Source organism: Rhamphochromis sp. 'chilingali' (assembly GCF_963969265.1).
Source record: "Rhamphochromis sp. 'chilingali' genome assembly, chromosome: 1".
In the NCBI taxonomy this organism is placed as follows: domain Eukaryota; kingdom Metazoa; phylum Chordata; class Actinopteri; order Cichliformes; family Cichlidae; genus Rhamphochromis; species Rhamphochromis sp. 'chilingali'.
Window position 1 is genome coordinate 24,158,499 of NC_137929.1, and position 288,358 is coordinate 24,446,856.

At 43.0% G+C, this 288,358-nt stretch overlaps 10 protein-coding genes and 1 long non-coding RNA gene across 20 annotated transcripts; 5 read left to right on the forward strand and 6 right to left on the reverse strand.

The window, feature by feature from the left end:
- Positions 1–32,966: 32,966 nt before the first annotated feature.
- On the reverse strand, positions 32,967–40,831 carry LOC308407639 (up-regulator of cell proliferation-like; the record flags this gene model as incomplete). The annotated part of the gene is made up of 2 exons (XM_080899427.1): positions 32,967–37,645; positions 40,786–40,831. The coding sequence occupies 2 exons, from the start codon at positions 40,829–40,831 to the stop codon at positions 32,967–32,969; spliced, it is 4,725 nt and encodes a 1,574-aa protein (XP_080755553.1).
- A 3,570-nt stretch (positions 40,832–44,401) lies between these two features.
- Positions 44,402–47,083, forward strand: pop7 (POP7 homolog, ribonuclease P/MRP subunit). The gene is made up of 2 exons (XM_080880121.1): positions 44,402–44,554; positions 46,024–47,083. Exon 2 carries the CDS (start codon positions 46,081–46,083, stop codon positions 46,534–46,536), a length of 456 nt encoding a protein of 151 aa, XP_080736247.1. The 5' UTR covers positions 44,402–44,554; positions 46,024–46,080; the 3' UTR covers positions 46,537–47,083.
- A 140-nt stretch (positions 47,084–47,223) lies between these two features.
- epoa (erythropoietin a) lies at positions 47,224–56,309 on the reverse strand. 4 transcript variants are annotated; one of them, XM_080879659.1, is made up of 5 exons: positions 56,192–56,309; positions 51,938–52,068; positions 51,732–51,818; positions 51,383–51,547; positions 47,224–48,698 (listed from the first exon to the last, which is right to left on the reverse strand). In XM_080879659.1, exons 1-5 carry the CDS (start codon positions 56,268–56,270, stop codon positions 48,546–48,548), a joined length of 615 nt encoding a protein of 204 aa, XP_080735785.1. In that variant the 5' UTR covers positions 56,271–56,309; the 3' UTR covers positions 47,224–48,545. The 4 variants fall into 4 exon arrangements, with proteins under 4 accessions (XP_080735785.1, XP_080735788.1, XP_080735787.1 ...); XM_080879662.1 differs by having other exon boundaries at positions 51,938–52,071; positions 56,192–56,231; XM_080879661.1 differs by lacking the exon at positions 56,192–56,309 and adding an exon at positions 55,765–56,089.
- Positions 56,310–72,773: 16,464 nt separating this feature from the next.
- Positions 72,774–74,078, forward strand: ufsp1 (UFM1-specific peptidase 1). The gene has a single exon (XM_080879544.1). It carries the CDS (start codon positions 72,860–72,862, stop codon positions 73,616–73,618), a length of 759 nt encoding a protein of 252 aa, XP_080735670.1. The 5' UTR covers positions 72,774–72,859; the 3' UTR covers positions 73,619–74,078.
- Positions 74,079–74,192: 114 nt separating this feature from the next.
- Positions 74,193–74,872, reverse strand: LOC308395241 (endonuclease domain-containing 1 protein-like; the record flags this gene model as incomplete). The annotated part of the gene is made up of 1 exon (XM_080880010.1): positions 74,193–74,872. Exon 1 carries the CDS (start codon positions 74,745–74,747, stop codon positions 74,193–74,195), a length of 555 nt encoding a protein of 184 aa, XP_080736136.1. The 5' UTR covers positions 74,748–74,872.
- Positions 74,873–77,669: 2,797 nt separating this feature from the next.
- LOC308407650 (endonuclease domain-containing 1 protein-like) lies at positions 77,670–78,632 on the reverse strand (the record flags this gene model as incomplete). Its single annotated transcript, XM_080899437.1, has 2 exons — positions 77,670–78,263; positions 78,384–78,632. The coding sequence occupies 2 exons, from the start codon at positions 78,630–78,632 to the stop codon at positions 77,670–77,672; spliced, it is 843 nt and encodes a 280-aa protein (XP_080755563.1).
- Positions 78,633–80,450: 1,818 nt separating this feature from the next.
- Positions 80,451–86,315, reverse strand: LOC308394786 (endonuclease domain-containing 1 protein-like). Its single transcript, XM_080879311.1, has 3 exons — positions 86,270–86,315; positions 83,278–83,591; positions 80,451–82,020 (listed from the first exon to the last, which is right to left on the reverse strand). The coding sequence occupies exons 1-3, from the start codon at positions 86,307–86,309 to the stop codon at positions 81,400–81,402; spliced, it is 975 nt and encodes a 324-aa protein (XP_080735437.1). The 5' UTR covers positions 86,310–86,315; the 3' UTR covers positions 80,451–81,399.
- Positions 86,316–86,813: 498 nt separating this feature from the next.
- On the forward strand, positions 86,814–113,341 carry gigyf1a (GRB10 interacting GYF protein 1a). 6 transcript variants are annotated; one of them, XM_080878170.1, is made up of 26 exons: positions 86,814–87,054; positions 92,369–92,992; positions 93,098–93,161; positions 95,962–96,091; positions 96,877–96,972; positions 97,156–97,273; positions 97,738–97,846; positions 98,175–98,374; positions 98,889–99,118; positions 99,214–99,334; positions 99,470–99,655; positions 100,225–100,382; positions 100,893–101,058; positions 101,196–101,419; positions 101,708–101,811; positions 101,929–102,029; positions 102,140–102,213; positions 102,317–102,454; positions 102,675–102,884; positions 103,008–103,228; positions 103,362–103,519; positions 103,663–103,826; positions 105,384–105,428; positions 105,676–105,820; positions 106,645–109,989; positions 111,154–113,341. In XM_080878170.1, exons 3-25 carry the CDS (start codon positions 93,127–93,129, stop codon positions 106,710–106,712), a joined length of 3,201 nt encoding a protein of 1,066 aa, XP_080734296.1. In that variant the 5' UTR covers positions 86,814–87,054; positions 92,369–92,992; positions 93,098–93,126; the 3' UTR covers positions 106,713–109,989; positions 111,154–113,341. The 6 variants fall into 6 exon arrangements, with proteins under 6 accessions (XP_080734296.1, XP_080734298.1, XP_080734300.1 ...); XM_080878172.1 differs by having other exon boundaries at positions 101,935–102,029; XM_080878174.1 differs by having other exon boundaries at positions 101,196–101,362.
- A 124-nt stretch (positions 113,342–113,465) lies between these two features.
- On the forward strand, positions 113,466–127,857 carry wrap53 (WD repeat containing, antisense to TP53). 2 transcript variants are annotated; one of them, XM_080878661.1, is made up of 11 exons: positions 113,466–113,688; positions 114,139–114,584; positions 114,689–114,845; positions 116,781–116,876; positions 118,635–118,743; positions 119,392–119,480; positions 121,118–121,341; positions 123,884–124,095; positions 125,308–125,411; positions 125,549–125,692; positions 126,478–127,857. In XM_080878661.1, exons 2-11 carry the CDS (start codon positions 114,317–114,319, stop codon positions 126,701–126,703), a joined length of 1,629 nt encoding a protein of 542 aa, XP_080734787.1. In that variant the 5' UTR covers positions 113,466–113,688; positions 114,139–114,316; the 3' UTR covers positions 126,704–127,857. The 2 variants fall into 2 exon arrangements, with proteins under 2 accessions (XP_080734787.1, XP_080734786.1); XM_080878660.1 differs by having other exon boundaries at positions 113,467–113,688; positions 114,683–114,845; positions 126,478–127,848.
- A 3,759-nt stretch (positions 127,858–131,616) lies between these two features.
- LOC308395396 lies at positions 131,617–136,471 on the reverse strand. The gene is made up of 3 exons (XR_013971385.1): positions 136,237–136,471; positions 135,932–135,985; positions 131,617–132,076 (listed from the first exon to the last, which is right to left on the reverse strand). It is a non-coding gene; the product is annotated as an uncharacterized lncRNA (long non-coding RNA).
- A 9,858-nt stretch (positions 136,472–146,329) lies between these two features.
- Positions 146,330–237,155, forward strand: efnb3b (ephrin-B3b). The gene is made up of 5 exons (XM_080879188.1): positions 146,330–147,751; positions 187,962–188,251; positions 227,171–227,263; positions 230,400–230,462; positions 234,655–237,155. The coding sequence occupies exons 1-5, from the start codon at positions 147,603–147,605 to the stop codon at positions 235,080–235,082; spliced, it is 1,023 nt and encodes a 340-aa protein (XP_080735314.1). The 5' UTR covers positions 146,330–147,602; the 3' UTR covers positions 235,083–237,155.
- The last annotated feature ends 51,203 nt before the right edge of the window (positions 237,156–288,358 follow it).

The window sequence follows — 288,358 nt, forward strand, 5'->3', positions numbered from 1 at the left end:
ATGACACCACAGTTATTGGACTCATCTCAGACGGGGATGAGTCTGCCTACAGGAGGGAGGTTGAACGTTTGGGGTCCTGGTGCAGCCACAACAACCTGGTGCTGAATGCCCAGAAGACAGTGGAGATTATTGTGGACTTCAGGAAGCACACAGCCCCACTCCCCCCCATCATCCTGACTGACACCCCCATCACCTCTGTGGACTCATTCCGCTTCCTGGGTACCACCATCACCCAGGACCTGAAGTGGGAGCCCACCATCACCTCCGTCATCAAGAAAGCCCAGCAAAGGATGTACTTCCTGAGGCAGCTGAAGAAATTCAACCTGCCAACACGGACGATGATGCAATTCTACACTGCAATCATCGAGTCCATCCTCACCTCCTCCATCACCGTGTGGTACGCTGGAGCCACTATCAGGGACAAACAGAGACTGCAGCGTGTTGTGCGCTCTGCTGAGAAGGTGATTGGCTGCAGACTCCCATCTCTGCAGGACCTGTACACCTCCAGGACACTGGGGCGTGCAGCTCGGATCTCAGCTGACCCTTCTCACCCTGGACACAGTCTGTTTGACCTGCTCCCCTCAGGCAGGAGGCTCCGGTCCATTCGCACCAGAACCTCTCGCCATAAGAACAGTTTCTTCCCCTCTGCTGTCGGACACATGAACAATAACCGTATGACTGTTCCCACCACTAACACATGACCCTACGCTGTGTTCACTGCATCATTCCATGTTTAGCACTGATCACCACCTGCACTCATGTATATATCATGTATATATCTATCTACTTAGCACTTTTAATTCTTATTCTTATTTTATATTTTTATGACAGTATGTTTGCACTGAAGCACCGCAGCAATTTCCTAATGTTGTAAACCTGCTCAACATTTGGCAATAAACCCTTTCTGATTCTGAACAATCAAGTGTTTCATTCAACATAGCCAACAGGGTCGCAAGAAGCGTGTGGAAAAACCAAGGCGCAAAATAACTGCCCATGAACTGAGAAAAGTCAAGCGTGCAGCTGCCAAGATGCCACTTGCCACCAGTTTGGCCATATTTCAGAGCTGCAACATCACTGGAGTGCCCAAAAGCACAAGGTGTGCAATACTCAGAGACATGGCCAAGGTAAGAAAGGCTGAAAGACGACCACCACTGAACAAGACACACAAGCTGAAACGTCAAGACTGGGCCAAGAAATATCTCAAGACTGACTTTTCTAAGGTTTTATGGACTGATGAAATGAGAGTGAGTCTTGATGGGCCAGATGGATGGGCCCGTGGCTGGATTGGTAAAGGGCAGAGAACTCCAGTCCGACTCAGACGCCAGCAAGGTGGAGGTGGAGTACTGGTTTGGGCTGGTATCATCAAAGATGAGCTTGTGGGGCCTTTTCGGGTTGAGGATGGAGTCAAGCTCAACTCCCAGTCCTACTGCCAGTTTCTGGAAGACACCTTCTTCAAGCAGTGGTACAGGAAGAAGTCTGCATCCTTCAAGAAAAACATGATTTTCATGCAGGACAATGCTCCATCACACGCGTCCAAGTACTCCACAGCGTGGCTGGCAAGAAAGGGTATAAAAGAAGAAAAACTAATGACATGGCCTCCTTGTTCACCTGATCTGAACCCCATTGAGAACCTGTGGTCCATCATCAAATGTGAGATTTACAAGGAGGGAAAACAGTACACCTCTCTGAACAGTGTCTGGGAGGCTGTGGTTGCTGCTGCACGCAATGTTGATGGTGAACAGATCAAAACACTGACAGAATCCATGGATGGCAGGCTTTTGAGTGTCCTTGCAAAGAAAGGTGGCTATATTGGTCGCTGATTTGTTTTTGAATGTCAGAAATGTATATTTGTGAATGTGGAGATGTTATATTGCTTTCACTGGTAAAAATAAATAATTGAAATGGGTATATATTTGTTTTTTGTTAAGTTGCCTAATAATTATGCACAGTAATAGTCACCTGCACACACAGATATCCCCCTAAAATAGCTAAAACTAAAAACAAACTAAAAACTACCAAAAACATTCAGCTTTGATATTAATGTGTTTTTTGGGTTCATTGAGAACATGGTTGTTGTTCAATAGTAAAATTATTCCTCAAAAATACAACTTGCCTAATAATTCTGCACTCCCTTTATGGATGAGCCCAGGATAGAAAAGATAAAGCTGCTGTTAACGGGTTTTTAAAAACCAACCAGCTGAACACACAGTTTCAATAAGTGTTGTGTTGTCTGTGATGTTTTTCTCACCTTTTGTGTTGAAGACATTTTTTCTTCTGTAGTGGCTGAGCTGAGTCCAAATGGCTGAAATTGTTCCTCTGCTGTTCCAGACTCTTCTGCTCCTGTTACCCCTGTTGTAAAAAAAAAAAAAAAGAAGTATCGATCGATATCGATATTGAACTGTTCGATACAGTGCTTTTGGTTCGGTACGCATAGGTATCAAACAATACAAAATTGTAATTTATTTTATCAACTTTTCTGCATTCGACTACTCCGCCTAGGCTCCACTGTCGAGCGCAGATCCACTGAGCGCAGCACAAGCTAGCAAGACAGTAGCTAAGCTCGTTGTAACATGGCAAATTGAACCCCCCCCACCCTCATTCAGATCTGGCCTTTGGAACTATTTTGGTCTTCATGTGAAGTATGACCCTTAAGGTAAGCGCGTCATGGACAAAAGTAAAACAGTATGTTGGATGTGCCACGCAATGCTCAATTACATGGGTGGGAACTATTGTGTTAGCGCAGTTAGCCCCGCGGTAGCTCGTTAACGGAGATTTGCCGTGTTGTGGTGTTAACGTCATTTCAAAGAGATCAACGCTGAAAGCACTAGTGGGAACACAATGAATATGACTGCACATTTACGCCGACATCATCCTAGTGCAAAGACAAGTGGAAGCAGACAAAAACAACAAGCACACATGCTACAAACTTTACCAGAGTCATTAGCACATGATTCTCCTTATTGGGACCTGATGTGTTTAATATGCTGCTGAGAATATAGCCCAGAAGAAGCGTATAGTATAGCTTTTATTTAGGAAAGAGACATTTCTCTGTAATAAACTCTCATTTCCAAAGATGAGTGATTCCTCAATCAGATTTATTTTTTATTACTTGGTTGTTTCAGCAACATTAAATTTAAAAACTGTACTTGTTAAAATATATATTTATAATTTTAATAAATGACAAATTACAAAGGCATGAACATTTTTTTCTATTGAAAAAATATCGAACTGAATTGTGAATTGTGTATCGTTGCACCCCTAATATATATATATATATTTTCTTTTTTTTGAAGCTTTGTAAAAGCCCGAAAGAAGCAGAAATACGTAGTAGGATTAAAGAGCGTAATAACTGACTGAAACGGAAGACGGCAGCACTGCATGTACATGCCTAAGTACTTGCCTCCACCCCGGGGGGAAGGGTAACATCTCTTGGGTCTGGGTTCTGTTTCCCCCTCTGGGGGCGAGGGTACCTGGACCCGGGGTATAGAGTATGTTTGGGGAGTGTGATTGTGTGTACATGTCCATTTATGTCAATCCTTACGTTGGGTGAGTGCTGAGTGTTTGTATATGTGTGCATGAGGGTGGGAATGCATGTTTGTGTCTGTGTGTGCCTGTTTGTCTGTGTCTATATGTCAGGCTGGGTCTTAGACTCCACCTCTCTGGGAACTCCCAGGCCCTCCAAGGCCTATCTCCCCTCACCACACTCCCTGCCGGTGACTGATGCCCTCAGGGGTCGGTGCATTGGTGGTTCTTGGTGTCCGGGGCTGGGCACTCAGGTATGTACCGGCTTACTCCCAGTGGCTACCTGGCGGGGCCTGGCGCCTGTTGCTTGGTCAGGCCTCCTCCGGGGTGCGGGGGGCCCTTGGGCCTCCGGCCTCTGGGCCTGCGGCTCGGTTCACTCTGGCACAGCTGGCTGCCGGCAGAGCCAGCGGGCTCGCCGGTGCAGCCCCCTCTAGCTTCTGCTCGGTGGCTACTGGGTGACGCCTTGTCTGGGGATCCTCAGCCCTTCCCATGAGGGTGGCACGGATGCCCCTCCGGTGGTCCTCCTTGGGCTCTCGCACTCTGAGGCCTCTGGATGTCTGGGGCCTGGATCTCCTCCATGCCTGCTTCATGCCCTGGGGGACGGGGCTATGGCTCGCTACATCCTCTTGCAGACCATTACATGTGGAAACCATTTGAATACTAGCGCGCTGATCCACACAGGTATGCACACGGGTGTTCACTGCTCGTAGACTTAAATTACACCTTTCTTGGCTGCTACTTCAAAGCACAACAACATTGAATATTTAGTATTTACTGCTGTTTACACTTAACTAGATTAATGCGATGGTGTTGTGTTTAGTATGTTGCTTTGGTTTTTTTTTTTGCTTGTTTTCTATTCTTCTCTCAACAGGTGATCCAGGAGATTTTTTTATTTATATATTTTTTCTCCCCCCCTTTCTCACTGTCCCTCTCCCCTTCTGTTTTTCTTTTCCTTCCTCTTTCTCGCTCCCTTTCCTATCCCTCACTCATGTCTGTCCCGTCTGTAACATCTGAAAATAAAATATAATAAATAATAAAAAAAAAAAAGGTCGATCAAATGAACCAATACGGCAATGCCACGATGATCCATTTGGCAAAGTAAATCCATTGGGTATCCTTGTTGGTCTTCAGACAACAATTCTGATGGCTAAAGAACCAAATGGGACAGGCAAAAAAAAAAAAAAAAAAAAAAGACGTGCTTGCTTGGACACTTCCCTTCAGATTTTATCAGGAAATAATAGAGTCAGCCATCAAAACAACTGTAAGATTAAAATATAAACCAGTCTTTGTGCTGAAATGCCAGTATCTATCCTCCTGATTTCTCTTTTTTTCCAGAATCATTAAAAGCCATTAAAGACTAAAAACAAAAAAAAAAAAAAAACCACCATCTACTGATGGTGTCTGAATGTGTCGTATTGGCACTGTCAGTTTAGGCCTAAAGATATATGTGTTTTTAAAAAAGACCACCTAATTTAAATATAATCATTACATGCTCTTTAAAAGTTAACTTCCAATATATAAAGTTTCTAATAAGCAAAATGACCAGATCTAACATATGGCAGGGTTTATATGTAACATAATGTTTCTTACGATTCAACTCTGGAATTTAACTTAATTCTTTAGGAGGGCAAGCTATTCTCAAGTATAAAGCCAATCTAGACTTTATCCATTTAACAGGCCACTAATCTGGATTATAGCTTTCACAACAAAACCTGTTTTTAAATACATTTTTTTAACAAAATAAATACTATTGTTATTATTATTATTATTATTTAAAATGTAATTAAACAGAAAAGTGGTTAAATACAAAAGCAGTTTGCTTATGTTGTTAAAGAAAGGCTAGATTTGACATTAATAGATGCCACAGATGTTCAAAAGCTGCCTCAAAGCATTAAAAAAAATAGATGTCTCCAAAAACGTCAGAGCATTTTTGCAAATATGTGATGTTTTGATAAATTAAGTACATATTTGAGCATTACAAAGCTACATTTTCGCCTGAAAATATCTTAAAAGTTTATTTTGTGACCCAGAAAAAGTAATATTTAAAAGTTTTTTAGCCGCGCTCCTCCGCCATTGTCGCGTTTACCAGCACACACAGGTACGCACAGGCTCCGACAACCGCGGCCGACAAATGCGATCCTCCTTTTCCCCAGATGACCCTTTCTGGGTACAAATACAGGCCATTTACTTTTTACCAAGCATTAAACATTAAGTCTCTCTCTTCTAAACGATTTAATAATTATCAACATATTTATTCTGCTTTACAGAAACAGCATTGCACATGTTGAAGGCTCTCGCTACTTGATAAAAGTCTGTTCATTTCCTTTGTATCCAGCCTCTGTATTGATCTTCCAGTTCAGCCTGTTCCATGTACTACATGTACCAGGTACTTGTACTTCTCCCCAGCTGATGATTGTTTCCAGATCACATCACAAAATCATCCACCAGTGCTTCACACTCCTCCTCCTGCCATCACCAATACATCCAGCCTCTGCAGAGGCATGAGGGTATTTCTGAAGGTGTCTTGACTCAGACTTGTACTGAATGTCTGAAGTCCAGGACAGAACTGTCCAACTGTGGAGGTCCTGCTGCACATCACTAAATCAGACAGAGCTCGGCCCAGTCTCAAATACTCTGGTCAGTCTGTCAGGCAGTCAGTGATCCATGAGGTGGTGTTTACTGATATTACTGTGCTTTTTTCTCACTAGCAGCAGCTGAATCATTTTTGAATGCACTTGAGAAATCAAAGAAGGTGATCATTAACCCTGCAGGAAGTAGATGATTTCATCATCCAAGTTCAACAACTACAATCCATCACAATAACTGATCTCTCAAAGCATACATGGCTCTCTTATACCTAAATACAGATGAAGGATTAAACTGCTCCCCCTACTGTCTAAAACAGGTATGAAAAACAGGACTATTCATTATGTATTCATTGCCTTCCCTTCTTTTCTGTGCTGCAGGCTGTGACCCAGTAATCAGTCTTAATGTGCCGTCTTAAAGCACGTTTAAGTTTCTAAAATGCACCAGGAAAGGGGAGATCTGGAGGATATACTATATCCTGAGTAAAGTGTTTTTACCAATGATGTATAAAAGAGACATAACAAACAGGGAGTGGAAACAGGACTCTGTAAATATGTAGGAGTGTGCTGCAACAAAACAATGGACAGCAGCATCTGTGCCAAACATAATATTTAACTGACTTTGCTTCAATGGCTCAGAGGCATGAATATATGTTGTCTTAGCTCCTTTCTCTTCATGTCTTCTTCACCTTGTCTGCTCACCTGTCATGTGTGAGGGACTGAGCTGCAATTTGATGATTGGGGAAATAAGAGCAAAGGAATCAAGGACGTAGAAACCAAAAAAAATTAAAAGAGGGGGAAGAATTTGTTTATGTGTTAACTTAACTGTTAAATTGCATTCAGTATATCCTGGGTGAGAGAATTATTCTGTCTCTGGCACAGACTTAAAAGTCTCACTTATCACACGGACCCAACCAAATACTTTAGTATACTCTGCTGTAACGAAACAATGGATGTGCTATATTTAACTGGCATTGCTTTAAAATGACAAATGCAAAGATGTCTGATATTGTTAAAAGCCTCTTAGCTCCGCTCTACATGTTTTTCTCGCTTCACTTGCTCACTTCTCTGGTGGGAGGAGCTAAGATACACTGATAGGTTCAAGGAAATGAGAGCAAAGAAATCAAGGATGCATGACCTGAAAAATAAGAGAAGGAAGAATTTGTTCATTTGTTGGTTCGGCTGTTTCCTCGCTGTCGGCATTTCCTGGATGTCAGAGTTAATCTGTGTCAACTACTTGACACGTGAAGACTGAAAGCACACGCATAAAGACCTTAAAGAATCAGGGAGGGATGATGACTTCAATCAATGTTATCAGCAGATTTAAGTTATGACTTTCCTCTACTTGTAGACATTGTGTAAGTGAACCCACATTTGTGTGCATTGCACTCTTAGCTACTTCATCCAGCTCACTCACCAACACCTGGGATGCCGAACTGGTAAATGTACTGTTTCTTATTTATGTTACACTTTTCTACTCTGAGCAATCTAAGTGCTTTTTATTATAAGCGGCATTCAGGTAGAGCAGAAGGTACCTAACAATTCATATTTTTAGGAATAAAATCAAGTAATGATAATAATAATAATAACTGTAAGAGTCTCTCAGACATCTCTCGTCAGTGAAGACGTAAAGAACCTTTTCCTCTTTTGATCTTTTTGTTTCCAGTCTCTAACTTTTCATGTGAGTCTGCAGACACTGTCCACCCACAGCTGCAAATTACTAAATCTTAAACATAAAATAAAAATAATTAGTAACATTACCCCAGTAGTGTAATGAGTCATGATGGGTAATGAGTAAGTCAGTGAGTTAAATAGCAAAGCATCACACAGTTGCTGCAGACTTTTACAGGCACTCTTGTTTTGAGATCTGGTGGCTGTGGAGGCCATTTAAGTTCAGTGAACTCCTTTTAATGTTCATTATACCAGTTTGAGATGATTTAAACTTTGGGACATGGAACTTCATCCTGCTAGATACATCTGTCTGAAGGTGGGTGCACTGTGTTCATAAAGGGGTGGAGATGGTCAGCAGCAACACTCAGACAGGCAACGGCATTTAAATAGCTGCTCAGATGGTCCTCAGTGATATAAAGTACATCAGCAACAGCAGCATGAACTGTTGATACAAGGCAGGATGGATCCAGGCTTCCATGTCATTTTGTGCTAAGTTCTGACCCTAACATCTAAATGTCACAGCAGAAATCACACAGCAGTTTATGAAATATTCAGACCAGCCGGTCTGGCACCAAAAACCAAAATCACTTTAATTACTTTTCTTCCCCATCAGCAGGTCATCTTGAATAAAATTCAATGTGGAGCTACTCTTTATAGTCATGGGTCGGTCGTGAACGAAATGGCTCTTAGAGCCCGGTCTTTGACGTGAACGACGCGAGCCGGCTCCTTATCGCGAGCCTTATTTTTTTGGGTTTTTTTCTCACCCTCTCTCTGGCACTTTTTTTACGCTTCACTCCGCATGCGAGCCTTGTGCTTTACGCTGGGAAGAGGGGGGAGGGGCGGTAGTTACACTCAGTAACACAGGAACAGAGCAGGAGGGAGAGAGAGAGAAAGAGCCAGGAACAACAACACCACATTAGAAAGGTATAGTAATCACTATTTTCAATTGCGGATGATAAAGGATTCAGAAAGTTTATTCATGCAGGTCCATATGACAGAAAATATGCATGTTCTTTTTGTTTTCATATTTTAATTTATATTTAATTGTGTTGTAGTTTGCAGTGTTTTGTGTTGTGTCACTTTAAATTTGTAAAAGGAAAAAGCTGAAAATTTAAATAGTTAAAAGTTGAAATGTGAATAGTTGATTTTTGTATTATATGATTTATTTATAACATTTTATGTGGAGTAAATAAAAGTATATTTACGGTGGCCCCTACAGACAAAGCACATACAAACTTCAAATCACGTACAAACTCTGAAGCACGTACAAACTCCAAAACACGTACAAACTCCAAAACACGTAACAACACATAAAAACTCTGAAGCACGTAAAAACTCAAAACACATACAAAAGACAACAGGAGTGCTCCAGGATGCTAGGGGCAGTGTTGAGCTTTTGTTACCTAGTGGCTACACAAGCCAGCAAGTACCAACGACCAGATTTGGTGTGTGGTAATAACAGGTAAATGAACTTTTTTTTTTTTTTTTAATTATTTGACTATATATGAATGCTTGTGTATAAATACACAAACAATACACATATGCTTTCATGCTTTCAATTGTGTAATTTAAGTGATCTAGTAGCTCTGTTTTGGAAGTTCAGTTCATGCTAGAAATGTGTTTTGGAGTTTGTACGTGTTTTGTCTCTAGGGGCCAACGCATATATTTATATATAAACATATATAAATAAAACCACTTTTTTTTTACATTAGTAATTCCTTTTGTGCATAATTTTATATTATTGTTAATAATAAATTAATTAAAGCAACAAAACAACCTAAAGAGCCGGTTCGGAGCCGAAAGAGCCGGCTCTTTTTAGTGAGCCGAACCGAAAGAGCCGGTTCTCTAAAAAGAGCCGGAAATCCCATCACTAGCTCTTTATCATAATCCTGTCATAAAATAATAACAACAATATTATAAAAAAAAATAAACGTATTCAATACAAGAGACCTGAATGCTATAAATGTTTTGTCTTCCACACCTCAGTTAGATCATGCTACTTTAATAAAAGTGTGTTTGTGGAAATGTGAAATTATTGTAATTCTTACTTTCGTCTGTGAAATTAACCCTGAAGTTTATAATTATATATATAATAAATGTATTCCACATATTTCATGTCTTTAATCTGCAACACAACAGACAAAAAAAATCTGATTTATGCTTTTCATTGCTCAACACTAAAATTGCACAATATCAAATGATGAGTAAAAACTATTACTAATATCATCAATATTTCAATTATCATTATCATTATCACAGTTCCTTCTTGCTGCATGAAGACAACATCGTTTCATATCAGCAGTGAGTTGGTGCCCCAGCATTTGGATGCTCCTGCTGGTGAACTGGAGAGCTACATCATGACCAGCTGCAGTAAGTAAAAGAAAGAAAAATAGCCTCCAAAATATTAAAAATTCACAAAATTCAATTACCAATACATGGACATTGCGCACAGTGTAAAAAAAAGAAAAAAGAAGCTTTATATGTAAATGGTTTCAAATTTCAAATGATTTTAAATCTTACGACTTCCATTATAATAATAATAATAATAACGATAATAATAATTATTAACCTTTTTTGACTTCCTTCTTGGACTTTGGAAACCTAGGTTTCTTCAGTGGAACTTTCTCCTTCCTTTTTGCCTTTGTCAGGCGTTGTGTGGAGGCGAGGAAGAAGGAACCCAAACGCAGGACTGGCAGGTAGGTGAAGGTTTATTATAGGGAGTGGGTGAACAGAGGGTGAACGGACACTGACTGGCTGGACAACCGAACGGCTGACTGAACTGAGGGAACACACGGGAAGGACAACATAACATCAATGACACGACAGTGAACGAGTAGAAACAGAGGGCTTAAATACACAGACTGATGAGGATGATAATGAGAGACCGGTGAGTACACAGCTGAACATAATCTGGCTAATGACACAAGACGAGCTGACACAGGAAAAGCAGGAAGTGAGCACATGGAAGTGGCAAAATAAACTGAACATGAACAAAACTGAAAACACTGGGTCACTGACCCAGGAACCCTGACAGTACCCCCCCCTCCAATGGCCGGCACCCAACGGCCAAAAGAGAAAAAAAAACAGAACAGGGCGGGCGGAGGGGGCCCAGGACGGAGGGACGGAGTCCACACCGAGACAGCACCGGTGGGCGGCCACGTGGTCCGCGGCCGAGACGAGACAGTTCCGGTGGGCGGCCACGGCGGTCGAAATGAGACTGTTCCGGTGGGTGGCGGCGAGGAAGGTGGCGGCGGCCACCAAGCAGGTCCGGTGGGCGGCCGCGAGGAAGACGTCGGCGGCGGCCACCGAGCAGGTCCGGTGGGCGGCCGCGAGGAAGGCGGCGGCCACCGAGCAGGTCTGGTGGGCGGCCGCGAGGAAGACGCCGGCGATGATGTCCAGAACATGGCTGGCGCGACGACGCGGCAGCTGCAGGACCAGGCGAAGCAGAAGCTGAGGCCGAGGCCGGACCAGGCGAAGCAGAAGCTGAAGCCGAGGCCGGTCCAGGCGAAGCCGAGGACGGACCAGGCGAAGCAGAAGCCGAGGCCGGTCCAGGCGAAGCAGAAGCCGAGGCCGGTCCAGGCGAAGCTGAGGCCGGACCAGGCGAAGCAGCAGCTGAGTCTGATGCCGGACCAGGCGAGGCAGCGGCTGAGTCTGATGCCGGACCAGGCGGCGCGGAAGCCTCTGGCTGGAGACAGGCAGGGCCAGTAGGCGCGGAAACCCCCGGCTGAGGAGCAGGAGAGCTCACAGCTGGCTCTGGGTGCTGTGGCTGCAGGTCCGGGAACTGAACGGGATGGTGGATGGGCGACTGGGAGACAGGAGGCGACTGAACTACAGACTGGACAGGAGCAGACTGGACTGACTGGACTACAGACTGGACAGGGGCAGACTGGACTACAGACTGGACAGGGGCAGACTGGACTGACTGGACTACAGACTGGACAGGGGCAGACTGGACTACAGACTGGACAGGGGCAGACTGGACTGACTGGACTACAGACTGGACAGGAGCAGACTGGAGGACAGGAGGAGACTGAACTAGAGTAGACTGGAGGGCAGGAGGAGACTGAACTACAGGGGACTGGAGGGCAGGAGGAGACTGAACTACAGGGGACTGGAGGGCAGGTGAGTGAACTGCCTGGACTGAGGAGACTAACGGATAAACAGAGGTCGGTGAGGCTAATGGCTGAGCTGAGGTTGGTACAGCTGATGGCTGAGCTATAGACTGAGCTAATGAGGGAGCTAATGCTACAGCCTGGGCTAGTAAGGCTGGTGCCTGAGCAGGGGACACCTCAGCCAGCCTAACCAGGGATAAAGCTAGTGCGTGAAAGGCTGGATCAGGTGGTGGGCTGGTGAGTAAGCGGGATAGCTCTTCCGAGCCTCCGGAGCATGAGGGCACTGGCTGGAGAGCCTCGGCTGGGCCTCGGGGATGGTCAGATTGGATTCGGGCTGCCCTCAGCCTGGGTGCTGGGACAGGCACGGGAGGTGGCCCCACCTGAGAAACAGAAGCGGGTGTGGAGGTAGACTGGGTCGCAGCTGCCCTCCTCCTGGGAGCTGGCACTGGTGTGGGTGTAGACTGGGCCCTAGCCATCAGAGGAGGTGAAACGGCTGAAGGGGAAGGCCGAAACTGGGCCGTCGTGCTGGTGGGAAATGGCTGAGTAACGGGTGTGGAAATAGTGACGGTGTGTGTGTTACTGGCAGGTTTATTGGGGATTGTTCTGGTTTTTCTGCCACCACTATTTACAGTCTTTGGAGCAGAGCAGAAAAACTCTTCCCAGTCCACGTCCTCGTCTAGGAGGGAGACTCCCCATGAATCAGAAGTGAGTCTATTGTGCGTTTTAAGTGAATAATCAGATGGTGAGTGCGAAAAACAGTCACTGGAGCTCACCATCGGGAGTGGCTGAAAGTAGTCCGTTTTATGGCGGCGTGTGCGCCGCTTTCTCCGGGAAGAGGAAGCGGCCAGGGTAAACAGCAGAGCCTCTGGCGCGGTAGCCTCCGTTGAGCCGAGGTGGGAGGCGTAGCCGTTGTGCCGTGGCGATGGTGGAGGTCCGGCGAATGAGGCGGCTGGTGTGTGAGCGAGGAGCGGAGTGGTGAATGAGAGACCGTCTGATACCCAACCTGACATATAGACACAGACATACAGGCACACACAGATACAAACATCCATTCCCACCCTCATGCTCTCATATGCACTTACTCCACACTCAACCTCTACGAACCGGGTCTAGGTACCCTTGCCCCTGGAGGGGGGAACTGCACCCAGACCCAGGTGGTGTTACCCTTTTCCCTGCGGTGGGGAGAGGCAGACCGCCCCGACTCCGCAGCAGCAGGGAGGCCCCACACTCCACACCGCAGTCGGACGGCCAACTCCTCCTTCTAGCCCCCCCGCTCCAGCAGCTCGCAGAGAATGGGGGTGAGAGAAGACTCCAAACCTCCCTCCACCCGCTCATTGTAGTGTTGATGCATGTGTAGCACTTACGTGGAGTTACATAAAGTACCAATGGATAATTACCAAGGTAATAAGTAATTTGGGCTAGTGTCAGAAGACTGAGAACGACTCTTAGAGCTCTGGTACACGAATGACAGAGAAACCAGACAAACACAGTTGTGTGGCTTTAATAGTACTTTAGTGATGTTAAGCCTTGTAAAAGAAATTTGTAAACAACACAGTATCACAACAGGTTTTAACAGAATGTCAAGTATAAAAATTTCCCCCAAAGTAGCAAAAAAATAGAATTAAAATGACTGATATATTGAAAATCAAAAATCCAAAGTTACCCAAAAGGGTAACTTTTTTGACGAGGAACGCCCAAGGGTTAAATAAAATTGTGCACAAGTAAAAGAATTAGTCTTTTTTAAGTCCAAATGGTACCGGTGGGGCCCGTGACAAACAGGTGTATCCCAATAGAATTCGTCCGACAAGGAGTGTGTGTGTGATTGTCTGTCCTACCGTACTACTTGTACAGTAGAGGATTGTAGTCCATCAATGTGCAAATGAGTGTGCGTGTATATGTACATCGTCTCCTAGGATCTTGGGTTGGCTCGCCATCCTGGAACACTGGAACACTCTGGGTTCTGGAATCGCTGACCTGGTCTTTGGATTCGTCCCATATAAAAACCTGACCTATAAACAATGGCCAAATATATGTCACGTGCCCTTTAAGGATAACTCTCACAAATTAACCTAAAGTAGTGTCACAGTGCAGTAACAACTATTCAGATCAGCTATCGTCAATTCAATCATCATCAGTTCAGTCATGTTGTACAACATTAAAATATCAAGTTTCAAAGGTCAGAGTATCAATATCCAAAATTTCACAGTATCAAGGTTCAATTATTTGTAACCTGCAGTAACATTAAAGATTATCTACAAGGTCTTAAACATTCAGGAATTATAGTCACCATATAATTCACTTTCATTGTAAACATTAATTACATCCATCAAAATAACTCACTGTACATATATATCTTATCACAAATAAAGAAGTATATTACCCCTTTTAAGAAATGGAATAATATGCAAATGCTTATCAGAAATTGAACAAAGTGCAAATAATCAATTTCAATAACACGTAAACACAAGGACTCAGTCCACAAATAGGAGTATTAAAATAGACGTGCTTAATCCCGCTTGTACCATAGGCCTACTAGTACAAGTGGAAATACACTAAAAATTACCTCCAAGTGTTCAATACTGAGTATTGTAAAACAACTGATTGACATCAAAATTTAAACAAGAAGCAGGATAAAGTCTGCTTACAATTATCTCTCATAAAGTTATTTTTAGCTGCTTTAACCATTTACAGCTTTTCACATGTTAATGACTTAGTTAATGAGCTAACTAGCATAACAACAGTGCGTTTCAGAGACATCCAACAACTGTACCCACACTCCGCACATCATGTGTCTGATTAGCCACATTTAGCTTACCGCCGTCGAGTGGATGCTCAGCATTTACGTGGAGCCACAGCTCAGTAAACCCTCCGGTTTCGCTCTGCCCTTGACAACAACAAGTGCAAATACATAATTTGTGAAAAATATCAGTTTAGATGTTTTTTTTTTTTTTAACTCGTTAGAGGTTAATTTCTCCAGCTTACCGATAACAAAAGTTTTAGTCCGTCTGCTCTGTTCGGCTGTAGAAGCAAGAGACTGAAAACTTGGGAGCTGGTACTAAGGAGGGACAAGAGCTGCCTAGAGCTTCACCGATTGGCTGACATGTGAGGAGTGGAGTAAAACAATAGGCTCTCATCAGAGCTCATCAACCCTCTGAGAAAACTTAACCCTTGTTTGACCAGAGCATATCATATATAATCTGCGTCCCTTCTATGTTTAAATAAATATTTTGATCTCATTTCACTTTCATTAACCGGGACAGTAAGAACAGAACAATGAACATTAAATGTTTTAATTTTTCTTCTCTTTTTGTTTGAGATGATTTTAGGAACTGGGTTACACATGTGTGTTCTAAGGTGCATTTAAAACCCAGGAGGGCATGGAGCTACCTGCCAGAGAGCAGCAGGTAAGCGCATAGTCCCTCCTGCTAGCCCTCAATGTCTACGTGTATTTAAAATTGAGAGGTGGGCAACGACACCAGGGGTGAGGTGTACACCCTGATGGTCATTTGGAATCCGTGTAGCGTGCCCACCCCCAAGATCCTATATGTATGTGTAATGAGAGTGTGAGTAATGTGAATGTCTAAGTTGTGGGATAAAATTAAGACAGAGGCAGCCAGAAGGGGACGGGGGGGGGGGGGGGGGGGGGGGGGGGGGTAGCCTCCTCTGCACCCTGGTGACACACCCCTACTCCAAGGCCCTGCATGTGTGGGTGGTTGTGGTGGAGCGGGAAGAGGGAGGCAGCTGGAGATGGGAAGGGAAGGAAGGGAGGGCAAGTGACCCCTCCCTGGGGCCAGCTCCCCCGCTGACCCCAGTAGGCACCCCCATACTCCGCGACCCGCCAGGGAAAGGGGGCCCAGGCCCATCCAGACCGGGGCCCAGTGCAGCAGCGCCGCCCGGCCCCACAGAGCCCGGGACAGTCCACCCAACTCCACCACAGAGAAAACTGCACCCACCCCACCATCCACTCATCTTCCAGACTACATAAGACAATAGACGCCCAGGCTGAGATCTTCCTCCACCTCTCCTGTATCTCCCCCTCCTGCAGAGAGAGTTCCTGAAGAGAGGAAAGCTCCTGCAAGATGTGACAACCTCCCTCACCAGTTGAAGAGCCCCCCAGGTGGCTCGACGCACCGGCGGCACCTTGCGCCAGGGCTGGGCCCCCATGCACCCACCCGCCCACAACCCCGGCAACACACCAACCAGGACCCAAGCCCCCGAGGCCCAGCCAGGGCCCCAGCCCAGAGACGGAGCGCCCCCAGAACCTCACGCCCATCCCGGACCCACCCAGGGGCAGCCAGGCTACCAGGTCAGTAACCCACGTCCGTCAGCACAGACCCTCCCCTAGCCCCGCTGCACGCAGCCACGAGGAATCCGTCACCTGAGAGCCAACAGAGCCCCTAATTGGACATGACCGCTACCCCGGGTTGAGCCCCCAAGAAAGATGCCTCCGGGGAACCCCCCGACGCCCTAAGCCTGTCCCTACCCCCACACCAATCACAACAGTGAAGGCGGGACCAAACTATGACCCCCCACCCCCACTAGGTGATGGAGCTGATCAAAGGAGCCCAGAGCAATTGATCTGATGTGGTGGCAGAGGCTGTATCAAGACTAATGTAATCTAATAGATAATTTCTATATTGGTTAGAATTCAGATTATTTTTATTTTTCCAGTTCATAAGGACTGTTTTCTTGGCTATGCATAGGGCAGTGAAAACCATATGGGCTATATTCTGGCCAAATACACAAAAACTGATCACTGACATATGCTCTTCTCTTGTGATCAGTGACCAGTGTTTTCGCTGCAGTGATACAAACTATGAATGGCACCCTTACAAGAGATACAAGGAAATTTACCCAGACTGGAAAATCCCTCCAGATGAGAGCTTTAAGGCATCAGACTACTGGAAATATGTGATGGCGAAGTACAACAGAGACTTTGCCAAACAGTATAATACAGAAGCTGCTGATATTCGGTGTTGTTTCACAAAAGAGGATGTAAAAAAAAGACTCAAAGAGTCTTTTAGCGTCCAATGAGACTACTAGAATTTCAGCTAATTTTCTTCTGGTGTAAAGAAAATACAAATATAATATATAAAAAAAATTAATTATAGTTTACAATAAGGAAAGAAAACAACTACAGTTTGTGTTCACCTTCACCTGAGTCTGCATTTAACACATTTATTTAAAAAAATCTAGGTATATCATGTTTATTAAATGATTCTGTGTTTTTCTTCTAATTAAGTAAATGTCACGTAATAACCTTTATTCATTGCTTTCATTTATGATCAAATATGATCAAATATTTACATTTATGTTTTTAATTCTCATTAATAAAACAATAAACAAATCGAAAGAAGCAAAAACTTACAGCAGCAGCAGCAGCAACATTCACATCACTGCTCCTCCTACCCCCTGCTAGAACCAGGCTGACCACCGGCCAAGATCAATGAACATTTACTCCTCTTATTTCTTTAGAAAGATAAAAGCCAAAGGAAGACACAGAGACTGTGAGAAACCACCCAGAACACCCATCGGCCAGCTATCGGGATAGCTAACATCCCTCTGACGGTTTCACAGAGCAGACTGGCTCCAGCTCAACATTTCCTCTTAAACAGAAAACATGCAGAGGTTTGGAACTCTGTTGAACTGTATTGCACAATCAAGTCCTTAATAGAAAGCATAATGCAGTTTTGATGGACTCAACAGCAGCGGGGTCAGCAACGGGTTGGATTAAATGCATCATATATCTGGCACTGCTTCTGTTGACACATGACCAATGTATCTCTCCCTGTCACTGCCACGATGATCTACGAAGGTGTTGAGTCTCCTGGCAGTTGCCCTTCGGATTAAAGAACCACTAGTCTGGGACCGACTCTGTAATTTAAATGAACTTATAGGAAATAGTTTAGTCATATTATAGTAAAGGCTGGGTAATAAATGTTTCCAAAGGGCAACATGAGAAACTACAACTGTTGTGGAGGATCGCACCATGAAGCTTAAAAAGAGATCAAAGTAATATTGAGCAGAATTGGGTTCAAGTCACTGGTCAATGGACTGGTTGTAGTGTTTTTCTGTTCTACCTGAGCCTGCAGGTTTTAGATGTCACCCTGGGTCAACACACCTGAATCAAGTGATGAGTTCATTACCAGCCTCTGGAGAACTTCACGATATGTTAAGTAAATAATTTAGCCATTTAAATCAGCTGTGTTGGATCAAGGACACATCTAAAACCTGCAGGACACCTGCCCTCGAGGCCTGGAGTTGTCTACCCCTGCTCTAGTGACTGTTGACATGACAGTCAAAGGTTTGGACAAACCTTTAATGGTTTTTCTTTATTTTTACTACTTTCTACAAACTGAATAATAATAAATTTAATAATTTCCCCCAGGGATCAATAAAGTATTCTGATTCTGATTCTGAAGACATGAAATATATAAAGCAAGATATATGGAATTTTGTAGCGAAGAAAAACTAGATAAATAACTCTAAACACATTTTATACTTTAAATTCCTGACAATAGCCACTCTTTGCTTTGTTGACAGCACTGAAAACCCTGGACTTTCTCTCAATAAGTTTCATGATGTAGTCACCTGAAATGGTTTTCACTTCACATGTGTACCTTGTCAGGGTTCATTTGTGAATTTTCTTGCCTCCTGGAGCTGGGACCATCAGTTGTGTTGTGTAAAAGTCAGTCTAGTACACCTGACCTCTGACTGGTAGTGTATTGTCACGGATTGTCGGGGCAAGCCGTGTGGAATTGTAGAAAGGGACCAAAAAGGCGGCAGCTCTGGTGCAGGTGAGTGTTTATTTACAGGGGTGGGTAAGTACAAACAGCGGTGGCGACAAAACATGAAACTGGAAACCTAAACTGGGTAAACTAATAAGACAAACCAGAAACGAGGATGCAGGGAGGTCCGGGGAAATACATACGGGGAGACGCAGGGAGACCGAGGGGAAACAACACAGACGAACCAGCAACTACCATGACAGAAGACACAACTTAAATACACTCAGAGAACACAGGGAGATTACACACAGGTGGGGAACACAGCTGGGAGTGATTACGTGACGAGAGTAGGGAGACAAACTGAAACCACTCACATAAGACGCAGACCTTCACAATAAAACAGGAAACACATACACGCAATGACACAACACACCAACTTAACACAGACTGGGGGACACAGAACATAGGAACATGAACCATGAAACAGAAGAGTACAAACACCCAAGGTAACCAAAACCACAGAATACTAATACACTAAACATAAACACGGAGTCGCAGACTCCGGACCATGACATGTATACAGTACCATAAAACTAAACTGTATCTTTTATCAAGTCTAAAAGCTAAATTCAGATTTATTTGAATCATATTAAACATGTTTATGCGTATAATTTAACTACATCTGACCTTCAAAATGATTTGTTAAGCTGAAAAATGAAATAAGTGCAGCTCATTTGTAGAAATTTCTGCACATTCTGCTTATCCCTCCTCCAGGGTCCCAAAAGTTAATTTATCTTGGACTCAAGTTATCCATGTAGAGTTTTTAAGGAACAAAAAAGGAAGTAGCTGCATCCAGCAGATTACAGGAAACCAGAAGAATCAGACTGGCATTTGCTGGAGGATTGATCATTTATTGATGTTTTGTGGATCGCTTCACTTCTTATTAAAAACTGGATGTACAAAACATCTTTTACAAAGACATGATACTGAATAACATCCTGTTTGTTGTTCTTTATATTTGCTTACTTTCAAAGAATATTAAGATAAAAAACAGGAAACCCAGTGGTGGAATGTAAATCAACGCATTTATTGTAGTCTAACTTATAATGAGGTGCTGATATAACATATATTACATTTTATTACACATTAAAACATTGTATCAGGCTCTTATATTGTTCTGTTCTTACTTTTAATTCAGTAAACCTTTTGAAAACACAATTTTTAAAAAACTCATCAGTGTTTCTGCTTTTCTTTTCTTTTCATTCCAATTCCAATTATTACACTCTTAGAAATGATGATAATAATATTTCCACTGTGGGATTTCCCCCCACCAGCAGAAGTAACACTTCTCCATTCTGCTAATAAATATCACAGTACCTGGCACTTGTTTTGAAATTCTGGGGCTCATAACTTTTTGAATAATTATTGTTTTGGTTTTATTCATCGTGTCCTTTGGACCTTTAGGTTGTCAGTATTTTTTATATATTATGTTACTCTCCAGTGGCTCTTGTTATTTAGCTTATTAGTCAAGTCTTGCATTTTATGTTTTTGCCTACAAACTAGATTTGCCAGCCTGTTGGTGTGGCAAATCTAGTTTATAGGCTTGGAGAACTGGTGTGACTTGTTGCCATCATGGAAGTGGCAAGCCCTGCTGCCATTGTGCCAATGATCTATAAAAGCCCCCAGAGTGCAGTTGTGGTGTGGCGCTCCTCTGTGACACACCCCCATTTTGGAATTTGGTTTAGGTTCTTGCGCCTAGTGATGGCAAACAGAGGTTTCATGAAGCTCTGAACCTCTTTGAACCACTGTGTCAAAAACTGGTTCATTAACCTTCATTAATTACACTCATGGGTGACATCTGCAGGCAACAGTGGTTGATGTACAGCCAACTGAAGCCTTGCACCTATATTGTGATGCACCTATATTATAAAATGATCGCGAGAATTACATGAATGTCCTGGCAGTCTGACTTCATGTTACACATCTTTATTGTTTTTATCTCATATTAAAAAATCTGCCTCACTAATTCCATCTATAGAATAACTATAAAAAATAAAAAATAAAACACTGTGAAACATTGTTGATTGTTCATTATATACTCTAAAGGGAAGATGATTTTTACATAAGGCAATGAGGAAATGTGTTTATATGGAAATTGATATTGTCAGTTTAATTATCATTTTAATCTCACATTTATTTATTTCCCACATAATATGGTATTTATTAACAGTCAGTAAAAAAGTCACCCCATGAATGATAGAGACCTTTAAGTATATTATATTTGAAAGAACACTAAGAGTAGACTTAGTGTCACAGGATTATTCCATTACTAAATGGAATAATGCTGTAAAGAATGTTATTAATGCAGTTATAATGATGCAGATTATATGGCACCAATAAAATAATTTCTGTATCTCCACACAGGGTTTTTCAAAGTTCAGTTCTGTTAGTTTCCACATGCCAGTTGTTGTGTGCTAAAAACAATGGCCACCAGGCCAAAGCAATGGTTTTGACTCGATCAGTGTTAACCCCGCCCCCTGGGTTTGATGGGTGAGGTTGATAAAATTTTTTCATGGTGAGACCTGAAGGAGTCAACTGTACCAAAATGAATTAATTAAATACACCATTAAATAATTAGTTAAATGTGTTAATAATTAATTAATTAAATGTGTCAAAAACATTTTTAATTAATTATTTCCAATTTTAATTAATTATTTCCAATTTTAATTAATTATTTCCAATTTTAATTAATTATTGCCACACTTAATTAATTATTTAATGGTGTATTTAATTAATTCATTATGGCAGTCCTGGCATTCCATACTAAAAGACTGGCTATCTGTAAAAAGTAATGGTTTTGACTTGATCACCGTTAACCCTGCACGCTGACTTTGATGGGTTAGATTGAAATAAAATCCAATTCATGAACACAGCAGCTGGGCCAGGAGTGCCAATGTGAATTAATTAAATACATCATTAAATTATTGATTAAATGTTTCAATAGTTTATTAAAATTGGAAATAAATCAATAATTAATTAAATGTATTGTGGAGGTTTGTAAGCACAACACGAGAGATCCCAGTATTTCACTCCAACTTTAATCTCGGCTTATCACAACTAAACACTCAAGGCACCAAAACCTAACCCTCTCACTTCCCCTCACACTGGAGACACCTGGTGGTCCACCACAGTATAAAAAATTAAATGTATCATTAATTAATTACAAATGGAATTAAATACAATTGATAGGTTTGTAGCTTAACCCTATGCACTGGAACGTTGAAGACAATGTAATTACACAGCAAAGCAAGACACGAGTAGGCAAAGTTCTTCATGTTTCTCGTGCACGGGAGAGAACCGGACAAGCGCCGTTCCTTTGCTTGACCCCAGTTGCTCTCGTCCGCTCCCCCGTAACACTGCTCTTTTATGGAGGTTACATGAATATACATAGGTTCATTAACATATGACGTCTACATACACACAAAGAGTACCTTGCCTGTGGTTTTGTAAGTGTGTGTGTGTGTGGGGTCAGAGTGTGACCCCATAAATGACTTCCCTAAACCTGCTGGTCTGGAAGTCCAGCAGTTCATCTAAACAAAAGGCACTTAGACTAAAACAGATATAGATACATTTATCCTACCATAAAACAATAAGACAAGGTACGACCTCTCCCATGCTCCCAGAGCACTCTGGAATGCACACAATGTCTCTGCAGACTACTAAGCATCAAACCTCTATCAATCTACAACTAATTATAAAACTCTAAGCATATATAAGTAGATATTTCTAAGCATAAATGATAATCAACAATACAAATCCAACAACAATAATTAAACATTTTAAATTAAATGAATGACCATTAAATAATAACATATTTGTTTAACTGATTATTCCAATTTGTATAATTAATTACACATTTAATCATTTAATGATTAATAATTAATTCATTTTGGCACTCAAGGCCCCGGACGCACCTGCACAGCATCCGCAATCACGCCCCGCCGAATTAAATATTGTACTGGGTCCTGTGGTTGTGGTTGTTGTGGTAATGTTGAGCGGGCAGCGGGAGAGCTGCAGCTCTGTGTGCGTTGTAAACAGCAACCGGCTAAGTATTAATAAACAGTATCAAAATGCCACTGGGTCTGCCGTGTATGTTTACATCTTACTTTACTGACCTTTGCCTTTTCTTTTCTTTTGTTTAAAAATTTTAGGATGCATGGCTCAGCCCTTGCAGAACTCATAGGCCAGCAACTGGATTTCTGTCTAGTAGGGCTGCCACGATTAATCGACTAGTCACGATTACGTCGACTATCAAAATCGTCGACGACTGATTTAATAGTCGACGCGTCGTTTGAAGCTTTGTAAGATCCCAAAAGACGCAGGAATAAGTAGTAGGATTTAAGAGTGTAATAACGGACTGAAACAGAAGATGGCAGCACTGCATGTACAAGGATGCCAGCTGCCGTTAAACCCCGAAGAAGAAGAAGAAGAAGAAGAAGAAGAAGAAGAAGCAGCTGTGTCCCAGAATTCATAGCGCAGCCCAGCTCAGTTTCCAACAATGGCGGCAGCTAGTTAGTTTTAATATTACTCTTATTATTCTTTCTAGGTCACAAAATAAACGTTTAACATATTTTCAGGCGAGAATGTAGCTGTGTAAACCTCAAATATCTGCTCAGTTTATCAAGACACCACATATTTTCAAAAGCGCTCCGACGTTTTCGGAGACGTCTGTTACCCACTAGCTCGATAGCTAGCCGGGGGCCATGAGAGCACCGGACTCCCGGCAGATCGTTTTCAAACCCACCGCCCTACTCAGGTTAAACATATATAAGTCACTTAGATAACTTAAAAATGTTATTGTTTGGCTTTTTTCAGTATTTTATTTGTTCCTGAGTAAATCGGCTGAGTTTATTAAACTCCACCGAAACAATCTGCACATTTAATTAAAATTCAATAAACTATCATCTTGTCTTTATTTTTAGTTAGCACAGACCTTAAACACTTAAAGCTGTAAGCTAATGATAGTTATATAAGAGCAGATGCTGCTGGTGCAATAAGCTGTACTTTTACGTTCAATGGATGATGATCTGATTAGTCGACTAATCGCAAAAATAATCGGTGACTAGTCGACTATCAAAATAATCGTTTGTGGCAGCCCTACTGTCTAGCAGTCTAAGGTCTGTTGATGGCTGCTTCAAAGTTGTTGTTGTTGTTTGTTTTTTTTAATGCAAGTTACCCATGCACCCAGGTTTGGGAATTCCTTCACACTGTCATCTATCCCAAGAATAGATGAATCCCAGGACATGAACCAAATATGACCAGTGTTGGGTAAGTTACTTTAAAATAGTAACTTAGTTACATTACTAGTTACTTCTCTCAAAAGTAACTCAGTTACTTCAAGTTACTCGTTACTTTCAAAGTAACTAGTTACTAGGGAAAGTAACTTTGGTTTTACTCAGAATTCTCTTGTTAATGTGTTGCTTCCATAACTTTGCCAGTCTTCTAGCTTGCTTACTTGCCACAAGTGCACTGTGCCACCTACCAATAGAAAGGAAAAGATAATGTGCATATTTCCACGAGAGAAATCCCACGCCTGGACCGTCATTGACTGCCGCCATGATTCTAGCCTACGTCACAGCGTCATGTGCGCCTTTTACATCCAACACAAAAACTGCAGTCATGGTGCTCTCGATTGTACTCAGAACTCGGAAATTCTGCCTTCTGAATAGGAAGATGTAGGTAACACCAGACTGCACATGAGCTGCATACAGAGCTGGACTGGGACAGAAAATTGGCCCGGGCATTTTGACTAGAGACTGGCCCACCATTATAGGAAAAATCATAAAGCCTTTGAATGAAAACAAACACTGTTGTGACAGTGATGCACACTGTTCTGATGGTATATATGCATTAATCTATCAATCGTTTGTTGTAAGATTCAGATAATTATTTATTAAAAGCCAGACATTTTAAATGAGAATAAGAAAGAAAAGTATTTCTTTGTCCCCCCCTTTCCCTGTTAATGCCCTACCTGGCCCCCTGGCAACACTTTGCTAGATCCGCCCCTGCACAGTTACCAGCTGTCAGCTACCTAAAAAAGGATCCTGGGGTTATTTGTCTCTCAGAAACAGTTCATAACTTCCCTTCAACTCATTCATGTCACCTAAAAGGTAAACCTGTTTCTCCATCACCTGTTCAGCTCTGATGATCCAGTAAGGACATCTCCTGGTTTCATCTTCATGTTTCCCTCTCACCAGATAACCAAACCATATCATGACCAGCAGCTTTTTTGCAGCTGTGGCTCCAGCATCGAGTGATGGGAGAAGAGAGCCGGAGATCGACAGACGGATTGGGGCTGCGGCTGCAGTAATGCGGACGCTGCACCGGTCCGTCGTGGTGAAGAGGGAGCTGAGTGTAAAAGCGAAGCTCTCAATTTACCGGTCGATCTACGTCCCTACCCTCACCTATGGCCACGAGCTGTGGGTAGTGACCGAAAGAACGAGATCGCGCATACAAGCGGCAGAAATGAGCTTCCTCCGAAGGGTGGCTGGCCTCTCCCTTAGAGATAGGGTGAGAAGTTCGGCCATCCGGGAGGGGCTCAGAGTAGAGCAGCTGCTGCTCCACATCGAAAGGAGCCAGCTGAGGTGGTTCGGGCATCTGACAAGGATGCCCCCTGGGCGCCTCCTGGGTGAGGTGTTCCAGGCATGTCCCACCGGGAGGAGGCCCCGGGGCAGACCCAGGACACGCTGGAGAGATTATATCTCTCGGCTGGCCTGGAAACGCCTTGGTGTTCCCCCGGATAAGCTGGAGGAGGTGGCTGGGGAGAGGGAGGTCTGGGCCTCTTTGCTTAGGCTGCTGCCCCCGCGACCCGGCCCCGGATAAAGCGGATGAAGATGGATGGATGGATGGATGGCTCCAGCAAACATCAGCTGATACTAGAAATTAATATTAAATAAATTCTAACAACAGCTGATCAAGCTTAAACGTGCTGCTGTTGTTTAGCGCGACATCCGCTGGTTTCCTCTTTTGGCGCAAAGTGGGCGATAAACAAACAAGAGAGCCGATCAGCTGATCACTGATCAGTTTTCATGATTGAAGTAGAAACGGGAGAGGGAGGGGGGAGAATGAAAGAAGAAGAGGCAGCTGTGCAGCGTAAAGACACAGAATAACTCCAGCTTTGTGCCTTTTTCATTGTAGCTGAATTAGGGGACAAACTGTTCCTTTTCACCTCAATAAGAAACGCGTAATATTTTCTCTGAATACAAGACTGGACGGTTGGCAACTCTAATAACTTATGAACAAAATAAAGTGCAACATCATCAGAATCAGAATCAGAAAGGGTTTTATTGCCAAATGTTGAGCAGGTTTACAACATTAGGAAATTGCTGCGGTGCTTCAGTGCAAACATACTTTCATAAATTACGCTAAAATAGACATTAAAATAAAAATAAGAATAAGAATTAAAAGTGCTAAGTAGATAGATATGTACATGAGTGCAGGTGGTGATCAGTGCCAAACATTGAATGATGCAGTGAACACAGCGTAGGGTCATGTGTTAGTGGTGGGAACAGTCTTATGGTTATTGTTCATGTGTTCAACAGCAGAGGGGAAGAAACTGTTCTTATGGCGAGAGGTTCTGGTGCGAATGGACCGGAGCCTCCTGCCTGAGGGGAGCAGGTCAAACAGACTGTGTCCAGGGTGAGAAGGGTCAGCTGAGATCCGAGCTGCACGCCCCAGTGTCCTGGAGGTGTACAGGTCCTGCAGAGATGGGAGTCTGCAGCCAATCACCTTCTCAGCAGAGCGCACAACACGCTGCAGTCTCTGTTTGTCCCTGATAGTGGCTCCAGCGTACCATTAACTTCATAGCACCCACCCAGCTGTATAGAAACTCCCTCATGCTAGCTAGCACGCAGTACGGAAAAAGTCAGCACAACGAAAATAAACTGCACCTAAACTTGGTTTATATCTGACCCAGAGAGACTGCAGGTCATAACTTCTTACCTGAAGTTCAGTTCACACTCGGACCGGCGGCCGCTTCGGGTCTCTCCTCTTGCCTCCCTTTTCCTTCATCCACCTGCTGGCTTCCACCACTTGCTAATGTTACTGCATCTGTGGAAGCTCCGCGACAGCCACCACACGAAGTAACGAGTAACGACCCTATCTAAATCCCAGTAACGACTAACGCGTTCCTGATTTTGGCATAATAACTAGTTACCGTGCTCGTTACCACAATAATAACGTAGTTACTGTAACGCGTTACTTAATAACGCGTTATTCCCAACACTGAATATGACAAATCGAGTGAGAGCTCATTTAGCTATGATGGAAGCGTAAAATGTTGCTCATAAAGGTGCATGAAATTATCTGAGAAGGAGATTCCCTCTTGCCACTTTTCTAAGTCTTGCCAAGTGTTGATGTATGTTAAGCAGAGATGGGCAGTAACGCGTTACTTGTAACGCGTTACTGTAATCTGATTACTTTTTTCAAGTAACGAGTAAAGTAAGGGATTACTATTGCAAAATCGGTAATTAGATTACCGTTACTTTCCCGTAGGAACGCTGCGTTACTGCGTTACTAAAACCGTGATTTTTTTGCGAGAATGTCTCATGACAGTGACGTAAGCAAGTGCGCCGTTGGTGACAACAGCTGTGTCCAGATCAACAATGGATCATATATCGATTGTGGGAGCGAGTATGAGCGTGCAGCGTTTAAAGCTTGGAAATACTGACCTTATTTTGAGTTTGATTCCATAAAAAGTGACAAAAACATTAGCGTCCGTTGTGCGTGGGAAGAAAACTTTTTACAGCGAAAAAAACCCCCTAAACTTTCAAGCAAGCACCGAGTGCGCAACGACGTAATGGGAAACTCACAGAGAAACTCGCGGATTCGTCAACTGACCGCAGCACACCTGCACCAGGGTAAACCTCTGCCTACCCCCAGTCCTGCTTTACAGGTGAAAATAGAGCAAAACGACCACTGAGTCTTTGACTTTATTTATTTTCTGCTGTGTTTTACTTGCATCTATTTGAAAGAGTGAGTGTAAACACAAAAAATATTTTATTTTATGTGCTGGAATGTGCAGAAAATAAGTTTAAATATTAAACTAAGTTCTTCAAGTCAGAGAATGGTGCATATAATTTAATATTTATTTGATGCATAAAGTTAAAGGATTAAAACTGATAAAACAAGTTAAAAAAAAGAGACTTTTCCATTTGATTACATTTTGTATGATGGATTATGTAGAAAAAGTAGAATTGGGCTGAAAGATCTATCGCTTTATCACCTCTTCAGGTTGTAAATCGTGTTTTTAAAAAGTAACTAAGTAACTAAGTAATTAATTACTTTTGAAAATAAGTAATCAGTAAAGTAACGGGATTACTTTTTGGGGGGAGTAATCAGTAATTAGTTACTGATTACTTTTTTCAAGTAACTTGACCAACACTGATGTTAAGTACTGAAAAAATCATAAATTCTTCAGTTTTTTAAAGTTAAGAGTTTTTACATGTAATTTGTTCTAAAACAGAGCTGACTTTACATAGCATGTCTTCATGTGTATTAACATGTGCTGTAACCAAAGACTGATTTGAAGTAATCGATATAATAAATTATATATATTTTTTGGTACATTTTTTTTTTACTTGCATTTTACTTTCATTGATATATTTTGTATGAAGTTTGCTGTATGTTCTATGTATCATATGGCAATAAACGTATTTTTGAGAAAATCTGTTTTGAATCTAGTTTTTATATGCTGAATTTTATAGTAAGTAGAAATCTTAACCTAAATGCTAAAGGTAATATAACACTAGTGATAGGTTTTGAGTTTCGACCCAATTTTATTAACCTCAAGTTGGTTATTGGTCAATTTAACCCAATTTTTGGATAGTTATCCTAACCCAGAGTGCTGGGTCAAACCAGTAACCCAACCCTGTTAAGTTGAAACAACAACAATATTTGACCCAGCATTGGGTTACAAATTGGGTTATTTTTAACCGTGCAATATTTAGGGTGTATCAGTCAGAAGTCAGCTGTGTACCAACCTGACTTCTGCACAACACAACTGATGATCTCATCTCAAGGAGGCAAGAAATTTCACAAATGAATCCTGATAAGGCACATCTATGAAGTGAAAACCATTTCAGGTGAATACATCATGAAACTTATTGAGAGAAGGCCAAGGGTTTGCAGCGATATCAAGAAAACAAAGGGTGGCTACTTTCAGGAATCTAAACTATAAAACATGTGTAGAGTCCATTTTTTCAATTTTTCATTGAGTCCTGCATTTGACTCCACATCAGGGCCGTGCAGAGAGGTTTAAAGGGGCGGGTGCTCAAAGTTAAAAAGGGGCACATTGAACCAGGCTGAATAACAACAACACACATTCATCAAGAATCTAATATGGGAAGGGCAGGGCTGTGTTGATCTGAGACTGTAGACATTAAAAAGTCCACAGGAGAGGTGGTAGCTGATTAAACAAGTGTCATGAGATAATAAAAAAAATGCAAAGATTGGTGACAGCGCTTGGAACCATAAGGCAATAAAAAACTGTGAGAAATAATTTAGGCTCTGCCTGTGAATCACTCTTTGCTTCTCTTCTTCCTTCCATCCCATCATTTCATATATCACTCTCCCACTTGCTATGTGAGAACAAGGCACAACTTGCTATTGCAATAAACTATAATCTAATTATCCACACCTAACAACTCTTGCACTTAATCTATAATAAAATGATGACAGAAAAATGTTATAGCCCTGCCTTTAGTATCCTCACACAGCTCCTACTGTTTCCTCCTCATGTCCTTACCAGGCATGTCTGGACAATGTTATATCATGAGTAATATTTTTTTAAATCCAGCTAAATAAAACACACACATGCACACACAGGGACATTTTAGACCTTCTTCAGAATACTGTATATACTATGGGCATCATGGTGCTGATCCAGAATCCTTACATTATTATTTATTACTAGAGCTACAATAATAAAGCAATGAGGAGGGGGAAGTAATAAATATGAAATAATGTATTTATGATGATTCCATTTGTTTCACTATCCACTCTGTGCAGGGGCAAAGCTTATTACATTTTTAAACTGTAGAGATACAATCATTTTACTGCTGTAAAATCCACATTTTGTCTTATTTAAAATATAAATCTAATATAATCTGCTTCTTAATGTATGTTCTTTAAAATACAGCGTGTGTTTTTAATATATTATAATTATAATAATGCATAATTATGTGGACATGCATATTAGATCGTTTTTTAGTGAAATATAATCCCTCCAGAAAGGCAGGAAAAGCCCGGAAACTTACTTTAAAACTAAATATGTTCTGAATACTTTAAAACTAAATATGTTCCCTAAAACGGTGGACAGAGCTACAGACCCATGACAGCCTTACACAGGTAGCCAGCAGCTGTGACCAGCACTACTTGTGCAGTTAATAAAAGGACAGGTAATGTTTGTCGCGCTGTTGCACACACAGCACGCTCGTTTGTTTCAGTTCGTCAGTTGCCACAAGACAGCTTACCAACGTGTACGTAATAAGCTAATACTCCTGGGTGCTACACACTACAGTGTGCGCTGCACACCTACTTACTGGTTTTGTCGCATCAGTCTGTGTCTCTGAGTTAACTTGTGTTTCTTCTACAGGTCTGGACCGCTAAAAATGCGCGTGCTCTTTGTGAGCTCTTTCCCGGCTCGTAACCAGCGCGTTCTGCCGTCAAGAGCGATCATTGGTTAAATGTGATCATGTGACTGATGCAAGAAGATCCTTTTATTTAGCAAAACTGTGATTAATAGTTAAATATTATTGTTGAGGGGCACAGACAGGACTCCGCACGCACACACACACACATAAAAAAATAAATAAATAAAAAAAAAAGATTTTTTTTTAAAAAGTTGCCTCAACAAAAGGGCACTTTGGGCACCCATCAGGAAAGGGGCGGGTGCTCAAGCCCCTCTAGCCCCCCCCCCCCCTCTGCACGTGCCTGCTCCACATCTTGCCTACCACACAGCAAATCCGTGACAGTGTGTCCAAACTTTTGACTGTGTTGACATAAAGTGTACTATATATAGCAACTGTCAAAGAATTTCATCACCTTGGATGAATGTAGCATGTTAATTTTGTGTAGCTTTACAACAAAGGCATTGTTATTAAGAAAATAGGGAAAAGGTCATGTGTTCAAAAAACATACATATCAAAAATTAAGGTAGAGTTTCAGTCATGTCAACAATCACAAGAGAGAGAGAGAGAGACAGAAATGAATGAAAAGAGACATTAAATTTAAATGTTTTTAAATCACTCTTTAAAAACATTTGTGCACAGATGGAAATTTTATTTGATATCACATAACTCACACACTCCCTGAGTGTGTTTCTTGTTGATTTGTTGTCTTACTCATGCAACACGACATACAAACTGAATGGTTTTTGTGAAACATAAATCTAAATATTGATCATAAACAAGAGCAACTTATTAAAGTTCTTACATGACATCTACTTAATTAAAAGAAAAACAGAAATAGTAATTTAATAAACATGTTATACTTTAACACATTTACAGTGGGGCAAAAAAGTATTTAGCCAGCCACCGATTGTGCAAGTTCCCCCACCTAAAATGATGACAGAGGTCAGTAATTTGCACCAGAGGTACACTTCAACTGTGAGAGACAGAATGTGAAAAAAAAAAATCCATGAATCCACATGGTAGGATTTGTAAAGAATTTATTCGTAAATCAGGGTGGAAAATAAGTATTTGGTCAATAACAAAAATACAACTCAATACTTTGTAACATAACCTTTGTTGGCAATAACAGAGGTCAAACGTTTACTATAGGTCTTTACCAGGTTTGCACACACAGTAGCTGGTATTTTGGCCCATTCGTCCATGCAGATCTTCTCGAGAGCAGTGATGTTTTGGGGCTGTCGCCGAGCAACACGGACTTTCAACTCCTGCCACAGATTTTCTATGGGGTTGAGGTCTGGAGACTGGCTAGGCCACTCCAGGACTTTCAAATGCTTCTTACGGAGCCACTCCTTTGTTGCCTGGGCGGTGTGTTTTGGATCATTGTCATGTTGGAAGACCCAGCCTCGTTTCATCTTCAAAGTTCTCACTGATGGAAGGAGGTTTTGGCTCAAAATCTCACGATACATGGCCCCATTCATTCTGTCCTTAACACGGATCAGTCGTCCTGTCCCCTTGGCAGAAAAACAGCCCCATAGCATGATGTTTCCACCCCCATGCTTCACAGTAGGTATGGTGTTCTTGGGATGCAACTCGGTATTCTTCGTCCTCCAAACACGACGAGTTGAGTTTATACCAAAAAGTTCTACTTTGGTTTCATCTGACCACATGACATTCTCCCAATCCTCTGCTGTATCATCCATGTGCTCTCTGGCAAACTTCAGACGGGCCTGGACATGCACTGGCTTCAGCAGCGGAACACGTCTGGCACTGCGGGATTTGATTCCCTGCCGTCGTAGTGTGTTACTGATGGTGACCTTTGTTACTTTGGTTCCAGCTCTCTGCAGGTCATTCACCAGGTCCCCCCGTGTGGTTCTGGGATCTTTGCTCACCGTTCTCATGATCATTTTGACCCCACGGGATGAGATCTTGCGTGGAGCCCCAGATCGTGGGAGATTATCAGTGGTCTTGTATGTCTTCCATTTTCTGATGATTGCTCCCACAGTTGATTTCTTCACACCAAGCTGCTTGCCTATTGTAGATTCACTTTTCCCAGTCTGGTGCAGGTCTACAATACTTTTCCTGGTGTCCTTCGAAAGCTCTTTGGTCTTGGCCATGGCGGAGTTTGGAGTCTGACTGTTTGAGGCTGTGGACAGGTGTCTTTTATACAGATGATGAGTTCAAACAGGTGCCATTCATACAGGTAACGAGTGGGGGACAGAAAACTTCTTACAGAAGACGTTACAGGTCTGTGAGAGCCAGAGATTTTCCTTGTTTGAGGTGACCAAATACTTATTTTCCACCCTAATTTACGAATAAATTCTTTACAAATCCTACCATGTGGATTCATGGATTTTTTTTCACATTCTGTCTCTCACAGTTGACGTGTACCTCTGGTGCAAATTACTGACCTCTGTCATCATTTTAAGTGGGGGAACTTGCACAATCGGTGGCTGACTAAATACTTTTTTGCCCCACTGTATTTAAAGAATCAAAGTCTCAGGTGAAGGTGAACACAAACTGCAGTGGTTTTCTTGTCTTATTATAAAGTATAATGCTTGAACATATATGTCCACTAATAATGCCTTTAGTTGTGTCTAGTATTATATTTGGATATTTTATTTTTTTCCTTCAACAAGAAAATTAGTTGAAATTCCAATCTCATCGAATGTTAAAAGACTCTTTGAGACTTTTTTCTGCCTGACCTTTTGTGATTTGTTTCCAGGGTGTTGGAATATCAGCAGGTTTTGCATTCAATTCTTTGGCAAAATTATTGTTGTACTTTGCTATCACATATTTCCAGTAGTCTGATGCCTCAAGGCTCACATCTGGAGGTATTTTCCAGTCTGGGTAAATTTCCCTATATCGCTTGTAAGGATAATATACATGGTTTGTAGCACTGCAGCGAAAATGTTGGTCACTCGTTACAAGAGAAGAGCATATGTCAGTGACAAGTTTTTGTGTATTTGGCCAACTGAAACCTCCCAGACCTCGAAGCCGATGCAGTACAGTGAAGTGCTGAGTATGGGCTCTTCCTCCTGCATCACAGGGAGATTTGCAGAATGGACACTGTTTGCCACAACCAGCCAGTTTGTTGAAAAGCTCATTCTGGGGCTGCACATGGAGATGCTGTAGTTTCATTTCAGTATTTACATTTTTAAACTTCATTCTCAGATCTTGTGCCATGTCATTGACAGACACTGTGAGCCATTCAGCAAACTGTTCTTTGTCAGCATTGTTCAGGATCATGAAAGCACCAAGAGCATCTTTGAAAATGACAAGTTTATCACCAAGTTCTTTACAAATATCTTCAACAAATGTGTTGAAGTCATCACTCTTTCCTGTTTTTGCCTTGTGGATTGCATCATTTATGCTTCTGATACATGACTGCAGACGTCGGTCCTCAAACTCAGATATTGTTGACACAGTTGAAAAGCGTTCCACTATTTTGTTGAGTATCCATGTCTTGACATATTTCTCATATGAGCAAATATAGCTCACATAGTTTTTAAAATCATCCTTTGAAAGCAGATCCAGTAGAACTGAATACTGGAAGGACATTCGATGGCTGAACTGCTCACATGTCAGCATTTCATGAATGATATCAGGTCCCAGACATCGACTGATAAAGTCTTCAACAGCAGGCTTCAAACATCGGTTGGTGAATTCTTCTGCTTTCTTCTGACACTGGTCTTGTTCATAAAACACATATTTAAAATCATCACAAAACCTTTCCTTGTTTTTCATCAGACATCTGTAAGGATCATTTTCTTGGATGAAATCTTCGTGCATTTTCTGAAACTCTCTGGCTGCAAATCCACAGATGTGCTGTTTGAGAGAAACTTCAAACTCAATGTCTGTTTGAACATCTTGATTGTTTTGTAGTTTCTCATCAATGATGTGTAGGATCTCCTGGATATAAGTATCAGAGTAATTGTTTTTCCTTTTCACTCTTTCTCTCACAAAATCAGTGCAATCATTGATGATGCTGTCAGCCAGTTGATGTGCAGCCATTGGGTGATCTTGAATGTTGTACCACTTGCTGAGATTATGTTTAATTTTGTTGTAGGATCCTTCAGCTGTATATTTGAAAGGCTCTTTTCCACAATCTTCCAGACATTGTTGACTTAATAATTCACATGCATGACTCCCCCTGTGTGACAGATTGATTCTCAGGTAGTGAGATACGCTGGTGAAGACATTTGTGATCTTTTGTTCAGAAAAAGAAAGCTTCTTCAGAGTTTCATTCCACATCTTGTCAAATTCTTTGTCCAGCTCTTCATCACTCATCTGGACTTTTTTCTTTCTCCACTTATTTATCAACACATGTACTGCCTTTTCGATCTCTCTTTTATGATTCTCTTTGATTTTATCAATTTCTCTCATCCCCTTTCTGTTTTCTGCTGCTGCTGTGAGCTGATTAAAAACAGATCTCTCCATTTTTTTTCCAAGGCTCTTTGAACTGTTTGCGAATTCCTCTTTGTATCTTTGAACCAGATAAACATGACCCTCTGTTTGTTTGAAATACTGTGTCAGATTTTCTAGAAGTCTTGTCTCCCATGTGGACAGCACTGTGGAGGCTTCGCTTTTCAAAGATGTGAGAAATTCTCTCATGTCAGAAGATTCAGATTTTGTAGCAACTGTCCCAAAATTGGAAATTCTTCTTTCTGCGTTTGTTACCCAGGTGTACATTTCTTTTTTGAATTCCCACTCCCATTTGTTGAATTCTGTGCAGAGTCTCATGTATGCATCAGCTACGAGGCTGTTTCTGAAGCTGAAGATGAAATTTTCATACTTTACTGCAGTCCACAGACTTGTCATCCACTCTTTAAACTCCATGACATCATTAGCAGGTGACTCACAGTTTCCCAGCAGTTGGATGATGTGTTTCTTGAGCTCATATACAGCCTCACTGTAGCCTGCATTGACTGGTGCCATTGGTGGGTTTCCATTCCAGAGTCCAGGAATGTACCAGTTCCCAGTGTCTGGACTGTACTCCATCACATCAGTGAAGCTCTTGTTCTCCTCTTTCTTTTCCATTTTGGCTGCTGCCTGGGTCATCTCATTCAACTGTTCCAGGAGCAGTTTCCTGTCTCGTAAGTTCTTCTCATGGGCTGAAACATCGGACACATTCTGGTGAACGAACACACATTTAGGCTTTTTGCCCACCTCCTTCATCCTGAGAAAAGCATGCACAACTATTTGTAGGATGTCCTTCATTTCAGTCGAATTCTCCATTGCAATATTGACAATGGTGACATCACTCAGCCCCACAACAAGTGTAGCAAGCTCATTGTCGTGCTCAAAGCTGTTGTCCAGTTGTGCAAGTTCTGGTGACTTTAAGCCCTCAGTGTCAATGATCAGCATGAAGTCACAGTTTAGGACTTTTTTCATGTCTTCATTGATTTTGATGAGCAACATAAAGGCACCTCGAGTACATCGACCACTGCTGACTGCAAACTGCACTCCAAACATGGTGTTAAGGAGAGTGGACTTTCCTGTGCTCTGAACTCCAAGAACTGTGACTACCAGGATCTTTCTGTTTGGAGACACCAAGTCACTGAGCTGAGAGAGAACATCAGTCACCCATCTGAGAGGGATGTTGGATGCATCTCCATCTACAAGCTCAAGGGGAAATCCATCAAGCAACAACTCTGCACACAGTTTGGGCAGATGCTGCAGCTGTTGACGTGCTGGATCTGTTTGTGGAAGGGACAGTGAGGCTTCATAGATCTGACCCATTTCACGGAAGAAGTGTTCAGTCCCCAGTGAGCTGTTGGAAATTTGTCTGTCAATTTCTTTGATCTCTTCTTTGTTCTCAGAGTTCTTACATTTTTCTTTATATTTCTCCTGAAGTTCAGACAGTTTTATACGAGACAGGTTATCCAAGTTCATTTGCATCCATTTCAGGAAATAAAACCTCTCCTTTCCTGGGCTTGATATTGCATTGATGAAACATGTCATAGCTGTGGACATGTCATAAGAGTTCTGCTTTTTCCTCAGTTGTTTTTTCGTCAGCTGAAGTTCACTCTTGTAATCTTCTATATTTCTACAGTCAGCTTTTCGAAGTCGAAATTCTTCTTTCTCTAAGCAGGTCAGTTCTTTCCATATTTCACCTTGCCGAGGAAGGTGATTGTCTTTGTATTTAAGGATGTCTTGAATTTCAACAGTGATGGCTTCAGCATTTTTCTTTGCAATCTGGCACTCTGGAGAGTCTTCATCAATCAGGATTCCCAGTTCATGGGCAATGTCTGCCATCTGCTCCACTGGGATCTTTATTGCTGAGTTTTCCACCACATCTCTGACTTTTTTTCTCAAACTTTTCACAAAGTCTGCTTCATTTTTCTGTTTCTTCCTAATAATTATGATCTTGTCATTAGTCAAGCCCAATTTGTTTGCTACTTTTTCTAAAGCATCTTTACTGAACCGCTTGCTGTAATAGTTACCCACTAAGAAGATCTCTGCCTTGTGATGTTGGTTGGTAAGTAGACTGAATTCAGATTCAGAGCCTAAATGGTCAAAGAACACAAAAACTGCAGCAGATGTCTGACACAGAAAGGAGTATTGTGTTTCAAAAGATTCAATGTCCCCATGAAGGTTAGCTACAGCCACTGGCTGACTGAAAATATCAGTGTTTGTGTTTCCACCAGGAAGATACCAAGTAATTTCAGTCAGTCCGTTGGATATTCTTCTTGGACTGTCACCACACTCCATGTTGTAGTGAACAAAGGTGTCATGGTACTGCTGAGAATTGCTCAGAAGCTTATTGAGAATTTCTGACTTGGACAAGGAGCACTCACCCAGTCTGACAAAAGAGATCATTGGAAGTTCAGACAGAACGATTCTGTCTTCAATGAAGCCCTTAGACTCTGACAGAGACTGAGGTCTGTACTTTTTAACAATGTCTCTCATGGCCCACAGCATGAGTGTGCACTGATTGGTGTCACAATTTGGAAGCAGCAGAGGAACAGAGAACTGACACATGGACATTTTTAGTGCCATTTCCTGCTGCAGAAAACCATCAGAACACAGAAAGAGAGCAGTGATTATATCAAGAGGGTTCACCTTGTCATCTGCGTTTGGACTGTCAGAATCAAACTCTGTACTTCCTGATTCCTCATCACTGCTTGAGTCACACTCTGAGGTATATGTCACATTTCTAACTGTCACATTAACCATCATCAGTTTCCTTAGAAAATGCCAGAGTTTGTCTGATTTACACTTTGCAGGTTCATCAGTGATGGTCCTCTTTTTGAGCTCAAGTATTTTGCTGAGTGATAGTTTCTCTCTGTAGTACTGCTCCAAGCCCAGGTCCTCCAGTAACCTCTCCAGCTGTGTCTCTGTGGATACAGAGAATCTTAATTTTAACAAAATACTGGCATTTTAAAAGGCCATTTAAAACATGTTTTAAATCAATTAATGATTTTCTTTATGCAAGAACCTTAAAATATCCTCATCTAGTTTTTTTTGGGCCACAATGACTGAAAGGTTTTCACACAGTATGGTATGAATACTGCATGACTGTTGTAATCTTGTTAGCTGTTGTATATTATTATTAATATATATCTTTTTGCTTCTCACTGGATTTTAGTTCAACATGTGTAAGAAGAGAAATATAATTTGGTTTTATGTTAAGTTTTATCCTATATTTTTATAGTAGAGTTTAGTGGAGGTTAGTTACTGCCTAATGAACAGTGCTTCCTCTGAGACAATTTAAAATGCTGATCCACAGGTCTAAAGTTACATTCCAGTATGTTGTCCAGAAGTTAGGTTCTGTGGGAACTGGTCCCTGTGCAAAATCCCTGGAATTTTTTAAAGGCCCTGCAGAAATGCTGTGCACTGTTCTAGCTGATGTATTCAAGTCTAAAGCTGGACAAGATAATGACCATGTTAACACAAGTGTGTACAAAAAATAACACAGTGTTATGTACTTTAAATACTTTTTACTCTTGCCCACTATATTTTCCACTACATGGCAGGGAAGACATGATATCTTCACTTCACAGTTGTTGTAAAATCACATCAACAGTGTGATCACTGAAAGGCTTCAAAATAATAGCACTAATGCCATCAGTCAGATTCATCTATAACTTTAGATTTTCAACGTTACATATACAAGTGAGGCTGTAACAATAACTTCACAAAAGCAAAGAAAAATGTGTTTGTTTGGCTCACATGCTGTTATGATGAGGTCAAACGTATGCACAAACAAATGCAGATATGTTTATGTCATTGTAGCTCCTGTTTTTTACAAGAATCTGAATTTGATCATCTACATCAGGGAACAAGTTGTAGCGCTCCTTGAACACCTGTTTTTAATTTGTGTTTGCTTTGAGTTACTGAATCTGCACTTTGTAAAAGGAAAAAAAATATCTGAAATACAGGCACGTGCAGAGGGAGGGGCTTGAGCACCCGCCCCTTTCCTGATGGGTGCCCAAAGTGCCCTTTTGTTGAGGCAACTTTTAAAAAAAAAAAATTATTATTATTTTTTTTTTTTAATGTGTGTGTGCGTGCGGAGTCCTGTCTGTGCCCCTCAACAATAATATTTAACTATTAATCACAGTTTTGCTAAATAAAAGGATCTGGCTTGCATCAGTCACATGATCACATTTAACCAATGATCGCCCTTGACGGCAGAACGCGCTGGTTACGAGCCGGGAACGAGCTCACAAAGAGCACGCGCATTTTTTCCGGTCCGGAGCTGTAGAAGAAACACAAGTTAACTCAGAGACACAGACTGATGCGACAAAACCAGTAAGTAGGTGTACAGCGTACACTGTAGTGTATAGCACCCAGGAGTATTAGCTTATTACGTACACGTTGGTAAGTTGTCTTGTTGCAACTGACGAACTGAAACAAACGAGCGTGCTGTGTGTGCAACAGCGCGACAAACATTACCTGTCCTTTTATTAACTGCACAAGTAGTGCTGGTCACAGCTGCTGGCTACCTGTGTAAGGCTGTCATGGGTCTGTAGCTCTGTCCACCGTTTTAGGGAACATATTTAGTTTTAAAGTAAGTTTCCGGGCTTTTCCTGCCTTTCTGGAGGGATTATATTTCACTAAAAAACGATCTAATATGCATGTCCACATAATAATTATTATAATTATAATATATTAAAAACACACGCTGTATTTTAAAGAACATACATTAAGAAGCAGATTATATTAGATTTATATTTTAAATAAGACAAAATTTGGATTTTATAGCAGTAAAATGATTGTATCTCTACAGTTTAAAAATGTAATAAGCTTTGCCCCTGCACAGAGTGGATAGTGAAACAAATGGAATCATCATAAATACATTATTTCATATTTATTACTTCCCCCTCCTCATTGCTTTATTATTGTAGCTCTAGTAATAAATAATAATGTAAGGATTCTGGATCAGCACCGTGATGCCCATAGTATATACAGTATTCTGAAGAAGGTCTAAAATGTCACTGTGTGTGCATGTGTGTGTTTTATTTAGATGGATTTTTAAAAAAAATATTACTCATGATATAACATTGTCCAGACATGCCTGGTAAGGACATGAGGAGGAAACAGTAGGAGCTGTGTGAGGCTACTAAAGGCAGTGCTATAACATTTTTCTGTCATCATTTAGATTAAGTGCAAGAGGTGTGGATAATTAAATTATAGTTTATTGCAATAGCAAGTTGTGCCTTGTTCTCAGATGGACAGCAAGTGGAGAGATATATATGAAATGATGGGATGGAAGGAAGAAGAGAAGCAAAGAGTGATTCACAGGCAGAGCCTAAATTATTTCTCACAGTTTTTTATTGCCTTATGGTTCCAAGCGCTGTCACCAATCTTTGCATTTTTTTTATTATCTCATGACACTTGTTTAATCAGCTACCATCTCTCCTATGGACTTTTTAATGTCTACAGTCTCAGATCAACACAGCCCTGCCCTCCAGCACTATCAGCAGCAGGAGCAGCAGAAACCCCTCAACAGCAACATTGTACTGTGGCTGTAGCTCAGGTGGCAGAGCAGGTCAGCCACTAATCAGAAGGTCGGTGGTTCGATCCCAGGCTGCCTCCTGGCTGCATGCCAAATATCCTTGGGCAAGATACTAACCCCATGTTTGCCTACTGGCGGTGGTCAGAGGGCCCGGTGGCGCCAGTGTCCGGCAGCCTCGCCTCTGTCAGTACGCCCCAGGGTGCCTGTGGCTACAATGTAGCTTGCTTTTGCCTGTGGGTGAATGACTGAATGTAGTGTAAAGCGCTTTGGGGTCCTTAAGGACTAGAAAAGCGCTATACAAATGCAGGCCATTTACCATGTACCCATCAGGTAAAACATCGGCGATGTTTGCTTTGCCTTGTTTCCCATATTAGATTCTTGATGAATGTGTGTTGTTGTTATTCAGCCTGGTTCAATGTGCCCCTTTTTAACTTTGAGCACCCGCCCCTTTAAACCTCTCTGCACGGCCCTGCTGAAATATTTCTTAATTTTTTTTTTCAGTAAATTCCTTTCACTTACTTGTGTTCATAGACGTCTCAACAGACAGTGTTTCACTGCTGTCCATTTCTTCGGGAGCCTCAAAGGAGTTTTCTTTGTTTGATTTTATGTTGCCGAGAGTTGAACTGTTCATTTATCATGCACAGTTTCTCCCTCCATGCAGTGGTAGGAGCAGGAGCAGGATCTGTGGGGATTAGTGATGTTAATAATAATAAAGCATTTTACTCACAATTCCTGCTTACAGGATGCACATGATATCAAGCCTTTTTACTAAAACATGATATTGTTACTTCATTACATTAAAACTTTAAAAATCAATCTTTACTGCTTTTTTTTCCACTGCCCAGCAAATTTTTTTATTTATTTATTTTTTTTAAATCTGCCATTTTCCAGAAACTAGATGATGATGATGATGATGGATTCAAAAACAGCAATAAAAATATTCAATCACATACACTTTTGTGCAAATCCATTTTTTTTTCACATTTCTGCTCATTGTGTTTATGCTTCTCCAACACAATTTAAATTTGTTTCACAGGTTCCTTTTAACTGGGGCACGTTCTTCGTACCTCGCTAAGTAAGTTAGCTGGATTTGATTGTTGACGATTTCGCGTGATCTTGGATCGTTCGGTTCCCCGAAGCTCATCCGGGACTTGCTGCCATAGCAACAGAGCCGTAAGCGTAAACCTGCTCGGGAGCAGGTTTACTTTATGTAAACAGGATTAGATCGCGGCCACGCAGGTATGTCCGCTTCATTTATACGAAAGCAACAGCGATATTCCACCACTGTTTCACCATAAATAAATAACATCAATGTAACTAAAGATGATGCAGCACTTGATCCTTTTATTGATGTCACACAGATACATACAGGTCATTTCCTAAAAAAGGGAAATGTACTATTAACATTCTATTACATGTATTTGATTATTACAGATGTAATTCATATTTCAGAGTAGTAATTGTAAATTACTTCGTGTAATCAAGATGAGAGACCACGGCTATAAAAGCGAAGGTGGATTTGGGAAGCCTGTCGCAGCCATGTCCTGTCCGTATACGCGAGCCACCCATTGCGGAAGGTGCAAGATTGATAAGGAGAGTTTTCAGAATTCAGCGTATATTGCGGGACAGACAGGATCCTTTAGCTCAGCGCAACAGTGTGCTCATAGAGAGATATCGATATTCCCGTGAGGGTATTATTCACTTAACCAACTTGTTGACGAGGGGGTGCAGGACCACCACCTGTCTTTTGTTGCTCTGCCCTTTTCTTGGTTGCTGTTATGAACAAACAAACAGATTATTCCAGGGTCTCATTCCAAGAGACTAAAAGCAATATAAGAGATAAATATTACCATTCTGTAGAATATTCTTATATTTCACTTTTACTTGTTCCCATGTTCTAGTGGGTCCTGTTGTGGCTCTAATGTGAAAGGGGATATAATATAACATATTATAATATAATGTGATATAATATTGGATAATATAGTGTGATATGATAAATCTACCCTACCGCCTACTGGTGTTGGCCAGAGGGGCCGATGGCGCGATATGGCAGCCTGGCTTCTGTCAGTCTGCCCCAGGGCAGCTGTGGCTACAACCGTAGCTGCTTCCACCAGTGTGTGAATGTGAGAGTGACTGAATAGTGGCATTGTAAAGCGCTTTGGGTGCCTTAAAAAGCGCTATATCAATCCACTCCATTATTATTGTTATTATTAGATTACTTACGAGTTTAATTTGTCAGCAACTTTCTGCCAGCCCTCTCTCCTTGCTTTTGCAGCCTTTGCAGTGTTCCCTTGCGTTCTGATTAAACTCTGAAACTCCTGAAATCCCTCACTCAAGAGTTCTTGCTCTGCTGCCGGAAAATACCGAGCGCGCTCCTTCGACATTTTCGCCGACCAATCAGAGGGTTGCCGATCAATGTTTCTACTATCGATGCGTAGCCCCTTTTACGACACCCAGTGATCTCACATTACTTCATCCAGCTGTACTAATCGTCAACAGCAGGTGTGTTCGGAGAACCGGATTAGCGAGCTCACGGTTAGCGCGATGATTTGGACTTGGATGTGTCATTTGATCTTGGATGTAGTAAGCGATGTACGAAGAACGGGCCCCTGGACAGAATTGCCAACTGGCCTGGATGCAAACTAATTTCCAGCATGCAGCAGGAGACATTTTATGCTGTTCACTGACAGCTTTTGCGCTGTCAGTGAACAGCCTCCACTCATCTGCATCATAGTCACAACCCAATGCACCCAAAAGCACTTCTACATCAACACAACAAGTGAAGTTATCACATAAATATTTTCTCATGAGGACAGTATTTTTGTTTCAGGAAAGTAGTTCCTTGCCTGTCAAACCCTGTCATCCCATCCTCCTGTCCAGTTTAAATAGGCATCTTCTCTCTGAAAGTAATAAGAGGAAAGTCTGAAAGTCTGTATACCACAAAGGCCACCACCCTGACAATCAGAAAATGGGAAAAATACCTTATTAAGAAGGGTGTGAATTTAAGGCACTTGTGCAATCCTGCAGGCCTAATACAGAAGATATCACTTAAAAAGTGGCACAACACAGAAGACAGAAAATTATTTTATGTTGGATTACTGTGTGGGGCTTTTATTTGAAGTCTGAAACTCTTTGTAAAGTGCTTTACAAATAAAGTCATTATTTAAATTATTTTAACTGCTCTGCAGAGTAGGAGTACTCAGATTACTCAGATATTTTAATGAAGTATAAGCAAGTAAGAGTCCTGTATTTTAAGTCCTGCATTAAATTAGAAAAGCATTAAAATATATTTAAATATTCTAAGGTAAATGTAGTTATTCTGCAGAATAAGCACACGCCCTTTGCGCAGACTCAGGAAAGATCTTGCGTCGTCATCCAGCACCCACTGTTCTCAACCCGGAAATCAATTTATCGATCCCTCTGTGATGCATAAAACTGCTTATCATTACAACATTAATGGTGTTTAGACTGAACCAGCTGCTTCTCTCTGCTGCACTTATTAAAATGTTCTTATTATGTGACAGAATTCCTAAAACAATCATAAATCAGATGATACGCAGACACACACACTGAGATATCTGTTACAAAACATCAGTATTAAAACAACTCACCTTTACATAACAGCTCTGCTTTTTCTTTTCTGCTTCAGGCTTTTTTCTTCTTTATGCAGTAAATTTACGGACAAACCGTCCTGTAGATCTCCAAATGTGGCAGCAGTGAGAGCGCTCCTGCTATTCTGTTGGTGTTGGGGAACTATGATTATTTTCACTTTTGTTTTAATGACCACGTGACAAGTCTCTACGTTTTTTTAATTTACAAAAAAAATAAATAAATAACGGCAAATTACCAAGAACAAAGTTTCCGTTTTCATTTTCCTAACTTCGAATGGATCAGATATTAGAAAAGGCAAGGCACACGTTGGAATCAACGTTTATCCTTAAAATGAAGCATAAAGAAATAGAAGAATTGCAGATGGTAAATATTCTGAATTATTTTTGTTATTATATGTTCGAGTCCGTATGTCCTGAATATAAAGCTTCTTGTTTTCGCTGTTTATATATTTTGCGTTCATTCATTTTATTTCAGAAAGTCTTAAAGCCGCAGGCATCAACACGCCTGAAGGCGGCGCTGTGACCCACCTTTCCCCAGCCAGTTATCGAGCTTCCGGTACGCAGAGAATAAACTACCAGTTTATCTAGGGAAGCTTGCGGTACAGCTTAAAAAACATGCTCCGTATAAACTGGCCATGATATAAAGAGACATTGTGACCTGAGTCTGTGCTCTGAAGGTAAGAGTACTCCCAGGATGGAGTGACACAGAGGAAACACTCGTGTTTCATTTACACGGTTAGCTTAGCCACTGCACTGTTGTTTATAGCGTTAGCACGTTGTTAGCGAGTTGCTCCTAGAGAAGTACATCTTTATCAGTGTTAGATTGAGACACTGGGTTTGTTTGGGATATGGACGTTATCGTTACTGGAAGATGTGATAACTATATGAGCTCACCAGCACAGCTCAGGTGAGCGTATCTGTAGATGTTTGTATGTATTTTCATTTCGAAACTGATTACTCGAGTTATACAGGGACCGTTCTCATCTTTCGCTCTTTTTGTTGTTGAATTCATTTTTATCTTGGGCCAGCTTGAACAGCTGCAAACCACAAGATGATTAAAAATATTATTTGATTTATTTTTCATGCATTAACTTTTTTATCTAGTCATGCACAAATAAGGTGATTTGTATTCGTGTGTCCTTAAGGTATTTTTCCTACTACCAACGAAACGATATAAATTAACTGAGATTTTACAGGAAGTGACTATATTTGCTAATGTGACTCCTACTTATTCTCTTTAAGCTTAGCCTTTTAACCAGAGTCCTTAAGTTCCACTAAGTGAAATGGAAAATGCATGACAGAAACATGCACTACAGGGTAGACTGTTTACCACTGGGTAAATACTGAGCAGATACTGCAGATAAACTACAGATACATTTATTCAACTTCAAATTTACTAACAGATGATAAACTTGATGGATAAAATGCAAGAATCTTAAATTGGTTTCAGCTGCACCACCGTCATCGGTCTCAGAAATACTCCCATCATCTCCAGCATGGCATCATGATGAAATGGGTTTTTAAGAATGGGATGAATCATAAATAACAGGAGATTTCCATCAGTGAGTCCACGGATAAATGATTGTCCACAGCTCGGTACAGGTTTTTTGAAACAGTGATTACTACATACAGTGGCGAGCAGCTTATTGACAACCTGACGGCTGCCTTCATGTCCACAGAGCAACATAGCAACAACATCACTACATAAAAATGCAGGTTAAAGTGTTCCAGCATGTACTCTGATATTGACTGGATGAAATGAAAGTGTGTGTCAGCTAAATACTTTATTTGCAGCAGGAGAGAAGGCGTCAGAAACTTGAAGTTTATCAAAAAAAAAACAAACCTGCCACTGAGCTCGCTGATGTCAGCTACTGGGGTACAAACTCAGGCCTGTGTTTAAATTAACTTAGTGAACAGGAAATGGTGGACTTCTCTCATCCCAGGGTTACGTCTGTTTTCACTTAACCTGCGCTCTAGAGACTCCGGATGCTTAAATGTTGAAATGTTGTGTATATGTCACCTTACTGTCGGTTTTCTATGTGCAGATATAGAGATGATGCATTAGATCCATTCTGAATAGTATTTCTGAAAGGTATCCTGAGGCTAATCTGACCATGTTACACCACCTTCTGTCTACTTTCCTCAGCTTCTTCGTGTGGCCCCACCTGCTACCTCAACTTGATCCCCTGGCACAAATCTAAACATGACAGAGCCACGCAACCCCAGTATGTCCTCCATCCCTCAGACGGGCCCTGCACACACAGACTCCAGCTCACCTGCTGTTGAGATGGACCCAGTGGAGTACACACTAAGGAAGCGTCTTCCCCGGAAGCTCCCAAAAAGACGCAACGACGTCTACGTCAACATGAAGACGGACTTCCGCGCTCAGCTGGCGCGCTGTCAGAAGCTTCTGGAAGGTGGGGGTCACAGAGAGATCTGTGTTCACGGCTTGGGCCTGGCCATCAACCGGGCTATTAACATTGCCCTTCAGCTGCAGGCCAGCAGTCAGGGGGCGCTACAGCTGGCAGCCAACACCTCCACAGTGGAGCTTGTGGACGACCTGGAGCCCGAAGATCCGGACGAGGCCGGAGAGCCGATGACGCGTACACGTAACAATTCGGCCATTCACATAAAGGTGTTCTATCCTGACGCTCAGTGACCAATCAGGAGGTTTCCTGTGGATCAGCCTGAGATTCTCCATTAGTCCTCAGGCTCTGTTTGTTCCTTCGTTAACCAGTAGATCACAAACACTGAGTTTATGTGGAGAGCCACCTTTGCTATTCTTGTATTGTATACATTTTTCAGCCTGCATGCTTTGGAGCAACACTAGTGTGCACTATAATTTATACATATGTGGCTGTGCCAACTTTTTTTTTTTTTTTTTTTTAATGTGTATAATGTTTGTGTGTTCAGGTTTTAAAGATGCCGATAAGAAAGCAGCAAACAGGTGTTATTGTTGTAAATCTCCACTAGGTGGCAGTAGCAGCTACAATAAACATGCCAGGAAGTTGTTACTCTGCAGACTAACTTCTATAGCTCCATCACAACAGTGTTTTGTCAAATTGTTTACAGTGTGAGTTCAGCTGAGGGTCACTGAGACGTAGACTCTGTTTAAATGTGATTTGTGTCTCTGAACTGCTGCTCAAAATGTATATAATGCTGGATTGTTTGAAATCTGGGTAAAAATAAAAACTTGCCAGAGTGTATCTTTCTTTAACTGTTATTTCTGTATTCGTGGCTGGAAAATTTGTATGTGGAACCAGTAAATTCTGCTGTGGCAGCTTGTACTTGTGCTTGCTTGTTCACCCCATCGAGAGGGGGAAAAAAGGCAAAAATAATGAACGAGATGCACAAACTTCCCCTTTGTTGTGTTTCCATCCATCCTTTCTTTATCCGAGAACAACATTTCGTATTTAAATAGGGAATCATACAGTGATGGGACAAAACAACACAAAACAGGAAAGAAAACGCATACAAACATCCTTAAAAACATCTTGCACTTGCACGACAAGATATAAAAATAAGGGGAAAAAACAAGGAAGAACACTTAACTAATCTGAAACAGTTGAGCATCCATTTTACAGAAAGCCTCGAGTTCCCAGGGCTCACTGATTGCCTGGCTGAGGTTTGATGACGAACAATAGAGGGAGGGAGAAGACGGCGTCGCGTCAGCCTCTGGAAAACTATTTGCAATTACAGCCACACAGGATGTAAATTGTACGTTTTTCCAGACAGTCTGGCTATCAGCGTGTAGAGACTGGGTGAGTGTAGTCAGGCAAAAACAACAACACGGACAATGACGTAGCAGCTTCACAGTTCTCATGTAACCCTCCTCACTGACCTCTCACACCCCCAAACTCACTGGAACTGAACATCAGCTATGTAAGCCTTTGTTATTTGGAAAGGACATGCAGTGTCAAACAGCCAATCAGGTACACACAATCATCAAAAAACTAAAGAAGAAAGAGCAGCAAACACCTTTGCAAATGTGTTCAGTGTTACACAACAAAACATGACAAAGAGCCCAACTAGCATGTTAGACCTGACACTACGTCAAAGATTGAGCTTAAAGTAGAAAAATCTGTATAAATAGTAATTCCTCAACTTAAAAATATATTAAAATATTCACTGAAAAAAATCTGAGAGACTGTTTCTGTGAGGCAAAGTTGAAAAATGTGGAAACCATGAGTGAGGCCACGTTAGTTTCTGCCTCCAGAAGTGAAATTGATGCCCAGGTGTAGTCAGTATTAACTGGGTGTTTCCCTCTAAAGAAATAAGTGTAAGGGTCAGACTCGCTGAAAACAGACGCACACGGACGACACTGAAACGTTCAGTCTTAGCTCACCCACACTGAAGTACATTCACACACAAAGTGCAAGAGAGTGCCAGTAAAACAGCTATTGGAGCAGTGCTTCCCAAAAGCATCACTTTGGTCTTTGTCACCGTGTCCATGAGTCACATCTACTTTCCAAGGTGCGTTCATCTCCTGTCCATCCAAAGCGTTGCTGAGACAGTCCTATCCTTTCAGCTCTTCCTCTGCATGCGACGACTGCTGCGTCTTTCTCATTCCACACCGCTTCCAGCAGCGTGCAGGTTAACCAGTGTCACATTTCTCCTCTTGCCTTTGGAAACACAAATTTCTTCGCCCGGGATGGGGCGATCGGTCGATCAGCTGACATCTGGCTTGCATGCCTGTGCACTTGAAAGAAGAAGGTGCACTTTGCCTCGCAGGAAGTTGACGTGGACCTGAAGCAGATCTGTTGCTAAGGACACCCTCCATGTTCCCTCAAGGTCTGTTGCATTTGCTGGTGGTGTAAATTCCTGAAAGAGAATACAAAGAAACACGATGTGACCCCTGAGTCATGTTCTTACGACAGGAGTTTGTCCTTCAGGACAGTTTGGACCTGAATGTCTGTGACTGTGCTCCGTTTGTCTGTTGCCAAAGAAAGAGTCTCTATTTCACTTTAATGCAATAAGTGAGACCATCTTAGAAACAAATGCACTGTCTCTAATCATCAAGTACATACCTTTCCCCACATTTTCCAGATTTTTTAACAGTAATATTATTTTTTATATGGTTTATGCAAAGTAGCAATGATAAGAATAAAACATGCATCACTCTTCTGCAATGCCTTTTCCTAATCTTGCCCAGCACATGTCCAGAGGCGTAGATGTGCTGGAACACAGTGTACTGATGCTTCACCAATTTTTCCCCCAAATAACAAAATTCGAGCCAACATTCACAGCTGGCTCGATTGGTTATCACAGTTATTAAGACAGACAACAACAAAAAATGTGGGGTCAAAGTTGTGATCGTGGTATTTAGGGCTAGATTTACTATTCTGCACAGGTGCAAAAACTTCTTTTCACATCAAAAATCTTGTTTACCAAAGAGCATTTCCAAAAATGAACCATAGGGGTGGAAGGACTCACGGTGCACTAATTTATATATAAAGATGCAGTCTGTTCCAATATTCAACTACTAAGAGCCGCACAAATTAGTGGCTCCAAAGTTAGCACACGCAATGAGGGTCAAGTGATGTCCTAGTAACAGTAATATTGTGGAGGCTCAGGTTTTACACATCAGTTTCTCTATGGAAACAGTGTAGCACTTAAGATGAATGAAAGGAGGCTGAATGTTTATGATATGAGGGCCCTTTTTTTGCTGCAGCCTGTAATAAATAAATGTAGTATTACATAGTTTAAGATTCAAACACTGATAGTGACACACTAACAAAGTCCCATTAACAGCTGTGTGCACACTTCTGTAAATATTTTAATTATGTATCAATATTAAGGTAGAAATGCAACCGAAAGCCTGAAAGTTCAGCTCAGTCTATTCTGCTTGGTTTCATTCACATATTAACATCATAAGTGAAGAGCAGGAGGGGACTTGGCTCTAAACGTGCAGTGTGAGAACACGGGGAAGTTGCAGGACAAAGTTTTGGCACTGCACTCACAGCTGGAGCCATCTCCCAGAGTACCAGTTACTCACTCGTTCATTGAACACAAATCACATTAACTGTGACAACCGAACAACACATGCTTTTTTTTTAATGTTAAATTTAGTGTTAAACTGTTATGTTTGTGTTCTGAGAGGGAAATTCCAAAAGTAGCTTTTAAAGCACCCAAAGATGTTTTACTTTGGTGCAGACTGTCTGTGCAAACCACAAATCATTTAATATCCGTTTCTTTTTCTTCTGCTCTCAAATCTATAATATACTATTGACCTTGTAGTACCATATCACCCTATTAGAGCGCTTCACTCTCGCTCTGCAGGCCTACTTGTTGTTCCTAGAGTATTTAAAAGTAGGATGGGAGGCAGAGCCTTCAGTTTTCAGGCCCCTCTTCTGTGGAACCAGCTTCCAGTTTGGATTCAGGAGACAGACACTATCTCTACTTTCAAGATTAGGCTTAAAACTTTCCTTTTTGCTAAAGCATATAGTTAGGGCTGGACCAGGTGACCCTGAATCCTCCCTTAGTTATGCAATAGGTGTAGGCTGCTGGAGGATTCCCATGATGCATTGAGTTTTTCCTTTCCAGTCACCTTTCTCACTCAACGTGTTAATAGACCTCTCTGCTGAATCACACTTGTTATTAACCTCTGTCTCTCTTCCACAGCATGTCTTCATCCTGTCTTCCTTCTCTCACCCCAAGCAGTTGCAGCACATGGCCCCGCCCCCCCTGAGCCTGGTTTTGCTGGAGGTTTCTTCCTGTTAAAAGGGAATTTTTTCCTCCCATTGTCGCCAAAGTGCTTGCTCATAGTAGGCACATATGATTGTTGGGGTTTTCTCTGTATGTATTATTGTAGGGTCTACCTTGCAATATAAAGCGACTGTTGTTGTGATTTGGTGCTGAATTGAATATACACTACTGAAGTGTCAAACTGCTGCAGTTCTCTAACTCTGATATTATCTTTGTAAATGCATGCAGTAGAATTCAAAATTCACCAGAGAATAGGAGAGGGAGAGAGATGGCATCATAGTTAGGGAGTGCATGGACATCTATCCCACAGGAAGTAATGTGAAAAGAGAGAGTAGATGTGTCCGGGGAGGAGAGAGCGATGAGCAACAAGTAAGGAGTGATAAGCATGGTTAGACAGAAGACTTCATATATTTTTAAAGTCAGTTTGATCCCATTTGCTTAGTTATAGTTGAATAATGGTCAAAAATGTAGAGCTTTAGAAGCAGATAACTCAAAAGTGCCTGACTGATGTGCTCCACTACAAATAGCACTGCACCTCTGCACATGCCTGACCCGACTAAATTAGCTGACTGCTTTCAAAACCCACTACCACAGCTTATACTGCTCATTAAAGAGGGTCTAAATGGACAACAATCAGATATCAAAGCAAGATCCCCTTTGGTTGTGAACCAAATATTGCACATTTTGGCACCTGACCATGACCATTTGCCCATGTACACAGTGACAACACAGTGATGTTTGCTGGGCAGCTGCTGACCTGTTATTCCTGAATTACTACCTGGGAAGCTTCTCCAACTCACCTGGATGTTGAGACTACGCAACACAGCGTTGATGCTGAGCAGGTTTCTGATGGTGTTGTCTATGTGACTGTGCATTGCTGTGTTGGTGACCGACGTCTGTAGCGTGTTGAGGGACTGTTGTAACAACCATAAGCCAGTCTGCACCTCCTGGGCTTGTTCCTGTGCCTTGCAGGAAAAAAAAACCGGGGGCAGGATTTAAAGACCATCCCTATACTAGAACAAACGGAGCCAGTAATAATGATCAGATTAGAAACGAACAGGTACTACGGCTTTGCCCACAGGTCGACTGAATTTGATAGCTGATTTAAATCTGCTGCTTAACATCCAGCAGTCATCAGTGATTACTTACATTTTTCTTCTCCCATACATCAAAGTCTACTGTAGTCTGGGGGACGGTGACAGACTGGGACAGCCCACAGCCTTCTCTACATGACTTCTGCAAAAAAGAGAGAGAGAGTATTGATGACTTCAGCAGACAAAGAGTCTTTAGAGGACAACATAAAGCAACCTTCAGCTGCTCTCAGGTTTTAATGCATGCATACATTTTCCTCTCACCATAGCACCTTCTGCGTCTCGTGCTTCCTGTATGAAATGGTTCAGGACCCTCAGGTCACAAATTGGCCTCAGTGGGGATGACAAGCCTGGCTGGGTCCAGTCCAACACTAACAACAGCAAGGCAAGCAGTCCTGCTTATCACACACAACGGACACACAAACACATTTCATCAAAGTCTGGCGATGGTTTGATACCACTTCACATGTCCAGTACCAGCACTGAAACTGTGACACTGAGTTTCTTCTGAGCTGAAAACACGTTTTACATTTTCATTAACAAAAGAAACGTAACTTAGTTTTCAAACCATCCGCTGTGTTTCTAATGATAAATCTGTCTTCATTGCATGTTGCAGTTAAGCATTTACATAATTTTTATGCTGAAATCATATCAGATTTTTCTCTACCATCCATATATACATCTTCAAGTTAACAGCATGGCTTGGTGCATAATTTGCACTTGTAAGAGGGCAACAGCTGTGAGAGAAAGTGTGGGAATACTGAATAATATAAGTTTAGTTTAAGACATAACAGCCATATTATAATCATGGCACTCAAGAGGACTTCAGATATATAAGGGATAAGCATAGTCAAATATAAGCATAATCTAAACTTTTGTGTATGACACCACAATGTGCAAGTGATATGCACATTAACAGTTAAGCATGGTTCATTGTTTCACTAACATTTTAAAATGTCTTTCTCATGCGGACTCTGCAGGTCACCCCTCAGGTAAAGAGCTGTGAGGCTGGTAATTTTCCATTTGTTTTACTTCTCTGCTTGTTTGTAGGTCAACTTTGACCATTCTTTCATGACATGCTTCACGTCAAAATAATATTTTATTTAGGGGAACAGGGAGAAGATGAGCCTCTTGATGTTTTTGTGCATCCGTCTAACCAGCATGAGCAAACAAACAGAAACCTAAATCCAGGCCGATACAAAATATAAAGTAATCTAGTTCATAGAGCAGCCTAACGTAACCAGACAAACCAAGAGGCACAGGCTCTGATGCCAATGGCTGGGAAACTTTACAAAGAAGCAAGCAGAGCAAATGTTCTACATAGTCTTAAAGTAACACTTCTGCCCAGGTCAGGTCCATCATTCTGAAAACAAATTATAAGAAAAAATAAAGTATCTTAGTAAGATACTGTACCTCAGTGCTCCTTGGTACTGGTACTTCAACTATCTGTAACTCTACTGGAAGGATGGAACATTGATCCACCAAACGATATCGTCTCATTTGATGTTTGAGCGCGGTCTAGCACGCCAGCCCAAACTCTACCATTGGTGTCCGACTGGGTTAAGAGCTGGTGCCTACAAAGGCCACAGCAGATGATTTACAGAGATCTGCTGAGGAAACAAGTGGACCTAAACCATGCAAGCAAAATAACCACCACTGGCTAACAGAACCAGGTCAGATCATCTCAGTGGAGCCATCCAGATTCTTTTTTTCCTCACTTATTACCCCTCTGGGAATTTTCGTACGTATAGCCGCATAGCCAGGGATCCTTCAGAAAAAGTAATTCTACCAAGTGATAAAATCGTGACAACTATTTTAAATACACAACTACAGAAGAGACATCAGCTAAAGGAAAATGCACTCAAATGCTGAAGAACACAAAACAATCTATTTATTTGTTGTCACACTTAATTCAGACCCCTGCTGTCCTGTGACCTGTGTTCAGTGTGAGAACATGTGAGGCTAGAGGACTGTGTCAGTTAGCCAACAAAAGCCTTTCTAGGAATAGTGTACCTAACTTTGATGCATTGCTACTGACTGAGCTGCTCAGTCTTAGTATGTGATGCATTACTGTTTAAGCTGTGTCACAACAGCATGATTCGGCAAATGAAACCATGTGATCTGCTGCATTATGAACAGAAACCTGCAGATACCATGACAGTGCAGGAATGACCTTGTTTAATCCTTGCTGTAACAGGGTATTTCCACAGCTGGGACATTAGTCAGCTGTGTTTCTAACTTTTTCCCATGAGCATAAAAGAAACTTGTCACATTCATAGAAATCAAGCCACATTCTGAACTCTAACGATACACTTGGAAATCTTGAGGGTCATGTGGGCATCAGCCTTGTTCCTCTGTGCCACATGTTGAATGCGCTCTTTCACAGCAGCCTGGCTGTGTGACGCAAAAGCATGACAGAAAATACAGATGATTTTCCCAGGCAGATGGGGCTGATACAGGTCACATTAGGTTCTCAGACCTCCTCATAACTACAACAAATTGAGATGGTTTCCAATATTAGATGAAGTCTTTTGAAAGTGATAACACAAGAGAAAACATCAAGAAGAGGTCAACAGCCTTCTACACCTCCCGTTTTCCTCGTTGGCAGTGACATGAGGATTGTCAGTGGCACATCTGCTTCTATATAACTGGAATCTGGGCTTTTTCACCCTCAGTGACAGAAAGTTTAATTGTTATTTGAAAAATAACAACATATAGTTACCAGTGCAGTCTCTGATAAAATAACATATGCAAGTTTGAGAGGCAAACTGGTCTCTGCTTCTTTTTTTTTCATCCGATCTGGCATTTGTTAGTGTGTGTGACTCAGCTTGAGGGTTATCAGCGAACTTTTCAACTCCACCACTGCCTACGTGAGAATTCATCAATCTAAAAAGTGTACGCACATGCATCCACTCTCGACTTTCTCACCACGATGGTGGAATTTGCGGCCCAGGACTGCGGCCAGACTGGAAGTTAACAGGTTCGCCTGCCAACGGCTGCCAAAACCATGTTGCTATTTTAAATTGAAATCAGCAGTCCACAAGTGGCAGTACTTTGGATAATGGCAAACTTCAGGCCAGGTATGTGACAGATGCTTTGCAAAGGTGACCGGCCGACTTAAAGTTGGCACTTTTGGTATGCGTTATTCTATCTAACTCTCACAAACACGTGCAAAAAGACTGTAGCATTTTAGATGGCACACAGGGCTGATAAGGAGATCCTATTTAAAACACATATCACCAGTGGAATGGTTGCTGCTGAATGCTTTGCAGTCTTCTACTTTGAACAGGTCTTCCACATGATAAAGTGCAGAGTTGTAAATAGGTAGCTATCAGATGACACAGGTCTGACATAATTTCCTGTTCTGCTGGAATCCCTTATAGCGGTCACCCTTTGATAACCCTTTGCTCTTTTCTGCTGACTTAAGTATGCGATGACTGTGCCAGAAAGCACAGATTCAGCTTGCATGTTTGAACATTTTCCAGTATGCTGTGTCACGCTAGAGAAACGCAGTGGAGATGGATTTCCCCAATGAACGAGACAAAAAAAGTCCTCAATACTCAGCACCTCATGTAGAGCAGCGATTTGCAGTAACAACTGCTTCATCAGCAGACTTTTTTTTGTCATAAACATGCATATTCACTCCATCATACATTTGTTCCACCAAATACAATTCATTGGCTTTATTTCATTTTTAAATGTTAGTATCTTAAATAATCAAGAGCCTCTGGGTGTATTACAGTCTTAAAGCACGGTTCAACGTATAACTATGCTACAGGGAGTAAAGCACAAAAGAAGAAAAATGACAATCCTGTAGCACAGGACTGTCATTTTTCTTCTTTTTCTTCTTTTGTGATCTGCGAAAAACCGGAAAAAGTAGCAACTTATCTCCAGATGCTTAAATCCCAAACCCCAGAACCAATATTCTTCCATACAGGATAAGCTGTACATCGAGAAGCCTAAATGCAAGCATCCATGTGTCATCAGCGTGATGAGCGTGTTCAAAAATGCCCAGCACAGAGACCGCTGTGGCACGCAGGTCATGCACACCGAGCGAGGCACCAAAATAGAAATCTCACATGCGCTCTTACCTCTACCTGTTTTCTGCAACATTCGCAAACAGGTGCAGCATCTTTAAAACACATCGTGAAACAACTAAACACATGCGCAGGCGTCACGATTCAGGTTCCGTCCAACAGATCCAATACACCACCAAGTGCGCTGGTCTCTGCGCGAATCCCGACCAGCGTGCAGGTCCGTGTAAAAAAATAGGTGCGTGCAGTCACCTTCCACACTTTGCATCACCGCTGTGCTTTGGCAAAACCTTTTATTTACCTCCCCCGAGGATATAGTGATAACGTGATTGCCCGCAAGAACGACTACGCGCCTTTCTACGTACCGCGGTGACATTAAACATCAACCCACCATGCAGTGACTCATTGCGTAAAGAGTGAAAATAGAGTAACTAGTAAAGCCAGAGTACAGAGAAAAAAACATGAAGGCATGCCCATAACTCACTGGGAAACTCCATAGCGGCATCCGCATAGCCCCTCACAGGGTCCTCGCGGTTTGGCCCATAGGTCCGTCTATTGCCCATTAATTGGAAACGAAGCTCTTTTGTGGATCTCTTGTGCACTTATCCGGTAGGTGTTTCTAAAAAGTGATGCCGTTTGATTTTTTTTATTGATGACTTTGAAAATATAGTTGCATTGTTTTAGTGATGACAATATAAGCCGCTCCTCCCTTAAGGCAAAATGTTTTCTTTCATCGTTATCCAAATAATAGCCCCATCGGTGTTTAGATAACAAAAAGTAAATAATGCCTCAAAAAAAGCCGCGCAGACACTTCCCATTCATTGTCTGGGTGCTTTCAGAAACGCTCATTAGAATATATTTATTGCCGAAAATGACAAAAGAAAACTTCAGAAATGCTTTCGTTTGTTTTCTCTTTCTTTGTTTTATACGCCGTTTTTCATTAAAAAAGCGTATTTGTTTTGAGGTGGAGTTTGGTAAAGAGGGACGGTTTTTTGGAAAGTTTACATACATTAGCAGCTTAACCCCCCAAAAGTTACGTTTTCTTAAACGACTTCTCTTTTGTTCTATGTTAATAGATTTTTTTCGGGTCTGTGTTTTTATGTTTCACAGGTGATTCTCACATAGACACTCTGTGCCCACCAGCCTGTGACCAGGTAAATTGGGTCATGTGTAAAATGGGCTGTTAAATATTTATCAAAGACAAATTTTGAACAAAGAAGGCAAATAGTTTATTTAACATTTAGATCTCAAGAGAATAGTGTTTGTGTTTATATTTTATGTAGAAATATATTATTAATCTATTTTGTGGCTTTGTTAGTTTCCATTGCTCTGTAATGAAGGATATTTGGTTTCACTTTCCCGTTTCTTGATATTCCTCTGCTCTTCTCATCCCATCTTCTAGCCACTGATTGTATTTCCTGTCTGAAGTGACATCCTGTCTCTGTTTTGTACCTTTCCCCCATTTTTTAACATTTCTTCCCTCCGGAAGAAAAAGTGATAGGCTTTTTTTTCTTTTTTAAAAAGAATTCCATCTACCTTATCCTCTAGCCTATCCAAACTGAGAAGTAAGGTGCAACCTGGATAGGTAATTGCTGTTTCTTAAGTTATTACGGAAAATATGTAGCATTTCAAATATCACTGCACTACCTATTTTATCGCCCCATCCCTGAGCTACCGTACCTTCCTTAGCAACCTTAGACCAATAAAACCAGAACACATCAAATACATTTTTGCAGCACTTTAAAAATATCTAAGTGAGGAGGGGAAATGAATCAAGTTTGTGTTCTTTTTGGTTAGCAGTGATTTTTCCTTGAAACTCTCAGATGGATGCCATTTTTGTCCAATCACGTTCTTTTTGTTGAATCATCAATACTGAACATAACTGAGGCAAGTGAGGCCTGTACTTCTTTAGACGTTGGTCTGGGTTCTTTTGTGATGTCTGGGATGCGTCATCGAAGCACTCTTGAAGTATTTTTGGTACGCTGGGAAGTTTCACCACTGTTCTGTGTTTTAGCCTTTTGTGGATGATGGCTCTCATTTTGGTTTTCTGGAGTACTGTTAATTAATGGTTAATCAAGGGGGACAATCACTTTTTTCACTCATGGTCAGTTGGTTTAAAAATGTTACATTTTTTGTTACATTTGTTAATCTCCCTGTTATCTACAATTCTGTTGCCATCTTTTATATTTGGGGGTCAGTTTGACTCAAAAATGATGCATTATTTATCCAAGAAGTTACCATAGCATGAAGAAGCATGAAACAAAACACATTTAGAAGGATTTTATTCATTATAGAGATGAAAAAAAGAAACAAAAAAAACATATAGAAAGTCAGTTTTGGCATTGTGTCAGACTGTTTAATAGTAGTGTTCTGTGGATATGAATGTAGATCTTTAAGACAGCCATCACCAAATGAACTTTATAATAGTATTCCAGATGTGGTCTAGGTGTCCCTCATCTCTCACTATGAATTTCAGCATGTCTTCACGTAAAGTAAATGCTTCTGAAGAATACTCCTTGCATTTAGATTTTCACAGTTCTGGTGCTTGCTGTATAGGAAAACTGGAAGCACCATGGCTCGGTGGGAGGACATTTTTCATTTCCTTGATGCAAAAGATAACAGTGACTTCATCAGGCAGTTTTCACTCTCCTCAACATGGTAATTCTTCGTATTCAACAGCTCCTCCTATAGCATGAGTCTAATACGTCACACATTGCAGTCACTTTGTCACTCTCTCTGGCTCTGCCTCTAATCAAAGCATATGGCTTGGGAGAGCACATGGAAGCCTGCAGAGACATGGTGAGTGGAAAGACTGACCTTCCCCTGTCAGCATTCCACAGCGTCGCTGCTTTCACCTTCTGACATGTACCCTCCTGTCCAAATGAGGAAACCACTGAAACTTTCAAGTGGGGCACAACCAAGTCTTTCCTACTGTTTCCATAAATGTGCCTATTTCAGCCTTGTTATCTCTACTTTTCACGATGCTGCTATTTATCTTGTATCTCGGAGATGGCTGATAGCTATGCTGAGAGTGGTCAAAGGAGCTTTGAAAGAAAAGCGTCTGGACTTCTTTAAGTTGCTTGAAGACGTTTCACCTCTCATCCGAGAAGCTTCTTCAGTTCTAAGGTCAAATGGCGGAGAGTCCCAGATTTAAACCCAGTGGGAGTATCCCCCCAAAGAGGGACAAAAGGACCCCCTGATAGTCCTCTAATCACATGAGCCAAGGTGTGAAAACGGGTGTGGGTCACAATCAGCCAGGGTTTCGGGTGAGCTCATTGTGAAACCTGACCCCACCTTATCATGCGATTTCCTGAGGTCAGATGGCCCAGGATGTCCCCAGACGCCTTAACGCCCACTCACATTTGACCTTAGAACTGAAGAAGCTTCTCGGATGAGAGGTGAAACGTCTTCAAGCAACTTAAAGAAGTCCAGACGGTTTTCTTTGAAAGCTCCTTTGACTTCGATGACCTGGATGACTGAGAACCTTCACAGACATATGCTGAGAGTGAAATATTTCTTTTGCAATTTTTGAAGGTAATGTAGCTGCTACGAGTTGAGTGACAGGAGGGACAACACTAATGCTCTCATTCTTATAAGATGAGGATCTCTCATAGTTAACATCTGCAACATTAGGCACATTCTTCTGTCAGTTTCATTATCCAATAGCATCTAGAAAACTGGAAGGTTTTCTATCAATGTGAGAGTTTGACGGGAGTACGCATGCATGCATGAAAGAATAGCACAGAAGCCTGTTGTGCAAGCTTTTATATAATTTCTTCTCGTCTATGATATTCAAACGATCACCTGCCAACATCAGAACAAATTTTACATCGAAACAGTTTGACACATATAAAACTTATTGCATGGATCTTCCCTCCACTGTGTTTGGCAACTCATTCCTAGTTCTATTACTACGAGATTCATTAGGTCAAGCACTTGAATCAAGGCAGCTCTTTAGGAAGGCATGGTCTCACTGTGCACATCTTGTAACCTCCAAATTGGTAGACAATGTAGTACATAGCTCAGAGGAAAGTATAACTTTCAACACCCCCAACTTCCCACAACCAGTGACATGCATCCTCAAATGTTACAACTTGCACTCATTCAGGAGGAAATTCTGAATGTCCTTCACGTCACTGTAAAAACAAACAAACACACATAGAAAAATAAAGAACAGACTTAAATGCTGAAATAGTTCTTTGTACAAGTTCTAGCTTTACATTCAGCAGGTTGTCCTTACCTGTGATGAGTGGGAGACTCTTAGCTGCCATTTTCAACTTGATGATTCTCAATGGAGAACTTTTGCTCTTTCCACCCAAGAAGCCTCGACTCATCTCGTGGAACTAGAAATGTTTTGGAACTTTATAAATAATTTCCCTTTTAGTATAATAAAATTCTCAATTTTCTCGGTTTTTGAGACATCTTAATTTTTTTTACTATGTTTAAAACTAGTTCCATTTAATCAAGTGCACAATGAGCTTAGTGTTATTTAGTCATTTAAGCTACTTATTGCTTTACAAAGTCTGTTAGCATGTGTTAACCTGAACTTACATTAAATATGCAAAAAATTTACAAAGATTTGGTGCATTTCTCTCTCCAGTAGAGTTCAGAGACTAGATAAAAAATAGTCAATTGTACCAACCATCACAAACCTCTAAAAATTGGAAAATAAAATCCCTATGAACAGTGTTAATCTTGAACATTACTTAATCTGTGGAAGGTAAGTAAAATTTGTTGTGAATAGTGCAGTCGAGCACCATTCACAACAAATTTTACTTAAGATACTATTATGCTGCTGCAGCAATACCATTTAAAAATCACAACACATTCAAATTAATTAAGTTCTAACCCCACCATGACCACAACCTATTTAAAGTTTCACTGAACTACATACAAAAACATAAATCAAAACTGACCCAGGCACATGGAAGAGCAATCTCATCCATCATCTAAACAAAGCATCTGCTACAGGAAGATGAAGGCTATTTAAAGGAAAGTGTGAGTGTTGGAGTTCATTCATGATATTCTTAGAATAGTTTTCATTCAATATGACTTCCTCATGAGACAACGAAACAATCAGAAGTAGGACAAACATTAGGAACCAGAATGGCGTTACTAATTCTGTGCACAATAATGAATTTAATCAGTTTTATTTACTAAATAAGATCAAATTGATATTATGTCATGTGAATTGTAACGATTCAGCTCAATGCAGGTCTGTTAAAAATGTTATGCAGCACTCATTCTCTGCACTTCAGTCAGGGGTATTTGTGTCCAGTGCCCTCGTGCTGACAGTCCCTTTGGAGCCAGAGTATAGGAAATATATTGAAATTTCCTGGAAGTCCCTTCTGTGTGTCATAAAGGAAAAGGGTGTCCTTCAGGGGCCACATGAAAAAGCTCCGTCAGACAGGAAGTAAAGGTATGTTTGCATATGTATTATCGTAAGCTAACAATGCAATGGTCCCAGTATGCAAGGTCCCAGTATGACATGAGGGTTAAGTGACACATACAGCTTTATTCACAAATACTTGGAAACCCTGATAAGTCACCAAGCTTACATACCCCCACGCTTACCGTTTCAAAATCCTATGTAAGCTGCACGTATAACACACACACAGACACACACACCGACACACAGAGAAGTTAATAACCAGATATTAACTATGACCAGTGATTCACTACAACAGTCATGATTGTCCTGATGTCAGTAAATAAAAAAAATAATATTAAAAAAAGTTTCTCAATTCACTTTTAATCAAAAGCCAAGAAAAACAACTGGAACATTTCTGCATTTGTTCCTTTCCTAAACATGCAACATCTAAAACACCAGCTGGAGGACAAGTATGAACTTAAAACAACTTGATTCAATGTATTTCAGGTATTTTTCTAAGTTCATAGATATAACTCTAGACCCAGATTCTGAGTCAGCTTTAATTGTACATGTCAATGCGGTGCTAAACTGAAGCCAGTGCTGACAACTGTGCTGCACTGTTTGCTCAAAGGGCTGTTTGCTTATGTCTGGGCCAACATGAGAGAGAGAGAGAGGAGAGGGAGACAAGGTACGTGCTGCGAGCCATGCTTCATGATCAGAGCAGAGGATTGGGGTGGGAGGTGAGGGATGTGTGGGGAGTGCGGGGGCAGGGGTGTCCAGTCTCAGTGACTCCTGGTTTGGAATAGGACACAGTTATTGAATTTAGGATGACATGGAGGAGGGGAGATGTAAAGTTGGGATGAACCCAATTGCACATTCCTCGTGCCATGAGCTGGGGGAACTGCAGGAGACGCTGCACCGTACTTTATAGGAGACAGCCAAAGAGCACAGCTGTTAGCGTATGTGTGTGTGTGTGTGTGTGTGTGTGTGTGTGTGTGTGTGTGTGTGTGTGTGTGTGTGTGTGTGTGTGTGTGTGTGTGTGTGTGTGTTTCACTTTCTATCTAGGTTTTTGGCTTGGACCCAGCTAGGTCTACTCCTCTGGCGCGCCACAAGACAGGAAACTGACATAAAAGAACAGGGAAACTCTCCGTGAGCGACACAGGAGCCGAGGCAGGAGCCAAGACAGTGGTCACTGACAAAGTCAGAAGTTATTGTTTCAGGTTACAGGCATATACTGTGACAAGAACTGTATGTTATTGGAGTTATTGTGATTCCATTGTAACGGCCACAAGCTTGGAAAGAGTCCCGGGACAGGGATTTCATCAGTGAAACCGATGCCTTGACCTAATGCTGTCATTTAACCTCCAGTGGAACTCCATGCTACTGTGATCACTTACAGATATTCATTTGTACTGAATGCTCCTCCTGCAAATAAAAGGGGGATACCTGTAAAGGGAGCATTTGACCTACTAACTAGAATTGGGATATAAGGATAAGCTTGTGTGAACACCTGTGCTTCTAGCAATCTAGAAACCATCAGCTAATCTACTGAGCCTCCTCTAGATGCAAAGACCAGTTTTATTGTTCCAGTATAGCCAGAGTGGACAATTAATATGTACTTCAAGGTATCCAGTCCAGAAGGCTGCTCATGAATGCAGACACACTTTTTAAAAAGCTAATTAAAAGCTCTTATGCTGAATGTATACAATCCAGTATCAAGAAAGCTGCAATCCTTAATCCGAGGAAGAGATTGGCAACTATCATTTCAGATGTGATGCAACATCACGAGTGACCTAAACTGCATTCCTTACTCTGTAGCTAACTCTGTGTTTTAGCTCCTCAGATTTTCCCTATTATCTTTTGTATAATTCTTTGAAAGCATAACCACTTATTTTCCTTACATTTAGTCCTCTTCCTGTTGCCCATCTGCCCTCTTTGGTATTTCTTCTGACCTAACTGCCCCTAGTCACACTCCCTCTTATCTATTGGCCACTCATCACTTGTCATTTCCACTTAATGCCCTTTTCCCTCCTCCCTGCCATTTCACTGACTCGCTGGCCCTCTATGGCCTGAGATTTAGGTTTAACATTCCACCTCAGCCTCTTTCTTCCATTTACATTCTTCACTGTGCTGCTGTTCAATGAGCACACGTTTAACTTTGACTCTTAGTTTTTCTGGTAAAGGCAGCAGTCCCCAACCTTTTTTGCGCCACAGACCGATTTAATGTCAGACAATATTTTCACGGACCGGCCTTTAAGGTGTCGCGGATAAATACAACAAAATAAAATAATACGACCGAGACAGAAACTGTAGTATTTTGTAAATATAGTCATAAACGTAAATTCACTGTGTTATTGTGTAACTTTATTAGCAGCGTCCTCCTGAAATATGCCAACAACATTGAGAGTAACATCCTCCTCTCTGCCCCTTAATAATGCTCTCTGGTCGCTATGGTAATGCGAAAATATTTCTTTCAAAATAAGACACAACTACAACACGGGAAAAGACCCAGGGAAACTGAGTTAATAATAAAAACCCTGAAAACCATCATTTTTACACCCGAGCCTCAACTCTCGTGGCCCGGTCCCAGTCCGTGGAGCAGAGGTTGGGGACCGCTGGGTTAGACCACACATTTTGACTTACAACACCATAAGCCTAAAACCATCCAACTTTAATTGAAAACCTCATGGCTCTCGGATACAATAGTTTAAAGACGCCAATATTTTCCAAAACAAAGCACTCCCTTAATTTTGCTTACCACCTATCCAGGCCAGTGAACAACGCTGTAGCCCTCATTTTTTATTAGGTCTTCAAACAGATTCAGTCAATACAGCTCATAAAGCACTTTGTGAGACTGGCAGAACATATCTGAGTGTATATTAAGCTATAGCCCAGATTTTGTGATATCAGATAGCATAATGTCATCTGAGCTCCACAGGAAACTCTTCTCATTCTACACAGGACCGTCCACTGGATATGTGCAAATCTCATGATCATCAGGCAACATATACAATACAATAACAAGCAGACAGTCTAGAAGCTGTCCATCTAAATAAAGGATAACAGCCAGTACGGTACAACCAGAAAGTACATCTTCAACGTCAGTGAGGGGAGTTTTGGAATATACATGCATTTGCTAACTAACTTATTCTGCAGCCATTAACAAACACCAGAATAAACACCCCGAGGCTGCTTTTATTGTTGCTGGCGACTTCAACCACACCAACTTAAAGACAGTCCTCCCCAGATTCCACCAACATGTCTCCTGCCACACCAGAGGAGACAAGACTTTAGACCATGTGTATTCCAACCTGGCTGGAGCCTACAAAGCAACACCCCTCCCCCACATTGGACAATCGGACCATCTCTCCCTGTTCCTCACACCTCGGTATTCACCACTCATCCAACGTGTGAAACCTGCTGTGAGGACAATTAAAGTGTGGCCAGAGGGGACAGACGCAGTGCTCCAGGACAGATTTAAAAACACAGACTGGAATATGTTCACCCACACAGACCTGGACCAGTACGCCTCATCTGTACTGGATTACATCTCCAAAACCACAGACAGTGTCACCACCCAGAAACGGATCACCATGTACCCCAACCAGAAGCCTTGGATGAACCGGGATGTTCGTCTCCTCCTGAAGGCCCGCAACACTGCCTTTAGGTCAGGAGATGCACACGCCTACAGCACAGCCAGGGCTAATCTAAAGAAGGGCATCAAAAAAGCCAAACACCATTACAAAAAGAAGGTAGAAGAACACTTCTCCAACTCCAACCCCCGACGCATGTGGCAAGGACTCCAGACCATCACAGACTACAGGACCACCAAACCCTCCCCCGCATCCTCTGATGTCTCCTTCCTCAACGAGCTCAACAACTTTTATGCTCGTTTTGAGCGAGGGAACCCCACAACCATAACCAAAGCAGACGTGACGCCAGACCACCAACCTCTGACTCTCTCCCCCACCGATGTAGGAGCGGTGCTGAGCAGGATCAATGTCCACAAGGCTGCAGGTCCCGATGGAATCCCCGGGCGTGTTCTCAGAGCGTGTTCTGGGGAGCTTGCAGGAGTGCTCACAGACATATTCAATCTGTCCTTGGCCCACGCTGTGGTACCGGCCTGCTTCAAATCCACCTCCATCGTCCCGATACCCAAAAACTCCAACCCATCTTGCCTCAATGATTACCGCCCAGTAGCACTCACCCCCATCATCACTAAGTGCTTAGAGCGACTGGTCCTAGCACACTTCAAATCCTGTCTCCCCCCCACCCTGGACCCCCACCAATTCGCATACCGCCAGAACAGGAGCACAGAGGATGCAGTCTCCATCGCACTGCACTCTGTCCTCTCACACCTGGACAACAACAACACCTACGCCAGAATGCTGTTTATAGACTTCAGTTCAGCATCAATACAATCCACCCCTCACAACTCATCAGGAAACTGACAGACCTGGGCATCAGTTCCCTCATCTGCAAATGGTTATTGGACTTCCTGACCAACCGCCCCCAACATGTCCGGCTGGATAACCACTGCTCATCTACAATCACGATGAACACCGGTGTACCACAAGGCTGTGTGATGAGCCCTTTCCTCTACTCCCTCTTCACCCACGACTGCAGACCTGCTGATGGTTCCAACACCATCATTAAGTTTGCAGATGACACCACGGTGATTGGCCTCATCAGTGACAACGATGAGGCCGCCTACAGGGAGGAGGTGGATCGTCTGGCTGAGTGGTGCGACAGAAACAACCTGCTGCTTAACACCGAGAAGACCAAGGAGCTCATCGTGGACTACAGGAGGAATGCTGACCCACATCCACCCATCCACATTAAGGGGACGGCTGTGGAGCGTGTGAGCAGCTTCAAGTTCCTGGGAGTCCACATCTCCGAGGATCTCACCTGGACGACCAACTGCTCCAAGCTGGTCAAGAAGGCTCACCAGCGCCTCTTCTTCTTGAGGACTCTGAGGAAGAACCACCTGTCCTCAGACATCCTGGTGAACTTCTATCGTTGCACCATCGAGAGCATCCTGACCAACTGTATAACAGTCTGGTACGGGAACTGCTCTGCCTCGGACCGGAAGGCGTTGCAGAGGGTCGTGAAAACTGCCCAGCGCATCGCCGGAGCACCACTTCCTGCCATAAAAGACATCTACAGGAAGCGGTGTCTGAAAAGGGCTGGGAAAATCATCAAAGACCCCAGTCACCCATCACATGGACTCTTCACCCTCCTGCCCTCTGGGAGGCGCTACAGGAGCCTCCGGACTAAGACCACCAGGTACCGGAACAGCTTCTTCCCCACAGCTGTCAGACTCCTGAACTCTGCCTCCTGACATCTGACCCACGTTAACACATGGACTGAACATACACACACCCCAATGGACAACTGTACCCTCAAACACACAATAATAACATGGACTGAACCACCACTCACAACCACTAGCACTTTATATAGCCTCTGTAGAAACTATCTACACCCTCACTTATCTTAACTGCACTACTGTATAGCTCTGTAAATAATCATTCTGTACATACGATAATTTTTAACCCTACAACTGTTTACAACTTGCATAGTTCCCATTTCTGTATAGCTGTATATCTCAGATTCCTGTAAAGTTATTTATTTCATATTCTGTATAGTTTTTCATATTTATATCCTGTTCATATCCTGTACATAGCTTGTACTCACTACAGCCTGTACATACTTATAGTTATAGAATATTCACAACATACTTCATACCGTGTACATTATAACATACCATAATAGACCCATTTCTGTAATATACTCACATATCTATATTATTGCTAATATATATTGTAATATATCTATATCACTAAAGCACTTCTGGATGGATGCAAACTGCATTTCGTTGCCCTCTACCTGTGCATGTGCAATGACAATAAAGTTGAATTCTATTCTATTCTATTCTATTCTATTCTATTATTTACTACATTTATTTAAATCCAGTAACCTACAGCAGAGGTTTCTAACTTTTGTCATCCAAGTTCCCACACAGATGGACTTGAGTGGCCTTTTATCCTTAAAAAACCCCATTATTTGATCTAATTTAAAATGCATTTTAAAACTCTTTTTAAACATGATCTTAGCTATTCATTGGCTTAATCTGTAGATTTACTGCTATCTGTTACTTTCAGCTTTTTTTCCTACCTATTCATTTCCAAACCCCTTTTAGTCTGCCTCTCAGTACTAGTGTACTTCTGTGCCTGGTTGGGAATCGCTTCCCTCCACACAAAAAGATGCCTATCATTCTGGACATCACGCTGCTTTTGGACATTCAGGTCACTGTCTGGTTCATGTCTTCTCATCATACAAACAAAGACTGAAATCTGCTTAACCTGTGTATAAAACACTGATAAGATGGACCAACAAGGCAAAGAAGGAACTTCAAGTTTGCTTTGACTACACAGACTAGGTCGTCTTTGATCCTGCAGCCACTGACCCCTATGAGGTGACTGACACCGTGACCTTACATATCAGCTTTCGTGAGGATGTGTGCATTCTCACTACAATGAGACGTGTCTACCACAGTGACAAGCTATGGTCTCCTGAGCTGAAGGTCATCCATGAGGTCAGGGAAGAGGCCCACAGAAGACAATGCAATCTGAGCAGCTACGCAAAGCTCCTGTGCCAAGCCATAAAACTGGAAAACAGCTAGACTGAAGCATTTTTGACAACTGGTCAAAACTGTCCTTTTCTAACATTTAAATTAGTCACTGACCACAGAGCGTTTTACGACAGGTTTGATATGTCCATCCAAAGATAAAGATGCAGCAAACATTAAGCTGTAACACACTTTCAAACATCTGGAGTCTCCAACAGACTCAATTAGCACAGCTGCCCTCCTCATCTGCTTCCTCTTTACAGTATTTTTACCCCATACAAGACTCTGTACAGCTTCTGAAGTTGACCAGTGACAGCGTGTCTTTCAACAAGGCAGCGTATAGTAAGATAACATCAAAAGACAAATGAGAGACTAGTTAGAGAAATAATAAGAAAGATGCCAGAGAGAGTTCAGACTGTGATGATGAAAATAGTCATGGCAGTTATTGACTTTCAAGCTCGTTGGTCTCTGTTTTATATGGTGTTTACACGTGTTTGCCAAAGTTTCAATAAATCGCTGCACCTATTTCCCATTTTCCTAGCTAAACATAAAAAGAGGGGTTGCTCAACACTTTTGCACAGTGCTGTAGACCAGGGGTGTCCAACTCCAGGCCGCGAGGGCCAGTGTCCTGCAGGTTTTAGATATCACCCTGGGTCAACACACCTGAATCAAAGGATTACTTCATTACCAGGCCTCTGGAGAACTTCAAGACATGTTGAGGAGGTAATTTAGCCAATTAAATCAGCTGTGTTGGATCATGGACACATCTAAAACCTGCAGGACACCAGCCCGCGAGGCCTGGAGTTCGACACCTGTGCTGTAGACCATCTGGAGATTTAGTAGACTTAATTTGAGGAAGTTAAAGTTAACTTTAAAAATCAACTATTAACAGTTACAAACATAAAAAAAATCTACAATACTGCACTAAAGAGCCTCATTTCAGGTATTTCATTCACAAAATTATTCCTTTACAAAAGAATAACATTGCTCTGAGATCTGTGACACAAGTTAAGTTATTCTGCATGAGAGAAAGGAGAAAACATCCCTGGTCCACAACCTCCCTTTGTCAATTTTATTACATTAATATAATAGATTATATTCAGGGATAGAACCAGGTGTAGTGTTGCAGTGATAAGATCACACAGCTCACTGTGGTTTCCCATTTGGTCCTTAATGTTTCTTTTTACAGGACTAGATTAGTGTTTCCACTGCATATGGCATGTAATGAATCACTAATCACGCCTTTAAAAGTTTGTTGATTTTGCCCCAAAATATGGATTTAATTGTTCCCATCCCACCCCCACATGCTGTACTTGTATTGTGCTTTATCAAATAGCTCAGGGTAAAGACCTGTTATAATCAGTGTCTCCAGCTCATCTCAGCAGGGCACTGAACATGCCAACTGACATTGTGAATACCATTATGGCAGGGTTGTCCAACTCCAGGACTCGCGGGCTGGTGTCCTGCAGGTTTTAGATGTGTCCTTGATCCATCACAGCAGATATAACGGCTAAATTGCCTCCTTAACATGTCTTGAAGTTCTCCAGAGGCCTGGTAATGAAGTAATCCTTTGATTCAGGCATGTTGACCCAGGGTGATATCTAAAACCTGCAGGACACTGCCCCTCGAGGCCTGGAGTTGGACACCCCTGTATTATGGTATTTTGTGAGAAAAGAAGCAAGAAGTGCTTGCCTCTGCTCCTCACATAGATAAGATTTGTTAATTTGTCTATTTTCAGGGGAAAAAATAGATTATTGATGTTATAGAAAACACAGCTCCAAAAAGACCGCTCTGGGTATACATTTTTACAATTAAATGAATTGATCCATAGGAAAACCACTTCATTATCAGTGTTATTCATTGTTCAGCTCCTCAAGTTTGTCTCAAGAGTACCTGTACCTACCTAATTGTGCAGCTAAAAAAGGGGTTTTCAGCGACTGACAGAGATGTGAACAGGGCCAACTGTCTTGTCAGCCTCGTCCTTCGTTTCTGTCAAAAACATGTACAATTCTTGGAGACATGAACTTATTTACATTAATCTGAAGGTTAAAAATGTCAGCTTAATGTCTAAATAGGCACAATGGCAACTATTGTAAGCAATCCTAATAGATTAATGAATGTTTGGATATTTCTTGTGATGGCCCTTAAAGCAATAACACAAACTGAATGTTTCAGAAAGCAAACCGGCCTCATACATTACATCACCTGATGTACAGTCTAATGTCATACTCACCACATCTTTCTCCATCACTGTTGTCTGAATGAAGCTGTGAAAGAAATTAAGGTAAAGGGACCTGTCTAAATGCTGTCACTTTAACAAATTCCTGAACACACCAGTAGTACAGATACTATATTGCATTTAGAACAACTGGTAAAAATAACCTCAATGATTGTGTATATTGTGTTTGTAAAGGGATGTCCAACCTGTCTCCAGCTGAGTCGTGTGTCACCAGCAGACAGGTTAGAGCAGCATTCACACAGGTCACTGTCTCCCTCTGTCGTACGCTGGCTGAACAAAAGACACATGCTGACCTTTAGATGGGAAACTACACCTTTAACAGTACATCTCTCATCAGTGGATGTGACCTGAGATGAAACTGACAAGTATGAAGATATGAAACTGCAATGTTTAAAATTTTAGAAGCCTAAACTGAAGGTGGGCCTGTGAAAGAAGCAGGTTTTTTTCAAGCTTGCTATGTAAGCTTTGTTTCAAAGTGGCCATAAGATGGCAGCTGATGAACATCTTTAAACAGAAACATTAATTAAGCACACTAGTCCAATATTTAATTCAACAATATTACAGTTCTTCCCTAACGTTTTCTACACAGGCAGTAATTTAACCTTTTTTGTAATTTAACCTCTGTACACCACCTCAGTGGATTTTGAATCAAACACTAAAGATGTGACTGAAGTGCAGACTTCAGACTGACTGACGGGTACAGTTTCAAGACCACTGATGATGCGTTCTATACTTCAGGATTTTTATTCACATATTAAATAGAAACCTTATATTTAAATCTATGTTAGTTTGTACTGTTAATGTTCAGCCTCTGATGCGGGTTTGTGTATAAAAATCCCTAGAAATATACACCTTTATAAAACCCTTTGAAGTGCACAAAGTCTGCACTTCAGTCAAATATTGACTGACTAAATCCACCATGGTGTCGTACAGACACAAAAAAAATACAAAAACTGCCAATTGTCCAACAAATTATAGAACGAGATGAGTTAAAGTCATTTATGGTAGAATGTAGATGGAAAGTCTGGCAGTAAACTGTCCATAAGACATGTGTAATGCAGGAGGACTGTATCAGACTTGGACATGATGTGTTTTGTGTTCTATTCACAAATGACTACAACTGTATTGACTTTTTTCTTATAGTCAAAAGAAAATACTCAGCCCTGATTTGTGATAAATCTGTAGCCTTGCAAGGAGAGAGGGTCAGGCTTCAATGTAGCTACGCAAGAGTCGACATATACAGTGACAGGAGGGTGCATCAGGGCCTCCACTCTGGCTTCTAAAAGCACTGCTTCCCCCTGCTGATACACTGTGGAACTACACTGAGAGGTGCACACATCTGTGGAACAAGTTTTCTTTCCAGTGCCTGCTTCATTTAGACTCCACATACAAACAATATCGCCAAACTAGAGAATGAATAAGACTTCAGTTTAACCTGCCAAGATATGAAGGGAGAACTGCTGCAGTCCAAAGACACTGACCGTGGATGTCATTGGTTCCCAGGTTAGGCTTAGTGGTTCTCGACTTACTTTTTGCTTCCTGTATTCACACAAAAATTACACACAGGTTATGCCAGTGTTTGTCATCATATAAACACACAGGCGTTGAACTCAGTTTAATCTGGACAAGTTTCTTGTTACTGTTAACCGTTTGAACCCTGCACTGTTGGTTTTCTATTCTAATCATTCAGCTTTTACTTTTACTCCACTAAAGTGACCAGCTTCGCTTATTTTGCCAGTGATACAATTTGTACCGTTAGCCAACAATTAAAAAAAAATCAGCCATTTAAACTGTTTACAATTTAACTACTAGCTATAGTAACATAATTGATCAATTAACAGTATACAACAACACATTACATCATTCATATACTTTTAGCGAGCCGTATGATTTGCCCCCTTTCCCGCCGTTTATTGATCAATTATAGTAATTTATCTTCCTTTTAGATGCCATTTTCTGCCTTTTATCGGTTACGTTGAATTCAAACTTGCTCTTTTAATCCTTTAAGCGTACCAGCTGAGCTTATTTTTACACTGGACTCAGTCTCACATTCTCGTAGCCCTGCAGAGATAACCATTTCAGCTTCAGACACCGCTTCCTTTGGTCTGCAGGAGCTTTCCTGGGACAAGTTTTCTCCAAGTTGAAAACACTGGGGACTGAACGTCTGTCCTGGGAAAACTGATGCTTCTCGGCTATTCTCACTTTGTTTTCGCCGCATCGCATTTGAAGTGCTTTAAAGAGTTTCTACATTATTTTTGGGGCAAAACGCAGATATACCAAAACTACGAAAATGTAGGCGACACCGGTGTGTTTTCCCTGGGTAGCCATTGCCAAAGAGAAAACCCAAGGCCTGAGAAATAAACGTGGTTGTACACAGGTGTACTGCGCCGTGCTCTCGCGCGCTGGACCGTGGATTCTACTTTCAAAGACTGTGGGGGGAAATACAAACATTTTTATTCACGCTATACTTAATAAAAAACAGGTGCTACATTAAGCAATTTTGTTTTGGTGACCTTTTTTTTCTTGTCAACACACTGCATCCTAATTCTATTTTATCAGTACACATATGTGGAAATATTCATTTCAAGATAACGATATTTTCGCACACTCGAATATTTGTTTGTTTAGTAGTAGTAGCAGTCGTAGCCTACAGTAATTTCACTTTCAAACGACTGAAACCGGTGACTTTTTGTGTTTAGAAACAAAATGAAACGAAAAGACCGAAAGGCTCTTGAGGGCATAACTGTGAGTGGAACCAATGTCAAGACGGAACTCAGTTACTCCTCTTAGTGTTCCGTAGGGATAGTTATTGTAGCTGTACTTAGTAAGCGTCGGATGTTTTGAAACTGCTGACGAGTGTTTGGATGTATGTGTTTGTAAAAAATAAAAAAGGACAGAAAAGAGGAAAAACATGGATAAAAAGTCCGTGCCAGCGCCGTCAGAGGAAGAGATTGACTGGGGAGGAAGTGGAGCAGGAGGGAGCAAAAATTTACAAAAGGACAAAACTTTATTGAAGAATGTGCACACTGGTCTTCCTAATCCACCTTCGGGTGCTATAAAATGTTCTCTAATAAAAGGAGACTATCTCTACTTCCACTATGGATGCGATGGACAGGATGACAGAGGCTGGGGATGTGGCTACAGGACCGTTCAAACGCTGTCTTCGTGGATTTGTCATAACTGCTCTCCGCCTAAGAACCACTGCAGGCCGGTACCAAGCCTCCCCGAAATCCAGCAAGCGTTGGTAACAATGGGGGACAAAACCGACTCCTTTTCAGGCTCCAGGGAGTGGATAGGAACATTTGAATGCTCTCTAGTCCTCGATCATTTCTACGATGTTCCCTGCAAAGTGGTGCATGTCAGAGGCGGAGGGGCCGAGCTGGAGCATGTCGCAGTGGCTGAGCTCCATCAGCACTTTGAGAAGCATAACTCTCCAGTGATGATGGGAGGAGACAGAGACAACTCCTCAAAGGGGGTATTGGGGGTGTGGACCGGGGATAAGGGGAGCTATTTGCTGGTTCTCGACCCGCATTACTATGGATGTGACCTGGACAGGACAGAGCTGCAGAGGAGAGGGTGGGTGGCATGGAAAAGAGTATCATCTCTGGATCAGTCTTCATTTTATAATCTGTGTCTGCCACAGACTGCAAGACTGCTAAATGTGTTTTAGACATTCAGTATGGTTGTTTCAAAATGAGCTGCAGTGCCATCCTGTGGTTAAACTCATTAAAGCTCTTGAAGAGCAGCAGTACCAATCGTATATGTTGGTCTTTGTTTTGTTTTTTTTTATTAGAAATTTGAGGATCAGTTAATTTCTTGGTCAAAACAGTGTGTTTGGCTTCTCAAATGTCTTCATTTAGTGTTTTTGTGAAAAATATTTTTCAGTATTCTACAGGCCTACATAGACCCTTGACAGCTGCTCATTTTTATTTCACATTTTGTGCACAAGATCATTTACTACAAATGCATGCGTCTCCTGATCATGCTGGATACACAAAGCCATCATAAACTGAGGAAAGTCTTGTGATCACCTACACATGATATGTGCTGGACAATGCTTCAATATGCACTGAGAAAGAGATCTGTACGCATGTAAACATATTAAATGAGACAAGCTTCATTTAGGCTCACTCAATTCTCCGTTTTATTCCTTCCATCATATAATTTAATTTGACATGACATCTGGGTTCCATTTATTTCTCGAGCTACATTTCTGCCAAGAGATCAAAAGATCACCTTTTATATCATTTATCTGATACACAATCTTTATAGAAAATCTGGAAGTTCTTGTCCACATCCATCCTCCCCTTGAGGAATTTCTCTAGGTTTTTGAGAGGAACCTCCACCATTTGGTTGTTGACACGATCATTTAGCCCATATGCACCAAAGACAGGGAACTTATAGCGCACAAAGTACGGCGCATTTTGGTCGAACTCGGTGCAGCAGTAGGCCGACCACATGTACTCGGGCACAGCTACCCGGTCCTGGTTGTTGCGACGGATCGTGTGTCCAGAAGTGGTGACCCCGGTGATCACAAAGGCTTTGCCGCGGCAGTAGTTGTTGAGGCGCTTTCGGACGATGTCTCGGTGTTCCGCCCAAGGACCCATGTTGAACTCCCTGATCTGAGGCACCACGTTCGTCAAGGTGTAGGTGGACGCCTTGTCTAGAGGGTCAGCCTGATGCTCATCGGGATTTAGTTGGCCGCGTTCATACTGAACCACATCGGCGTAGTCCTCCAGGACTGCCTGGGAGTCCTCAAAGTTCATGTGCATGTTTGCAGACTGGGGGAAGGGCTCCATGTTACTGCTGCTCTTTTCTGAGGCCAACTATGGAGAGAGAGAAAATAAAAAGCAAAGTAGTTTTACTCACAGTTTGCACACTCATTTTTTTCTGGGAATGGTGCAAAGACTCATGGGAATAGAGATGATATGATGGTATTGTTTGCTTGTGCGACTGTTTAAATAGACCAGTAGTTGTCCAATAACTCAGTGGAAATGTGAATAAGCTCATATCTTGTCACACTTATACAAATATAGTAGACAAAACTCATGGTATGTGGGCAAAGAGTTGAAGTTATACTTTTAAAAAGATAATCTGTTTATGAAGATTAACCCCAACCTGACACACCAGATGGCTGCCTCTCCCTTAGCCTGTTTCTGTCGGAGGTTTCTTCCTGCTAAAAGGGAGTTTTTTTTCTTCCCACTGTCTCCAAGTGCTTGCTCTTCGTCTGATTGTTGGTCTTTACCTTACAGTATAAAGCAGCTTAAGGCAACTGTTATTTTGATTTGGCTCTATATAAATAAAACTGAATTAAAATAGGAAGACAAAAACAGTATAACAGCATCCAAAGGGTTGAGAGTCAGCTACTAAAGCTTACAATAAGCGCAGCCATGAATTGTAAACTCTGTAGTTTACACAAAGCACCGTTAAAAGTTGACAAATCTAGCTGCCAGTGCTTTTCTGCAATTAAACAGCCACTTCTTACAGAAAAGAAACGAACTTTTGTCATTTTTAGAGAAAAATGCCAAATTTGCATAAATGGTAATGGAAACACTATCTCAGTGAAATAGCACACAGAGCTAATAAAGCAGCTTATCTCAGCTTTACATTGTTTCTATTACAGTAGCATAGTTGCTGCAGTTCTTTAGCTGCTTGTTAAGAAACATCAGGTGATATTGCCTTTACACTTCCAAAAATGTCAAGAAATCTCCAATGACTGCATGTGAATAGATACAGAGTACTGTGAATATATGGTATATATAGTGTGAATAGTATTATGTCAGATATATAGCACACTGTATGGGCAAACATGCAAAATTGAGAATGAAACCAGGCTTCTGTTTTATTTGTTTCATCCTTGACTGAGCTCGCAAGCACTCTCACCTGAGGCTCGAACATCCAAGGGAAATCCACCTTCTTCTCCCCGTCTGACTTCTTGAATGTATAGGCTGAGTAGATGGGGACGTGTTTGTGTGAGTCGTACAGGGTGACATAGCGGGGTTTGTCCTCATACCGCTGGCAGATCTTCTTAAAGGAGTTGCTGAGGTATCCTCGTGGTGGTGTTCCCATAAAGAGAGAGTCCTTGCAGCGCTCCGCATGGTTGAAGTCTCCCACAACTCCTGCCTGGGACACTTCAAGCAATCCACACATTAGGAAGATCATGGCAGCTGCCGTTGCTAAGGCACAATTTGTAAATGTAGGTATCATCACTGCAGCTTTTTTTTCTCAGCAGCTCTCTTTTGTGTCTTTTTAGATGTGTCTTCTCTTGCTTATGTGTCTCTAATTCACCTGTGACACACCACTGCAATCTACTACTGCCTAACAAGTACAGCCTCTGTCCCAGCTCTATCACACCCCACATTTCCCTTCATGCCTCACCTGCACTTCAAGCGAGCAATTCTCTCATTGTAAAGGCTTTTCCATATATTCAAATTCCCACGAGTGTCGTAGCAGTAGTTATCAGTCACTGAGAGCATTTTATTACTGTAAAGTGCAGAGGACAAATGGCACTCACTTCAGACCTTCAATTCAAAAATAGCCTTTCTTCCATCGTCGGCCTTGTTGCAGTGAATGAAGCTGAAGTTTAATGAAAGAGTAGAAATGGGAAACTCATGTTTTAAAGCCAGTTTTTGTTTAAAGTGTAGAAGGAGTCTTGCATTGGAGAATTTCCACATATCAAGTTTAGATTTTTCATTTCAGCAGCAAATTAAAAAGCTCTATCCCATCATGAGCTGGTGCTGTAACTTAATATGCATATGACGTCTGATGACAGGTTTCAAATTGCCCAGAATATGTCAAAAACAAAAGTTCAGAGACAGTTTCATTCAGTGGTTTATTCCTGTGAAATATATGAGAAAGTTACATTTTGTTACATTGCAAGAGTGTTTAAAGTACAGTATGGCCCCTCCCCCACACCTTTCCAACACGTGAACAACCTACTAATGTAAATCCTCCCCTCCCCCCCCTCCTTGATAGCTGGCTATGCCTCTGCCTTCAAAGTAAAGGTTATGCAGAACAACAAAAAATACACGTGATATCCAGTGTCAGCAGATTTTATGACCCGCTTGGAAGCTTTTGTTTTACCTGATGTAACGTGTCATATAAATTACCATGCACAGTAGAAAAAGCACAGGTGTAGATAACAAAAGAAATTCTGGTTGCAAATTTCATGGATACTGTTAGCGATAGCTCACTGTCACACTGTTATAATTTAGCTGGATGTTTTGTTGGCACATGATGGCACCTCATTTTACTTACAAACACCACAAAGATCAGTGACAAATTAAAGGAAAAATTAGTAACCTGTATATCTCTTTTATGGTTTGGATTCATCTGTCCTCTTTGAAGGGGCACTGCAAGTTAAAAGAAACTTTTCTATGATTGCAACATTTTATTCTGATGGGTGTGGTCTCCTCTATGATGACAGTGCCCCAATCCAGAGGGCATGAGGATTACTGAATGGTTTGATGGGTATCAATTTAAAGCAGTTCATAGATTATGGCCTCTGTAATAACAGGATTAAAACCCAATTGAATAATCACAGGACAAAAAATCATAAAAACACCAAATAATAAAGGGAATAAAAAAGATACAGGAACGTCTGTTGAGAGATTGATGTTCCAGAGACCAATGAGAAGGTACACTGGCACTCTTCTGGTAGGACTACTTTTTTTTGTCTTTCTTTAATTTGTCAAATGTTGAAATATCTCTAAATATTTTCCCTATGCAGTTTTCTCAGGTGCTTGTATGGAACAGTCGCCCACAAAGATCTGAAAGTTCTGGCTTACAAATTCTGTCTTCTTGAGAAACTCCTCCAGTTTCTGGACGGAGACTTCCACCATGTCATTGTTCTCATCCTCGTTGAGGCCATAGTAAGCAAAAGATGGGAATTTATAACGGTTCATAAAAGGTGTGTTGTGGTCATAGTCAACACAGCAATATGCTGACCACAGGTAGGTGGGAACTGCAATGCGGTTCATGTTTTCCCGGCGGATCATCTTGCCAGAGGTGGTGACCCCGGTGACAATGTGCGCCGTTCCACGACAGTAGTTGTTAAGCCTTTTGCGGATCATGTGTTCCTGTTTGTCCCAGATTAGGTTGTTGACTTCAGGCACCACGGGTACCACATTGGTGAGGGTGTAGGTAGCTGCTTTGTCGTCAGGTTCATTCTGATGCTCGTCCGGGTTGAGCGTGCCGCGCTCGTAAAGGATGGCATTTGTGTAATCGTCAAGAACAGCTTGGGCATCTTCAAAGTTCATGTGCACGTAACTCCGTGGAAAGGGCTGCATCTCGTCTGTTTCAGAGGATGTGGACAGCTGTGCAGAGAGACAGACCCACAGCAAATGAGGGCACGAGCATGACTGAATGCGATTACACGACTACGCAACAAATTCTTACGCACATTTCAAAGCAGTGAACTTTCTAGTTTTCTTTACCTGAGGTTCGTACATCCAAGGGACATCCATACATTTCTCCCCTTCTGAGCGTTTAAATATGTAGGCAGAGTAGATCGGTATATGGTCCACAGTGTTGTACAGAGTCACGTAGCGTGGCTTTTTGTTGTAGTACTGACAAATGAACTGGACGGAGTGGTGTTCCAGTCCTCTCGGTGGCGTTCCCATGTAGAGGAATTCTTTGCACTCTGGAGAAAGCTCTTTTTCCACTTTGCCTATCACTGCTAACATTATGCTGAAAAGTAGAAAAGCTGTCTGTGCCCAAGCTGCCATAGCTAGGAGGGATCCTGAAGCCACTCTGGTAACAAGTTAAAGCTGTTAAATAGTATGTTAGGTATATTTTTGAGCTCTGCTACAAATGACTGCGTGCGTCTTTATGCTCAGTAAAACAGCTCATACACATTTCCCACTCTGCTCTCTGTAATCTGGCCTCAGTATGCAAAGTAATGCCATCTTTATACCTTATCATATCCACCCACAGCTGGCGAAACAGGGACTATGGCCAATGGTGCCTCACACTGGTTAGAGTAATGTTATTTCTTTGAACACATCCTCCCAGATGGTCAAGCATTTATCAAAAACACAAAGCTATACTTGCAATTTTAAAGTGCCTTGGGTTTTTAAAGACCGTTGTGCGTCATTATGAACTTTATATTTGCTACCAATGAAGTGTATACTCTACTCTACTACTACTGATATCACTGACAAATGCAGAAAAAATACAAGTTAAGTATATCAGGGTTACATTAACGTACATTTTTGTGTGTGTACACTCATGTTGTTAAAAACCCACCATCTGCCTGTTCTGCACAGCCTCATTTTTAACAGGCACGGTCACATGTATACAGTGAGTGTATCCTTACAGCCATCCTTTTTTTCAAAGTAGTAACTATTAATCGCTGCATGTGATGCCTTTAAGGTACATGTGTAAGGTTTGGGTTTTTTTCTTTTTACAGAAACATGAGTTACACTCTCGCCTAAGGATGTAAATGCTGCAAGTACAGAATGCAGACTACTAAAATGACTACAATTGCTATGATATGATCATGGCTGCATTCTATGTTATCAAGACTGTTATGACTGTTGGTAGCTGTAGAATTCCCACAGAGCTGCATAAACTTGCTAACAGCTATCTCAGCCCCACAGTTATTAATTCTAACTGCCTCAAAAATAATAACTTGCAGCACAACAACAGGGTAGTAACATGAAAGAACTTTTATTTGCAAAATTAAGAGATTACTAAAATAAAATACAGAATAAAATACATTATAAATAAAATACAGAATGATTGTGCCACAAAAGAGGCATATCCTGAGATATCATTAAAACCAGCTTATTTGTGTCCTCTGTAATGGACATTTGTTTTTGGTCTATAGCTTTTCACTCATTTGAGCTTGTCCTGATGTACTAAATAGAGGAAATCCTGGGCTTTCCATTGATATCTCATGTGTTTGGGTGGCCCCTTTTAGCTCCAAAGAGGAAGGAAATCACAAAAAAGTTCAAAGTTCTTCTCAGGAAGATATAACAAAATCAAATACGTGATTGTGACCAAATGCATATTTTCAACACTTTCCAGACATAGAAGCACTCATTTTTTCCAGCAGCAATATGTGACATGCTGTTTTCTATCTGCTGGTCATCCTGTGAAATGCAAAATAATGAAACATTTTTGGATAAAGACAGAATATAAGTTAAAGATACTCGTGGTTGCTCAGTTCTTATATATGGCTATAATTTTCTTTCCATGGAGGAATTTCTGAAAATTGTATTTTACTATATAAATAAGTGCACATTTGAGCTTTATTTCTTCAGCATTACCATATACAGCACAGGTCAGTAACAGTCAAATTCTTCTCCGTCACCTAGATCAAAAATGAGGTAGAATATTTAAGCACAATGTTTTAAATTTGGTTTGAACATCTGGACTCTGAAATTGAGCACTTTAGAGTTCATAATACAAATAGAGTCGAGGAGAACAATAGGTGGGATAAAGACAAAGATGTGGACAAATTACAAGTCAGGTCATTTTGGCTTGAATGTATTCAGTTTAAGTGCAGGAAATTTTAACAGCTATGGCAATTACCCCAGGAAGGATTTAATAAAGATGCCATTGGGTTCATAATTTGTTTCCATAAAGGCAAGATTAATAAATTGTAACAATTCAATGGCTCTATTCCTTTCTAACTGAATTATACTTTAATTTATTCAATAACATGTGAAGCAGGATTGCTCAACACTGTAAAGTTGGCTTAGTCTTGTTTTTGCAATAGATGCATTTCAACATTCCTGCATTACTCTGCATCCTGTTAAAAAGTCTGCAACTTTTTTTCATGTGTGAAACCCTTTTTTATTGCCAGTGTGTGAAACAGACTGCAATGTGACTTTAAAATATACTGTTTGTTAATTTCTGTGTTGCCTCTAAGAGCCTGTGAGTGAGACAAGGACATGACTATTATGGTCACAATGCCTCTCCTCAGCTCCCAAAGATAGCACTGACCAGCTTTAGCTAAGTATAGCATACAAATGGACTCAAAATAGAAAACCTTAGCAAGCAAGCAAATTAGCATTAGCCAGCAAGCTGCCAGTTTCTCCATAAAAGTAGGGTAAGCTAACACTAGCCAGAAAGCTAATGGCTAGTTTTATCTAATGAAGCCTGTCTATCTGTAGGACAAAAACAGCAGAGAAAGCAGGACAGACTTCAAGTCAATTATAAAGTTTTTCTAAAACCAAGTCATCTTTCTTAAAACACCTCTGGGTAGTTGTTTGGGCTTTTAATTTGATTCATTAATTGCTAAACATTAACTTTAACAAAATAATTGTCAGATTTTTTTAAGTGGTTAAAAACACTGAAGAATATTTTTTAGAAAACATGTTTTCCTTTTATTCAGGTTTTCTCTGAGCTGGCTCATGTTAGCTAACACTAGCTTGGCTACTAACTGCAAGCTAGCTTTTGACAAAATACTGTTTTTCATGTAGAAGATCAACTATGAAAATTCCATCATACTAAAACATTGGTAAGGTCTCTCTTCTTCTTTAAGGGATTTTCTGCCACACATCCCTTGTAGAATATGGCCATGTCACTGTCTATGTCAGTCTGGCTCCTTAAGAATGTCTCCAGAGTCTTTAGAGGTACCTCGACTACACTAAATCCAGCCTGTTCATTCAGTGCATAGCCGCCGTAGCTAGGGAACATAAACCTCACTTCATATGGTGAGTTATGATCAAACTGTGGACAGCAGTATGCCAGCCATAAGTGTTTTGGAATGATGAGACGGTCCCTGTTATTACGCTGAATGGCAGCCCCTGAAACAGTCACCCCTGTCACTACAAAAGATTTGCCGTGGCAGAAATTGTTGAGACGTCGGCGAACGATGTCTAAGTATGGGTTCCAAGAGGTTTCCAGGAAATCTGTGATCAGTGGAACTATGTTGGTCAGGGTGTAAGTGGAGGATTTGTCATCTGGTTCTGCTTGGTGCAAGTCAGGGTTTAGTGGGCCACGTCGATATCCTACGGCATCCGTGTAGTCCTCTAAAACAAGCTGGCTGTCCTCGATCAGAGGGGGAGTCTTTTCACTCAGGGGAAGTGCCTTCATGTTACTACTCTCATCATTTGAAAGCAGCTGTAAGAAGAGGAAGTAAAAGAAACATGACATTTAGCAATTTTAAAGTCCTCAATCCACAGGGCAAAACACTTAAATAAGAGCAGTAAAGCCTGGAAGCATCTTAATCTAAGGCAGGTATTACACATCATATTTCACAGCCTGATTGTTTGTTCACATGACAGTTAAAAAAAATATAGGTGTCAGATTCTTAATCCTGTGTTGCCAGATTCAGGTCAGCTTAAAAAAAAGAGCCAGATCCAGGAGGTCAGATGTACCTTACCATAACCCAACCAACCCTATTCTGGATGCCGAAACTGAACACACACACATCTCTCACACTAAAATATAATTGGAAAGCTGGTTGGCAGGGATACCAAAGTAATTATGGTTTATAATGACTCACATCAAATGAGCTAGGAAAAATAACTTGCCTTAAGTGTGCTATGGATGAATACAGTGAATGTGCTACAGAAGAAATGTTGAAGATAGACATTGATTTTAAAGATGTTATAACATTAATATCAATGTTTTCTTTCACTAAAGTGATGAATAAGAATATGTATCAACATTCCAAGCTAGTCTTTTAAGTTATTAAATCATCATGATTGAGCGATTATTTCAACAGTACAATGCTGTCAAAGCTTAAAACACTCACAATATTGAGATATGTGCTTATTCAGACTTAGTGAAAACAGATGAAATACGGTGATTTATGTGAAATCAATATGTAGCAAGGAGCAACAATTAGTCAAATTCAGCGCCAGAAGGTATTTCTTTTAGCCTTGAGTCCAAGGCTGAACCAGAGCCAGAATACACCAAGCTTTAGCACTTGAGGCAATTTATTTCTTCTGGCCCATTGGATATGAGTCATTATAAACCAAACCTACTTTGGTAACCTAAGAGGCTCTGTTAATCAGCTTTCTTAGAATACATATTTAGCCAACACAAACAAGCTTCGACTTTAACTCTCATCTTTCAAACTGCCAAACTGTGTCTTTAAAATAGAGGTGTGTTTGAGGGCATGTCTGGGTGATTAACAGCTTATACTGTGCTGTTGGGTCTTTGGTAACAAGCACCAGACTGATTTGAAGTAAAATTAACTCATGTAAACTAAAGTAACTCTGGGAAAAAAAATATAAAAATTCTAGTACCCGGTATATGCACTGTTCTTGTATAGATTAGATTTTTTAAACAAAATGTTATCATGCCCCAAAACATGTAACATCTCTTCAAAAAGTGGCAAGTTATAGCTACTGTGCTGCTCTGAGGCTCTACCTGAGGCTCATACATCCAGGGGGTGTCCATCCTCCTCTTCCCGTCAGACTTCTTAAAGATGTAGGCCGAGTAGAGGGGGAGATGGCGACTGCTGTCATACAGTGTGGCGTAGCGAAGTTTGTCTGCATATTTCTGGCAGATCCACTTGAGGCTTGTTCCTCTGATCCCTGCAGGCGGGGTCTGCATGTAGAAGAATTGGCTGCACTCTTTGAAGCTCTTGGACACAGTGGCGCTCACCAGGTGGGACGCCATCAGCAGGGTGATGGGGAATAAAGACGTGAAAAACAGATGCATCCTCACACAGCTGGAGTTGCCTGAAGAAAATATAACTGGGTTATTTCTTTATCGGGTCTGACATGTTTGCTATGGCTGTTGCGCACCAATAAAAGACCGAGAGACTCAGACTCCATACTCCGGTTCGGCTTAACGTGTCATCCTGTATCAGCATTTCCTTCAGCAGGCTAGTACAATGACAGCTGGACAGAGACGTTCTATGCAAAGCAGCAGTGGCTCAGGTTGGCCTGGTTGGCTGGATACCTCACTTATCTGGTTTAGTCATGCAAGTCTGCACCTTTCTACCTTTCTAAAAATTACATCACCATGTTCACTCTATAGGCTAGGCTTCCTACACCCGTGTGTTGTTGTAACTTTATATTTTCTATATTTCATGCAGCACATGGTCTTATCAGTATGCACTATGTAAAAATGTAAACTCCAAAGATACTGGACAACCTGGATGGATGATATGGATGTTGTACAATATAAAACGTTGGGGTGTTGTAAATGTAACTCAAAGCAGGACACAATGATTTACAAGTTACTTCCTCTTGAGTTTGCAACTAGTCATAGTAATGTACTTCTCTGACTTTACTTTATAATTTGTGTTATCGCAGTTCGTTTCTAAATTAGGATTCCTTAATATTAGAAATTTCCATTATCATGCTCCTGCACTGGTCGTCTCCTGTGGCCTAACACTTCTCTGAATCGAGGATGGGCTGGATTCATTTGAGCTCCTGAAGTCCTGTTCTTCTGTCAGTATTTAAGGACCAGCTCCACCACCAGATTGTCGTCTTCACTAGAGTGGTGATCCATCTCCTTGATGACCTTTGCATTCTCCAAGCACTGATGTCCTCTTTTTCTCAAATTCCTGTGACTCTCATGTGGCGGAAGAACAAACCATCTGCAAGATGCAATCACATCTCACCGTCAAGCTGGTCCATGTTTTCAGGAAATCCTTGCTTAAACACTCACCTCAGCAGCTGACTTGCCTGCCCATCCTCCAACAATTAGGAAAGCCTGCAGAGATCGGATCAGTGGCCCTACCCATAGTAAGCATCCTCACCACCTTCTGACACCTTTCATAAACAGCTCAGCATCAGATTCTGTCCGGACTGACTTTCTTTTCCTCTGTCCTAGGGTAATTCTACCAAGTAGCTGGCTCCATTCCCGTGGATCCGCAGTTCCTCTGTTTTTGCTCAATGCTCTACGACATTAAAGCCCCTTAACAGTCAAATACTCACTCTTGGGTCTTGCTTCAGAGTCTGTTGGTAATGGCTTTAAACGCCTTGACAAAAATCTCCGTAGCCAACAAACATAAAAACTCAATTTAATGTTTTGAAGTAAAAATTAATTCCTGGACTGTTAAAAACAACGGATTATATTTTACAGTGTTCTGTCTTCTGAGATTAAACACTATGTCTATATTAAATATACATATGCAGCATGTGAGGTGATGTAAAAGTGTAAATAACGCAACAAAATATCTAATTAACAATTGAATCACTTCCTGTCTGTAAAAAAAAATCTGAAGAATGAAATAATGTAATGTTTGGTTAGTAAAAATATCACTTTACATTGTACCACAGTGTTCTACTCTTACTTCCAGCTAATGTAACAATAACCTTTTCAGAAATGCTGAAATGGTCCAACTGAGAATAATAAACTCAGCCGGCTTCTTCCTGCACCTTTCATTCACAGCATCTCAAACAGTGCTGCTGGCTGTGTGCCACGAGGCCCACTTTCCTGCTTCACTAGCCAAGCTGAACGCTGCAAGAACAGCACCTGGGACCAGGCTAGCTGGACATGGCTTTGATGTGATTGCTGTGAAGCATAAGTGAGCCCATGTAACTGACATGAACATCTGGCAGCCTTCACAAAATCCTTCATAGGGGGAAACTCCAGAGGTGTTAGTGCGGTTGCAGAGAACTGGGTACGCCTGAACCCAGACATGAGCAATCATTCTGCATGAATCCAGTGTGGAATTCATAGGACGATGTAAAACCATGACAAGCTGGGACATGACCTGAAGACCAGAAAGACGTTAAGAATGAACTCTATCAAGACTGGTGATATTAAAGGTTGGGCACTTCAAAAAACAATTACGTTTCTGCAGACAGTTTGAGCAGAGGTTCAATAATGTGGTGGTAGTATAACTAAATTCCTCTGCTTAATCAAAGCCTTCAGAAACTTTAAGAAAAGGTTGAGAGGCAAACAATATACCACCATCTACAGCTGCAACATCCCCTACCAGCTGACTGGTAGAGGGTCCACTGTCTCTGTCAAGGGGGCCAGTGCCCACATGTTTTCCCAAACTGATGGTGTTATTAACCATCTGAACATTGTCCAATATGTGCTTCATTTGATTAACATTGAGTTGAAAACTATTTACTTTGCAATATATGGCATATTGGAATAAAATATTAGAGAATCCACCTCAAGAAAAGCTGATATTGTTTCAGTTTGTTTTTTAAACAAACTGAAGGTAATCCACATTCCATATTGAAATTTGCAACTAAGTGTTTTGATGACACTGAGATAATATGAGAAAATATTTATATGCAATGAAATTAGTCATCTTCAACCTGTTTTCTTTCCGCTGTCATACAACAATTAGAAGTTGTAAGATTTTTTTGTGCAAAATTATCATACATACTATTGTAACTATTATTCGTTTTTAGTTTTTAATAAACTACATTTCTGAAATTTACTTTACCAGCAACTGAAGAGGGCAGGACTGCTACTTTCATCTTCATTAATCCCCATTTAAACCATCCGGTTGTGTGCACACTTGTGCTGCTGTGCATTTAACAGCACCCTCTAACGACTAACTCCCACAACTACCGCCAGAAAAGCATTGCGCATGCTCAGTAAGTGTTTGCTGCCAGCACTGCGAGGCATACAATTCACTGTTGAAACAATATTTAACTGTGCTTTTACGCTCAACGCTACTGACAGCAGCGTTTGTGAATGCAAGTTGAATGGAAGTTAATTTCATTGCTATTCTGTGACTGTTGCCTCGCGAGTTTGCATTGCTCTGGCTGTGTTGTGCATTTAATACAATTGCGTGCTAACAAATGCTTTCGCTCGCCAGCTTACTGGCTAAATAACCCTTCCGGACGTTCTGCCTGTAAAAGCATCGCGGCGTGCAGTACACTCCAGTGTCCAGGCTGGTAAATAGGGGTGTGTTTGCCCTGCTACAGCATTGGTTAGGCGCTTGTCAATGTCCAGTCACGTGGTGTCACACTGACGGCCATGTTTCCGAAACACAAACAACAAGAAGAGCAGCGACTGGGAGCCAGCAGACACATACTGATACGCAGAAGCGACCGTTGGTGGAGAGGGGAAAAAAATAATAAATAAAATACAGAGCACGACTTTCTGAAAGTACTATTCTGTCGAATGAATACGTTTACAGTGTTTAAAGAGACCAATGCATTCGATAAATTGGCTGTAGACACGCCGTGCAGACAAGCAGTCTGGTAGCTATAAACAGTGAAGGTAAGCCATGGTTCCTCTTTGCTGCCTGTCTTTTAGCTAGCTGGCTAACGGGAGCTAACATGCTAATAGCTTCTGCAGCTCGAACGGGTCGGTGTTATCTGTCATGAAAAAAAAAACATTTTCACTGAGTTGTTTAAGAGCTAAAATTCTGTTTCTGCTGTTGTTTGTTTTGTTTACAACGCATTAGTACCGACAGCGGAGTGGCGCTGGTGGTCGTCCGCACATTAGCGGAGCAGGCCGGGGACTCAGATCCCAATACTCCGCCCCCTTTGCCGACATATCTGGTGTCATTTGAACCTACAAGCCAAGGCCTTTACGATCAGTGCATACCTTGTGCTAAGTTACGAAGCAAGCTAGCTAGCAACTGCTCATATGCAATAGAAATATGATATCGAGGCCAGTGAGGTTGTAACTAGGGCTTTATTGCACTTTGCCCACAAATCAGTTCGCTCTAATTGGCTTGAGAGGCGAGCAGGGTACGCGCTAGCGTAGCTCGCCACAACTGTCGGTAGCTAACGTCAACTCCGACTGTTCTGTTTAAATGTTAGCCACATTTAGCACCATCGGTATAGTTAATTTAGTCAGAGTTGCAAGTTTGCTTGCACTTGTATCACTTTGAGCCACTGGTACCGCTCCCTTTTACTCAGAGTGGAATCTTTATCCCGCCACGTTTTGGAGTGCATGAGTTTTGCTAATATTCATACGCACAAGAAATCCCATATTCCGACCTTGCATTATTTATTTAATTATTTATTTATTATAATTTTTTAAGCAAAGTTGATACAGGGTATTAAACGAAGTTAAAAAAAAAAGTCTGTTGGACGGCGCATAAAAGTAAAGAAAAATTTGCCATATCTGCTAGGAGCTTAAAGAGCAATAAAGTGTCATTTTATTCGGTGAGGTTTTCTCTGTGAAATTATTTTCTTTCTGGATTTCCCTTAAGCCATAACTGATCTGGCCATTATAACTGGAGCCTGGTATTACAGGTGTTTTTATTGTGCTGCTTTTAAATTGACAATTGGTACACCTGCTAAGTACACCTGTTTAAAGTACAGTACTCATGTAAAAAAAAAAAAAAAGTACTTTGCGTTCTGATCAGGAGCCTGAACATGTCTGACAAACACAAACTGGGAACTGTGTGACTGGAATGGTTTGAATCCTGTTTTAAAGGGCATGTTTCAATTTTCCTGTTCACACATGACAGTTCATTAGGTCCTACTGTCTTTTAAATTCATGTAGAAGTTTATATGCTTTTGGTTTACAAATGCATAAAATGGTCTTTTCCCCCAATAATTCAGAAGAGAAATTTAAATTAAGATTTTATATTTGCTGTATATTGGAATGTAAACTGGACCTGCTCAGTATCTTCCATTTGTCTTAAACATGTCTGTATTGCAGTGTTAATAGTTTAATGTGGACTGCTCTTAAATCTGCTTACTCGGTAATTATTAAATTCTCCTTTTTACATTTTTCTGTTTTCTGTCTTTAAAATCTTTACCAGTTGCAGTGATTATGCACTGAGTAGTTCCATCAATTTGTATTGCCTTCTAAAATGATAATGAATGTAATAACTAATGTAAATAAGGCAATCATATCTACTGGCAATGTAGCAGATTTCTTATAGGTACAAAAGTTCAATTAAGACCTCGATTTTCCTACTTTTTTTTCCTTTTCTTTTTTTTAAACCAAGAAAACAGGGATATGTGAGCAGTGGGGCTTTTTTTTAAAAACTGAACTTTAGTAATACAATAGGAGGATGTACTGTGCAGTTGCTAGGAAATTGCATTCATTTGTAGGTTGAGTGGGTTAGCGGTCTTTAAACAGGTGAGCAGATTAATTAATTGGTTTTGGACATTTGCTTTAAAATAACAAAGGCCAGCATCCTAGCTGCTAGGATTTCCTGGAGAGAGGTTTAGGTGAAAAGTTTAAAAAAAAGTTTCTGTCTGTATTTGAGATGCTCTGATTAAAAGGGCAGCAACTACATTGTTAGTGGGGGTGTCCAGTTGAGTCTCAAAATTATATCCAAAGAAAATTTGCAGTAATTATATTTTACAGAAACAATACTGAATGTTGAAAAATGCAGGCAGCAGTAGGGCTGGGCGATATGGCCTAAAATTCATATTGCGATATAATTTGAAGCATGTGTGGTAACGATATATATCGCGATATATTCTTTTCTTCTGTATAACGTATTTTCCACACTATAAGGCACACTTAAAATCCTTTAATTTTCTCAAAAATCTAGAGTGTGCCTTATGTATGAATTCTGGTTGTGCTTACTGACCTCGAACCGATTTTGGCGTGCAGAAATCTGTTAAAAAATGTTTTAGTTCAACTTTGGTAAGCCGCACTGCTTGATGGATTGTCAGAGCATTCCGGTGCCGTAATGAGGAGCTTCGCGGAGTAATCTGGGTCCAAAACTCCGTCTTCTTTAGGTCCCAAAGTCAAACGAACACTAAGAGTTAAAAACGGTCTAAATTCTTTCATCTTTAATTAAATCATCAGCATTGCTGCTTTATCGGGTGTAACAATTAAGTTTAGCATCCATGAAAACAGAATTTATTAAATTTAACGGAGTTACAAGTTAACAGGAATTTAGCTCGCTAGTTTACACCTAAACATTTCATACCATGTTCTGACAGAGATCTTTGAAACTAATTAAAACGTACAGCTCTGCTACCACTTCCAACATAAATGAAGACAGAAAAATAAACAGCAGTGGCGTTTGCAGGGTTACTGAAGTTGGACTACCTGGTATGTAACGTTATGCTACGTGATTGCTAGCGACACAGCTATGTTAGCATAACATTAGCACAGTGAAGCTGGAGGATGAACGCCAACTTTTTTTCCACTCGATAAAAGTTAACGTGAGAGATTCTGGTGGTTGGGGACAAATGCAATCGCATAGCAGGATGCTATACATGGGCCAAACTTCAGTCAGGAGAACAACTGAGATTATTCATCCACAATACGAGGTTAGTTATTAATATACTGCAACAACATGGGACTAGAACAGCTGCGAGAGAATTCAACATTAATGAATCAATGTTACGGAAGTGGAGGAAGCGCAGTTTTTGGCTTTCCCCATATTTCAAAAGTGCTTCATCTCTTTGCTATGACTGTCGCCCGCCATAATTTGCAGATGATAATGGTTTTAGCTGGTGCGATGCTTTCAACCAAAACAGGCGCAGCTTGATGACATCATCAACATGCGCTATCGCGATAGAGCGATATAGTCAAAATCTCTATCGTTGGCCAAATTTATATCGTTTCTGTCGTATATCGTTTATATCGCCCACTCCTAGGCAGCAGCATTTATAAGTGTAACTAAATGAAGTGCATTTTCCATCCTTATTTTCTGGTGAGCTGTCACTGATGGCACATGTACTAATTTGAATTGTGAGTCTAATGAAACAACATGCAGCAGCGTTTATAGTTAAATGTTAGTGACACAGTTAGCCCAGGTAGTGTTTTCCCTGGAAGTTTTAAGCAATAGTGTGAATAAGTGCGTAACACTTTAGTTTAGCAGTAAATAAAGTTAAAGAAGCTGCACAATATTGTCACATTAAAAAAAAAGCAGTATTTTTTCCCTGGTATTTTCTATCTAAGGCTGAGCTTTTTAAACAGGTGCTTAAGTCTCTTTTTTCATGTAACTGCATCAGTAATTGCCTAATTTCCATCCACTTTGTTCTTCTTTTTCATAACAAGTGCAGCTAACCATGCTAGGTTGAGTCATTTGTAGCCTGGTTGTAGTTGGCGGTGTTTTTTGTTCTTTTTCTTCAAGTCATGAAAAGTTTGTTTCCACCTTTGGCAGGAGCAGTTTTCTTGCATATTTTTTTTTAGCATAGTGCTTTGTTGGAGGTTGTTTAAGTAGCTCAGTCTTTAGTTAAATAGTCGTTGGAGAATGACATGTGACTCTTGCTCTCAGACATGTCTGGGCCTTGTCTTGTTGTAGTGCACACTAGGGATTGTAAATGCATGCCTTACTATAGCAATGATATTGCACTGTGGCGGTTTTATAAGATGTGAAAATATTTTATACCAATATTATCGTGAAGGATGGCACAGCCCCAACTGTAAGAATAATAAAACCTACAGCTTCTCTGAACCAGTGTGTGTCATTGGCTAACATTATCAACAGAAGAGCTTCTTGGCTCTGTTGCAACAGGGTTCATCTAAAAAAAGGAAAAACAAAAAAGGGAGAGGAAAAATTGGCTTCAAACCATCGTAGCCAACATCATTTTATCTTCTTTTTTAAAATTTATTTATCTATTTATTTTCACATAGATTGTCAGTTGTTGGGAATCTTTTGTTTCAGTTTAAATAAATCAAACTGTAATAAGCCTGAGTAAAGTTTTCTTCTCTTCATGCTTTCCTCATGTGCAGTATTTACTACCAACATAACTAAGCGTGTAGCAAAACAGCGCATTAGAGGGCAGAGAAAGTAGCATCCGTGCAAATGCAAGATGACAAAGCTAATTTAAAACGAAACCGATTGAAACAGCAATGTCTATTTTCTCTAGTTTGCTAGCACCATGTAGCCAATCTCTGTAAAGTGCGTAGGTAACCTTGCAAGTGTCGGTTATATGCAATGATGGCCATTTAATAAAATGTTGTGAAAACTTGTGAACTTAACCTTTTTTGTTCAGCGTCTGTGGTGAGGGAATATTGAAGGAAAGTAGTCACCAAGATGGGAAGAAGCTGGAAAATATGGCTTGTGTTTAGTCATCAGTGTGCGAACCTAAGTGGTGTTCATGTTAAAGGGGCAATATATGTATGTATGTGTATGTGAGCATTTGCTGCTGAAGTTTAGTTGCCTGGATATTGCTTTAGTTGCCATGACATTTTGAGGAATCATCCCCAGCCAGCGGCATGGTTTAGGAAGCATCTGGTTCACAACATGACTGAAATAGACTCGGTGTATTTCAGGATGGAAAATCTCCTGTGAGCAGCAGAAATGTTGGAGTATGACTGAGTGCTATACTAGAAATAGTTTTCATTTATTCAGTGAAGGAATACCACAGCACTTTCCCCTCAACTCAGAGTGCTGCAACACATTGATCAAATTGGGTATCTGTTGGTGAGTCCCAGGCACGCTGCGTAAATGGTATGTCGAGTCTTTGCGGAGAAAATCAAATTATGGTTCCTTCACTCACTTACAACAGAGGTGGACTGCCAAGCGGTGAAAAAGCATCTCAAGAGCAGCAGCTAATTTATGAAGTGTTTACTTCTTCCCATTTTTCTTTGAAATTTTATATTTCTCTCATTCTGTCTCTGTTTAACACTATTTTGTTTTTTGTTTTTTTTTTTCCAGTGGTGCAAAGGGAGGAGGTCAGGAAATAAAGGAGTTACCTAGAAGGTCTCCGTCAGTCCACATTTCAGTTGGAGCGAGAGAAAACGGCACAGAGGGAGTGAGAGAAAGGAGAAGAGGAGTGCGAGTCGCGTCTGCTCTTGGCAGCTGTTCCAGCAGCCTATTTCATTGTTTTTTCGGCTGTTATTTTGTTCCTGCGTTACGTCTTTTGATCAATCAGTTCATATTTTTAATGTTAATGTGAGATATAACTGCTGTAAAAAAACAAAAAGGAAATCGCAAACAAAAAAAAAGAAGACATTATTAGCAAGAGTGTTTTATTTTGTTCCATTGTTAATTTCTAAGGTTCTTTTCGTTTCTTTTTTATGTTAACAACCTTTTTTGGCTGTGAGTAGCAGGAGCTTCCATTCTCCAAACTTATCATTGAAAGCCCTTCCTTAGTTAGGACCTGATAACCTGGTATTCCTCAAGCACCTGAAACTGGCAGCTATTCTCTTTGTGTGTTTGGGGAGCTCTGTGATCACAGCTTAAGCACCACTCAGCCTTCTAGTCACCTAAGCCTAACTAAAGCCAGCCAGCTCGAGCCTGGTCCAGCCCAGTCCAGCCTGCTCCGATTATCTGGACAGGGTAAGGAACCGTTTTCTTTTGTTAACCCTCCTTTTCAAAGTTGCATTTTATTCGTCACAAAAAAGAAAAAACACAAAGAAATCTGGATACTTTTTTCCTCCTTAGATACTCAGTTCTGTGTGGACGTGAGGAATATGACTGCTGAGACTCTTAACTTCGGCCCAGAATGGTAATATTTGTATTTTATTTTATATTTTATTATTTATATATTTTCAATTTTTTTTATAAAGAAATATTTCCCAGAGGAACCAAGTGCTTATTTTGTGTTTGTTTTTATTTGTGGGGGAAAATTAAAAGCGGATGAGTTATGCTGAGTGCCATTCTGTTTTTTTTATTTTTAAGGAAACTTTGGACATAATGAAATGTGCAGATTTAAGCAACCTCCAAATGACCTTCTTGAATGTGGCCGTTAAATCGCAATGGCAATTTGCTTAAGTCTTAACGTCCTGTGTCAATTGGACTCGTTCCCCTGAAAATGACACTAGGAAAAGATCAGGGGTTAGTGAAGTTGGTTAGGTTATAAGCTGCTGTTCGATCAAATTCAGCTCAACCAAAACGGTTCAGAGTGTCCGTACCAAAAACCATGAAAACAAAGGCCCAAAATGGAAGCGATGACCTGAAATACTTAGATTTTTTTTTTAATGGTCTCTCATTAAAGTAGAGCTGATGTCTTTTGGTTTATGAGTTTTTGTTGGACAAAATGAGTTGTGTGAAGGTGGCACCAGCATTACCTGAGAAAATCATCGTAAGAGTAAACCGGTATGAAAACGGCTGTTAGAGATGCTGTTAAGTAACCTTAGCTGTGCAGATGGCATAAGCAGCCTTCATTCTTCAGTTGGCTTCAGGGTGTTGACCTATCCTTTGTGTTTGGATTGGCAATGTGACCAAGAAATGAACACTTAAATTGAAATATAAACATTTGTAATGTCATACCTTGGTTGGATCTTTCTGCAGTTTGAATATAGGCGGCCAAGTTACCACATAAGACAATATGTTGTAACAGGAGAGAGCATGCAGTTCGTTTACAAGTGTGAATGAATCATGCACGTGTAAACTTTAGTTCTCCCCTGAAGGCCTTATTTTCTGTTTGATCAAACTTCAGTTGGATAAAACAGACTTTGTTGTGGCTTTAGTCACCATGTTAGCAGGTAAGCTAATGGTTACCATTAGGTGAAATTACATGGTATGCCCAAAGCACATCAGCTACCTGGCTAAGCCTAGCTTCGCTACTCACTTTTCATAAGTGAAATGTTGTCTGAAGTCAGTTCTGTTGTCCTTCTCTGGAATGTGTGTTTGAGCTTTTGTGGACTCGGTACTACTCTTGGCTAGTGTTGCTCACTGTTGGCGCTGGGAGTAGAAGAGAGCGACACTAATGGTAGACACTACGAATCAAGCATAATATTCTCGGATTCTTACAATAAATTCTCGGTCAGTCTTCACATAGAAATCATTACACAGGTTCTTAAAGGCAACAAATAGTACAGAGGAAGGTCTCAGTTTTAAATTCCGTTACAGTCTGTTAACACATGGAAAAAAAAAAAGACGTTGCTGAAGACGTTTAAACTTGATATGAAAGTGCTTTTAAAAATGAGTCTTGCTTGCAGGCGCCCTGCCGTGGTTAGTCATTTCAGTGGTAACAAAGTGTCGGTTTTGTCACTGCTCTCTCCTGTCCATCTCTCTTTCCTTCTGCTGTTTCTGTAGCTCAGTGAATGTTTGTGCAGCGATTAATGGGGGGGCGTAGTCTGCAGTTTGGTAGCTCTCCATCTCTAACGGCCCGTGACTGCTGTGTGCATTCTTGGTGCAGTGCCAGTCTCACAGAATATTTCTGCCTTTACACATCTGCAGCTGCTTTGCTCTCAGTGGCTCTCATAGCTCACTTTCATCCTCGTACCCTTTTTAATATAGTTACAGAGCGGCCGGTTCATGTGCTCGCCACATACAGCTGCCTGACCAGCATGTTTACACGTCTTTAAAGGCCAGTTAACCTTACGAAATTATTTAGACCATTCGAGCTTTAGTTGGCAGTGCAGCCTGCAACTATGTTAGTCATTGTGGTCAAATTCAAAGTAAAATATTCGGCCATGCTTTTAGGTTGGTGTAGTTTCTCTTACTCCAATCTTTGTAAGACTCTCAAAGGATTATTCATGTAGAGATTTAAGTGTGTAGAGGATATTTGAATCCTTGTTAGGGAGGAAAGCTCATGTTTTGCTGCAGGTAAATGCAGGTGGGTACATATGATGCACAAATATTTCTTAGTAACCCACCCACTGGCTTGCTTCCTGAGCGCTTCTCTTATTATGCATATTAGTTGCTGCTCCACTTATTTTTATCCTCTTTGATTTGCTACATGCTACCAACTGGGCTTTCATGAAGCTTCCCTTTACCTTTCTACCCCCCACACCCGCCTCTCCATCTCTGAGCTGCATATGGTTTTGATGTGGAGCTGAGAGTCACTGACACACTCTGTAGAGGCATGTGAAAGGAGCCATTGTTAAACAGCAGGCCTTGGAAGTTGGCCAGCTAGTAATAGCTTTTTAAAATGAAATCTTGAGATTGGAAAGCTAATATATCGTCAGCATTGAGCCAAGTGTGTTCAGGGGGAGCTGTGTGGGAGGAATTTGTTACAGAACATTTACTAAAAAAAATTTCCTGCTGCAAGATGAAGAAAAATAACTAATAGCATCCAATTGAGATTAAAAGGAATTGTGTCAAGGTTACACAATTGCTCTGATTTTCGTGTGTGCGTGCGTTCAGAGCCAACTGGGGAATTTGCACCAAGTTATTTATAAAGCTTGTTTGTTACATTACATGTCAGAGATTGTTATTAGCTTGGGGGGAAAAGTAGAGCAAATACACAGCTTTGAAAGCTTTAGCATGCAGTTGCAAAACACCTATTTGTTGTACTGGACAGTCGCTTTAATTCCTGTTGTTGAAAGTAAAGTACTTTATCCTATGTCTTTTACTCACAGGCTCCGTGCACTGTCCAGTGGGGGGAGTGTGACGTCTCCCCCTCCTTCCCCCGCCATGCCAAAGTACAAGCTGGCCGAGTACCGCTACGGCCGAGAGGAGATGTTAGCACTTTATGTCAAAGACAACAAGGTTGGTTAATAGTTTACTCATTCTCTATTTATTACAGTCTATACCAATGTGAAACACTGAATCCCATTCACATGGGGCAAAAATGATGTAAGCTTACAGTCACCTGTTGACACAAGGAGATGGATATCAGCTAAAGCAGCGGTCCCCAACCTTTTTTGCGCCACGGACCGGTTTATGCCCGACAATATTTTCACGGACCGGCCTTTAAGGTGTCGCGGAAAAATACAACAAAATAAAACTAGTACCGCTACTGAAACAAAGAAGAGTTATTCATAACACACGTGAAAAGACCCAGGAAAACCGAGTTAATGATAAAAACAATAACAAAATAACGCTGAAAACCGATTAAAAACCCTGAAAATCACACCTGAGCCTCAACTCTCGCGGCCCGGAACCAAACCGGTCCGAGGCCCGGTTTATGAGATGCCGGGCTTGGAGTACATTGACAAAAACCCTGCCTTTAATATCTGTCTATAAGCACAGAACACCGAACTGCAGTTCACCCCTGTTTGTGAGGGGCAGTCAATCAGAAGTAATTGTCTTAGAGAAGAAGAGAAGAGAGGATGGCCTTACAGGAAAACTGCTTCTTTCAGACAGAATAACCCGACGGGCTGAAAATAAGGCTTACTCTGAATTGCGACTCATACAAAGCAGCATAAATAGTGTAGAACAATAGGACTTCTCTAAAGTGGTGTATAAGTCTGTATCCTTAAACATATGAACATGTTTGAAGTCAGAGTTCAAGTTTTTAAGAGGTGGTTTTGTCCTCTTGTTGTTGCTTTTAGGTCCCAGAGGACATGCAGGATAAGGAGTTTGCTGCTATTCTGCAAGAAGAGCCCATGCAGCCACTGGCACTGGTGCCTCTCACTGAGGAGGAGCAGGTCTGCACCAGCCACACTCTCACAAATGCATATCTGCAAATGTTAAACTGTTTGAGCCCTATCTTGTGGTATCTCACCCTCATACAGATTCAGTTGACAGATGTGCCTGTGAGCTCACATTCCTCACATTCCTCTCTCCTTTTTTTTTTTTTTTTTTTTTGGCTCGTTCAACTCACTCTGCAGAGGAACTTCTCCATGTCTGTGAACAGTGTGGCAGTGCTGAGGCTCATGGGAAAAGGAGTGGGTGGTGCGGCCCCAGCTGGAGTGGTCCGTGGACGAGGAGCCACACGGGGTGGTCGAGGTAACGGCAGGGAAAAAAAGTTGGATGAGGGACACAGGCAATAAAGTATAGCCCCGATTGAGCCTGTTCACAATCAGTTGTGCTGCAGAGTCCAACAACAACAACAGAAGGGCTGCTTAAAGCCCTCGGCTCAAACTACAATGGCTGCTGCCCAGCTAAAGTAAAACAGTTTATTTAAGGCAACTACTAAAGTGTTTATTTCCTTCTTTCTTCCACCATCTTGGTGCAACACACTTCCTCTTGGCCTGTTTAAAATAGTGCTCCTTTTGTCCAGCCGCAGCCTAAAAGCACGGGGCTTACGCGCTTACCTTGTCAACACATGCCAATGTAAACACATGCACAGTTCAGCCCAGCAAAGGAAACCACAAAAGAAGAATGATGTTCGATGGTGTGTTGATGTGTGCACCTGCCTGCAGGATGAAGCTACTTAACCACACATGCCTTGTTCTAATGTGTATAAACAGGCCGAGGCCGTGGTGAAGGTGGATTCTACCAAAGAAGTATTGAAGATGCCGAGGTGGGTTTCGGTCGCAGCGTCCGAGAGATTCACCGCAGCCAGAGCTGGGACGACCGGTAAGGATAAACTGCGCACGGCACCTGCACTGTCCTTAAATTGTTGGTAAGGTCATGCAAATAATGACTCCAAGTGCTCTGTTGCACAACAGAAGCCTGTTTTATCATTACTCAGAGCAGCTGTCAAGCAGTGCAGCCTAGTCTGTAATCCTTTCAGGTATTTTTTGTATTTCTTTCAGTTTTCCTTCCAAGATCTGGATAAGCTGTGCAAATGTATTGTCTCCAGTGTGAGGTGTTGGTTGCACACACTGCTCTTGGGTTAAAAACTGGCCCATGTTTTCTTCTGCTAACTGGTCTAATTTTCCCTTCATTTCCCTCCTTTTCTCAGGGGTGAGCGTCGATTTGAGAAGCCGCTGCGGCGGGAGGTGGGACGTCCTGGCTTTGAAGAAACTGGAGGTCCCGTGGGTCCGGTGAGGAAAGAGTACACAAGGGCTGACAGTGATAACTGGCGCACCCTACGGGAGGAGCAGGAGGAAGACGAAGGGGAGCCGGGCAGTAACTGGAGACTTGCTGGATCCCGTAGGGATGGTATGATAAACACAAACGTTTTTTTTATTGTCATAAACTCTGCTTTGTTTATTCCTCTTTCTGCTGTCAACACAAGCTAAGACTTGGATCAAATTTTTAATGTTCCTTTGACATAAACCTTTTGTCCTAACTCATTAGTGTGGAAGCTACACTTTGGTATAGCCTCATTAAAATCACTAAGATGGAGCATCACTGAGATTTGTATTACTCATCATTCCACTGTTATATTACTGTGTTTTTAAGCCTATGTTAACAATGTGTGTGTCAACTTTAGCTTAAAGGACATTGTACTGGCATCTAGTGGTCAGTGATGGGAAAACCAAGCAGCTGGGTTTAGGTTAAACTAAAGCTTCCTGAGTTTCTGCAGACTCAGCAGTCGGCTTCAATGAATCATGATCTTTCCAAACCAGATATCTTGAAAATGAAACTCCAGATTGAGTTAAAACAGAAAAATAAATTTCTGAGTGTAGCTCAGGTCAGTTTTGAAGCTAATAACTTTCCATTTGTTTACCAGATGGTGGTCCTCGCTCAGCGGGCTGGCGGGACCACAGTGGTCCAGGAGAAGGTCGGAGGAGGAAGTTTGATTTCGACTTCCGGGACTCTGACGGGCACGGTGGCGGGCGTCGGCGCGCAGGCAGCGATGGTCTAGAGGACGATAGGGACGGCCTGCCTGAGTGGTGTACAGATGAGGAGGATGGGGAGATGGGCACTTTTGACTCGTCTGGAGCGTTCATGCCTATGAAGGTACTCAGAATGATGTTTCTGTTACTGTTATGATATTGTTTTAATATTTATTTGTTGGGATTGCTTCACTTTTTTTGGTCTGTATCTTGTATCAGAAGAGTGGCAAGGAGACAATCCTGGAGGAGTTTGAGTTTAAGGGGATTGAGGAAGAGGAAGAGGAGGGAGACAGCCTTGCTGATATGGAGAGGAACAGCGCTGAAGGAGACAAAGACAAGGGTGAGGCGAGACCGGATGTCTTTATTTGATCTTACATTTACATGTTGTCTTCTATCTTTTACCTTCACTGATCATAGTCAATGGAGGATTCATTACTTTTTTTCCCCTTCCTTTCTTCCACTCCTGGCCTCACAGAGATTAAAGAAGCCATCTTTATTGTTGGAGATGGTGAGACAAAGCCAGCATCTCCTTCGTCTTCTCCAACAGCTCACTGTCCCCCTCCATCGCTGGAGTCCCAACCCAGCAGTGCTAATCAAGTGGTGGATAATGCCCAGCTGAGCAACAGCCAGTCTGTGAAGGCCAGCAGCACGTCTGGTGAAGGTAGGTCATGTTCCACATACCTCTGTGTTAGTGTGCCAACAGGACAAAACGGCAATATTATCTTTTTTTAAAAATTTGTTTTAGGCAATTTCATTAATGTGTTAAACTCTTATAAGAAAAAAAAGAACATGTTAACTGTCTATATCAAATATACATGCTTCTGCATTTCAGTAATTATTAGACTGTTTGATTTTGTATAAATCCAGAAAATAAAGTTATTTAGGCAACTTTTTATTGTGCAATGATTTAAATTAAAAAAAGGCTTCTAAAGTGAGAGATCCTGAACCTTTGGTTTCATGACCTCAGCCCTTTCAGTCTCAGGTCGGCGTGTTTGAGCAAGGAAATTCAGCCATGTTGATATTTTGGTTTGAAATAGAATATGTTTGCCTCAGTCATTTGATACTTTGTTTACTGAACCGGCTGTGGCTGCTGGATGTGACACAGAGCCAGTAGGCGGCTCTACCGCTCACATCAAACAACACCAAACGCTAAACTATAACTAGAAACACTAAAAATAGGGCCCATTGTTTTACTCGTTTCTTCTTTTTCTTTTCATGTGCGTATGTCAGATGCAGCTCCATTAGGGGGCTCCAAGGCCCAGCTGAGTCCCAGCGGCGCAGCCACCTCCTCCAGCCTGCCTCCTCCACCCCCTTCATCTGCTGCTCCTCTACTCCCGCCATCTGGAGGAGACGCTGAGGACGACGAAGGCATGAAACACCTGCAGCAGGTAGGAGCAGCAAGAGGAACATTTCAGACAAATTATGTAATCATGTCTAATCAAACTACATTTCACAGCCTTCAGGTGAGGGATGAAACTGGTGATTATTTTGCTGCTGAATATTCAAAACCAGAACTGCACTTTTCTTTTTTTGTCTTTTGATAAAACTCACTGCTTTGAATAAAAACGCGATGGTTAGGGGGGAGGCTGCAAATATAGAGCAGTTCATTTGATGCTGATTGATGTGCCGGAAACTGAAAAGGACGTCTGCATGTCTGTTCTGTGCTCTTCTATATATTGTTTATATTTTCACATATGTTACTTTAAACAAGCATCACTAACATAACCTTGTCTGACTAGGTCTAAAACCTGCTGAGCTTTGTTTTAGCTGGTATCAGTGCATTCAAAGTTGTGAGTCTTAGCTGTACTATTAGCATCGCCACCTTTTCATCCTACGGGTGAGCCTGCTACACCAACTCTTGTCGACTAGATAATAAATGTTTGTTTATATTTGTGTAGGAGGCAGAGAAGATGGTGGCATCACTGCAGGATACTTCTTTGGAGGAGGAGTGCTTCACCCAGGCTCTGCAGCAGCAGGAGAGCAGGAACACGGCAGCTGCTCTGCCGCTAACTCACGAGGCTGCCATGAAGTGGTTCTATAAGGACCCCCAGGGAGAGATCCAGGGTACTCCTATTCTCCTGATGATACTTTCTAAAAACATGAATAAAAACTGTTAATTTCTTGAGGTGAGATGAAGCTAGTCCGACACCTAAGGTCAGTTTCTGCATTGCAAACTCTCCTCTGTCCTGCCCACCAACCAGGTCCATTCACCACGGTGGAGATGTGTGAGTGGTTTCAGGCTGGCTACTTCACCATGACCCTGCTGGTGAAGCGGGGCTGTGATGAAGGTTTCCAACCCCTGGGGGATGTCATCAAGATGTGGGGCCGCGTGCCCTTTGCCCCGGGTCCCTCCCCGCCGCCCCTGCTGGTGAGACAGCTACCACCAACGCAGCGCCCGCAGCCCAACCGGGGGCCCGCCGGGACTGTGAGTCAGAGCTCAGCCACCCGAGAGGATGGGGAGGGGAGGATGCAAATGAGAGGGCACATTTCTAGACAGGTTATGGTGGCAGGAATTGTAATTTTAAATTCTCACCTCTTAATGTCACACAGTTGATTTAATGAATTTTCTATTGCATGCTGACTTGGATAAATGTGTGTAAATGTAGCTGAAATATTACCAGAAGCAAGTCTGTTCTAGATGCAGTAATTTGCTATTGTAATTTTGAGTCTGACTTTTCCTTTGTGTTGACATTATATCTTTCCCCTTCATCAGGGAAACCTGGACCAGGAGCGCCTGAAAAAGCAACAGGAGCTTGCAGCAGCAGCTCTTTATCAACAGCTCCAACAGCAGCAGCAGCTATTCCAGCTCATGAACAGGTGGGTGGAGGCTTCGCCCTAAATTTGTTGGAGTTCATTCCGGTCCTAGTTTGAACTTTGGAGGACATGTTTAGTTTCAAAGTAAACGTACACGTCGGGTGTTGCTTTATGTCCCAGGTGCAGTGAGCAGAGTATGATGCCTTCGATGAACAGATCGATGTCAGTGCCAGATACAGGGTCCATGTGGGACATGCATACCTCAGCTTCACAGCCGTCAGGTACAGTGTGGACTGCTGCTGTTTGGTTTGTGCACACACAGGCAGGCACAGTTAAAACACACAAACTGTAGCTGCTGCCGCTAATATGATCCTTTTTCATTTTCATGTAGGTGGTGAAGCCAGTCTTTGGGACATAACAATGAATCCTTCTACTCAGGGTCCAACTCTCGAACAGCTTCAGAAGGTGAGGGCTGTTGAATAGTAATATCAGACTGTGAGTCCATTGAGCCATACCAGCGTCAGATCCAAATATTCATTCACAATTACTGATGACGCATTTCCTTTAGCTCCAGCAGGAGAGGCGAGACGCTGAACTCAGGGCGAAGCGTGAGGAAGAGGAGCAGCGTAAGCGAAGGGAGGAGAAGAGAAGGCAACAGGAGGAGCAGAAAAGGAGGGAGGAGGAGGAAATCTTCAGACGCAAGCAGGTGGAGAAATTTTGCATTCATTTTATCCCATGTGTTGCCTTGGGGTTGTTAAATATGTTACTGGCTTTGTTCATTAAAGCAAAAATATTCCGTGCTGCTTTTTGATTTAGTTTTCATAATGTTTGATATTTTATTTGCTTTGCTGAGCGGCACTAAATGCTGTTTTCCTCTAAGAAACGAGAACCACAGCTATAGCCTGATCTGTCATATGTTCTCGCAGTGTCGTCAGCAGCAGGAACTGATCATGAAATTGCTGCAGCAGACCCCCCAGCAGCAAGGACCGGGGGCAGGCAGCTCTAGTTGGAGTGGGGCTTCCTCTTCTGGGCTTTCTAAGGCAGGAAAGCCCCAGGCTCTGGCTTTGCTGGAAATACAGCAGGAGACTGAGAGACTCCTGAAGCAGCAGCAGAGAGCCCAGCAGCAGAGAGACCGCGTGAGTTCACCATTCAGGTCTACAGCAATGATAATGTTAGCATGTAGCAGGAATTTGCATGTTTAAAATAAAAACGTACATATTGTTGGTCATTTATGGAGCCTGATTTTTATCCGTTTGCAGCACTCTGGTTTGTCGATGGGGAGCTCCTCCATGGGAGGGCAGTGGGTGGATGGCGTCGGTATGTGGGGAGGGCCGGGTAGTCTGGAGAGTAAGAGCAGTAGTGGAGGGTCTTCGGGCAGCATGGGCATGTGGGACGAGGCTGTGAAGAACCAGACCGGCCTGCGTGGGAACAGCAACAACAACATGGGCCTTAAGAACAGCCGCAGCAGCCCATCACTCAGGTGAGCATGTCTGGGCAACTCAGCTGATGTGGATTGTTGGATTGCCCAGTTATAAAGCACTGCTTGCAGGAAAAAGTGGATTTCTTTTAGTTGATGATAGTAATGATATAATTTGCCTGGGTGTCCTCCACAGTGATCAGTACATGATCCGTCGTAAGCGCACCGAGGAGGAGGAGAAGCTGCTGAAGCTGCTGCAGGGCATGAAGCCTCAGGACGGCTTCACCACCTGGTGTGAACAGATGCTGCACGCTCTCAACACCTCTGCCAACAACTCCTCCTCCTCTGTGGATGGTAGGCGGTTCAACTTTATCACATTTAGCAATCTAAAGGGTGTTTAGAGTTTACCTCAGCTTACAGACATCAATAGCTGATGTCTGTGTAAATTACAGCAACACTTCTGTGTCACTAATCATTCACGTTGTGTGTTTATCAAGTTGCCACAATTGTGGCATACCTGAAGGAGGTGGAGTCTCCCTATGCAGTGCTGGATTTCATCCGGTCCTACCTAGGGGACACAGTGGAAGCCAAAGAGTTCGCCAAACAGTTTCTGGAGCGACGTGCCAAACAGAAAGCCAACCAACAGAGACAGCAGCAACAGGTAGGTTGAAAGAGCATCAGTCCAAAATGTCAAATGCTCGGTAAACGACATCAGTGTAATTTAAAGAAAAGAAAAACATTGCTGAAATGTTCTCTTTATAGAACACAGAAAGCCTGCCCATTAAAGCCTTTAATTTATAGTATGACGAGTGGCTAATTGTTCATTTTTATTGTGAATAGACACAGACTGTGTTCAGTAGTTTGCATTTTCAGTCGGAAACTGATGGTTTTCTCAGGTGGGAATCGATGGTACATTCTAGTCTGTACAAGTGTTTGATGTAGTGTTCAATTTCTGTGAGTTAACTTGGAAACCTAGGGGATTCATAGGCTGTATAAAATATATGGTTGGAGCCGCTGTGACATTTTTTTTTTATTTGACCAACACTGAGTTGTTTTTCAGTGCCAGCTTGAGACACTTAAACCTCACTGCCATCATTCACAACCAAGAACAGAAAAACTGCCTGAAACTGAATGTTTAGAGCAGTCTGAAGTCAAAGCTCAGGGATCACTTGTACATACTTGTGTGTGCGTGTGTGTGTGTGTGCTAATTAAAAAGAAAGACAAGATGATAGTTTATTGAATTTAAATGAAATTTGCAGATTGTTTCGGTGAAGTTTAATAAACTCCTTGCTATCTAAAATATAACAGGACACCGGAGTAAATTCTCCAGCATCTCACACTTCTGATAATCAGCTGTCTGCTTGATGTTTATTCAGCTGTGTAAAAACTATAACTTTAATCTCAGCCAAACAGATTTACTCAGGAACAAATAAAATACTGAAAAAAGCCAAACAATAACATTTTTAAGTTATCTAAGTGACTTATATATCATGTTTAACCTGAGTAGTGAAAGACAGCGGTGGGTTTGAAAACGATTTGCCGGGGGGTCCGGTATTCTCACGGCTCTAGTGAGCCTAGCCCCCGGCTCGCTATCGAGCTGGTGGGTAAAAGACGTCTCCGACAACATCGGAGTGCTTTTGAAAATATGTGGTGTCTTGATAAACTGAGCAGATATTTGAGGTTTGCACAGCTACATTCTCGCCTGAAAATATGTTAAACGTTTATTTTGTGACCCAGAAAGAATAATAAGAGTAATATTAAAACCAACTAGCTGCCACCATTGTTCGAAACTGAGCTGGGCTGCGATGAGCCGCACTATGAATTCTGGGACACAGCTTCTTCTTCTTCGGGGTTTAACGGCAGCTGGCATCCTTGTACATGCAGTGCTGCCATCTTCTGTTTCAGTCCGTTATTACACTCTTAAATCCTGCCACTTATTCCTGCGTCTTTTGGGATCTTACAAAGCTTCAAACGACGCGTCGACTATTAAATTAGTCGTTGACGATTTTGATAGGCGACGTAATATAGAAAAGCATGACGCGTCCTCTTTAAGACATTATGGACGTGGTTTCACACACAAACCTTCTGTGGTTAGCTGGATTGAAATTGTAGGAAGTGAATATTTTGGATGAAGGTCAGGCTTTGCACATATGTGTTTAAAAGTATTATTAACAGGCTGAGAGTGGCTTTAATTCCTCCTCTTCTCTTTGTGTCCTAGTTATCAAAGGAAGTGGCTGGATTGAACATGAACTTCCCTCTGCAGGTAAATGCAGACATGCCTCTAAGCCATACACGCAGGATTGTTATTAACACAGCATCAATGAGTGCTCTCCTTTACTACAACTATAACTTCACTACAGCATTAAAGACTTTTTATAGACAGTGAAAACTTTAATTTCTTTATGAGGAGTCTCCTGGATTGAAACTCGAAAAGAAAACGGAAACATCAAAGGGTCACGTCCAACCTGGCACTGTTACGATCGTGATCATTTTTGCTTTGTGTTTTTTAGGATTCAATGCGAGGTATGAATCCCAACACTCTGCAGTCCATGTTTCAGGCCAACCACATGGGCAAGGTTGGTCTCTATGATAACCAGGGAGGAAAGATGAAGAAGAAACAGCCCATGATGCTGCACTCTGACCCCAGCATCTTAGGTACGCGACCTCAAGAGCTTTTAAGGTTTTTCCTTTGAACTTCTTCACCACGTACATGGACAGCTTTACCAAAAAGTGTTTTTCTTTGGTTTTAATTTTGTTTAGTTTTCTTCTGTCCAGTTTTTTTTTTGTTTCACTAGGTTTCTAGAGTGTATTTAGTACTGTTGGTGTTTGTTATAGTTCCCAGTATATGTTCATATTGCCAGTTTTTTTTTTTTTACACAGCTTAGTTTGAGTTAGTTTTCGATCCTTTTCGAGCCTTCGTTTTTATTCACACCCACCTTCAGCTTTTAGTTCAGAGCCCAGATCAAGTACATGAGTTACTCACTAGAGGAAATGCTTAGCATGGAAACGCAAAGTGGAAAATGTAGTCATTTGTGCAGTAGGATTATGTGTTAAGTGAAACCAGGTTGTTTCCACTGTATAACACTGATCTGCTTAAATGACCTACCGAGAGTAGAGATGCAATAATAAATCAGCTAGCTACCAATGCTCCGTCTCAGGGAGCGTTCAGAGTCCAACTTGTTGATATGTAAAACAGTATAAACACAGCTTATTCACTCTTCTCTGACACAGTGTAATTTGCAGTGGGCCCTTCCTTATAATGCTAACACTGCAGCTGTTTATTCGCTTTCCGAAAACCTTTTCAGACAAAATCCGAATCGGCAAAGAAACCAAAAAGAAGCCAAGACCTCTTCTTATGATATCGTTTTCTTTATTCCCTCCTGTCAGTGTTTAAGCCAGCCTTTAACCCCTTGTGCCATCCTTCTCTAATCTTGGTGTACTCTCTCCCCTCTCTTCCCTGTGCCCTCTCCTACCTGCAGGGTACTCATTCCACAACACGGGCGAGTGTATGAGCCTGAATGAGATGGAGATGGTGGAGGATTACTGATGTGACGCAGCGCAGCAGCAATAGCTACCTGAGGCCTTCTGTCTTTTAATCAGACAAACCTGATGACGAATGTGCACTGCTGGGGGAACCGAACTGGGGGTTGTGGGGTACAAAGGGGGGCAAGCATGGTGGTGAGGGGGAGGTGTGGAGTGGAGGCGCCCAGTTCTGCGCCTCCCACTCGTTCTTTCCCTCTGGATAGAAAAAATAAAAAGGGCTCCCTGCTGCACCAGTTGATCACTAGAGCAGGGGAGGGGGGGGGTGAGGCGCGGTGAGGTTAAAAGGATGATGGGTATCCTCTGGCACTCAAAAGATTAAGCACCTTATACTGAACTAATGCACTTTATTGAGATGGGATTTGAATAGTTTTTCTTTTTGTTCGTGTGTGTGTATGCGTGCGTGTTCAGAATCAGTGCGCATACGGTGTGTGTACGTGCACATTATCGGCGTGTGCAGCAGAACTGGAAGGCGGCGGTGAAAACAGCGAGCAGGGCCGAGCGGGCGGGACGTTAGGTTTTCAAATTCAGGGGGACCTTTAGTTGAAACCTTATCAGAGAGCAAATCCTTTCTCAAAAGACAAACACTGTTGATATTTCTCTTGTTTAGCATTTTTTTTTTTTTTTTTTTTTGGTTCTGTTTTTTACGTTTATATAAAAAAGTAAAGCTATTGAAAAATGGATTATAAAAAAAACTTGAAGATTTGCACTTGCCTAAAAAAACGAAATAAGAAAAACGACAAAAAAAAGAAAACAAATGGGGTTAGTTAGAAGTGAATATTTTTGTGAATGTGTATGAGCGACTGGGAGTGGCTGATGTGTGGCGGCTGAGTTGTGTCAGTAATATACAGTCTGCACAAGTTTTTTGTCTTTTGTTGCTTACCAAGATGTATGAAACATAAGAGGCCATTTTTGTCTTTTCTGTTTGGATAGTCATTTTGTATTCATGTTTAGAGTGAGAGTGTGTGTGTGTGTGTGTGTGTGTGTGTGTGTGTGTGTGTGTGTGTGTGTGTGTGTGTGTGTGTGTGTGTGTGTGTGTGTGTGTGTGTGGTCCTTTCCAGACAAGGACGTGTGTGTTTTATGGGTGTGACTGAATGCTCATGTGTGTGTGTGTTTATGAGAGAGAGAGAGGGCAATTGCACAACACATCCTTTCTCTCACCAGCTCTTCATCCCCTGATAGAAAACCAGAAATGCATATATTTGTAAATGTTAGCTTTGCTCTCATCACATGACGACCACCACTAGTTTATTTCCCTGAGCTTCTCCCCATGGGGAGCCGTCTCTAGACCTGAAAGGGACTAAGCAGACGTGGCGAATCATGAGGGACATTACTGTGTGCGCATGTGAGTGAGATTTTCAGTGTGCGTGTTTAGAGTACATGTTCATTTACTGTTCATAGAAATGAGTTAAAACTACAGGTACTCATTTTTCTTGTTGTTGTTGTTTTCTTGTATGTGTATGAATGCACATTTGTGCCTAAGAACTTGGATAGGGTGCATGGCCATCGAGACATTAACTCTTTTTTGAGAGCGAGTGTGGTGCGTGTCAGTGCTCAGCACAGTGTATGTAAAGTATGTACGTTGGTATGGTAAATATTTCTAGTTGAGTCTAGGGGTGATCCATCGGAAGGCTTAGTCCAGCGTGTTTTTCCTGGGGGTGTGATCACGTTGCCTTTTGTCAGCTCTCGAACTTGTGAATGAAAGGTGTCGAGTTTCTGACTCTGAAATACAGAAAACCACAAAAAAACAATTAAAAAAAATACAGCATCTTAATGTGCAAGTGCACAGAGCGGTGCATGAAATGTTAGCATATTGTGTTACATATTCGTTGTTGCAATTTGATAATGACGAGTTTTCTTTTTTTAAATGAAAAATATATATAAATATATACATTATATACAAAGTTTAAAAAGTATTTGGACTAAGATGAGCACTTGGGGCTGCTATTTTTGTTGTGTGTTTTTAATTTTCTTTTCCTTTTTTTTTTTCATTTTTTGCCATGTGAAGTGTGTATTATTTTTCTTTTCTTAAGAAAATATTGAATGTATTCCAAAAAAAAAAAATGACAAGAAACCCGTGCTGATACAAGATTTTGTTTTTGTTCCTCAGAAGATTTCAAAAATGGAAACAAAACCGAAAAAAGCTTCAAAGAGTTGAGCGGGGTCTTTTTTTTTTTTTTTTTTTTTTTTTCATTTACACAGTGGAGGAGAGAGACAAACTCGAGATGGATACAGTTGAACACACTGCCTCTACAATCCTGGTCGTACAAATGGTGACTAAAGAAAGGACTCTTTCTATTCCATACTGGAGCTTTGGTTGTTTACAAGCCACATGGATATCTGTGGGTGCAGTTTTATTCTTTTGTTTTATCTTTTTTTGTTCCCACATGAGACGGGTGGGGTTTGCAAGTGCGCTTCTGCCATAAGGACATTGAGTGGTGTGGTGGCGTTTTTGTTTATTTTGGTTCGTTGTTTTTGAGGAAGAGTGGCAGGCATCACAACAACATGGACAGGATCCTCTAACTAGATCTGTGTCGTGGGTCCTGAGACTTGATCAGCCGCGGAGCGGAGGTAGAAAAATCAAGGATGGGGCTGTGTTTTGTGGAGAACCGAGTGCAGGGCTGCAAACCCTGGAGGGGGAACTTGAGAGGACGGTATGAGCGCATCCGCTCGGTGCTCTCGTCTTCACCTCGGCCCTTGAAAGCACTCGCACCCTGCCCTCACCGACTCACCTATGCACTTTTGTTCATTCAAGCTGTGAGGTACAATTTTGGGGATGGGAGCACAATTACAACAGGAGGATTGCTACGACTTTGACAAAGTCACTGAAAAAGAAATTCCCAAACTGAAATAAGAGACTCGAGAAGCTCGTCTTCTCCCACCTCCTGTACATAACCATATTTTTGTATTACCTTTCAGAGTAGAAAGAAAAAAATGCAAAATGGATGAAGGAAAATTCATTGATTATATGGAGTGAATGTTCTTCAAGAAAACCAATCTTTTTTTGTTTTTTAAATCTAGTTTGAGATGGGACTCGCTGAGAGTTTAGTTTGCCAGTAGCCCTGAAGTAATCGGGGAAGGAACGTAAAACCACATGGACTGAGGTGGTGGCCATGCTGCAGTGGCTCCAAGACTGACTGATAGCTACTTATCAAAATGGATGTTGCAGTGGCTACAAAGAGCCCACCAAGAGTGTTTGATCAACACGCACAGTAAAGAGATGGACACTGATGACAGCCTCAAGAGCTGCAGAGTGACTACCGGAGGACAAGTGCTTGGCATTGGTAAGATGTTCTTCCAGGATTTTAATTGTTTTTATCCTTTTTGTTTTTGTTTAATGCTTTTCTACAGTGTTAATTTTCACAGTAAATTTAGTCTGTTGACTAAAACTTTTAATTTTAGTCATAATTTAGTTGCCTAAATTCTATTAGTTGACTAAATATAGTAAATCTAAAATCGATTTGACCAAAATCTAGAATTTGTCGTGTTTTTACTGGTGAGCGGCGCTCCACACGTTTTGCAAAACCTCTTATTTTCCTTGACGTGTGAACTGTGTACATGTGTCTTCTCTTCCTCTCAAGCCTCAAAATTGTTGCTTTTTCATGAGAAACAAGGATGGGAGTTGTGTCGTTTCCCGCCACCTCAAAAACAAAACAAAAGAACTTACTGTTTCCGGGGAAGATCAAATTTGTGCGTCTAACCTCACTGCACGAGGAGATTACTTAATTTAATGAATTGATTCAGATTGGATCTAGTCTCTCCAGAATATCTTCATCTTGTTATTTGCTGATGGAAGTATCCATACATTTTCATTTAGTTGACTTGTTTCCATCAGCAGGAAAAAGGTTGCTGACAAACTATGACAAAAATTATTGGTCAATGAAGCTTTCGTAAAGTTACAGGTTGCTTTCCGCACCTTCATGGATTTGTTAAATTAATTGATAATTAACTATGGCAAGTTAAAATTGTGGTAGATGATCATTGTAAGGCTGTAATAAAACTAGATGTAGCGGCCAGAATAAAAAGTGAAGCCAGTGTAGCGTTGCCGTAACTCGCATTCTCTCGCTAACGTCCAGCAGAGGGCGTTTGGAAGGCTACAAGAAAACTAAGCTTTAGTGTGACCTTATTTAAAGTTCTTCCTGGTGAAAGACTTTGTGGTCTTGTGGGCATTTCAAGTCTTGCTGAAACTTTATGTTCATTTAACAAATTTTGGTGCCGGTTAGCATGAAAAGGTGGGGTAGCCTGTGAGTCTATGCCCTGGTGTCTCAATAAGCACTGACCCTTGTTCATCACAAAAACACCACAGTGGAAATATTCAGCTCAAAGCTTCACAACAGAACTTTTAACAGTTGCCACTTCCATCATTTATATACAGTCCTGTCCTCTGTTAATGCCTGTGTCCAAGTTTTGCTGATTATGTCTTGCACTCTTTCTATGTGTTTTCACAGGAGTCTGGCTGTGCTTTATTTGCTGCCCTCTGCAAGGAGGATCTTATCTACAGCCAACCCATGAACCAGTGAACCCTAAACCTGTCCTTTTGAACTTAGACCCTAAGAAACTTTTTTTGACCTCAGTGTGGGCAGGCCAATGGCATTATACGTTGGACAGATGAAGTTGCAGGTTTATCAACTCTTCATCCCCTTTTTGCTGGAAGTGTTCGGTTAAGGATTTAATCCCACACTCCATCTAAGAAGAGGATACAAAGGCTTGCGTTGCCCAGAAGTTCATCATCCACCTCAGCCGGAAAACTCTCGGATGGTGGTCTTAAAGGTCTTCTAGCCATTGGGACCGATGAGCCGCTCTCCTGCCCAGATGTCAGAGACAGTGTGCTGGGATGAGTTTTGGTGGACGTGGCCGGATTACATCTCAGCCATCGCAAAAGGCTGCTGCTGTGGAACTGGATGAACTGAAAGAATTGTACAAGGAAAAAAAGGACTTTTGAAAACAAAACACAAAACTATCATATGTCACATAAATTCTCAAGTCCAAAGGAGCAGGCAGACACACTACATGCACACACTCAGCTAAAGTTACATTGGCTCTCCTCTGGAACAATGTCTACACACACACATGCACACACACACACACACCAGAGATACACAATATCAAACGACACAAAGACACACAAGCATCAACGCCCAGCAGCATAAACGCTGAGCTTTGTAAATAATGTAAAAGTTAGTGTTTTTGAGTTTTCTCCATAATGGCTTTTGCTTTATTTCTTTGTTCAACATGCCTTAAATTGTATAGTTCAGTCTGAAATGGCTTAATGAAAACGTTCTCAGTTTAAGTTGGAAACCACCTCGTTAACTGTACTCTAAAGAGCGTTTTAACAAGACGTCTGTTCGCTGACAGACTTGTCCTGTATAAAAGTGTAAATGTGATCTACTTTAAAGATACTAGTTAACTAAAGAATAGAGCAATGAGGGCTTTTTGGTTGATCTAATTTTACTGGTGGTTGGATTTTTGTTGCCCTTTTTTTTTCCGTTTTGATCCAAATAAAGTGTGGATTCGTTGAGATTTCCTATTTAGATTACTGCTGAAGGTGCAGGCTTGACAAAGGGCTGAAGTCTGTGCTGCCTGGAGCTGGGCTTACTGGGTGATATGCAGAGGTTCATCTCAGAGCACGTGCTTGTTGCTGTGTCGTATCTGTTGTTGGATACAGTCCTCGGCAAAACTGAACCAGAATGGCAGGTCGTCCTCAAATTGATTTGTTTTCTTTACACTCCAGGGGAATAAAATGTTTTAGGAGTTGGATCTTTTTACAGTTTTGACATAGTGATTCACACTTGTCTTATGAGTGCTTGTAAGAACAGGCATGCATGATGGTTTGTAGTATTTGTGGGGTTTGACACTAAAATCTGTGTATCTAATAGTGCTGCTGACCATCAGTGATGGCACTGAATCGATACGGAAGCGACCAGGCTGTGGTGTGTCTGAAATCTGAAAGGTCTTCTCGGACCACGTCTTTACTCTGTATGTCTCATTAAATTTAAGAGATTCGTGTTTTTAGTCATTCTATAGTTTGTTTGTTTTTTCCTTCTTTATAACCAAACATATGCAGTTTTTTATCCAAATGGAAACTGATGTTTATTGAATACCGTCAGTTTAGACTTGTTAAAAGTTTCTGATCAACTGTGGGTGTGGTGTGCAGTTTTCTTCTATAGGTAAGTGAAGTAGCCACAGTTGGCATTGGTATGTCATAACTGTTGAATTGATATTGAATTATTACTTTAAATGTTATCACATTTTTTAAAAAGCTTATACTGTGATGGATGAATCATCAGTCTATTTTACTGCACTACAAAAGCTTTTATGATCAGAGAAACCACAGTATTGTGTCTAAAGACCCTGGTTGATGAGCAGCTTGACCCGCCTGCTTCAGGATAGAAGCTATAGATGGAAAGATTACCTGGTTCAGTTTTGCTGGTTACTGTAACACCAACTGTAATGATGGACTCATGGTTATACCCCAGTCAGCCCATCTCCTTCACTTAATATGTCGTTGAATGTTGTTAAAATAACAGCATACATGTAATGAAAATGTTTTGGAAAAGAACAACTGAAAAGAAGTGTAAATAGTTTGGCTTTTGTTTGAAGAACAAAATAAATACTAAATAAATAGCATTTAGCTGTGACCGACTCTGTGTGTGTTCTTTGGTTATCTATGAAGTTTGAGTAAAAAACCAAGAAGACATCTTGTTATGAATCACGCTTATCCGCACATAATAGAATCAGCACTCACTGAGCGCGTCTCGTCCAATGAACTCTCGCGATAGTTTGAAGCACATGGCCGCCCGCAGTGTTTACAACTTCTCCTAATGAGATGGTGAAGGGAAACAAAGTCCCGAAGCAGAAAGACGGCGATTAGTTTTGTGTGTTCGGTCTTTTTCTCCGGCTTTTGGTGAAACTCTTGATTCTGCGGGTTTTGCTTTTCGGCCAAACCGCGAACACAACTAAAGGCCAGGCAAGCCACAACACAGGTATATAGCATCAGATTGCTAACGTAGGCTAATGCTAACTTGGGCTAAAGTGTGTGCTCCGATGTGAAGGGACGCTCAATAAGAAGCTAAAGCAAATGTCGCTAATTGATTTATTTACCAGAATCATCCATTATGTATAATAGCAACCGGGCGTGCGTGGACATGTAGAAAGAATGTAATATGTATCGCTCAAGCTTTAACTTGACCAAATAGACGCGTATGCTAGTTTGGTGAGGCAGCTGGCAGTCACGACTAGCCACAGGTGTGTGCTGTGAGGCAGTGACGTGCTCCCCTCACAGCAGCTGCACGTTCACTTTATCTTCAGTCTGACTTAACGGTTTTTTTCCTGGTTTTCGTGAACGTGCTATCATGGTCTTCCGTTGTTTTGACGAGCTCATTGTTGGTCTCGCTTTTCTCGTCTTCATGTTTTCTCGACTCAATGTTTCCTAGGCTGGTGGGTGCTGTGATGTCCTCGTACCCCAACAGACTCAAACATCCACACTGCAGGAGGAAGCACTACCCCAGTAGCACCTACCTCACCCACGTCTGACAGCGACCGCTGGACACCGGGCGCTTGAAAGCTGGGTGGAGGGCTTCACGGGAGAGAGAGAGAGGGAGGTAAACAAAGATGTCAGACTCTGTGGGAGGTGGTGAAAGTGGAGGTGGTGCAGGGCAGGACTCCGAAGCAGATAATGAGCCCCCTCAACAGCCTCCACCTTTACTGCCTGGAGGTGCAGGGGAGATCTCAGAGGAAGGGGCTTCGCCATCTGCCAAGAGGCTGAGGATGAGTGAGGAGGGCGTGGGGCAGGATCAGGTTGTGGAGCCTGGTCAGAGGCATGAAGAAACACCAACACAGCCTAGCTCGCTGCAGGGAATGCCAGCCCAAACAGCAGAAGGTACAGGACTGTGTCTGTTTTAATTCATGATTATATGCATATATTAATATAAATTAAGATTACAGATGACCTGTGTTTAATCTGGCTTCTGCTGTCAGGAACAGGAGACCTGCTGCAGTGTGAGGAGGGAGGTCATAGTGGGAAAGAGGTAGTAGTCATCGGGGAAGAAGAAGAATACCATCAAAATGGAGAAGAAGGGCCAAAACCAGAGGAGGAACACAACGGTGATGGATCTGCAGAGAGCCCCGGTGACGGACAACAGTACGTGGAAGAAAAAAGGTTTATTTGTAGATTTAAACGTAGAGTAAGTTTGCAATATTTAGGCAGAGTTGAGATACAAGATGCGCATTCATAAAAAGGCAGAAACTGCTAGAAGAGATTGTAGCAGATGAACACAGAAGATATCATCTGAAAAATATTTTAAAAAGTATGAAGTTTACTTTTTAATTTTTCTTACACCCTTTTTTTTATGTTACAATTTGCATAGCTGGTAAATTTGTCTTTTTCAGGTAAAAACAAAAGGAAGCCAGTGCAGAAGTTAATGGGCGCAGTTGGTTATTTTGGACTGCATTGAATTGAGAGAGAGAAAAGGTCTTATGGTTTAGAGTTGCATGCTCATTGGCTAATGAGTCTGTGAAGGTTCTCAGTCATCCAGGTCATCGTAGTCTAATCATTTTCACACCTTGGCTCATGTCATTAGGTAGAGGATCAATAGGGGGTCCTTTTGTCCCTCTCGGGGGGACACTCCCACAGGGCTTAAATCTGGGACTCTCCACCATTTGACCCTAGAACTGAAGAAGCTTCTTGGATGAGAGGTGAAACGTCTTCAAGCAACTTAAAGAAGTCCAGACGCTTTTCTTTCTAAGCTCCTTAGACTATTGGCTAATGACTTTTCAATCAAAAGAATCAACCAGTGAGTGTGCAGTTTCAAGGTCTAGGCACAATCTCATCTGGCCTGTTGCACCCAAGATGGCGACAGTGGAAACGCTCATCTCGTGGCTTTAGTGCAGGACTTCAAAAACCAGCAGGTAGCTTCACAGTAGCTATCCTTGTGAACAACAGGTGGGCGGGGCTTCTGTACTCACAGCCAGAGCTGCGCCCCTGAAATGACCATAACAGTGGTATTCCCTGTCATACAAGTCGCAAGAGTAGAAGAACCTGTCTGAAACGGAGCATTTAGAGCGGTGTTTGTTTAACACTGGGTCTTTACTTCATACTGTGATACATGAAATCTCCGACTATGTGTTTGTTTGTCCCCCAACTCCTCCTACTTGACCCGGCGCTGAGCAACCAAATGTACATCTTGGGCCTCTGAAGGTTCTTATCTGTATTGGACATTGTAACAACATCATGTTGCCTAGCAACTACCTTAAAATTATCTGCCAAGTAACCAAAATCCTTTGCATAAAACATCAAACACGAATTTAAGGTGACAGGCCGTATAGCATGTGTCAGGTATGGTCCTCCCATACTCCAGAGGCATGCATGTGGGGTTAATCAGTGATTCTGTGCATGAAGAGTTACAGTCTCTCTGTGGTGGATGCACAACCTGTCTAGGCTGTAACCTCTAGACCTATGTGAGTCCACGATAGGCTCCAGCCACCAACTATGTAAGCAGTGCAGAACTTGGCTGAGTGGGTGGAGACTGTGAACAGATGAAATAATTAACAGTCCAATCAATGCAGTCAACATGTGTTTGAAGCTTAAAGTTTATCAGTGACAGTGAGAGTGTCGTGTTTAGTAATGTGTTGTTAGATGTTGAGAAGTGCTTTTTTAATTGACACTCGTGTTTAAGTGGGGCAGCTAAAAGCACCAGAGCATTAACTGATTCATCATTTTGAGGCTGTCAGACATCATTATGCTAAAATTTGGAGAAAATGACCCAGGATGAAAAATAATGTAGTCAACTAATAGAAATCTAATTAACAATCAGCTGTAGTGTCACTGTGTGTAAATGAAGCAGCTTATTACTTGGAAGTTTCCACTGTGTTTTATACACAGAGCGTGTTTGACTGAGGCTAGGGACTTCATTGGATGATGTGTGCCTAAAATAGCAATGAGCTTTAAAATTGTCTTCAATTATAAACCTTTAAGTGCTCATCTCCTAATAAATGTGAGCTCTAGCTTTTAGTGGAGTGCGTGAGCTTGTTGCGAGCGCCTCTCTGACCAAGGACGTCCTTGTCTCTCTGTCTCCAGGCTCAGCTTAGATTTTACCCAGAACCCTCAAATGCTGACTGGTTCCTGGACAGAGTACTCCAACCTGCCGGAGAACTACCTGAAAGGCTGCAAATGGTAAATTCTTTTTTTATATATGAAGAAAACATTGCGAGGGGCGTATTCATGGTTATTACATACTGGGCTTAGACACAAAAACAAGGCGACGTAAGGCTTTGAAATGGATACTGTGTGCATCTGCAGGGGGGCTGAGAGGTAGGTAGCACTGGGGTGCCGCTATATTTGAGTTTTGCCACTGGACTTGGAGTTCTCGGAAAGGCATCAGATCAACATGTGAGGTTCCATCATTGTTTGCATGAGCACAATAGATGCTGCTACAACCACACTGCCCAGTAATGTCACGCCTGAACTCACTGGTTGCTTCCAATGGGCAGAGTACTAGTATGTAGTCTGGGCAGAACAGTATGCAGGCTGACACTGTGAGCCTGAGCTTTGATCAAATAAGACAGCTAGGTGCAATATTATTTAGGATTTTATAGGATTTTAAAATCAATGTGATATTTAATTGGAGGCCAGAGAGAATTAGGGTAATAGACTCAAACCTACCAGTACCAGTTATAACTAGGGATGGGTATCGTTTAGGTTTTATCCGATACCGGTGCCAAATCGGTACTTTTGAAACGGTGCCGGTGCTTAAACGGTGCTCGAACCGGTGCTTAAAGAATGGAGAACACAAACTTTGTCCAAAAACCTCTCATGTTCAGCTGTTTTGTTTTGTTTTTGTAAAAAGATAACAATGTTAGCCTTTTCTGCAGCTATGGGGCATATATGGTATCACTCTTGGCTGGAAGCAGTGCTTAATCAATGGAAAAAAAACACAAACTTTGTCCAAAAACCTCTCATGTTTACCTGTTTCCCACTTTTTCTTTGGTCATTTTAGCCTTTTTGTCCAGGGTGAAGGGAGTATCTGCCATCAAACAAGAAGACAGCTGCATGTAGCTATGATGATGTTTGCTAGTTCACCTTACATGTATTAATGTAATAACGTGGTTAGCCTACTCAACGTAAATTACACACGAACAACATTAAGCGACTCACGCAGAGAAGAACGGCTGCTGCTGCATCATCCTCATCATTTCTGCTACACTGGCAGGGCTAGGGGCCAGGACTCTATTCTTCGGGTTTTTGGGGGATGTTGCTCCGGGTCCGATAACTGGCAACCCACCCAACGTGCACAGTGTGAGGTCTCGCAGCAAGCTATCAAATACGGCGCATTTCTCGGCTTTTAAAAAAAACGCTATGCGTCGCCAGGTGTTTCATCGGATTCGAGGTGTTACCTCCTTTGACAGTATCACAGTATCAGCTTAAAGCACTTGTTGCTGCTGAGTTTGCATATTTTGCTGTGAAGTACAACCAGACTTTTGACCGCTTCGCCTTGGACATTTTTAATCTGTAGCTCTGCTCTAACTGAACGTACGTACCTGGCCCCGCCTACTATCCTGGGAAACGTAAAATGATTGGCTAGAAGTGTATCACAGCTCAGGAAAATAAAGCACCGAAATGTGCGCTGCTTTTCGGTCTGGTTACTACCGTTTATGTCAGAACCGGTGCCATCATGGCACCGGACACCGGTACCCATCCCTAGTTATAACACTTCTGCTTTACCTTTCTGACCCAGAAAAGGTCAGTTTTCTTTAATTAATGCTATAAATACAGTTGTCTGTGTACGAGCTGCTTACATGCTATAGTGCAGCTGCATATATGTTAGTATTATATGTGTGTTTTGTGTTACTTTAACATGCACACAAACCCAGCCCGAGTACTTGTTGTTCTAGTCTTTAATGATCTGTCATCCCTCCTCTTCCTCTTACCTAGGGCTCCTGATGGTTCTTGTATCCTGACAAACAGTGCAGACAATGTCCTCCGAGTGTACAACATCCCTCCAGAGATTTACAGCTACAACTGGGACTTGCTTCCTGAAATGGTGAGTACACAAATAGCTTGCCATCGGGGGCCGGACAGGCGACGGGAAATGAGAAAGCAACAAACAAATGTTAGAGCAAATATTCATTATTTTATGGATTTAAATTCAGTTGAAAGATGAACGTAGCTATAAAGACTCCTTCATTTGTAAAGGTCAGCAGTCTCAGTCTAATCTGGAGCTTCCCTGTTTATGATGTTTATGAAGGTTATTACTAAACGTCAGTTTTGCTTTTTGTTGCAATAAACAAAAATCCTTTGAGACGTCTGCCTGATAAAACGCGTTAGTGAAGATTAATCTGTGGGAATAAAATGGACTTTGTGTTTTGGTCGGGGCGAAATGTCAAGTAGTGAGCCGATCTTTTAATTGTATTACAAGCTGGTTTGATTGGGATCACTGAACAAAAATAATTGAAATATAATCCATTTTCTCTAGTTGAAATCTCGCAGCCTTTGTAATGAGAGGAGAAGATTGACTGTTGATTGCTCTGTTTCTCGCATGCTTCCACTGGCTTTTGAAATTGAATTTTTCTGGGTAGCCACTTATTTAGTGTCAGCCTCAGAGCTGATGCCTTTGGCCTACATTTCTTAATGCAGGAGGTCTCAGTCCCTCTGTTACTGACTGTCTGTCTTTTCTTTTATTCTCTGCTAGAGTCCAGTGCTGCGGATGGCAGAAGGAGACACCATCTATGACTACTGCTGGTACCCCAAGATGAACTCTTTGGAGCCGGACACGTGCTTGTGAGCTGAACCTGGTCTTTTTCAAACTATTCCCTAAGCCTCTCGCTTCAAGTCCACCTTGGAGACGGTGAAATGTGTATACACTGAAAAAAGCACCGGGTTGTGTTTTGTGTCAGTTTCTAATCTCGGGTGGTTGGATCGGGTTCCCGGTGAATTTGTCGGCTTTTCTTTGTGCTGCAGTGTGTCTAATAGACTGTCTGAATGCAGAAGATTTTGTTGTAGTCTTGTGTCTCATTCTTTGATCCCAGAGGTATGTTCAGCGGTTGTGGAAGCTGGCTGCCTGCAAGGAGGGAAGCTGTAAAAGCTTTCTGATGTCTCTCATTACGAGTGAAGAGTTGGCCTGCGTCTCGTCCGCCTCGTCGCAATCCGCTCGCCTGTTTGAGGCCCACAGTGCGATTCAGCCCGCTAACAGCACTCCTGAGTCCAGACAACACCTAAAGGGCCTCGTGAATCCCTGACTCGAGGCTTTGCTTCTCATCTCCTTCTCCTTTTTTTGTGTTTAGAAGGGTGCACTCTAGCAAGTATGTGGCAATTATGACATCACTGAGTGTTGGTGTGTGTGTGCTGTGAAGGAAAGTTAGCATCAGCAGCATCCAGCCGTCGCTGTGAAGGCTGCTTATCGTCTGCGGTGAGAGAAGTAAGGCTGAGCTAATGAGCCGAGGTCAGGTTGCCAGCAGTTTTCGTGGTGTGTTACCCTTCAGCCCCAACTCCCCCAACTCCCATCATCCTTCAGTCAGACCCTCGAGCAGTTGAGTGCATCAAGGCCCAGAACTGGCACCGACATCCTCACATCGTACAGCTTTCACCATGTTAGTGGGTGAGGGTCTGGAGCTGGACAAACCAAAATCATCAACAAAAGTCTCGCGGGCAGGGAAGCGCTCGAGTCGTGTCTATAATCCAAATGCTGATGGAAACTGACAGCAAACACTCGTGATTGTCTTCAGATCGCTGCCATCTATCAAACAGGAGCTCCTGCAGGGCGCAGTCAGGTGGTCGGACAGAGTACACCGACTGACTGTAGCAGTCAGATAAAAGATTGCGGTTGTGACGATTAAAAGAAAACATCTAGCAAAGCAGGAGAGCCATGTCTCCTGCTTACCCTTTCTCTCCCTCTTTTCACATCGCTGTTTTGTTTCTCCCTCTGCGCTCCTTGAACTATCTGCCTGCCAAAAGCCGTGTGTTGTTGATGCCCCTCCTGTAGAGAGGGAATAAGGGCCCCTGTTATGGCTCGGTTAAGTTGCGCTGAGTTCTAGGCATGGCTCCAAGCTAGCAGCAGTCTAGCATTATAATTGGGCATTTCCCTGCTCTGGAATAAAGCCGCGGCTCACAGGGGCCATAACAGAACACGGCAGCAGCGGCGGGGGCTCATTTCCTTTGTCTAATTGAGCGGCAGTGATGTTTCAGCGTTTGTTCAGTGCTCAATAATTAGAGTTAAAAAGGCATGGCTCAGTCTTTGGCCCTGATGCGGATCAATAAGAATGTGCTGCGGCCTTGTCTTCATAATGAGGCGAAGCATGTAGCTGTATGTTTGTTTTGCAGCACATGTTAGTTGTTCCCTCCGTTAGCTCAGTTTGTTCATCTCATTCATTTCTAAATCATTCATTCATATTTATTTATTTCGACCTCCTCTTCTTCAGTCTAGCCAGCAGTAGCCGTGACAACCCCGTCCATGTGTGGGATGCATTTTACGGGGAGGTGCGAGCCAGCTTCCGACCCTACAATCACCTGGACGAGCTGACGGCAGCTCACTCGCTGTGCTTCTCTCCAGATGGCGCGCAGCTCTACTGCGGGTTTGACAAAATGGTCAGGGTCTTCCACACCGAGCGCCCGGGCAGAGACTGTGAGGAGCGACCCACAATAGGTCAGTCGTCAACGTCTCATCGGCTTTCACCTTGAAGCTTGTCGATGAGCTTTCCTCAATCGGGTGACGTAAAACCCATTTAACATCTTTTCGTTTCATTTCATCAGGCCAAACACAAATATGTGTATCACCTCTTTCTTCGCGCTTTCAGCTGCTACATTTCAACCACAAATTGAGTTTGTCTTTTTTTCATTAAAATATTAGAAGCTGGCCTCCTGCTCACAGCCGGTGTGATTGTGTTTATTGCTTTCTTCCTGTGTGAGGTTTTACAGCAGTTAACGACTGTACTGAAAACAAGGATATTAAATTGGAGTTCCCTCAGGGATACTGTTACCACATTTGAGAAACACTGCTTTAAGGTTACACCCTTGTGCTATAAACACATTGTTCCTTCACAGCGGTGAAGTCCTGCTGTCAGAGTGACTGAAGAAGTGTCAGTTTGCAGTGAGACACTGACTTTCTGATGATACTGTTACCAGCAGCGTCATTTTTAACGCATTCTGTGTTGGATGTTTTGCTGATTGTGAGCAAACTTCAACGACACTCAAAAATGCAGCTATAAATAAATAGTGTTCACAAGAAATGTCGTGATGCATGCTCGATCGTCCAGGTAAGTAAATCCTAAAAGGTTCTGTTCATCTCGATGAAGCGTTTTCAGTGGAAGAGGTTTGTTCACTCATCCAAATGACTGCTTCGGTCTCAGCTGACTGCAGGTTTCTCCTAGTATTTGCATAATAACTGAAACTAGCACCAGTGGCAAACCATGGACAGTCAGTCTAAATCATTAAGTTGCATATTGTCATCACCAATGATCCATGACCACTGGTCATTGATGCAATGGCTGCAATCACAGCATTGTAAGATGGTGACAGATGTACCCTTAGGCCCCTCCTCGATTCAGAGATGGTCTTTCCCTTTTCATGTAAATGGTCTCCTTGACTCTGCGCTCAAACCAGCGTTCCTCCCTGTCCAGGATGTTACATCCTCATCATTCAAAGTGTCCGCTGGCCTGTAGGTGGAAATAGACTGTGGAGTTCTGGCCTGACGAGTTAGGACAACACAGAACACCTAACTACTTAGCCTAGGGTTGTTTTGTTTCCCAGATGTAGAAATCCTCCTGGCACTTAACAGCGTACACTACATTACTCTGTTTGTGTCGGGGGACCTGATCCTTGGGGTGACAAATTTTGGGTGCAGCGTGTTTTGGGGTTTGAAAGTGTTTAGAGAAAATGCGTCTCAACTGCTCCAATACTCCTGACACACATGGGATCACTACAGGTTATAGTTTAGGCAGCGGTTGTCCTTCTGTCCTGGATCGGCTGGAGCTTTCTTTAGGTGCCTTCCCAGCTTTGACAAAGGTCCAGCTGGGATAACCACATTTACTCAGGGCCTTCTTGATGTGCTGTTCTTCTGCCTCCCTGGCCGCTGTGTCTGTGGGGATGGTGTTCGCTCTGTGTTGTAGCCTCCTGATGACACCCAGTTTGTGCTCCAGTGGATGATGAGAGTCAAACCTTAGATACTGATCCGTATGTGTAGGTTTACGGTACACGTCAGCTTTTAGATGTCCCCCATTACTGATGGAAATCTCACAGTCTAAGACGGCTAACACTTTTTATATCCTCCCTGGTGAATTTGGTGTGTCGGTCCACAGAATTAATGTGATCCATGAATTGTGGTACGTCCTGAGATTTGATTTTTCCCTCAGGTGTCATCCACATACCTGAACCAATGGCTTGGTGGTGTCCCAGGGTAGGATAACAAAACCCTCTTTTCCACTTCTTCCATATACAAATTGGCCACAATGGGTGAAACTGGGGAACCCATGTTTCTGCCTGTAGTACTGACCCTCGTATGTGAAATATGTGGAATTAAGACACAGTTCACACACTTGGTCGGTTTATAAGGTTGGGGAAACGTGCAGTCAGCTGAGACTGAAGAAGCCGCTCGCATGAGTGACCAAACGCTTCGTCCAGATGAACAGAATCAACGTTTTGGGATTCACAAGAAATATTGTGAGAAATTGAAACCCTTAGACAGTAAACAGACGTGAGAGGGAGGATAATGTGAAGTCTGTTGTTTCTTGTTTTCAGTGAGTTGCTGTTTGACAGCTGGCTGTCACATCTCACAGGCTGAAGCCTCCTTGAACAAACTGACAAGGAGCGTTTTTATTATGTACTTCTGACAAAAACCAAGGAGAACACAATGTTTACTGTGATGCATTTCTTTCCTCCGTCTCACATTCATATGGCATCATTTCACTGGAAGCTCTTTTTTTTTTTAAATGTACTTGAACGACTTTTTCTAAATTGGCAGAGGCAGATCCAGCAAAGGCTTTAACTAACACACACCATCATCACCTTGAGATTGTAATCCGTTGGCTCACTGGTGTAATCACTGAGAAATCTGTTGCTTTTATGGACAGACTCCGGAATGTCTGAACTGCCAAAAAGTCAACTTTGAGTCGACGAGACTGCAAATTGTGTCCTGTGAACTATAAAGTGCTGAAAGCGCTGCCAAATGCTCTCTCTTGTCCTCACCGCAGTGAAAAAGCAAGGCCAGAGTGGCATCATCTCCTGCTTTGGCTTCAGCCCTTGCCAATCTGTTTACGCCTGTGGCTCTTACTCCCGCTGCGCTGGCCTCTACTCCTGCCAGGACGGCACCCTGCTGGCTCTGCTGCCGACCCGTCACCACGGAGGTCTCACCCATCTGCTCTTCTCCCCCGACGGCAACTACCTGTACACCGGCGGCCGCAAGGTAACGCACGAACAGACTCGCACACAGCTTCAAGCAGAGAGATACCCGAAGGTAACAATCGCTGCTGAACACACACAAACTATCAGTTGTGTTTGGGTGTTAAGCAGGTAACTGATGTTGCTTTGCACAATATAAATACACAAGTATGATGTAAAGCTTTACATGATACTCAGTCCTCTCAGCATGTGTCAGCAACTTAAAATGAAATATTTAAGCTAGCATCTAACATTATTCTCCTGCTGCAAACTGTATGCCAGCTAATTCAGCTACAGGTTCGCTCTAATCTGAAGAAATGATATCAAGGCAGTGTGTAAGGAAGATTAATGGTAGGTCCTAAATTTAATAGAGCTCCCATTGAAAGTAATAGCTATCAATCAAAAGTCTGATAGTTCTTGTTTTATTGTTTTATCTATGATTATTGTAAGTACTCTGTGTCCTCTGAAGAGATGTGTGTTTGAGTTTTCAACCCTCAGAACAGAAATTGGACAAAAAGTTTGGCTTTTTGAAGCTTTATCAAGTGGCAAAACCTGAGGCTGAAAAACTACAGATGTTGGTAAATGGTAGATGTTGGTAAATGGCATATTTGCTGCTTTCCCAGTGACTTGTGATTTGATCATGATCAACCTGAGCTTCTCCATCATTGATGATCTTTGGGTTTTTCAAACTTGGACATTAGTCAGTGCTGAAGTTGAGGAAGAGACTGCTTTATTCCTGGTTCTCACTTCTGCTAATTTCAGCTACTGAACTGCACTACTTAGCCAAGTTTGTGCCTTTGGGAACATTTTTAACCAAAGTTATCTGACGAGCATGTCCCGCCGCGAGGTGCAGACTTTTCAAGATGCTTATGGCTCATGTTCTAGTAGTGAAATCAAGAATTATCAGCTTGTTACAGTTATGCATGAAAGTGACTGCGTGTAGCACACAAAACCTATTGATGCAGCTTGCTAACCATGCTAGCTAGTTTAAGCTAACTTGGAAGTCTCTCTCGTGCTGACTTCTGGCTCTAAAGCATTAACGCTGGCAAAAACGTTAATATTAAAGCTTCAAACCCCAAAATGACCTTAGTGTGGCTATGTCCAAATTTTATATACAGGCTGTGAAGATAAATTCTGACTGCCTTTTGTTGTGTGGCAGTTGTTTGTGATGGATAAAGTTAGCATCCAGGCTTGGGAACGAATGATTTCATGGAAATTCTTTTGTGTGTGTGTGCAGGATCCAGAAATCCTGTGCTGGGACCTAAGAGAGCCGGGAAGAGTTGTGTTTTCTCTTAAAAGGAACGTGGCCACTAATCAGCGCATCTACTTTGACCTCGATCAGTAAGTAACAGGGAAACTGCATCAGTGATCCTGTTGTATATGAGTGTGATGTGATTCGTCTGGTTTTTCTGTGTTAAATAGCAGCAAGGATCGTCGTATTAGCCGATTCCCACTCGTGTTTGTTTGTGTGCGTTTAGATCTGGCAGGTACCTGCTGAGTGGAGACACGGAGGGAGTGGTGTCAGTATGGGACACCCACACAGCGCCTCCTGATGGTAATGAAGAACTACTGCAGCCTCAGCTTAGGTTCCAGGCGTACTGGGACTGCACCAACGGAGTCAGGTATGATTACTAATCTAATCCAGCTCACTGACAGATTAGATTCCAGTAATGAAAACATTTATAATATTAGACTGAAGGTGGATCTTTCTCAATAATTAACATGAGAGGAAAAGTGTTATTTTACAAAGGTGAAGCTAATCTTGATCAGCTGCATTGTTGTTCGGTAGAAACAAAACTGAATAAAAAGCAATTAACAAAGTTTCAGCTTTTTCTAATTCACTTATGTTACGCTGTTGTTCAGTTATGCTGCTGTTTTGCTGTGTCAGGCTGTTTGGGTCATGCAGTCATTTTTCACAAAATCATAGGAGGCAAAACAAATGATCCAAAACATTCAGTGACAGAGCAGCTTTGGCTTTAGTCAGGCATGTCACTGCTTTGTGAGAGCAGAGAGTGAAAACCAAACCACAGCTTCTCAATAATTCTGGATACTCTGGCACAAAAAACAGCTTTGATTGTGAATACGTGATTGCAGAGAATAAAGCCAATGATGTACTAAAAATGAAACGTTGACTTTTAATTAAACACAGATGGTGTAAATGTGCAGCAGTTATGTATAAAATGTTGCAAAGCCTGAGGTAATTCAGTTGTTTTCTGTGAAATGAATCGTGCATTTTCTTTTTTCAAGCGTGATGCTGCGTGTGCAATAGCTGAAAGTCCAGTCATGTCACGCTAGCAGAAAGTTTTTTTTCCACAGCTTATCACGCCATTATTTTCATTTGTCCCTTCCTGGATCTTCTCTCTGCCCCCCTCTGCTGCTCCGTCCTTCTCCTCTTCTTCTTATACAGTATCCATCCCTTCATGCCGCTGCTGGCAACATCCAGCGGCCAGCGGCAGTTCCCGTGGCCCGGCGACAGCGAGGGTGACTCGGCCTCTGACACGGAGGGGAGCGGTGCTGTGATGTCACAGCAAGACACCCGGCAGGACAATGTCCTGACCCTGTGGTGGGCGGGACCGCTTAGCCCTGCCGCTGAAGGGAGCCAAGACCAGAGCACTACAGCAGCAGAGGCCTGAATATCTGTCACTGCACTCAGCTGATACAAATCGAGTTACACATGCCATGTGATGTTTGTGTGTAAAGCTGATTTTGGTTTGTACAAATAGAGCGTCAGCGGGCTGTTTGTTTGTAGTTTACTGCCAACTTCACCAGAACGTGGAAAAAAAAAGGTTAATGTCAAAGCCAAAAGTTAAGAGGTTCTTTAAAGCCTTAATGCTGAGATAAGAGGTGTTTTCTAAGGAGACGTTAGGACATTACAATCAAATATAACCAGCCTCTTCTTAAACATTTACCTTTATTTCATTTTAGTAGAGACTCTACTTCCTGAATAAGAATACATGTGGTGGAAGTGAAATCCTCTCACTGTGTCCGTGCGTGCGTGTCTGCTGATCGCGCCTCGGCTCTCGGCCGTGTCGGCGGGAGCGTTTGTTTACGTGTGCGTGTAGCTGCGATGCTTCCCCGGAGATCTTTCACTGCTATAGTTACAGTAAGTGCCATTTGTTCTCAAGTTTTCGCTTTTGTAAAGTGACGGGGATCTCCTGGTTTTAGCTTCTTTTTTAAAGTGCCAGACGCGACAGGTAGCGTTGCTCCGTGCATGCCCACAAATGTATATTTTTGTAAAGCCGTGATGACGATTCTCCTTTTTTTTGAATGTAACTTCAAAAACAATCTGTGAAAGTCTTGTAATTAGCAGCTGCTGCTTGAAATGTGCTCTTTCCTTTTTGTTTTCCTCCTACTGGTTGTGGTGCTTTTGTACCGTGCGAGTGGTGCTAGCAGCTCAGAAGACATTGTGTTTGATTAATTGCATTAATACTTGCAGCCGTTTGTCGAATGCTCGCGTTGTTACCGGGGTGCGCTTTCCTGTAGTGTCTTTGCAGGTTGGTGAGAAGCTCAGCGTGCTCCAACCAAAGCCTTGGATCTTTACACTGATTAAATCGATCACTTTTTAAAGCCTGTGTCGGTTGCTTGATTTATTCATTCATTCAGATATGTTGCCAAGCAATGGGAGCTATAATTTTGTAGCTATTATTTCTACACAAATTTGTACTCTGTTATGAATCGCGTTGTCCTTGAAGAGAAGTCTGGAGATGGACGCCTCCGTGCACAACAGGGAGCTGTCTGCTGGTTTTATTCAAATGAATTAAAAGCACGTTTCCACAGATTCGCAGCCTCACTCATTTTTGCGTTTTCAGTGGAAGGCGGTTCAGAGTTGGATGCCCTGCAATAAATCCTCAATGAATGCAAGATGATGCCGCACTCGAGTCAAGAGGCAGCTCTTAAAAGCTAAAGGGACTGTTGGCTTTTGCTTATGAGATGGAAACTATTCATAGCTTTCACCTTTCACACACGCTTTCTGTGCGAGCACGTGCACGCACACTCGCACGCACCCGTGTATTTGATTGTCTGAAACCACAGGGGCACGGCGAGCGCTGAGCCAAGTTGGAGAGCTGCAGTGTTGTGTTGTGCGGGTTGCTTAGCGACCGTCTCCGCCTTGGGAGAGGAAAGTAGGCAGAAAGACGACAAGACGGAAAATTGGGGGCACATAAAAAAAAAAAAGGTTTTAAATAAGAGAAATAAATAATCGAGTGGTGTAGCGATTGCTGCCTGTTTGTCTGCTCTGGACCCGTCCGTATCTCAGCCCCACCAGAGTGAAGAGTGAGTGGGGTGATGACTGACACGGAGGGAGCGTGGTGGGGTGGGGACACATTAAGCTTGGGGTCTGTGGGTCCTCCCTCTTGGAAATTTTGAGGGCTGGACACAATTTCCTGCACTCGGATGAATTTTTGTTCACCAATTTGTGTCATTTTTGCATCAGAGTTTAGAGGAAACATCTATAACATGAAAATCTGCCAGCAGGTAACTGTTTGACATATACACAGAACAATGTAGTTGTGCTTTCATATAAATATTCTCGACTTTTCTCATGTAACATGATCGCACGTGAACACACAGGCGTGATTTATTCTCCTATTTGCCAGATCAAGACACGAGAGTCATTGTTATCATTGTCGGATTTCAAACTAGTGTTGTTATATATGGGAACATAACCTGCCTATATACGCTTGCAAGAATTCTGATTTCTGTTCAGCTCTCTGCAACATTCACACATCACCAATATGTGATTTTAGGTTTTTCTTTAGGAAACATACCTTAAAAGCCTTAATATCTTTCAGAGGGTGAGTAAAAACAAAGATTGGACACAGCAACTAGCCATAAAAGGCTCATGATATTGTCGTCACCATGAGTTCAAATCTCCGTGGCCTGAACCTCCGGGTCAGAGGTCAAGTATTTTAAGACTGTCCAATAAGCAGCAGTCCTCTGGGTGCACAGTCTCTGGAAATTCCAGAGGATATGGACCAAACCAAGCTTATTGGAATGCACCAATAACTCAAAGAACTATTTGTTATAACCAAGGTATGAATAAGAGCATCTCTGAGTGCAAATGTCAAGCCGTGAAGCCGATGGGGTACAGCAGCAGAGGACCACACTGGGTGCCACTCCCCTCAGCTGGAACAGGAAACAGGATGCAATTCACACATCTTCCAAACTGACATCAGGAGTCTTAATGTCTCCTGCAACACTCAGAGTTAGTGTAAACACCATGAAAGCATGCCTCTTATCCTGTTTTGCAGTAAAACGCCAGGCTGCTGCTGGTGGTGTAATCATATGGGGGATATTTACCTGGCACGTTTTGGGCCCTTTAGCACCCAGTGGGCATCATTTAAAGTTTAGAGTATTGTTGTTGATCATGGCCACGGTGTACCCGTCTTCTAATACCTGCTTCCAATAGGATAATGCATCATTTCACAAAGCTCAGATCATCTCAATCTGGTTTCTGGAACATCACAGGGAGTTCACTGCACTCAGACCGCCTCCACAGATCTCAGTTCAATAGAACTCCGTTGGGATGTGCTGAAATGGGAGAGTCGCATTATGCAGCTGACATTTTGTAATTTATATGAATATTTTATGCATTAAAAAGACCCTCTGCTGTCGAGACATTCCTTTCAGAGTAAAATCATTAAAGCAGTTCTTCCTAAATATGTCCTCTGCCTCTTTCATCATTTTATTGAGGGCGCGGAGAATGATTGCATGAGTTTAGATACTCCTGCACCCACCTTGAAATCTACACCTTTGGTGCACAGCATATAACTGGAGTTAGTGTGCAGTGTTAATGTAATGCAATGAAAAACACAGACCATACATATACCAAAGTGGACAGCAAAACCGTCCTGTGACCAGAACTTTTGCTAATTTCTGTGAGAGAGAGGATCCTGAGTCACGGCAGGATTCGCTCGCAGCAAACATGGTGGAAAACATCATCTTCAGGGGAAAACAAAGTCCTTTAAAACCTTTAAATCCTCCTGTTTGGGCAAACGTTATCAGATTTTATTAGTGATTTGAAGTATGCAGGGTTTTTTCTTTTGGCCATTCAAATTGCCGTTAATTAAGATAATACCTCACAATACCTGCCCATGAGTACTTTACTAGATCTTTCTATAAGCGGTGCATGTCTGCATTATTCCTCTACTTTGAAAAGAACTGCCAGAGGAATTTTAAAAAATCTAATTGTGAGACTTAAGAAGGATGGAAAAGCATTAAGAGAGGTCAGTGCCCTGCTGGAAATCAGCAGAAACATTTGCAGTAGAAATCAGGAGCTACAGAACGAGCCACAGCACCACTAATCAGAGCCACTGTGGCTGTCCTCTTGAAATGCCACAGACAGTGCTGCACTACTTGAACAGTCTAGCTCTGAAAACAGATGGGCGAGTGCTACAGACTTGGCACCGGGGTTATCAATGGAAATCTGAATTTGTGTGACAGCTCAGACATTTGCGAAGGACATCGCATAATGTCAAGCTTTGAAAAAAGGGGAAAAAATGACCTGATTGATCTTTGGCACCAAACTGCAGGCTAAAACTTCGCTAAAGAACATGATAAATGGATCAGATGTTTACATTCGGGTAGATGGAACAGCCTGGCTGGGACCACCGCGGTGACTGCACAGAGGTGGGGGTGTGATGATGATACGGCCTTGTAGGAGTGCAGACGGTTGACATTTATAGACGGCACCGTGAATGCCTGTGGATAAACCAAAATACTGGCAAACAAGATGGCTCGCAGTCTCCAGAAGCCTGGCAGAGGAGGGATATTGCTGCGTGAAAACGATCCAAAGCACGCTGCCAAAATCACACACCAGTTTCTAAAGAAGAAAAAAGCGAGAACTATGACCTGAGCAAGTTTGTCGCCTGACTTGGATCCAACACAACGCCTTCGGGTTTATATTTAAAGAGAAAGTTCGAGCAACGCAACCCCTGCAGTAAAGAACAGCTGAAAAAAAAGTGTCTGTGAAGAGAGGCGAGGCACGTCTCCAGAAAACACTGCTATCCTGTGTGTGTGAGGCTGAGGCTGTCATTTGAAATAAAGGAGGAGATGCAAAGTATTGACAAAAGACTTGAATCTCCGAAATGAGAGCCGTATTGAAGTTGCTGCACTGACTGTGAGCTGAGTGTTTGCTCTTTGCTATCAGGACAGAAAGTGGTTATAACACCGGCGACTGAAGGCTAAATCGAATCAGCCTGTAGTCAATCTGGACACTTCCCAGAGCTTTATATCCGTCCTGAGCTATGAGACCTTTTGTGAGCAGATGAGAGTTTTTCATTATGTGCAGTAAACAGAACTTATTGAATCATCTCCAGCCGTGTCTGAATTTTAAATATCAACAGTGGCTAAAATTAGGCTTCTAAATGCAAAAGGGAGCAAGTAACCCATCTTAACATAAGCAGCTGTAGGTCTATATATTGTTAGACTAAGAGAACATTTGCCTCGGTACATCGCCACAGATATGTTGTTTAAATCAAACAATCCAGATGTGACTGAAGTGTAGCTTTTCGGCTTTAATTCATGGGGTTTTACAGACACTCTTACACATAGGCCACCATTTACAGAGGCTCAGAATTAACTGGACTACTGACTGATGACCAGTCTCATGGCATCATGAGGTTTCCTTGCTATTTCACGATGAATGAAGCCAGCATAATGCCTGAAAATAATTCAAACTGTTGTTTTAAGTGCAATATCAGGCCAAGAAAATAAGAAATAAATGGGATATTCTTCAGTGGGCGATTCCGTCACCTGATTAGGAGACGGACCAGGAGGCGGGTCATCCACCAATCAGATAGTTGGTGTCTTGATGCATGCTCCATCCAGGTAAGTAAATGCCCAAAAGTTGATTCTGTTCAATCAACTCTCCCACTGAAAATGCTACATCCAGATGAACAGAACAACTTTTGAGCAGATAGTTGGTGGTTTCATCCCTGGCTGTTCTAGCCAAAGTATCCTTGGACAAGTTGCTGAACCCCAAGTTGCTCTCTGGTGTATCCATCACACTGTGAATATGTATAAATGTTACACAGAAAGCACTTAAGCGTAGAAAAGTTCTTGTACGAAGCGCTTTGGATGCTCAAATAGAGTAGAAAAGTCCTTTGGCATAATCAGATATAAGCAAGGGCAGAAGGTGGTTGCAGTAAAGGGCTGGTAGAGCAACTCAAAGGAGGAAATGCAGCATGACTCAAATGTGAAAGTCTGTACATGAGCAAAAATGCAAAAAACTGTACATGTTCATGTTGAAGCTGTGTACTGCCACCAGGGGGCAGTGTGAAAAACAAGGTGAAGCAAATACTGTATGAGGTTCTGAAGTCATGATAATGCAAATAAGGTCATTGCTGTGAATAAAAACTGAGATTTGAAAACAATTAAAACTCTGCTTCTGTCACTCTCTGTGCTTCTCATGAACTCTGCTGTAGCTCTCTTCTGTTACAGTCAGCTTTTCGACACGTCACATACCTGCAGCCTCACTGCACTCAATGCTCTGTTGGTGTTTTAGTCAACATTATGCAAGTTTGTCTCTGCAGCCTCTATGTAGGTGGAATTCCCGCAATCCCCTTCTGCATAGCACAACATCTATGCAAGGTGACACCAGCACAGGGCCATTATTCAGGTTTTTCAGCCTCCAGGTTTAATGCTGGGCTCACTCTTATCACCCTTATCTAACTTGTTGCTAGCAGCAGGCGGCTCTATGCTAGCTGCTCTGCACAAAATAAGAAATGAACTATTACTTGGTAACCACAGTGCATCATCTAACAGCTCAGCTGTTTGCCATCAGTCATCGGCCTTGAACCTCCCCTGAGTCAGTGCTATTGTGCTGTGGAGCAGGGGTGTCACTAGGTTTTAAGGACAGGGGGGGCTTAGCCCCCAAGAGATGCACACGACATGAACGAACGTAGTGAATGAGCACAAAATTTCACAAACAGAAAACAAAGACTGAGAAATTGTTTTCCTACTTTTTTGGACAGATTAAACATCCTAGGCCACCAATAGATCTATTGTTTTATTTCAGTCTGCTTTATAATACAGTACAACAAAAAAACAGAGGAAATGTGTTTGCTGCATCAATAACAAGAAAAAAACTGAAAATAAAAAAGTACATTTTTCTGGCTGCAATCACCAGTTACTTGGTGGGTGGAAGCATCAAAGAATGACGTCTGTTTTTAAGAGTGGCAAATCGGTCAATCACTCTGTTGTGACTCAGATGCTGAAGCGTGTCTTTTTCAATAGACATGACTGCAAGACTGTGAAGTCTTTTCTGACCCATTGTTTGACGCAGCCAGGAGTGCAGCCGACGCAGTGCACTAAAGGACCGTTCACACGAGCAGCTGCTGACAGGCACTGTTAGGGCAACTTGGATGGTTGCCTTCAGAGAGGGAAACATGTCTGAATCAAGGAGGTTGTACACAGACAACATATTTTTGGGTGGACATCCAGCCTCTGTTTTCCGGGTAAGAAAGTTTCTGGCCACCAGAACCTCCTCTTTTTTCAGGTCAAGTCTGTAGTGCTTTGCAAGTTCATTCAAGTGTGGTTCACTCAAGAAGTTCTCAGATTTAGGACTGCATGCCTGGACGCCTTTTAGCAGCCCTGCATCTACACTGCAAAATCTTTGATCAAGCTCGCCAACCATCCGATCCACACAAGGGAAAAGTAACTCTCTTTTCAATGTGTCTGAGTTGTTCAATTCAGTGCGTGAACCCACAGTTGCCTCCAGGACAAAATCCTCCATTTTCCTCTGTTTGTGCCTTGTCTTGGCACCTGGTTCAGGGATACTGTGGGTGTTACACAGGGCCTTGGTTTTCTCATACAGCTCTGTAGCAAATGCATCTGAGTGTTTGCCCTCAAGTGTGTCACACACAGCTTGTTTGCAGATAAAAGCTTCTGCCAGGTCTAAAGTCTCTTTCTGCAGGAATTTGTGGAGTCCTTCGGTTACAGACAGAATCGACTGAAACATCAGTAGTGCATAGACTGCTGAGAACTTGTAGAGCTTTGCTCTGAGACCAACAGCTATGGGGGATCCAATTGCAGATAGGCACTCCAAAATGGCAGGCAATGTCTCAAGAACTGCACTGATTGATCGCAACTGACATGCCCAGCGAGTGTTTGAAAGTTGCACAAGCTCAGTTTTTGTCAATCCAAGCTTTGCCTGAGTCTCCATGAACTTATGATGATTGACTAGGGAGGTGCTGAAGAAATAATACACACACTCCAACAAGCTGAAAAGCTCCACAGCCTCTGGGACAGCCTTGCAAGTATTGCACAAAACCAGGTTGAGTTGATGAGCATAACAATGCACATAGATAGCCTCAGGATGGAGCCTTCTAAAATGTGCTTGTACACCTCCAGTGGAGCCACTCATAACGGCTGCACCATCATATGTTTGTGCTACACACTTAAGCTCTGCAAGACCATAGTTTTGGATCTGCTGCTGAATCTCATTTGCAATGGACTGGGCATCAAATGATTTTATCTCTGCAAGTGCAAGGAAACGCTCCTTCACTGCCCCCTCTGACACGTACCTGACACAAACAGCTAACTGCTCTGCCTTTTTATCCCTTGCCTCATCCACCATGATGGAATAGACTTTAGACTTTGTCATTTCAGATACAATGACACTAGTAACTTCCTGGGCACAACAGTCAATCATGTCATTCTGGGATGTTGGTGAGATATACTGTGCATTTGATGGGGGATTATGTTTTTGAAGAAAAGCATCAAACTCCTTCAAAAGCTCCATGCACGCAAGAAAATTCCCTCTGTTTGGGCTGTCTTCACCTTCATCATGACCACGAAAAGGGAGTCCCTGTCTCCCTAACATAGAGGTGACTGCAACAATTCGTCTGAGATACTCTCTTCTTTCGACTATCTCACTCACATTTGCAGTTGCTATCATCTGTGCAACGTTTCCCTGTTTGCTAGTTCCCTGGTAGCTTTTCCATGTAACAACACTGTCCTTATGTGTTTCAGCCATCTCATGCTTGCCAAAGATGACTAAAGCTTTCTTCCAGTTCTTGCAACCGCTACTGACCAAACTATCATGTTTGATGTTTTTGCCAAACACTCTACATGGGAAGCAGAAAGCTGCACTCTGGTTGACTGAATATTCTAACCAGTTGTGCTTTTCAAACCAGCTGTGGTTAAATGCTCGCTTCTGTGTACCAAACGTATCATGTGGATAGCTCTTCAGCTTCACCTGTCTGGGCCCTGTGTCTTTGTCACCTAAATCAAACCCTGTAGTAGAATGAGTTGCTGCAGCTGCTTCATCATTTTCCCTCTCTTGGCCTGTTTGCTCTCCTCTCTCTGTAATAACTTGATCTTCCTCTGCCTCTCGATCTATTTGCTGCAGCTCCTCTGTCTCTCCTTGCTCTCTCTGACTTGAACTTGCCTGTTGACCTTTTTCTCCCTCAGCCACTCCTTCTGCCTCACCCTTCAAGATACATTAAAACATACTGAATTGTAATGTAAATTGCTAATATCATGACTTCTGCTCCCGCTCCACAGTAATTTGTTGCTCCCAAATATTTTGAAGTTACAAACATTATATTTTGAGCACGCATGTGACTAAAATGGTTGCAATTTAAAGCCCTGAAAAATATTACTAAATTACTTGAATTGAAGTAATATTAAAATAGAACCCTCAAAAATATGTGAGTCAGGCTAATTTGACTTATATATATATATATATCTCTTTGCTCTCTCCACTTTCTAACCTTGACTCTCCTAAATAAAAGCTCAAGTTAAACAGGTCTTATATGTTGTACCGTGACTGAAATGTTTCATATTTCATATCCATATTGAGTCCCATAAAATTCTAATCAGACTGTCTCCATCACAAATGACTCCATCCTTTGACTCACCTCTCCAGCAGACGTCTCTCCCCTCTGCCTCTCTGTGCTCCTCTGCCCTGACTCCTACAGGTTAATGGGGATGGAGTGATTATTATTATTTCCACTGATGATAACCATACCTGAATGAGCTCAGCTGGATTTTTCAGAGCTAAAACGAGTGACAGAAATTAACATTATGCTAACAATTTAACTTAGTGCGCTAGCCAGGTTTTTATTTACAAAATGGGGAGCACCTGGTTCATTATTTACATGGGACTCTCTGCTGTTAGCTGGAGCTAACTAATTGTTACTACCAGCCAGTGATGAAGACTTACTTTCTTGAAAAACTTGCGTATATCCATGATTTCTTGCCGTTTGCCACATGCACGCTAGTGTTTCTGCAGGTGTATACGAGCGGAGTGTAAAGTAGCAGTGAAAACGAGGACTGGATTTTCAGTCATGTGGATGTCCCCTGTGAACAACTGGAAGGGATTGGATAACGAAGCACTGACGCTACCTTAACAATGTAAAGCGAAAGGGACCAACCGAGTTATGATCATATTTGTGTGAATAGCGACAGGTTTATATTATTATTTCTTTAGACTCATATTCCTGCATCTTTATATTGAATTTGTCTGCAAGTTCTGTAAAAAAAAAATCGAATAAGTAAAAAAAAAAAAAAAAAAAAAAAAAAAACCCCACCAAATTATTTAGGGGGGCTTAAGAATATTTTAGGGAGGCTTCAGCACCCCTAAAATAGGCCTAACGACGCCACTGCTGTGGAGTGATTCTACAATATTCAAGGCTAGCTACAAATTGGATTAATTTCCTTCATTTTTCCATCCCGCATTGTTGCCAAGTGCTTCCTCGAAGGCAGTCATGGAGTTTCTCTCTGTGATTATGTGAGGTCGTCACCTCAGTAAAGTGCCCTGATATGAACTATGTTGTTATTTGCTAATTGAATTGAGATTAATTTAATACAGATGGATTTTTTTTTTGTTTTTTTAAGGATTATCATCTTTTTTTTCTTGACTACCTTGTTTATTTTTCAGGTCGGTTTAATAATTAGCCAATACATTTTTATTTTCATGGTCAGAACATTCTGCCCTTGGGCTAAAACCACAAATTGCATATTGATTTAATATTAAATGCAGTGGTTTTCAGTGAGGCAGTCCCATTATTAAATCAATCTTTGGAGGCTTATGTGCTCTATTAGGGCTGATATTCTGGAAGCAACTCAGAACACTGACTAAATTCTAAATATATGTCACTACAAATGGTATCTATGCTGCTGTGCTCCTTGAAGCCGTGTTGGCCAAACCTCAGCGCTGTCCCGCAGTTGACAGCAAAGCCGTTATCTTCATCCCAAGGTGGCTGCAGTCAGTGTAGTCTTTCCACTTGTGCAGCTAATGAGCCAATCCACATCAAGTGTTCTGTGTTTCTGTGTTCTGAGCCTCCATTTATGTGGCATCCTGAGCGAGTCTCCATGGCCTCGCATAAGTGCCTTCCATTAGACACACGCACACATACATACACACAAAGCTCCGGCGCTCATCGCTAGGGAGTGTGGCGAATAGTAAGTAATGGGATCTCGATATTAAGAAAGACATTTGAAAACAATTATTCAAATGGCTGTCTGCCTGTTGAATCTCCTAATCCCACAGTGAGGCACTCAAGCAAACACTCAGCCGTGTGACCCCCGGTTGAATTAGCATGGAGGAAAAAAAGAGGAGCATACACGTCTCTGAAGCTGGAGATGCTAAAATGTCTAGACTGCTCTCTGGTTTGTCACTCTCATGCTGCCTTTAAAAGGAAAAGAGCTTTTTAAGAACATGAAGCAGAGGGAACAGATTTCCTGTAGCTTTTAGAGGTTGTCATACATGGCATTTCTTAAAATGTCAAAGGGACGCCTCCTTTATCTCTCAGACACTTTGAATGTATTTGGCAGGCGCTTAGCACAGGGCTTCACTCTGACCCTGCTCTGACACAGCAGCCGCATGCTGTTGTTCCATCGAGTTTTCTTCGAGTTAATAGATTATCCGCGACACTTCAACAGCCCCCACATTGTTTGGTACAGTCTACAGTTCAGGCTTTGTAACAAATGTAAGTGCAAAGTATTCAAATATATATTAACCCCATTTAATGTGAGCAATGGCAAAAGATTTGTAGCTGGGATGTACCACCAAAAAGTAAGGTGACAATGCGTTTTTGAACCTTGCTAAATTGATTCTTCACCGACTTGGCTGTGCTGACAGTAAATACGGTCTTTTCGTGCAACTAGAAAGGTGAAGAAATGGCTACTGACTGCAAATATTTAGCTAACCAGTTATCAAATTGGTCCTGAAATACCAGGTATGACATGGAGGGCAAGACATAGCTTTAAACCTTAGATAAAGCTGAGTACTAGATGGAAACAGAGCAGGGAAAGGGTGGTAAAATTTAGTATCATTCTAACCTTTACAGTTTAGGGCAGTTTAGCAAATACTGGCATGCTAATATGCCCCAAAATCTTAGCATATGTATGTATATATGTATTAATAACATCTCTATGTCTGTAAAAAACATTTATTACAAATTCCAGTTCTTTTTATTTTCATATGTATTAATTTCATCATCCCCACATGCAAATATGATGTTACGTTCTCCGTTTTCATTGCTTCACATGTCACTTTCTGTGCACAACTTAATGGCCACCATTTTTCCACGACAGAATTTTATTTGACTCACAACAAAATACATAATGAAGAAGTACCACAGGCACTAATATTAATAAATATTACTATACAGATTATAATGGTCATGTTACCACATTAGATTTGAACATTTTGGAAGAGAAGGAGTGCTAAGCCAAGAGCTAAGCTAGCGAGCTTGGTTAGCAAGGTGCATCTATAGCATGTACTGACAGAGATTCCTGCCAATTAGTGCTCACATTTGGTAAAAAAGATACTTGAATTTCAAGTATTTACATATTACATATTACCTGATAGATAAATTGATAACAAATGCACTAAAAGACAAAGACAGTTTATTGACTAATGTTAGCAAAGGTGAGTGCTAGCAAACAGCTAGCGCCCTGTATCGGTATCCACTTTATCGTTAATGAGCCACAGCGCTATTGTATATAGCTTTAAACCTTAAATAGTGATTTCTAAAAAAACTTTAGCACCTCATATAGTTGTTATGAAAGGAAGAATTAGCTCTAACCAAAATCATAATCACTGGATGACTTACTAACTGACACAGGTTACAGTGTCTGAGCCTGGACAGTGCTCTGTTTGATTTGGTGTGTAGTAAAGAGCTCCACAGACAACTGTGCTGTCACCATTGCTGTTCAGCCTGCAAACCTCAGTATAACTCATGCCACCTACAAAAACAATCTGATGATCCTGCAGTGGTTGGATGTTTAAATAATGGGCATGAGGAGGAGTACAGAGTATTCATGGATGATTTTGTGGAGTGGTCTGGGAGGATTCATGTACTTGTAAATAAATAAGATCAAAGAAATGGTGACTAACTTCAGGAAGGGCGAGTTTATCCTGGGAATCCACATCAACAACAAGCTGAACCAGCAAACCAATAGAGGCCGCGAACAAAAAGGAAGCGAGCAGGTTTCATTTACAAAAGAAGCTGAGATCCATCAATATGTGATGCAAAATGATGGAGATTTTCTATCACTAAAATGTGGAAAGTACACTGTATTTTGTGTGCTGAGGGAGCAGAATTGAAGCTGGTAACACCAACAGACTGAGTAATGCGATCAGGAAGGCTGGCTCGGGATCTTTTTCAACTATTGTACCAAATATGTGATAAATGTAGTACTGCTCGTTTCATTTCAGAAAGACTTTTAGTAAAAGGCTCTAAAGAGGTTTATTTTTCTAACGTTGAACATTTTAAGGTGGGTGTCTATGGGGACTGACTCACTTTTGGAGCCAACCACAAGTGGCTATTAGTGGAGCTGCAATTTTGGACACTTCCAAATTTGCTCCATTTATTGTTTTTAGGCCCAGCAATTCTTGCTTGATTAGCATTAGACTGCAGAGTCACAAAAGAGCTCACATGGCAGCACACCTTGTTCGTCAATGTGTTGTTAGTGCCTGGCTGCCTGCCTGCAAATCATCAATGGCTTCTTCTGTTAACACTGGTTAGGATATGAGTGACATTCCAGAGTAATAAATGTTTTCATGAGCATGACTCAAAAATTGAAACACCTTATTGTTCACAGTCAGTAATAGTTTTCCATTTTCACATCGCCACAATTTCTGCTCATTATGGACGGACCAGTCTGAAGTTCAGACGACTTGAGGTTTTCCTTACAAAACTTGAATCCACTGGGATATTTTTAGAAATCCCAACCAACCCACATTTCATCAGCCGCCAAAATAGCGGTGTTCCTATGAATACATCCCATTTCCATTCCAAAAGGCTGCAGCTGTGATTGACGTGTCCTTGTTCTCTGGTTTACATTAGATGTGAAAATAATTGGCACCTGCACTCCTGCACATGCTCTGAAGCTGGGGGAAAAGCACAGCACCAGAGGTTTCATTTCACTCCGGAGCCTGATCTCCTTCTATTCACTCCAGATGTGGAGGCACACACGCATGGATATCCATCTGAAATTGCTAGGAAGATTAATGCAGAGTAAAGATGTGTCATATCATCGTATTCTACAGTCGCTGACAAGCAGAGACGAGAGGCTCTGCATTGATATTTTTCTCACGGATATGTAAGCCCTCATACATATCAACTGAGCACGTGCGCTTCTACTGTCCCTACCCTTCACCTCATCATCTCCTCATCCTCCACACATCCCCCCCCCCCCCCCCCCCCCAGCCATCTTTGTAGCTTGTTATCATGAGGGTGAGCCTATTGAAGTACATTAAGCATCCAGTATCCCAGTCGGCTCTCGCAGATTGGATGTGATCTTGGCGGTTTAGCGGCTGTGCATCGCCCAGGGAGAGTAATTGCCTGCGTAATTGCACTCTGGGGAAAGGTAGAGAAGCAGGGCCTAAAATCATCCTACCTGCCCTCAGGCTGCAAGCATGACAACTCTTGTCCTCCTGCCTGTCCATTCCCTGCACCCTTTCATAACAGCCCTCCCTCTCTTACTCCCCCGCTGCACAGTGACCGAAGGGGAGGTTTATCAGAGTCGGCGGCATCAGTGGAGAGGAAGCAGGTGGCGATGGGTCAGAAGAGCTCTGCGAGGGGCTGAGGAGACAGATGGAGGAGGAGATTAGGAGGGGCAAAGAGGTGTCTTACTGATAAAATGAAAAGGCAGGCGAGAGAGGGGAGACAGAGACACGCAGAGCGACTGTCCACATGAGGAAAGCAACAAAGTTCCTCACAAAGATTGTGAAAATCCTCTCGGATGACACTCTGGGTAGCCTGCACCTCACGAGGGACCAGGTCAGGTAATATTTTAAGGCTAAGGCTGGAAATATTCCCTGGCAACACTTTTTGTTTCTCTCGTCAAGTCCCGGGAAAAAGACTGAATCCAGGAGATGCGGACCCTGTAACAGGGGTCTGCACACGGCAGAACCTTAAAGGAAGCGGAGCAGTGATCAGTGGGTTGAATTACAATACCAGTGCATGTGGTTCACAGATGTTTTTAAAGGACAGCAAGAGAAATCTGGAAAATCAGACTTTTTCACTTAAGTTGGTGCAAAGTTTAGGCCAGCCTTGATATTTTACTACTGACCCACTGAACCTCATGCTCCACAGCTTCACCTGGTTTCATTCTGAGATGTGTTTACAGCTGAGAATACAGTAGGTGTGTTAGGTTCAAGGGCTTTTATAGTGTGTGCGTATTTTAAAAAAAAGGTTATGCAGGGATGATGGGAGCGTGCAAGAGGCACACTAAACAACTTGAAACTTTAGCAAAGAGTAAAGCTCAGCATTAGGAGATGTGGCTACCCCGATCAGGTATACAAGAAGTTATTTAAAGTTTTCATGCAACTTTTTGTCACTCTTCTTTAATCTTCGCTTATTTTGCCTCTGAGATCCTCTGGGGTTTGGGACTCTGCACATCAAATGAGACGTTTTGAGGAGAAAGTCTTAAATACTCCGAGGTTTCTGTGTGTTCAGTTTGTAGAGGGTCGCAAAGCAAGGTCACAGCCAAAGACTTGAAAGCCACATTTGCTACACGGTTTACTACTTATTACTTAGATGATTTTTTTTTCCACCCTAACATTCAGTTGTATACGACATCAGTGCATCACTTTGTACCTATTTCCTGGCAAAGATCCATGAATAAGATCTACTCTGTGTTTCCCGAACCTTTCATCCACACGTCTCACCTTTCCCCGGTGGATGGAGTCGCTCAGCTGTCAAAGAGACATTTTAGTTTGCCGTCGCATAACCCAGACGAAGATTTGAGGGTCCTGTGATAACAGGCGGTCATGCATGTCCCTGTTCAAGGATGGTCTCAGGTGTCCGATGTGAATGACTGCTTTTTATTTTCGTCCAGCCATCCAGGACCTCCCGCTCGACGGCTTTGATCCCTCCCCAGTTGAAAGTGATGAAAAAAAAACCAGACTTGCAAGTTCAGAGTGGGCGCTGGGGGACGAGAGAGTGAGATTTAGGAGTGTCGTTTCGAACAAATCTCAGAAAAGACAGAGAGAAATGTTTTCAGCTCTATTTCCCTGCGCTATGGGAGGATGATGTCCAACAGCGCTGGAAAAATCAAGTTTAATCTTACATGAAAAATGAGGTGAGGGCATAAAACACCCCCCCAGCCAATAATTATGTCGTTTTATGGCAACCATGGGTGGTAATTAGGGGACAAAGCGGGCCGGATTCCCTGTCTTTTCCTTCTAATGCAACATTGTAAATATAACTGTATCATGTTAAATAACAGCTGGAATAGGATCCGGTCACCCTGTGACCCTGGACTGGATAACTGGAAGGAAGTGGATGGATGGATGGATGGATGGATGGATGGATGGATGGATGGATGGATGAATGGATGGATGGATGGATGGATGGATGGATGATGAATGGATGGATGGATGGATGGATGGATGGATGGATGGATGGATGGATGAATGGATGGACGGATGAATGGATGGATGGATGGATGGATGGATGGATGGATGGATGGATGGACGGATGAATGGATGGATGGATGGATGGATGGATGGATGGATGGATGGACGGATGAATGGATGGATGGATGGATGGATGGATGGATGGATGGATGGATGGATGGATGAATGGATGGATGGATGGATGGATGGATGGATGATGAATGGATGGATGGATGGATGGATGGATGGATGGATGAATGGATGGATGGATGGATGGATGGATGGATGGATGGATGATGAATGGATGGATGGATGTTAAATAACACCAAAAATGTGCCCTCAAAGCACTTGTTCTTGCAACTACTATCTAACACCTTCACTTTGAAAAGGTGGACGTATGGCAGAGAAGGTGTGAGACAGCATCACTTTTACCACATGCACATACACATATATCTGAACCACTTACCTGTGCACCACATTTAAGGATCCTAGAAACACCTCTGCCTAAAAAAGCCTTTAATTTGAAAGCTATTTGCATTGGAACTCAATTTAGGTCAATTAGAAGTTGGAAAAATGTTCTTAGTTTGAACTAAAGTGAGAAAAACACATGGACACTGCTTAAGTATGCGAATGCAAGTAGGTGTGGGAGAAGTCGGCTGTCAGGTGCAATTTTTTTTAACGGATCCAGAGTCAGTGCCATCGGTACGTGTGATCTGCTCATCACATGTTGCACAACCCCTCCCTTGCCCTTACTTAATCCCCCTCCAGCCCATGTCTCGTTCTCTCTGTCACAAGGAGACGAGAGGGTGTGTGTGTGTGTGTGTGTGTGTGTGTGTGTGTGTGTGTGTGTGTGTGTGTGTGTGTGTGTGAGAGAGAGAGAGAGAGAGAGCACGAGAGAGGGAAGCTCACAGGGATAGACGGATGCTGAAGGAAAAAGGAGCTGAGATCTATCATCTGCAAGGCAGGAAGAGGGTGCCATGCTCTGACAACAACCCACATCCTCGTGCACACACACACGCAGACACACACACATATCAGTACCACCCTTGGTGTGAATTTCATTCCCATCAGGGTGCATGTTTTCCTGTCTGAGGTCTTTGTATTGCTGCCACCGTGGGTGTCTGCGCTTGGTTTGTGTGTTTGTGTATGTGTGTGTATATCCCTAACCTTCCACTGCATGCATAATGTCAACCATGCACTTGGTGTAATTGCTTATGTTGATGCTCACGCGTCATTTTGTGTAAATGCGTGTATAGCACATTATGTGTGCTATGTGGGTGTATGCATGTGTGTGTGTCTGTGGTGAAGTCTGGCAGCTGCGGCAGAGTCACCGGGGAGAAGATGTGGTTGCGAAGAAGAGTTGAAGGTCGGTGCAGTAAATGAGGTCAGCCTGAATAAATGAACACTAATAAACACCAACATCGCAGCTCTGAGTGTATATTAAGCAGATGAATACATCTCCAGAAAGTACATTCTGTTATTCAGCAACATGGCAGATCTGATGTAGGTGGTGTCTTATAGCTCTGCAGTTTTTTTTTTTAACCGAGTCATCTTCCACTCAAAAATAGAGCGAGAGAGCCACAAGCCCGCCAGTTTACCCACACAGATAGATTCCCAGACAGAGCAGAAGGTTTGTTTTTCGTGCCAGCTCCACCTCTGAACTGCTGTTGTCTCTGAACCAGTCTATCTTCCTCCACTACATTTAGCTTTGTCGTGTGCCCTGCCAAGGTTTCTGGAGGTCAGTGCAACAGAAACAGCTCCATCTCTGCTCTCTTTTCTTTTCTTTTTTTTTCATTCTGTGTCTCTGACCAGCTCTATAAAATCTCTCTGCTGCATTTGTTTCTTGTTTGGCTCTCATAACCCTGCAATTACAATCCTCGTAAGAAAGCACGCTGTAATTTCGCACTGCAGAGGGAAACGTCTGCACTTCTGTCTTTCCGAGTATCCCCGGCTGCCTGCGGACCCTCGGTTTGATCGCCTGGAGGTTCACTCAGCTGATGTGCTGCAGTGCCCTTGAGCATGACACTGAATTGAAGTCTGCTGAGCCACAACTTTCCCATAAGTCGCTGCCCTCATTCTTGCTTTCCTCTGTTTCTCTCCCACTTTCATTTCCTTTCTCCTCCCCGGCTGTGCAGGAATGGCAGAGCGTGTTCAGGGGTGCGTAGAGTTTTCTTCCTCTTTGTTTTTGTGAAGTGAAATATTTTCAATAAAAGATATTACAGAATCTCTTCCTCTCAGGTATCAGCAGCTCTACTGCACTCGGCTACAGATGGTGGAACAGGAAGTCATGCATGGACTAGGGGGAATTCTTCATGCAGATGTCATGTCATGTATGTAGGTGTGAAACAAAGAAAGAATATTGATCCGTTCTTGTCACTTTATTCCAGTAAAAGCTGGCATTCCAAACTACTGCAATAACTGTGCTTTTTATTTCTTTCTTTATTTTCAAATAATGCAACAGAGAGCGGGAAAGTGTGATTTTTTTTTATCATCTACTCTTTGTCAAACACCAAAATCCAATAATGCTTTATAATGCACTGCTAAAGGGGCTGTCACATTGGGGGATTAAAGAATTAGTCAGTCTTCCCCTAAGGCTCATGCGCTCTATCTACCACTTGGTGGCAGCACAGGCACAGCTTTGACAGTCCAGTCTCAGGCTTGTTGCCGTGGATGAGTGGGGAGGCTGAGGGCCCCACCGTAAACACTGGTGTGTGTGTGTGTGTGTGTGGCCCTCAGCGGGTCCTGCCACCCGGATCGTCCTGCAACCCATCAAGCTCAGCTGCCCGCTTTGAAGCTGCTGAGACTCTGCTCTGTCCTCCCACACAAGGAGAGCGGATTCTTTTCCCTTACACTGCGCAGATGTAGCGAGGTGAGGCCGGCCCAGTGATCATGCGAGATATCATAATTCTCTCTAAGGAGACATTTCGGTGCAAGTTCCTGTTTTCAACTTCATCCCTGAAACAGTGCTGTAACTTTGCTTTATGTATCCACGAGGCCTCATAGCGCGAGCTCCTGCTGTTCTGTGAGGCGCTTTGCGTCTGGAGTAATCACTCCTGTAGGAAGTAGCTTTGCGGGGACATTTGAATGAAAAATCCTTGTAAAACTGCATCTGGATTGTGTTTTTCCAATACGATCCTGCCTCAGTGCCACATGTGATGCTTAGTCAATACATTGAGGGCGCTCTTGCTCTTTCGTCACTTTCAGGGGCGCACGTTGGTGAGCATTTAGAGAGCTAGTGGTGGTGGAGGGGGTTCTTGTTCGGCGTTTGAAAGGAGGCAGAATAGAGTGCCAGGGAGTCCAAAGGTCCGAGTTAGGAGAGGGGAGAAGGGGGGCCGAGACTCTAAAAGGAGGAGGAAAGAGGAGGTGCTGAAAGGGACTCGATACCGCCCCCGCCGACAAAGCCTGGAAGAATTGCGCTCCGTCAGTGCGCCCTGCCTGCCAGTCGGAGGATGGGGATTTTTTTTCTCCTTTCCATTCATCCATGCCCCTTTTTTCTCTCCTCCTCCTCCTCTCAAACAAGCCAGTCGGTCTGTCAATGTGCTGCGAGCGTTAGGACGAGTCAAAGCAGTGGGATTTTGAGGCAGAGAGACGGAGGAGATAACGAATGAAGCGCTTTTCCATGACCGAGAAGCGACGCGTCCTGCTCTCCAAATGATGCGCCGCATCAGATAATTTCCAGCCGGGACTGATGCTCACAACTCGCATCTTATTATTATTAATATTATTTTTTCCTTTCTATCACTTCAAAACTTTCACGTTGGCCTGTGTGTGACATTATTAGAGTGGAGATGCTTTTCTAGCGCTTTGATTTATTCCTCTCAGTTTCTTTGAATTGATTCTTGGATTTATCGTCGATTTCGGATCTTTTTTATGATTATTATTTTTCAGCGTGTCTATTAAGGATTTACAACCCGTGTGTGTTTGCTTTTGATTCCATAAAGAGGCCACTAAGGATTGTAACGCGCACTGACTGAACCCGCCGAGCATCAACACGTCTTTATGAGGATGGAGCTGTGGACACGAGTAACATCTTTTCCATTTTAAACGTTTCACCCTCACACTTTTGACCTGGTTTTGATTGCGCCCTTCTGCCACACTGACAGTATTTCTTTTCCCCGGTTCCTCTCTGATATGCTGGAAGCTAGATATTCTTGCGAGGAAACAAGGTAATGGGAGAGAAATCGCACAGAGTCGGCACAGAGAACAAGGGAACATTGTTCGGAAAAAAAGACAATCAGGGCGCACCGAAAGGCTACAGAGTTAGAGGCTGGGTGGCAATCATTTTTTCTTTTAAATATTTTTGATTCCGTGGAGTTACCTTTCAGCCGAGGAGCGCAGTTTTTGGAGAAATAAAAGGGAAGGACAGATTAACGAGGAAAGTCATGGGATTGGCACAGAATTAGTGCAACTGTGGACGCGCAGAAATCGTTTTTTGGACACCCAGACGCGCGGATTGAACAAGTTTCTTTTCCCCCTCGCACATTTCAGTGCGTGTGCTGTGATCGCTTACAAGCTGCCACATTTCGGATCCATGAGGTTGTGCAGAGCGGGCTTTGGCTTCACACTTTGACTGTCTTCTACCTATAGCCTGATCGGCTGTAGCCGCGCATCTATTGTTTTGAGAGAGTCCCCCCTCGTGTGCAACAGCATCGAAACCGCAGAAAAGATCTTGCTTTTAAATGGGGCCGCATATGCTGGGTGTCAGGGTTGAGATGGCGTGTCGAAGAAGTGGGAATGGATTGGGGATCCTGCTGGTATTCTTACTGGATTTACTGGGGACGACAGCCAGCAACCTGGAGCCCATCTACTGGAATTCCCTGAACGAAAGGTAAGAGCGCTCGCAGACCTCACAGTTTCACTGGCTGACTTAATTGTAGGGTTGATCTTGAAGTTCTCCAAGCATGCTTGGGGAAAACTGATTTTTTTGTGGTTTCATTGCATGCGACGGGAGAATCATGAAACGTTTTATGAACGCAAGAAACTGAGTGCACTGCTGAGCGGTAATGCGACATGACACAGGCGATAAAGAAGAAAATAAAGTTGGATAAAGGCAGAAATTCACCACAAAGTGCAGGCCTAACTCGGAATATTGATTTTTTTTTCTGTGAAGGCTGCCATTCTGACAGCTTGTTGGAGTGTCTTTAGAAAAGCACCTTCATCACCGTCTGTTGGATAAGGTCAGAAATTCGTAACAGAGTGCAGGCCTACAGCAGACTGCCCGTCTTACCGACACTGCTGATTTTTCTCAGTCAGGGTTCCTTTTGGACAGTTTTTTGCGGTATCTAAAGAAGAAAAAAAATAAGACTATTTCGTCATTGTTGTATTCACTCTCAGTATTGTTTGCTCAGTCTAAACTGTGATCTGATAAATGCTACTGCTCTGCATTTGTCACACTGATTATTGTTCCTGGTCCAGCTGCAGCGCCTCTAAAAGTCCCCGTGAGCTCTAAGGCCGTAGATGGAAGCTGTGTGTGTAGGATGATAAAGACTTGTGTGATGCTCTAATTGCTGTTGCTGGATGACCTTGATTAAAGTCCAGGGTAGCACTCCCTTCCTCCTTTTGGACCTCAGGCCTGTCAAACACCCAGTCTGCACACTTTGCCCGAGCTCATTTGCATTTTCTTTCCTCCTCCTTTTCCTCACGGAGAAGGTGTCAGGCATTAGCTGAGGAAATGCCATTTTAAACACCTCTCTGCTGTCCAGCCTTAATGACTGACACCACTTTTCTCACACCTCTGCCAATTTCCCTGTGTCTGAATGGACCTGCTGGCTGTGAGGAGGAGGAGGTGGTGGTGGAAGAGGGGAGGTGGAGAATAACAAGGCGGCTTGTATGGAAGGGAAAAGAGGGGAGTTTTTTTTTTTTCCTTCAGTGACACAAAGATTCATTTCTGCAAATCCTAGCTACATTTCTGTTGGCAAATTGGAACAATGATATTTTGCAGCTTGATAAACACTTCTGTGCAGGCTATCAGCATGGAGCACCGCTCCAGAATAGCTCCCGTTTCTTCTAAGTACACTTTATAGAAGGGAGAAAAAAAAACACAAGAGAAAATTGACTCACTTATGCCAACCGGGCCCCCCCCCCCGAGACAGCTTTAACTCACACCCATGCCAGGGGCTTTTTCAGAGACTAACAGGTTTTTAATGCGTCCGTGCGCTGGAGGCTACGTCCTGCCCAGTTTCTCCACTTCTCCACAGATGTGACTGTGCGTGGGCCCCTGCTGTGGAGCCAGGCATGAAGCCCTTAATGAGGGCTTTTTGTCAGCAGTGGGTGGATTCGCCCAACAGGGAGTAGAGTTGGACACGGGAGGGTAATTTCCACAGAGAAGCTCACAGCCTGGGCTTTTGAAGCCTTACAGGTGATTCCACGCTATTGTCTCCTAATGGAGTTTAGTGTTAGGTGGGTGTTAGGGCTCAGTGAATGGGCCCGGCTCGCAATTAGACGGGCGGTGGCTTTGACGCCACACTCTGCTGTCATTTCCACAGATTTGCTCGCTCATATATCCATCCAAAATACAAAAAGCCCTTTTCTTTTTATACTATGAAGCTTATTCACGAAGCTTACTATTCATAGTTAATCAGCTTAGTCATTCCTCCAGTTTATTTTCTTGGCCCTTTTTCATGCTGTCGTGTACTTGTTTCTCCTTGCTCTCTACGTGACATGAGCAGTACTCTAGTATCAGCTGCCTCGGGGCAGAATAGGTTTTGGCCCTGGGCTGAAATATGTTAAGAGCCCGCTGCTTGTCTAAATAGTCTGCTTCTTCCAAGGACACGCTTCTGGAAGACACACACACACACACAGGTGGTTTCAGAAATGAGGTGAAAAGTAAGCAGAAGCTGCAGCAATCAGAGCACACGTATGGTTCACATCTTGTCTGTGTAGTAAATGGGGTGTCACATTGTTAACCTCTGGACCTTTGCTGCGTATGCCTCTTTGAAGTTTGGACCATCCACTTGCAGCTTCCCCTCCACCTCTCCTCCCATCTTTTCTTCCATCCTCTGTCTTATATTCTCTCCTTCTCACGCCTCAGTATCCACTGCTTCTCTTTTTTTTCTGCAGGGATGCATAAATTCTAATATCAGCCTAATATCAGTAGTGCAGGTATGGACTGATACCAGCCTAGCAAACTGTGATATTGGCACCTTGTTTTTTTTGCAATTATCATCTGTGCCACATCATTTGTGAGCTGGCTAAGTGTTCCAACTGAAAGCTTTAAATCAGGGCAGTTGTGCAATTTTGTTGTTTCCCTTGGAATAAACAAGGAGGTAAACTAACGGGGAAAAACATGGTGGATTGTTTTAAACATCCATATTGGCCTGGAATTTTACAATCAAAGCATCTCTTCTCATTCCCCCCCTCTTCTGTCCCTCTATTATTCTCTCCCTCTTTTCCCTACTGTCACTCTCCGTCTGTCTCTATCTCTTGCACCCCCGCCCCACCACCACCACCTCGGTGCAGTGACCAGACGTAGCAAATTGGAAACATGTGTCACATCCAGCCGCTAATTATGACGCTACAGCAGCCACAGACGCACCCAAAAAATGTGCGAGGGATGACAGAGGTGAGGAGGAAAAGCAGGCATCTGTGGGTGCTTTTGAGGGAGGATGGGAGGGGGGTGGGTGCTCAGCTGCCAGATTAATTCCTTAAATATAATATCAGAATGCACCAGGACATCCACCTTTTTTTATAGACCCCTCCACGGGTTGATGCTACCACAGCCTGACAAGAAGCCTTCCTGGAGGAATATAAACAGAGACAGGTGCTGGGAGGTGAAAGAGAAACACCGAGCGGCGGGGAGAGCAGAGCGGGGGGTGGAGACGGCCCTAACCCTAAGTAAATCAATACCAGTTAAGTCTCAAGTGCCAATACAGGTTCTGCTTGAGGAAGAGGGAACTGAACCAGAACGATCACCTTGGGAAGAGCTCCTCCTCAGACATATATTATCCTTATCTCAGCATCTCGTATTATCGGCCTTACACGGCCACCCTAATGAAAGATCGAAACTTACATTACTGCTTGGGAGTTCGGGTGGGGGGAGGGGTGAAGATGGCGTGGCTGGCAGGAGGGTGGCAGGTGACCCAAACACACACACACACACACACACACACACAGAGACGAGGATGCTGGCTTCGGTCACTCATCTGATCATGACATATGGACTTTTGTAGTTTCTGGAACCTTTTTGCAAGTCTGATTTCAGCGTCTGTTCTTAATGCCAAAAAAAGCGCTCATTCACCCCTCCTTTACTCGCACTCTCTCCCTTTTTTCCTCTCCTCTTTACCCACTTTCGTAAACGGCTGTAGATTATTGTAAATGGCTGCTGAGGGTGGGCGTCTCCCGGTTTGCTGCTTGCGGTGACTTGTAATACAACTATTCCCCCTAAGATCCACATTAAAATTTAATCCCCCTCCACCCCACCCTTCCCGTTTCTCAATAATTCATTAATCGTTGGCTAATTGGCGCCGGATAAAAGACTAGCTAACTAGGCTAAGTGTTTCAACTGCAAAAAAAAAAAAAAAAAAAAAGCCGCCAGAGAGAGAGAGAGACTGGTGGAGTCACCGCCACAAATGTGTTTTTGGTTGAGGAGGTTATTCTTATTATGGAATAGGTGTTAGTAGGTCATATCACGGGAGCAGCATTCCAGCACCCGTTTACAGATTGTTTGTATATTTAAAAGCCCACACCCGTTTACACCCATCCTGTAGGTTTTGACTTCATGAATAATTCATGCTCGGAGGCCTTTTTCCGGGCTGTGTGGGTAAGGAAGCAGGAGCCTGGTAAGCCTACACGTATCCTTGGGCGAAATGATTAGACAATATCCACTGGGTATAGCGTTTTTTTATTTTTCTTATTTTTAGGAAGAAGTGCAGAAAAAAAAGGAATGTGGCCGAGAGAGGAGGCGAGATCAAAATGATATGGACCGTATTGCTCGAGTTAAACCAACGGGGCAGCAGCCCTCCCCCCCCCCCCCCCCCCCCCCCCACCGCCTTGTTTCCTCGCTCCCTTGCTCTCTCTCTCTCTTCCTACCGTCACTCTTCCCCCTCGGTGAAAAAAAGGAGTGTGTGTAAGTTTACGAGCTGAGAGCAACAGGAGCTGTGAAAAGAGCTTTCAGCTGATGTGGCAGAATGGAAAGGCCAGGGGAAGGAGAAAAAGGAGGCAGCCAATCCGACCAGAGGCAGCAATCTTTTCTCCTTTTCCCTCTTTCCTTCTTCCTTTGTTCGGGCAGATGGACACACAGGTAAGGGGTTTGACTATGAAAACACAGACATGCAAACAGACGTATCTATTGCGTCTGCATACACACACATATTATACACAAATGAGCCTCGGGAGGCTCGACCTCCTCCTCCCCCCATCACTGTTGGACACATGTGTAAAGAGTGTGTGGTCCTAATCTATCTCCTTTGTAGCGTGTGCTAGTGAGCAATAAACACACACCTTTACCACTAGACTAGACAGGAGGGCAGATGTGCGCACACACACAGTAGAGGTGAGGAAACTGGCACGTGTCACGGGCTGTTGTTCCACTCGGAATTTATTCATTATTTTATCACTCGATTATAAGTTTATTTGGCAGGGGCAGTGCACATTCATCAACATCATAACAGCTATAAAGCGCTGTTGTAAATATGCTGGGGTTAGCTAAAGAACTAATTTACTTCCCCGGTCCCTTGGACTTTTTCGAAGTGACTTTGGGATTTTTGGTAATTGTTAAAAGTGCTGATGGAGATAAAAAGCGTGCGGCTGGCTGGGCTGGTTGAAAAATGTTGGAACACATGAAAAAACAAGCAACTTTCTTCCCTGCAAGCATTCACAAAAACACACAGACATACACACACACGCTCACAGGCATAGTGGTGGTAACAGTAATCCAGGCCGGAGGTCTGACGGGGTCACATGTGTCCCCAACATCACCGGGCAGAGTGCCCTGGGTGGCTGAACCCAGAACCCCTGAGCGAGGCCCGCCAACACACACACACAGACACACACAGGCCTTCTCATTAGCTTGCTTCACAGCACACCCTTCTAAGCAGGATCATCCAATCCTCCTGGCAGCATTTGGACTGGGCCAGGTCAATCCCCCTCTCCCTCCCCCGGGTGACACAGAGGGAGCAGACTGGTGGATTGGGAAGCCAGTACCAAAGTGTGTGTGGATTTTATACGCCAGAGGGGTGTGCAGTATAAGGGCAACCTCTGTCACTGTGTTGAGCAACTCCTCTATCCTGCCTTTTATTTGCCCTTGAGTCTTCCTCGAGCCCTCTTCTTCTCTTTACTCCTCCTCCCTCCGAACTCCTTTGCTCTTCAGTTTAGAGTCTTCTAGCTCTGCGGCTGCATCCTCACAACATTTGGGTTGGGCTCACGTTGTTGCAGCTACAGCTAGCTAAACAGTATAGCGGCGGGGAGGCAGCTGACACTCTTGTCATTTTGTGTGCCGGGATTCTGCCTTGTGACAGAGAGGATGTGGTGGCATGTGTGCGTTTGTGCCCTGAATACTAAACTGTGTGTTGAGATCCCCGAGCTCTAGGCTGCTCTGTAAATGGCATGTGCAAATCCGCTTCCCATCAAGTGGTTTATGGTGGTGCTGAAATCTTTGTTTCCTCAAAAAATAATTTCTAGATACTAGTGTAGTCTCACATTACGTGTCAGCTATGTCACACTAGCTACACGTGTGTGTGGTTTTACCTGAAAAAGATATGCTACTCTGTTAGCTGGTTAACTAGCTAGCTAGCTAGCAAGCATTTCGTTGCAGGAGCTGACGGTACTTCCTCTTTCTATTTTTGGCTAGTCTCTGCTTTTTAACAGTTAAGAGTAGCCCATCCAGGTAATTGATGTAGCTCCACCTGCCACCCACAAAATACCACAGCATTGTTTACAACATGTTTCAAGTCTTGATTTCTGTTGACACCAAACTGAGTTATTCTCAGCGCGGCGGCTGACTTCATTTCCATGTTTTAAGGCTAGATTGTTAGCGCTAAAATTAACTGGTAGAAAAACATTTTTTGCAACACCTGTTTGGTGCTTTTACAACTGTTCTCCCCGCAGGCAGTTGAGGTGGAGTCCTCTTTTGCATAGACCTATACAGTTACGCAGAGCTTGTAAAATGCAAAACAAAAGACAAATGTTTTCTTTTCCCTTATCTTGCTCTCTCAACAGCCAGAATGCATTCCAGTTTCGGGCTTTACATCCTGTCACTTTCATCAACACCGCAACTCCATCACTCTCCCCTCGCCATCTCCCGGTGGACGTCAGCGTGGAGCTTTGATTGGTCGCAGGCTCAAAATGGTTTTGTAACTGAATGCTAAGAGAGAGCGCGCGTGTGTGCGCCTGCACACAAGAGAGACAAATGAGCGGGGTTTGTCAGCGGACAGCTGTGCCTTGTCACAGCTGAAGTCTTGCCAAACATCTTCGACCGATATGAGCAGGAGGGCAAAAATAGAAGAAGTGGGTGTTGTCAGGGTGAGATGAGGCAAAGATAGAGGAGACAGGACGAGAGCAGAGAGCTGACAGGCTCGGAGAGGGAAACAAAAACCCCCAAAAACAGCCCTGAAAGACAGTGAAGAGGGAGATGGATTATTTGGCAGCACAACCAGGTCTGACAGAGGTACTGGATGATGTGACATGTCCCAGCTAGCGAGAGTGACTGATGATCTATAGGTCACCACAATGACTAGCTGCTTCCTGCTCAACTTCAACCGAGCCAGGCCCTCATTTCTCATTACTGACACGTCCCATAATATTTATCCCTGTGAAGTCCAGCGTGAAACCTGGTAAGCTTTAAAGGAATTCATTGACTTTTTGAGCAGAATAAGCTCTTTGATCAACTTAGCACGGAGCGATTAAGAGACTGGCAGCTGTTTCCCCTCCTGGTATTTACTTCTACAGTTTATATGATAAGATGCAAACACACGCAGTGGTTAAACTTCACATAAAGCAAGCTCACGGAGGTAGAAATGATGCCAAATGCTTCGTAGCAGAACAACGTGTTGATGGAGTTAATTTGCCAAAAGCTAAATCAATTCCTTTTAAAATAAAGCTACTTTTCCACTGTACAATCAATACTTGAAGCTCACTTTACTCCAGGATAAAGCGCTGTAATTTACATTTAGTGGTGAACCCGCTTTGTCTCATCTTCTTTAGCCGACTTGTGCTGCGCTTTCTGATTTTTACACACATGCATTGCTTTCAGTGCCGTGTGTGGGCGAAAACAGGGATAATAATACGGCAAAGATTTTCTTAGCCATTGTAAGAGTCATGCTTCGTATTCAAAAGTCAACTTGCATTCTGGTCTTTTGAGGCTTCAGTCAAATGATGTCTCTGCCTCGTCTTTGATGGATTTCATCCCCCGCAATCATTCCCATTCTTTGATTGAGTGAACTGTACTCGGAAACCTGACATTTACCGGGACCCTTTCATTTTCATTGTACTCCAGGATAGCTTAGGTGGAACGCAATCTCGCCAAATCATGTCGGGGGATAACAAAAAGTACACAGTCGAATGGCGAAATGGACCCAGAAATGCGATACAGCCAGCCAGTAGCTGCAGTTGTAAATGATGAAGTGGCTACAGGTGGAGTTTTCTTTAAATATCTCATTTTACATTTATATTTTTGGCATAAGAAGCTGTTATCCGGAGATTTGCAGAAAGCACACGGAGCCGCAAAAGTAAGCAGACATGAATCACACTGCCTGCAAGGAGCCCGGTTACAAAGCAGAACAGCTATTCAGTGCTGAGCTACAAAATGATGCATGGCTTTTATTTGTGTGTGTGTGTGTAGGGACGAGGGCGATGTAGCGGGTGTGGAGAGATGTTTGGTCTCTTGTGTGAGAGATGTAGGGACTTGTTACTCCAAAGCATCTTAGCTTTAAGATAATCTTTACCCTCTTCACTCACAATAGGTCAGAGATGATCTTCATGCTAAGAGGCTTTGGTGGGGGAACCCTGCGTGCTGGTATGGCCCTCTGCAATAACAGCCAGTCATCTTGAAACCCGGCCCAGTAATAAACGGCCACATTTATTACTCCACATATGCACAGTCCTGCTTCTCCTACCTCAGATCTTTTGCAATATTCTCCAGGGTTGACTCCCACCACCTTGATGATTTTTCCAGCCTTCACGCTTTCTTCCTCCTCGGATGCTTGTGCGTGTGTGCGCACATATGCATACTTCTAATTAGGAGTTAAAAGACCGTACAGTAAGCGTAGTCCATCTGGCTTTGGCATTAGCCCATTGTTGCTATAGTCTACGGGGAAACTGACCTTGGCGAGCAGCGCGAGGGGGAAAAATCACGCTCCATTTCCTGGGTTCTGTAGAACATTTAATTTAAGTGGGACTGACATTAAAAATGCATCGTTATGATGGAAATGTAAGATTAGGTTGAACTCCTCTGCTTTCAGATGCACACGGGCCTCACGTGAGGGAAGCTTAGCAGCCACTGAACGCTATCAGTGTATCTCAGTTTATAGAAATCACATGCTGAGATGGAAGTCGATATAGGCACGTCTCAGGTCTCAGGGGCCATCACGCCGACCCCGTCCTTTGGGCTGTTACTTCATATAAATATATAAAGAGAGGCTGAGCTGTAACTTCAGTGGTCATCAGACATAAAAACTATGTGTACAGAATCATAATTGGAAACCTCTTAAAACATGCTGCTGCTTTCTTCATTCTGCACATGTGTAGCTGTCTGCTGCCACTTGGGGGCAGCGTCAAAAATATGTGGATTAACCGGTAACGTGAGCTACTCTGTTTGTTTGCGTTGCTTTTCTTTAGTTATCCTCCTGCCATGGGAAAGGCAAGGAGCCAAAGGTACAGAAGCTTCTTTGCAGCAGAGCGAAGCAGAGTGTTCGACAAATAAAACTGTCCACTGCAACCTTTGTCTGCGCTTCTCACCTGTGCTTCTTTGGTCTTTGCTGATCTTTTGCGCTTTCTGTGGCGAACTCTGATGCTCATTATTTTTTTTCCCCGCTCGAGCCACTCAGCATTGAGCCGATGCAACAAAGTTGTCATAGCTTTGTTTTGTCTTTTCATTAGTTTTAAATGAACTCATTTAACTAACTTCAATGTGTTTCCAGAGAGGGGTTTACACACTTTTTATCTAAAAATGTTTTAGTTGAGATGTTACTTTACTTTTAGTTTTAAAACAATATGATTTTGTTTGTCAGGGGCAAAAATTTAAAAGGTTATAAATAGTTAATACAAACGCAAACAGACTCCTTTGTTAAGTCAGTTGACACAGTTGTGCAGACGTCCCAGTCTTAACAGAAAACAGACATGCTAAATCTCCTTTGGGTTGCAGTGTTGACACATTAGACCAAACGGTCAAAGAGGAAAACTGAAGGCAGTTCCCGCACATGTGCACAATGTTGAGTTCATTTGCTAGCTATTTTTTTTTTAGCTATTAGCTATGTTTAGCTAAGTGTTTTTGTCCCAGCTAATTTTGTTTTATTTAACTAAAACAACCGCGCTCCCCATAACATATCACAGGCCACGTACTTGGATGTTGCAGGGCAGAGTCCCAGCGGCCTCTGCGTTTGTCTCATAATCCTTTCCCCTGCGTAGTCGGAGAGGTTCGCAAAGGGATATTAAAGCAAAGCAAGTCTGTGTCGACTTCCTGCTAAATCCTCCAAAAGCTCAGTAATTCACACCACGGATCCTGTTTGTGTGATTCTGAAGACTGGAACAATTAGTTGCAGTCATAACTGGTTATACCAGATCTAGAAAAGCTGTAGCAGCAAAATCCCAAAGTGTATGGGGTTTCATATAATTGCTTATATGTTCTAGTTTTAATTTGCAAAAGGAAGAGTGTGTTACCTTTTTTTTTGGTTTGTCATCAGTTGACACGCTGCATTGTTCACCGAGACTGAAAAAAAAAATGATTCAGAGTCTCAGGTTTATGAACCCCTTTCAGACCTGCAATGAATAAACTCAAAAATGCATGGCTGTCAAACGAAAACAAGGTGGCTTCTCCCACTTCCTGAAAAGCAGACATTTTCCCGATAGAAGTATTCCACCCTGAAGCAATGATTTAAGGCCGTGTACTAAAGTGAACTAGCTGACTGCCTCCAAATGCTCTTTTTCTTTTTTGCAGCAGCGACATATGGAGTGCACTGCAGCGCTTTGTTGTCTAGCACAAGTAACTCTAACAAGATCCATCTTGTTACAGACAGAGTGGTGAAGTGGATTGTTGTTGCCCCTTCCACATCCCATCATCTGATACCCCAGCTCTGGCTTTAATACACTGCTGTGTGTGCGAGCTGCTTTCTAGCGTTTTTTAACTCCCTCTCTCTCGTCTTGCTTTTGTCCTCATGTCTTGCAGTCAACCTTAACACACTTCGGCATTCATTTAGATACACTGGCTTACACACATCCAGGCATGCACAGTGGCGAGCTTGTACACACACACACACACATACTCATGTATGCACAGATGAAAAATGTTATTGCTCCCAGTCCTGGAAAAAGTCCAAGTGGAGGGGTTGAGTTTCTTCTGAGGTACACTCCACCGCCCCTCCTCTTTCTATCAGTAGCATATCCCTCACTCCCTTCTTCTTCCAGTCCTCCTTCTCTCTCTCCCTCACTTCTTCCTCCTCCCTCTGCTCCTCTGTGAACAAAAGAGCTCCCCTCGCAGAGCTCCCCACTGAAAGCCCTCACACACACTCGGCTCGCTGGCTTCCCACTCTCCCACACGCACTCTCAGCCCTCTCGTCGTCTGCGAAAACCAGTCCACTTCTCCGCGCTAATCCCCCTTTCATTTCTTTTGTCTTTCCTTTTTTTTTTTTTTTAACTTTTTACTCATTGCTTGGCTCGCCATCAGTGTAAGTTCCCTCCGCTACATATCCAAGCCGTTATCATGTTACAGCCGGTTGGCAGCCAGTAAAATTTATTCCCCCTCTCTCTTTTTTTGTTTTAAATTGCTCTCATTTCTTCCTCCTCTTATTTCTCTTGTTCCTCCCAGCAGCTCCTTTTGTGTCTCTTTTTCTTTGTGGGTGGCTTTTTTGATCTGTAGTCTCTGCTTCTTCTCATTCGCTCATCATTGTCCGGCAGTAAATAGGCCCTCTGTAGTAAAGACAGAATGAGTGATCATGATTGCCTATCACTGCAGTGTCAGAGTAATTCGGGGGTGACTGTGAACCAACCAGAGCGTGGCTAGCACACACACACACACACACACACACACACACACACACACACACACACACACACACACACACACACACACACACACACACACACACGATGTACAACTCCCTTAAAATTCATTGCAAATCAGGAAGCCATTCCCTCATTAGCAACCCTATCTTGAAACCTCCCCTTCTAAAAATCTTTCCTCTTCTTTATCAGCCTTGCTCTCCTTTGGAGTGCAGCTGTACTGCAGGTCCCCAGCCACAGGAGGGGGAAAAACAGATGGAACACCCTCCTTTCTATTTTTTTTGTAAACTTTCTTGATTCTTCCCTCTCTCCCTCCTTCCCTACAAAGAAAATCAAGCCAGATGAATGCTAGTGCACAATGGTGGTGGTGGGGGCGAAAGCCTCTCTCTTCCACAATCTCTCTTTTAGCCAAGCGGCACGACTGCGGGTCACCGTGCCCGTACCTTGGGTGCACGCACGCTTACGTGTACGGACTCCTTATTTCGGTTACGTGGCGCCGATAACCCTTGGCTGTGTGGTCTTGGGTTTTGCTGGCTAACACACACAGCTGCTGTGGTGTTTGTGTTTGGTTCCCTATTTTGTGTGCTTCAGCAAAGCCACCAGTCCCAGTTAGGCCTAGCCCATCTGGAGCCTTAGTCCTGGGTGGCCGTTATATATATATATGTGTGTGTGTGTGTGTGTGCAGTGTGTGTACACAGCTGAATATTGCAACACGTCCAGTCTATGAGGTGTATTCTGGCACTTGGTAAATCGTACACATTATCTGATTTCCCAAATCCTTAATGCAGCTGCTGTAGAGCAGCCAAACATCGGCGCTATCATGCATAAGTGGCGCACTTCAACTGTATTTTTAATGTTATCTCTTTTTAATCAAAACCTTTGCTTTCTCCTTATGTTTCCTCTTAAATTTAATCACTCTTGTGACGGGCGAGCTAACTCTATTATGGCGGTACTTAGCTAGAACAAAAGAATTCACTCAAGGTCTCGTTTAAGTGCTTCTGTACCCTCATGATGCCCTTGCATGCTGAACAGAGGGAGGGTTTTTTTTTTAATGTGTGTGTGTGTGCGTGCGTTTCTGCCTGTGTGCAGAAAGTGTGATTGTGTGGATGTCAGGCATGCGTCATGCGTAGGTGTGTATCCGTGCTTGTGTACATGCCCTGCGTGGGTTTGTGTACAACCCCCCCTCCTCTTCCCCACATCCCCGTGATGCTCGATACCCCTCCACCGCCCCTTCCCCTCCATCAGCACATTAAGCATTATTTGCAAAACAACACAATCATGTGAGACAAAGCGAGCTTCTGGGTGAGCATTAAAGAGAGAGCAGGGAAACAACAGAAACTGGCCTGTACCACTTGACCCTATGGAAAGGGAGGGGGTGGGGGTGATGAGGTGGTGATGAGGTGGTGTGGGAGGGGATTTGTAAGCCAAGGGGAGCGATAATCCCTCCAGTCATTGCGGGCCCCCTCTGCGCTTACTCTATAACGTGGCGTGCTGGGCTGTCAATCACTCAACAAAGCTGTCTGTAAGGGGATTATGAACCCATGGACCCTCCCTCCTCCTCATCACCCCGCTCTTTTTTTCCTCCTTTTTGCCCCCCCCCCTTCATTCATTTATTCCTCTTTCTCTTATTGCCATCTCTTGCATCCTGCCCCTCTGGTTCCCTACCTTCAAACCTGGCTGTCAGTTTGCTTGTCCGGCGTCCTCTCACAACAAAGTGCGCCTTTCTCCCAACACACGTTTTGCTTTGCTGTGTGAAGCTTAGTTTATCTCCAGCTTTCCATCCGGTCCTCCTCTGTCCTCCATAAGCCCCATTTCTCTCCTCTCCAAAGCCCTTTGCACTCTTTCTCTATCTCTTCGTCCCACCCGTGTTTTATTTCTCACCTGGACAAGTGACAGGTGCTTGTTAGTGTGTTATGTGGATGTGTGTCTGCTGCGGACATGCGCAAGAATAACGAGTTTGGCAGCACAAACTACAGAGGAAAAAGTTGCAAAAGATCAGTGCACGTGCTGTCACTGGTGGGCGATCGTTCTGAAAATGACCGAAGTTTCAATCCTAATGAGCCAAAAATTAAAATTAAGCCTCTTGTAAAGTGTTTCAGAAAGTTTTTTTTTCTTGGCTCTTAATGACATCACTAAGAGTGGTATCCCCAATATGGTCATATCAGGCCCAGCATCCAAGAGCAAAAATATTTCATACTTAAAAATGAGCTTTAAGAACATGAATCCATTCACATGTAAGCCCATTTTCACACATTTTCATATGTTTTTTGTGGCCTTTGCACCCTCATAATATAGACCCACCAAGCTGTCGTCTGGCTAAATGTCACCTTTCCTATAAATGTGATGAATGGCTCGCAGTCCTATCTTATCTCTCTGTCCTTAACTGTGCCATTTTAAACCCAAGCGCCGCTTCCATCGGCTGCTGCAGGTGGTGACAGCCTCTCCTCCCACAGTCACCCTCCATTAATCCATCGCTTTTCCCCGCCGACTATCTCCCCCATCTACCCGTCTGTTAAAAATGTCTGTTTAGTTTAAAAGTCTGTCTGCGCCCAGACGAGCTTTCACTCCTCACCTCTTTTAACCGGTTCGACCACCTCTGTTGTCCTGTTTTATTTCCTGCTGTCTCCTTTAGTTTTTTTTTTTTTTTTTTTTTTTTTTTTTTAAAGGGCTCTGTGTTTTGCAAGCACTGTCTCCTGTTTGCTTCTCTGATTCTCTCTGAGGTTTGGCAAGCAGTGGGTCATGGTGAGTTTCTGGATCTCTTCTGGTTAATCTGCCTCAATCCTGTGAGTAATCTTGCAGCTTTAATGAAGCAATTGGGGTGGGGACAGCGCTACAAGGGAGAAATGAAGGATTGTCCTTCTGCTAGCTGTACAAAAGGGCTTTTTCAATTTCACTGAAATGAATTTCATTTTTAATTTAATTACAGGATGGTATCTTAACCTGTTATCATCTGTTTAATGTAGGTTTAGTTTTTTTTCAGAAGGTAACCATGCTTGTTTCCAGCAGCCATCTTTGACTCTACTAGAGTAACTTTGCTTAAATCACAGTTCAAAAAAAATTTCACGCAGTTATAGGTTACATTTCTTTCAGGTAACTTCACTCTGATTGGCTGCCCATTATAAACAGAAAGTTTGAAAGCAGGTGGGCGGGGCTTCCGTGCTCACCGTATTGACATCATACAGATTCCACGGTAGAAAAAAACTCTCTGAAACTAAGGGTTTAAGCAAACTAGTTTAAGCCTAAACTTTTGCCTCACAGAGATTACTTTTCGTTTTCCTGTGCAGTGATTTATATCTCATTTCAGCTGATCTGACAGTGATTTTATTCCATGGCTAGATTTTGACTTCTTGTTAACAACAATGACCCCGAAGGAGACTATGATGCAAAGAGACTTCAATTTAGGAAAAAAAAGAAAAGAAATGATGAAGCGATGGAGAGAAGCTGAGATTTAACAACCATTCATTTTCCCATTAAGACAGCGAGATTAGACAACGACAAAGAGTGAAAGTCAGGGAGAGGAGACTTAATGCAGGCGACAGGGTTGTTATCTAGGCAACTGATGGTTTTAACAGCTGTGTTATCTTGTGTATCTCATATTGGATTTAACTTCATTCTCTTACACGTCGTTCTCTGATTGACGCTCTGATTAAAGACTTCCGCTGACAGAAGAACTGAAAGAAAGAAGAGAGACAAAAGATGGGTGAGGAAGAGGGTGAGGAGCGGTGCTTGAACTGGGCTGGTGCCCACTTATACTGTGCACTAGCTGAAGTCACTACTTATCAGTCAAAACAACCAATTTCCCAATTTCTGCTGGGCGAATGTGGTATTTTTTCACCTTGTTGCATTGCAAGTAGAAAAAGAAGAAAAAAAAGGTGTTGGACATGTGCTGGTTTGCACAAGCTGCCATCGAGCCTGTTGCCTGCAGCCTAACATCTTAATTTGGCAGTTTCTGCTTGTACCATTGCTCCCTACAATATCAAAAATGGTTCTGATCACACAGTACAGAATATGTCCATATCTTGTTTTGTAGAGCCAACTCCAGCCCGATTTCACCACTGTGTCGAAAAAACATCCAATTAAATAGAGCTGACAATGCAGCAGGGGTGCCACTTCCACAGAAGCTCCAGATAAAAAACCCAAACCAAATAATAATAATAAAAAAATCAAGTTCAAACAGGTGCCTCGCTACCTTGTGACAAATACAAATAGCATTACATTGTATATCCCGCTGCTGCTTCAGTCTCCCGTTGGTCTGCGGTTATCAAACGTTTAGTGTGAAAAAACAGTAGGAAGACTGTTTGCACAGTCTTATGAGGTATTTACACTAATGCATCTGTGCACATGTTCGCCTACACAGAGCGGTTTGCAATCTATGTAATCGTACTTGTGAGTAGTTGTTACAATGACTCCTATGACACTATAAGTAGGTCGTGTTGTGATTGGTTGATAAGTGGGCCAAAACAAGAAACAGAGTGACAGTGGGGTCATCATCACATCATCATTCATCACGAATAATTAAAAAAAAGGACAAACAGTAACTGCAGTGGAGACTTCATTGTTTTTAACACTTCACCTCCTTGTATTTTATAACTTTGCTCTTCTTGGCTGGATGACAGACCAACATGAGCACACCGCCTCAATCTGGCAACAGAGCTCGCTGCAGGCAGACAGGCCATCCCCGGGATGCCAGCAGACAGCGAACCCACCACCCACACTGAACCTTAAATTCCATTTAATGGTCAGCAGGGTGTGACTCCACTGGTTATAAAAACACGTCTGATTGTGAAGAAGTGTCTGTCTCATCTACCAGCTTTAAGTAATCTGCAGTAAAATGTGAGATTTGAAATGATATTTCCATGTAGAGCAAAAGTTATTCCCAGGTATGATTTAGAACGTGGCTACTTTAATGGAAACGCTAACGTGTAGGCGTGCAGCGTTCTCGGTCGGATCCACCATTTATGCATCGTTTCTGGTTTCAAAACACCAAGACTACAAAAACTAAAGACAATTTCCATTAGTGCTTTAAATGCGCTGCTGGAAATGAAACGTTCCATGTGGTTTAAGTGAGGGTCACATTACACCCACTTGCTAGCCTGCGCTAACGGCTCATCTGCACAATCCACCAATACTCATGCTTTGCACTGGCAGGCTAAAGACCAGCTAATGTCCGATTTGACTCCATTGAACGTAATCACGGTTTATAGTACAGAGTAAAGGTTTATATCTGGCATAAACGCACGAAAGTGATGATGAAAACTGAAATTTGGTTAGAATAGAAAGGATTTTCACAGCTTGACCGCAACAATATGGTTCAGGGCAGCTATCCGCGGCTGCAGAAGGCCAGAGTTGAAACACGCTCACAGCTTGGTGTGCTTCGGCCCAATTAAAATGCCACAATACAAATACCGCTTGCTTAAACAGATGCAACAGGTTAAAGGTCAGAGGAGGTGCGAGGTCCTCGAAAATCCATAAATAACCTGTACAGAAGTAGCTGGATTTGTGCACACGAGCGAGCGTTGCTTGTTAATTTGCGCACTCATGTGAAATAAATAATTCGCCTGCGTTATATATGCACGCATTCTTTTCTTTTTCTTTTTTTTGCTCCTGTTTTTAGGTCTGCGTGGAAAAACAAAGGCAGGGGAGAGATGTAGGAACAAATGTAAGGTGGGGGAGAAAGAGGGAAGAAATAGGGCTACGAATAAAAAAGGGAAAGAAGAAGAAAAGGTAAAAGTTGAGAATGTGTCATACCCCTTATTAGAAACTGTGACTCTGATCTGTTCAGTCTCATCTCACACCTCCGCCTTTGCACGTCGCTCCTCTCTCTCTCTCCCCCCAACTCAGCGTTCCCTTTGTCGTATCCACCTCTCGCCATTTCTCACTCTTTTCCTCTTTCATACCCTCCAGTCTCTCACCAGCACAAAAACTTCTCATGCTCAGTTTGGTGCGGAGCCTGTCAAGCTTGCTTTGAATACACATGCACACCAGCAGATACTTCTGTAACTCCAAGGGAATAATAGAATCAAGGAATACTCGGAGATAAAGCAGCGAAGGGAGGGGGGGGGGCAATAGAGGGATAAAGCAGACTGAGAGGGATAGAGAGCCTCATATTATTAATTTAGCTGGAGAAAGAGTAGGAATTTCAGCCCCCCCTCCAACACACACACACATTCACACACCCCGCTGCCTCCATAAAGCTCTATAGTGGTGCACAATGGAGAGATTGAAACAGGAGGGGCGAGAAATAGAGGTATAGATAATCCATCCAGCTGTATAAGCCGTGGAGTTTACTGTTTCACAGCACCAACTTGGCCTGCCTTTATTCCTCTGCCATCATGACTATGGGCCTAATTTCCTCATATTGTTCCCTTGATCTAAAAATTTATTAATTCACATTTTTATTATCATCATCTTCTTCTTCTTCTTCTTTATTTATTTCGGAGTTCCTCCATTTACCTCTTTGTGATCGCCCCCTCCCCAACATCTCTTCCAGACCTACAGATGAGAATAAACCTGCCCACACCCGGCCAACAGTGTGTGTTTACATCTCAGCACACACACCCAACACGCACATGCACAAGACATACAGAAACTCTTTGTGTCCCATATGCGTGCGTCGCATGCCAGCGTATGATTTTGCCGTGCGGTTGCGAGTGTATGTTTGCGGTTGGCAGCCCACTCGCCCGTCGGATTTGGCAGAATATCTCCTCATCTGGCACAGGAAGAAGAGAGGGCGTCCCATAGCGAGGGATTACACTGACTTACACGAGCATACACGCGCACATGCCCGCATTTGTTGGCATGTATTTTGCACATTAAGAAATCCAAAAAAACCCCATGCTTTCCGCCACACACAGACTCATTCGAGGTGGTCTCGCTCATTCAGACATCGGGATATCGGTTTCCGTGAATTGATTAGCAAGTATTATGAGCTGGAAAAGTTTGGAGAGGAGTCCAGGGCCTTGAAGAGAGAACATATAAGTGCACTGTGCACGACTCCTGCAGGCTTATTTTGAAGGGAGAGTAAATATTTTTACCCACATGCAGAGAGATCTTGACGCTTCTTTATGTTGCTATAAACCAAGCTGTCTCTGCAGGGATGTGTCTGGTGTTGTGAAGCAGCCTTTCGAGCCTCCCTGCCCGACAAGAAGTGAAATGCCAGTGGAATGCATTTCTGTAATGGGCCTGCTGACAGTGCAGCAGCTATGAGCGCAGAGAGGAAATAGTCTCCAGAAGCCTGTTACTGTAAAGTGTTTCTTTGTCTCGGTATAGAGAGGGGATGGAGGGGAGCAGGCTGGGCTCTTTGTATGAACCTGATTGAAAGGTGTGTGTGACCTTTAGCACCTCTTGAGAAATCCAACAAGTCATTCTCTCACCTTATATTTAGTCCCCTACGTATCTGCTCCCCACACACACACACAGACAGGCCCCTGGACAGAAACCTAATTCTGTCTTTTTCTTTCTCTTCTTTTCAAAAACCTCCCAATTATAGCCACTCCATTTTCCACCTCCCATCCGCTCTCCTTCTACCCCCCCCCCCCCCCCCCCACTCCCTTTCTTAACGAGCAATCTCGTTAATGTCAGAGCGCCTCGTTCCTTTTCTCATTCTGTCTCTCATTCAGGCTTTTTTGGCCCATAGAGGGAGGAAGAGAGAAGGGCGATATGAAGAAGTGGAGATAGAGAAATCAGAGGCGAGCTGAAAAGAACAAGCTGCAGATGAGAGAGAGAGGCAGAGAAGGGACGAGGTGTGGGCAGAGCGGAGCCAGAGCCGGCGTAATAATGGCCAGACAAGTGTGTGAGATTACTGCCCTGGTTTCAGGGGGGACATAATTATATGCTGCACAGCCTGTCAGAAAGAATGAGATGAGGGGGTTGTATTTAGTGATGCACCAGTGAGAGATCGGTGAGGCGAGGGCGACGACTAAATCTGTGCCACAGCCTGGGCAGTTGCAGACCTGTGTGTGTGTGTGTGTGTGTGTGTGCACGCAGGGATGAGTAATGCTAAGCCATTGAATGCTGTAAATTATTCAGAGGCTTCATGCATGGAAACATTATAATTCCATGTCTGAGTGTGAATTACTCTCCATTTTACCCCCAGGCACATATCTCACTCTTGCCCAAGGCCTCATGGGAGATTAAAGGGAGAAAATACTGTGAAAGCTGGACCAGCATATAAAGCCACATGGAGTGGCCAGATATCCCAGCGGGATGTGACACTTCTACTGTACGCTCAATGAAGTTGGTTTGAATCAATCTGTCTGCTTGTTATCTCTTTGTGCTTCCGTGTATCCTTAATGAGAAGAAACGCGCCAAAAACAAAAATCGTCAGGTGGTTCAAACTTTAACTTAACTACAAGGTCAAGACTGCGAAAGTTTCACTTTCTGCTGTTTTGTGTGCTATGCAGCCTTCTCCCCACTGAGATCTTATTTGAGCTTTAGTGGTAAATTAACCATTTATTATTTTTGGAAGAAAATTGAGCAGGTATTAGATCTATTCTGTGACATTTCAGCATTTATTTTTACTTCACAATGTATCTCTGAGCATACAGCTACACTTTACGCACTGTTGAATTTGAGAAGTTACATTGTCTTAAAATAGGGTGCCACAGAAAACGATTGCTACGTGATTTGAGGGTAAATGCACTCCAGTTGCACCTTTTTTATTCGATTTTATTTTAGTATATAAAAGTTTATAAAATGTACCTTTCCTATTGAGCTATGTTAAGAGTTTACAGGACATAGCGTGTATGTGCCCCATACACCGCACTTTTTAGAGGAACAGGGATTTTATCAACTTTTGAACATCACAAAGTCTAAACACAAAATAACTGAAACAAGATCACAATACTACTAAATTATGGATTTGAACTGGTAGTGTTTGCAGTACAGTAGTGTTCTGCCGACAATGAAAATACTAATAACTATACTACTTAATATTTAAGCGAGACAGTATATGTAGTTAAGCTTCAGGAAGTTATGCAAATTAAGCAGTTAAATGAACTGCTTTAAATTAGGTATCAACATTGTTTTCATTTACAGAGTGTAACTGTAATCTTTAATCTAAAAGGACCTGTCTGTTTTTTTTATTCTAGATGACAAACTGTGTATATTTGGGTTTTGGACCACGAAACTCTTCAGTGTATTTAAAGAGATGTTGAGCTTTTGATTCAAACTCTAATGTGCTTGAGCCTCACTTACATTTTCTGACAAATTCAGTTTCTGGTTATTCATTTCTGGATGTTTGCAACTGAGATTTAGACCAGAATCTGCTGTTGGGGTTTAATTGTAGCTGTCACATAGATGCCACAATCTACTAATTGGTCAAAAAGTATAGACAGAATTTGTCAGGTTAATACAGACTAAGAAAAAAAGTAAAGTTAAAAACAAAACAAGAACAAGGGCAACTGAATTCATCCATCCAGCACTTTCAAATAATAAATAGTAATGAAATAAAATGTAATAAAATGAATGTCTGCGTGCAACTTATTTCCATGTCTCTTCACGGTGAGCTTGGTGAACCCAGAGCCTAAAATTTGCATGTCTTTGCATTTGTATTTGAATTTATAGCTGCTGAAACAATAGCTGCTCCTAACGCAGATCTTTGTCTCCACCAAAGCTTTATGTTAAACCAAATTTAATCAGATTTGAGCCCAGCCCGTGTGCCATCGACACATCTTTCACACTTCTAACCAATGCAAAACTGGCAAATCTGTAAGTGGACTGCGACAGACCGCTAAAAAGACATTACAAGAAGAGCATTACCAGAAATTTAAATCACAACATCAGACATTAAACGTGAGCGCCTCAGCTTAACAAAAATGTTCCTTTAATTTGCAGCTGGTGGTTCATGTTGATGCCCTTCTCCTCGCCCCGAACCGTGCTGTCAGATTAAAGCTTTCTTGTGTGTCCTGTCTCCTCCTTGCAGTGGACACAAACTAAAGCAGGGTAGTACTGTTTATCGGGTGTGTCTGTAGATATACATATGTGTGTGTGTGTGTTGGGTGAGAGTGGGAGGTGAACTAGCATGCAGCATTAGTTCTGCTTGAGCTGATGTGTTAATTAGCCAGCCGGTGCATAGATAATTAATGAGAATCATGATTAATGACTGTACAGTATGCATGGCTAAGGCGGAACGCGACTCACTGATAAGGCAGAAGGAGGAGGAGGAGGATCACTGGCTATTCACCCTCTGCTGCGTGCCCGTCAGGTTTGTGTGCCTGCGTGTGCGGGAAACATGTTTGCTTCTAAGTGTTTGCACATGTGAGTTTGTGTATCTGACCGATTTGTGTGCACTGCCAGGCGTGGGCACCGATGCCAGTATGAGTTAGCAGGCCTGGCAGTGGGTAGGCCTAATAACAGACTGCAGCAGGTCAGGGGGGCATTTAACACTTCTAAACACACTGGCAGAGCTGACCACTGATGCCAGATCAGAAGGAGGACCTCACACTCAGATCAACACTGAGAAGAAGGACATCAAAATTGATCTGGTGTTTTACATTTTTTCTTTTTTTTGAGTTGACAATTGTTTTGTTTGCAAAAACCTCTCCATCAAATCCTTTTGTGTCTGCAGTCAATTCTTTAAAAATTGCCAGTGCTGCAGAAATATTCCACACTGTTTCCAATACAGATCAGCTTGTTTGAATTATTTCCTCCAAATCAAGTCATTTTTGTTGATTTCAAACATATACCAACTCATGGAAAAGTACTTTATTACCCCTGGAAAGGAGCTGAATTTGCTTTTGGTACATTGGCAGATGTTCAGCATTTGAGACAATAAGATTTTTCTGCACTAATGCAGACAGAAATTACTGTATCTGATTCAGATTGCATGGGGATTTGTGGAGTTTCCACAACAACCTCAAACAGCAACTGAAGGACAAAAAAATAGCATAGTTTTTAAGCCCATGTGGACCAGAAGTCCTTGAAATATCCAGAAATGGAAATTTGAAGATCCGCTTTTGCTTGACAACTGGGTTTTGCTACGATCAAAAGCCTCAGAACAGCTACTAAATTGTCTCAATAGTCAACAATAAAAAAAGAAAGGAAAAAAAAGATGTTTGCAAATGAACTAATAACACATCAGAACATTTCTGTGGAACAACACTGATTCCTCACGGCAACAGAAACTATCCTCGTGCGGAGGAGATCACAGGTTGGTGAGGAGAAACAACTAACGTAACCTCTAAATTTGTCACCAGAGAGGAAGCGTATTAGACGAGTAGATCAAACACTTTCTTAGACGACATACTTCAGATTAATGCTAAGTTTAGAAGCAGAAGCAGGTTGATCTTTACTGAAGGACAAGAGTTGTGCAATTCAGTAAACATGTCTGTCTGGGAAAAGCGCACGAGGAACCAGAGTATCCTTGTGCAATTTGTTTGCAATGAATACAAACCTGACAGGCGAGAGGTGGATGACCACTGACCGCAAGGACAATCAAGGTTTTGACCTCCCATTGGTGCAACCGGCAACATATGATACTATGTCACCCAATGAGAGGGGAGGCTTGTTCCCCAGCTTCCCAGAGGGGTGACATACCACAGCTCGCCCCGTATGTGTGCGTGTTAATCTGCTTTGTCTGTCTCCATGCACCATCAGCACTCAAGCATGACCCTTAACCTCCAACCTCAAATAAACGGGGGAGGGTGAGAGTTGGAGCGGTTTAGGATCCAAGGGAAACGGCGTTTGAGGGTTTGCGTGTCTGTGCGCCGGAGAAAGAAATGTGTTGGGGAAGGACGGGAGGCTGGGAGGGAGGGGGGAAAAAAGCGAGAGTAAGGAGGCCGGCGATAAGAAGTGAATGAGGAGAAACAGACATGAAGAACAGTATGTTCTGCACTTTCTTCTCTCTCCTTTCTCTGATGAGGAGACAAATAGCTATTGTCATCTAAGAGATGCTGGAAAAAGCGACTCGCGCTCACGCTTCCTTTGTCTCCCAGCTCTGCGCTTGAGAAGGGATGACAAAGGCCATTTTCATGCTCAAGCGTCTGTCTCTGTCACCTCCTCCTCCTCTTCTTTCTCCTCTTTTTCCTCCTCTCGCTTTTAAACCTCTGTCCTCCTTTTCCTTTCTTCCTTCTTTCTCTCACGCTGAGCCTGCCACCTCTTTAGTCATGCCTTAACCCTTTCCTTTCTTCTTCCCCTTTCCCCCCTCTCCTATGTCACCACGTCTTCGCCTTCAACCCTTCCATCCATCTTTCCCCCCCGCCCTGCCATTCGTCCTCTCACCTGCCACACTTCTCTGCTGGGGGTCGGCCTAATTATTCCTCATCTCTCCCATCGTTTTACTCAACCACCGTCTCCTCGACTCATGCACCTGTAGCCCAGCACGCGTCTTTTCCTTTTCATCCATCCTATCTGCTTGCTAGATTTTCACCTCCCCCTCCATTTTTCAATCTTGCGCAAACTTATGTAAGTTCGAGCTCTCTGCTTCTCTTGTCTAATTCCATGTTTGCTCTCCTTTTCCTTTTCCTGTTCCCGTTCTATTTTTCCCCTCTCTCTCCTTTCCCCGTCTCTGATTTTGCACCTGTTTATGCATCGGCTGCTCTCCTTTTCTCACCATCTTACCACTTTTAGCTGTCAATCAACAAGTCACTAAGGCTTCTCTCTCTCCCTCTTTTTTTTGGTTGCCAAGAACATAAACATGTACTCAATTTGAACCAGTTGCACTCAATCCAATTTTTGTCTTTGAAGCTAAAGCAGAGTGTTGCAATCCAGATATTTGGGTGGCTGTGCAGGGAGATGTGCATAAAAAAGCAAAACAACTCCTTTTCCTTCTCACTCTTCTCCTTTTCATTGTCAGCCAGTGGTCTCTCTGGAGTTCCCACAAAACAAAGGGAGAAATAAAACAGTATTTTTAGACCCCTTTCATTTTTCATTACCATAATGATTCAGGCTTTGTAGAATCTTTTCATTTATATTTGACTGTGTGTTTGTGTTTGTGTGTGTGTGTGTGTGTGTTCAACAGGGTGTGCAGGGTGTTTCTTTTTTGCTGCACTGCCGCTCTCCCCACTCGGGAGCCCAGAGGTTGAAAAAGAGAGCACACACACACACACTCTGCAAATCAGTCATACTCATCCCCAGCCGTGCCTCCTGTCTATTTATTCCTCGATTCATCCGATTCTTTATTTATTTTACACGCTGCTTCCTAATGCAAATAGGTTTGTCTGCTCCCCGCTGAACTGTGGGAGCAGCATGGGACTGGGAGTGTGTGTTTCTGTGTGTGTGTGTGTGTGTGTGTGTGTGTGTGTGTGTGTGTGTGTGTGTGTGTGTACGCTTGCAAGAGAGTAAGTGAATCCGTGTGTGCGCGGGAAGGATGGGTGAGAGTTTGTATGTGTGTGTGTGTGTGTGTGTCTGTGGGACCCAGTGAGTAATAGAGCCAAAGTCCTTATCTGTCACCAGAGAGCTGCCTGGCTCTCTCTCAGCTGTCAATCATCCAGCCCCAGAGACAAACACTCTGCTTCAAACACTATGAGAGGCAGAGAGAGAGAGAGAGGATGAGGGATGGAGGAGGTAAAAAAGGGAGGCAGGAGGGGAGGACGGGAAGCGAAGGAGCAAAGAAGAGAATGAGGGATAAGAAAAAAGATGGAAAGAAAGTGAAGGAGGAGGCAGGTGTGGAGGGACGGGGGGAAAGTGAAGGACAAAAGGATAGAAGTTGTGATAAAAGTGGAGGGAGAAGGAGGGTTTCAACACCTCTGTTGTGTGTTTTTCGGGCCCCGCAGGTAAACGGGGAATGGAACTTTTAAAACACTTCACCCGCATGAATTAGACAGGCCCCTTGAAAATACCCGGGTGACTTTTTGAAAAAGCCACTCTTTAGAAAGTAAAGAGGAGGAGAAGTGGCGAGGTACGCACACGGACGTGCTCAAGCACACGCCCACACGCAGCCACTGACACACACACACACACACACACACACACTCTGGCAGAGCAATCAGCACTGAAATATTGGCATAACAGCCTTCAATATCCCGACGGGAGTGAATTGTATTTTTTTTGTTTTTGATGACCCGGAGGCTTTATCTTTCAGTTGGTGTGCAGGCATGTGTGCGCATCGTCTTGCACTTATGTGCGCCTGTTTGCAATTCAGCCAGTCATCAGCTATCCCTACGCCCATGCCTGTCCTACTTTCATCCCTCCCTGACTGCTCAGAGTCTCGCCTCTTGCAGCAAGCTAACTGTTGATTTTACCACGGGGCTCTACAACCCCTGGGTCGAGCCGGGACTGCCGCTCCAGCGCTTTCCCCTAAGCCCTTAAATCTTCCTTCAGCTGAGAACGGGGGGAGGGAATGATGGCGAGGTTAGGAGAGCCAAGGATGAGGGCGAAAAAAGAGAGAGAGAGGGAGCAACAGAAGGGTTTGAGCCCCAAATCGCTTCAAGATGCGTTCCAGTGGAGTCGGAATAGCTGAGAATCTGGGAGTTGGGGTAGCGCTGCTCGTAGCCTTTGGGGAAAACCGACTGGAAGCCAGGTTCCCATTTCCAATGGTGGATTAAGTGCTGCTGCAGATACACAAGGCCCCTTTGGGGTGCACACAACAAACACATATCCTTGGGGCACTCCTTTGGAATATTAGAGTCTACATACCATAACTACTTCCCTTGACCTTATTTCTATTATTTTAAGATTTTATGCCAAATTGTGAAACTGAAATGTCAAAATGTCACACTGTGGTTTTACAAGAGGTAACCAGATGACTTCTTGATCTGGGCCATGGCTTTTTCAGGGTCTCTGCTGACTGGCTCGCAATCTCCCAGTGACAACAAAACTCCAGGAAGTCAACGCTCTGACAAATCAAATCAAAAGATCGGATTTCGGTCTTTTTTTGTGTGTATCCAGAGCCTTTTCTTGTTTTTCACTCATTATGTTACAGCACAAATCCTGGGGACTCTAAGTGTATTAATCCACACCTAAAAAAATAGTCCTGTGTAAATGCAATATACTACTAGTACTACTGCTGAGTTGGGCACATGCATTATTTCCATGTTCCTTTGCTCGTTCTGTGAAGAAAAGACTGGGGGTGAGGGGGATATGTCCCATGAGTCTTTGCATGCTTGGTGGCCCCTCGGGGGCCCCTATGGATTACCATGCACTCCTGACACTATGGCCTGACTGAGCTTAAGTTGAGTCGCCTTTAGCTAAAGTTTCAGACTCCCTGCACCCTGTGGCCTCTTAGGAGTAAAGTCGAACCTCGACACACACACAGGCACACACAGAAGAGTGGCCTCACAGGTCACAGATGGGGGAGAAGGGACCCTCGGGAGAATGGCTACATGCATGACTGCATGTGGATGCGCTCAGACACATACGCACACACACACACGCATGCAGGGAGCTTTGGAAATTTGGGCGACTGTGGCAGGTCGTGGTGCGCGCTTCTGAGAATGTGAATGAGAGCCACTGCATGCATTATAACCTTCATTCCTCCAGAGCACCGATTGACCTAATTAAATTAGTGAGGTGGATGGAGTGAAAGAGTTGAAGCTCAAAGACTGCTCCACCACCAGCTGCTGCTGTCTACGTATATATGTGTGTGTAGATATCGTCATAAGCTTTACACTTAAGCACAACAAGAGTTCACTGGGAAGTATAAGCTTCTGTAGTGTCAGTGTGTGCGTGTCTCAAGGGTACTCTCCAGCCCCGTCGAGGGGTAGGCGTGGGTGTATCCATTTGTGGACTATAGGGGCACTCGCGATCGCTTCCTCTCTCACACTCTTTTTCTCTCTTTCTCATAAACTCATGTGCGCACACACAGCTGTCAGGGCCCGCAGCACTCTGTCACCGCACACCTCCACTAGACCACCTTAATGGGACCAATCCAGACTGCTGCAAATCATCCGGAGTACACGCTGAAAATGGAAGAGAAAGGGGAAGTGGGGAGGGGAGGTGAGAGGAAAAGAGATATAGGAGCGGGAAGAAATGGTGGTTTGAGACAGTGTAGCAGGGCGGAGACAGAAAAAAGCTGAGAAGATGGAGAACATCTGAGGAGGGAAGTAAAAAAAAGGAGTAGAGTATGATTTTAGGCTCACATGATCACCCACAGGGATGGTTAGGTTTCTTTGTGGAACAGTTCGAAAGCTTTTGGACCCCCCCAAAAAACCTGTCTGTGGCTTTACGGTTGCTGGTTAATCATCGAGTTCATTTTCAGAGAGAAACTAAACACTTAGGGGGAAATTGCACCTTTCTTTATGGGATGAGAATAATCTCCAGTTTCTTAAACCAAACAAATCGTTTTATAACCTGTTAGATTTTCTCAAGCAATCGTAAAGCTGAAACTGAGCCTGTTTTTATAGAGTTAATGCTTGAGAGATAGGTGACTTTTACAGGTCGGTCAGTGCCTCGATTGGGTCTCGGTGATTTCACAGACTGTAGTCAGGAATCCTGAATGATATTAGGAAAACACGATTTATTAAAAACACACACAAACGCAATGAAATTAGATGTAAATCTAACAGAAAATTAGCATATGTTAGTGTTTTAAAGAGAAACCATGTTTTTACTCTTGGGCACCACTAGACTAGCTTTGCATGATTCACGGCTCAAAATCATCCTTATTTGTGTTACACTGGGTCTCACACGACCTCAGTTCTTGCATTTTCTGAAACAAGGTATCGTAACTCCATTACCCTCCTTTTAAAGCAACTTTCTTCTGATTGGCTGCCCCTCAAAAACAGAAAACTTGGTCTCAGATTTATTAAACTGGACAAAACAGCGCGTGAGTGCAATCCCGAAATGGCGCTGATAGATGTGGTTTAGTTTTGATTTACGAAAAGTTTTTGCAAACACAGGCGCAGCTGGTTCGTTTAAATATCAGTTTCAAAACAATTAGGTCAGTTTTGTTTTTTGGCATGAAATATCAGCACAGTTGATGCAACAGTTATTGAATGAGTTTGCGCGTTTGATTTAATTATTCTTCTCCCGATATTTTGCACCTTGAGAAAGGAACTTCTAGAGATACATACGCAGCCGCAGTCACGAAAATCTCAAAGTTATCACTTCTTACACGTAATCTTGCCACTGTGTTCTCTTTGAAAACGCCAAAACCCAGTTTGTGTTGCTGTAACGAGTTGATAAATCTGGCCCTAGAAGAGCAGCAGCTTTAGCTTTTGGCTAATCATTCCCTGTCTCCTTCCCGTCTTGTACATGCGTAGAAATCTAATATAAAGCTTTGGCCGTGTGTAATATTTGCATCCACCACTAAAAGCGACATTTTTCTTGGTTGATAATTATGTGTGGATGTTTTTCATTGTTCCATTTTTGTTCTAGGGAGACACTTTGGAGGAAACAGCAATCGTTGTAAAGCTGCAAACGCATTAGGTGATATATACCTGGGTGAAGAGAGGGAGAGAGAAAACAAGACTTTAATGAAGAAAGGTATAGAGAGGTGGAGAGGCAGAGCAAGGAGGGGAGGCTCTTTGAGGCATGAGAGATGGAGTGCAGTGCGGCGTCTAGAGCTCACTTTTAGCGAATGTTTGGAGGAGTCAAAAGACGCCACGAACAAAAGTTCTGAGCCAAAGACGCGGGAGCAGAAACATAAAAAATACAGGAACAAGGATGTAAATGAGAGGGAGAGATGACGAAGGAGAAGGGAAGGAGATGTTTGCTTGAGAAAAGTTTCTGTTGACCTGGATATGGCTGCGTTGCTCAGCTCTGTTCAAAGAGGGAAAAGAATCTTTTTCCATAGCTGCTTAGTTAGTTCTCGCTTCTCTTTATGATGCAGCTACAAGTTTCAACTTAATGCGATACGCTCGTCTGCTGCATTGTATCGTATGGGATGGTATTGAGCGCAGCAGGAGCACAGCAGCATGGGAGATGAAGGGTGTGTGTGTGTGTTTATGAGGGAGACAAACATAGCGAGCGCCTCTGTGTGTGTGTGTACGTGCTCTTTGCAAATGCCAAGGCATCCAGCGTGCCTCCATCCTGTGTCTCTGTGGTTATCCGGGTTGTGATATGTACTGGATGTGACACCGACGCTGCAGCATTCTGGACCGCCTCCGGACAGCAGAACGAGTGTGTATGAGTGTGCGCGCGTGTGTGTAAGAGATGACAAGGACGGAGTTACCTTCAAAGTCCCACGATGCCAGCTAACTATTCAAACAAGGCTCTGCATCTCTACCTGCCCACTGCCACCTCCCGCCTCCCTCTGCCTCTCTTTTCTCTCCCCTGCAAGCCTCCTCGGTGCTGCTTTCCCTTCACCACCTCTTCTCCTCTCGTCCCCTCCCGTTTCGCCCTCCCTCCCCCTCTTGCCATATGGAACACATTACAAGCGTTGTCGTTTCTCACCACCGACATTCCTGAGGGCTTTCCACCACTCACTGACTTTACATCAACCTTGTGCTCCTCTTTCCTTGTTCACGCTGTTGTTCATAGTCAGCTTATCTTTTGTCATTTCTCTCCTCGTTTTCTTTTTAACCTTTCAATATCCAGTTCCCCTCTTTTATTTCCCTACGTGTAGGTAACATGTATGTGATTTTTCACTTCTGGGCCAAGAAAACATTCACTGTGCCCTGGTGTTGACACATCTTTTGAATTTTACAGATTTACACATGTTTAAGTTAAAACCTGCCCTTTTGGCTCTGTTTTGGCCTCCTCCAATTCCTAAAGGAATTGCTAGATCACCGTGTCAATGCATTCTCAGCAGGGCATCAAATACTGGCCTTCTGTCATGCGCTCCTCTCACACTGGTGGCTTGATGTGGCAGTGTTTAACGGTATGCTTTTCAGGAGTGATGAAGTCAAGTTGGATTAATTTTGATTTGCTGATGAAGCTCATTTGGATTCACAAGGCTTAGGCACTTAAAATCTTCCGTCTGGCGGGAGAATCCTTTCAAAAGTTGCATTCAAAGGCTCAGACTGTGCGGCGAAGGCCCCAGAGGTGAGCGCAGACAGGAGATCCGTGAGCGAGGTTGTTTTGCTGGAGAGTGGGCAGGCAGGAAAACCAGATTGGACAGCAAGAGTCTGAGCTGCTGGCTGGCATGCGTAGGGAATCTGGAGCAGAACAAGAATCGAGGTTAGCAACTTGGAAAACATATTTAGAGAGAAAGCAAGTTTCACCAGAGAGCCTGAACAACATCACCGGCTATAAAGGCTGTTGGAGCGGTCTGTAGGAGAGTGGGCGCGAGAGCTGGTCCTCATGTACTGCAGGTAAGTGATGATAGGATCGATGCGCCAGCTTACAGAGGAGTGGAAATCACAGGGTAGCCACACCTGTAGGAAGGCACCATAGAGATTAACAACAAAAGTACTTGCTTATAAAAGGATGCTTACCCATATAATTTTTAATTTGGTGCAAAGAAGTCGTTTACAAGCGTTTTCGTGTGACAAGTTGGTTCCCTGTTGCCGTCAACACATTGCATCACAGCCCCGACCTTTAAGCGTACCTTCTTTGAGGCGCACTTTGACAGCACTGCCGTATTTGATGCCCACGTTCAATCGTTGGTTTGATCTACAGAAAGCAGCCTCTTGCAGTGGCTGAAAATGACTAACAAAAAGCATCCTCATTGGTGCTTCTTTGTACGACACTTAGAGCTCAAAGACGCCATATTTTTCCAGTGTTTCTCATGTTTCTTTTGTAAAATATATTCCCAAATCAAACTCTGTCAGACGTGTTTGCTATCTTTGGAAACTTTGCGACGTCCACTAGAATTAAAGAAAGAAATGCGTTATTTTGCCGACGTGATTTACTGCCCAGCATAAATCTCCGGCCACCCTGTGGGACGCTGCGAGACGAAGACGATGAGCTCGTTTTACAATGTTGAAATTACTCCCCGCTATGTATGTGATATATACCGCTAAAGATAAAACACAAGTTCTTGGAAGGAAAGCGAGCTTGGGAGATTCATTCTCCCTCTTCTACCCCTGCCTCCCCCCCTACTCCCCCGCCAAACTCACATCCATTTCACCATTTCATCCATAATAGAAATGTTCAGAGGTATCTGGGCCATGCCTTCTAGAGAGACTCAAACTCTCATCAATTTACATTATAGCTCTCTCTTCTCCCCCTCTGTCTCTTCCGAACCCTTCTCGGTCTCCCTCCACCTCGTACAAATGCGTCTCTATCTCTCTCCAGCTCTATACACACAGTCAAAGACCACTTTCTGCAGCTCTTCTCCAGGGTATATGGTTCTTTAATGAAGACAGTAATAATGATTATGGATATTTTAAAACCGTCTGTCTGCCCCGCGCACTGATGGGAGCAGAAACTGCAGTGTCTGCGTGCAAAAGGTCCTGTCAGATGATGCAGAATTTGGAACAGCTAAATCATAATCATCAGCCATTATTTCCTAGCAACAGCTTAAGATGACAAATAATGTGTCAAAAGTTCAGGAATTCAATGATTTCCTTTACTCGAGAAGCTACAGCCACAGGTTTTTTTTTCTTTAATATAAACGTGTCAGGCTGATGTTTGTGTCTGTGTGAAAACCGCAAGCACGGTATTAATATATTATAAGATGACTCTGCACACGGGTGCCGCTGAAGATGATAATAGCAATTTTTTGAAGCTAGGCCTCGAGTTCAACCTGCAAAACGGTTTTCAGACATGCTCTGAAAAGCCCCCTTTTTAGTTGCAGAAGTGATCAAAGATGAGGTCAAGATAAAAGAGCACAACACGAGTAACATTTAAAAGCTCCTGAATCATTTATCGCACGCCTATCAGACGGAGCGGCGGGCAAAAGGGATGTAGGTGAGACGTGAAGAGGACAACAGGTCAAGTGGACGAAGGCGCGGCTCCCGCGAACAAGTATAAAAGAAAGATTGGGCCGAATTCATGTTCCATATACTCCTGACCATGTGTTTTACGTTACGTGTTGTTGGTGTTTCTGGGGTTCTGATTGCTGCAGCAGAAGAGTGGAAAATGATAGCTGATCCTTCTCTGTGTGGGTTCTCTGCAGAGCAGGAAAAAGAAGAAGAAAAAATCGCTTCACCGTAGCAAGTGATTTAATCCAGCATTGAGGCTTGAAATAATATTTTCCCTAAAGTGGGTAATGCAGTCTGTCAGCGGAGTGAGATAATTTTGCATTTCCAAATCTTTTAAATCATTTTATTCATACCTGAGGAGTAATTATTTATTCTTTCAAGACTTTAATGCTTGTTTGATAGAAAATTCATTAAAGTGCACTGGAAGAAAATTAATTATGGTGCAGGATCCACCGCGCGAAGCTCCGTGTGTTTTCATCAGGTTTAAAGATTCCATGAAGGCTCGAGTGACATGTTCAAAATGGACGTTTGTGTGTGTGTGTGTGTGTGTTTGCTCATTGTGGCACACTTTAGAAAGCACCTCTCCAGCAAATGAGACCCAGCGGATTTACTTTAGACAGCTACTAGATGGCCTGCAGGTGTTGCAGCAGCTCAGTGGGCCTGTCTACGTGCGCGCTCGTCCTGTAGAGTGTGTATTCCTCCCGTAGCCGATCGGTTTGCTACTCTTTAGTGTGCGTGCCCCCCCGCCGTGCGTTTGACAGCGTGTGTACATTAATGGTGGGTTTGGGTGCAGGGAGGGGGGCTGCACTGAGGGCCCCTGTGTGTGTGATTACACTGTGTATACCATGAGATTAGCGCAGACAGCTTTATGCGCAGGGGCCGCCATAAATCTCCCCCCCTCTCCAACTCTCGAACGCCACAGAACCCAATACCGCCGTCGTTTATTATTCTCTAATAGATCGGTCCTTTGCTGTCTCTCCTTGGCTTCCCGCTCACACCAGGTTGTGGTTAGCTCAAGGACAAAACCGCCTCAGAGGACGGTAGGAGGTTAAAGTTTAGAAGAGTTTCGAGTAAATCCTCCAGACTGATTTCATTTTGGTTTGTTTTGTGTTCTCCGCCAACTCCAGTGTCCGCTCCCATTTCTTTTCTTCTCCTTCTTTTTTTTTTCGCCCTAGCCTTTTATTTTTCCACATTTGTTGCAGTTGCAATCTGTCCAACTCCCTTGCTTTCTCTTTGTCCTTATGTGTTTACTCTGATGCTTTATCACTTGGAATCCCACCTCTCTCTTTTGTCTCTCGCCTTATTTTTTTCTGGTTTTTTTCCAGCATCCATTCTGATTTTTTTCCCCTCTCGTGGACTCGGCGCTCACACTCCTATGCCCTTCCAACATCCCCCAAACCTCACCTCCCGTAGCATATTCCTCAAGTTCACACAGACATACATTTCAAACACGCCCCATCCCTTGTCCTCCCCCTCTTCCGACTGCACCTGTGTGCCCGGCTTTGGTCTGGACACGGCTCAGGTTGCCTCTGTGGAATCTGGGAAATGTTCGAGCTGTCCGATATGCCACCTAGAGCAGGTAGATAGACGGAGGCGGGGAGGACGCTCAAAAGTCCTTTTTGGTTGATTTTAAACCATCTCCTCTCGGTTTAAAATGTAAAAGAAACCAAGTGGCTACTGCATTATAATAGTGGTAGAGAGTGGGACAGGGAGGAGCGGGAGAATGGGAAGCAGGAGGTGTGAGAGGTCGGAGGAGTTGGGAGGGAGGGGTCAGGGAGACTGACACTTGAGTCTTCTCAGCTCGACTCGGGAGTCGTGGCAGGGTGACGCTTGGGTTGAGAAAATGATGTTTCTGCCCTCATAAAAGAGCTCCAAAGAAGAAAAGATTGTAATGCTCACATCCCCCTCCTCCCTCCCCTCCTCTCCATCTCTTCTACTCACGGCCTTCTCCTTTCTCCTCCCCCACCCCCCTCAGTGTCACCTCTGGCCCCCTCCAACCTCCCACGCCATGTTTCAAAGTGTGGCCACATGAATGGCTCTATTGTTAATGGCCGAGAGAAAGGGGAAGGAGAGAGACTGGACGGCAAAAGAGATGAGAGCGAGCGAGAGAGGATTTAAAAAAATAGAAGCAGACACTGAGAGAGAGAGAGAGTCTCTGTCAGAGCGTAATGTGGCAAAGAAGAAAAGAGTAAAGGGAAAACGTAATGTTGCTCAGGGCTGTCTCTGAATGGGATGATTTATTTAGATGTGGTCACAGATGAACTCTATAAAGTTGTTTATAAGTTCACCTCACTTCACTTTTCCCACTCCGGCTCTCCATCCTCCCCTCTTGTGCGTGCTTCCCTTTTTTTCCTCTGGAAGTTTAACAGCCTTGTGGCACCTCTGAGATTCTGAGGGCTCTAAAAATTAAATGGCGCTTTCTGGCTAGACTTTTTTTTTTTTTCAAAGGCGGATTTAAACATATCCACCTTATAAAAAAAGAGTTTAAGTGATGTTTGAATGCAGCCCAGGACACTGAAGGCCTCACATGGAGGGCATGGAAAGCATGCCTCTGAGATAAATACACAGCATTTTTCCCCTTACCGCATGATTAGATTGGGACAAGGTCTCCCTAACTCCATCCTGTTTACACTGCACATAGACACTATCATTCACTCACAAACGCAGGGTTAACCCGGGTTAACTCGGCAAATCTGACACCCTGAGCATGGAGCCTATCAGAAAATTGAGTTCTGTTGCAGGAATAGGCTGGAATTCACCATCACTCTCCATCTTTCTGCCCTCCTTTCCTCCACCCTTTCTATTTTCCCCCATTTGTTTTGGCCTCCTCTTCCACGTTATATTTTAGGACCTTGTTCTCATCCTCTGTGGGCTGCTTGTGGCCGTGTTTCCTTTCTGCTTGTTCTCCACGTCTCTTTGTTGTCGCTACATACCTTGCCTAACGTGTTCGATTTTTTTTTGGATTTTTTTTGTCCACACTCCTTCCTCTCTCTCGTTCACTTCACTGATTTCTCCGTCTTTCTTCCTGCCGTTCTTTTAAAGCACCGCACCTGCCCAGTGGCATTTTACCTCTAAGAGCATTCTGTGTGTGTCTGTGTGCGTTTTCTCAGCCACTCTGCAATGCAGCTCAGCTCTGACTCAGGGTACCATCAGATAGCACTCAAAGAATGCGTCACGCAGGAAGCTAAAGGTGCTTGTTGCTGTTAAGGTGTGTTCATGTGTGTGCTAGTGTTCATGTTTAGGAAAAAATAAACCCAAGTGTGTCTGTGTGTGTTTGGATGTGGGTGGATGTGCTTGGGCAAACCTTTTGTGTTGAGCAGAAGGGCATTTGTATGGGTTTGTGTATGTGTTGAATAGATTTTTCTGATTAGGCTGTGCTACACAAGCCTCAGGAACTAACACCATGTTTATAGTTCTTGCTCTATAAATGGCATGAGTACATGTGCTCACCAGTCTGAAGCCGACAGGAAGGTGAAATAAATGTGTGCGTGTATGCGTTGAGTGAAGCTGAGTGCCTGCCTCTCCTGTCTAAGTATTGCCTGATAACCCCGAGTGACCTGGGTAATGAGAAGTGGAACAGTGGCTTCCCAGCAGGCCTCTGGGCCCGCCTCAGCTAAAGCTCCTCCGCCGCTCAGCCTGCATTATGAAGCTTCCCTCCAGTGTACGCCCGCTAGCCAAACACACCGACAGACAGAAGAGCTTACATCTCAATTTTTAAAAAGTCTAAGGCTGTTTAGATCACATTGCTAAGAGGTAGCTGTAGCCTGCCAGCTTGCATCGTGTGATTGTGAAAGAAAAAACATACAACCAAATAAAAGAAATCCTTACATATTGGAAAGTATAATAATTTGCATGTACACCCATGTTTTTTTTTACTCTGTTAGATAGCTGCGTGTCATGAATTTTATCAGAACAACTCGTTGCTCAAAACAGCCAGCAGAACTGTGTAACATGCTTTATCTTTTCTTCACTATCTTTGTTTAGCTTTGCTAACATCACAATGTTATCTGTTGGTCATACTTACTTGACAACTACAGTAAAACACTCTTCAATTACAGCTAACAGTGTTAGCATGCTAAAATGCTAACGTCAAATGGTGAAAACATTAAACATTAGCATACCGATGCAAACATTGTGTAGTGGTCTCACTTCTGGAAGCTAGTTTTAGCGTCCATTTTTAAAAGTGATTTTTAAATTCATTATCTCCATTGACTGTTTCTTATATCCTTATAAAAATACTGATATAAATTGTATAAACGCCCTGAAACAAGCTAACTAGCTACAAGGTGAATCATGACAATAATAAGATGTGACTGAAGTTTAATGTTGAAGGAACTACTTATCCCATAATGCATTACACATCCTAGATTGCACAGCAAATGGCTTCTATGTATGTATGTATGTATGTATCTAGAATTTAATCAATTTTTGTATTTTTGCATGATAATAATCGTTTGTCCCTGACTGCATTCCCCACTCTTGTGGTTTCTGAAGTTTGGCGCTAACTCAGTTACCTGACATTTGCAGGTTTAAGCACTTTTTGTTAGTACTACAGACATTCACCAATCAGAGATGTTTCAGTTTGGGATTGTTTGCAGAGTCGTTTGTTGAAGTGTTTCTCTTTAGACAAAGTTTGATATCATACAGGGTTGTGGTTTCTAAAGAAGTGCATGTCAGCATTTCTTGGTGCCAGAGCTCGTAGTAAGTCTTCTTTGCATGGTGCAGCATTATGGCTCATAATCAAAACCCTTATGGAAAACATAAATGGGATTTTTGCTTCTTCAGCAGGTAGTGTCCAATGTGGAGACCAGATAATCTTATTTTACTAAAGCTAAGAAAACTCAGATTAGCGACAGTAGTTGTTTACTTTCAGGGTTCCTGAAAAAGTATCAGGAAAGCCACCGCTTTACTTGTTTTGTCTCAACAGAAATCGTTAGGCCATCTGAGCCTTGGTGTAGCCTCGGAAATATGTAGCTCTAACAACACTTCAACCAAATTGCGTGAGATGCGTAGACTTGAGCGTTTTTTGGAGCTTAACCCACAATTGACACTAAAAATCATTATACTTTCTCTATAGTCTTTACTGCGACTGGATTTCATTAGTATGACTTTAGCGAGCCCACATATGCAGAACAACAGGCAGTATTAATTTGCTGGGATACTCATTTAATCCCTACAACTGAGCTAATAAGAAACATATTGTAAGTGGAAAAAAAAGTCATGCTAGATAATTTTATTACCAAAAGTCAAATAGTTTTCAGTCCTACCTAATATCATTATGGACTGGTATGATCTCTTTGTTGTCTTTTAAAGGAGGCTATGAAAGGAAAATCCTTGATAAGCAAACAATTTATGCGTTAGTGAAAAGTGTGAACAATATTTTTTTTTAATTAACAAACGAAACTGTCACTTGATGTTTATGTGAGAGCAGCAGTATGTAGCCTGTCTCCCTTTGACAGAGCAGTTATGTAACATGCTTCATTGTCTTTGTGTGCTTTGTGATCCTGTATTGTTTATTTTTAATACTCAAACGGTTGTCTGACAGCAGAACAGAGAGAATAATTAAGCAGGTTTTAGTGCTGTGACTCCCCAGTGTTCGTGTGGATTTGTTGGAAACAGAAAACAGCGTTTGAGTCAGAGGTAACAGAAAATGGGCTCTTTAACATTACAGGCATTTGCTTCCTCCCACATCCACATCAAAGGGTCACGTAAGATTCTCTGAGAATGCTAACAGTAGAATAAATCCAGCAACCCCCCACCCCATTTGAACTTTTACTACTATAAACACTTTCCTTCTTCCTGTCAGTGGTGACATTTATTTTAACCTGAGGTAGATGGTGCATAGTTCTGTTTTCCCACTGTTAGCCAGTCATGCTAGCATGGTGCGTTAAAGTCATCGCAGGCCTCGGGGCGAGTAGCTAAGTTGATAATTCATAGTATTTGGCCTTATCAGCAAGAGATGGCCCTGTGCTGTGAGGGGGGGATGACACAGACTTAGTCATTTGTTAATTTTATGCCCCTGTGACTGCTGCGTTTCATGTTGTCTGCTCCGCAGAGACCTCTGGAAACTGTGAAGTCACAGTGAGCCCACCAGCCTTCAAACTGCAGCAGCTCTTTTCATGTAGGCTGAATTAATTTCAATTTTCGTATAAAAATCTTTCCTCAAATTCTACTCAGCGTTTACCCAGAAAGACTATTTAACTAAATTAAACACATAGCTGCACACAGAAAGCCACAAAAATGTCATGCTAGTGATAATCAACCTCACCCAGTTCTACTTTGGTGGAATTTAGTCAGCCTGCTGGATTAGAATCACATCAGGCTGAAGGTTTTCCATAGATGACAGGTGTCAACTCATCAGACGAAGCGACACGCCGTTCATACCAAAGCAGTTGAGGGAGTGATACAGAAACAGCTAATTAGCAAACTAATTAACTGTACATACCTGAGAACTGGCTTTGGCAGCTTTGTTGATCTACAGTGAAAGTTGTCTGCCTGGTTCTTCCTCAGTGGACGTGAAGTTCTCACTTCAAGAGCTGCGGAAAAACGAGAGAAAAATGAAGTCGGGGAGAAAATGTGCATTGCAGATGAAGAGGAAAAAAAATCTCAATGTTTTGCTACAGTTTTGATAGTAACATTATGTTTGTACTACATTTTTCCTGCGTAGTTTCACATGGCGTGCACAGAGTGAAAAGTCTTCCTGTACACATGCTCTCTCTTACATGAATAATTAAGTAATTCAGTTCTTGAAATATTTTACTCGTACTTTGTCACAGATAAATAACAGCAATAAAGCCATCTGTCTCTGCAGTGAGTTGTACATCCTGTGGATAAACTCTGTAGTCTCTGTTCTGCTCTGCAGAATCTGTGACCTTAAGGTAGTGGCGCATAAACTCTCTGCCTGCTGCAAGTTCTGGTTAAAAAGACCTTCGTCTACCTACTATTGCCAGCTGCAGTATTATTCAATTCAGTTTTATTTATATAGCACCAAATCACAGCAGCAAATGCCTCAAGTTGCTTTATATTGTAAGGTAAATACCCTAAAATAATTAGGAAATAAACCCCAACAATAAGGCGACCCTCTAAGAGCAAGCACTTGGTGAAATGGGAAGGAAAAACTCCCTTTTAACAGGAAGGAAGCTCCAGCAGAAGCAGGGGGTGGGAGGGCAGCCATCTGCTGGGACTGGCTGGGTGACGGGAGGAAGACAGGCCAAAAACACACTGTGGAAGAGAGCCAGAGATTAATAATAACTAATGATTAAATGCAGAGTGGTGTGTAAGCACAAAGTGAGTGGAGAATAAACACTCAGTGCATCATGGGAATCCTCAGCAGCCTAGGCCTATGACAGCATAACTAAGGGACCGATGGAGAAAACATGAGATCATCTGTAGGCAGCCATTAATATACCTGATCAGTACATGCTAATTTTTGTGACAAAGGTAGCAAGAATAATTAGCTAAAGGAACAACAGGCCCTCTCTGAGGAAGTATAAAATAATGTAAAATTTATCATATAATGCTTAAAATAGAGCCACATATAAATAATTTCATGCTACAAATGATAAAAAAAAAAAAGCACAAGTCCTGTTAAAAAGATGTGTAAGAATCAAGGACATGTTTCTTTTCTCTGTCACAGCTGTCCCATTCAAGTAGATGAGATAACTTTGGCCAAAATAGGTATTTTTTTTAAGCGAAAAAGCTTCCTTTTGAATACTTCTGATTATTTTAATATCTGCTTAATCTCAAAGGCACCAGATTTTGATTAGTTACAAATATCTGTGAACTCACGGGGATTCGTTTACAAAAGAAAATGAGTGGTTTTCTAACAGCTGAATCCTTTTTGGCTTCAGCGGTGGTTATTTTCCCCGCGTGAATCATCAATTTGTGGTTATATTTCCTGCGTTTTTCTCCACCACCTTATGGGGTCAGCGGGGGATTGCGTGAGCTTGTGTAGTAAAAATTTATTTGTGCAGTTGACTGCACAGCAGTTCCTCTGCAAAGGCACCTGTTCCCTGTGAAGGACACAAAAACCAGGATAGGAGAAGGAGAAACGGTAGCGCTAAAGGACCCATCTGTTGCTCATTCAGCAGCAAGGACAGGTGGCTCTGAACTGTTTATAAAGACTTTAATTAATGATTCTCTGCCTTTCTCTCCCTCCGTTGCCTCCTTTCTGTTTTTTTTTATCTTCGTCTCTCCTTCCTTTAGATTCAGAGACGACAAGGGCTACGTTCTGTACCCTCAGATCGGGGACCGGCTGGACCTCATCTGCCCTCCTCTGGACACCGCCAGGTCCACGCCGGAGTACGAGTTCTACAAGCTCTACCTCGTGTCGACGCGGGAGCAGGCGGACCGCTGCGAAGTGATGGGACCCACCAACATCGTGCTCACTTGCGACGAGCCCACCCGCGAACGCCGCTTCACCATCAAGTTCCAGGAGTTCTCGCCCAACCTCTGGGGCCACGAGTTCAAGAGCATGCAAGACTACTACATCATCGGTGAGTGGAGGACCCTGACCAAACGCTGGGTCGATGTGTGTATGTGCGCTTACGGGCGTGTTTGTTGAGCCTTATTTGCAGTGTGCGGTTGGTGTCGGTTGGAGGGCGGGGGGTTGTTATGATTGCATGGTTGATTTCTGATTGTGCCTGAGTGTGTTTGTTTATTTCAGAGATGATAGCGCTGATTGGGCGGGTGTGTTTACAATAATTAGGTTTGAGAATTGCGTGTGATCCAGCCCACAGGCGGAGATACAGTACAGGACATGCACTGCACTAAAAAACAAGAAACGCAACAAAACAAAACATTCATGACATTTGAGGGGTTTTTTCCCCCAAATGAAGTAAGATGTAGATTTTTTCACTAACTATTTACTCACCTAAAGTTTCACCTCTGTGGGATTACCACGCTTCAAATGCAATCTGTGTTTTCTTGTCTCTTCTTGCAGTATCTCTAGATGTGCTGCATGTGTGGGATTTTGTGTTTAGCGGTTAGATTCGTATCGAGATGCTGTCGGTCGTTGCGAAGCCCTCTTTGTCCCACAGCGCCGGGCTCGGGCCTGTTTATTGTTACTGCCAGCCTTAGACGGTGACCACAGATGGTGAGGCGCAGTTTGTTTTGGTTTGTTCAAAAGGCTTGTTTGGAGTTTAGCCGTGCGGATGACCTGATGAGGTCACCGAGGCGAGCGAGGCCAGGTGTCTGTATCGGACGGAACGATCGGCGGGTAAAGTTTGCGTCAACTGAAACATGTGGGTTGTTTTTAAATGCGGACCTGGGGCCAACTGGAGCAATGCACGCACCACATAGGGATCACACTCAAGTGCATGTATACACACACGCCCACGAGTTTCTAGTACAAACACAGGCGCTGTAAAAACACCTCGGGAGTGAGACAGCGAGCAGGATAGACAAAGAAAGAGAGAGCGAGAGACCCTGATTCCCATAGCTCCCCTCCCACGCACCTGCGAGGTCTATTCACTCAGGTGTGCAAATGCTCTTTTCATTTCTTTTCGTCTGCCGGTGGAAAATAAAAACCTAAAAATGACAGAAAGAGGAGAGCTAGGAGGAGGAGGAAGCTGGGACAGAGCTAGAAAGGCAGACAGACAGAGAGAGAGAGAGAGTACAGAAGAGACAAAGAGAATGTAAGATTTTTCCAAGTCTGTGAAGTCCCTCGTGCCTTTTGGTGTTCCATATTTGTTCACCTGTTTCAGGTGTGCTCGGTTTTTTACTATCAGTCCACAAAAGTGGCGTGTTTGTGAAGAGAGGCGAGGCTCTGGGCACATTTCTCCTTTACCCTGCGTCGATATCAGCTCACAAGTGTCTCTCTCTGATTAGATGTGAGTGAGCGAGATAGCGTGTCGTGGTGCAGTAAACCGTCGTGTACTGTATGTACTGTAGGGACGTGTGTATTGGCGTATGTGCGCCCAGAATCTCGCCCTAATAAGTAGGGAGGAAAATGAATGCAAGCCTCACTTCCTGGTAGATGAATTAGTAACGGACTCAATATTGAGAGGACCCGAGCAGCCATCGAGTATCACAGGAATGTTGTCCTGTGGTTTCAGTAATCCGGTTTTGAAGCCTTGAGTTTGGTATTCCGACTCGCAGCATCTTTGTTTTTGTAGCTACAAGCGACCATATTTGTATAAGAAGGCGCACGCTAAGTTATTAGCTAACCTTAGAAAGCTTTAATAGGAAAAACACAATTCAAAAACTGTATTGCTTAGACATAGATACCTGCTAATTAGTTCCAAGTAACAAACAAATACAACAGTAGAACGTTACTAATGGCACAAATGTAGATAAAGAAATCAAATGCAGTAACTAGTAGACAGATACTGATATATCCACCTGATAGTCAAAGTAAGCATGTCCTATGTGATACATAACTTTACAAGGGGGCACGCCTTTTATAATTCAATTTAAGCAGATAAGTCGTATAAATAAATCTCCTCTCGCTGTTGTCCTGAAGGGGGTTTATTTATAGAGACTAAAGTCAGGCTGCAAACTGTTTTATTTCTCACAGAAAGTTGGAAATTTTAACATGAAAATCTAAGAGATTGACTCTCTGTTGCAGACTGCCACAAGTGGTCTTTAGAGGAACTGTAGTTTTAATTTTTTTAATAGAAATGTAGACAAAACATGACCTGAAATGTGTTCCCATTTTCATGTCTTTCTATCTTGACTGTTCCCTGTCATACTTACACGACTGAACAGTTAAAGATGTCGAACACGCCCAGTTCCCTCCACGTAAGAAGAGTCAAAGTAGAATTTAGTTGTTGCCATGAAACATTTTGCGGGGCCGCGTAGGTGTAGGGTTCACATCTTTTCCTCCGACCTTTTATTTCGCTCCCCCTCTCTTCTGTACCCCAACCTGACAACCAGGTGTCCAGAGATAGAAACACCTTTATCTCCACTCACAGCCCAGACTGATCGATTGACAGCTCCAGCCCGATCGATGACGGCTGCAGCACAAGGTCACGCGCGCACTCTCGCTCTCATACGCACACGCGGAGGTTTACTCCCAGATTCGTAGAGAGACTCGGATAGGTGAGGGGGAGTATCCGATCGTAGAGAGCATTCGGTCCTGATAACTTATTGACGACATCGAGAGATCGCTTGTGTTTAGTGAGCAACCGGGCTTTGATCATGTGTCCTTAATGAAGAATCGCACCGAGTCTCTTACCAGAGCTTGTGTGTACTTAATGAGGTTGTGAGATAATTAATAACTGCTAATCCTGCTGCTAATTTAGTGCCACATATCTGCTGTCGCCTGTGTGCTAACCCTATAGGGAGGATATTGCACACGCTGAACACAGCGTGAACTATGGCTTGTCCCTGAATTTAGTTAAATGTATGTTTGCGGGCGTGTGTAAAGGCACCGATGTATGCAGAAGCCTCAGGGAAATCTGGTTTTAATTAACCTATAGCATAGTGTGATTTAATTTGCACACTGCAGACTGGGCACAAGCGAAAAGCATATGCGTGGTAATGCGGAGTTGCTGGCAGGAGGAAACTCGGCAGTAGAGGTTAATTTAAAGTTAAACCTATTACAGATTACCTGTAACTTGCTTAAAGCCCACTGGGTGATTAGTTTCCCCTGCAGTTTGGCTCTCGAGTAAACACGCGGTAAATCAAAGCAGAAGCTCCGTGATTTGATTTTCACATTGCAGTCGTCGACAAGTGCCGTCACTGATCATCGCACGGGAAAATAACCCTTACGCGTCGACGAAAATCTCACAAGGAATCTGGAAAAAGGGGAAACTTGTTTTTGCAGTGTCTAACACGTCACAGATGCTGCTGCTTTGTAATCAAATTACTTGAATCCTATTAAATGTTATTCTTCACTTCCGTATCCTGGGGAGAGGAGCGAAGCAGCGGGGAAATTGATTTGTCATACTTATTGATCGATGTTTGCATTCATAACATGAGGTCAGAGTTTATGTAAGCCCATTTCTCTGTCACGCTCTCCCGTCTTGTGTTTTGCCGCTTGCTCGTCTTCTCCACCGTTTTAGTTTTTTTTTAACCCCTTTTACAAACAAACACACACACACACACACACACACACACACACACACACACACACACACACACACTCAGTGCATCAACCCCATGCATGCATGAGCAGACATAGAAAGTCTGCACAGTTAAAGTGCGGTCTGGATGACGTGTATCCTAATGAGAACTTCAGGAGGAAGCCATCTCCACACAGCTTATTGGATTTACAACTAAAAAGACACTTTAGGGAAATTATTACGAAACTTCCTTTTTTTTCACTTCACTCTGGCGAACCCAAGTTATGTTAATTGTTCCTCTTTTGTTTATCTGCTTTTGGACTTTTGTGTTTAAAAAAAATAAATCAACGTGCTCTCCAGACCGGTTGCTGTGCCTTGCTGGATAATCCACAGACCTCACTATGAACTGCTTTTATCTGAAGCGACAGTCCCAATAAAATCTGAGGACAGTGTGTATTATGGATTAGCCAGAGCTTTTTGTAATTTTGGCGAACATATCCTTAAGCACCCAGTTTCTTACAGATTAATTCAAAGTGACAAAGGTGCACGCTGTATTATCTTGGGAGTGTTTGTTTACAGATAAGCCTTATGCGATATTGAAATGCATTTGCAGAAGAAGGACGAGGACAGAAAATGATCATGGGCTGTATATCAAAGAAGGATAAGCCCGATGCTTTGACCTGTTGGTTTTTGACCTTGAGAACGTTTAAGCTTCTGGTTTAGCTCCATTTTCTGGAACCAGAAGTCACAATGAGATTGGATTATTGAGTGGATCGTCAATCCATCAGCTAATGCTAGCAAATATTATGTGACTTAGATCTCAGATCAGTGGAGGTAAAGCTCCCTCTGTCTTGGTACACCTCTCTATCGACTTTAAACCTTAACAAAATTCAAAAGGATTAATTATTTAAAAATTGATTCAATCAATCAACCAACCAACCAACCAACCCCAGTGAGTTTCTTTTGTATCAGGCTGTAAACATAGAAGTCTTTGAGGACTCACTCACCTCTAGAGGAAGCCTTAAGTGGTCACTGGAAGAAATGCAGTTTTTGGTATGTCTGCATTAGCTGTATTTCTAATCTGAGGTTGGTACTTGTCAAAAATGTTCACTTTCAAAACTTGTACGTTGATCTCACTTAAATGTGCTTTCCTGTAATTCTTTATTGTGTTGTAATTCAATATGGCCCTGGTCCTGGGACCTCACACATAAATTTAAAGCCAGAGGCGAGGACAGCCACAGTGAGATCAAAAAATAGAACAGAGCAGGCATCAGCCACAGCAGACCAGCGTGAAAGAAGAGGCTGAGGCTGAAGTGGATTGCAAAGCAGCTTGCAGCACGAAAAATGACATCACCAGTATGAAATTTGCCAACTCGATCTGTTGAAAGGTATTAGATGAGCATCAGCTGATGTGGGCTGGCATTCAGATCACCTGACCTTCAGGCCCAGCTTGACTTTTGTGGCCGGCCTGAAGTAATGCTGTGCTTGATTTTATATCAAAAGGGACACCACCCTTCTTCACAATAAAGCTGGCTAGAGCTCATTTCAAGTACCAGGCATGACTGTTGAGTGATGAAAGCGACTGGGAAAGATAGCTAACTCAGAACAAGGGAGACAAAAGAGGGATGGTGTCGGAAGAGACTTTGATAGAGTATGAATATGTTGTGCATGCTGAGGGATCAAAGCTGAAGGGACAGAGCAAATAGTAAGAAGATGTCAGACAGTTGTGGGCCGGTCCTGATGTGCGTGCCTGATGTGAATGGGGTGTGAGTGTCAGCTGATACACCACCAGAGCACACCACTCATCTGGAGTGCGACACTGAAACAGCTCGGTCACTTCCAATCACTGCTGCTGCTGTCAAGGACATGGCAACAGGCGCGCGCACACACGCACGCATGTTTGAACACACACTGACTTACAGTGAATAATCGCACTCTTGATATACATATGACCTTGCATGTGAGCGAACTCTTTCTGTCTCTCACCATCTAACACACCCACCCACCCGCACGCACAGACACCCACAAATGGCAGTAATCCTCCTCGGTGCCCACTCTAACATATGCACGCTCACATCACCGTACACAGGGGCATTTTCAGAAATGTATGCACTCACACACACTTCGCCACTCCGTGCAGAGCTGTGGTCGCAAACACACACAAAACGCTCTCAAAATAGCTGCCGCGCACCCACCCACACCCGAAAAGACACAGGAACATATGCACAAGTGCGCACAAAGTTTAGTCAGGGACTCCGGTGTTGTCGTTGCACGCCGAGACAGATGGCAGAGCGTGTATGAGTGTGCGCACATTTGTGGCAGGTACAGGTATGAAAGCATATGTGGACGTTTTGTGTGTGTGTGACTGCGCGGTTAGCAGGTGCATGTATGGATATGTAGCATTGGCATATTTTTCTGTGTTTGCGCAAGAGCATGAATGACTCCCAGCGGTGTGGTTACGGAGCAGGGCCCCCAGAGCACGGTGCTTGCATTTGCACAATGGCCGAGATAAACAACCTCACCCCACTAATATGAATAATAGAAGAGCTGACTGGAGCCTGCAAACCGAGAAAAAAATGTGTTTGTGCATATTTGTGTGTGTGTGTGTGTGTGTGGTTTCTAATTTTTTTTTTTTTTTTTGTGGGAAGTTTACTGATATGTTGGTGCATGTGTTTATTTGGTAGCTATTTAAATGTCACAGCTTCTCACTCTGCAAATTTGAGTTTCTCTCTCCCACTCTGTTGTATTCCTTTTCTCTATCCATCGGTCATGGTTTCTGCTCTCTATCATTTTGTGATTTTTAAAATTTTTTTTATTGATATATATGTTCTGGGCAGCACGGTGGCACGGTGGTTAGCACTGTTGCCGCACAGCAAGAAGGTCCTGAGTTCAATTCCAACATCAGGCCGGGGTCTTTCTGTGTGGAGTTTGCATGTTCTCCCCGTGTTTGCGTGGGTTCTCTCCGGGTACTCCGGCTTCCTCCCACCGTCCAAAGACATGCAGCTTGTGGGGATAGGTTAATTGGATAATCCAAATTGTCACTAGGTGTGAATGTGCGAATGAATGTGAGTGCGAATGGTTGTCTGTCCCTGTGTGTTGGCCCTGCGACAGACTGGCGACCTGTCCAGGGTGTACCCCGCCTCTCGCCCTATGACAGCTGGGATAGGCTCCAGCGTCCCCAGCGACCCTGAAAAGGACAAGCGGAAGCGAATGGATGGATGGATGGATATATATGTTCTTGAGCACATGTCAGACTTTTAGCCTTTAATGGAAAGTTTTGGACAGGGTGGGGCAGTGTGTGTGTGTGTTTGTGTGGTCTAATTGTTGGACAGCACTGGGTAGCACGTGCAGACAGGAACGTCAAAGTGTTCAATAATGCAGACGTACTCTCTGGTTTATTTATCAGGGTTAAGCTGAAATAAATGACACAGAATCCACATGGGGAAGGGAGGGGCGACAGAAAAAAGGGGGGACGTGGGGCGGGGTTGGGGAGGAGGGGGGGGGTTAAAGTGGAAGAGTGAGAGACAGACCAAGAGAGAGAAAGATGGAGAGTGACAGCGAAGCGGAGAGTGAAATAGAGAGGAGAGAAGAGACAACAGAGGGGAGAGGAAGCAGAGAGAAACGCTGCACTGCAGCCTAAATGAGCTGCACCTCTCTGCCACTCGACATTACTTTATGATTCCCCGTGTGCATACGTGCGTGGCTGTGCGAGTGTGCGGCACGCAAGTTTGTTTGTGACTGCAGTCGGGAGAGTGAAAGTGAAAGATTCAGGGAAAATAATGGAAGGATGGAACTCAGCTGGGTGGAAGAGGTGGGGAATCCAGGGACTCAGAGAAATCTATATCTGTTGAATATTTGATCAAGTTTAAGCCCTCTGATTTGAGCCTCCTGCCAGGCACTAAAGCAACCAAAGACACGGGGGAGAGGAGAGGAAGAGCTGCAGGAAGGAGAGAGAAACAAGATGACCACAGTGAGGGGCTTTCGGCTAGGGTAGGGGTTGTTTTTATACAGATATCCCGCTAGCATCCAAATGCAGCCCTGTATATGCAGTCTTTACTTCTGTCAATGGGCAGAAGAAGGAATAAACTTAGAGAGGACCTACCGTCATCATTTCCAGTAGTTCTGGGCGATACTGCAAATTTTGGTACGGGGCTCGTACTGCTGATACAGATATTATTACCAATACTTTTATCATATACAGGCAGGTTATGCTGGGGAGAACAGTGTTCAAGACTGCAAATTCTGAACATGTTTTAATGACCACTAAATCACCATTATTTTTACTTTCCACAGTAATTAGTTAACACAACTGAACACCCCTTTCACCTTTTCATGGTTTTTGAAACTAGGTTTTTTTGGAGACCTGGAATGTAAATGTGTTTCTCTCTAAAGGATGTGTATTCTCCGAGTTGGCGAGTGGTTGCTGGCTGTTGTTGGGTGGAATCGGCAACAAAGAGGGTGCTGTACCTTTTGTCACCCATCAGACTGCTAGTAGTTCCAGTACACTCACTATCTCACCACCATTCAGTAGTTCAACTTCAAAAAGTTTGATGCAAATGTGAAATAGAGAGAATTTGCCTTTAAACAATAGTAGTGCCTTACCGATGAAGCACATTTCAAAAACACGACTGTGTGCACAACAACTGTCTCTATTTTTGGTTTGCGTTGCACTCTTTCACACGAGTTTTCCATGCAGGCTATAGGCAACTCAGTAATCTAGTGACCAAAGCAGTTTTAATTAGGTTTTCAGTGCAGCGCTGTATACTATACCAGTTTCACCTAACAACAGCCAGTGTTGGGAAGGTTACTTTTAAAATGTATTCCACTACAGATTACAGAATAGATGCCCCAAAATGTATTTTGTAATGTATTCCGTTACGTTACTCAATGACAGTAACGTATTCTGAATACTTTGGATTACTTAATATATTATCATGCTTTTTACAACAACGTGAATGTACTATTGCTGTGATTTATTACTATTACTGAAGGTCCGCGGCTCCGAACCGTAGTAAAGGGACCTCTGGCTAATACCGTGGGTTCCGTGTTGGGTTCGTAGCCGAAAAATAGTTTTACTTTGTTGTGTGGGTCAACTTTGCTTGCGAGAGACAGAGAGAGGCGTTGAAAGGCTGCTCCAACGGAACTTATTGTTTTTGGAGGAAAACACGAGCACAGTGTACAGTCGAGTCTTAATAGCTTACTTACAACTGGGCTCGTCAGGCACTCTTCTTGGCTGCAGTGGTTATTATTATATTTACATGCTTCCAGCTCTCGTTTCTGCTTGATGACAGCTTGTACTTTTCCTTTTTCTCCCTCCCTCGCTTACAGACACATAATGGGTGTGACAGTCCATTCTCCCTGCAGCACGGACTACACTGCCTATGATGCTACATTCTTTAGAGCTATATCTGTAGCATTCTGCCCATTAGCTTAGCACAACAACAACAAAAAGGCGCTCTCTCACCCAGGAAACACGCAGAGAGAGAGAGACACCCTGTTACCATGGCAACCATAACGCTGCCGCCTGGAACAACAGAACATAGCTGTCAAACAAAACCCAAACAGTCCTGACCCGCCACAATATGAAACAGGAAAGTACTGTCCTGTAATCATTTTATTTCAACAAAGTAACTGTATTCTAAATACCACCTTTTTAAACGGTAACTGTAACGGAATACAGTTACTCATATTTTGTATTTTAAATACGTAACGGCGGTACATGTATTCCGTTACTCCCCAACACTGACAACAGCAAGCAACCACTTGCCAACCAGTCAAGGAATGCACATTTTTCCATAGCAACCAGTGGTTATCAAGGGCCACTGACTGGTCTCTAGGTCTGCGTGAGTTTAGTTTGAGCAATCGATTTCACAGCCTTTAGTGGCGATGTCCAGTAACCAGTCGGGCATAGTCTACTCATTTTGCCATAGTGGGCAGTGTTTGCCACGTAGTTTCCAACCAACCAACCAACCTGTGTGACTGAGGTCTAAGTAGAAAACATCAAGCAATTAAAGCCCTCTGAGCTCCATCATTCAAAAATTTAACCATTTAATAAGAGCGTCCACCATTGGAACAATATCATGTCTTGATGATAAAACAAATTGAAAAGCATAACAGGTCTACTTTACCGACCTGCTGAGAAACTAGTCATGTATATATTGTTACATTTACGGTAACAATCAAACTTTCAACCCCACTTTGTTATACAGTTTCTTTTTAAAAGAGTAATCTTTGGTAGTTTAGTAGAAAAACTGAATCGGCTTAGCTGAGAACTGAAGCAAAGTCACAGAAACGGTATGATGTCTGTTTGTCAAAGCCCCATTAGGCTGAAAACAGGTGACAACTGAACTGGTGTCCATCTCATCCTATTCAGGCCTTGAGCAGCGTGTTAGTGGATGTTTCCCATCTCTGATCAGCACTTACTTTATTTAGTTATGGCTGTCAGAGCTTCAACGAGTCAAATTCCTCATGAATCTTAATGTATATGAAGCTTTATAAAAGACGGTAAGCAAATAAAGTGAGTAAAGAGGATAATCTGGTTCATTCTCAGTTAATTGCATTTTTCGACTTAAGTTCTGCGACTCGCTGGTGTGCGAAAACTCAGCTGAACTCTTCACCTATTTAATTTTTTCCTTAGAAATTAAAAATAGGAACCTGCACACAAGCGCTCTCTGCCATTCCGACCACACAGAATAAAACCGTGTTGTACATTTTTCAACCTCAAGTGTGTTTATGCTTTCACATCTTTTGTGGCCCTCGGGGGACATGCCTCCAGTTCGCTCCGAGCCAGCCCTCGACAACTATTTTGAGGTGGACCCGAGACTGCTTTTCTAGCCTGCAACACATTTTTCACACTCTACTAAACACGTCGAATTCTTGGGGCGAACAGCCTCAGTTAAACTCTCATGTGTGAAAATAGCCTCAAATAAAGTGCAAAAGTGGAAAATGGAATAGAATAGGCCAGCAGGGGTTTGGTGCAACGGATCCAACTAATTTCCGCCCAAGAGATAAAGTTTATCTGCATCTCTAAATGGATAAGAGAAAGTGGATAGAAGGAAGAATGACTCTATTAAAAATAATAGCAGTCATCTCAAGTGTTTTAAAGGATTATGCTTGATATTCCTCTGAGGTTCTCTGCATGGGTCTTTAGTGTATTCACAGAAATATCTAAACACAATTAAATACAGTGTGCAGATCCCACAAAACCACTGTAAACATGCACCATATGCTGACACCTATACCGGTGGTAAAAATAGGACAAAGACATTTCTGGTAAAGTAAAACGAGGAGAGGGACCAGAATGAGCTGATGTGAAGTGACACTGGGAGAGAGCGAGGGATATTTGGGCAAGAAAAAAAGAGGAGAGACATAAGAGAAAGGGGAGGGAAAAAAAAGAAGAAAAAAAAGATGTGTGCTGAGTGTGAGTAAGAGAAAGTGACAGATCGCCTGGCCGATTTAGGTCAGCAATCAGAGCTGCGCTACTGTCTGCGAGATTGGCTCTGCGTGTGTGTTTTGGTATGTGTGTTTTGGTTCAGAGCTTATGTGTGTGTGGGCGGCGGGTGCATTTGTGGGTGTTTGTGTGGGATTGCGTGATTTTGTACGGAGGGCTGATGCTGCTGTGTGTGTAAGTTTGTGTACTGGGGTAGGGGTTGATTGCATGAGTGAGTGTGAATACGTCTTTCCTGTTAAAGGTCAGACAAGAAAAATCCTTCCCTAATTGGACTGGGCCTGGTTAACGTTGTATGATTCATTTAACCTTCCTACACTGTATGTCTCAGACATACACAAATACACACACAAATACGCATACATTTCTCGTTCCCCGTCGCGACTTGGTGAACAAAGGCATCATTGTGCTGCTACCTTCTGCTGAGGCAGAAGGATGTGTTTCCTGGCAATCAGGCACGGCGGAGGTGGTGAAGGGGGGTTTAAACAAGCACACCTCTCAGCTGACCTCTGCCATCAGTAGAACGTATTACCCCGCTAATATAGCCTTGATTTAGTGCCTAGGTTCACGCAAACATGACCTCTGATCAACATAATGAACATGTTCACACAGACAGATGTGTAGCCGCATACACAAACGTGTGTGTGTGTGTGTGCATTTGCTTGCACACACGCTAATGACATTTGTGTTGAAACGTTTTACGATAACCCGTCTGTCCTCCCCTTGAATTGCTCACCGTTTTGGGAACATACAGTTATTCTTTTTCTCAGTGTGGGCTAAAAATTGCCTTGAGCAAGCGTACGGTTGACCTAGCTTAACATAACAACTGCAAACAGTACAAAGCTGCTTGGTTGACTCTACTGAAAGCAGAAAGAAAGGACCTCTAATTGTTTTTTTAATTAATTTTTAAAAAAGTCCAATTTAAATCAATTTTGTAATTAAATGTTCAAATTCTTGCCTGGCGTTAGCATGTGTTTAGCCTAGCTTTGCATAACGGAAGGAAGTGTGGGTGTGATGACATTTTGACAATAACCATGCCATTTTAAAGGCAACTGAATAACCATATGATGTCATTAATACATGTATATAAAATATCCAGCACCTTAACCTTCCAGTTAATAAGTTAGCTATAAGGTAGTAGCTAAAAAGCCAGCTAGCTAGTGTATTGCACTACTCCTAGACAAAACATGAGGGAGAGATTTTTTTTGTTTTACTTAAAAAAATTATTTCTAAGCCTCAATTTGTATTTTGAGTGTAATTAATTTGCTAAAAATGTACAAAACACACATCAAATAAAGTTAAAGTTTTGGCTAGTAGCATTTTTTTTTCCTCAGCGTTTCTACATATTATACATTTTTCATACAGTGGTTACATCAGATAATTTTTTTCACAATAATCATTAAAAACTTGTTGTGACAGACTTGACTGGAAGCTTATACATAGACCAACTAAAAAAATAAATGAAATTGAGTTAGAATTGGAATTAGACGTCAAAGGTGTTTAATGTTGTTCGTTTAAGGTAAGGTTAACACAAAGTTGCCATGTCTGGACTTGAGCAATATATTTACTCTACACAGACTGAATTTTAGGTTAATCTCTCATCAAAGTCTCAGGAAAGAAAAACTTATATTCGTGTTTCCCAAAAATATCCAATCATTCCTTTAAAAGAACAAAAGAGCGCAGACACACTGCCGGTGCTGTTTTTGAGGAGAAGAGTTTGTCTCTGGCACGTGTGAAGCAGATTACTATGTTCTTGGAGCGTGATTGGACCCAGCAGCTGTTCAGTTGAAGAAGATGGAGAGGAAGACGTAGAGAGGGAGGAGAAAAAGTAAGGGAGCGAGGGAGAGCGAGAGAGCAAATTATAGGGAAAGAGACAAGCAAGAAGAATTTGAGCACACACAAGAAGAAAGGGAGGGACTGGGAGAAGCAGAGGAAGGGTCTGCGGCGGACGGCGTGGTGAAAGAAGGGATTTTTTGTGCTCTGTGACGAGACAGTTGAAGAAGACTTTGTTGACACTCAGAGGAGCAAGAGGGCCCACGGCTCAAAGACACAAGGACAAACAATCAGCTGCAAATCCTTTTTAACCACCATTTAAGCAGCCCTAATTACCCCAAAAACTCCACAAAGAACATCATTATCACGCTGCGCTCGTGCGTGTGCGCGTTGTGTGCGTGCATGCATGTGTTCTCCACTTGTTTATTGAAGAGAGATTCATTAGCGGACTGGATGTTTACTTGTTCTCGACTAATCGTCATTGTTGTGAGATACTTTGGGTGAATTTCACAAATACAACAAGCCATTTGCTGCAGATTTTTTTTGTTTTGGCACCCCCCCCCCCCCCCCCCCCCCAGTCAGAAACCCTCCACCTTTATTGGTCAGAGGATCTCTCTCTCTCTCTCGCTTGCTCTCTCTCGCCCTCAGGGTGGCTTGTATTTTACTCGAGGTTCAACCAAAGCCAAAAAACAGCTTAATTTGATGCATGTTGTCCGCTCTGGAGAGCCAAGGGTTTGATAATTGTTTAGAATGCGCCGAACGTGCGAGCCAAAAAGGCCGGGGCACTGGAACGGGCGGTGGACCTAATGGTCCTGATGCTGTCACAGTCCGTGTAAGTCTTTGTGATGCGCCGCGAGTCCAGACAGGGCGAGGCGCAGTGGTCGCAAATCAGCAGCAGGGTTTGGCGTCTTGAATGTCACAGGCAGCAGAGCACTGAGTAAGCGATACAGTGGAGAGTTTGAGATGAAGACAACTTGAAGTAGTCCCCGTAGTTCCAGTATTAATCCTCTCTGTTCCCTCTGGGAGGGTGTGGGGGGGCTTATCTTCCATATTAGTATCACACATCTGCTCTTGCAGTATGTGCTGATTATATATTGATGTTGAGGGGGTGGGGGGGTGGATAATTGAATACCCTTGTCATTTCTCCACTTCAGACTATCTCAAGTAGATGGGGGGAGCTAGTTTTTTACTTCTGTGCGCATATATGTGTGTGTGTGCCCATTTGTGTGCAACACCCTTTTGTCCGCCTGCAACCCCCCGGCTCCAGCTTCAGATCCGGGCCCTAACCACGGCTCCAGCCCTGCTAACCACTGGTTTAATATATGCAATTAAGAAGCTAATTAGAGTAATTAATTCAGCCAGGGCCAAGGCCCAGCCTGGCCCCTATTCACAGCTTTGGAACTGCCATAATCCTCCTCCCTCTGCACACACGCACACACACACGCATACTAACCACACAAAGAATAACACACACTCAGACGCTGCTATGCCCTCATTATGAGCGGGGTCTTTGTTAGCTGTGTGTGTGCGGTGCCAGAGAAGTCGGAGATGAAGAAAAGGGCGTAAATAAAGACAGAGGAAAAGTGAGGCAGTCAGTCCGCTGTAATGAGTGAAAACAGTGAACTAATTCATTGGCACCTCCAGCCGTGCTCGGCTGCTCTCTTGGTGGCGCTGCGAGGGAAGTGGGCCCCGTTGTGACAGAATAGCATCTTACCTCATCATTTAGCAACAGTTCCGCCGCCGCCGCCGCTTCAGGAGGTCGGCTCGCCTTATTTTTATTGGTTTAACCTTTATTTATCCGGGTTTGTCCGCCTGAAGATTAAAGCACTGCTTTTACTACCATGACCTCGCCAAGAAAGCACCATTACATTATTACAGGTCCTGTTCAAATTATTTCAAGCCTTAATTAAGAGAAAAGACCTATTTATTTTATTTTATTTTACAGTATAACAAGGCAGGCGGGGTGGTTTGTTAGTCTTCGGTGATTCATATGCACGCCATAAACCTTTGATAGCTTGCATTTGGCTTGGCTCTCGCTGTACAGAAAGAAGAGGCAAAGTAATTCCAGGTTTTGTTATTTTTGGAGTGTGATTAGGAAATGTGTGATGAATTGAAGATTAGAGGAGCGGGACAGATTTACAGCACGCTGTTTTAAATGGATTACTGATAAAGTAATCGAAGAAGTTCTGGCGACGGCGCTCGGGAAGAAAAAGGTCGCTCAACCCACAAATATGACACCGAGTGACAAATTAGTCATAGTTTATTTAGGGTCTGCGCTTTATACGAAATGCTTACACCATTCTGCGTATTTGCTGGGATTTGGGTTGCCTGTTTTTTTTCTTTTTTAACCACTTAGCAGTCCTGTGGAACTGATATTTTTAGCTAAGTACCCCTCGTTTGAAGACATTGACGTTGAAGTGCACTCTCTTTGCTCCCTGACTGCAGAGAGTACATCCCACTTATATCAATCCTTATACCAGCTAATCAGTTCTTGTTATGTGAGTTTTTTTGTCAATCACTTGGTGAGTGGAAAATATCTTCCATCTGTCATGTTTTGGCATACTTTGGCAGCTTAAAAAGAATTCAGGCCTTTAAAAGAGCTGCTAGCAGTCCTTGGAGGTAAGAGTAGTGGGCTTGTGATCCTGCGGGAGCTTGGTGTTCTGTGCTGTCAGTGCTGTGCGTGTGAATGGCACATTTAAAATATGAATTAGCCTTAGCCGTTTTTACACTAGAACCTGGCACTTGACCCCGTTAAAAGTTTAACTCAGGTGGGAAACTCTTTCTCTGCTCAGTCTTCTCTAGCTCTGTCATTTTGTATGTCTGTCACTCTGTCGCCAGCTCTTTTTCTGCACGAAACCCCCATTACTCTTTTAGACGCTCCCTCTCCCCGTCTTTCAGTTCTCTGCAGCAAGTCGAAAAGCTGCACAGAAAAGCGAGCAGAGCAGAGACGTGCATTTTTTTGTCTCCATGAGAAAATCCAAATCTTTTCTATAAGTTGGATAGACTGAGCTCTTTGAAAAGTACATAAAGTACATGTCGTGCTAAGTTTTAGTGTTGCACTCTACTCGAGTCGCTTTGCTTGATTCAAATTCAAGTTCAGACTGGTTATCTTGTCCAGATCTTCAGTTCAGACACTAAAAAAAAAGGTGATCAGGTGGCCCAGGATTGAATGGCAGGTGGGCGGGGCTTCTCTGCTCTCACTGAGAGCACTGTCAAAGGGGTTAGTTGTACATGGCCTGATCTTATCACTATGAAACTCTGGGCCATTTCAGGATGCACAAGTCACAAAATAAAAAGCAGCACAGACTCCAAAAGGGAAACCAAGTACAAGCATCTGTCCTACAAAAGAGCACTTAAGCGAGACGGCGAGTCTTTACTAACAAAATAAAAGCACGATAACCAGTTTGATATCATATCATATATTTTCAGGGATGGTTTTTTTATCCTCATAGTGAGTGGGTACAGTACAGCATTTCCCTTAAGGGCACTTTGACTGAACAATGGATCCATCCCGCGACCCTTCATTTAAAGGGTCAGCGACAGATATCGATTTTTATCAAGGTCTTTAATATCTCTCTGCAACTCTGGAGCGATTTTTTAACAATCACGTCTCCATGAAATTGTTTTGGCATGTAGGAATGTTCCCGAGGTGGTTCTCTTACAGCTAGCAGTTGCCACACGGGTTTATTTTGCACACTTGTTTTTAATCCACCTCAACAAACCTGGCGTTGTGTACTTTATTTCTGCAGCATGAGCGCGATCTTATCGGGTTAATAAAGCTTGTTGAACTTGAAAACTAAGGCGACAGGAAGAGGCAGACGGCTATCTTTCAGCTGTCAGATAAAATAAACCGTGCATCAAACAGGCAAGAATGCAAACAAACCTTAGGACAGCACTGAGTACTAATGAGCACACACACACAGACACACACACGTACTGGTTTTTCCAGACCTACATACTGCAGACAACCGTGGATGATTTCACTTAAGTAAACTAAACCTGGAGACTAGATGCTAAAACATGCATTTGAGGGGGGGGGGGGGGGGTGGGGAAGGTTGTTGGTGGTGGTGTGGATGCACTATCTCACACACAGACACACACAATGTTATGTATCCACCCCAGGACATGCTCGTGACGTGCAAATAAGATTAAATGCACAAATGTAAACACACTTAAACTGAGGACAGAGTGACACATGCAGAGTGCAAATACACCCACATTTCTGCAAAAACAGCAGAGACAAGCACAAGCGGGAATTTGCGCACGCAGACACACACAGACACAAACACACACACATTCAGTTTTAAAGAAAAAGACAACAACAAAAAAACCAGACAGACTGCTGTACAGCTAAACACACAGTTTTTAGCAGGCTGCTTTAATCACAGAGGAGCTAAACAAACCCAACTGTCATCATGCACTTCCTCACATTGTTACACACATATCGAAACCCACTCACACAGACACACACACATGCACGTAAACAGTATATAATTGCCCTATGCTTTCTGCTGTCCATCATCTTCCCCTTCATATCTCACCCTTCTTTCCACTTTCTCTCTGTCCAATCCCTCCCTCGAGCGGCACACAGGCACAGATGTCAAGATGTATTATTTCTGGCTGGCCGGCTCTCATGTTTTGTATAAGTGTGTGTGTCTTTTTCCTGCTTTCCTCTTTTGGAAACAGGAATAATGTCGGCGGTGGTGGTGAGGGGCGAGACAGGCTGGCGAGGAAGAGGAAGGGTATCGTACTGGTAAAGATTATTTCAGAATTCCAGCAAATGCGCTAAAGTTTACATTACCAAAAGAGCACGCACACACGCGCAGATGCACATCTCACTGTTCTGGTATTGCAGTCATGGTTCAAGGACATTTAAGGCAAGCACACACTGGCGCTTTGTATTGAATCTGTGTCGATCCATTAGAAGGACCTCCCTGCTCGTCGGGATTGCGTTATGGCCGATTCTTGGCTGGTGCATTTAAACACTAAAGCTGAGCCAGGTTCGAAGTGCTTCTGTGTGTGTGTGTAGACAGTGTCTACAGTGCATGACATAGCCAGCCGCTGGTTGAAAGAATGGCATGCAATGAGAAAAGGAAACTTGAGGGAGAAAAGAAAAGAATGTTTTTCTTTGTCCTACAAGCTTACCTATGAGTTGAGGCATTAAAACGGAGAGTCACGGTGGCCCCTAAAATGGAAAGAAATCATAATAGTAATGCAAAAATAAATGGAATAATGTAGGGATAGTCAAACTGTGGCTTTTATGTGAAGAAAATCGAGTTGTAGCTAAGCAGCAAAGCCCATTAATCAGCGGCAGACTGGTCCTGAAGCTACGACACTGCACTGCTGAAAGCAGAGATGTCAAAACTAAGTGAGTAAGTCAGAAAAAGCAGCCTAATGCACTGATTCTGGGGCTGCCCTTTGTGGCCTAAGGGTTAATATGCCAATCGCGATCATTATCATTCCTCATCTCTCTCTAACCTCATTCTCTGTGCTGTTGCTGTCTAATAAAGGCACAATATGCTCCTAATAATTCCCATGGTTTCGAAGCATTTTTTTTCTTCTCTAGAAAATAAAATGCAGCAATATAGCATTTGGTTGCGTAACCCATTTACTGGGTTTAATAAACAGCTTGCTACTGGAAATAGAATGGCCAATTTGGCCCGGGTACTCCAGAGCTACTAGAAGATGCATTAAGTGGAGGAATCTGTGGACAAAACAGTTCTGAGGATGCCCTGGAGGTAAATCGGTAGCTTTAAGGGCATTTCTGTTTGCATTTGCCCGCCAATAGGAAAGCTAATGTAATGTATTAAACAGTTGGGTGGTTGGCATAACAACAACTTGACTATACCAACAACAAGTTGAAGGTTACCGGGATTAGACCTTTGAGTTTGTTATGTGTCCAACTGTTAGTGTTGAAAGCACCCATTGTATGCTATTTGGAGTTAGATAAAGTACCATTACAACACAGTGTTCTCTTTATATGTTGTTAGGTAGAACAGGAGTCGCTGACCTCAGCATCCTGCAGCTCCTGCAGAGCAGGTGATGATAACCTCAAAGAGCCGCACTAACCTATCCTTCTGTGGCAAAGGATAGTGTCTGGAAAACAGTATAAGTCCAGATCCACTGTCTTGTAATTCAGCTTCATCATCAGTCTCCCCACTTTGCTTTGCTGTGTGGGAGGCCTGAGGGAGCAAATTGATATATTTGACTTGATGAGTAAAAATCGGGTTATATTTCCGCTGTTGCACGTAGGCTTTATAAAGCGTGGACTTTACTGTCAGTCCAGTTCTCTGTTTGGTGTTTCATTTTTAGAACTAGATCTGGTTTGCACAGCTGTTGCCAAAGTACCTCTGCAATGCCTCAGTTAATACATTTTTATTTATTTTTTAATTATTTTTTAAATAAGGCAGTTGCTGGTGATGCTTATGTCCCTCAAAGGTTCCTTATGTGCTGGAAGGTACGAAAGCTAACAGGAAACAGCTAATAGCAAACATGTATCTGTAGCTTTATATGAATTATTTATATGAACCCATTAACTTGTATCTTTTCATACCTTACAGCACCGATGAGTCCTCTGCTTCTTTTAACCGTTCATCAGTGCGAATCTTAACGTTTTTTTCATTTTTGTTATTTCTGGTCCATCACGTTATTGTCTCCCCAAAAGCACTTTTGTTGTCTTTTGTGTGCTTTCTGTTGTTTTCTTTAGTTGCAGTTTGTTTGACCTCTGACCCTACAGTAGCTATACAGTGGCTAACGTGCTCACCTGGTCACATTTGTAAATTTACAGGTTGGACAGCACTGCGAGCTGCACAAATCCTCCAAAAAGCAGATCACATCCACAGATCTTCAACTTAAAAGCCGAAACAATCTTAAGTGGCTCAGTTTTAATCACTGGAGAAGACAGCAGGCATTTGTAACTCCAGTTTTCCTCCTTGACCAGCAACACTTCACATGAATTCTAGGGAACAGAAAAAAAACTCAATTATCGTTTGTCAGGGGAACACTGGTTCCCCTGACAAATGCATGTTCTGCATTTTCCATTTACTGAGATGAGATGTAACTGTTTAATTTTTCAGATCCAACTTTTAATGCTGCGAGCACAACAAAATCCTGCGCGCTGACTTTGTATCGAGATGTTGGCAGCAACCTCAGGAACGCTGTTTCCAAACTCGGGCAAAGAAAACAGAAAACTACCCGTGACATGGCATAAATAATACGTTTTACTTAAATATATTTTAACAGCTCCTTTAACAACTTCAAAGATGGAACAAGCTAAACTGGTGAACTCTACGCCATCATTACATGTAATTGAGCTTGCCCACCCACAAGCAAATGTTGTTTGATTTTTGTTATTGCTCTCTATCTGACGCTAAATCAAGACGTGGCGTTTTTCTGGTCTGCGACGGCGCTCTATTTTCCAGTGGTGGGCCGGCCAACGAGAGACTGCACCCAAGAGTTTTAGCAGCCGAGCTTAATGATGTATAATGTAGATTAAACCTCTGCTGTGAGGCACTTTAGCTAAAGCCTAAATAAAGTTTTCCTTAATGGCAAATCCAATCGTTTCAAAGGTCTTTCCTATAGGTTCAGTCACGCTTCGGCAGTGGGCCGGACTTGAACAGTTTATCAGCGTAGGGAGAGATGGGAATAATTAGTGCTGTGTGTTTGTGTTTGTGTGTGTGAGAGAGAGTGAGTGTGTGTGTTTCGGTAGATTTTGGAGAGATGAGAGAATCTTAAAGGTGTGCGTGTTTATTAGATGGTGGACTTCAAAGTCGCACTCGGGCTCATTAAAATGTTTGATTGCGTTGGTGTTTATGTGCGTGTTCTTCCTCGAGCGCATCATTTATCACACACACACACACACACACACACACACACACGCACACACACACACACACACACGCGCACACACACACAAACAAACAGTGTTGTGTTCCAGTGGCTGGCGGCTTTTGTCCTTTCCGAGCTCTCGTGGAGTTCATTAAAAGCCTTAATTAGACTGACAGTTATGTGTAATTACAGTCTTTAAGATGTACAGCTCCTCTGCAGGCCCACTCTGTCACTGCCTCCTTTCAAAAGTCATTGTTTGAAGGGAGAAACTCTGAGAAAGTGTTGGTGCGTGTTTCCGAACCCTAACCTCTGAGTTCTTAGGCTCTGGTTTGCCATTAAAAATCACCCCAGCGACATTTCTCCCAGCCTCCTTCCATCCCACAGATTCGGTCATTGTCCTCTCCTTTCTCACTCACATTTTCGCCCTCACTCCTTTCTCCTCTTCGTTCACACCCTTCTGCTTCCCTTCTTCTTAATTTAGAAACCCCTCCCTTCCCTCCGCCGCCATCTTCCCACTTGCTCGCACTTTCTTTCTCTCCTGCTACATGTCACAGATCGCTGTCACATTCCTCCCTTCAGACCGTTGACCCACTTCCCTCTTTTCAGCATCATTCCTAGCTTCGTGTTTTACCAGACGTTTGTCCTTCACTCGAACAACTTCGCTTCCTATCTGCCCCCCCCCCCAAAAAAAATCTATTTTATCAAAAGTCTCATAACCTACATAACGAGCCCAAAAGCAAAGACAAAAAAAAAAAAAAAAAAAAGGCCTGGCGTTATTTGACTGTCTGTTCCTCAGAATTTCTAAATGATCTTGGCTGGTAGTGTTTCATCATTGTGATTTTTTTTTGACTTTTTTTTCTATATTTTTCTATGATTGATGTTATTAAAAGTGAACATCAGCTATTGAGTTGGATAGAAAGGAAGCAGTTCAAAGTGCTGTTTCAAATGACTGTCACAGCCACAAGATTTCAAGGGAAAACCTGAAAAGAAATAGAAAATACATGCAGTAGTCTCATAAAAACATGGCCCAAATATACTCCAAAATAGTCATATATATGACTTTAATAATCACGAGGATGAAGCTCTGCTTGCAGCACTCCCAGAAGTGTCTATGAGTGCAGTCAGCACCAGCTACAAAGTTGAGTCAAAGTCACTTACAATAAGGAAATCTGACTGCTGAGTCCCAGAGGGAAGTTTTGGCTTCAGATTCTTACACTGTTTCAAGAGTTTTTTTTTTATTGTCGTAGGCTTTGCACCCCGTGGCTGAGCAGAAGCCACGCGGCGAGGGTCGCCTCCTTCGCGTCTTCAGCGTATTTGTGGCAAGGCGCCAAACGCTGTAATCCTCCAATGACAAACAATGTCACAGCTAGGTTCTGCCTGAGAGGATGCTCTCTACAAAGGAGGGGATGGCAGGGAGGCTGCAAACACAGAGAGGCAGTAATTGAAAGGAGAGGGGAAACGTTACGAGGGGGGTGCGGTCGGCGGCGGCCGTGTTCCTGAAAATATGACGAAAATACGACAAAGTGACAGGAGACGTGGAAGGGACGAGTTAGCTGCAGTTGTATCTTGTTTTCCTCTTCGCCGCACAGAATCCATGCTTAAATTGAGCCAGTAAATCAGACTAATGTGAGACTGCGGGCTTTTATGTGGCGATTGTGTTCTTACGCAGGTGTGCGAATGTGCAATCTCCTGCATTTATGTGTGTGAGCGTGTGGGGGTCTGAGGGTGGAGAGCGAAGGGGGAGGGCTAAGAGGGTGACTTGGTGTACCCAAAAAAAGATAACACGATGAATGATGGAGGCGTTAATCTCAGGAGGGGAAGAGGGACGCGTCGCTCCGCTCCAACACAATCTCGTTGCCTGTGTTGTGTCTTACTGCTTCTTAGTGCTGCTTGATAATGATTGTTTTTGTCGGTAAATAGAAGAAACTTCATCCATTTATTTATTCTTTTAAAAACTCTTTCTGCTCTGGTTTGCCTTGAACTTTAAATACAGTTCAAATGAAAATGAAGTGTTAAATAGAGAAAGAAAAAGAGTCAGAGGTGTTGCCAAGAAGGGATTAAGACCCAGAGACACCTGGGGAGAGCGATGGACACCTGCAGCCAGTGGCTAAACTGACACGAGTTTTGTGCAGGTGGAAATGGACCAGGTGACCCTCAGAGGCTTTTAGATACAGGCTCACCTAAGAGTGGCCTGATGTGACTTTTACTTCCTCCTGCTTCCACATTTTGGCTCGAGTTCAGCTAAGATGTGAGTTAAATTTGGGTTTTACAAAGGAGCGTAAAGCATTGATTTATAACACAAGAACTGATTACCTCGTTTCCATGGCTTCAATTAATCGCTCAACTCTACTCTCTGCAACAGGTGCATGTGAGCGTAACCACCCTGACGCGCCGCTTCATCCTGTTCGAGCCCCCTAGAAAAAACAAAAATTACAGAAGGAAAAGAGTGCTAACATTTTCAGTGTGTCTCGTTTTTAGTGCATTGCAAAGAAGTGGAAACAAAGAGGTCTGCTCAGCAATGAGATGAGGAGATTTGTTTTAATCAGAGCCTTTGTTGATCATCAGATCTTGCAGATTTGCTTGTGCTCAAACTGCTTGCGCCCACGACCTCTGTGATGTAAATGTCAGGAGACGGCGAGTGTCTCACCGCACGCTGAAGCTCGGCTTGTTTGCTTCGCAAATTGGCCGTCTTATTTTGTGTTCAGAAGCCTCTGTATCATTACGCTGTGAGGATGTCTTTATCCTCAGACAAGATACTTGGATGAAGACTTGCTCGACTCCAAAGGAGAACAGAAAAGGACGCAGGAAGAAGGGAAAGAGGGAAAAATCGAGGTGGGCGGATCAATCCAAGTATCTATAGTATCGATACGATGCTGGTACTGGTATCGGATTGATAGTAGTGTGAAAGGATAGGATAGGAATACTCTAGCTATGTCCAAATTCAGGGTTAGCATGCTTCGAAGGACCCAACCTACCCGGTCCACGTAGGGCGGGTCCTTTAAAGGCCGGGTAGGCCAGAAGTGCGCGGCTGTGAAATTGGACAGTCTAGCCTTCAGATTTGCGTCACCGCTGTCTTGGTGGAGTTTAATAAACTCAGCCGTCTGCTCCTTGCTCGCTAAAATACAACAGGACACCATCTCAAACTTCTTTTTAATCAGTTTTCTGTTTGACGTTTATTCAGCTGTGTGAAAACTATGACTTTAATCTCAGCCCAACCGATTTACTCAGGGACAAATAAAACACTGAAGAAAACCCAAAATGTAACATTTTTAGTTATCTAAGTGACTTATGTATCATGTTTAACCTGAGTAGCCAAAAACCGTGGGGGGTTTGAAAATGATGTGCCCGGAGTTTGCTGTTCTCGCCGGCTCTAGTGAGCTTCGACCTTCCAGTCAGCTATCAAGCTGATGGGTAACAGACGTCTCCACAAACATCGGCGCACTTTTGCAAATATGTGATGTCTTAATAAATTGAGCAGATATTTGAAGTTTACACAGCTACATTCTCACCTGAAAATATGTTAGAAGTTTATTTTGTGACCCAGAAAGAATAATAAGACTAATATTGAAACTAAATAGCTGCTGCCATTGTTGGAAACTGGAATTGGCTGAGCCGCACTAGGAATTCTGGGATAGGTTGGGCCATGGAGGATACACCCGACCCATCCTTCAAATCTGGGGAAAAGGAGGATGTATTTGTTGCCACATTTGGAGGAGTCTTCACAACTTTGTTGCGTCGCTGTGATGTAATTGCCTACAAATCCGAAGGATGTGGCTCCTGTTTCTATAGACTAAATTCAGTATGTAGCCCACTGAATTGTGTTAAATTAATTATTTTTGAAAAACGATACCTCAAACATGCTCTATGAAAAGTGTCGGAACATTTTTGTGTTGACTGTCGCGTCTATTTATTTATAGCCTACAGCACATTTAAACAACAGAAGCGGACACACAGTGCAGTAGAGACAGCTGAAACTTGTGTTTATCTATTTATGTGGAAAGTAAAAATCCCAGTGATTAGAGGTCATCAAAATGTGTTCAAAACTTCTTCAGCCACGACACGCTGCTCGCCGCCTTTATGAGGTAAAAGTATCACTTATTGATATCGGCAGTATTGGCGCTGTATTTACTTGGTATCCGATTGATACCAAAATTCGCAGTATCGCACAGCACCAGGAGAAGGAAGAAGTGAGTGATGGACTTCACTTGCTTAACCCAGATCCAAGCAGCCGCAAAGGAGGAGTGGACAACCGGAGGTGTTTCGTTTTTATTCTGGGAGCGACTTGGGAATAAGAGAGGCTGGGAAAAAAAAAACACGAGCAAAGAGCAGAAGAGACAGTGAGAAGAAGCGACAAGGCTGGCGCTGACCCATTTCTCCAGGCCTCCAATCTTGTGGCTGATATAATAGAAAAACGGCTACCCACACGCACACGAGAACCTTAAAGACGGACACACGCCGCCAGACACACCAGCAGACAAGGACACGCAGAGGCAGACATATACACCCACACCGGTGTCCGGCTAGATTTCCCCTACGATAGCTCCGAGTGTTGCTTCTTTTTTATTTATTTTTTTCTGTGTGACTGCAGCAAATCCAGCATCACCTCAGTCGGCACTGGAAAATATCACATTCAGACTTTCAAACGTGACCGTGAACCCGCCAGCCCGCTCTGCCAGCTCAGCCTCTTCTCTTCTGGCCCGGCAGCGGCGGAGCGCGTTACATACTGAGCCGCATCTTAAAAAAAGGGGTCTCTGCGTGCCTTTTAAAGAGCTTTAAAAAAAATCTGTGCTGTAGAAGTCACTCAGGGATTCACTGATAAGTATTCATTAAGTATTGATAAGTAGTCATTGAAGTATTCATTCAATATGCATGGAGGTCCACTCAGAGGTGCACTTGACTGGGATTGCAGGGATGGCAGTTTCTAGCAGCTTGGTGGAAGTTTAGCAGATAGATAGTCACACATACAGAGAGCCACACAAGGATGCCCTCGCTGCCCCGGGACGGGAACATTGACCCAGTTGTAAGGAACATTGGTCGTGACTGTCCTACATGGCTAGCACTTTACTGACGCTACACAAGGCTCATCCAACCCAGTCTTTCAGCCTCTCTTTTTTAATGGCCCTGCTCTCTCTTTTCTTTTTGCTTTAGCTTTCTGCCCCCATCCCCTCCCTCTCTGGCTTTGTCCCCTGCCTGTCTTTCCTTTGGTCCATTATGCACGTCTATGCTCTGGCGGTCACATTTATTTGGCGCTGATTATTTTCTGAACTGGGCAGACAGACTTATTACGTTTGCTCGGCCACGATTTGTTTCCCGTCATTTAATTAACGTGAGAAAGAATTGGAGGAAATCAACTTCTGCGTTTATGCCCGCTGATGACCTTATTTATGCCCGCGCCCCTCCTCACACCCTTATATATCTCTCTAAGTGGCTTTGAGAGGCCGTGTATTGATTGTTTTGTGACGCACGCTGACATCGGTAAACACGTCTGACCTTTGCACACATGACGCGCGTTACACACACATCCGGCGTGACAATACCCAACTGGATTATCAGTATAGCTCAGGCCGTACTGTCTAACAAATTCTGATGTGCATTTAGTCAAAGGCGAGCTACAGTGTGACAGCAAACAGCGGTATTTTCAGGCCTCCGACTTTGCTTTCCCCCCGAGTCCCTCAGAAGTAAGACATAAAAATGGCAGCGGGTCTGTCACAAGTAATCAGCCTTTCCCTGTCAGTGCCGCGCGTGCATGCGTGTGTTTGTCAGATGTAGCGATCAGGTGCTCTCCTCACTTTTAGTCCTCCATTTTTGGAACTCTGACGGGCAGTAGGAGGGAGACTTTTGAGGATGGACGCCGCTGTGCCGTGGCCCAGTTTGTTGCTTGTGTGTATGTGTGTGTGTGTGTTTTGGTGCTGGAGGTTAATACGATGTGATTCTAAGCCGCCCACCCTCTGAGCGCACAGGACATTGAAAGGCACAGACGCAGAGGGAGAGAGGGGTAGAGGAGGGAGAGGGCGAATACCAAGGTGGGTATGTGATTGTAATAGAACGGGATGGATGGGAAGAGAATAACCGCTGAGAATTAAAATGTCACACAGCACAGAGGAGAGATCAACCGCACGCAAGGGAAGACACTGAGATCATATTCCCTTGGTGGATTGCATGTGTGTGCATGAGCGGATACCTGCATGTGCGTTCCCATGAATTCTTAAGAATAAGGGAGTCGGGTGTCATTGCAGACTTATTATGTGAAAAGTGGAGCTACATAAGAATTTAAACAAAATCTTGTGATAGTTGCTTTGCAAAGGGCAAAGAAGTATTTTTACTGTTTAATAACATGAAAGACTTATTAGTTAGTAACTGTATATTATATATAGTTATACATATTATTTTTAGTAAGCAAAAGTTATAGTAAGTAGCTTGATAGTTTACATATTGTACATTCAGATATATAGTACCTAAGGTAAATGTACTCATTTGTAACTACACTTCAGAATCATATACTTGATATTAGTGGATTATAATGATTGAATTATTGATCTGTGTATCTCTTTAATGTTGCAACTGTTGATGAATTTAATTAGTTATATGTTGCGCAGTAGCTTGAGCTATAATAAAACAATTAATCTGTAAAATGATAATTAACAAATTCTGTTAAATAAATACTGTGGAGTAACAAAATGCAGTAATTGGATTCACAATATAGAGAACCAAAATCAGAAAGCAACACAGTAGTAAAAGTACTTGTAAATGTATTCTTCCTCCTACTCACACTTGTGCTGTCATCCAAAGTTGTTGGGGATTGTGATTTTAACAGTACACAAAGGGGGGGGGATCATATTTTAGGAGGGGGGCTAGTGCCACCCCATGCCACCCTTCTGGACACGCCCCTGGATCCCTGTGTTCTGAGGCATCCAGGGGCGTGAAACTGAGTTTGGTTTGAGTCCCTTTTTTGAGGTCATAAGCCCCTCCCACCTGCTGTTGTTTACAAGAGCAGAACATCAGAAGAAATTTGACTTAAGAGGAGGGTGGCCATAACTCAGATGATGACCCGGGGGCCTGCAGCCAGGCCCAGTATGATAAGTAAGGATTATTGTGAGCTATGAATCATGCAGAGCTACTCTAGTGGCGTTCGGGAAAAAAAAAATATGGAGCTGAAAATGAGCAAATTATGTAGGTCCACTTTAAATTTTTCATGCACTGGTAAAGTAATTTGATTTATCTTATCCAATATGGCATGGGTCATGTAAGGTCTTCTCTAATAGGAGTAGAAGACTTACTTTTTAGTCATAATAGTACTTTCCACTTCAGCTAGCATCATGCATCAGAGGGGAACATCGCTCATGACAGAATACAGAGTTTCAGAGCCAAGATTTTTTTTTGCAATCCAAGTTTTTATCAGCAAAAATCTCTTCCTTTTCTCAAAATACCTCATGTGACACAGACATATACTTATCCCGTCTCCACACCACTCACATACCATCATGTCACTGTGCGACTGAGGCGCCAAACATGCAGACGTCTTTGTGTTTGTAGCAGAGGTGTGGACTCGAGTCACATGACTTGGACTCGAGTCAGACTCGAGTCATTAATTTTATGACTTTAGACTTGACTTGAAAAAATGTTCTAAGACTTGTGACTTGACTTGGACTTTTACACCAATGACTTGGGACTTGAATTGGACTTGAACCGGTTTACTTGAAAAGACTTGATATTTTACCCCAAATATAAAATTTAACATGCATATTATATAGAGATTGAAAATGTGACGTCATTCACGGGTAGAACCGCAAAGGATTCTGGGAACTCGTGGCAAGCGGTAGTAGCGCACGCAGGCTTTCAATTGAAACCAGTCACACAGCGATAAAAAGAAACACAAAAATGTCAAGAAGCTGTTGTATTATTAACTGCAATAGCCGGTCGCATGACAGCCACGGGAAGCCGACGGGTAAAGAGATCGGTTGTTATCGGATTACGTCGTTGAAGAGAAATTGTTCAAGCCATGTTTCCGAAGTAACAAAGAGGCGACTGGATTGCAGCCATTCTAAGACCAAATATAACGTCCCAGAACACTCCAGCTCACAGGTTAGTCTGCTCCAAGCATTTACACGAAGGTCAGTGTTTTTTAGTAGTTAATACGTCATTTTCATAACATAATTAGTGATATAGGTTACAAGCAAGTCTGGCGCTGAACAGAAATTGTCGCGCTATGCTCCTGTGTTTATTGTGCATAAATAGTGAATTGTCCTGACACAATATTGTGTTTCGCTTCTGTTATTATGGTACATTAACAAAAACATATACTTTTATTCACAGGATAAAACAGGTTTTTTGTATCACTAATTGCCCAGTACGATTACAGCATACAATATTGTTGTCACTGCTACATTTCTGTAATGCTACCAGAAATTATTTCCACAACTAATTAATTACCCTTGAGCTCAAAGGTCCTATTAATAAACGGTTAACGAATGTGTATTTATGACGACAATTTGTGAGACTGGTAAACTTATGATACGTACGATGGTCTTTCGTTCTACACGGTGCATTTCAAGGTCCTGCACCCATCCGTCGGTAAACTGTACCTGGACTTGTTGCAGTGACCGGAAGTTACTAAACTTCATGAGTGTATGCACTCACTCCAAGAACCGTATGATTATAAATATGCATATAAATATGCTACAATGAGATAGCTGACTTCATCTAACTAGCAAATGTTGTCCAGGCTACGTTGGTGATGCAGTTCTTTTTAATGTGTATGATATTTTTGTCATGCGATTTTAAAGCCGGTCCTACAACCGCATCCAAGAATAACATGCAGCGTATCTCAGAACTGTCGGTGAAAATTATTCTTGGAGCTAGGTTTAATTGAGCTGCATTTTAAAGAGGTGCAATTTCACAATTTGTGTATATTTTCTAAGTTCACTATTTTGTCATGTGTTGAGAAAAACACAGATTTTAAAATTACATGGTCTAATATTTACATTTAGCATAACTGCAACATTATTTTTTCGTTCTTTTTTTAAAGACTCGAAAGGACTTGAAATTCAAAGTTTCAGACTTGTGACTTGACTCGGACTTTTACACCAGTGACTTGAGACTCGACTCTGACTTGCCTGACATTACTTGAGACTTGACTTGAGACTTGAGGATAAAGACTTGAGACTTACTTGAGACTTGCAAAACAATGACTTGGTCCCACCTCTGGTTTGTAGCTGATCCCATTTGTGGATCAAGCGCTACACCGCAACACAACAACGGCGCCTTTGTGTGCAACAATAAGAACAAGAAAGCTTGCACCTTTTGCAGGGAAACAAGTTTGGAAAAACCTTGCGCCGTATCGGAAGTAATGGCGTGTTTTGTGTATGGAGGTGGTATGCGAGTGAAAGTAATACGGGCCCTGTGTGTTTTTTTTAAGGGGGAGCTAAAATAATGACTGTTCTGTTTCAGTACGCAAATGAATGCTTTTGCCACCGCAGCGGGGTAATGGTTTGCGATGGCTTTGTTAATGTGTCATAGCCAGGTTGTAAAAGTGCCATTGGAGATTTATGAAGGAGTTTTTAGTTACAGGAAATTTTCACGGCGAGATCCAAGATATTTTTTCTTTTGGGGGGGACGATGACTTGACTCCTTAGCTCCACAACATGGCATGTTCTCCATCATTTAGCTGAGACACATGAAGCTCACAGAGTATTTAGAGGTGCAGAAGTACAAATTTAAACGGGAAGCTATCAGTAAATCCCACCCCCGAGACCTTTCTGCACCCACACACACACACTTCCCAGTCCACCCGAGTGACAAACTTAGTTTCATGGCTCTTTGCAGAGAGCGCGGTCCAAAAGCTAAACAAGTGGAACTAAAAGGAGGATTTTAAAGCCAAAGCTGCTGTGAAGCAACACATTGGTTTTAAGTTGATTTGCACAGATGGCGACACTTTGTGCACACAAACGCGCACGGATACGTTTACACACTCGTGCCACTCCAGCCTCAGCGCGCGCCCGTGTGCCCGGGGCAGAGAAACTCCCACTTTGATTTGTGTCTTTCATGTTGCATTTGCATTTGTGATGACTGTCAACGTGACACACACATGACGCTGCAAACACACCAGAAGCTAACGGGGAGAGAAGCTGCTTTGCCCGTGGAGTGTGAGGCAACGCGGAACCAGTGAGCTTTGTTCCTCGTGGCTCTTGTTTTCTTGCTTATTTATTCCGTTTGTTGTGTAATCTGCTCTTTGGCCCGGCACCACATTCCCAGTTTTGTTCCCTTTAATCTGCTGTCAGTGGGAAGCATGTAGCCACTTCATGCTCAGAGCACATGTGGAATTTGAGAGTGTGGCGCACTAGCTCGGTTAGACTGTTGCAATATCTTTGCCACATATATAATATTATTAATACAAAACAGTAGCACATAAAGGACGTCACCTCAGTCTATTCAGTCATAAGAAAAAAAACCCAGAGTAACTTTATAACTTCAAGTGATGCGAGCGGTTTTCAACTGAAGGCTTACGGGACAAACCAACCCTGTTGACTCCGTCTTCCTCTGTGTCCTCGTTCTCACATTCTCAAATGAAACCACAGAAGTAGATCGGCGTAGATAGAGATGGTTTCACCCAGAGATGTTTTACATGATTATTTTTTTTATTTTATTTGATGGAAATTTATGTAAAAGTAATTCTTGCTATCCGGTTGTTCAGTCTGACGTCACTAGCCGTGTCTGGGTCTAAACTCCGCTGCAGGTCCATATATCAAACGATCACTATGGCATTACTGAGAGTTGAAAAACTGTCTAAAGTCTTTCATCTTTAATAAAATGATCAGCGTTCTGCTCTACCAGGTGTAAAAATTGAGTTTAACATCCAGGCATCCATGAAAACGGAATTTATGACATTTAACGGAGTTAGAAGTTAGCAGGAAGTTAGCTCGCTAGCTTCTATCTAAATACAATATAGCATGTCCTGACTGCGGGGTTTTGGAAACAAATTAAAACGTACAGCTCTGTTATCACTTCCAGCATAAATGAAGACAGAAAACTAAACAGCAGTGACGTTTGTAGGGTTACTGAAGTTGGGCTAGCTGGTATATAATGATGTGCTACGTGACCGCTAGCGACACAGCTATGTTAGCATAATATAAACAAGCTAACTTTTTTTCCACTCGATAAAAGTTACCGTGAGTGTTGTCGGTGGTCAGGAACAAATGTAATCGCATGGCAGGGTGCTGTAAAAGGACCAAACTTCAGCCAGGAGAACAACTGAGATAATCCATCCACAATACGAGGTTAGTCATTCATATACTGCTGCATGGGCTGGGCTGTAGTTACATCCTAAGGTTTTAAAAACTGAGCTTAAATAAATGATTAGCGGTAATAAAAGCCGAGGGAGGTCAACAGGGATCACCGACTGTTTTAGGAGCTTTTTGAGATCAAATAGAAGAAAATACATAACATTAAACATGTTAACAACACAAAAGCCATATTAAACGCAGACTACTTTAGACCCGGAAGTAGGATTCGTCGCGTCATCACTGAACAACCGGATATAAAACCGTCGTCACTCGGTTGAGAGAAAAGAGCAGCTGATGAAAATGCTGCTTTGCTCATCTCTGTCATTCTAGGTGGATCACAGCTTCAAGTTTCCAGGCAGTAGTGAACGCTCTGCAGCTTTTCTTTATCTTTATTGTAAGAGAGAAAGCAGACGCTACTTGGGACTGAAAAGGACTTGCCAACAAAAATATTTATTTGATTTTCCATCACTCCCCTCTCACTCCCCATGGGTGTTTGAGCTGCAGAGTCATTAAACTGCATCTGTTCTCTCTTGTACTTAGTGTTTCACCCTGTGTCTCGTTCATGGTCGTTTTCATTGGTTCTACAAGAAGAGTCTTCCGTTTAAAAGGAACTTCTTCCTCCCCACCATCGGCAAGTGCTTGCTTCGAAATATAAAGCACTTGGTGACCGCCGTTGTTGTGAAAGCAGATTAAGATTGTACAATTAAACTACTCTAATAAAATGATCTAAGAATGATCTTTAATTAGACTAAATTCTAGGACTTTCGTGGCCTTAAAGTGGCCCCTCTTTGTCTGGTCAGTTACCCAATTTGGATTTAGAGATGCATTTTAGCTTGACACCTAAACTGCCAATTTCCTGGCACTGCATATTGCACATTTAGGTAGAACACATAAAATCCTCCTAAAGTGTTAAGGTGTTGGAGCACTATCAGTGCTCCTCGGTAGTGATCCTCCATTTCCCTGAAATTCTTCTTGAGGGAAAAGATGTTCCCTTATTTGATGTTTTGGTGCTGGTCCATCTTCTCCCACAGGTGGACAAGTGGCGTGCCACCCACACTGCAACAGAGCCACTGGATCCCTTAACTGTAGAGGTCAGGGTTTTTTTTCTCCTTTAATTTCCCAACCGTCAGTATGTCCTAGAGCAAAATCAAATTTCAACCAGAAATATGTGGAATCAGGCAACAAAACAGCACTTCTCATGACTTTTGAATAGGCTGAAATGTGAGACGAGTCCCGAACTAGACAGATGAACGTGATGGAAATAAACATCAGCATGCGCACAAATTCACATCGCTTGTGCAGAAGCAAGTGTTTTGCTGCAGAAGGCGAGCTGCCACTCAGCATGTGTGGAATATATAACCAGGACTGCAAAATGCACAAGGAGCGGGGGAGGGCAAACGCTGACATCTAATGTCTGTATTAATTCAAATAACGTAGCTTTCCATCGTCGACCGCTGCAAGTACCGGCCGGCGCAGAGGCTGAGCGTGAGGCAGACCCGGTGTTTAAGCCCCTGAATGAATGAACAATCTGAGATATGCTTTGAGTGGAATGTCACTGTCCACTTTTCCATAACAGCAGGCAAGCTTGAGGAGCGATAATGGAGGCAGAGAAATGGCTTGGCCCTACAATGACCTTGGTAATAACAACAGAGACACTGGAAAAAGACTCTCATCTACTCTGTGATCTCCTGTATGGGCTACATACACACTCCTCCCCACCTCCCACCCTCCTGCGTGGCCGCCTGCCTCCTTGTGTGCAGGGCTACGGTGCTGTGCGGTCTGATCGAGGTTAACTGCGGTATTATTTCATTAATTAAGTTTTTCCACTCCTTCCACCGGTCCTGCTCGTCTTCCTGTCAAACGAGGGTGGTGGAGCGACGCCCTTCCTCCATTCCGTCCTCCGGCGCTTCACATCCCCCCCATCACTGCTGATCATTGTCTCAATTACTCATCCCTCCTCTCACTCCCCTTTCTCCTGCTTTCTCCTCTTATCTAATCCTAAATTGTGCTGTACACTCTTCCCCAGTCTCTCTTTTTCTTTTTCTCTTCTCCAGATCCTCCCAAAGTGAGGTGGGAAAGATTTGTAGTCTAACATCTCCCCATCTCTCCCGCTCTCATCTGTGTCTCTCATCTGGATTTCACAGATGTTCTATGATTATTTCTGCCTTGATTTGGTGATACTTTCCTGCCGTCGAGGCATTTGGAGCATTTTTAGTGTTTAGCGACCAAGATTCGGCGGGAACTATTTTCGAACCGAGGCCAAAGCGGCTGTGATCCTTCTGCTCACTTTGTTCCTGTGAAATGGAGATTCACAAAAATGGTGCCACCTGTAACATGTCTAATGGATTTAAAAGGATTTGCCATGATACAGTTCACGGTTTTAAACAAAATTGCCTTTGTGATATTTGTGACCTGTTGATTAGGAGGTTTAAAAAAATAGCCTGCATTTGCAAAATCACATTTGTGGAAGCTCTTCTGGTTCAATTTGGCTCTCCGGCTCTCAGTCTCTGTCTCTTTGTTTCTCCCTCTTCTTTGTATCCATTACTGTTCCACTTTTCCATAATGGAGACATTAGAGTCTTTTACCTCTCCGCTATCTATCATGTCATTTAAACTCTTTCCTTACTTTCTGTTTTTAACTTTTTCCCTTTCCTCTTCCCTCTTTCCTCAAATCTTGCCTCCTCCCTCTGTCCACCGCGCTCGGGGTCATCCTGTCGTCACACAGCGTCTCTTGTCCCCATCATATCACCAACAGCTTGTCACAGGCAATCAGCCTGCCTGCCTCAACTCCCCGCACGAGCCTCTCCTCCTCCTCTTTTCTCTCCTCATCTTCCTCACCTCCCTCGTCTCCCGTCACCTTCTTTTCCTCCTTCATGTGTCAGTAGTTATTACGCTCAGAAATTTGTCGGGCCCCTCTCTCTCAGGCCAGTTAAAAGGGTATTTTCTCAATCCCTTATCCATTCCTACGGTTAGTACTGCTGCCCAGTTTTAGTCCTACAGCCCGACTTACGCCTCCCAGTGACCGCTGTAATGGGTTATACTGGAATGAGGAGAAGCTTGTGTAATCCCTTCTTATGTCATGTACTTACATTTCTGTTAGAGCATGGTTTTTACAGTATGTTGGGAGCAACGTTTCTAAGAAACAGTGGAAAATAAGATAAAAAAATTTGTTCTCAACATATTTTCCCCCATTTTTGTTTTCAAGTATGTTTTATATCTTTCATTATAATAATTAGATTTTCAGCTACAGCATGCCCCGGGGTAAGAATATGTTATTAATGATTTAAAAATGACTGTGTGTATTAAATAAACATATTATCTGTTAATCAGGACTTTATATGAATTTTGTAATTCATTATGATGTATGTTGTAATACTATAATTTTCAGTAGTACGTAACTATTAGTTAAGGACTACTTAACTATCAATGGTATCATCAATCATGGTATTATATATGTAAAGTATATAAAGTATACCCATTAGGAATTTCAAAAAACTCAGTACTGACGTATTATTTTTAGTCTGCTGTTTGTTTAGGTTCAGAAAAAGATCATGCTTTGTGTTAAAATAGACTTTCACAACCTTAACCATTTCTTAGAAAGCTTTTCTGCCAGAAAGCCCTGAAGGAAAAATTCTCCCACCACCTTATATCTTTCTTTCTTCTGACTTCCTCCCAGTTCCAAAGCTATTACTTCACAACAAAATCACTTAAGATTAATGCAGTCATGAGGAGACTGCTTTTTTCCATTTGCAGTAATTTATATTTGGAGGCATGGCTCCGTCCTGAGAGAGCGCACCTCCATGACCTGCCAAGTGGAAAGTTTGAGACAGAAAAGACCTGGTATAGAGATGGGCAGACATCAGTGACAAGAGATTTATCATAAAGCAGGAGATGGGGTGGAGGTGGGTTGCAAAGTGGCTTGCACATGCACAGCAACTGTGAGCAGGGTGAAGGATACATAAATAATGTCAGATCAGCTGATCTGCTGGTAAGGCAGCTGAGCTTGATTTTAGTGCCGCCCTGAAGTAACACTTTAATAACAGCTGGTCAGTTGCAATAGTGGGTGTGGATAGACTTGAATTATTATCGTAAGAAAATCAACATAGTGATATGTGGCTCTGCATCAGAACACACCTCACGTTAAATCACAACCTGAACATGACGTCTGAGCAAAGGATGTAGAAAAAGAAAGACAGCCCTGATCAAAGAGCTGTACCTAATTTGGCACACTCATTCGGTTTATTTGAACCTCACTGAAATCAATGAAAGTGTCTTCTTCCATTATTGCAAACGAAAAAAAATTTCACAGGTCTCAGGTGGAGAAAAAAAAAATACTACGATTTAAGATGATCTCGAAGGACAGCAAATAGTGAAAACACTCGAGGAATGCACAAGTTTTTTCACAGCCTTTTATATAAACCTTATTTATCCATCCCTTCATCCATCCCTGTCTCCTGGCTTCCCTACCATACTGCTGTTCGCCTTGACCTCCGCCTGCTTTCTTTCCTCCTCCTGCTTTCACACTCTGCATCCTGCAGCGATGGAGGGAAAGACAGAGGGAGGTGTTAGAAGTAAAGCTGCCTCTTTTTCACACTTTCCTCTCTCTCTCACTCACTCTCTCTCCTGAGCCATCCACCATTCATCCCTCTCTGCTTCGCTTCAGACTGGCTAATCTATAGCCTGAAGGGGAAGTGGCGGGAGGAAATATGTATATATATATATATATATATATATATATATATATATATATATATATATATATATATATATATATATATATATATATAATTTTTTTTTATAAAGGAAGAATGATGACATTGAAGGTTAGCCAGGGAAAATGAGTGTAGACGGTGTGGTGTATGTGTGGGGGAAGGAGAAAGAATATGCCTACTGTATTTTTTAGTAGCCACCACATCTGTTCCTCCATCAGCTAAAAGTTGAAAGGCAGACATTGAACTCGGTGTCTTTTAATAGCTTTTGATTTGTTGCTGTGAGTAGGATCTGTAGGATCATCTGTGTGCTAATGATTGAGACCAGCTGCACAGCTAATGGTACACCGGCTGCAAAGGTGTGATTCTCACTAGGAGCATCTCTCTCTTCTTTGCACCCCTCACTGCTTCTCTCTTTCCGTTCTCTCTTTTCTCACTGTGTCTTCATCTTCATGCTGATTCCCATCTATCCTCAGCCTGCTCCGCGTCCCTTAATCCTTTTCCACCTTCGGTGACCTGGAGGCTAGTCGTCGTTCACTTGCTCCTTTCTCTTTGTTTACATTCTCGATTCCTTTCCTGCCTCCTCTCCTCTTTTGCCATCTTAGCTCCTCCCACTTGTGATGCTAGTAAAGGAGGAGGAGGTAAGGACAAGACAGGAGTCAAGACAGTTCCTAATCAAGCTTGATTAGGAACTGTCACTTTAAAGTGATGCCAGTTCAGTCTAATGTGGCATCATATTTTCTCCCTTTCTCTCTCAGATAAGCATCTCCACTGAAACATTTTTATGTTAAAAGGAACTTATCTTATTCGTTTGCAGCTTTGCATTTTCAGTCTTAAACTCTACTGCAGTTCCTTGGTGTGATGCGCAATTAAGAATTTATTATATTTACTTTAAACTCACCCTTGGACAGACCCTGAGTTCATTCATTGTGTCAAAGAAGCCTTTTTAGTGCCTTAAAGCCAGCTTTCTTCTGATTTGTTGCCCCTAATAAACAGACAGCTGTGGGCAGCATTTAGAGCAGCCTGAAAGCAGAACTTTTGGCTCATAAGGATCACGTTCGCGTATACTGACCTCATTATTATCTGCGTTTGCAATGCTAAAGCGATCTTTGACCAGCATAAGGCACATAAATGAGGAATAATATGAGAAAAATGTGCAGATGTCACATTTTATCTAAGTGTAATTGCAACAACCACAGCTTATGAATACAAAGGAACACTTTGTAGAGCCCTGTTCTCATCGTGTTAGCAATTCAGCTGTTTGTCACATATTGTATATACATCACAGGTCCCACAAAGGGCCTTTGTTCCTGCGCATCCTTGCCCATAGCTCCTCTACTGAGCCGTTTTTTTTACCCAAAACTTACATTTTTAGGAACTACAAAATCCTTTGAGAGCGAGACACCGGTGAGATCAATTTCCGGGTCACAGACAGACAAGTTGGAACAGAACAGTGAAGTAAAAAGAGCTCTTTGAGCAGGATTTTATACGTATGCATGCACGCACACACACACAGTTCTTGTGTGCATATTTTCTCAGCACTGTTTGACCTTCTTTAACTTCCTTTGTAGCTTCACTAGATAAAAAATGTGATTTACATGACGTTACATCGCTGATTAAAATCTGACTCTGTATCGCTGTATTGTGCTGATTGAACTGTTGCATTTTTTTCCAGCGTGAGAAAAGCTTTTACATCCTGATAACACATAATAAATTCCCCCATTGCCTGTATTAACACATCCCCTCCCTCATTTTAAATGGAAAAAAATCCCCTTAATTCTATTAATTAAAACATAAGCGGTGATAGTGTTGGTGTATTGATGGGGTATTACCAAGTGGAGCTTTAACACATTCCACAGTTTCTTTTCTAACCAATCACGTCCAGTTTCTGAGTCAAATCACACTGATTTGTGTCTCAGGGGCTCCCATTTGATTTCATATACGCTCTTGATTGGATTACCATCACTTCCCCCCCCCCATCCGTCAGTCTTCGCTTCTCCAAATTGCATCCCCTCCCCACCCCCTCCAACGCTATTTCTCCAGCCCAAGCAGCAATTGCAGTTGACTGCAGTCGGTTGAGTCCATGCGCCACAGCGGGGGTGTTAATGAATTCCAGCAGACTGCTAAATGAGGACTTATTAAAGTGCTGCCGCCTCATAGTTTGACATTTCAGAGCTTCTGGTGGAGTTTTAAATCGCTGCCTCTGCAAATGTCACTCGCTGACTCTCTGGAAGGGCTGACCATATGAATAGAAGCTAGTCTTGGCTATAGATTGTGTGAGAGAGTGTGAGTTTGTGTGGCTGTATATTCAGTGGGTCCGTATAGCACGCTGTTCCTTTTTTTAATTGCACATTTCTGTGTTTCCATCCTTCCAGCTACGTCAGATGGGACGCGTCAAGGCCTAGACAGCATGAAGGGTGGAGTGTGTGCCACGCAAGGCATGAAGGTGGTCCTAAAAGTGGGGCAGAGTAAGTCCTCGCAACTCTCTTTCTGCTTTCTCTCACACACATCCGCTCTACATGTGAGCTATCTCATGTGCACTGCATGTGTGATGGACTCGTACACACACACACACACACACACACACACACACACACACACACACACACACACACACACACACACACACACACACACACAAATCACTTAACACACTGTGATATTAACAAGCATTAGCTCCACATCTCCCATCATCTCACATCTGTGCAGTACAGAGCAGCACACATTAGTGCGCCTTATCTTGCATGCAGCCTCTTCCACTTTTAAACTGTCTCTCTAATCTTCCTCTTCCTTACACACACACGTACCATATAGTCTGCACACCACACACACACCACATGCACACACACGTACCTTTCTTAATGCGTGTGTTCTTGCTGAGCATATTAGGTCTCGTTAAGTGGTAAGAACAGCGAAGAAGTGTGGGATCAGTCAGCTCTAATGAGCCCTGTTGACTCCCTTCTCACTCTGCCTTTTAACTGCTACTGACTCATGCTGGACACACACACTTAAACACACACTGAAACTTAGACGCACACGCGTGCGCACACACCGGTCTGCATAATCATCAGCTCACACGTGCACATTAAGTGGACACGGACACGCATGCACCTGAGATGTCCACGGCCGGGAAACGAACACACACACACACAGACACACACATGCACAGCAGTCCCGCCAGCTACAGCATGATAACAAAACGACTCCATTCTCTGTTAAAGCACACAGTCAGTGATTTTTAATGACTCGTAGCTGCACACACTTCTAATTTGTTTGGAAAATATTCACAGCTAATGACCCTCGCACGGAGGTGTTTTTTTTTTTTAAGCAGCAAAGGGGAAAAAAGGCTAATTTAAGCATTTTCACTGGCCTGCACACTTCTACACATAATCGGCACCTGTCCTTCACACGACCCCCCTCACGTACACACGTACAAACACGACCAGCCATTTCTATTTCCTTGATCTATGCTGTGTTATCAGGACTTGTGTATTGTAGGTGCTCTTCAGCAAAGAGCCAAGTGGCGCTGTTGTGTCTCTATCAGCCCGTAACATCAGCATAGTCAGCTTGGCTCAATAGAAATACCACCACACACACACACACGTACACACACACACACACACATACACACTTTATTTCCCCTGGCTTTTTCACCACACAGGCGATGGAAAAACTACCTTCCTTTTGACACACATACAAACCACAGCTCTGTGAAGAAGATGCACACACACCTTTTTCTTTGTTCTTCTTCATTTTCTTTTTAAATAATTTAAATAATTTTTTTATAATAATTTTTCCCACTTCTCTCCTTTCCTCACTCAAACTACTCCCTGCAACACTCCTTGCCTCCTTTCCTTTCAAATTCCCCGTTTTCCCCTGTCTTCATCACCCCATTCCGCTTTGCATGCCGGCCATCTCTCCTTATTTTCACTCTTTTCCTCTGTTTTCCTCATCTTATCTGCTGTGTGGCTGAAAGGTCACGTCTGTGTTGTTTGTCGTCTAAATAAGCGGCGTGCCGCCTCGTGGTGATCTCTGATGAGATATGGCGCTCTGCTCCGCTTCGAGGGACCCACACTTGCAAAAACCCACACATATACATTGAGCTGTCGCCTCGTATTTTATTCTTTATATATCTTGCTTGCTCTCTGAATCTGTCACATGCACACTTTCTCACACGCACACAGCCCGAACCTCCTTCTACGAGCCCCTGCTGACCAAACAGCAGTTCCTATTGATCCAGCCGGCACCACCCCGAACCTCTGTTTGGTTTATTGTCAAGAGGGAGCCGCCAGCCAATATCCTTACCCTTCTCTAAATGTCAGCACATATGGGTTGATGGCTGTGCTTGACCACTGTACAGGCAGGACTACTATAGTCAAAAGCAGGTTGTTATTTCCATCTACAGTAAAGTGGATAGCTCTCATTATTGTACTTCCCAGTCCCAAAGCTATGACATCACTACAGCATTATTGGACGGTTGCAGTGTCATCCCAGAGCACATTAATGTTAATATTGAAACTGTGCATCAGAATTCATCACGAGTTCTTAGCAGATAGTGCAACACATCTTCATATGAGTTTTACACCAGATGCCCTTCTTGACACAACCCCAACGGGAATTTGTGTCCCTGGGTGGAACTGAATTGAATTATCAGCCTTTCGCTCGTCAATCAAATGTGTATACTTTGTGTGTTAGAGCGTGCTGGAAAGTAGACCCCCAGCTGAGAGACAATAGATACGACAATGATTAAATCAGACACAGCACAAAAACAGGAACTGGGGTGGGGGTGGGTTGCAAAGCAGCTTGCAGATGTAATTGTGAGTAAGCTAAAGAAGCTTCAATAGCAAGCCCTACATATGACAGCCAGCTAGGCGTGTAGAAGTGTATCAGCAGAGCTATCAGCTGATGGGGGCCGGCACTTAGATCAGCTGACCTGCTGGGATTGCAGCTGAGCTCGACTTTGTGGGGTGCCTGATTTAATGCCGCGCTTGATTAACTGTAAGTTTGCGGTCATTTTATGTTGCACGAAATGTTGAACTCAACAGCCCAGCGCAACTCTGTTCTTGCAGCCCACTGTTGGACAGATGGCTCAGAAGCTAACAAAATTAGTATTTTCTGAACCATCTCTTTCAGCTTCGAGGAGTAGCACTTATACCCACAACGGCTGCATTAGCATGTAGCATGTGTGTGCACGCTTGTGCCCGTGTTTGCATGTGTCACATAAACTCACTTTAATGCCATCACCATTACTGAGGGCTTGCGAGACAGATGGCCTGATTTAGCGACTACAGATTACAAGCCGTTATGGCCTTGTGTAAATTCGCTCAGGCCAAAACAACAAACGACCTCTCTTTAGTTTCCCATTCAAACAAATGGAAAAGTGCTCATACGCAGCACGTCGAAGCCCAGTCAATATGTGCTCCCCTATAATGGGAAGGGAAGGGGGTCCTTTATTAAACCTCTTCTGTCTCTTATTTCTCTGGCTGGCTGTCTCTCTCTTTGCTAATGTCGCTTATTGGTTTCGAATCAGAGAGCTTTGGCTGTTGCAGAAGATGGAGGCTGTCTCGGTATTTCTGTAATTCCTCGCTTATTTTTCCTCCCAAGGCCCATATGGACTGCCTCCAAAGAAGGAGCCGGCAGCGGGACGCACCACCAGCAAAAACCCAGGTAAGCAGGAAATCAAATAGAGATAATCCACAGCAGATCCATCCACAAAATGGATGGAGGGAATAAGCAAAGACTGCTAGATAAAAAAGAAAAGCAGCAGGGAGAGGGGAGGGTGGAGGCGACAGATGGAGAATGTGCAGCGGTGACATCTGCGGATCTCTCTGTTTAATTCCATATTTCTCTCTCACTCTCTCCTTCTCCCCCCTACTCTCTGTCCCTCTCCTCCTCGTCTCTGCACCCGGCCCTTCGAGCTAAGTGCTGCGGGCGGGGAATGGATGGCTAATAGCTACCTTGGGAGAAGGACAAGAAAAAGTGAGGGAGGAAGAAAGAGGCAAGAGGAGGAAGAGAGACAGAGGGAGAGAGAGCAGCGACGACATTTCAGAGTTATTATTGTCATTAGTTTGGGGGCGAGGGGGGTAGTGTGCACCGTAGTTCTGTCTAGAAAGAATGAGAGACTGAGTGAAGAGAGAAGAGGAGGCAGGGGAGTGATAGAACGGAGTGGGTAGAAATGGGAGGCACATAAGGAGGAGAAAGAAAAGAATAATTGAAAAGCAAAGAGGAGAGGGGAAGAGAACAAGGAGATGAAAATGGAGAGAGGCAACATTCATGCTTCACCTCAAAGTTATTCAGTGAAGGGGAAAGAACACGATTCACTCTGAGCTGTGTTCATTTCTCCTTCTCTCTCTTTTTTTTCTTTTTTGGGCGAATTTGCGTACTATACCAGATGTGGGAATTGGACCATTCACACATTTCCCAATCACTTGTCCATACCTCATATAGGTGAGAAGTGTATGTGTGAATCAGCAACAATAGTATGCATTGTTTGTGCTAGAATGAGAGCGGCGAAGCACGACGGCGAGGATGATTTAATCGCACACCTAAGAGGGATTTTACACATTTTTGACTTTCAGGCAAGGACATATTGACACGCACTTAACCGCATATCTAAAAATGATTGTTATGACATTCGACACAGCAGTTATGCCAGAATTTCTAATCCTCGTGTGAATACGCTCGAAATCATCTCAGCTAATAATTGGAATACTGTTGCTTATTCACAGTTTCTCATTGTGTTTGCGTGGCTCTCTTGGGATGTAAACAAATAGAAATACATTATTGGGATATGAAGAAGAAATGCTCTCTGAATAGATACGAAAGGATTGTTTGGTTTTTTTTCTGTCATCCACAAACTCAACTCACTCGAATCAAAACCATCACTCATTACAGATGTCCGCTGGGGATAAACGTCTATAAATGGATTCCAAGTCAGAGAACAGGAGACTTAAAATCATTATTTTCTAGGTAGTTTGAAGAGGAACCAAATGAATCATGATTCTTGTTGATGCAAAGTGCTGAAATGTTCAAAAGTAAAAAAAAATAATAATAATATTTTGTATGTGAAAGTAGTAAGAGGACAACAGCCAGCAACATGTTTGGAAAAAAATGAGGCATAAAAAAACAGGAACAGTTGTGTAACAGTAAACACCTCATGGAGCATCTACCTTGAAAAAAAAGGTTAGTATCATGGTTGGTGTGAAAACAACGATCTAGTTCAGTTATATTTATATAGCATCAAATCACAACAGCAGTCCACTGAGCGCTGATGCTACAATAATGCGTAAAACCCAACAATCAGACGACCCCTTGCGTGTAAGCAATTGGCGACAGCGGGGAGGAAAAACTCCCTTTTAACAGGAAGAAACCTGTAGAGCCAGATTCAAGGAGAGGTAGCCATCTGCCACCACTGGTTGGAGGTGAGGGTGAGGAAGACAGGATAGAAGAGGGGTAAGACTATTTCTAAAGAGATTTAATCATGTGTTGTTTACAATATGAAAACATCCAGAGAAGTTTCTCGGTGCAAAGAACAATGTGGAACGATCATGCTTGTTAGGCATTTAGCGTTAAAAACAGGTGACAGACGAGGCATCGCTGCACCCACGAATGAAAGTTCAAGTACTGTACAAAGGGAAAAAAAAACCCTCTCTCAGCCTGAGCCCACTTAAGGTGGATTAAGGTGTGGAGAAACTGTGATCTGATCTTTCATATAATATCATATTGTTTGACTGACTTGCAAAACAATATATTCTGTTTCTATTTACATTTAACGCAGCATCCCAACTTTTTCTATTTTATCAAATTTGTTTGCAAAGCAGAGAGAAGCTAAGACTCACCCATTCCAGTTATTACAGTCCTAATGTGCACCCATCTAAGCCACTGATTACGACAAGGACATGATTTGAATTTCCGCTCCCGTTGCCAAGCCGCAAGCTTTCGCTTTTCCTTTCACCTGCTTTTCTCTTTTTTTGTGGCACCTCAAATTTCCTGATGTGATTCTATACGAAGGGCTCTGGTGCACATCCTCCAAGTACAAATGGATCGAAAGAGACAAATTAATTCTGTTTTTTAAAAAAAAGAAGAGCATTTTATGTGGGGAGCAGCAATGAGATGCCATAATGCATGAGTTACTGCTGCTCTAGGAATTATGTAATTTTGTCACATCCTCTTGAATGTATTCATATAAAAGGTTTCTGATGGAAGCATGCGCTCATTCACACTTTATTTTGACAAAATGCCTGAAATTTGCATTCGTGCGGCAGCCCGGTGGAAACATAACTAAATGTGGCGAGTGTTCGAAAACAGCTCCAAAAATATGTTAAAAAACCGAATATGAGACCAATTACTCCTCTCTGAAATGTGACAGCTGGCTCAGAAGCAAGGATGATACGACACCTTGACCCGTTCTTTCATTTCTGACCTGTTGCGTGTTTCTCTCCGAGGTGGAATCCGCTAATGATATGAAATAGATGGAAACAAAAACGGAAAATAAGGCCTTGGAGTCTGAACTTGTGTTTTTTAGAAAAAAAGAATTAACACAGAAGAAAGGAAGGAGACGTGCAAAAAAAAGGGGAGTGAGAGGTGCAGAAGGAGAGGTGAAGGAAGAGGATATAATAAGGAGAGCAGGTGAGCGGCGGCAGTCATAATGGAGACGGAGAATGAGGGATGTTGGGTTAATGGTGGGAGGAAGAAAGAGGAAGGAGGAGCGGGGAGTGTAATCGACTTCTGGCATTAGTGCTCTGCTCCCAGTCAGTCCAGCGCGGCAGGGGGGCTCGCAGCAGGGGGGAGGAAAGGGGATGAGGTGTGTTTGCTTGGATGTGTACGTCAGTATCGCTTGTGTGTGCGTCTTTGTGTGTGTTTGTGCTGCAAGGTGCTGAGCTCAGAGCAAGGTGGGTCATTACGGCTACAATAACCCGAAGATAGAAAGAACCACGGAGCGAGGGGAGGGCGAGGAAACGGAGGAGACGCCGGAGAGAGACAGACGGGGAGAACAGAGAGGGATGTGTGCCAAGAATAATGATAGACCAATCCAGAGGCCCTATATAGCAAAGACTCACATTACCTGCCTTAACCAGTTCGCACCTCTCATACACATGCCCAGTGCCAAAGCAGTCCGTATCAGCCCTGTTTTTATAAATGCACACGCACACTCGCACACCTCCACACCATCATTCACCTGCTGAGTTCTGACCCGACCTCCCGCGGGCAAGACAGCGAGCTCTGAGGCTGTGAAGATCTTAGGTTTCAGGCGAGACGCGGGGCAGACAGAGGGAGCAACGGGACCCGAGTGTGACAGACAGTTTGATAAACAGACAGACAGATAAAAAAGACAGACGGGCGGGCAGGGAGGCCAGCGGGCAGGCCGAGTGTGTGGTCTGGTGGTGGCAGCGGAGGGGGGAGGATCTCTTCATGTGGCTGGCTGTAATGCTAAGTAAATACAGTTGTTAAGGTTAGGGAAATAGAGTGTATTACCTTGATACACACTGCGGCTCAGCCAGGCTGTCCGCAAGAGTATATACTGCGCAGTACACTCGCACTCACTGCGGACATTCCTCGCTGCTTTATAGGGACTGCTGTCCACTCCATTACATCAATGAAGAGACCACATATAAGCTTCTGTGAGAGTTGCTGCATTCCACTGGTTTATGCCTGCTAGTTTGGGCTGAACCATCGTCATTACTCATGCTATTGTGGTACAGAGCCATAAGGAATGGTATGTTTATTTAAAAGCTCGTGAAAACGCAAGTTGTGAGAGCAAGCCGTGTTATTGCTCCGGTGCATTGGTCGTGATGAATTGTGCGGCGCCGGGAGCAGCTTGTGCTACTGGAAGTAAAGATTGTTCTGTGATTCGTTTCAGGCGGCACGGGGAACTCCAGCCAGCCTCGAGGACCCTTCGGGGAAGAAGGCAGAGGTGAGAACGGGCCTCTCCAACCCTCCAACATCGCTCTCATCGCCGGCGCCGCGGGAGGCTCTGCCTTTCTCCTGCTGGTCACCGCCGTGATCTGCGTCGTGTGCTACAGGAGGCGGCACGCCAAGCACTCGGACACCCACCACCCTCCGCTGTCGCTGTCCTCCCTCACCAGCCCCAAACGGGGAGGCGGCGGGGGCATCACCAGCTCCAACAACAACGGCTCCGAGCCCAGCGACATCATCATCCCTCTGCGGACGTCAGACTCGGCCTACTGCCCGCACTACGAGAAGGTGAGCGGGGACTACGGACACCCTGTCTACATTGTCCAGGAGATGCCGCCTCAGAGCCCAGCCAACATCTACTACAAAGTATGAGGTGGCCTTTGCTCCGGCCAACTGGACGCACCCGCCTCCCTCCACCCGTTACCGACCAATCCCTCCTCCCCACATCCCTGCTCCAAATGAAGCCACAGCAAAGCTATCCATCACAGCTCCAACCCTGATCCCCTCAATACTGCCAGTATTGCCCCTCCGACCCCCCCACACCCCCAACTCACTACCCTGTGAGCCTGCACCCCTGGCCACAGTTGTGTTTCTAGCCGAGTAAGCCTCCCCACCCCATTCTCACACAACCAAGTGTGTGTAAAGGGCAATGTCGTAACCGTGCATAGCCTTTGTTAACAAGGCCCTCGCGAATAGGCAATAGGCTCTGACTGCCCCCCCTTCTTGTTAACTCAGAGCTAAATGAGCCCCCCTACACATGCTGAATTGAAGAGTCCTCCCCTAAACGCCCGTGTGCATGTGCAGCACACACTGTTTTTTTTTTTTTAACGGGGTAGGGACCTGCCGTTGGGAAATGTGATGTTTTGAAGAAGGAAAAAGGAGAACGCAAAGGACAAGAACAGCAAGAAAAACTACTCCCCTGACCCCCACTTAGCACCGCAGAACTCCATCAGCCAATCAGAGTCCGGCCCCTACCACTAACTCAATAATAGGATGCTAGTTTGTATGTGTTTGTTTCTCCTGAGAAAACGCGGGGGGAAGAGGGGGGCCTCGGACTCGCCCGATCAGCACCGTCCGAGCGGCGGTCACATGACCGAGCCAGGGCCTCTACGCAAGGTCTGACCAATCGGTGACTCTCAGAATCTTGTATATTTTAATAATGCGTGTGACTGTGAGAGCGAGCTACGAACTCGGTCAATAATCATGGCGGTGCTGCTGCTCCACATTAGACGTGTGCGTGCAGTTAGTGTGCTTCAAGTACGGCAAGTTTGCATATGCGCGCGTGGGGTTTAGTCTGTGTGCGTGTGTGCGCGTGCGCACGCTTTGTGCGAGGGTGACTGTGCGAATGCGTGCGTTCTTTAGACTTGTCTTAAATACCAAAACACAAAATAGTGAGCGAATATCAAAAAAGTGAGATTTTTTATCGCTATTGACACTTATAGATTATATATATGAATATCCAGTAAATAATTTCTAGATGTTTTTTTTCCGTTTTCTATTGTTTTGTTTTACCCACTCTGTTTAAACTACACTTCTGTTGCTAGACATCTTTTTTTGTTTTTATCTATTTTTCTTTTTCACAACTTAGAATGACCTTGTTTACCCTCCACCCACCCCCACCTCCCCTTTGTTTATTAATTTAATCCCTTTTTTGTTTTTTGTTTAATTTTTCCGGTGAACAGAGGTCGTTTCTCTCTTCCCTCTCTCATTCACTCCCTCCCTCCTTCCTCCACCTCTCCCCCCTTCCCTCTAGGGTCTCTGAACTCTGTGTATATTTTTATAGCTCCTTGTACTATGCCGTAGTTTTGAAGTTTAGACCTCGTTTGTGGAAGTGTTGAGGTAGAACCATCTATGAAAGTTTTTTCTTTTCCTTTCAAATGTTTTTTATTTTTTTCGGAAGCGAAAAGAAGTTAGGGGTGGGGATGGTGGGGAAGAAGAATAAAGGAAGAACAGGGGTGAGAGAGAGAGAGAGAGAGAGGAGAGCTGCCTGGGGTGGAGGAGAAAAGCGGCGTCTGAATGCAGAAGCTTAAAAAAAAAAAAGGAAGCTAGTGGGGAGGGAGGGAGGGAAAGACTGAAGGAATTGCACACTTAAGAAAAAGAGGCTGAGGGGAGAAGAGGACGGGAGAGGCAGGAGCGCGAGATGAAGGATCCCGAGGAAAGGAGGGATGGAAGAGTGGCCGGTGAAGCAAAGAAACCTCTTCTTTAAATGGAGAGTCTCCCGTATGGAGGTGACGGACCTACAGCCAAAAATGGATTTTTTTGGAGGAGTTGAACTCTTAACCACGACAAAGAGAGATCTCATCACACACACACCCCCCCACACACAAACACACACGCCTACTGTGACTCGCATTTTGGATTTGTTCCTTTTTTCTGCCAAAATTTGTGTTGAAATGCATCTCTGTGTATCACACACGCTCACGCGCACACACACACACACACACACACACACACACACACACACACACACACACACACACACACACACACACACACACGCAAAAGAAAATCCCGCTTCTCTCTGACACACTCTGACGCCCTCCCAACACAACCTAACGCAAATTTCACACCTTTTAATGACTGTCACAAATGCCTCTTGATTGCATTGAATGGCATACATTGTCTCTCACACCCGCTTGCACTCCCAACACACACACTTGCACACACACACACACACACACACACACGCTCAACAAAAATGCTGATTACTTTCATATGACTCTGTGTTTCTGTGATTAAGACTGACCCAACGGACACGGGAGGGATGAACAGAGCGACTGTGTGTGTTTTCTCCTCCTCTGCTTTTAGATGCTCCCACGCTTTCACAAACACACACATACACACTCACACTGTCTCTCTCTCTCTCTCTCTCGCGCACAAACACACTAGTGCCGAGCACCTCGACCTCAGAGGGCAATAACATCGCTGTGTTCAGAGGTGCAATGTGTTCACATGTGCATACTAATAAAGCTATTTTGTGTTGCTCAAACATGCTTATGGCTTATGTGTAAACTGGATGGCAGTGGAGAGCTTTTTTCAAACACACATACACACACATACACGCAAAGCCTCCAATGCTGTAGCCATGTTTTTCTGTGTGAAGCCAGTGTTTAATCTGGACCTTCTGACATTTCTCAGCCGTGTTTTTGTACCTGACGTCATAGAATGAGATACGTTTCAAGCTTAAGTGTCACACTCGTCTTAAACTGACTTTGTTGGGCAGACGATGATGTTCGGATATGTTTCGTTTTTTCGTTTTGTTTTTTTTTTTTAACCCAGTGGAGGAGTTTGTATTTGACTGTATGAAAATTGATGACAAAGATGAAAGTTCTTCTTTTTGTACAACTGCCAACATGTGCTGTGTTTTTCTTTATGTACGCTGTTAAGTCAATGTCTGTTTAAAGTTGAAACATGCTCAGAATACCTAAAAGTATCCTCCAAGCCAAATGAAGTGTCTGTTACTCTCCCTTCAGCAGCTTCTGCGACTCATTGTTTTATTTTTTTTGTGTCCACGAGGGCGGGGCGGGGTGGGGGGGGGAAGTAAACTTTGCGGACTTTCACGCCGTCGACTCCGACGAGGAAGCCGCTGGCCTGTTTTCAGCCCGCTGCGCTCCCTCTCCCGCTCCCTCTCAGCAGAATGTCAAGTATCTTTTGGACTTTTTCCTTCTTCTCCTTTTTTTTTTATTATTATTGTTTGGGTTTCATGTCGATGTTATTTCAAAGTTGTGTCTCTGGCTCTCACCGTTTGTGTTTGACTGGTCGACTCGACGTGTTGGCTTTTCTAAAAAAAAAAAAAAACAGGAGATAAAAAACAACATGGACACAGTCGCCATTGGTTGTTTTGAAAAGAGAAAGAAGAAAACGCTGTTTCTATGGAACCGGGGGGAAAATAATAATAATAATAATAATTAAAAAAAATAAGCAGCCACTGCTTAGCTCCCTCACCTCTCCGCTGGTGAAAGTGTACGTGTGTGTGTGTGTGTGTGTGTAAATGTGTGTGAGTATGTGTGTTTCTTTGTGCCAATAGCCAGCGAGCGGAGGCCACGGAGCAAAGGTGGCTCATATGTGACGTGTTGAGACTTTGTATTTGGGACACCTCCATGTGAGAAGGGGTTTTTTTTTGTGTGTGCGTGTCCTTTCCTCCTCCTCTTCTTCTCTCCTCCTTTGCCCTCCTTGTCTTACTCATCACAGCGACCCCTGAGCCCCGCTCCCTGTTCTTCCACATTCCCCTCGCCTCCACCCCCCCCCCCCCCCCCCCTCCAACACACCTCTAAAGAGAGGAAAAAACTAGTACATTCCTGGTTTGGAAAAAAAAAAGATTGAATAAAAAAAACAAACAAAAATGTTTAAGCACCACTCTTTTTGTCCCGTTGTGTGATTCATTATTGTGTGGGGGTCTGGCTGAGAGCTTTTGTTCTGCCTGTGTGTGTGTGTGTGTGTGTGTGTGTGTGTGTGTGTGTGTGTGTGTGTGTGAGAGAGAGAGTTCCTGAGGCCTGCTAACCCTGCCTGTAATAGAAGGTCTGTCCTCTTATCTCTGCTCTGGGCTCGTTTCAGCAGGGGCTCTTTCACTGCCTCTGCTAATAACACACACACACACACACACACACACACACACACACACACACACACACACACACACACACACACACACACACACACGCGTGCGTTCTCCCATCGGTGTTATCAACAAGTTATCAAACCCAGCTTCGTTGGTGTTGAGCGTTGCTTGGCAACGTATTGACAGAGCTGATTTCATTCTCCATCACCCCTCTCTATACCCCTCTTCCTCCTCCTCCTCTATTTCCCCCTGGCTCCTTCTAGCCCCGTGGAACATTTCTATAGCAACTGTTAGCGTCTTTCTCTCTTGTACAAAATTCGCTTCATCCGGATGTGGGTTTGTGTCAGTGTGTGCGTTTTAAAGCCCCTACAGGGCTCGATGTGCCACCAGGGTGGCCTAAGTCTAGGTGACCAGGCAGCTGCCTTTGCCCTTTGATCTGTGATGTGTGTGAGTAGATTACAAGCAATCCCCCCCCCCCCCCCCACACACACAGGCTGAGCCCACCTACACAAACACAACCTCACTGTCACACACTGGCATTGATCTTGAAAGACACTTGTCATTGCCTCTGCCATGACAACCTGTCAGCGTAACTGAGGCCAAGTACAAAGGAGGTTTGGCAAGAAGTAAACATTCAGTTGGGGGCAATCTGCTAAGACTTCTTATCGATGGCACAGCTGCAGTCAGCACCGCATTTTGTCACTTTCACTTCGCTCCGTTCATATGCAGTCCAGCAGGTAGTAATCTTATAAACCTTGAGGATATACGCAAATGGTGTTTACTGGGACTGATAAACAGAATTTTGAAGTGTTTTCAAATGAGACCTGGTTCAGCAGTTTCAGTGTTTTTTTTCTTTCCTTTTTTTAAATCTCTAAAATCCCTGTCGTAGCACATTTTAGCAGTAAGTCAGTGTTTTAGTAGGCCGCGCTGCATAATACCTGAACACTATGACAGAAGAATGATGCTCTTACAAATAACCTATGATGGGGATTTCACTTATGCTGATAAACCAAACTGTTACAGTCACCTTTCTAAGATTGCCAGGGTACCTCTTAGACCAGAACAACTTAAAGGAGTGTCTAGCTTAACCTGCTGAGGGAGGCTGCTGCCATCAGTGATAGCCATAGTGTCCACAACCATGTTCAGATACATGTCAAAGTAACATCCAGGACCCGATGATGATTATCCAATACACCTGCCAGTGTAATGTTGTGGCTGACTGGACTATGTTGCCTGATTTCACCTCAGCGCAGGAACCAGACAACCTTTTTAAACACAGGTTTGATCTACTTGTTAGGAAGAGCTCAACTCAGAGCAATGCTGTCTAAGAGGCCACGGTAAGTGAATACACCAGTGTGAGGGTTTATTGAACCAATTTGTACTTGAAATCAATTACGGAACATACAAAACCTAACAAGAGAGACAGAGTTGCTATTTTATCTACTGTAAGTGACCATAAGCAAGTTTAGTTCACTGTGGGGACACAATGAGAATATAGCAGGGGCAGGAGAAACTCATGTTACTCTAGTTATTTGTTAAAAATGACATTGAGAATTTAAAAAAGATATATTTAGAGTATACTGTAGGGACACGCTGCTCTGTTTGAAGCGTCATAGCAAGATGTTACTTAGAGCTTAGACCACTTATATATACCACATGTAGCACCATTACAGCTGTGCTGTTATGTTGCTATAGCCTTAAAATCAGAAATTATGCCGGTGGTTTAGTCGATTAGTTCCACATGTAGACTTCGTGGATGGTTAGTAGGTATTTCTCATCTGAAGGAACCGACCAGGAAATGGCTAACACTAAAGAACACAGCGGCTGCCAACATATTGCTAACTTTAATGCCAAACCAGTAGTAATAGCGCTCCGTGAATAGCTTACTGTTGTTGCTAATGCAGGGGAAACCAGCAGCAATATTCTCTTCAAAGAGGAACTAATGCTAATCTAATGGCTGTTAAGCTGTAATGAGTTTGCTCGCTTCTTTCCAGTCTGGTTTAAAGGAAGCCTGTTTAGACTATCGAGACTGCTATGGTCTCCTTATCATTACATGCTCATCATTACTCCTGCTAATCTGTTCTGCTCAATGCACACACAGATGAATATTAATGCCATGGAGGATGATAGCCGTGTGCGTGTGTCCTGCATGAACACACACAGACAGATGCAGACAGGCACAAAAAGTTCGAACGACTCAGGCGCGCGTACAGAAACGGCGAACACGCGCAGTCTTGCTTGCTCTCCGTGTGTTGCCAAGTGAGACAGCTGAGCCTCCTCTTCGGCTCCGTGCAGGGAAGAAAGCTGCAAGTGTCGCACACACAGAAACACACAAGCCTCCTTGCCTGGCACTTTATCACAGCAGCAGAAGGAAGGAAAGAGAAAAGAATCAGTTTTAAGTGAAATCAATAGAGAGATAATCCCCTAAATTAGATTTTGAAAAGCTTCGCTGCTGATGCACAACTTAAAACCCAAGGATTGGCCCACTTGACTTACCAATGAAACAATCCTCGAGTAAGACGCATTTACCATGGGAATGAGTGAAGGTCAAGGATAAGAGTAGAGTCGGAGAGAAGTGGGGATAGAGAAATACTTTAAATCAAAGGAATATACCGAGGAATCTGCATACCAAATCAGGGTAAAAAAAAAAAGTGCTGTGATTACAATGTCACTGTGATTAATGTAGTGTAGCACCTTAGCACCCGGAGGAGGAGAGCTGCACAGAGTGCAGGGATGGTTTGCACCTGACAGACCCGAAATGTCACGTCATGATTAGAAAAGAGACGAAGGGTTAAAAGGTCAAGCTGTTTGATTGGATGCAAAAGCTTTTCTCTGTGTGGCCTGATCTGGAGGCGGATAGAAAGCTCCAGTGGAGAGTAATTAAACCTCAGCCGAAGAGGAATTATCAGTAGAAAATCCATGATTTTACAGTACTGATGCCGGCAGTTTCTCCTCGGTGCCTCGGGATTCCTCGCAGTGCCCCTCTCCCTCCTTCCATAGCTCTCTGTCAGACTCAGTCTTGCTCCCCTTTTGCCACCTGAATCCCACTCATCTTTTGTCCCCCCCCCCGTCTGCCCCTACCTCCTCCTATCTTTCACTTTCTATAACATTCCCGGCGTCTCAGAGTGAGAAAAATGTTACAGTTAATAACAGGCCTGATGACAAGTGCAGCTGCAATCTGCAAATGCAGAGCTGATGGAAAGAATGAGAGAGGGAAGCAGGGAAACGGTTAGAAAATAGCTTGGTTGCACAGTGGGGGGACGTGTTGTACACATTATGTGTTTGGCTGGAGGATATAACAGCATTAATTTCAGATGATTAACTTGTTAATATTCCTGAGTGGATAGAGCCACTGCAGCCTTTGTTGTCGCAGACGAGCTAAAGTTTTGTAATGCCTCTGCTTGTCACGCAAACAGCTCCCCCGATGTCCCCCACCACCTCCGCTACAGACACACACCATTATGCATACACACAACCGAAGGCCGCAGGAAATAAAGTAGGTTGTGTTCAATTAAAAAAGCTTTGCCTCTAAATTTGATCCCCAGCTGCTTTAGAAGGATCCCATCATTATGTCTGAATACTTATTATTTTTCTCTCTCCGTGCAAATTGTTTTAAGACAAGCGTAATCTTCTGTTCTGCAGAGTAATGGTATCAAAGTGACAGTTTGGTAAACATCTCGCATGAGCAGCAATTGTCCAGTTATAATTTGCGGGTACTCAGCATGGTATGCTTGTCAAGCTTAGTATTCCTTTGATGTGCACGAGGCTGTAGTAAGAAAGCTACGAAAAGGATTGGATTACTTCCAAATTTTACTTTGAAAGAGTGAAAAAAATAAGAATGGCAACACTTGAAAAGCATCCATACTACATCCATAAACTGCAAATCTCTGTGGCCTTTAGCATTTCCTCCTGTCGGTATCTTACCGGTCAGAATCCCTACCGTATTTTCGGACCACAAGGCGAACCAGATTATAAAATGTATTAAGGCGAAACAAAACAGTCAGATAAGTCAGACTTTACTCCACTAATACCTCTTGCTTCCTCCACTTCTGTACCATTGATTCATTAATGCTGAATTCTCTCGCAACTGCTCTATTCCCATGTTGTTGCAGTATATTAATGACTAACCTTGTATTGTGGATGGATTATCTCAGTTGTTCTCCTGACTGAATTGGTCCATTTACAGCATCCTGCATTTGTCTCTAACCATCAGGAATCCTCAGGTTAACTTTTTATCGAGTGGAAAAAAGTTAGCATTCGTCCTCCAGCTTCACTGTTTATGTTATGCTAACATAGCTGTGTCGCTAGCAATCACGTAGCACATCATTATATACCAGCTAGCCAAACTTCAGTAACCCTACAAACGTCACTGTTGTTTAGTTTTCTGTCTTCATTTATTTTGGAAATTATAGCAGAGCTGTATGTCTTAATTTTTTCAGAACTCTCTCAGTCAGAACATGCTATATCATGTTTAGGTGGAAACTAGCGAGCTAACTTTCTGCTAACTTGAGAATTTAGACAGCTTTTAACTCTCAGTGATGCTGCAGTGTTCGTTTGACTTTGGAACCTGAAGCAGAGTTTGGACCCAGATTACTCCACGAGGCTCCTGACTACAGTAGCTGTAAACAATCCATCAAGTCACTCCTCTCATCTCCACACTCCAACCTTTCCTTCTCTCTCTCACTACATCCGAACATGCCCTCCCCCTCTTTTTTTGTCTTCACTAGGGAGGTGCACATCAACATAAGGACTCATGAATGCCAGCTGGAAATTGCTGGAAATAAATTGCTGAAGCTGTTGGAATGGAAGTGAGGAAATCCACAAAAACTATAAAATGTTTACCCCTGAAAAAAACATGACAACAAAAAAAAAAAGTCCCAGCATTTTATCTGTTTCTACCGGCTGGCATTGAATATAAAACACAGGGACACAACCACAAGGTAATTAATACGTCACACACAACTATAAATGCCAGCAACGATGTTGGTCTCTTTCATAGCCTCTACAAAGGTTCACTGCAGAAGTCTAGAAGAGGCTCAACAGTAGAACAGTTGCTGGTCAACAGCACCAGCATCATTGTTAACTTGATTTGGCCCTTCCTGAAGCAACCCATTTATCTGGGTTTGACACTAAGAGTACACTGGCTTGTGAACCCCTAGTGGTTGGATTCAGCCCACTGTGGCTTTGTTAAACACTTCCTTTTGTCTACCTTCATAAAAGTGTTAGTTTTTGTTAAAATCCTTCTTTATAACTGTAATCTGTACTGAAAGCCTAATCAGCTTCCTAACTCTCCAAAGTAACATTAAACTGCTGTTTTTTTTTATTTGATTGCAACAAATGATAGTAATTCACAATGCCCTCTTTAAATTAGTTTCATATCTTTAAAAGGGAGATATTACTGATTGTGTTTTGATTCAACAAAGATACTGTAAAAGTGCCTCACAAATGTGACTTAGAGGCTTTTATGCACATACACTCGCACAAGAACAATACACCATTCTAGCAAAGCAACACACTGTAAGCAAATACATTCCACTCTTTCATCTAGACACTCAGAGCAGACAAACACCACAGAAACCGCATTCTCAAAGAAATTCCGATCTCGAAAAACAGACCTTTCATACTGGTGAATCACGGCCAAAGTTTATTTCCTAAACACCTTTCCGTTGTTTCATCTTCTGCTTTCTATATTTCAGCAGTCTTATTCCTATATTTCAATTCAAATAAAACTACTGGCATTTGAAGTTCAGGGCAAAACTGAAGAAATGCCCTCGATGTCTGACAAAGAAGCTGTGTTACTGACATCAGGGTGGTCTTGTGGTCAGAGAGCCCCACAGCTGAAGGATTGAGAGCTCTTTGTTCACAAACATCTACCCTGGTGAAGTGTCCTCGAGCAAGACACTGGAACCTGGAGAGACTTAGAGCTTGTGCATGTAAGAAACTACACAAAATGACCAAATCTGAAGGTATATAGGTATTTGTATGAGTTGTGACAGCTGGTTTCTTTCACAGTGTTACATGACTATTGCACAATCCTATGAGCTGCTAGTTGGTCTAACAGCCTCACACACTGCTGCTGTTGTACTCTTTAAAAGGAGGAAATTTATAAGAAAGGACACAACGCCCAAGGTGGTGCCAGTCAAGTAATGATGAAACAATCACCCTGTGTTGAGCACAGTTAAGATTTAATGTACAAAAATAAACATTTGTATTGCTAGAGGCACGTTATCATAAAACAATGACTATAACTGGAGAGTATCTTATTAAAATAAAAGTCCTTTAAAGCTAACACAACTGACTGCCTTGCTGTCGTTCTTCCTCCACACCAATAATGTTATTTTACTGGCAGATTAATAATACGGTGGCCCTGAGAGTTCAAATGTATTGCAACTTAAGAAAACACCAGCAAATAGAAAAGTGCCACAAAAGCACATAAAACAGCAATGGAAGCTCAAACAATAGTGCGGTGCTGGTATTTTGCAGTAAACTTGACCTCTCAGGGCCGCCTGGTTCAACCGGAGGTTTCTTCCTGTCAAAGGGAGTTTTTCCTTCCCACTGCTGAATTGAATGGAAATGTTGGCAGTAAATATTCTAGGACTCAGTACAGGGCAACAAAAGTTGCACTTCCCTATTTTTGTGTATTTGTTCCCAAGAAGGTCCTGAGTTCAATTCCAACATCAGGCCGGGGTCTTTCTGTGTGGAGTTTGCATGTTCTCCCCGTGCGTGGGTTCCCTCCAGGTACTCCGGCTTCCTCCCACCGTCCAAAGACATGCAGTTTATTGGAATAGGTTAACTAATTAATGGTTGTCTGTCTCTGTGTGTTAGCCCTGCGACAGACTGGCAACCTGTCCAGGGTGTACCCCGCCTCTCGCCCTATGACAGCTGGGATAGGCTCCGGCAGCCACCGCGACCCTGAAAAGGATAAGCGGAAGCGAATGGATGTTCCCAAAATGCCCAGCACCCATCTACACAAAGAATAAATGGCAACAAGAATCATAATTAATCGTTCATTTCACTGTAAGACCTACATCAGTGACAGCCTGAGAAGAAATGGAAAAAGGTTTTCCATCTTAGAATCTTTAATCAGATCAGAGCAAGCTCCAGTTATGTCGAGGCTTTAGGGTGTACGGGTGCCAGACTTGCTGGATTAGTCTTAACAGCTGAAGCACCCAATTTGCTCTTGCGATTGGTGATGAAGGGGGCTTTTTGGACGAGCTGTGCTCATCATCTAAGGCGTGTTTGTGCTACAACTTGCATAAATTTTGAAGACTGAGATGAAGAAAAAAAAGCCTTTAAGTACATTTCAACCAACTGAAGCAGAGAAAATATGCAGATAGCCCTCACAAAGCATTCTTGGTGATTCTGGACGTGAATCTTTACCAGCTGGGTTCAGCGTTCTGTAGCGCAAACTGACGTCTTCCTACAGAGGAGGAAGAAAAGACAGTTTCCCTACGTGGATCATTAGCTGACTCTGTAGTTACTCTATTTCAGTTTGAATATCTCTGGAATTTATTGGGAATGTGCTGGAACTTTACGCACTGCAAAGCCAAACTAATTAACTATGAAAGACTCACTGTGTTTTTGCAAAGAAGGGGGCAACAGGCAAGATACAGAACGGTTTTCATCACACCAATTTGTGCATGTCACACCTATTTCAAGTCTTTAATGCATCATCATTGCCGCGAGGAAGTGTGTGCATAACAAGATGAGAGGTTGCATGAAGAGCTGGGAAGTTTTTCATGTTAAGTTCAAAGTTTAGGACTAACCACAGGGAGGCGGATTTCTACCTGCACACATTTCCACGATCAAATTGTGTCATGAGACCTTTCTCTAAATGATGCCTGGGCAGAGTTCAAAGCAAATCCTGTTCAAAGGAAATCTGATTTAATTTTCACTCAGTCAAGTCTAAATGTGATCATGCCAAAGTCATCCTGGTTAGCACCACACCCTTTGAGATGCTCAAGCAGGCGAGCTTTTGGATCCCTAAAGACACTTTTCAATCCATCAAGAAGGATTTCACACCACTTGTGCTGTGGCAGCCTCCCATTTGCTTTTGCAGGTAGCAGCAGTCAGTGAGAGTTGAATATTTTTTTGCAAAATATCTCTCTCCTCTCTCTCTCTGTCTTCACAGTTCTCTGACTCATTCCCTGATTTTGGAGCTTACAGTCTTTGGACACCAACTGTAATCCAGCGGCAGGTGTTTTGAAAGATGTTAAATCTAATATACTTTACTTCCAGCAACATCCCACTGGTTTTTCGATATTAAAGATATCAATCATCCTCTGACACTTTGGGGCAATTTAAAGAAGGTTAATGTGACATTCTCGAATGACCGCAGTCACTATCAGTAGGAATACCACAATCCTGCCTTTTTGTGACTAAAAAAACGCACATTCAAGAGTTTCTGATGAAAAGATCCCAGATGACAGCACCTAAATCTGAGAATTAAGTGGAGATTACTTTCCTTGAATCTTGGAAGGAAAGGGGATAGTTTGGTTAAGAACGTGTGTATATTGAAAGGCCTCGCTCACGGGTATGGATGTGATTCTTGACTAGCCACCGATGTGATGCACCTGGAGGAGACAGACAGAGCAGCAGTCAGGCTGCTGAGTCATAGGATCCCAAAGGAATGAATAGCTTGATTTGCTGTTTTAAAATCTAGAACCATTTGAACACTAGGCTATCTAACCTTTCACCCATGACAAATTCTAAACAAAGAGCAGACTGGACAAAGGCAGAACAGTCCAAACAGCGAAACTGCTACCGTCACCACAGGGGGAAAATCCAACCCCGTTCTCAAGGAAGAAGCAGGAACCATCACGAGGCAGTCTGTGATCGAAACTTCCCAAAACATCTCAGGTTTCACTGCAGAACTGGCAAGAAAACTTGTTTCGTCTCTAAATAAAACAGTCATGTGCAAAAGTCTTGACCTCATTTCTTGACCTCAAGTTTCATTTCTTTATATTTTGCTTGGAAAATGCAAAATAAGTGCAAAGACTTATTGAAACATGTTTACATAAATGGAAATACATCATATGAGGAAGGAATAGTTTGTACAGTTCTGATGAGTGAAAGTGGGTATTTGGTGTGACCACCTTGGTTCTTCAAGACGGTCTTATGAAACTTTCTTGCTGCTGTTGCAACTATAAGAAATAGTGGTATAATAAATACAGTTTAAAGAGGTAGGGATGTTGGTTGCATTAAAGTATACATAGAAATACAGTTTATAAATAAAGTGTAATGTCCATGGGTGTTGGCAGTGCAGTTATCCTCCAATCAGGGTGGAGGTAGGGCATGTTTGACAGCCTGTGGGTAAAAACTTCTATTAAGTCTGTTTGTCTTTGGCCTGATGGACCTGTAGCGTTTACCAGAGGGAAGGAAGGGGGGGGGGGAGTGTCCAGGGTGCGAGGGGTCTTGATGATGATACTGGCTTTCTGCTGAAGTCTGCCAGTAAAATGTCTCTGAGGGGGGTTAGTGAGGTACAATTGCCCGCTCTGCTGCCCTCACCATCCGCTGCAGTTTCCTTTTGTCCTCCGCGGTGCAGCAGTTGAACCAAAGTGTGCAGCAGTAAGTCTGAAGGCTCTCGATGGTGGAGCTGTAGAGGTTTACTAGCGGCCTCTGGGGTAACTGGGTCTGACGCAGCTTCTTTCAGTCATGACAAAGGTGCTCTGTTGGACAGAGATCAGGTGAATGTCCTTGTCATGTTCAAGAAACCAGTTTGAGATTATATGAGTTTTTTGATGTGGTGTGTATTCCTGCTGAAGATGTGCACGCTGTGGCTATTTAGGCATCAACATGGACATCAGAGACTGGCAGTCAGGGGTCTTCTGTTGCTGTAGCGCATCTGTTTCCAGGTTTGACATGTTTTTATCACAGATGCTCTACTTTACACCTTGTTTGCCAATATTGGTTATTTGAGTTGCTGTTGCCTTCCTATCAGCTCTGTGCAGTCTGGCCTCTCTCCTCTAACCTCTTTCATAAATGAGGCTTTTTCTCCCAGAGAACCTCAGTGTATTTAATGTGTTGTGGTAGCTGAAAAAGTTCAAATATAACAATAATAAGTCCAGTTTGATTCTGGCAGTAAATCCTTGCTGTAAGTCAAATGGCTAAAGGTGTCTTTTTACTGTCTACACCTGCAGCACGTTCAGTGTAGGTAACCAACAAAATAACAGGGTGAACTGTTATTTTTAAAATTGTGTTGTAGCTTCAGTTTTTGGACAGTTTTTAACTAAGCAAATTCTCATATGGCCTGCAACATCCAAAAAACACAAACCACAAAAAATACAACTTTACACTAATGAATGTCAATATGAATAACTGAGTCTTTTTTAAAATGTGAAACTACAGCATGTTATAGATCTCAATGGACAGACATCCATCCTATTCCAAAGACAGGTGACCATCAAAACGAACCAATTACTAATGCATTTGTGCAGTATTAATCTTTTCTTCATGCTAAACAATTTGCAACAGAATAGAAATGGATCTACTTCATATCCATGAATATGAACATGTGTTTGTTCATAATTATGCGTGAATATGAATCTTTTCTTCATTCACTGATGTAGGTATTCACTCTTATGGTAAGTATTACACTCTGATGATTGTAAAAGAGACAGAATTTGATCACCAGTGACTGCCGAAGATTTCGGTTAGTTCAGAAGTTGATACGATGTTCACCAAACTGAAACACAAATGTCTTTTTGTTGGAAAAACGACTCTGTGCTGACAAACAGCCTATTGTAAAATCTGCCATGTTTACCGAATCCAGAGTCTGTATATGTGTCATGTTTCAATTAAGCCATCCAATGTGTGGCCCTTTATCGCGGGTTGTCTTTGTCGAAGGACCACACACACACGTCGCAAAAAAAAAGATAAAAATCAAATAAATGTTAAAAGAATAAATAAATAAGAGAAGAGTGTCCGCTACTGCTCTCATGCCTGGTGTAGCCAGTGTCATTCATTATAGTGAAATTATAGTGTAACTTGTGTTACGTGTTCATGCATGTATAGGATGCAGTATTTTCTTCTAAGAAATTGAACTCAGTTTGTCCCGGTGAGCTGTAACCCTGTGACAGGAAATGTGTATGCACCATGTGAGGATAATTTGAATATGTGTGTGTGTGTGTTTGGGGGAGGTTTCCATTTACAGCACGTCAAAATATTTGCTGTAGAAGAAAATGCATCGGTGCAAGTTACACCATGGTGGTTTCCTGCTGAAGCTCCTGACCATTTTCCGGTGGTCGGCCAAACCTTTGGAAAAAATCTTCCCACCTCTCCGTATTTATCCGCTCGAGTTGCAATCAGACAGAAATCTCCATCTCATCTTATCAGAAGCAGATGACAAGGCTGCTATCTGTTCTTCAACAAAAAGGCCAGTATTATCAGACGCACATAAAACACACACCCAGAAGTGGAGGATTTTGTCCGGTGGCCAAGAGCAGATCCAGCATGTTGGTCATCATAAATACAAAGAAGGCTCCTTTCTGGTAAATGGCTGTAACCAACCGTTTTGTGTTTACATCTGCTGCAGCCAAAGAGAGTAAACAGAGTGTGAGAAAGAAGTACAACAACTGCTATTCCAAACGGTGTAAGACAAGCCAAAACAACGAGCCATCGCCCCCCTTCCTCAAACCCTGACTAAACCATCAAAATACCCCCCGCACCCCAAACTCGAACTCCCTCTGCCCACTGCAGAAAGGGAGGCAAGTGAATGAGTCACCCGCCTCCCTCTCCATCTCTCCCCCTTTCTCCCTCCCCCCATCTCTTTATTGAGGCAGCTGCACCCTTTGACCTTTACGCCTGTGGAATGTGTGTGCGTGGACCAGCGGCTGTGAGGGCCGATGGTGAAGGTGGGGGGGGGGAGTAAAAGGGTGAAGGCGGGCGGGGAGGAGAGGAGGGGCCGGAGTTGGTGAATTTAAGAGATGGAGGGAGAGGGGAGGAGGGGAGAAGTCGCTTTTTCTCCCTACTACAAAAGCTGTCAGGGGGAACAATAAGCATGGAGAATGGTGTGTGTCCAGGGAGGCACTGAGCCGTGTTAGTGTGTGAACCGGGCAGAGAGAGGGCATAAGAAAGAGGGAGATAGAGAGGAAGATGGAAGAAGGGGAAGACAAATGATAGAAATTGCACAAGGGAAACATGGAGGGGAAGGGAATACGATGAGGGATGGAAAGACACGCGGGGGTGAAAGAGTCTGGGAGCGAGAACGATGGGAGAGAGCGACACAAGAGTGGAGAGGGGTATTTGTTTTGTCTACCAGCGCTTAAATACTGAACTTCCGTTGCCAAAGGAAACAGAACACAAGGCCCAGTACTGGGACATGTGTGTGCATTTCAGTGTGTGTGTGGTCAGCATACCAAAGGGCCCCTGCTCTGCCTCACTGTACCAATGACATCTTATGGTTAGCGCTTTACATTCACCGAGGCCTCATTAAGTTTATCTCAGAGAGCGTGTCATCGTGCATGCGTGCTTTGCATTCAAACCGCTCACATTTCAGACTACACACCGTGCAGCTGGCTGCAGACAAAGGTGTTCGCCGTGCTTTGTTTCAAAGATGCGGGTGTACGTGAGTGCATGTGAGTGTTTGAACAGTTGCAGGGGTGGAAGAGAGCGGGGGTGTGGGTAGTTGAGTGGAGATTTTGAATGTTTTGTGTGTGTGTGTGTGTGGATCGGGTGGTGGTGGTGGTGGGAGTTCCATGATAGGGTGTTTTGCTTTGAAAGCAAACTAGGGGGATGGTGAGCCCCCACCACTGCTAACACACACACACACACACACACACACACACACACACACACACACACACACACACACACACACGGTAAAAGTATTGATTTTCTCGCTGGTGTGTGAGGTGTGGTAAGTGGTCGGTAATAGCAGGAGAAGAGTGTTGTGAAGTGGTGCAGGTTAAGAAGTTTGGCTGCTGGGTAGACTTTTTATCTCTGGGATGGGGGCAGCGTTGATGGGATGAGATGGGTGGGGGTCAAAAAACACTCCAATGTCTCTAAATGGAGAAGAGAGGTGTGAAAATCACTAAAACCACTGAAATAAAGCATCTACAAAGGCACCGTTTATTATACACACACACAAACACACACACACACACACACAGACAAAGTGCATGTATGACTGATGCTGGAAAAACAGAGAATTTCATGCGTGTACTGTTAACCCTCACTTTGAGTAATCTGCATGCTCATATTCTACACACACACACACTTGTGCGTGTAGTCCAGATGGATATACATACATTCAGACATGCAGAAAATTATGCACCAACACGCACAAGCACACTTGTAAACTAATACATGCCTCCACAAAGTACTTATGCATATTTTAGCTCAAAACGCACATGCAAGTACACTTGGATGAGTGTGAACACATGGGCATACACTTAAGTAAAAATGCACACATGCTACACAACGGACACAGCAAAATATTGTGATGTTGTGCAATTATGCAAACCTGAGCACGTTATACAGACCCTTAAAAACTTACATAATTATGTAGACCTACAAATGCTGTCTACACACAGACATTTGTGGATAAATTAAAACATGGTGGCAAAGTGTGCCCAAACTTAAACATTTGATGTGCAAGATGTTCTAGGCCAGGGGTGGGCAATCTCAGTCCACGAGGACCGGTGTCCCTGCAGGTTTTAGATGTGTCCTCGAACCAACACAGCTGATTTAAATGGCTAAATTACCTCCTCAACATGTCTTGAAGTTCTCCAGACGCCTGGTAACAAACTAATCATGTGATTCAGGTGTGTTGACCCAAGGTGAGATCTAAAACCTGCAGGGACACCGGCCCTCGTGGACTGAGATTGCCCACCCCTGTTCTAGGCACACACAGGACCAGATACATTTTACACCAGGGGTAGGCAACTCCAGGCCTCGAGTGCCGGTGTCCTGCAGGTTTTAGATGTCCTTGATCCAATACAGCTGATTTAAATGGCTAAATTTTATTTATTTATTTATTTTATTACCTCCTCAACATGTCTTGAAGTTCTCCAGAGGCCTGGTAATGAACTTATCATTTGATTCAGGTGTGTTGACCCAGGGTGAGATCTAAAACCTGCAGGATACCGGCACTCGAGGCCTGGAGTTGCCTACCCCTGTTTTACACACTTGGAATGGATTTTAAAGTGAGACATACTCCACATACCCTTTTGAATCAATAAAGATGTGACTGAAGCGCACACGTTTAGATGAAAGTTTAGATGAAACTGTTTAGGAATTACAGCCATTTTTATGCACAGTTCTTCACTTTCTGGGGGTCCAAAGTAACAGACAAACTAACAAGATTTTAAATGTAATAACTTTAGAAAATCCTTTGCAGTCAATAACTGAAGTGTGGATGCTATGGACATCACCAAAAAGCTGTGTTTCCTTTCTTCAGTTTCTGCTTAGAAGAATATCCAGATCTCTTTGCTTTGAGGAACTCCTTATTTTGTATGTTTTCCACTGTCCAATCAGTTTTTCCAAGTCTGGCTGAATCTGAGCAGCGACCATAGCCCGATACACTTCAGAAGTATTCCTGCTGCTTCTATCAGCAGTCACATTATCAATAAACACTAGCATCCTGGTTCCACTGGCGACCACACATGCCCATGCCATAACATTGCCTCTGCCAACTGACAGACAATGTTTGACAGCTCCAGACCATGAGTGGTTCTGCTCCTTCTTCATACTTCTCTCTTCTCATTCTGCTACAAGTTAATCTTGGTTTCATCTGTCTGTCTCGTCTGATATCATCAGAAATGTGGGGATTCTTTTATGTTTTGTTTTAGCATTTGCACATTGCTTTAAACTTTGTATCTCCATTCATGAAGGGATCTCTTCACTGTAAAATAAATTTTTACTCCACGTTAAATGTCATGAAATTGCTTTTCTTTGCTTGCCTTTAATTATTGCTTAGATTGTCAGCCCATTCATTTTTATATGCATGAATGTACCAGATTTGGCCTCACCTGGCTATGAAACTAGTTACCAGTCAGCTGTCCTGTAATTGTGAACGTATAGTCCCTACACAGTTATTGCAATACTTGAATCTGGAATCGTCTTGAATTAGCGCTGAAAGTCTGCACTTCAATTACATTTTCACGGTTTCATTTAAAATCCATTATGGTGTACAAAGGAAAAACAAACAGACAAACAAACAAACAAACGAACAGGCCAAAGAAATGACGGACCTAACTGTATATGCCTTAATAACGTGTAGAGTTCCTGATCTATCTAGCTAGCTGGCTAGTAAGATTGTCGCTAGCTAGCTAGTTAGCTAACTATCTAATGACTAATTTGGGTTCCAGAGTGTCATTATTCATTGATTAGCTAAATCTGCTAAAACTTTGGCAAGAAGAACTCAACATAATATTCTTTAAAAATATAAAATCATATGAGGAAAGCAAGCATAAGGTATTTAAGATGAATTTTAAGCCTTGTGAAATAACAGCTTCTTTTTTAAATCAACTCTGAAGATATAGAAACAGTGAAGCTGCTCTTCTAATAAGTTGCTCATGCTACATCTGCTGTGTGGAAAAATTCATGAGCTTGAAGTTTCTTATACTTTCCAAGCAGCATATAGTAGTATGGAACGATTTTACTACAGTAAGTCGTTTAATATTTCATGGCGATGAGCCAGATAAACAGAAATGCTTTGTAATCTATGCAGCATGTGTGTGATGCGAGTGGCTACCTCAAAAGACGAAGCTGTAAAAGCTGCGCCGCTTTCAGTTATTTTGCTTAACAAATTTGCTTCTGTTTGTTTTGTTTCAGAGTCAAACCTAACTATTCAAATAAATGAGGGGCTGCACTTTTTATTCAGAGGCCAGTGCTGGTTTGAACACCGTCTAATGGTATTTCCTGTGTTGCTGCGTCGAGACGCCGTGATTGCCATTATTGATATACAAAACGAGCAATCATGGAGACAGTTGGAGGCGAAGGAAACCATAAGTGCCTAATCACGTCTGCGAAATTTTACAGCTGCATGGAGCTTCAGAAAGCTTCAGTCGCCCTAAAATGTGCACAGTGTGGAGAGCGTTTTAGGAAACAGCACTGTTTCAGAAGCTGGAAAATGTCAAGTGAGTGCGTATGGAAGGCCTCATTCAACGGACCTGTTAAATGCAGGCTGTGATGTAAGGGCGCACGGAGGAATAACATCCTTCAGACCTGTGAAGTTCTCTGATGCTTCTGTGCTTGTTTGCTGACACGCTCCAGCTCCGTGTTTGTGTTTTTCCCTCTGATGAAACAGGTGGTCTCCGTGTAGATCCCACAGACCGCTCCTCCCTGCTTTACACACAAGCTCCTGCTCCCCATAGGTTTTCTCCAGAATAGCTATAACAAGGTTTTTCCTCCCCAATGCTTTGACGGCATTCCCCCCACCCCATTCCTCTTTCTCCTGTCCCTTCAGCAGCCACCCCCAATTACACACAACAGCTGCCAGTGTCCTTTGGAGGAAAAATGATGCGTGTCCAACAAAACTGATCTCTTTCTCCTCCTCTTTCACCTCCTCCTGTACCTCCTCTCCTCTATCAACCAGTTAACCCCCCCCCCACACACACACACTGCTCAACCCCAGTTCGGTCCCCCTTGCACCTGAAGCATGTACCACATTACATTCAGACAGGCAGCCAAAGAGCAGTGATGATGGCAGATTTCCTGTCTACCAGGCGTGCACATGTGAAAGCCCCGGGTTGCCTTTAGTACCTCGCCTGACAGATACGCTGCTGCCGCTGTAGTGCACCAAAGCGCAGACTGTCTCTCACTCACGTGCACACAGATCAGCAGACATGACTGGGCCACGTCGACCGAATCACCAGGTGAAGGTGACAAACCCTAGCACCGAACAACTGGGCGAGCAGCTGATTTTACTTGCCTGCTTGGGCTCTGAAAGAGTTAAACACGCTCATGTTCTTTATGAAAGCCGTACAGACGCAGTGCTACAGAGGAAGGGAAACACATCCATCAAGGGTACCTATAGTAACGAAGTCTCAAAGCTCCTCGCCGGGCTCGAGGTCCAATCAGAGACCGAAAGTTAAGTGAGTGTGTGTATGTGTGTGTACTTTTGTTGTATTCACCTAAGTGTTTAAAGGGTTTGTTAAGGGTCTTGTTTTATTTTGTCCTCTGCGGCAGTGCGATAGAGGGAATTTCATTATGCAAATCTATGTCTCTCTGCTGATGAGCATGCCCTCAGGCTTCTGTTTCACACACAATGGCACTTACTCACACTCACACACACACAAACACTCTGTCTCACACCCTTTTGCATGTAAATACTCTCATCTATGCAGACTGTGTGTATTTTCACCCATGCACACACACACAAACGCGCACACACACATGCTAAGACACACATGGAAACATGCGTGACCGTGCCACACAGACACAGTCACGCATATCATGTCTGAGACTGGAGGCACAGCGGGTGAGTGTGTGTGTGTGTGTGTGGTGAGGCTAAAAGGGGATGCTTAAGGTTACAACAGTTTCAGGGTTTATGGGACTGTGTCTGATACCTTAACACACAGATACACGCATGGAGACGTGCACAACTGCACTGCATTTACAGTGACACATGCAAAAATACTAAACAACACACCCACGGAAAAATACAACAAACGCACATTAAAGTACACCTTAGCATGCACACATATACACACACACACACACACACACACACACACACACACACACACACACACACACACACACACACACCAACAAATACATGTGTGTACACGGAAGGTCAAATTACACACACACACACACACACACACACACACACACACAAAGGAGACCCCTACCCCATGTGGATGTGACCCGATGACCCTGCTGTCACACACAGTGCCCATCTGCCACAGAGAGGCACAGAGGGAGGGGACGGGGTGGGGAGAGAGGTTGTCTTGAGGGAGGGGGAGGTTGGATTTTGGAAGGGGGGAGGCAGGGCTGTGAGGAAATGAAACGGGGGTGTGTTGAAGCACAGGAGAAACCTGGAACAGAGAGAGAGGGAAAGAAAGAAACAGTCTTCACGGTAAATTTTCAGTTTACTTTTGCACAGATGTGCTCTTTGAAGCCCCAAGAAGTTTTAGTGGGTTTGACCCTTCTCTCTTCTTTGTGTGTGTGTGTGGTTTTCTCTCTCTTTACATTACAACACACAGACACAATCACCTCAGAATATTCCTGTTGCCTGGGGACGGTATATCCAGAACCTCCTGCCTGCTTGTCTCTTTTAAACCGGAGCTGTCTCCGGCCTCCTATGGTAAATAAAGAAAATAAAGGGAGCAGACTGACTGAGTACTGCTGACTGACTGAACGTAGAACAGATGAGGAGCAGAGAGGCAACAAAGACATCACAAAGAGGCACAGGATGGCTGATGGGGGGGTGGGGGGAGTTCAAAATATATGGAAAAAGTGCACCTATACTTGTGGTGTGGGATTAGAACGGCTTAATTCTCCAAGCTTATGAAAACTGAACAAACAGTTCTTATGCTTTTAATGTGAAAAGAATACTCTGACTCTTAGTTAGAGATATGAGTTTGATAGAGTGGAAACTTGTAAATATTAATAGAGAAATCTGTTCCAGTCAAAAGGAAATTTGGATTATTGGAAGTTTTATGGAAACTTTCGGGCGCACGCGCAGCTCGCAAATGAACACCAAGACAGAGTCGATGGGTCTGTTAGGCAGATATATCGTCCGCAGTTACATCGAGCCGTTACTGCTTTTTTTATTACATATCATATATTGGCATCCACTGCCAATATGATGGCAGTTCCACTCTGACCACAGCTGCCTGAAAACAGCCTGTAAAACCTGCAATAAAGTTTTATTTTCTGCGCAGGCTATGTTTCATTATTTTACTGTTCAGTTATAGTTTTTGTGAATTAATTTTTTTGCATTAAATGCTAGCTATAACCATGCAGAATATTGGGCAGCAACATCTTTGGTCTCAAAGTGCCAGCTTTTGAAATTCATGCAGAATCAGGTTTAGAGATGAAGGAAAATAGATCAGGGGCTCGCAATAAAGAATGAGAGGGAGAAGAAGGGGGAAAAAAAGTTGGATAAGGCACACAAACCATCCTTGTGGAAGAAAGGAGGGAGGAGGGAAGGCAGTTTGTGGAACAGGAGAGCGGGGGGGTGCAGAGGATATCCAGAGGGGACCAACTGTAGTGGTGTCAGACGGGGGGTTCTGCCAGCGCACATCCTGCCAACGCACCAGGAGCCAGACACACACACACCCTCAGGCCTGGCCTTAAGTGTGTGAACAGCCCTGCCAACTGTATTCTCACCACCTCCACCACTCATCAACCCACAATACCCCCGCAACCCCCGAAGACCCAATCTGGAATCGGTCTACAGCGACAACCCCGATGCCAACTTTGCCCTGCTGCCGCCCTCCCCCTCGATTATTTTAGCGTGTCAGAGACACGGGATGACTGAGCTCTCGACACAAAGACTGAGCGCACATCACAGCGCTCAGAGGTTTAAAAACATTTGGAAGCCGTGAACTGTTTGAGAATATTTGTATTCTTCTGAAACACTGGCGCAAAATCAATCTGGATGTTGTATAATGCTGGGAGCAGGAAGCGAAGAAGAGATTGTTTTCCATGAGCAAGCATTAGCTCGGAGAACCTTTGTGTACACACCTGCAATTCTTTCACTCCCAAAGGTGAAGTGGTGGATTCAGCAGACACATGTACCATTTGCAGCTGATGTCGGGGATTTTTTTTATTCCGCTCACAACCTTTGCTGCGTGCCATCTTGCTCTCATGTTTTCTGCTTTGTATCAAATGCATGCTGTCTTGGAAGAAGTACTTCAAAAGCACATTGTTAGAAATCCCATAATACAACTGTAAATATATCTTTAGCCCAACCCCCCTAGCTCCAAGTGACACTTACCCCTAACCGTCTTAATTCCCTAACCACGTTTATGTAAATTCCATTTGTGTGTAGTATGTGTACATAATAGATGCTGCTATCACGCATGGGCCAGACATGGCATACAGATTTCTCTATTAGAGGGAGGCTGATAAAGCTTATATAGAGTCTGGAGATAGGAGAATTTTGAATTGTTGTGTTTATATAGTAGAAGATGAATTTAAGTTGGAAATAATAATAATAATAATAAAAAATCCCTAATTTAAAAAAACAAAACAAATTTTTCCATGGTTATCAAATGACTTTTCAAAGATTTCTCCACTAGTGGTTTGACAAAAAAACAAGTGTGTGGAGCCATGATTTAAAAACAGGCAACACCAGACAAAGCTTCTGTAGCAGGGGTGTCAAATATATTTTACACCGAGTTTCACATGTAGCCCACTTTGATCTTCAGTGGGCCGGCCTGGTGAAAAAACCCTTTTGGCACATTTAATCCCTGAGATATCATAATATAGAAGAGTATATTGTAGTTTTCTACATGATAAAGAAATTATGCAGCAGTAATGAAAGAAATCTGTCAGTGTGACTCTTTGGGTTTAAATTGTAAGAAATAAATGTATAAAATTCTGGTATCTTATGGCCAAGAGTGTCTTCTAACTATAAAGTGCAGAGTTTATGTTAATTCATAGAAAATATCCTATTTTTTCTTCTTCTTCTTCTTCTTTTTTTTAACTAATTACCCCCAAAGAAACACATTTCTTTAGACTTTCTCTCATTTGTTTATTACTTTGTTACCGCAGTATGATTTGCTGTAGGGGAAGTATTTATCAGTAGGACCAGCTGTGAAAACTGTATCCAAAATTTATGCCGTCCTTCACATTTTCCAAAGATGTCCAGTAGTCCAGATCGGAGTCTTTGCCAGACCGATTCTGGCCCCCGGATTTGACTCCTTGTTCTACAGCTATGCTTGTGGCTTCATAAGTAGCTGAAACGCAGAAATGTCAAAAACTACACTTGAGACTGGATCCAAAAGCGACTATGCCCATAGACTGCTGTGCTGAAATGCCCCACCTAACAGCGTTTTTACATCTGGTGCAAAAACTATTTTGGTCACTTTAGCCAATTTATTCCTTCATGACAACTACAAGATGGTACTCATCTATTAAAATTCCTAAATATATATATATATATATATAAATCATTAGTTGTAGGGCTGCTATGAGTGACAGGTGCTGGCTAGGACAGTAGCTGTCTGCTAGGATTTACTTCAGCTAATTATGTGGTGTTACTGCATTTTGGAGCATTTTTAAGGAAGTCAAACATTACATTTTGCTGCGGTTACTTCTACGGACAGCACTTCCAAGAAATCTGTCCTCCAGTTTTGCTGAGTGAAACACTAATAGTTAGTTTATCTGTGTTTTTGCAGCACATCGTTACATTCCTAGCTTATTAATCAAGATTGCTAGCTTAAGCTCCTCTGAATGTTGCCAGAATGGGATTTCAAAACCAGTGCCTATCACGTGTCAGGAGGCTACATCCATCTCGTATATAAAGTTTGTGGTGTATAAGATGCTTTGACTTCAAATGATACTTGGGCATTATGAGCATGGTAACATCTGCTAACTAGCATGATGAGAGCAAAAATCCCTGCACAACTAAGCCAGAGGAGTTACAAATGATTTTAAAGGTGACGTAAATATGCAGATCCAACCTTCAAATGGATAATTGAGTCCTTTGATGTACTTTTGGCACGAGGTGAAAACTCAGGGCAGCATAAATGCATTCGGATCCCTCTTTAGGGGAATATCCAGTGCAATGCAATTGGTAGCAGTGAGCAGAAAAACCTATTACCTTACGTACAGCCATGTAGCTCATTAGATGAAAGATGAAAAGAGGAATCTAAATGTTTTTTTTCCCTGAATACTGTACAGCTCACAGTGGAGTGAAGCCTAAAAATAAATTCCTAAATACTCAGTCATAATGTTTGTATTACTGGTGCATGTTAGTCAAATGAAGCAAACATGAATTTTTGTATGTTACATAAATTTGTGGTTTGTCTTGTTGTAGCCTGTATCCATTCATCTGCTTTACAGTGTATAATGCGTGTATAATGCATCGGATAGCAGCAAACATAGCACAGAGATTAATGGTTACGTTGACGGTTTTGTTCTTGCGCCAGTTTTAAAATGTATACGCTGAGACGTCTCCACGGCGAGACAAACAAAAGCCGTAATTGCTTTACCTCTGAGGCTAACATCGGAGCAGGCATCCTACAATTTGCTAAACAAACTCCATCCCTTTGGCCTGTAAACGATTTCCTATTATAAACACATGTTGGAGATGAATCACTCTTTAGTTCAACTCCGAGAGAGGACATTTCAGACAAGTTCCCCCTCCTGTTTTCCATTTGGCTGTTTAATTGTCTCAGCGCTGTCAACAGACTATCAAGGTAATTAGCCATGACTGCACAACAACAAAATCAGACAGACAGGAATGAACTGCAGCCTCTGAACATGATACTTACAGAGGGAACGGGTGGGAATGCGGGTGCACGTATGCCCTCACGCATCCGGGCATGGATGTGCAACTGCCACACGAAGCCTCTCGTGCACAGTCATTACCGTGCCCTGAGTACATAGTTCCATGCCACACGTTATATTTCCTCCACCAACCATAACCCTCCACCCACCTCCTCCTTAATCCTTTTACCTCTTACAACTCTCTCTCACTCTCTCTCTGACATACACACACAGTTACAAAACCAAAACCTCATTTCCTCTGTGCCTCAAGCTATAGGAGCAGTGTTAATTGTGCGAAGGTGGGGAGTGAGCATGGGTGCGCGTGTGCTTATATATATATATATATGTGTGTGTGTGCGTATGTTAGTCTTCAGGAACATGAGCTTTATAGGTGTGCGCGGGCCTTTGCAACTGTATGCGTGGCTATATGTGTGAGTATGTGTGCGTATATGTGAGATCATTTATTTTAAGTGTGTAGGCAGTCTCTCCTATGCCAGTCTGGGCGTAGCTCCAGGGTTTCCTGCACCACCTGGGCATCTGCGAGTCCTAGTGCCTGTCACTGGGTACCGTCCCAGCTGGAGTGTGTGTTTCGCTGCGTGTACGGGCTTGTGTTTGTGCGTGTCAGCAGAGGATCCTGCCAGAAGCAAACACCATTGTCTTATCCTCTTTGAGCCACGGGGGCTCATACGCAAACACACACAAACTCTCAGACTGTACATCTGGTTCCGACCCCCGTCCTCTTCTCCAGTGGATTCTTCCTTTTTGGGAAAAAACCAGAAAAACATTATCAATAAAAAAAAGACAAAAGGAATTAAGAAGTGTTGGCAAAGAGGGGAGAAGGTGGAGGGGGGTTCGTTTAAATAGCCACCATTAAGTCGCCAATGAAGCTCTTTGTGCCAGCTTGCTTGGACTGTACATACACCATTAGTTGTACAGGCCGTGGTAGACTTAAAAGTACCCCTGACTTAAAGGTCATCTACCTCCATCGAGCAGAGCTAATATTAAATTAGGTCCGCAGCAGTATGTGAGTTTGAAAAGAAGAAGAAAAAAAGCATTCTGGAGAGACAGAGGAAGATATTATATTGACTTTGGAGAGGCTGCTGGGGTTTTTTTTGCTCCGCTTGAAACACAACTGAATTTAGAGCTTTGATTTATGTTTTTCAGAGAACATTTCAGTTTTAAAAAATGGAACAATAAAGGATTTCAGGACTGTAAAGCCCTGCAAAAGCCTGGTTAATCCACTATTACAGTTGCAGAAAAATGTAATGGCATATTTTGGCTGAAATACAATCTATTTTGATGGATTTACTGTGATCTGTAATATTGTAAAAATCTACAAAGCACTGAAGCTTTTTTTGTTTTTGGGAAGGTGGGGGCATATTAGTTTGAAACTGTGTGGGTTTTTTTTTTGTCCTTGTGATTCTAAACTAAAGGTTGTTCATTATCTCTCCTTTTATTTACCATTCTGTTACTGGGAGTAGGTAATAAAGTTAAGAGATGATAGAGGTAATTGGCAGTTAAGTTAACGTTTAAAATAAATAACGGAGACAATAAAGGCGACACACTACAGAGCGCCAACGCTGCTGTCAGCCGGCTCAGGTAATGCTAACGGCGATGAAAATTAATGACAACAACAAAGGGGGCAGAAGAGAAATAAAAGTGCAATAAAAGAATGTCCTTGATCGTCTCTGTTGGTGAAATTGCCCTCAAACTGATGCATTTTCTCTGGGTGATTACTGGAAAGTGTGTCAAAGCTTCGGCTGTGAAAACAATTTTAGGAGCATTCACGCAGGGGTCAGCAGATCGCTGTGTACCGAAACACTTCAGGGTTGAAACAACACACCCAGCCCTGATACAATAATGCTTCTGGCCTCAGGCAGCCCCCTCCCACCCCACCGCAGCCCAACACACACACAGACATAAACACACACAAACATACAATCCTGTGTTCTCTGCCTCCTGATGCCCCAAGGTTGAAACGGTAAACCTAATCACCAGGTACTCACTGGAGGCAACACTTCTGCACTCAGCCAGCTAATCTCTCCACACTTTTCTTTCTTGTGTGTGTGTGTGTGTGTGTGTGTGTGTGTGTGTGTGTGTGTGTGTGTGTGTGTGTGTGTGTGTGTGTGCGTGTGTTTGTGTGGATCTTTGCATATAAGCAGATGCCCTGCACCTTTGTATGCACAGTAGGGTTGCATGTGTTTTTCATTTCTTTTTCAACTCCCACTCTTGTGTGAAGATATTAATCCTGTGGTGTAGAGCAGCATCAAAGTAAACTGCCAGAGTGGGTGTTAGTGCATGTGTTTTTCCTGTGGGTAAAACTTGCAGTGTTTGTCTCTGTTTACGGCGCGCATCTCTGTTTATACGGTACATAAGTGCCGGGCTGGAGTTGAGCACAGGCCAATCTGAGATGTGCCCAATGTGCCCCGGGATGTTATCCGCATTTTTAAACAGAAAACCATTAATCATAAAATAATCATTATCCAACCGTTAAAGCCATTCTTTTGCTAAATGTTGTTATCAGAGCAAACGGTGCGGCATGTTGATGTGAAATTTACATATCTGATGAAGATGAAAATAATATGCACATGTTTGCGCAGTACATGATAAAGTAAAGCTAAAAAAAATATTAAAAATGACAAAAACTGATTTCACTCCATTAATCAAACTTTTACTAACAGGGCCGCTGCTGTTTTACAAACTCATTAAGTGTACGGCTGGCTTTGAGTGTGACAGCTCACCTGTCTGTGGTTTAGGAGTGTGGTTTACCAGTACTGTCTATATGTTTTACAGTGCATGCGCAATGTAAATGGTTCAATTGCCTGTCCTAATGTGTGCATAAAGTATAGGCTCTGGTGGCAAATCTTTAAGTATATGCCTGTGCAGCAATATAAATACATGTGTGTGAAAGTGCAGCATGTGTTATGTGTGTATGAGCATGTGTAATATCTTTGGGGATTCAGCAGGGATCTCGCGAGGCTGATTAGCGGACCCTACAAAATGTCATTAGGATGTAATGAAAAAGCAGCCCTGGTGCTAATGCATAATAAAGTGAATGGGCTGTGACATTACCGCAGCGTCCAGACCACGCCTGTTGGCACATCAGCACTTCATTGGTTTGCTGGCGAATGTGTGCGCAGGAAGCCCACATCAAATATCTGAGGAAAAGATGACGGAAACAGAGTGAGCGCTGACAGCACGCCAACATTAGCGTGAGAGAGAGAAAGAAAACGAGAGAGAAGGGAAGGGCTGAGTCGGGCCTTCACACTACAGCCACACTAATGTGATTTTTTGTAAAGTCTCCAGTCATATTACCGGGCTTGAAGATTCATATGTGACCATGTCAATGCAGGTACACACTGGCGGAGGTTTGGTGGCTCAGTTGAACTGTAGAATTTACCACACAGCTGCTGTTATACACAAGAAGACACGGAAAACCTGCAATTCTTTAGTCTATTCAAGACTCAGTCTTTGTTTTGCTCAGGAACACTGCAGTGAAGGACACACAGAGTCTGATAAGATCAAATCCAGACTAAAACACAACCAGTTTTCCAGCTAAACAGGGTCAGCGGCATATCCAGAATTCCCAGCTAGTGTGAGCTTTTAATGCAAACCTATGTTGAATCAACTTAGGGTTTTTCAACTGAAAACTTGAATCTGCTAAAAGGTTTGTGCGTTCACCTTTGCCTTTATTCGTGTGCGTGTGTACGTGCAGCTGTGCTCGGATATGCGTCTGTGTCTCGACCTCATGGCTGAGCCACGTTTTCCACGAGTGATATCAGTAGCAGAGCCAAAGAAAGTGCTTTGGTTCAGTGGTTGATACAGTAATCACATAGAGGGAGAAGTAATAACTGTTGAATATGGCACCGTTTAACTACTGCGGCCTTGACTTCACTATTGACTGCATTAGAAGTGTTGCGTTTAGCTTCGTTGTGCTCTTGCGCGCGTGTGTGTGTGTATGTGTATGTGTATACGTTCGTGTGTGTTACGGACTTATGAGCCGTTCTGTGGAGAGCTGTGAGTAGTTAGTTATTGTGGCAGCTGTTAAATGTGAGAAGTGCATGAAAAAATATCCCCATCGCACGTTAAACGGCTGTCTGTCTTCCTTTTCCTTGACGGAGCCCCCAGTGAAGGGCAAACGAGGATGCGTTTGAATTCACCCCCCCTTCCCCCTTTTTTCTGTCACAGCGACATCTCTCTCTTTCTAAGTCCCAGAATGATTGAATATTTACTCTCATTTAATGTTACTGTCCAAAAGACAACAGGCAGCCGAGACACATATACACAAACTCGCGAATCTTCACACACACACACACACACACGCAGTCTAGTCTACCCATTTAATTAAGCACTCTATGAATAATTCAGTTTGAGCCTCTGGGCTGAAGATAATTATAACGATCAGGATAATAATGTTTATTTTGCTTTTTATTGTATTAAGACATCAATATCTCTGCAGTGCAGTGTGGACAGTTTGCAGCTACACTTCTAATGCCTGAAGCACAACCTCTAATATCCGAGTGGCAGAGTGTCTGTCTTTGCGCGTGTGTAAACTTTGTGCGCGTGCGCGTGTGTGCGTGCTTGACGCAGAAGGTGGTGCTTGAATATATGAGCGTGATTCTGAAGCTGTTAGAATTTGCTCTCCTTTCAGCAGGACACAGAGGCGAATGCAGATGCCTTTTACATTTGGTTTCATGAGTGCAACTTTGATTGGTGTCAATAGTCCCGAAGGTCACGGGTACAGTCCTGGCGCGACGCAACCTTGAAAGCCACGACTGTTCTCATTCCCGGCAGAAGTATCAGGACCCATAATCCTCGGTTTAGCAGATCAATAACATATAATGTGATTACAGTTGAGCTCACTGGGCACAGCAGCTGCTCTCCACCCTATGTGGCTGCTGTCAGGTTCTGATTAGTCAATGATTGTCTATTCTTTGCCGGGTATATGGAATCAGCACTCTATTCGCTGTCACTGTATAGTCATTGATTAACCCCAGGAACAAATGTGGGAACAGTGATTGTGCCGCATTGTTGGTCTGCACTCTGGATTATTGCGACACACTGGGTAGCCTTTACCCAATGGGTGCAATTTGCTATTCTTTCTGTGGATTATTGTGAATCTTTTCTTCTTCATTCTGCAGCCGAGAGGCTGGAAGAAATGGAATGACACAAAAACGAGTCCTGATATAAATTCGATCTTGCGATGTACTTGTGTTTGGAATGTACTGTAGTTTTCTGCTATTCTGCTAGCTACTGTTTATTATTGCCTTTATCGCCGTAGGCTTAACCTGCTGAATTTAAAGTCACGCTAATCTTTGCGTCTGATAGATTTGCTGTCAGAATTATCCTTATCTGTCTATCCGTCTGACCTCCGATCCATAATACATTCACATTTATCATCAGCTGTCTGTCACAAACACAAGCACACACACATAAATCCACAAATGCACATCGCATTTATTCTATTTGGCCCGAGATCCTTAGAGTCTGCAATTGATCCTTCTCGCTGTCACCCTTCAAAGCTCCAGGGTGTCTGTCCAGACTCTCAGCCTCTTTAAGAGGCCTGGCCCAGTGACGGCCTCTCCCTCTGGGCTTCAGCAGAGGGAAAAGTCCATCTGCAGAGCTGGACCTACCAGAGTTAACCCATCAGTCACTGTGGCTGATGGATGGGCCAGACAGACAGAGAGGTTATTGGGGTACATGTAGACACACACAAACCCACACAGGCAAACGTGTACGGAGGCAAACCAAACAACAGATTGACAGACTACAGACTCTCCCTGTGTGCATGCATGTGTGTGTGTGTGTGTGCGAGACTGTGTGTGTGTGTGCGGGTGATGTAAGTCTAAGAAACTTGAGAAACTTTCAAGGGCCTCTTGTGTCCCCTCAGTATCTACCTCATTTGATTAGTGGCCTTAAGGGGTCCTGTGGATCAATAACATACTTTGGTAGCCCCCTTAAGCTCTGCACACAAGCACACTCAAACACACACACGCACACACACACGCACAGCGCTCTGCAGCAGTTCATTTAGGCCGAGCCGTCAATCATCATAGTGTGGAAGGGTCCACTCTGGCCTTGCCTATCTAGGGCGCTGGATGGGGGTTAGGTTGGTGTGCATATTATGTGTCTGCCTCATCCATCTGTCTCATGCATGCACCTACCAATTAATTCATGCTTCTAGTTGTGCCTGTCAATAATGGCAAGTCAATTTGAGCTGGTGGGTCAATATTAATAAGTCTGACATCACAAAGGTTTTTCTTGACCATTCAAATCTCATTTAACTGGGAAATAAAACCCGAAAAACATATCTATCAGACTTTGTACATAGGTCAACCACTGGAATAGACTGGATAATGCCACTATCCAGTGGAACTATACAATCCCTCACCAGTGAATTGCAGGCTAACTGCTGTGCTCAAGGGCACTTTGACTTTAATTGTGGAGGGAAGTTGGAGCATTTTATCATCCAGATTTTCCCATGTGGTCCAGTAATTGGAATGATTGGAACAAAGGAACCATTAGGCGACCACCTGCAGCTTGATGAAGTGTGTTAAAAATATTAAATAATAAAAAAAAAAACAGCAGCTTTTTACACGTTGCGTACTCAAATAAACACAACAAAGGCTTGTGTTTTAATTATTCCACACTGTCCGCTTTTAGAGTAGTTTGCAATACAAAGTCTAATATTTTGCTCTAAAATAACTAATTGAGACACATTTTGTGACAAGTTGCAAAATAAAAAAAAATTATCCCACTTTTTGATTTCCACTGGGACCGTGTTGACTTCATATTCATTATTAGCGGTTGCAGAGCTGTTATTATCTCTCATCCTTATTTTGGCTCTTCAAAATAAGGTCAGGGATGAGCAACAGTGAGGCAGGTAAGCAGTACCTTCATATTTTGTGATGAAAAGTATCAATGTTAGTGTAAAGCGGGAGCTGAATGAAAGGTTACCAGGTTATTGTGCCCGAACGTCTAAATATGTGACAATTAAAAGGAGCTTTTACTGTCATGTGAGAAAGAAATTTGTGAAAAACTACCCATGATCTCATAGCTTGGAAAAACTTGACCAGTTTATCACACAGTCGCTGAGTAATTTTAGTCCACGCTTCCATACAATATTCCTTCGTTCACTGAGATTTTCTTGCATTGATTTATGCACAGCTCTTTCCAGGTCACACCACAGTATCTGAACCAGTTTGAAGTCTTTTGTTACCTAGTTTCAACCAAATGTGACCTCTTATTTGACTCTTTTTGACTCCTTACTGATTGTAAGGTACCCAAGTATCCTGGTTGAAAAACAAGCCCAAATCATGATCCCTCCACCACTGTGCTTGACAGTTGGCTTGAGATGTTGGTGCTATGCTGGCTTATTCAGATGCAACTCTAAAAAAAAGTGGATTTCTCTTTGCAACACTTCAAAAAATATATATAATTTTTCAGTCTTTTTCTCATTGTGTTGTCATGCAATGTAACAAATTTAACATAGTAACAGGCCTGTAGAGTCTCAGATGTAGTATGTATGAGTATTGCAGGGGTGAATTTGCTGGGATGCTCACTCCTGTAACACAGCTCAATGCTCCAGTCCCACAACAAGTCAAAACTTCTTCTGTTACAGTGGTGCTCACTCTTGCTGATGATCAATTACTCAAATGCATTTGATTAGTTAGCACTTGACTGCTACTTACCTGAAGCAATAAGGGTGTTTTTCACGCGATTGCAGTCCTTTTTCCTTGAAAAATGAAAAATGTATTTTTCATATCACTGTCCCTATAATAATATCTACCCCTTTAAGGCCTATAATTTCAACAAAATGAATTGTATGGTAAAGAAGTTTTGCTTAGAGGGAAAGAGCCTAAGGAAAAGGATCTTTTACAAAGACAAATCTAACAGGAGAAATGGGATAATATCTGGGAATGGTTAAAGACTGATTTTCATAATCAGTGACAAATTTGTGTTTGTGACAATTTGCAACAGTTTGGGACACACACATTTTATTTATTTATTTTTTTCAATACAGTCAGATTAAAATTCAAACTAAAACGTCATCCCAACGGAAACCCACATCAGGCCTAAGCATGTCACAGGGGTGGGCATCATTCCTAATTGCCCTTTTGCTGCTCTGTGTGGCCTTCCTGTCCAAGCTAAATAGAAATAGAGTGTTCAACAAACAGCCTGTCCGCCCACGGGCGTTTGTACCAACAACCTCGTGGCAGACGCCACAGCAGCTGGACTAACCCCTGCACACTCAATTTCACACAACACACACACTTAAACGTACATTGTCACCTTCCCCAGGGTGCTCTTCAGCCAACGTGCCCTGATACAGAAACACAGCCCACCGCCTACGCCGCTGTCACTCACCGAGCTCCGCCCGGCTACTTTTCATTCCCACGCACACACAAACGCAGTCGTTGGCCACCCACACGTGCCAGTTAACCCTCTAATGAGGCGGCACGGGTGGTGTTGTGTTCTGCTGTCCCCCCTACATCCACCGACCCGCTCCTTGGGGATGGTCAACCTGTCGGCGCGTTGGCTTTATTCCCGCCCACGCAGACTGCCCGATGGACCTCTTCACCTAATTGTCGGCCTGAATTACCGACTGACTGATCGTCTGGATGACTGACTGGGTAAACATGTAGCATGCTGGGATGGCGTGGGTGTGGGAACTTTAAGCAAAGCATGGGGGATGTAAACCGGAGTGTGAATGGATGGATAGCACAATCGCTAAAAGACTGGGCAAACACACATCACTAAAACATTTACATTTTTATATTCAGAATCATTTGTTTTTCTGCATCTTGTAACAACTGCTGAGTACTTTGTGGCTGCTGCGTATGCATTCTTCAACACCCTGTTGGTGTTTTTTCTACACTCCTTTGGTGGTTTGGTGCGAAAATGTCTGATTTATTCTGTTCAACAAGTTTCAAAGATCTTTTTTTGTTTGTTTTCAGAAAATAATGATTACAAAACCAAAGAAAAGCAGCGTTTGCTCCGTTTCCCTGCTCTTTAATTATCTATAGGAGATGTTGGCATAGCAGTGTTTTTAAGTGTGATAGTGAATGCTAACACTGGCAGAATGTAATACATCTGTCTGCTCACTTAATTTTCCTCGCAATAACAATGCTACCCACTTCCCGCTCTCGCACTGTCAGAATAACAGCGGGGAGTTATCAGACCTAGAAGCAACAATTAAAACCAAATGAAACTTCACTGCTTCCTACGCAAAGCTGATGGACAGTCACTGCAGCACCGGCTGATATGCATCGCCTGCCTTCCTCTTGCTTTGAGCGACTCCGTGGTGTCATGTTTGTGTTTGCGCGAGTGTGAGACCGAGGCCGGTCCGTCGCTGATGATCTTCCATCGCGAACACGGCAGCAGCCCGAACACTCAACTGCACAACTGTTAATTTCTCTCTCAGTGAATAAATTAATAGTTCATAAATAAGCGAATAAATTAAAGAATGGATGGGAGGAGAGAATGGGAGGAGAGGAATGCGGGCAGGAAAAACTTTCTCATCAGAAAAATTTAATTTCTCACTCCAACACCCACGAGAATGGGGGGAGGGAGGACTGGGTGGCGGGTAATGGATGTGAGTGCTCACGTATGTGTGTGTGTGAGAGAGAGGGAGCAAAAGGATTCATTTTAAGGTTTTTTTTTATATCACACCCTTCTGAGCGCTGACATGTTTGCATGTTTTTTTTTCTCTTTCCAAGATCAACATCTGCGCCTGTTATTGACAACACACAGCCACAGATAGCCGACAGAGGCGGTTTCTTCATTAATTATGATGAACCGCGATGTTGGTGCATGTAAATTTTCTTTAATTCAGTTTGTGTTGATAACAATAAGTTAATATGAAGTTAAGCTGATGTAGCCACTCCTCCAGTTCACCTCAAAGACCTCGGGTGAATATAAAGCAGAAGAAGCTGGTAGAAAGCAGCGGAGACCGTCCGCCGCCGCTTCAAACCACTTCAGAACGCACATATGCACAAATTATAAAGGTCAGACGTCCAGAAGAGCAAAGATCTCTTCTCTGAGCAGTAATAAACCCACGGCCGGAGTCTGCTATCTGCTGTAGGAGATTTCATTTTGTGATAACAAACAATACAATATTTACGAACAATAATTACGGAAGCTGTTGTGCACGTGGACGAGTGACTTTTTTCAAGTTTTCGAAAAACATTAGAAAAATAAGTTAAATTTGGGTGCAACACAGGTGTTAATGAGAAAACGTTTAGGCTGTCTTTGCTTTAACTCAAATCTTTACATAACATAGGTCTGTTCTAGTTCCCCTTTTCCGTTACCACCTACTCGGCTTGACTTGACGTGACTCTACTCGACGTGGTTTTGGTCGTTTTCCATTCAAATTAAACAGCAAGGCGGCCTGAAAGTCCCATGACTTCTCTTCTATGTGACACAAAGACAACAATGCTATACCTGCTGCTGGACTGATGGTATTTGTGTGCGTTTCGTTGGACCACGGTGTTGTTGTGTGTGTCACCATTTCCCTTGTTGTTGGGTTTCAAAACTGACGGGTTTGATTCTTGTTAACCTAATGGAAAACAGCCGAAAGTAAATGTAGTCGAGTCAAGTCGAGTGGGTGATAGTGGAAAAGAGATCTGACAGGTTCCAGGGTTTTGTGTTGGAATTTTAAAGTTTCAATGATAATTCAAGGGCAGCACGGTGGTTAGCAGTGTTGCTGCACAGCAAGAAGGTACTGAGTCTGTGTGTTAGCCCTGCGACAAACTGGTGACCTGTCCAGGGTGTACCCCGACTCTCTATGACAGCTGGGATAGGCTCTATGATATATTTTTTACTTTGTATCCTGTTTGGGTTTTGTTGTCATTCCAACTTTGAGGTTTCATCCATATTGTATTATTGATATTGAGTTAGTGCTTTGATTTTATTGTTATGCCTTCTTCTGCCCTATTTTGTGTGCAGGGTAAGAACAAGTCTACTCGGATAGTAGTGAATGAGGCCCAATAAATGTGCTTCAGAGCATCCTAGTATTCCATCTGAATGTCGCAGCTTGTCGTAAGACAACGTAGAAGCTGGAGGAGTGATAAGTGCAAAACAAAATTCAAATGATTATTATTAGTCACTGTAAAGCTGCACCGATTTATCTATATGTGTATATAGAAAGTGAACTGCATTGTGAAATGTGATGTGATAGAGCACTGGAGCTTCCGTGCTAACATGCTGCTCATCATAGTAGTTGATGAAATATTCCTCCACATGTCTGGAATATAAAATCTACTGATAAGGTCAGACAGAGTTATGTGAATCAGCTTTCGGTGCAGCAGTAGCTGCTGAAAGAAGGTTGGCAACAACAATAACAGCTAGCAAGAGCGGCGCTGCCATAAATTGAATACGATGACTCGAGGTTTGGGTGGTGGCTGGATTTTTCTCCGCTTTCAGTGCGGGGCTGCTATGTTTTCTAGCCGGTGGCTAGTGTGTATTTATCAGCAAACGTGATTTGCAGCAGTAATACTTTAAACTGAGTAATATGCAGTATGACTAAAGTCCTGGATGATGGATAGTGTGTTTCAGCTTATAGCGCCGTGGCAGCCACTGGTGAATAACTGCAGTTAGCAGCATCAATAGGTCATACTAACGGCAGTAGCGAACGGTGTATGCACAGAGATTAATGTGTAAAATACATCACTCTGTTTTGCTAATGTGTGTGTGTATTGTAGGTGCATAGTTGGCCCTGTACAAAGAGTGAAGCTAATGATGAACAGCTGTTGATCAACTCCTGTGAGTGGCACTAATGGCCTCATGTTCCTGCCCGACTGTGTTATGAGCTCCATTTTTAGCAGCTTGTCTACTTAGAATGCAAACAAGTTTAGCTGCATAAAGTGCTCTCAACTTTTTGGCTACTTGCTTTCTTTTGTTCTTTTGGACTCTTGACCTCTCTGTTCGGTATAAAATGTCACAGAAGACCCGTCATTAAATTCTGATGAATTGAACTTTAACTGTGGTCAATAGCCGCTAAACATGACCTGAGTTTTATGCCCCGAGCGTGAGCGTGGTCGCATAAGGTTAATATGCCTCGGTGGGCTTTCAAGATCCGATGCCAAGAAGCAGGTAAAAGTCCACCTGCAGTTTACAACGCTGTGGCCAAAAAGTTTGGGGACTGGTGTAAAAATTTTAATAAAATAGGATGCAGTAGATGGTGAACAATTCAAACCCTGTTTAGGAGAAAATGGCACAAAGATAATATATCAGATTTGGAAAGTGACACGTTTTATTGTTGGCTGAAAAATACATGCACGTTTTGAATTTGAGTCAACTGTGTCGCGTCAGAGCTCTGAAGACAAGGCAGGAAGGCCAGTTTAGCACCAGAAGGGTGATGTTCAGTGCTAGCTGGCTTGAGAAAAACCGCATAGTTTGCGCTGGTGTAAGTTTACTGCAGGGCTTCATTTTGCAGTACTAGTATAAAATGCAGAGACTTGATAGCCCACTTTGAGCATGTCTGAGAGCATTCTTATAGATTATTTTAACGTCAAATGTCTGATCTATGCTGGACACATTAACCTTGTCTAGAGCAGGTTGTGTGTTCAGCATAAGTAACCTTGGTGATCTAGCCAGGTAAAAAGAAAGCTATCTTCATGACATTGACAACTCTAGCTTTAGGCTCAGCATACCTGACTTACCCGACATATCCATTAATCACGCTTTGTAGTACAACCCTCAGGGCTGTTACACTACATTGGTCTGCTGAAATAAGCAAAGCTTTCCCTGGAAAAGACATCGTACCGATGGAAGCCGCGTGAGTTTCATGATCATGCACCTTCTAGCTTATTTTGGAAGATCAACCGCTAGAGAACTTTATAAGAGACGGATTGGTACGAGCCAAAATTTTAAGCGTTTTGGTTTACTGATCCTGATCTTTCAATTAACTAAGAAGGTGTAGAAATTGACTAAAGATCATCATTACGTGTCCCTTATATCTATTTGTAACAAAGCTAAATCCCCGTCTTGTTCTGCAGGCAGGTATGGTGAATCAAAGAAGCGAGACGCTACTAAAACGCAGTTTGTTTATGACTTTAACGAGAATAGGTCCTCATTTTTGATTAGCTACCTATCAAATAATAATGTGCCGGCATCCGCAATGTGTGATAATGCGTGTGGTTTAGAATTTGTAATATGCAAAAGCTGATTTCCCTTGCTAGTCATTAGCGTTTCCAATAAAGCGCGGATTGGCCCAGTGCTGATACTTGGCCAGCCATTTGGGCTTAAGGATGACTCCTTTGGGTTGGAACATGGCCACGCTGGTGAACAGCTATGTTGGTTTGTTTGTTTTGATCCACTCCTTTGCACAGCATGCTGTTTGGAAGACTTTCCCCAGGATTACATATACCCTGAAAAGTAGATTACTACACTCACTGGATTCCAACCAAAGACTGCTGAGGTCTGCTAAGACTACTCTGATTCAATTATTTATTCTGGTGCTGCTTTTGGATGTGGGCTGTGCGACTGAGTGAAATCCCGAGAAGACGAGCCTCTTTTAGTTTTCATTGTCCTTAAGCACAAATGATTGTATGAAGAGAAAAGCACCTTGAACGCGCTACAGTCAAAATAAAGGAGTTGGATTACCCAGTTAGCCAGATAGCTGTGGAGAAAAAAGCCACAAATAATGGTTTTTGGGGGGATGATTTGTAGCCTTGCCCAGTGATGACCTTTTTTTTGTTTGTTTTTTTAGAACACTGCTATCTTTGGCTTTTTTTTCCTCCTTTGCAACGTTTCCAAACTTTTTCTCTGTGCGATTGTCCCGAATGTGCCCTTGAAGAGAGCAGCCGACAACAGACGCTGCAGCAGAAATCCTCCCTGTAAAAGTGTTTTTAATTATTAATGCTGGCCCTCCATACTGGCACAACTCCAGGCTGCCAGTGGACAGCCACTACATTTCACTCACTCACTGCCATGAATTATTCTCACACTCTCATACACGTCCGTACACAGGCACATGCATGCAAGAACAACGTGAAAGCCACAGTAGGCATATGGAAGTACATGCACTCGCCGGCCTGAGGAAATATGACCATTGCATATGCATTAAAAAAATATCATGACGCAGTGCACAGCGCTAAAATAAATCCTAATGGAGTATTTATTATGTAAGCATGCGTGCATGAATGTACAGAAGCAAGTACGCACGTTGACACATTTTCACTCCTGCTGTACGTTATCTGACGTATCGCACACACACACGCGCGCTCACACTTCACCAGACGCACAATGGCTCTCCAAGCACACACGGGCCATTTGCAGTATTTCTTCTATTCAGTGTATTCTGTCCAGCTGTCAGCGGGCTGTCAGTGTGCTCAGTTGCCAGGCAAACAGCCCCACCTCCTCCCAATAATAAAATATGCCTTTAAAATGTCACTCGCTCCCGAAAGAGCAAAAGCAGAGGCAACACATCGATTCACATTAGTTGTTCAATTGACTTTGGCTTGAACTTAGCTCCTACTCTCCCTTTGCCTCCATTTCCCTTTTCTTACTTTCTTTCTTGCCAGCTTTCTGGCCCTTGCTCTGTCCCCTCCTTGACACTTGCTTTTTTTTAAAAATTTACTTTCTTTTTTTCTTTTTCACCCCCGGTTTACAGCTTCACAGATCTCCCCACCTCCTCTCTCCTCCTTCTCACTCCATTTTCACCTCTCCTCTATTTTCTCCCCCAGCTAATCTAAACAAATAAATGCAGCGGCGGGCGCCGGCAGCGGCTTCGGGCGCAACTCCTATTCACTCTTCCCGCCGACCACCACCGTGGCAGCACTCATTTCAATTTTCACCTCGTTTTAGACTTATCACATTGACATCATTAAGGCTCCCTCTCAGCGGCGCACTCATTCGTTATCCTCTCCATTTTACACCTTTCTATCTGTCTCTCTCTCTCTCCCTTTCTCTCCCCTCTTCTCCCTCTCCTTATCTGTCCCGCTCATTGTCAGAGGATTTAAAAGGCTCTCTATTTGAGAGCAGCGAGTGTCTGAGCTTTGGTTTTTCATCCCAGTGACAGAAACCTGTTGGAGCCTCCTTATTCAGAATGAAAGAGTGGGACGTTTTTGCCTTTTTAAAGGGGGTAGCTGGAAGCCGCGTCGAGCTTGTAAAGCTGAAAAAGTGACACACGACTCGTTCTGTTTGTTCATTTCAGCGGGGATAATATTTCTTTCCACAACGCAACACAGCAGCAATATTTCTATTATAACTTAAAGGCTGGGGTAGGCAGAAATCTAAACAAGGTAAGCAAACAAAATGAAACATTTGAAAGGAGAGAAGCCTCCTATCAGCCCCTCCACCAAATAAGCATGGGTGCTGAGCACTGGCAGGGTTCGAAGGTCACTTAATGCATCATATCAACGCATTCACTCACATCCAGCACACCTGATTGTTTCTAAAGCCTGAAACCAGGGCCAGGACTTTCTCTTTGCAGCACTCTGAGTATAATATGTTGAAAGGTTACCAGGGACTCTTAATGAAATGACACTCTAATACCACATTGCCCAACCCAGAGGAGTTTGATTTGTATTTAAGCCTCGGTCTGATATCTAATATTAGTTCAGTGAAAGTAATCCTGTATCAGCGAACAGCTGAGACCCATTATCAGTGCCCAAAGAGTCTGTTAGGAGATTAGCAGATCAATCGGAGATTGATCGAAAGAGTTTTAACGTATTAATCATTTTAAGCGTTTAACAAGCCGGAGTGTCACATCCTCTTATTTCAGCTTCTCAAACATAAAGAAGTCGTAATTATTTCTGAATATTTTTTGGAATTTGGTCCTTGAGCATTTTGAGGCCATTGCCTTGGGTTTCTCGGAATTTGTGGTGAGCAGTTTCATAACATTTTCTGATATCTTGAGGACTAAATTATTATCAAAAGACCATCTCTGAGGGGGAGATTGGATGCCCTTGGGATGCTCGAGAGAACAGAAGCCCTCACAAATGGGCAGACGTCTCCTACAGAGGAAGAGAGCTTTAACAGAGTTTAGTGCTGCACAACCACAGCAAGAGTGTTTTATGATGGCACTTTGCAACGCTATAGCCAACAGCGGGCAACATTCACACATCCCATTTTGGCAAAATTCAGATTAGGAGAGTAAAATTGAAAGTATTAATTAATCCCTGTAATGAAGCGTATCGTGTCATGTGACTGGCCCAGAGCTCCTCCTGCAGCACCGTGTTGTACTCTGCTCGTATTGCGCGCACACTCAGAGCTATATGTTTGCCTGAGTACTTGCACTAGCTTATCTTCCAGCCAGCAGCATCTTGTTATCTCCAACGTGAAAATAAAGTCATAATGTGTTGTACTTTATTCCTCTTATCTTACTGCAGTGTTTTCTCAACATCGGATCGGTTTTGCCGCAGCGTTATCTTACGCTGCTGTCCGCAACAGAGAAAAGGCTGTTGGGTCTCTGAACCCAGTGTCTTGTTTGGCCCAGCTCTGCCTTCAGCTTATCTGAACACCAGTGTTTTCACAGACGGTGTTTGACACGGAGGACCCCGTGGTTGGCTTGGTCGGAGCTGATAGGTGAAAGGTCGAGTGAAGTGAAACGGGCAGAGGGCGAGGTCGGGAGAGAGGAAAGAAGCGAATACAGGCCACGGAGAAAGGAGGTGGAGGTAGGTTAATACCCCTCTGAAAAGGAGGACAGAGTTAATATCCCCTGTGCTTTAACCCTGGGCTAAGCTAATATGGCCTTTCCTAATGAACAACAGTGGCCCACATCTGCATTGTTAGCTAGGAATCTGTGCTGCCATCTTGGATCAATTTGAGGGCAAATAAAATCTGAGTGCCAGGGCCATTTCTGGGTCCCCGGTGTCCTATTTGCCACACCGCAGGCTTTCAAAAGCAGGGAGTCAGAGTGTAAGACTATGCCTTAAGGGAACAAAGTGAAAGCTTTTACACACACACACACACACACACACACACACACACACACACACACACACACACACACACACACACACACACACACACACACAGAGCTTGGAATAGGGTGCGGTCCTGCGGTCAGTGCCGGGGTGGTGCGTGGAGCGAGAGAAGGTACAGGTTACAGGCCGGTGGCGACAGTGGCAGCGCCGCGGTGAGCCTTACGAGCTTGGCGTCGTGCACCCAGCGTGTCGTACCTCCCTGCCACGAGAGCCCGTAAAGATGCTTTAAAAATCCAACAGCCTTTCGCAACAGGAAACTGAGGTTTGGTGATGGATTTTTTTCCCCTTCTTTTTATAAACATCAAAACCAGCGAGTCCTAATTAGCATCCACCCCGCACGTATCCGAGAGCCCGTGCTTACGTAGATGCTCATGCGCAACTGTCTGCTCACACGTGCACGCGTTCACACTTTTCAGACACACAAACTGACTTCTATAATAGTGGCTGTGTGTTTGTGTGCGCATGTGTGATGCTGTGATAAAAGTCAAAATAAGGCTGCCACATGGGATCGTTTATCTCGCGACAGACCACTTCTGTCTAATTAGTGTGAAACACAGTAGAAAAATATAGGCAACTGTAATTAAAGTAAGGGATCAAGATGTGTGTATTGCACATGGTGCACATGGATGGGTTTTTCTCACAGTATGTATATCTGATTCCCCGCGGTGTTTCAGGTAAAGCTATCACTGCTGTCAGAGTGTGCCGCACATGTTTTATCCACGCCTCACATCTCCGAAATAAACTAAAAGATTTCCTGTGCGTGTGTAAGCCTAAAGCCTTCTTTTCAGGTGCAGTGAATCACAGGGATGATTTCAGCACACATCGAGTATGTGTGCAAAAGTTTAGCTGAACTCTTGAACTCGCTCATGCATTATTCATCTGTCCAGGTGAGACCGAGTTTTGCAGAAATAGCTCAAAATGCGGCTCCCTGTGTCCCAGACAACTGCAGCGTGTTGTGGTAGGAGTGAGAACATAATCTGAACAGGAAATTGCTTCGGAACGCAAGGGTTTATGGGTATATGGAGACAGATTATAACGTCTTAAAGCCAAGTCACTGATGCTTGGAAAGCATAACAGAAAAAAAAAATAACCAAGGGCAGATTACAGTCTGGGCTGATCCTTAGATTCTATTTTTTGGACGTACTGTTTAACCAGTTTGTACACCAAAGGAGGCTAATACACCAGAGCACAAAACCATTATGCTAAGCTGTTTATTGGGCTAGAATCACATTTGTTTTGTGTTCCCTTAGGGACAAATATATAATCCAGTCTGAAGTGCCAAATGCCAAAAGCACAGTGCAATTGGTCTGTTTTGAATTTTCTGGGTTCTCCAATCTCATTCTCCGCCTAAAAGCGCGCACACATGACTTTCCACAAATAAAGCAATTAAAACAATTATTAGGTCATAGCTTAGTAGTATGCATAGTGGCACTGTGGTAGTGGTCAACACATTCACCTTAAATGCAAAAGATCCCAAATTTGAGATGCGGAGGAGACACAAACCCAGCCTCCTACTATTGGTCCCATGCCCAGGTGCATCAGGAAAGACATCTGGTGTAAAATCTTTGTTGAATTAACATCTGCAGCAAATCCATCCAGAGAAAAAAAAAATGGGAGCAGCCAAAAGTATCTTTTGCTTATCTGTATATATAAATTCAAGCTAGAGAAACTTTAAAAGGGCACCTGCTCTGATTATTTCCAGTTTAGTTTGATTTATATAGCTCAAGATCACAGCAACGGTTGCCTAAAGGTGCTTTATATTGTAATGTAAAGACCCTAAAATAATACAGAGAAAACCCCAACAATCAAAAGGCCTGTTATGAGCAAGTACTTGGTGACAGTGGGAAGGAAAAACTCACTTCTAACAGCAAGACATGTCAGTTAGGAGCCAATTAAAGAAATCTCAAATCAGAGAAATTTGCTCTTTCTTTCTAGTCCCGTGAGTATTCTCACTGCAACATGTTGAATCAACTGAAGACTTTCAAATGAACAGAAGCAAGCAGAGCCACTGTGTCACCATGCTAATCAAAACATGCTTAAACATGCTTAAATAAGTAACTGGAGCTGTTTCAAGATGGCTAACATGTCAGAGATATGCACCCTCACCAACAACATATAGAGCCAACTGTAGGAAAAGAAACTGTGAAACTGGGTGTTAGGTATCACTAAACACTCACTGACCTCATTATTTGAAACTCTGACCACATTTAATTTGGTCATCTAGCAAAATAACACCAAACACATGACAGCAAATATGGAAAAACATACCAGACCCCCTTTAAACACAACATTAAGAAGATACCTGAGGTATTGATCTGCCAACCCTGACTTTGCTCTCCATTCTGCTTTCCATTGTTTTGACATTTGTCCTTTACCTCATCTTTACCATTCCTGTTGTGTTGCACATCGAGGGTTTGGGAAAACAATTTGTCTCAGCATAGAATGTGATAAATGAAAGCCATATGTCATTGCGAGAACAGATTGAGGCCCGTGTGCGTCGACAGTACATTTTGTCCCAGTGGGGCTCCCATCTAAGCCTTGACATTTTCAGACAATATTGCAGTGTTGAGCCACAGTTAGGATTTCATAAGTCAAGCTAACACTAGAGACGTGTGTGTGTGTGTGGGAGTATATCTACTAACATAACGATCATCTCCCTGCCTGTCTCAGTCTTTCAGTGCCTGTGTCGCAACACTTATTACTTTCTTGCAGCATGTGTGTACATGTTTGAGTGTGTGTGTGTTTGCATGCATCTGTCACACAGTATACTTCAAGCCTCTTAATATGTGTTCTTTTGAATTCCTCTCTCCGTCGCTCTGTTTGTCCTTTGTTTCATAAGCCTGCTGCTTTTTTCTTGTTTTGTGTGTGTCTGGAGTAAGATGACATGTGATTTTAGCGTATTTATCAGCCTATCTTTCCCCATTTTGCTCTTTTATCCAGGTGTTTTTCTTGTTTGTTATTTGTGCCATTAGGGTTCACAGTCTCCACAGTCTTGATGCTATCTGCTGCATTACATCTGAGCTAATGCAACACTTTTTGTGCCATCCTTGCTAGTAACTGCTGGGTAAAAACAGCCATGCTTTCCTCTCTTTTCAGCTGTCGGAAGTCACAAGGAACGGTCTGATAGGTGGCTGACAGAAACTTCTGTTTTATATCTCGATATATCTGCTTTAGCTTTATGTTATTAACACATTACTGATTTTCCTTTATGCCTTTTTATGCATATATTCTAGTCTGACTGAATCTGTATGTTTTTTTTTCATCCATTAAAATCAACACAAAACCTCAGCATTTTTGATGAGAATCATTTAGTCTGTTTTGGAGCGTTTTACGTTCAAAGACTCATTAAATTAAACCATATAAAAGGTGATAGTATCTCAAGCACACCATTTAGCATCTCTGTATGGTGATTAGAAGATTTCAACATGGCACCGAGCACCCTAATAGCCTCGTTATGCTGCCACGCGTGGTTAAGCTTAATAATAAATCTTGACATATGTGTAGTTCCCTGCGAATATGGCAAATGCCATTAGGGGCTGCCTTCCTGTCCAGAAATTTTAAAAGCTTTCACAGTAGAAAAAAAAAATCATAGGTGGAAATGCAGCACTTGTAATTTTAGGCAAATTCCATTTTGCAGCTTCAGTTTCAAAGGGCTAATACTGCAAATCCTGCCAGACTCTGACTGGGACACTTGATTGGTTTGAACAACTCTGTGCTTTTATAAATATAAGAAATATTTCTTGTACCTATGCACAAAACTGGCTTGTGTTACCGCAAGATATACGTTGAGTGGCCGGGCACATTGTTTCTGAAAAATGGATCCAGTTTTAAAAACAACAACAAAAACCCCCCAAAACTCTTGCATTAAATCTTAGTGCTTAGTAGGGTTAGATTTCTGGGGTGAATTCTGATTTTGTTCTATTAAAAAAAAAAGTCCAGTATCAGTAAATCAGTTGCTATATTTTAAGGAGTAAATTTACCGTACATATTTAAATATTGCAAGTGTTCATTAACTTTCCCGAAATGTCGTTTGTTTCTCCAAAACACAGGCTGACTCTGCCGTTCATGCTGCAGACAGCGAAAAACAATAGAATTAATAGAATTAACAACAGCACTAGAGCTGCTTTGCTGCACAAACGTCTTCAAGTCAACATTTATGAATTATTAGTGCTCTTTTCCACAACATGCTACACCAGCATTATATATTGGAAAGCCCTCTTTTATATAAAGCACAACTGTAAGCCCATTCTCAGTGAATGCTACTCCCACATCTACAAGCCCATGCGATGTTTGAGATCACATTTTAACGAACGTTATCCCCTTTTGGTATTTCTAGCACCTAACACTGAGTGGTAGTATATAGAAGGGAAGGAATGGAAGAGAAGAGAAGGGAATTCTGCACTTTATCCTCCTTTCAATACATAATGCTCACTCGGGGAATTCTTTGAGGCACAGCCACAGTCAGTGGCTCCCTCTGCCCTCTCTCTCGCCTCCTGTCTTTGTTTCTCTTCCCTTCTCTGCCCATCATACGGCACTGCTCGCTTTATTTCACCTCTTACACTTCAGCGTGTGCCTTTGGTCTCTTTGCTATCTGTCTATGCTAACGCCTCTGTTTATGTGTGCTTTCCACTGTATCTGTTAAGAATCTGAAGCGTATGTCTCAACACTGTAAAACACCTGCATCTGTTTTCCATCCATCTGATTCCTGGGATGGTCTTCATAGTCTGTTTGTGTGTGTGTGCGCGTGCATGCCAGACAATTTCTTATGAACGTAGAAATATTGGTACTAAATCCACTACATGCCTCTCCATCTCTCTTATGCTTTTCAGATTTTTTTCCGCACACCTTTTACCTTTTTTTTTTTGCATGTCTCGCTAGCCAGCCCGTTGTTGCGCTAGCATGAGTTTGCATGATTGCGTGCATGTGTACATGTAAATGTGTGTGTGTGTTTGCCTGCCTGCTTGCTTGTGTATTAATATGCAAAGGAAACAGCTGGCGTGGCTAATGGCTGTCCCTCCCCGCGTTCCTCCCAGATCCTGTCCTCTCCTCTATACCATGCTCATTCAACTGAACACTGCTTCTTCTTCATCTTTTTCTTCTGCTGCTGCTGTTGCTCTTCTCCTTGAGGCTTCAAACAGAAGCAGGTGTCTGTGTGTGTGTGTCTGCATGCATGTGTGTGTCATATAGTAAGTCACATAGAAAGGGGCGAGCAAATGATGAAAACAAGAGAAGGTTAAAAATAGGCGAATATGGGATTAGTGTTGTGGAATTATTTACGGTAATGATGAAAGAACGGAGATTGCATTAGTCTGTGGAACAGTAATGTAATCACCATGCAAATTTAAATTAAAGCTAACAGCATGGTCTTGAAGTCCAGAGAGAATGAAAGAGGAGTGGAGGAGTAGGAGGAAGAGAGAGGTTCAGCATAAGCGAGTTCAATTAGCAGAATTTAGCCTATTAATTAGTGCTATTAGCAACATCACGCAGGGGTGTTAGAGACTGGCTATGTGTGTGTGTCTGTGTGTTTGACCGTTTGAGATTTGATTTGAAAGTAACTTGTTAAGAGCCGTAAACAAGGAGCTTTGAAATGCCAGAAACGAGCACGCACAAATGCAGGCTATGGAGATGTGGTTTGAATTAGCATGTTTGAGTGCATTCCTGCTCCAAGTTTTGCAAAACACGCACACACACATGCACGCAGCCATACCAGCAGTCTGTGCAGTGGTGCAGGCCATGTGTGTGTGTGTGTGTGTGTGTCTCTGTGCCAGGCTGTTGTGAAGTAGGCGCAGTTCGCCGTCCTGCCTTTTGCGGCTTTTCTTCATAAAAATGCCACTCAGCTCCTCCAGCCAAAGAATCGGGAGCAGCTGGCGGCATTTTCTCTCCTTTTCCTTTTTCTTCTCTCCTTTTCAGGCCACTCTCGATGCCTCTTCACGAGTCTCTTCCTCTATTTTTAGTTTCCTGCAGTCATTTGTGCATTTCTCAGTTTATATCCTCACTGTCTGCCTGTCTTGTGCTCTATCCCTGACTTTTGCTTTCGTCGTCTTGTTCTTTTTTATTTTCCCAGGTTTGAAAAATCCACCCACTTGTCTGAATTCCAAGGCCAAGCATTTCACTTTCTTTCCCCCCTCTTTAACCATTCCCCCAAAAAACAAATGAATAATTTTTATTCATGATCAGACAGGCCTATGAATGATGCTGCTGGGGGCCCAAGAGTCCAACTGCGCATTTGAGCTCTATGCAGTGATCGATGGTGAGAAACTGGCCTGTGTTTTTGTGTGTAGAGGATGTTCTCTAACTATCTTCAAGTTCAGACGAAAATAATTTGAGAGAGTGAGGTCACCATCGAGCTAAAGCACTGCCAGTGCACGTACAAGAATATTTCTCTAAAGTCATGTTTGCATTTCAAGGAATGAGGAGAATGATGAAGAACTAACAAAGGAAACATTACACCACCCTCCTCTCTCCCTCCACCGAGGCTCAGAAGCTCATCGGCTCCCTCTGCTGGTGGGAAGCATCACTTCAGCGGGCCACTTGTTGCCTTCCACTCAATTGGTTTAATTGTGTTCTTATTTATATGTTTCACCATTGATTTCTCTGTTGAGGCTGATGTGGCTGTAATCCGCAGTGACTGGCTGTCATGGTGTGATGGATGGAACAAAGCCAGCAAGCAAACACAATGCGAGATAAGTGTGACACCCTTGTGTGTGTCTGCGTGAGTCACCGTGCATGTGTCTGTTTGTTCAGTTGGGTGTCTGTGTTTGTGTCTGCACTTGCTCTTTGTTCTCTGCCGAAATGCGTCTGTACACAGATTTGCATGTATGTGTGTGCAACGCGATGAGCATGCGGTCGTTGCTGGGGAAAAAAAATGTCACGAGATGCATGACTATGCGTCACGATTGCGCTTTGCGTGTCACTGTGAACAGAGTCAGATGAGGTGATGTTTGTACCACATTGGCCAGACATATTGGTAGCAGCTCACTGCCTCTTCTTTTCCCTCTCGCTCTCCCTTGCGCACTCACACACACACCTCTCTCTCTCCCTATCCCTTGTGGCCATGCCTCCCTTGTCTGTCACTTCCTGTGTGTATTTATGGTTGTGTGCCAGAGCAGTAAATGTATGCAGTGTCTGCCCCATTTCTTCCCCTTGCTGCCGATATGATAGAGTGGAACAGGAGGTAGTGAGGAAAGTCCCGCAATAGACCCAGGCCTGGAAAGAAGGTCAGTGTATTACGTATGGAGAGGAGAGGAAGACGAACCAGGAATAAAGAAGGAAGCGAAAAAGAGAGGAGGCTAATCTGGGGTGGAGAAGATGGTAAGATGCTACCCACCCAGCAAAAACTTGTTCAAGATGGGCGGTTTTCGTAGATACACTGCATTGATAGATATCATTAACCCATCCAAATCATCAAATTCGGCTTCAATCACTTCTATAGCCAAAGGTTTATAAAATCAAGCAATTCCACAATCAACTGTTGGTGGTATTAGAACAGAGTGGGAGAGTTTGGGAACAGTTGGCAACTATGAAAGGGTAGGTCACGTAAAATCACAGAGCGGGGTTAGCGGATGCTGAGCGTGAAAGGAACTCTTAATGCTTTAGCATTTTGTGCCCAACTTTGTGGGAACAGTTTGGGGATGGCCTCGTTCCTGTTCCAACATGACAGCACTTGTGCACAAAGCAAGGTCAATATAGACATAGTTGAGCAAGTTTGGTGTGAAAGAACTTGACTGACCTACACCTGACAGAAGGCCTTTGGAATGAATTAGAGCCGAGACTATGAGCCAGGCCTTCTCATCCAACATCAGTGTCTGACCTCACAAATGTGCTAATGGAAGAATAGTCAGTCTTCTCAGAACAGTTGTATTAAACTGTATTAAACCCTGTGCATTAAGAATGGATCATATCCATGTGAAGGCAGATGAGCAAATACTATTGAGAACATAGTGCATCTAAAAAAGATGACGTGCAACTCTTTATGTCCAAATGTGGTAGAAAGCGAGCAGTTATCTCTTCTTCCTAAACACCTCAGCAAATCCCTCAGACAATCAGCACCTTTAAAATCAAACTAAACGCTGCTGCTAACCATCGCACCACTTACGTATTGCCCTGGTATGTACGTTTACACTGTCCAGAGTCCTGTACTGATAAGCTCACTATGCAAAGAGCGAGATAGAAAAAATACACATGTAGATGTCTATAAATGGCACAAATAGGGTTTGAAGAATTGCCCCCTGGTAATACTTGTCTGTCTAACTAGAGTGGACATTGCGTGACTGCCTGATCACAAGCGCTCCACAACCAAATAAAGTGTAAATCAAATTTTGTATGAAGGAAACACAAAGACACGTGGTTGTATTTTTGAAACAAGAAGTGTGACCCTCTGACTTTCAATTTTCGATCAAATTCGATCTGATTTCGAGCTTTGGTGACATTCTGAGTAGCTGCTCTTGTGTTTGTTTCTAGTTTGGATTTTTATTTGTTTTCCTAGCTAGCACATACTGTTTGACCTTTTGCTTGTATTTGGACGGTTGCCTTCAGTCTTGCTCCTCACCAGTTTGGCTCACCTGTCGCTGCATGTGTGAAAGTAGCCTTGTATTAAAGCTACAGAATTCGTGATTTTTTTACCCATCTGTGCTGTCCTGCGTTTGGATCCTCTCATCCATCCACCGCGAACAACAGATGTAACGTGGTAATTAAATATGACTTTGACTCATTGGATGAATAAGCGTAGCCCACTTCATTTTGCACACCATGTTTCATGGGCTACATGGTTTTAACGCTGCATATGATTCAGAAGTTGATCAGTTTAACATTCAGATGTTTCAGAGTCATAACTCTCCCTCTTCTGCAAATCAGGCACACACTGCTCCTGGTATAACAGTGCCGTTTGATGCGCTAATAAATTCTCAGTGCTGACTTTCAGTGCAAATGTGGGAATTACTCTTTCCATATAGTAAAGCAGACAGTAGGAATTTGGAAGTCCATGTGATGACCGGTTGTGTAGAGAGCATGATTTACCTGCAGAAGACCAGGAGACTTCAGGAGATGCAGATGTGTACATTTAAAATACAAGAAGAAGAGAGATGTGCTAGTGCTACAGAAACACTGTTGAGGTTGTTCCTCCAAACACGTATTGTATTACACATCACTCATTACTTTTAAGAAAAGTAATGCGGTATGTTATGTAATTACTCACTTTTCTTGCATTGCCTGTTACATTTCTTTCTTATTACTCTGAACATGACCTGAAATTCATTTACTCATAATTACCAGTTAACAATATAAACTAAAATTGAAAACGTTGAAGTTCAGCCTTTGGCTGCTGGGCTGGAGTCAGCACACACTCATCATTAACATCACTCAGGGTTCCCAGCTAGCTTTGCGTTAGCATGCTGTCTGTGCAGATTGTTGCAAAGAGCTAGCTGTGGATGCAATTTCCACATTACCATTGTGCATCTGTCCTTTTGTGCAATAACATTAAAGGTCTTATCCATACCTGCTTTCCTGAAAAGCTGTAGAACACTCATTTGAACTGAAATCAGCTCACTTTAGCACAAATGTACAGAAATAGAAAAAAATATGTTTGATTTATGCCCCACCCCTTTTCTATCCCCCTGGTGTGCAGATAAGTGAACGACCTTTGCAAAAACAGAATAATTTTAACTGTGACGTTATTACTGAATTTAGGACAGTAACTACATTAAAGTAATTTAGTGACTGTTAGTGAAGTGCAGATCAATCCTGAAATATCGATTCCTCCGATACCAATCATT

Excerpts from the sequence above, each read along its gene's own strand:
- pop7 (XM_080880121.1), top strand. The coding sequence starts at position 46,081 with ATGACAGAGCCACGCAACCCCAGTATGTCCTCCATCCCTCAGACGGGC.
- epoa (XM_080879659.1), bottom strand. The coding sequence starts at position 56,270 with ATGGGCAATAGACGGACCTATGGGCCAAACCGCGAGGACCCTGTGAGG. Across the intron at positions 51,548-51,731 it reads ATGTATGGGAGAAGAAAAAT|GCACAGGAACAAGCCCAGGA; the intron begins GTAAGTAATCAC and ends TTTTCCTGCAAG. Across the intron at positions 48,699-51,382 it reads TGCGTAGTCTCAACATCCAG|GAATTTACACCACCAGCAAA; the intron begins GTGAGTTGGAGA and ends ATTCTCTTTCAG.
- ufsp1 (XM_080879544.1), top strand. The coding sequence starts at position 72,860 with ATGGATAAAAAGTCCGTGCCAGCGCCGTCAGAGGAAGAGATTGACTGG.
- LOC308394786 (XM_080879311.1), bottom strand. The coding sequence starts at position 86,309 with ATGAAGATGAAAGTAGCAGTCCTGCCCTCTTCAGTTGCTG. Across the intron at positions 83,592-86,269 it reads CCTGCCCTCTTCAGTTGCTG|GCAACTCCAGCTGTGTGAGG; the intron begins GTAAAGTAAATT and ends TATTTTCTTCAG. Across the intron at positions 82,021-83,277 it reads CCTGGATGTATGAGCCTCAG|CTGCTTTCAAATGATGAGAG; the intron begins GTAGAGCCTCAG and ends CTCTTCTTACAG.
- gigyf1a (XM_080878170.1), top strand. The coding sequence starts at position 93,127 with ATGACTGCTGAGACTCTTAACTTCGGCCCAGAATG. Across the intron at positions 98,375-98,888 it reads TGCTGGATCCCGTAGGGATG|ATGGTGGTCCTCGCTCAGCG; the intron begins GTATGATAAACA and ends TTTGTTTACCAG. Across the intron at positions 102,214-102,316 it reads CTCTCGAACAGCTTCAGAAG|CTCCAGCAGGAGAGGCGAGA; the intron begins GTGAGGGCTGTT and ends CATTTCCTTTAG.
- wrap53 (XM_080878660.1), top strand. The coding sequence starts at position 114,317 with ATGTCAGACTCTGTGGGAGGTGGTGAAAGTGGAGGTGGTGCAGGGCAG. Across the intron at positions 118,744-119,391 it reads GGGACTTGCTTCCTGAAATG|AGTCCAGTGCTGCGGATGGC; the intron begins GTGAGTACACAA and ends ATTCTCTGCTAG. Across the intron at positions 124,096-125,307 it reads TGTACACCGGCGGCCGCAAG|GATCCAGAAATCCTGTGCTG; the intron begins GTAACGCACGAA and ends GTGTGTGTGCAG.
- efnb3b (XM_080879188.1), top strand. The coding sequence starts at position 147,603 with ATGGGGCCGCATATGCTGGGTGTCAGGGTTGAGATGGCGTGTCGAAGA. Across the intron at positions 227,264-230,399 it reads GGTCCTAAAAGTGGGGCAGA|GCCCATATGGACTGCCTCCA; the intron begins GTAAGTCCTCGC and ends TTTCCTCCCAAG. Across the intron at positions 230,463-234,654 it reads CACCACCAGCAAAAACCCAG|GCGGCACGGGGAACTCCAGC; the intron begins GTAAGCAGGAAA and ends GATTCGTTTCAG.